Raw genomic sequence first — 288,358 nt, 5'->3', positions numbered from 1 at the left:
ATTTTTAATACAATGGGAGTTACACTTGAGATTATGGGGTGAAGATTTAAACTGCTCGGCTACACTTTTAAAAAAATCCTCATCTGAAGATATATTTATTGATTTTAGAGAGAGGAAGGGAGAGAGAGAGAGGAAGGGAGAGAGAAAGAGAGAGAGAGAGAAAGGAGAGCAAAACAATGATTGGGTTGCCTCTCTTATGCACCCTAACCGGGGATTGAACCCACAACCTAGGTATGTGTCCTAACCAGAAATCTAACCTGTGACCTTTCAGTGTAGGGGATGATGCTCCAATGAACTGGGCCACAATCAAACAGGCCGGGGCTACACTTTTGAATGGATAGGATGAATGACCACCTGGATTAATAAGCGTTCCTTTGGTTAAAGGGATAGAAACCTGAATCAAACTAGCTGGGGCAAAGAAGAGTATTTATTGGAGCATGCTTTGTTGTCGAATGTGACTAAAGGAGCATGACTGATCAACCTCTGGGAGGGCAGAGCTGACGCAGGCTCCAGGAATAGCTGGAACTGGGGCACTGTCAGTCTCTAGGGTGGCCTTTTACCTCTGCTCTTCTGCTTGTTTTCTAAATTTATCTTTATTGTGGAGAGTATTACAGAGATCCCTTTTCATTCCCCATTGACATCTTCTAGTCTGCCCCGCCCCTGCCCCAGGCCTCCACCACCTATTGTCTGTGTCCATGGGTGAAGCATGTATGCAAATAAGTTCTTTGGTTTTTCCTCCCCCTAAACCCCACTGCCCCACCCTCGTCTTCTCTCTGAGATTCGTCAATCTGTTCCACGATTCTATGTCTCTAGATCTATCTCAGTGGTCGGCAAACCGCGGCTCGCGAGCCACATGTGGCTCTTTGGCCCCTTGAGTGTGGCTCTTCCACAAAATACCACGTGCAGGCGCGCACGTACAGTGCGATTGAAACTTCGTGGCCCATGCGCAGATGTCGGTTTTTGGCCTGGGCAAGTCTATTTTGAAGAAGTGGGGGGTGTCGGTCGGCCGGGCTCGGGATACGCAGCGTGGGGGAGGGGCGCGCGATTCATGCAGGGGCTGAGGGAGCCAGTCAGCAGCCTCATGGTGCAGTGGTTAGTGCTAGTCGTGTCCGCAAGTCACGTGCGGGTGACAAAAGTACCTACTCAAAGCCCAAAGTTACCTGTATTTTTCCAACCAGTTGCAAATCCTACAGGGATTTTTGTCATCAATTTAAGAAATGTGATTCTTTTGTGTTGGTGGCTTTATAATTATAAAATGAAACATTTTTTTAGGTGCCCTGTTTGAGATGGCTACAAAGAAGAAGCAAAGAAAAACGGACGACGAAAACCATGAATTTAAAGTTGAATTTAAAGTTGAATGTACCTACCTATGTAGTTTAAGTTTAAAAAAATTTGGCTCTCAAAAGAAATTTCAATCGTTGTACTGTAGATATTTGGCTCTGTTGACTAATGAGTTTGCTGACCACTGATCTATCTTGTTCATCAGTTTAATTTGTTCTTTAGATTCCACATATGAGTGAGATCATGTGATACTTGTCTTTTTCTGACTGGCTTATTTCACTTAGCATAATACTCTCCAGGTCCTTCAGGTTATCTCAAGGAATAACAGGTCCTTCTTTTTTGCTGCTGCATAGTACTCCATGGTGTAAATGTACCACAGCTTTTTTACCCACTCATCTACGGATGGGCATGGGCTGTTTCCAGATTTTACCTGAGGAGGCCAGCTTCCTGTCCTACTTGCCCAGCACCTGCAGCCCACACCTTGCTGCTCCCACTACCAGAGAGGCACGGGCTGTCCTTTTCTAGTTTTAGTTGAAAAAGAAAAAGGAGGAAAGGGTTCTGAATCAGTCTTTCCAGGACAGAGGCTCACCCTTGGTGTGTTCAGCCAAGGCCAAGAGGCCATGGTATGAGATCCTGCATGGTTTCCAAGAGTCTTCTCCTCATCTCACGGATGTGGAAACTGAGGCACAGGGAGGATAACTAACTTGTCCAAGGTCACTCATCTAGTACAATACATTGTGACTGGTGTTTATAGAAGCCATTCAATAAAATTATTTATAATTAAACGTGTATTCATTTAAAAACACCTGGGAAGATCCTGAAACAGAAGGCACCAAAAACAAAGGGGTTAGATAGAATATATTTAATAGGTTTTATAGTACCATCTAGTGGTGATCTAAAGAATTTCATCATTATTCTTATTTCACTCTAATAACCGAGGAAGTTTTATGGACTTTGTTTAATGTAGTCTTTAAAAAGGAATCCTAGGGAAATATATTTATAATAAATTTACATGGTTTGTGGGCCAGGTAAGAGAAAGCCATATATTTAAAGAATCATTCCAGTTAATATTCAAGAAACCAGCTGATATCGACAATAATTTTGAAATTTAAAAAAATGTGTGATATATTCTTTTGCAGAAAATAGCCATTTATTCTCAAATGCAGTATAAAATGAGCCAAAATTCAAGGTTTGCAACAGTCTGGTAAGACAAGAGGCCTTTCTGGGGAACAAAAGAGTTGCTACTAGGAATGAGGTGAAAGTTACATCAGCGCTAGAGGCCTTTCCTGAGGATGTGCACGCTTAACCGAGAGGCCTGCACTGCAGCTACTGGACTGGAGAGGGAGCCACAGGGCGCAGAGCTGGCTCGTCAGCCTGGATCTGAATCCACGTGCCCACTCCGGTCCACCAGCCATTAGGACACAATGCAGCTAGCCACACTGTTCTCTTTAATAAATGTGTGATTTAAAACAATATGATTCAAACACTTATTATTCCTATACTACAGCACAATTTTAAGGTAAGGGAAACCTGGTATCCTTATATAAAAATATTGACCTCTTGACTGAATACTTTTAAGATTGTATTTAGTTCAACATCATTTGATGAATTTTAGTATACATTTACATTTCTATTGCAGAAAAGATATTTCGTAGTGTATGCAATCAATAAATGTGTCCCTGGAGCACTAGAGGTGTAACATGAGATTTACATATCTATAGAGAATTTACTATGCCAAATAACTCCAGTTTTTGATGAGGTCATTTAAATCTTGATATGATCCAAGGGGGAAATTTCACGAGAAAGTAGGTAACTTGAATGTGATATTTCCTTTTCCCTTGAGGTAACAGGATTTCATGATGTGTGGAAATATTATTCTACTCTTCCCCCGAGTTAAAAAAAAAAAAAAAAAGAGCTGCTATTCCAGCTGGTTAATTCATTTAATTTTCAATTCTTGCATTAGTTGCCAGCATGGGAACAGTTTTTAGTAAACGAAGGGCTGATGAATGCAATGGATTGAATGGTGAGATTTAAAATTAGATACATTTTGAATGTAAATCTTATTTGTGTGGAATCAAAGGTGTTGCTGTGTTTTTTTTTTTAACAGAGTTTTAAAATATAAAATGTAAAGCTGTAGTCGTGTGTGTGTGTGTGTGTGTGTGTGTAATGTATTTTACTAAGTGTAGCTGGAACATTATGGAAACCATCTGGCTTCCTAGTAGTCATTTATAAATGTATCATGTTAACTACGATTTTAAAAATGTTTCACACGAGATATAGAAAGCCGTAGCGCCTGCAATATCACCCCCTCTACATCATCCTTCCTTGTAGAGAAACTGCTGATGAACCTGGGATTCATCAGGAATCAAGCATCAGCTACACAACCAGGGCTCAGGTTCTTGGAGAGCCTGAAAGAGTGGCATTTGGTCATATTCTTCTGATTGTGGAAGTGTGCTGGTGAGTCCTTCTGTATCCAAGCATGACAGGATTCCTGGCCATCTTTTAAGCGATGAACACTATTATTCATCAATTCTTCATGGCGTGACATAACTTAGCCTGCTTTTGTCAATAGTTTTGCAAATTATTTAGTGACACTAAGAGACAAGTCGGCTCGGGTGTGGCTAGAAAGGATCTAAGCAGGTGTGTCGAAGGGCTAAGGTACATCTGCTACCTTCACCACAATGACAGAGTCCTCCTCTAAGCTCTAGTGGAGTGGAGCTGTTGGTGCCTGGCTTTGCCTCTCAACTGAGCTGAAGGTTTAAAAGCACAAATACTTCCATGACTCTACCTGAGGCCAATCCTTAAAAGGAGAGATTAAAAAATTATAATAAAAGGAGAGGTTGACTGGGACATCGCTCATGCTGGCAGGACCCCAGCCTTTGCTGAGTTGGTTTATGAGGGAAACCAGATGAAACAAAAAGAGCAGGCCTCTCTCCCCAGGACCCTGCAGGATAATTCAAAGAGGGGGGTTGGTAGTGCCCTTAAAATTGTTATCCTGCTTCAGTTAGTTAATATTGGGTTAAGAAAAGTGGCTTCAGAGTGAAAATAATATGAATAAGTTGTCACTTTCCAAAAGAAGTGAAAACTAAGCACATGTATTGAAAGAGTGTTTTTTTTATTCAAATTATTCCATGAATTCTTTTACTTTACTTTAATGTTGGCCAAGAACCTTATTAAGGAACAAGGTTGAATTTTAGATAAATACTGCATAATAATTAAGAAAACAAAACTCTGTATTATTCTCTCTGGATAACAAGTATTTTTTGAGTAGGGCCACTGTCAGTTTGTGCATAAATCAAAAGATTACTACTTTGATCTATATTTTACAGTACTGGGTCTCTTTGTGTCTTCACAGTGAAATGTCATGTGTTTGGCAGGATGGTATTCTGTTTCATTCATTGGAAATCATGGGAGGCTGAGAAATGAGGAAGATAGATTTTATCTATAAAAGCTTATGATTGATTTTTGTTTTGACATGTAGAAAATTTGCCCCTGTGTATGATAGGGACATAAAAAAAATTCTATAATTTTTGATTTAAAAAAATTAGCTTCTTGCAGCAAAGGGATACCACATAACACCAAGAGGCTCTTTTTTCAGTTGTTTATATGCTTTCAAATTTAATACAAAATTCAATATGAATTTGAATGCTGCCTCTAAGCTATAACCACTGCAGCCACGTTCATTCTTGTATCCAAATATCTTGAGACGCATTATGGTTTCATTTTATTCCTTCAATGGAAAATAGCACTTTGGTCCATAAACTAGCCTGTTCTTTCTCTCAGAACCCCATGCTCAGACTCTCTCCTGTTTTTGTTTTTGTTTATTTTACTCAACTAGTTCCCCGATTTCCATGATTCAGTTTCATGATTTCTAAGGTCAAAGTGGGCTGATCTGTCAAACTAATTGTAAATCTAGCCATAGTCTTCTTTTATTCTCTATGCTATAATCTCACGTGCACTTTTTATTGTGACTCTGTGTTAAAGATGTGATAATATCAAGGGCCTAGGCTATTTTTCAGGGGCCGAATATTTGCTTTGACATAACTCTGCCCTAAACAGCTTGGGCATTTATGTGCCGTCCATGCTCTCAATAGTACTGAAGCTCATCTATAACTAAGGTAATTAAAAAAATAATCTGAAATGTTAGCTCTCTCTTCTATAGCTTCAAATTGAAGTAACTCAACATCTTAAAATTCTAAAAAGTTTCAAAACTTAGTCTTCAATGACACAGGCCATGGTTGGTACGATTTTCCAACTTAATAACTTCTCAGGCTGGTGGAATTTCCCCCCAAAGATGGCAGTTGTGTTCCTCCTGCTGGCAAGTTGTCTCACTGGGTTGGCCACTCTGTTGATGAACAAATATGTAATTTTATTGATGCATTAGCCAAAGATGATCAACAACTAAAAACTCAAGCATATTGGAACCCAGTGACATATTAGGTCATTACTGGAGATCCCTTCATGACCAATGAACAAACAGGATGTGTTTTAACAAATTAAGTAAAGGTTTCTATACTATTTCTACTAGTACACTTTGCAGGGTCCAAGATTCAATCCTTTAATTAGTCTAAACCACAATAAAGTTTCCTTTTCTGTCATAGAAAGGTTTCTTTATTTCAGAGGGCCCTCAGGGGAGTTTCTTCAATGGGCTAGTAAGTTTCTTACATCTGAGCAAGCATAAAACCCCCCTCAGAGTTCATTTCCATAATGGAGGGTCTTTGACATTTGTTTAATAAGCCATTCTGTTGAGCGAACCTGTTGGCTTTCCTTCATCTAGATCAGGTTCTCAACCTTGGCACGATGGACATTTCAGGCCACATGGTTCTTTATTGGGGGGACTGTCATGTGCATTGTAGGATGCTTAGCAGCATCCCTTGGCTCTGCCCGCTAGATGTTAGTAGCACCCTCTCTTCTGAGTATGACCATCAAAGATGATTCCACACATTGCTAGTTGTATCCTGGTTGGCAAAATTGCCCCTACTTGAGAATCACTGGTTTGGATCAACAAAGGGTCTGAAGTGTTCATTACAGGGCCTCTTGAGTCCATGCTTTTAGGGTCTGCTGCTTGGAGTGGCAAGCCACTAAATGACAACAGTAACTTATTGCTCTCACTGATTTCTGTGTTGTTTCCTAGCCAGCAAACTTCTGTGAGTGGCACACAATGACACTATGCTATGAGGCTGGCGATATGTACTTACAGTGTAGTATTATAGCAACCTTAGAAAGAACAAAGTAAGTCTATAAGTACAGGCATTTCTAAAATTTATAAATATCTCTGATAAATATACATTATTAAATTACACTAAACAAATATAAGTTGAAAACTGCTTAATACAATTCCATGTTGGTAAAAGAACCTAAGTATGTATCTGAAAGAATACAAGAATTTCTATCCAAATTTTGCAACTCAATTCTTAAATTGTTGGTTTATCATCATTAGGACCTTTGGCTTAAATGAATAAATGAATGAATAAATAAATAAATAAGAAAAGAAGTTAATGAGGATTAGATTATCAAACATTTAATTACATATTTTCTAATTTTTAAAAATTTATCTTTATTGTTGAAAGTATTACAGAAGTTCCCTTTGTGTTTTTTGTTGTTGTTTCCCCATTGATCCCCTCCTCCCTGCACTCACCCCTCCCAAACCTTCACCACACTATTGTCTATGTCAATCAGCTATGCATATATGCACATAAGTTCCCAGTTAATTTCTCTCCCCCCACCTCCCCACTCCCACATTCCCTCTGAAGTTCATCAGTCTGTTCCATGCTTCTATGTCTCTGGATCTATTTCATTCATCAGTTTATTTTGTTCATTAGATTCTACATATGAGTGAGATCATGTGATCCTTATCTTTATCTGGCTGGCTTACTTTGCTACTTTCTAAATAGTATTCTTATTCTTTACATTTTCCCCCAAATAGCCTAATTAGCAAATTGTTAAAGGAAATAACTTTGCATGTAAAAGTCATTATTTGTTTTAATAGTCCTTAGAGATGAACAAACCCCAAACACTAGCAATTATTTAATGATTAGGTGTTTTAGTTACGAGGATGGGAAACTTCCCCAAAATGTACAATTACGTTGGCCTCTTCGCATTTGTCCTCTCTTCTAGCAGGGACCAGTGCCCATTCTCTTCTGCCACATGGTGGCAGCATTTGAACACTGCCACTCATTTCCTCTGGGGCAAGTACACATGTTTAGGTAAAATCTTGGTCTGTGCAGTCTGATTAGAGCAGCGGTTCTCAACCTGTGGGTCGTGACCCCTTTGGGGGTCGAACGACCCTTTCTCAGGGGTCTCCTAAGACCATTGGAAAACACATATATAATTACATATTGTTTACATATTGTTTTTGTGATTAATCACTATGCTTTAATTATGTTCAATTTGTAACAATGAAATTGGGGGTCACCACAACCTGAGGAACTGTATTAAAGGGTTGCAGCATTAGGAAGGATGAGAAACACTGGATTAGACGGACATGGCTAAATGAGACTGTGTTGTCCCAACTGATGTGCTGTGTAAGTCTTCTTATGAAAATACTCTCTGTGACAGAAGAAAATAATATATAATGTTCTATTGCCATTTTGGGGGATGAAGAAACTCCTCTATCCTCAAGATTCTCAAGGCTAGTCTAATAATTAAAGTTACATGAGAGTGATTAACAAGAGAAAAAAACAAATTTAACATTTATATAGGCATGGGAACCCCACATACATGAGAGGGTCAGAGACCCCCACTTACATGAGATGTTCAGGGACAGAAAGTTATAATGGGATATATATGATATACTGAGCCAAGGAAGAGGTAAGGTGCCTTGTGTTTTCAAAGGGTCACTGTAGGATGGACAATAGAGAAAATCAAATAAAACAATACATTTCACAAATGTCAATAAAATTTATAAATTCTCAGTTTGATTGATGAAGAAAAAAAGAGTAGGACACAAATTACCAAGGTCAGGAATATGAGAGGGGATATGGCTGCATCCCAACATTTAAAAGAATAACATGAGAAACTTTGTGCCAACACATTTGAAAACAGAAAATATGGATAAACTTTTTGAAAGATAAAAACACAAACTAGCACAAAATAAATAGAAAACATTGGAGGTAAAGATGCTTGATTAAAAGTCTTGAAATTCTAAGGAAAATGACTTTGAAATCATGGTTCTGTGGGATGGTCCCAAACAGACTCACTCATAATTCTTACCTCTCCTTTCCAAATAGCTTATAGTTATTTTTTTTTGGTGAAAAACTAGTACATTTTAGGTGTGTCTCAGTCTTTAAAATCTGAGAGTTTTGCAGTTTTCAGAATTCCTGTTTAGAATGTTCTCTTCCTAATTTGCTTGGTAAAAGTGCTGATCCTTGAATATTCTGCAAAGAAGTTCTCTCTGACACTTAGGCTGGATTAGGTCTCTTTCCTGTTTATTGCATTATCTCAAGAACATAATATAGATGAGAAGACTGATTCACCCAGGCAGCTTTGCTATTGTGACCTTGGTTTGATTGATTAATCCTATATAATAAAAGGGTAATATGCAAATTGACCCTAACAGCAGAACAACCAGGAACAACTGGTTGATACGATGTGCACTGACCACCAGGGGGCAGACCTCAATGCAGGAGCTGCCCTCTGGTGGTCAGTGGGCTTCCACAGGGGGAGTGCTACTCAGCCAGAGCTGGCTCATGGCTGGCCAGCACAGCGGTGGTAGCGGGAGCCTCTTCCACATCCGTGGCAGTGCTAAGGATGTCTGACTAATGGCTCCCCAGGGAAAGCTGGCCTAGGCCATTAGTTGGACAGCCCCCAAGAGCTCCCAGACTGTCAGAGAGATGTCTGACTGCCAGCTTAGGCCTGATCCCCTGGGAAGCAGGCCTAAGCTGGCAAGTGGACATCCCCTGATGGGTCCTGGACTTTGAGAGGGCACAGGTTGGGCTGAGGGACCCCCCCCCTGAGTGCATGAATTTTCATGTACTGGGTCTCTAGTATAAATATAAAAAACTAAAGATAGATGAGTGGATAAAGGTGATGTGATTATATGAATAATTGATTTATTGTTGTGATCATTACATAATATATACAAATCTTGAATCATGCTATACAACTGAAACTAATATAACATCACAGACAAATATAGCTCAATAATAATAAAAGGGATTAAAATCATGTTCTTGTTTTGAATTTGACTGATAGAAAAATTTCTGACATGATGTCTATGTTAATATACATACTATGAAGATAGTTTTAATGATGATGCTTGTCCTAAAAAACAGTGGAAAAATTGAGTAGATTGTATTGTGAATATGTATAATAGTTGAATTGCTGACCCTAAAAAATATGATTTTTTAGTGGGAAAATAGTCATGGAAGTTCATTTGAAGAGAGATGGCTTAGTCATAAACATATGCTGATGAATAAATAGAGGGCACCAAAAGAAGTTTCTTAAAAATACTGCCTATCAAGAGCTGCGTCAGACCTGCAAATCCTGTTCCTGACACATTGTCAGATATCTAATACCAATCTAACAGCAGTGATTATGTCAACACTGGTGGACTCTCTTTTTTCAAAGTCCTCAAGCAACTAGATTTAATGAGGATTATATATATAAGTATTTTTATAAGAATTATATATATAAGTATTATATATATGAGTATTTTAAAAAAATTATCTTTATTGTAAAGTGTTACATATGTCCCTCCGTTTTCTACCATTGACCCCTCTTGGCAATTTATCAAAAAGGAATGATTGAGCCCTAGCTGGTTTGGCTCAGTGGCTAGCATTGGCCTGCGGACCGAAGGGTCCTGTACCCAATTCCTGTCAAAGCCATGTACCCAGTTGCAGGCTCCTCCCCGGCCTGGGCCTTGGTAGGGGCACATGCAGGAGGCAGACAATCAATGTGTCTCTCTTTCTCTCACATTGATGTTTCTGTCTTTCTCTCTCTCTTCTATCCTCTCTTAAAAAAAAAAAAAATCAATGGAAAAATATCCTCCGGTGAGGATTAAAAGGAAAAAAAAAAGGAATGATGAATATTTATTTATCTTTGTACAAAGATAAGTTCCATTGAATTCTGAGCTATTGCAATTAAAGTTATCTCAGGGCATGAAAACACTGAAGCTGCTAAAAGACATAAGTTCAAGAAGAAAGGAAGAGGTGGCAGCCATTTAAGGCTGAGTCTGGAAGGAGTGAGATGTGTTCACTACCACTGGATGCGTAGTGGTCTTGAATTGTACCCATGTGTGTCTCAGACCAAGCCAGAACCCTGCGAGTCACCTTTCAGTGTCCTTTTCCCTTTCATCTGACATACACTTTATCAGTAAAATATACATAGTGTTGTTGTTTTTTTGGGGGGAAATATATATATAATTTCTTGCAGAGAAGATGAGAGACCGTCTTGAGAAAGATTCTCCCATGATGCAAGCAGGGAGGGGGAATAGCAGGAGTGGAGGAGGAACACAAAACTCCTCCTGGACCCTTCCCTCTTACTCCCTTATGGAACAAAAGCCCCAATCTGAGTGTGAGGGAATAACAGGACAACACACGGTCACGTTAGGAGACAGGTGACAACCCATGGCAGCTGAGAGAAGGTAACATGCAAATCTTCTAGCCACGGGGAAGGAATGAGAAAAATGCCAGGAAGCCTAGAACTAGAGCACGAGGTGGGCAAACAGCACGTGTGCAGGCCTCATCCCCCAGCCAGTGCCTGCCAAACATGGAGGCTTAGTCCTAACATCAAAGAATAACTCCCGACTCCCAATCCCACAAGGCCAATAGGTGTCAAGCAAAAGTAAGTGTGAAATATGCAGGGAGAGCTAATGAGGCTGACTCCCCTTGAAGAACAGCAGCACAGCAGAGAGGGAAAATCCAGAGCTGAAGGTAGAGCAGATAGTTTTACTAGAAATCCTCTGGCAAACCAACCCCCAATATAGAACACAAACTGCCAATAAAAACATTTGAAGCCTGTGGTTCACGGAGCATAGCTATAACAACAAAACAAATATCACATCCTGCTCAACTAGACTGGCAGCTCCCCCTCCCTCCCCTCCACCATCTACCCAAAGGCCTAACAGAAGGAAAGGTATGCCTGAGTTAACCTACATTTCTAGCTCAGAATCCAATATAATCTGTCTTTGTAAAATGGTGGATAAATATTTATTAATATCTAAATATGTTGCATGTTCCAAAAATGTTGGGCCATATAAAAAGTCAAGGAAATTAATGTACTTCCAAGCTGCAAAGAAATTAGCACCAGACTCAGATATGCTACAGGTGTTGAAACCATCTCAAATAGAATTTAAACATCCAGATCAGCGATTTTCAACCAGTGTGCTGCAAGAATTTTTAAAACATGCAATACCTGACTAGTCAGGGGCACTGACTTCTTTTCCCTTAGATTGTCAAATTAAAAAATGACAACAGCCAACACAACAATAGCCATCCGGTGTGAATGAGTCAAAATTATACCTACATTTTTTTTTTTTATCAGATAGGCCAAAAAAATCTATTTTTAGTGTGCTGCAGAATTTTAGTAATTAGTTTATGTGTGCCACGAGATGAAAACAGTTGAAAATTGCTAATCTAGATTAATATGTTAAAGACTCTAATGGAAAAAGTTGTCAGTGAACAAGTTCATATATGTAATTTCAGCAACAAGATAGAAATTATTGTGGCAGGATAGTAAGACGCTAGGAAAATTCCTAAGCAAGTGGAAACTGAGACAAGGAAATTCAAGGAGACCAAACAGTTCAGACAGTTTACAGCCAGATTGTAAATAACAAGCCCTTATCTTCCCCAAGCAAGGATGCTTGAGAACAAATGGTTAATGTCCCTCCTCCCTAACCAGCGGATACAGGGCTTAAACCACCCCGGAACTGCTGAAATAGGAGTGGGGAGGAAAGAAGAGAGAGTTTATCTTACCCATTAAACAAAGAAGTCAGCTGTTTTAGGGGAGGAAGGGAAGGAAAGTTTGTATCTCACTCCTTGAACAGAGAAGTCAGTAGTCTTGGGGCTTCTCAGGATAACATCACCAGGTGCTTCTCATAAGTTCTAGGACAGCCATAACAAAGTAAAAGGAAGGCCTTGAGAGTTAATCTGTACCAAGATATTCAGCAGACAAATTTTGAAACCTACAGACAAAAAGTATAAAACTCCTCAAACCCCCACCAGGCTCATTCTCGGATTTGCTGAGATGCCCTTCTGTGCTTCCTAAGCCAGATGCATTTTGACAGATTTTCTTGCCTTGATTCTTTAATAAATTTTCTCTTTAATGAATTCACTTCATTCCAATGCCACTGTCTGGTGTCACTCATTTTAACTCTTTATTATGAGACTGACAAGAACCAAGAAGGGGGCAGCCCCCTCCCTCCAACTCAGGGACAATAACATCTTTCCTGTTGATTCAGGTGCCTATCTATATATAGAAAAGGCTAAGTGTCCGTCCGTCTGACCAGTAGCTATGACACGCACTGACCACCGGGGGGGGGGGGGAGGGGAGGCAGACGCTCAATGCAGGAGCTGCCGTGATGCACACTGGCCATTTAAAAATAAACAGCATGACAGACCTGGTGCCAACAAACCAACACTTAGCTTCCCCCAAGTGGGACCAGGCCCTGCCACCACCCCAGAGCAACACCTCACCAAATCGCAACCAATGCCACCAAGACCCCATGGCACAAAAATGCAACCCACAGCCCAGCCCAGCCCTGAAAAGGTCTCTGTGGATAGCAACGCCCAGCTTCCTCTCCCTAGTGACTAGCCTCCTTGGAGTTTCTTGAGCCCAGGAACCCAACTTGCTTTATAGCCAGGTGCAAACATTTTACAGTTTAACCAAATGTTTGTGAAGCGTTTTCCCGTGCCATCACGTGGGAAGCTTTATCAAATAAAAATTAATAACTGTGTTCTATTTGTATTCATATATTTTAAATGTTATAGTTTCAACCTCTAAGCTTGGCAGGACAAGGTTGCTGAATACTTCGTTAGCTTTTCATGAAGTCATCAAGGTCTCATATAAACTCATTTATATGAGAAGCCAATATTTTATGACCAATTGATTCCAGTAAAGTCCAAAGTAAAATTTGCACACATATGCAAATGAGCACTAGCCAAAAAGAATGCTGTTTAAAAGTAAATTTTAAGCTTAATACGAAGAAGAAATTTTAAAATCTCTTCCGCTACTATTTACAAAGTAAACTGAAAGTTATTATTCAAGCATTAAATCTCACCATTAATGAGACACCATAAGTAAAAAGCGAGTTACTTTTACTTGAAATGTATGCATTGCAGTATTGGCCAACATCTGAGAAGCAACCAAGTTTGTTGCTCTGTTTAAAAGAAAGTGAAAGTTTTTAAAAGAAACTCCCTAAATGTGGCTTAGGAATTACTATGGAAGGAAATACAGAGGGAAACGCAATCAAAAAACACCAACGTCAGCGGCTAAAATCCCAACTTGAAAAACAAAAGGGGGAATAGTGGAGAAATCTCCTGTAAATAAACTACCTCAAACCTTAATTACTTTAAATTTTTTCACTTGTAATGCTGATGGCAAGGCACCCATGGAATTACACTGGTGTCAGAATAAGCCAAAGGAAAATGGTCTGGTTAAATAGAAAGATCCCAAGTCTGGTTTATGGAAGGGCCTCGACTCCTTGCTAACATTTGGTTAAGGATATGCTTGTGTATTTCCAGAAAACTTCTCCAAGCCCATGTGGATTCCTGCAAGAAATATTAACTTCAACATGGATCCAAGGGAGGAACTGACTAGATTAATGAAGACCTTGCACCTGGAACCATACCCTGTACCTGCAGCTGCAGACAATCAACTACTCCGGCCACAGATAGCAGTAGCCCTAAGCAACACACTGAAGATAAGGAGTGGGAGGAGAACCAGATGGATGACAAACAGTCCGAGATGACCTGGGGGATGGTGAAGAAGACGGTCCAGAAAGCTGAGTGAATTTGTGAAGAGACCAAAACCCCAATAACGCCTGAGAAAATCTTTGTTGCCATGCCAGCAGCCATCAGTTGTGCAGTAATATTACCAGGGGCAAATGGGAAAGTATATTGGACTTACGTTCCTGACCCTCCTTTGGTAAGACCCCTTACTTGGGCTGATCCCTTGCCTAGTGTAGTCACCAATAATACCAAGCACCTTGGTCATCCAGGAGGACCATGGGTGGGATAAGGAAGTATACGGGCAAAGAATAACTACACGTGTGTCGCCACCCAGCTTCCCTTTTGTATGACACAGAATCCAACTACTGCTCCTTTGTGTATAGAATTAAAGAGAGGTTTCTGGCTAGCATGGACACCAAAGGAGGGGGAAGCAAAAGCCCAAATAATTTACTATCACTACTTGCTCCTGGGAAAGGTACAGAAAATGTAACATTACTAAGACAGCCCCCCACTAAGCCATTATGTAAAAAGTCTTATGAATGGCACCCCACCGAGGAAGAAATTAATTGGCAAGACTGGTATAGTGACTACCCCACCAGCAGCAAACTTAATAACAGTTTTTCTTTTGTGGTTTGGAGCCCCTACGGGTCTGTGTATAGTAACAGTTGCACCCTAAAATGGAAGGGGACCACATCCCATCAATATGTTGAAGCTAATCACTTCATCTCATGGTACGGAGGGTGATTTGTTGGATCTCAATTACAACATGATAATTGGCCCCTACAAAATACGCAAATTAGCTGCTGCACTTGCACCTATAAAATAGTATAGTTTTAACTCTAGCTTAGATAATTCCATTTGTACCTTTTGAGGAACTCCCAATAAGATAGTATTTGCCACCACCTATGTATTTGGTCCTTTTGTATTCCTCTCAGGCCCCATCCAGATGTGCCCTTATTGCAACAAGCTATCTGTATGAGGTGTCATGCACAGGCTGCACACTATCCCATTGTATTAATTCTACATACCAAAAAGATTCCTTCATGATTTTAAAACAACCTGCTTTCGCTTGGGTTCCTACTAACCTAACTGAGCCTTGGGAATCTCATCAAACCTACCAACTGTTACATGACCTGGTAAAAATCTTAAAACGACAAAAAAGATTTCTTGGAATGTTAATAGCAGGACTCTTTGCCCTCACAATGTTACTTACTTCTGTGGGAATTGCTGCCTCATGCATGGTACAAACTGTTCAAACTTCTCAGTTTGTACAACAAGTTAAGGAAAATGTAACTAAGATCTTATCTAAACAAAAAAGAATTGACAGCCAGTTTGAGATAGAATTATTGGCACTAAAGTCTACAGTCCTGTGGATGGGTGATGAAATCCACAGCTTAGCGCAAAGAATATCCTTGCAGTGTCATTATAACTTTTCCCAGATTTGTGTTATCCCTGTTCCCTATAATAGTACCTTACACCCTTGCGAATCAATAAAAAATCACCTTCTTGGTGCTTGGGGTAAAGGTAACACAACCCTTGATATTTTAGAATTACAGCAGCATATTGTACAATTAGCCCAGGCAAACTTACAAACTAATTCCTTAGATACCTGGCAGCAATTTAAAAAGGACATGAAAGAATTTAATCCCTTTCACTGGATCTCCTTACATTTGCCTCTTAGCATAACCACTGTTGCCTATCTCATTCTTGTTCTTATATGTTTATTTCTAGTCTGCAGATGTGGAATGAAGAGTCTTAAAAGGACTAAGCCCTTCAAGTGGCATACACTTTTCAAGAATTATGAAGAAAACAGAAAGGGGGAGATGTGGATGCTATCCATTGTTAATACTATCATGAAAGTGCAACAAGGAACTTGGAAGGTTGATGGACCTTGAACTTTAGCAAGGCTAAAGCTATGCACCGATTGTTCTGTCAAGATAATGGTGGCTCAAGCAATTTCCTGACCTAATAGTCTCAAAGTAAATTTCTACTAATATTTACTGACCTTTAAGATAGTCTGTCTGCTACCGGATTGCCTGCCTAACTGAGGGCAAGATGTGTATTTTAAAATTGAATAAAAGCTAACAGGGCCAGGGCTTTGGGGAGCCTCTCCACTAGAGAAAGGTTTTCGCCTGGCCCCCATGCCTTCTAAATTCATATTTCTTGTCTAGTGCATTCGTTTGTGCATCAGCCCCTTTTCCAGATCCTGAACTTTAGCTGCAAATGGATGCAGCTTCACAGTCACCTTTGTCACTTAACAGTTGATTAGGAACTTTGAGAGCCAAGGACACAAATGCTAGCCAAGGACCAAGCAGTTGGTTTTTTTTAATTATAGCAGCTGCAGGCCTGCTATGTAAATTCTTTTCTGCAAAGTAAATGCCCATATCTTTAAATCTAAATGAATAAGGTAGATATATATGTGACTGGGTGTACTTAAAGTAATAGGCATAAAAATAAAAATATGATAGCCGTTTTCTAAAAGTGTTTAAAATATTTACTCAATCAAGATTAAAATTTTCAAAAGCTTTAAAACAATGTTATGTAAACCACAAACTACATTATTAGCATTATTTAACAAGTGAGGTATCCTATTTTCATTGGAAAGGCACTCTTATTTATACTGTATTGTCCACAATGAAAAGAACAGTGTTTCTATATTAGCATGTAAGCCAATGAATACCATGACTTCTTCCTCCATTTGCCAATAAAAGGCCTGCCACAGTCTCAACCCCCAGCTTTGGCATAATGGCTTTCCCTTCTCTTTGGGCCTGCTTACTAATTGGCTGCTTTGCTGTTTCATTAGCAGAAGCATCCAATCTCTCAGATCTGTATCCTCCCTTATGGAAGGAGAGTCCTGGTCAGTTCAGTGACTACAGGGTGAAAAATGGAAAGTACGTTATTAATCCCTGGGTATATCCTGAGAGATTGGGGATGTATAAAATTCTACTGAGCCAGACAGCCAGTTATTTTGAAAAATTTGCACCAGAAAATGAACAAAATATATTATGGGGACTGCCTCTACAGCATGGCTGGCAATATACTACAGGTAAGAATGAATGACTCTTGTTTTCAATCTAATGATCTACCAATATAACCACATAGTAATTGGGAAATGAGACTCTATTTATGTCATATGATGTTTTTCGAATGGATTATTTTATTTTCCCTCCTTCCCCCACATAGCCACTATTTTTCCCCCTTCTCCTCCTCCTCCATAAGTCCTTCTTCCATGTGTTGCCCATTTTTAGTAGAAACTGCAATAGGCATAGAGTGTAGTTGCCAAACACAAAAAGACTTCATTTCTAATCTATTGAGCATTCTGAAAGTATTTATTGAACTTCTACTAGGTGCCAGACTCCATTCTAAACAGTGAGATGAGCTTTAAAAACAAAGGTGGTATCAAATTAATTTGAATTCCTTAGAGTTCTAATTATGTTACCTTTGGGGATGATGGCAAATAGTGGCACCTTGTGCATAAGAGATGTTTTTCTGCAAATTATTTATTCCACTTGAAAATAAAGTACATTCAGTATTCAGTTAGAAGATATGTTTGTGTGAAAGATTCATAAATTAAAGAATATTTTTGTTTTGGCTGACAGAAGAGCTCATGAAAAACAGTGGTGCCTCTTGCCCACTCCATACTGATAACACTACCAGTAAGGAAATTAGTTCAGTTCTTATGGGAAAAAAATATAGGGAGATAATAGTTTATCTGTGGCATGCGGGTCACATGCAGGAGCTACTGAGGTTGGCAAGCCACCCATCTTAGTCAAGGTATATCTTGAGACTCAAATCTACTTCTATTTATCTGGCTTTCCCTTAGCATCAAAAAGACCATGGTCCAGGAGAAATCATGAACACAGAGTTCACTATGGGAGGCATGCCAGTCTCAGGGGACTGTAAGCCGTGGTAGTAGGAGGCTGCATGGGCTGGTATATTAATGCCTTTCTTGCTCTTGCATCACATTCACACATTAGGACCAAGCCTGACTAAACTCACCTAGTGACAAGCTTATATGTGCCCCGCATTTTCTAAGAGCGAAGTGGAGTGTGTGTGTGGAGATAATATCTGAGACACCTTCCATGCCAGCAAAGACATTACAACACCATTGGAACAGGAAATATAGCGAAAATTAAACAGAGAACAAATACATAATAACTTCTGTATAAAAGCTAAAAGTGCAAAACTGGAAAGAGAGTGGAGTCATTAGTAATAATTAGTAATGTTATTATTCCCATTTTATAACTAAGGCATAAGTGGGAAGTTATTTAGCAAAGATGAACTGAATAAATGACAGCAGGGATTTGGTTTGCCTGTAGGTCTCTTTTAATCTGTGTGCCTATTATCGCCCTCATTTTGAAGGGAAGAAGAGAAGGAACTAGAAGAGAGAATAATTACAAAAGTAAATAATATTCAAGACAGGTAATTCAAAAGTACAAAATTGTAGTAATAAAAAAAATCAGTTCAGAGAAGAGAAATGAAGGATAAAGAGTGATAGGAAGAGGAATACTAGTCATCAGAAGATACATGTTTAAACAGTCAGATGGCTGCCAGTTGGGAGGGTGTTTGGGGGGTTGGTATAGGGAGTGAAGGGATTAAGAAATACAAATTGGCCCTGGCAGGTGGTGCTCAGTGGTTAGAATATTAGCCCAAACATCAAAGGGTCTCAGGTTAGGTTGATGGTCAGAGGCATGTACCTGGGTTGCAGGTTCAATCTCTGGCCCAGGTTGGGGCATGTGCAGGAGGCAACCTATCGATGTGTCTCTCTCACATCGATCTCTCTCTCTCTCCCCACCTTCCTTTTACTCTAAAAAAAATATTGATGGAAAAATATCCTTGGGTGAGGATTACCAACAAAAAAAGAAGTACAAATGGGCAGTTATAAGATAGTCACTGGGAAGTAAAGTACAGCATAGGGAACATGTAGTCAGTAATGTTGTAATAACTATGTACAGTGTCAGCTGGATACTAGACTTACAGGGGGGATCACTTCTTAAGTTATATAAATGTATAACCACTATATTATACACCGGAAGCTAATATACTACTATCAACTGTAATTGAAAAACAAAAATAATTAATTAAAAAGGTAAATGTGTATCTTTACCAAAAAAACAACAACAACAACAAAAAAACGCACCTAATTCAGTGACAGTTTCAAAATGTGCCTAATAAATAATTTGTGTATCTCCTCTCTGCTAGGCAGATTAGCGGATCCCAGCCAGAGGACAGACTGCGGCTATGATTCTGGAGATCGTTTGTGCATCTCTGAGGACAGTTGGTGGGCTGGTAAGTTCATTTAAATAGCAAAATAGATAATAGTCCCCACCCCTCCCCGAAAAACTCCCCACAAAAACAACAACCCCGTATTCAACGTAACATTCTAGGGACAGAGACAAAACAAAAACATTACTATTTTTTTGTTAAAATAAATCTACTTCATCATGTATCCTGTGGCTTGTATGCCACATTCTAGGATGTAACAGCCACAAGTTATGATTCCTTAGGACATATTCTGCTTTTCACAGAAGGACTGAAACAAGGAACTTCAAAGGACGATGGCCTGACAGACCAGAACTGGCAGTTAGGTGGGAGGTCCTGCTAGTGACAGGGAAATGAGAGGACAAGAAAATGATCCCCTTTCTTATTTTGCTCAGAGCAAGTGTGTAGCCTTAAAATCCGTAAATAGAGATTCATTGACTCGGCGGCCGTCCCTGAGCAAATCGACTTCTCTCGTTCGCGCACCTCGCTCGGCTTCCTCTGCAACCATGTCTGACAAACCCGACATGGCTGAGATTGAGAAATTCCATAAGTCGAAACTGAAGCAGACAGAAAAGCAAGAGAAAAATCCACTGCCTTCAAAAGGAACGATTGAACAGGAGAAGCAAGCAGGCGAATCGTCCTGAGGCACGCGCCGCCAGTATACACTGTACATGCCACCAGCATTGCCTTCTTATTTTTCTTCTTTCAGCCGTTCAACTTTGTAAGATGCAAAGAGGTTGGATCAGTTTAAGTGACTGTGCTGCCCCTTTTCACATCAGAACTACTGACAACGAAGGCCGCACCTGCCGCTCCCATCTGCCTGGCTGGCTGACGGGAAAGGGGGACAACTTGCATGTTGGTGAAGGAAGGAGCTGGGTGGGACGAGGGTGAAATCTAGAGTTAAAACCAAGCTGGTCCAAGGGGTCCTCCGGGCTGTAAAATGCAGTTTAATCAAATTTAGATATTATAATATAGTTGGCTGTAAAGCCTATACTGATTCCCACTGGTGATGCAGAACATTTTTCATCATACATATCCATTTGTGAATGCAGTCCCACACCCACTATAGCTGGCTGATACTTCAAACAACTATGTAAATCTGGAAAAAAAACAAAACAAAACAAAAAAATCTTGATCTAGCTCGTTTGCCACATCAACTGAGAGGATGAAGACCATTGTCAGTAATCAGACTGTCGGTATTCCAAAAACTGTCGACATCACTCTGAAAGAAAGCACAGTTATTTTTATAAAGGCCTCAGAGGCACTTCAATCACATCACTGTAGATAGAACTCAGTCTCCTTGGAAAGAAAGAGAAGCAGCTCCGGGTTGACAAAGGTGTGGAAATAGAAAGCGGCGGGCTGCGGCCATGTACAGAACATGATCAAGGGTGTGTCGCTGGGCTTCCGTTACAAGGCGAGGTCTGTGTATGCTCACTTCCCCCATGAACACCGTTAATTCGTAATAGTTCCCTTGTTGAAACCAGAAATTTCTTGGGTGAAAAGGACATTTGCAGGGTTCAGATGAGGCCAGGCGTGTCTTGTTCAGTATCTCAAGCCCAGAAAGATGAGTTAATCCTTCAAGGAAACAACATTGAACTTTAATCAAATTCAGCTGCTTTGATTCAGCAAGCCACAGCAGTTAAAAACAAGGCTATCAGAAACATGTTGGATAGTGTCTGTGTTTCTGAAAAAGGACCAGTCCAGCAGGCTGATGAGCAAGATCGTAGTATTCCAGCTACAGCAATAGCAAGATTCGAATGATTCCTCAGGCTTAGTGTGATATTTTAAAGATGCAATAAAAGCCATGTATTGGTTGGCGTGGATGAGGGGGTAGGAGGGTGAGAGGACAGGGAGGCAAGGTGGGGCAGGGACTTGATTCTAGACCTGTGGCCTTGACTCTATGTGGGTCTTTGAGAAGAACCAATCCATGTCATTTTTGAAAAAATGTGTAAAGGTTTATATGATGTGTGTCACTCCAGAAAAGTGAACTTTAGTGAGATCTTGTTTCTAATTATTGAGAAATATCTTTAAGAAATTGTGTGCAAACTAATTGTGTGTAAACTAATTGCAAAACACAGAATAAAACTGAAGAATTAGAAAATGCCTTCTGATTATTTTTGTATTCAGTAGCTGACTAAAACCTTAGATTCCTGCTTGATAAAATGATTTGTGGTAGATAAATCTGCTAAAGTAGGTAATGTGCAGAGAGAAAAGCAACTTAATTCATTATTAACTTAATTATCCAAAGATCTATTGTCAACACTTAATCCAACATTTTTAAAAAATATATATTTTATTGATTTTTTACAGAGAGAAAGGGAGAGGGATAGAGAGTTAGAAACATCGATCAGCTGCCTCCTGCACACTCCCTACTGGGTATGTGCCCGCAACCAAGGTACATGCCCTTGACCGGAATCAAACCTGGGACCCTTCAGTCCGCAGGCCGACGCTCTATCTACTGAGCCAAACCGTTTAGGTCCAACATTTTTACTTTAAAGACCTAATGTAATGTAAGGACTTTGTAATGTCATGGTTGCTCATTGAACTTGCTTAAACAAAATATCAACACTATAACCACATTAAAATATTTTAGAAAAAAGTCACATTTCATGGCAAAACCTCAGTTAAAAGTGTTGTATTATTCTGTGCACAAGTAGATGCCTATCTTCCTTATATCCTTACTGCTTTGAAAAGAAAATATTACCGAATCCATTAAAAAGATGTTTTGTTTTAAAACATTATAGTCAACTACTTTAACATATTTATGATTGTAGAGATATTAACAGAAGCATATTAAAGTTAGATATATAATTCCTACTGAGAATTTCAATTTTTTTTCACTGTTTTAATATATTGCTGGGTCTGTGAGTTTTTGCTTAATGGTTTACAGATTTACTTAAAAATATCCTTGATCACACTTGTTAGTGCTTGTGGTGATAATAGGTATTTTGCTGTTACAGACATGAATTACTTTCTCTCCGCATTGCCCTTCCTTGCTGCGGTTGGCTCTGACATAATGGGGATATCATCAGACCAAGTCATACTTTTGCCACCACCGAAGGATCAAACAAAGTTTTGTCTTAATGTTTCTACTTGTCAGTCATCCTTCCCTAAGACAATGAGAAAGTGGAATGTCTTCTACCAGGTTCCATTTTATATTTGTAATTTATTCTCCTAAGAGGTGGTAAAATAAGGTATTTTTTTTTTTTTGGAAAATGCTTTGGTTTAAGTTTTTGTGTGCATTACACAATATTTTCCTCAGTATTACAATGTAAATTTTTGTGCAAGTTATATTAATATTATTACACTGCAGCAGGACATTGCATGCCATTAACATCCTCGGACTCAATAAAGCATTACCATGAAATCTATCCACTCATCTCACCCTAAAAAAATTATATGTAAATGTGAGAGCACCCAGCATATAACACTGAATGAAATTATTCTGGTTAATTGAACCTTTAAATCAAACATGGGGTAACTCTTGAGAGAAATATGATTATAGAGTTGTTTTTAGAGCAGTCAACTTATTTAAACTGCATTAATAAATGACCACATGTAGGTAGAACTAACAATTATGGGGCAATTAAAATAAAATATTCAATGAGCAATATAAAATACATTGGTGAAGCATAGACATGGACCAAGATCAGTGCTGAAAACATAGATTTCTTAGCTCTACAGTTTTAGTTCGTTATTTTAGATAAGTTTAAATTAAATATTATAATAATATTTTCCTTTTCTTAAGCTTAAACTTTTGTTATAATTTCAAGTATGGTAGCAGAGAAAAAATGATAAAAATAAAGTATTGATTGCTGGGAAAATATTTGTACTTCATTTCTTATAAATGCATTCAATATTACTACAAATAATAGGTAATTATTGTAGTCTTTCCAGAGTGTTAGTCACTGATGGCTTACACAAACTAGTTCTTAGAAACAAAATTCTCCTTTGATGTAGACTATTGTTAAATTGTAAATTTGAACAAGATGAAATTGTAGGAAAATAAATTGTTATATTTTTCTCAAATATGAATTAATTTCTCCTCTTTACTATAGCATTTGCAGTTACCTTCTAGTAGCTTTGAGGACTTATTGAAGTACTTATGGGCTGCACATGTATCAGCCTTGGAAGATGCTTACAAACTATTTGAAGATAGGTAAGATTGGATCCCAAATAATTTTTATTTAATATGGAAAATAATTTGGGGGTTTATTTATGTTTTTATATTCTTCTAACATAACTGTCAATCTTCCTATTAAATAACATATCTAATAATCGGGGTATTGAATGATGAGGTGTTTATATTTTAGTATGGTCAGGCTCAAAAAGTGTTTTATGAAGAAAGGGCACAAATTTGAGAAGAAATATCTCATACCAAAAAACCAACACATAGAACTTACAACCAATTTCTCTCTATTTAAGAAAAAGACATTTTATTCATTATTTTGATTGCAGGCATATAATATGACTAGAGGCCCGGTGCATGAAATTTGTATATGGGTAGGGTCCCTAGACCTGGCCAGCAATCAGGGCTGATCAGGACCTTCAGGCTGCTGGCCGGGGCCTTCCTTCATTCCACGCTGCCCCTGGTGGTCAGCGCATATCATAGCAAGCGATCGAACTCCCAGTCTCCCCATTGAACTCCTGAGGGGACAATTTGCATATTAGGCTTTTATATATATAGATAGGGGCATACTTGGGTGAAAAACCAGTATCAGGGTTAGCACACTTGAAAGAAAATGTAGCACAGCAGGGAGCAGACAGCATTTCAAGAAGAATGAGTCTGTTAAAAAATTGCAAGTTGTTCAGCATGCTTAGATGGCTGTTGAGAACAGGAACCATGAATTATAGAGTTATAAAATAATTTCTACACCCTTAACCTCACCACTGTGATAATTGTCCCCCAAATATATGCGAGTTTGGTTTCCCAGAAGACTGCATCCTGTAGGAAAAACCCATGTATTTAGAAAATTGGACAAGAAAAGCACACACATATTTCCCTGGGATGCTCAGTATTTTGGGGGTCTCCTAACTTCCAGAAATCAATAGTGACAAAGGATGCATGAATCTAGCAAAAACACTGCCTTTGAATCTTTGATTTTTATCTGCCCATTTCTAAAGAGTATTACTTAGTAATTGTCTAATATTTAGTTATTATATAATATGCAAAGATAAAGTATCTTTTTAAAAGTGATAAAACTTGCTGAAACCGGTTTGGCTCAGTGGATAGAGCGTTGGCCTGCGGACTGAAAGGTCCCAGGTTCGATTCCGGTCAAGGGCATGTACCTGGGTTGCGGGCATATCCCCAGTAGGAGATGTGCAGGAGGCAGCTGATCGATGTTTCTCTCTCATCGATGTTTCCGACTCTCTAGCTCTCTCCCTTCCTCTCTGTAAAAAATCAATAAAATATATTTTTTAAAAAAAGTGATAAAACTCAAAATAAAATATAAAAACCTAATTGGATGCCCCTTTACAAATTTAAAATTTTAACTACCTATATTTGTATTTTCAAAGGTAAGTACTCAGGCCCTAGCTGATTTGACTCAGCAGATAGAGGGTAGTCTCATGGACTGAAAGGTCCTGGGTTTGATTCCAGTCAAGGGCATGTAACCCGGTTTTAAGCTCGATCCGCATGTGGGAGGTAATCAATCAATGTGTCTCTCTCACATCGATGTTTCTCTCTGTTTCTCCCCATCCCTTCCACTCTCTAAAAAGCAATGGAAAAAAATATCCTTGGGTGAGGGTTACAAAAAAAAAGTACAATAAAAACAACAACAAAAAACACCCACAAAGGTAGGAACTCAGGCCATCACATTCTGAAATTAAGATCTACATTCTTCGTTTGTTGACAAAAGATGAATTTTTTTCTAGAAAACACTGAGTCTGAAATTCTTAGTGGACTAATTATAATTATACATGTGACCACTTGTCTTTTAGGTTGCAAGACTATTCTAAACCAGAAGCAGATTTTGGAAAAAGTTGGTATGTGGATGTGGGATATATAGCTACAGCCAAGTTTCCGACAACCTTGATTAGAACAAATGAATTCCAGAAGTGTCTGCCACCACGAATGCTTGTCAGTGGAGACAGAGCCCCCTACATCAGTGACTTTACTAAACTTCAGAACATAGTCCTGCTTGGTTTAAATATTCTTCATGAAGTTGATAACGCTACAGGTAAGGGCCTTATTAAAAATACCTTAAACAAGCCCTAGCTGGTTTAGCTCAGTGGATAGAGTGTAGGCCTGTGGACTGAAGGGTCCTGGGTTCAATTTCGGTCAAGGGCATATGCCCAGGTTGTGGCCTTGATTCCCGGTAGGGGACGTGCAGGAGGCAGTTGATCAATGATTCTCTCTCATTATTGATGTTTCTATCTCGCTCTCCCTCTCCTTTCTTCTCTGAAATCAATAAAAAAAGCCCTAACTGGTTTGGCTCAATGGACAGAGCATCGACCTGCAGACTGAAAGGTCTCAGGTTCGATTCCGGTCAAGGGCATGTACCTTGGTTGCGGGCATATCCCCAGTGGGCGGTGTGCAGGAGGCAGCTGATCAGTGTTTCTGTCTCATTGATGTTTCTAACTCTCTATCTCGCTCCCTTCCTCTCTGTAAAAAATCAATAAAATATATTTTAAAAAATTAATAAAAATAAAAATATATTTTAAAAAATACCTTAAACAAAATCAACATAACATTGAGTTGTAAAGAAACAAATAATGATTATATCACACTAGAGGCCCAGTGCATGAAATTAGTGCACAGGTAGGGTCCCTAGACCTGGCCAGCAATCAGGGCTGATCAGGGCCTCTGGCTGCTGGCTGGGACTTTCCTTCACTCTGCGCCACCCCTGGTGGCCAGCGCATATCATAGCGAGTGATTGAACTCCCTGTCTCCTGGCTGAACTCTTGAGGAGACAATTTGCATATTAGGATTTTATACATATAGACTAGAGGCCCGGTGCACAAAAATTTGTGCACTCGGGGGGAAGAGGGGTCCCTCAGCCCGGCCTGTGCCCTCTCGCAGTCTGGGACCCCTCCAGAGATAACGACCAGGTGGCAGAAGGCAGGCCCAATCCCTACGTGCAGCCCCTGGTTGGGTTCAGAGCAGGGCTGATTGGAGAGTTGGGGCACTGCCCCCTGTCATGCACAGAGCAGGGTTGATTGGGAGGTTGCAATGCCACCCTCAGTCACGCTCAGGGTAGGGCCGATTGGGGGGTTGGGGCACCGCCCTCTGTCATACTCAAGGCAGGGTCGATGGGGAGATTGGGGTGCCAACACCTGTCATGCACAGAGCAGGGCCCATCAGAGGGGCTGGGGCTCCGTACCCTGTCATGCACAGAGCAGGGCCGATCAGGGGTTTGGGGCGATGCACCCTGTCACACACAGAGCCGCAGGGCAATCAGGGAGTTGGGGAGCTCCCCCTACCAGGCACAGAGCAGGGCTGATCAGGGGGTTTGGGCGCTGCCCCCTGTCACGCTGATCCCAGTGCTGGGGCCGGGAGGCCTCTTGGCTCTGCTGGTCCCGTTGCTGGAAATGCCTCGCGTCTCCGCTGATCCCGGTGTTGGGAAGCATATTACCCTTTTACTATATAGGATAGAGGCCTGGTGCATGGGTGGGGGCCGGCTGGTTTGCCCTGAAGGGTGTCCTGGATCAGGGTGGGCATCCCCACTGGGGTGCCTGGCCAGCCTGGGTAAGGGGATTATGGCTGTTTGCAGCTGGCCACACACCCTTTAGGGTGGGGGTCTCCACTGGGGTGCCTGGCCAGTCTGGGTGAGGGGCTGAGGGCTGTATTCAGGCTGGCAGGTGACTGAAGCTCCTAACCGCTTCTTTTGTTTTTCTTTTCTTTTTTTTATTCTGGGCCAGTTTTAGTTCTGGCTCCAGCTCTGAGGCCTCTGCTGCTGCTGAAAGCAGGTATCTGGTTTGTTTGGGTTCTATAATCGAAACATTGTATCAACTCCAGCTCTGAGATCCCGGCTGGCTGAAAGCAGGTTTCTGGGGTTTTGTTTAGCTTCTATATTTATAACAATGTTTCAAACTGCAAGCTGAGAGGCCGGCAAGGCAGGCGGGGAATGTTGGAGTCCTCCGTCACTGAAGCAAGGAAGCCTCATGTTAGCTTCAAGCTGCCTGGCTGCCGGCCGCCATCTTGGCTGGCAGTTAATTTGCATATCGCCCTGATTAGCCAATGGGAAGGGTTGCACACGTACGCTAATTACCATCTTTCTCTTTTATTAGATAGGATACTTTCAAAGAAAGTCATGCTTTCCTATAGGTATCCATGTTACACATTTAAAAATATATATATTTTTATTTCAGAGATTAAGGGAGAGGGAGAAAGAGATAGAAACATGAATGATGAGACAGAATCATCGATCGGTTGCCTCCTGCACACCTCTCACTAGGGATTGAGCCTGAAACCTGGGCATATGCCCTTGACCAGAATCGAACTCAGGACCCTTCAGTCCACAGACTGAAGCTCTATCCACTGAGCCAAACCAACAAGGGCTTCATGTTACACATTTTGATCCTTCCACTCATGATCTGTCCTTATTGACCATGAAGCCACCAGACTATCTCAAGCCCATGTTTTTAAATCTATAACCCATATTCTGTCTTTCTTTCCTTGTACATGGCTCTTCAATTTAGAATGAAATAAAGGACATCAAAATAAATCCTGCTATGATTAATGGACTTATGTAAGCTCCCACCATCCAGTCTTACTAATCATAGATGAAGCACTCTCCTCCATTTCCTCAACTGTAGGATTTCTGAGTAGAGTGAATTGATAATTGTTTGTTTGAATAACCATAGTATTCCAAGTTTCCAGATATGCTCTTAAGCAGTGAACCAAGCTTAAAACAATTAAAAAAAATCGATATTTTTATTTTATTTTATTTTTTAAAATATATTTTATTGATTTTTTACAGAGAGGAAGGGAGCGAGATAGAGAGTTAGAAACATCAATGAGACAGAAACACTGATCAGCTGCCTCCTGCACACCGCCCACTGGGGATATGCCCGCAACCAAGGTACATGCCCTTGACCGGAATCGAACCTGGGACCTTTCAGTCCGCAGGCTGATGCTCTATCCACTGAGCCAAACCGGTTACGGCAAAAAAATTGATATTTTTAAAACAAACAAAACAAAATAAAAAATCTGAACGATATAAAAACATAGTAAACACAAATACGTTAAATATATGATTTGAAATCTTATTTGCATTACTCAGAGTAACAAATATACCCAAATATTTTAGGGGCTTTACGTAATTGGAGTTTTTTGCTCCAGTGATGGTGCCATATTTCTCTGATAAAAAAAACAGGTGCTTCATAAGTTTAAGTAATTCCCCAGATGGTGAATGACACAGTAAGTTTGCGTCCTGGCAGTGTTATTTTAAAGCCTGTGCTTTTTCCCCTTAACAAATCACCCTGTATTCAGAAATCCATGCTCCAGGATAGTTTGGAATGTGGTATTAACACTTTGCTCTTGTTGGATGTATCAAGGCAAGACTTGATAACTCAGTGTTACCAAATCTAAAAATTTCAAACTAGCTTAACTTCTTCACTAGTCTAGATACAAAGAAGAGAAATGGTGCTTTCTCAGGTCTTAGGACATTAATAGATTAGCCAACTGAGAAACATGAAACCAAATGCTCTCACACACCAATCAAGTAATATGCTACAACTACATGGAGAAGAGTAAAGGATGTTTATGAAAATTAAATGGACATTAAGCATTACCCTCCTTTCCCCAGAGTCTAGGAAGATACTTTCAAACTGCCGCCTTTTGAACATTAACTGATCTAACCTGAAATATGTTTTAGTTTCAATCATCATTTTAAAAAATCTATTTTACTATTTTCTTAAAACACATTTTAATTGCTATACCTTTTACTTATTTTTAAAAGTACATCTAAGTATATGTATATTCAATGTTTAAAAGTCTAAGTGTATAAACACATGAAATGAAAATAAAAATCTTCATCTTCTCTCCTCAATCACATCTCTTAGTCTTTCACCTATTTTTTAAAATAGTTTTTGGTGCAAATTTCTAGGATTTTTTAATACATCAAACAGTGCAAATAAATGAATAAATAAAACCTGTGCAGTTTGTACAAATGAAATCACACTCACTGCTCTGCATTATACTTTTTCAACTGAAAATTTTTCTTGGAGCTTTTCCTGTATCAAAAGGTGTTAATCAAACTATTTTCTTTAGAGGATATGTAGTGTTTTATTTAATAAATTATACTTGTAGAGATTATTTTATGTTATAAGCTATTGGCAATATAACAACAAAGGCATTTTATACATACTTTTGGGGCACAATTTATTATCTTACCAATACATTTTTAGAAAGGAAATGAATTAAAATCAATGGGCCATATATTGCCAACTGGTACTCAAAAAAGTTTTCAGGACTTTACATTTTTGTCATAAAACTATGAATTAAGGTTCTTGTTTTTCTCCAACCCACTACCAAATAACAATTTCTATAATTTGTGTTAGTTTATTATGTAGAAAATGTTGCTTAACTATTATATGAATTTATAGTCTTTGAATGTGTTTATGCACTTTATCCAGTTTTCTATGGAGTTGCTTAATTTTTCTTATTGATTTTTACATGAAGAGCTGGTCAGTTAATTTTAAAAACATATGTGTACAATTATCATGTAATGAACATATAATATTTGTGTGTAAAACACATATAATTTTATTTAAAATAAACATTTCAATAATTGGGCTTAAACTTACATGTAAAAATTTTATATCTTTGCCAGGGTCATTCTCTTTGACTGTATGGAAAATTTTAATGAAGACAGAACGTGCAAGAAAACTAGTTCTAGAGCTTTCAGAAATAGTTCTTCAATCTTTAATCTAAAATTCTGAAAATAATGAATCAACAATAAAAGTTTCTAATTTTTTGGGCAATAGAAATTTCAAAATTTAACACGATCATAACCAGGATAGTTTTCTTGATTCTGTTGTTTTTTATTTATGCTGATTTGTTAGAATTTTGTCCATGCATACCTAATTTTATTTTTTTTAGAGTTAGTATATAAAAAGAAGGAGGCTTTGTGAGGCTCCTACGGTTTCTGGTGGGAGTTATTATTATTATTTTTTTTTTATCGTCTAAAGTTTTACATATGTCTTCTTTTACCCCAATTGACCACCCTCCCAAGCCATTCCCACCCCAGGCAAGCCCCCACTGCCCCAGTGTCTGTGTCCATCGGTTATGCTAATATATGCATACCTGATTTTAAATTCAAATTAATGTTATGATTATTTTGTTTAATTAATAATTCTTAATTTTTAATTCATCAATATATGTTTAGCCTTTAAAGAGGATTGTATTAAACTATTATAGATCACTGAGAAATTAATAAACAGACATTCAACTCACATGGCTCTTTTGTTATTAACATACCAGAGGCCCGGTGCACAAAAATTTGTGCACTCGGGGGGGAGGTGGGGCCCTCAGCCCGGCCTGTGCCCTCTCACAGTCTGGGACCCCTCGGGAGATAATGACCTGCTGGCTTAGGCCTCCACCCGGGTGGCAAAGGGCAGGCCCAATCCCTAGGTGCAGCCCCTGGTCGGGATCAGAGCAGGGCCGATTGGGGAGTTGGGGTGCTGCTCCTGTCATGCACAGAGCAGGGCAGATAGGGAGGTTGCAATGCCACCCTCAGTCATGGTCAGGGTAGGGCCGATTGGGGAGTTGGGGCACCGCCCCCTGTCACACTCAAGGCAGGGTCGATGGGGAGGTTGTGGCGCCACCCCCTGTCACGCGCAGAGCAGGGCCCATCAGGGGGTTGAGGAGCTTTCCCCTGTCACTCACAGAGTAGGGCTGATAGGGGAGTTGGGGCACCGCCCCCTGTCACACACAGAGCAGGGCAGATCAGGGGGTTGGGGCACCACCACTCTCACACTCAGGGCAGGGCTGATGGGGAGGTTATGGCTCTACCCCATCACACACAGAGCAGGGCCCGTGGGGGGGGGTTGGGACGCCGCATCCTGTCACACACAGAGCCGCAGGGCGATCAGGGGGTTAGGGAGCTCCCCCTATCAGGCACAGAGCAGGGCTGATCAGGGGGTTGGGGCGCCTTCCCCTGTCACGAACAGAGCAGGGCGGATAGGGAGGTTTTGGCCCCGTCCCCTGTCACACACAGAGCCGCAGGGCCATCACGGGGTTTGGGCACTGCCCAGTGTCACACTGATCCCGGTGCCGGGAGGCCTCTCAGCTCCACTGATCCCAGTGCTGGGAGGCATATTACCCTTTTACTATATAGGATAGAGGCCTGGTGCACGGGTGGGGGCTGGCTGGTTTGCCCTGAAGGCTGTCCTGGATCAGAGTGGGGGTCCCCACTGGGGTGCCTGGCCAGCCTGGGTGAGGGAATCATGGCTGTTTGCAGCTGGTCACACACCCTTCAGGGTGGGGGTCCCCACTGGGGTGCCTGGCCAGTCTGGCTGAGGGGCTGAGGGCTGTTTTCAGGCTGGCGGGTGACTGAAGCTCCCAACTGCTCCTTTTTTTTTTTTTTTTATTCTGGGCCAGCTTTAGCTTTGAGGCTTGGCTCCAGTTCTTAGACCTCCGCTGCTAAAAGCAGGTTTCTGGCCTTTGTTTACCTTCTGTATTTGAAACAATGTTGTGATCCTGCTGGCTGAAGCCCGACGGACTAAAGCAGGTTTCTGGGGTTTTGTTTAGCTTCTATATTTGTAACATAGTTGCTTAGAGTTGCAGCTCAGAGGCCTGCAGCGGCAGGTGGGGAACGTTGGAGTCCTCCGTCACTGAAGCAAGCAAGCCTCATGTTCACTTTAAGCTGCCTGGCTGCCGGCCGCCATCTTGACTGGCAGTTAATTTGCATATTGCCCTGATTAGTCAATGGGAAGGGTAGCGGTCGTACGCTAATTACCATGTATCTCTTTTATTAGATAGGATGTAACCTAATTTTATGAAATTTAGGTTAATATCTTGCTGATTTATAACCAAAATCCAGAACATTTAAAAAATCCTATCTGTTAAAATTTTAAAACACATAAAACTGAACTGGCCAGTAGAATACCTAAGTTGTCATTTCTGCGTGTGCGTTTTTACTGATCATAAGTTAATAGCAATTGTATACTAAGTTTCCTCTCCATGGTCCACATGTAATAATGAATGTTCAAGGAGAGAGTGCACTGGCAGGAAGTGGTGACATCCAAAGCTGACATGAAGCTTTCGTATGAGGATTTCCCAGGGCTTTATCAGACTAATTCTACCCACTAACTGTTAAAAATTAGATAAATTGATTTGAATAATATGATCACTGGAATACGAAAGGCATAGTTTGAATCCCAGCTCTATGGCTTTCCCATGTGAACTTGGGCAATTTTTGTAGTCCCCTCTATGCCTCAGTTATTGTTAAAATGAAGATTATCATTTAAATAAAATAAAAGCATACTTATCAAGTGGCTTAGTAAAATACTTAGTAAAATAAAAACATACTTATCAAGTGGCTGAGACTCTTCCCAATGAATAGGATGCATTTTCAAAATTCAGCAGTTGTTACAATAATTGTGCTGAGAGATAGATAACACATGTTGTATTGCTGGGGCAGTAAAAACATCTTTGATGAGCCAAGACCATGAACACGTTTTTAATTAATCCAAAAACACATGAAAGATTTTCTGTTAGCTGTATATAACAGGGGCAGTGGGGTAAACAGCCTCCCCAAAAGATGTGAAATAATTACACATACATAACATGTCTATACAAAACCAAATTCTTAAACTACTTGAAGACAGATGATGCTAAATTGGCAAAACCGCTCTCAGAAAAAAGAGAAAATTCAACAAATAGCAGTGCCCCCGTAATACAGATTTTGATCCCATTCTGATATCGGGAAGGGGAAAATCCACCCCCCCCCCATCTTAGTTCTTACTGCTGGACTGGTAATCCTATCTAATAAAAGGGAAAAATGCAAATTGACTATAACCCCAACACCCTTCCCATTGGCTAATCAGCAGGATATGCAAATTAACTTCCAACCAAGATGGCGGCTGCCATCCACGCAGCTGAAGCGAACAGGAGGCTTGCTTGCTCCAGTGACGGAGGAAGCCAATGTTACCGGCCTGCCGCTGCCAGCCTCTGAGCTGCACTCTAAGCAACTATGTTGCAATTATAGAATCTAAACAAGCTCCAGAGACCTGCTTTCAGCCAGCTTTGGCCTCAGAGCTTAGAGCTGCTGTGATGGCAACAGAGTTTCAATTATAGAAGCCAAACAGACTCAGAACCTGCTTTCAACCCTCAGAGCTGGAGCCGGCTCTCAGCTCCAGTGACAGCTGTAGAAGGTAAATAAATCCCAGAATAAAGAAAAAAAGTAGAGGCTGGGAGCTTAAGTTGCCCTCCAGCCTGAAAACGGCTCTCAGGCCCTCACCCAGTAGGGACTGGCCAGGCACCCCAGTAGGGACCCCTACCCTGAAGGGGGTGTGACCAGCTGCAAACAGCCATCATCCCGTCATCCAGGCTGGCCAGGCACCCAAGCGGGACCCCCACCCTGATCCGGGACACTTTCAGGGCAAACCAGCCGGCCCCCACCCGTGCACTAGGCCTCTATCCTATACTACAGGCAGGGCGGGACAGCACGAGCTGCCATCCGGGCCCCATGTGCAGCCCTGGGCAGCGGCGCATAAGCCCTGCCCCCAGCTGGGACCCCTGTGTGCCACCTGAGCCCCCAGCCAGGACCTCCGTGCTGCCTAAGCCCCGCACTGCTAAGCCCCACCCCCAGCTGGGACCCTATGACTATTGGAGAGAAGGAAAGTGCCGCTGGGCCCTGGGTCGCTGTGGTGATCCAGCCATCGGTAAGTAGAAAAGTGTGGCCTGTAGGGCAGCCCCCAGCCGTGCCTTCTCCCTACTCACCATGAGGATCCGGGAACAGGAAAGCAAGCCCGGCCAGCGGGCAGCCCCCAGCCGTGCCTTCTCCCTGGTCACCATGAGGATCCAGGAACAGGAAAGCAAGCCCGGCCAGCGGGCAGCCCCCAGCCGTGCCTTCTCCCTGGTCACCATGAGGATCCAGGAACAGGAAAGCAAGCCCGGCCAGCGGGCAGCCCCCAGCCGCGCCTTCTCCCTGGTCACCATGAGGATCCAGGAACAGGAAAGCAAGCCCGGCCAGCGGGCAGCCCCCAGCCGTGCCTTCTCCCTGGTCACCATGAGGATCCAGGAACAGGAAAGCAAGCCCGGCCAGCGGGCAGCCCCCAGCTGGGCCTTCTCCCCAGTTGCCATGGAAACCTGGGAGCGGGAAAGCCCAGCTTGCAAGCAGCACCCCCATCCTGGCCATAGCTCAAGGGAGAGTACAACATGCAGTGGTGGCCAGGAGCCTGAGAGATCAACACAGAGGGGCTCCTGCTCCAAGCCTCCATGGTGTGGCTGGAGGCAGGCTCCCAGCAGACACACACACACACACACACACACACACACACACACACACACAGAGTGCCTGCTCTGAACCTCCAATGTGGCTGGGGGCAGACCCCCAGTGGGGACACACACACACACACACACACACACACACACACACGGGACACCTGCTCCGAGCCTCTGCTGCCATACTGTGGCCGTCAGTAGGACATCCACTGAGGGCTCATGGACTGTGAGAGGGTGAGGCTGGGCTGAGGGAACCCCACCCCACAGTGCACAAATTTCGTGCACCGGGCCTCTAGTTAAATAATAAAATCGACACAAGACTAGATTCGCAGGAGGGGAAAAAGTCAATTTAATCTGTGCACTTAGAAGAATCACAATGTGAAATGATACACAGATCATAAAACAAGGCTAAAAAAAATGGTCAGGCATTCCACAGCACCCCAGCTGCTCTGGGCCTCTGGGCAGCATGGGAAGGCAGCAAGGTGGCTCCAGCAGGAGCAAAGGCAGTGCCAGCAGCCAGAGGAAGGAAGGCCCATTCTTGCATGAATCTTTGTGCATTGGGCCTCTAGTCTATAATAATAAATGCATAAATTCTAATTAGACTGGACGACCTTCTGGACAACCATCGGGATGAAGCTGGGGCTGTGAGGGCCGAGCCCCTTGCATGAATTTCGTGCATTGGGCCTCTAGTCTAGATATAAAGAAATGAAGCCATAGATACGCAAGAGGAAAAATTGGGTGAAAAACCTATTAAACTTTGGTGGAGGCATAGGCTTTTTAACTTTATTGTCTGAATGCAATAAAAAAGAAATGATTTGTCAACCTAACAATTGAAAATGTTTGCATGACAAAACCAGCAAAATGAAGTTAAAATGCAACTTACATAGAAGAAAAGATTCCTAACATATATTATTGACAAAGAGCAAATAGTATATATTTTTTATTTTATTTAAAACTAGAGGCCCGGTGCACAAAAATTTGTGCACTGGGGGGGCGGGTCCCTCAGCCTGGCCTGTGCCCTCTCTCAGTCTGGGACTCCTTAGAGGATGACCACCTGCTGGCTTAGGCCCACTTCTTGAGGAATTGGGCCTAAGCTGGCAGTCAGACATCCCTCTGGCAGCCCAGGAGCTCTCGGGGGATATCCACTTGCCAGTGGGGAGCAGGCCTAAGCTGCAGTCAGACATCTTTAGCACTGCTGAGGAGGCAGGAGGGGCTCCCACTACCACCGCTGTACTGGCAGCTGGCAGCCTGACTTGTGGCTGAGCAGAGCTTCCCCTGTGAGAGTGCACTGACCACCAGGGGGCAGCTCCTGCATTGAGCGTCTGCCCCCTGGTGGTCAGTGTGTGTCATAGTGACCAGTCATTCCCAGTTGTTCTGCTGTTAGGGTCAATTTGCATATTACCCTTTTATTATATAGGATAGAGGCCTGGTGCATGGTTGGGGGCCGGCTGGTTTGCCCTGAAAGATGTCCTGGATCAGGGTGGGGGTCCCACTGGGGTGCCTGGCCAGCCTGGGTGAAGGGCTGAGGGCCATTTTTAGACTGGCCACACCCTCTTCAGGGTGGGGGTCCCTGTTGGGGTGCCTGGCCAGCCTGGGTGAGGGCCTGAGGGCCATTTTCAGGCTGGCCACACCCCCTTCAGGGAGGGGGGTCTTTCTAGGGTGCCTGGCCAGCCTGGGTGAGGGGCTGATGGCTGTTTGCAGGCTGGCCAAGCCCCCCAACAGGGACCCTCACCCCATGAGGGTGTGGCCATCTTGGGTGAGGGGCTGATGGCTGTTTGCAGGCTGGTCAAGCCCCCCAACAGGGACCCTCACCCCATGAGGGTGTGGCCATCTTGGGTGAGGGGCTGATGGCTGTTTTCAGGCTGGCCACGGCCCCCAGCCATCCAAGCTTCCAGGGGAGGCAGGCTGGAAGCAGGTATCTGGGATTTATTTATCTTCCATAATTGAAACTTTGTTGCCTTCAGCGGAGGCCACAGTCGGCCAGGGCAGGCGGGAAGCTTGGCTTCCTCCATCGCTGGGGCAACCAAGCCTCCTGCTTGCTCCAGCTCCGTGGCTGCTGGCCGTCATCTTAGTTGGGTTTATTTGCATATAGTCACTCTGATTGGCTGGTGGACATGGCTTGCAGCATAGCAGAGGTGCAGTCAATTTGCATGTTTCTCTTTTATTAGATTAGATTCACAAAAGTGAATTGGCTGTATTAAGCACAGTAAAAGAAGTGGCATTTCATAGACACTCTGAATACTGTGACCTTTTGAGAAATGGAAAATGTTTAAGTGTGTAAAAAAGCCATAATTTGAACAAAATGAGCAAAAAATGGAAATGTGTAAGAAAGCCATAATCTGAACTCTACACTAAATAGCAGAGAAGTACTTGTGTGCTGCTCCAAATTAATTTAGGGTATGTCCATTCTGTGTCTAAAGTAGTCACAAAACTAGTGAGTTGTCAGGTTTTAGCTGGCCCTATCCCCCTCGCTATATCTGCAATTCAGGGCTCTGCTTCATAAATGTCACATTGGCATAATGGAATCTCAGGACCTTACATTTTTTCCACTGAGACAAGAAGGGGAGTGAGAATGAGATCTAGAGTGAGAGCCACACACACACAAAAATATTCTGAAGGGATTAATTTCTTTAGGTATTTGCCCTAGAAACAGGTATCCTGAATTTGCTTTAGTCTGGTATTTCTGAGGGTATAAATAACTGGAAAAAAACAAATGCTTATTCAATTAGCTTGTAGAGATTGTAATCAAGACCTTTATAAATTAATGAAGTAGAGTCATACCACTCACCTACACTGCAAAACTATTGAAATCCCCCAGTAGCAGAAAGTCTGGGAGCGCTGAGCCCTCTAAACTTGGAGTAGGACTGAAGTGACAGCTTTCAGAGGTAACATCCATTTACAGAGCATGTGGCATTTCTGAGAAGGTGTGTTCCTTCAAGATACTTCTTAGTCCTAACGAACCATCAGCTTTTTACATATTAACTCCATATTTATCTTTTGGGCTCCTTGCATTTTTTTCTCTTTTGGTGTTATACCCACCTACTGTGAGAATTCGACCTGGACAGATTATGGGTATGGACTTAAAGTGCTGGGTTACACTTTGGAGTGGATGGGATGAATGACCAACTGGATTAGTAAGAGTTCCTTCGGTCAAAGTGATGAGAACTCAAATCAAACTATCTGGGGCAAAAAGGAGTATTTACTGGAGGATGCCTTGTTGTCAAGTGTGATTAAAGAAGTGTGACTAGTCAACCTCTGGGAGGGCAGGACTGTCACAGGCTCCAGGAACAGCAGGAACCGGGACCAGGACCACAGTCAGGCCTCTCTGTCTCAGCCCTTTATCTCTGCTCCTCCGCTTTTCAGCTTCATTTCTCCTACCTGAGGAGGCCAGGTTCCCATGCTACTTGCCCAGCAGCTGCAACCCACACCTTGCTGCTCCCACTACCAGGGAGGCACTGGCTGGCCTTTGCGGATTCTAGTTGGGAAATAAAACAACAACCCCAGAGAAGGATTCAGAGTCAGTCTGTTCAGGCCGGAGGCTCACCCTTGGTGTATTCAGCCAAAGCCAAGAGGTTACCATGACATGATTGACCCAGTAGGAAGTCACGATGACATGATTGAATCCTGGACTCATCAACATCACAGGAAGAGTGGGGCTTTGGGGATTAGGTCTGAAATAACATAAGAGCTCCCATTCAAACCATGTGACCAGAGGAGAAAAGGTCAGTTCCAAGAAAGAGGATGTTGACTCAGAGGGGCCAGCAAATGAGCCATGTGAAAACACTCTGTCAGGAAAGATTTCAAGGGGAAAAAGGCCTTACTATTTCTCTAACATTGGTCTTCTATATGCTTGAATTTGGGGCATTCCATATTAGTAATTCATTTTTTTTTTTTAATTTAAGGCAGCACCCATATTAAAACAAAACAAAACAATTCTTGGAGGAATGTGCAGCATTGATAGTTGCCTGCCTAACAGTTATTCAGTTTCACCCCTTTTTCTTGCTGGCAGAATCTGCCTGTCTCCATAGAGGCTGGAAACATGCTCAGAATCTCCCATAATTTCTGGTACATGTAGGCACTCAAGAAATGTTAAAGACTGAGTGGTTAATAGAGATTGAATGTGTAAAGAACCCCAGTACAGCACACTGAGAGGCCATATGGTATCATAGTATGGACTAGTAGAGATCTTAGTTCAAGTCTCAGTTCTGAACTTGGGAAAGTTAAAATTTAGAAGACATACATGCATATATAGATTCTATATATAGGTGTCATGTAGAGTTAGTGTCTGGCAAATAATAATAGTCAACCTATAAAGTGTCAAAGACTTCTCTAAATGCATACACCCATTTACTCACTGAATTGTTACAACTCTTATGAACTAGGTAGGTACTTACTATTTCCATTTCACAGGTAAGGAAGCTGAGGTACAGGGAGAATGAGTGACTTCTCTAAGGTCACTCAGCTAGTATAGTATTATTGGATCAGTGTCTATGGAAGTCATTAAATAAGTATTAATTGTAATATTAATATTAATTAGTTATAATTAGACTTGCAATCATTAAGATGCCATTTGGGAAAAACCTGAAACAGAGCAGCAATGACAGGGTAATGTACTATATTTAATAGGTTTTATATACCATCTAGTGGTGATCTAGAGAATTTCATCATTGTACATATTTCACTGTAAAATCTAAGGACATTTTATTTTTCCATAACGATCTTTAAACAGCATCATAAATTGGCAATACATTTATAACCTCCTATTTACATAGTTCATGGACCCGGTAAGAGAATTGCATACATTTGAAGGTTCATTCCAATGGATGTTCAAGAAACTGACATTAACAAAAGCTGAAATTTTAAAAATGTGGAATAAATTCACCTCCAGAAAATAGTCATTTGCTCTCAGAAAAAGTATGAATTGAGCTAGATTTTGAGGTTTGCATGTGAGACTAGTATGTGAGCCTTTTTTCTGGGGAACAAACAGTTGCTACTACAAATGAGGTGGAAGTTAAGTAAACACTAGAGCCCTTTCCTGAGGGTGTGAGCGCTTATCCCCGAGGCCTGTGCTGCAGCTGCTGGGCTGGAGAGGGAGCCATAGGACGCAGAACTGGCTCTGAATCCACATCTCCACCCCGGTTCCACCAACCATTAGGACACAATGCAGGCATGCCGTTTCCTTTTATAAAGCTGTGATTTACAACAGCAGGATTGTACATAGCACAGCATAAATTTTTAAAAAATTGATTGCAGAGAGGAAGGGAGAGGGAGACAGAAACATCAATGATGAGAAGGAAACATTGATTGGCTGCCTCTTGCATGCCCCCCCCCCCCCCCCCCCTGCTGAAGATGGAGCCCACAACCTGGGCATGTGGCCTGACTGGGAATTGAACCTTGACCTCCTGGTTCATAGGTTGATGCTCAACTACTGAGCCACACTGGGACAGCACAGCATGACTTTTAACGTAAGGAAACCTGAAAGCCTTATATAAAAAATTGGCCAGTTGACTTTGAATCTTTTGTTCAACATCATTTTGTGAATTTTAGTATAAACTTGCATTTCTACTGCAGAAGTAAAATTTCATGATGCATGTGATCAATAAACTTGTCCCTGAAGCACTAGGCATATACCAAGATCTTTTACACATCTTTGGAGAATTCATCATGTTATGCTCCAGAGACCTAGAATCTGACTAATATTCAGAAATCTCCAGTTATTTGATGAGATTTTTCAAATCTTGATATTATTAGCAAGGGAAAAATCATAAATCATAAGACAGTAGGTAACTTGTACATAGATTTCTCTTTCCCTGAGTAACAATACTCCATGATGTGTGAACATATCTAATCCTTCCCAGGTGTCACCTACTTTTTAAAATTACTTTAATTAACAATTTCTGTATTAAATGCCAGTATGAGAACAGGTGTTTTTTTTTTTTTTTTTTTGCATAGTGAAGTGAGATCATGTGGTATTTATCTTTCTCTCACTGGCTTACTTCACTCAGCATAATGCTCTCCAGTTCCATCCATGCTGTTGCAAAAGGCAAGAGTTCCTTCTTTTTTACAGCAGTATTCCATTGTGTAGATGTACCACAGTTTCTTAATCCACTCATCTGTTGATGGGCACCTAGGCTGTTTCCAAATCTTAGCTATGGTGAATTGAGCTGCTATCAACATAGGGGTGCATATATTCTTTCTGATTGGTGTTTCTGGCTTCTTGGGATATATTCCTAGAAGTGGGATCACTGGGTCGAATGGGAGTTCCATTTTTAGTTTTTTGAGGAAACTCCATACTGTTCTCCACAGTGGCTGCACCAGTCTGCATTCTCACCAGCAGTGCAGAAGGGTTCCTTTTTCTCCACATCAGCTCCAACACTTGTTGTTTGTTGATTTGTTGATGATAGCCATTCTGGCGGGTGTGAGATGATACCATGTTGTCATTTTGATTTGCATCTCTCGTATAATTAGTGACTTTGAGCATGTTTTCATATGTCTTTCGGCCTTCTGTAAGTCCTCTTTCAAAAAGTGTCTATCTAGGTCCATTGCCCATTTTTTGATTGGATTGTTTATCTTCCTATTGTTAAGTTGCACGAGATTAAACCCTTATCGGTGATATCATTGGCAAATATGTTCTCCCATGCAGTGGGTCTTCTTGTTATTTTGTTGATAGTTTCCTTTGCTGTGCAAAAGCTTTTTATTTTGATGTAGTCCCATTTGTTTATTTTCTCTTTAGTTTCCATTGCCTTAGGAGCAGTATCAGAGAAGAAATTCCTTCAGCATATGTTTGTGATTTCTCTGCCTGTGGATTCCTCTAGTATTTTTATGGTTTCCGGTCTTACATTTAAGTCTTTTATCCATTTTGAGTTTATTTTTGTGTATGGTGTGAGTTGGTGGTCTAATTTCATCTTTTTGCATCTATCTGTCCAATTTTCCCAACACCATTTATTGAAAGACTGTCTTGACTCCATTGTATGCTCTTGCCTCCTTTGTCAAATATTAATTGGGCATAGTGGTTTGGGTCAATTTCTGGGGTCTCTATTCTATTCCATTGATCTATATGTCCATTCTTGTGTCAGTACCAAGCTGTTTTAAGAACAGTGGCTTTGTAATATAGCTTGATATCTGGTATTGAGATCCCACCTACTTTGTTCTTCTTTCTCAGGATTGCTGCAGCTATTCGAGGTCTTTTTTTATTCCAGATGAATTTTTGGAATGTTTGTTCTAGATCTGTGAAATATGCCATTGGTAATTTAATGGGGATTGCATTGAATCTATAGATTGCAATACTATTGGGTAGTATGGACATTTTGATGATGTTGATTCTACCAATCCATGAACACGGTATGTTCTTCCATCTATTTATGTCTTACTCTATCTCTTTTTTCAGTGTCCTATAGTTTTTCGCATATAAGTCTTTTACCTCCTTAGTTAAGTTTATTCATAGGTATCTTAATTTTTGGGGGGTGATGGTAAATGGGATTGCTTTTTTAGTCTCACTTTCTGTAAGTTCAGTATTGGTGTAAAGAAATGCCATAGATTTCTTGGCATTAATTTTATATCCTGCTATATTGCTGAATTAATTTATTAAGTCTAATAATATTTTGGTGGAGTCTTTAGGGTTCTCTATGTACAGTATCATGTCATCTGCAAATAAGGACAGTTTTACTTCTTCTTTTCCAATTTGGATTCCTTTTATTTCTTCTTCTTGTCTAATCGCAATAGGTAGTACTTCCAGTACTATGTTGAACAGGAGTGGTGAGAGGGGGCATCCCTGTCTTGTTTCTGTTCTTAGGGGAAACGGTTTTAGTTTCTGCCCATTGATTATTTCCATCACCATTTATCCCCTCTATGCCCTCTTCTACCTCCAACAATCACCACACTGCTGTCCTATCCATGAGTTCTCTCTCTCTTTTTTTCTCAATCCATCCCTACTTTACTCCTATGTGGAATTCAATGAACAAACTGAACTATCAAGCAAAATAGAGTCCATTTCATAGATACAGAGCAGTCAGACAGCTCTGGAAAATTGGGTTTGGTATAAATGTGTGGATGACAATATCTCATTAAATATATCTGTAGTATTACAGAATCATCTGGCAGCCTTGCAGCTATTTCAAAATGTAATACCTTAATAAATCCTTTAAAAATGTTCCTTTGGAATACACAAAGCAGCAGCTCCTGAAATATCTTCATCTCTACCTCATTCCCTCCTTCAAAAGAAATTTGGTGATGAGCGAGAAATTGACTGGCATTCATCAGAAATCAACATTCATACACACACTCAGGGCTCAAGATCTTGGGGAACCCGAAAGAGTGGCATTTGGTCATACTCTTCTGATTGGGGAAAGTGTACTGGTGAGCCCTTCTGTACCCAAACAGAATTCAGGATTCTTGGTCATCTTATGAACTTGTTCCGTAGCCTTGAACTTTAAAATGGGGTGAACGCTATTACTCACTAATTCTTCATGTTAAGATATACTTACCCTGCTCTCGGCAGGGGCAAGGAATGGTTTTACAAATTATTCAGGGACCTTCAGAAAAAGTCAGCTTAGGGGTGGCTAGAACATTATGAGAGGATCTTGGCACTTTGAGCCTTGAACCATGGAAGTGAGAAGTATTTATCCATGTGCTCTCATTATCCATTGCTCAATGTGCATTAATTATGTTTTTTAAAATTTACATTGTGTATAATATAGTGGTTTCACATCTCTTGGGGGCTTTACAGACCAAGAGAGAACTTCCCCTCTCAGGCTAGCTAATTGCTGGAGGTAGTTGACAGCTCACCTAAAATCTGCCTTTCATGTACAGATGAACATATCCAAGGCTGTGCCCCCATCCACTTTCTTATCTTTCACACACCAAGCCAACAATTCACCTGATCTAAATCATTCCAGAGCCAGATAGCAGTCAGCTAGAGACCAGCCCTATTGCCCTGTGGGGACCTCGACCAGACTACGCCAAATATTGAAGGCCCATGTGTGCTACTCATGAGCAAAGGTGATGACACAGCAGTTTTACTGTACGCACTGTGCAAGCGTACCTTTCTATAACCCAAATACTGATGTCACTGTCAGCCAAGAAGCCTCTTTTGTCTGAGTTGGTATAAAAATGTGTTGCTGACCAGCCAGTGCATAGCTACTTTGTGTTTGCTACTGTGTTAGCAAGAACTGCTTTGTCTGATGGCTCCTGTGTCTGTAATGACTACTTGGTCTTCAGTAAAGTCTCTCCTATATGCCTGCAGCTACTCATGTCTTCTTCCAATTCCCAGCATCCATTTAGCAGAGGGGCTGTGACTGAACATGCTCAAATGCCGCATTCATTTACGGCTAGGGTTCAAGATCTGAAGAAGGGGCTGTGCACAAATGAAAACACTAGACAAGAAATATGAATTTAGAAGGCATGGGAGCCAGGTGGAAACTTCCCTCTAGTGGAGAAGCTCTCCGAAACCCTGGACCTGTCAGCTTTTATTCATTTGAATACACATTTGCCCTTTAGGAATGCATACAGGCATATCAAAGGTTAAGTTTGGTAAGCAGTAAAAGGATTATCAGGTTAGGGAATTGCCTTCAGCCATTGAGCCCACAGCAGGGCAATATTATGATGATTTTCAGCCCTGCTGAATATCAAAGTCCATTGGTCTTCCAATGGGTCTTTTTGCATAATATGCTAATTACTGTTGGTTTTAGCCTCTGGTACCGAAAGCCAGTCTTAAGCTGTTTACCTTGCCCTGTGTTGCTTTTCCTAGGAAACCTCAATAAAGATCTATGCCTTCTCCTCAGTCCTGTCATCTGCTCCCCTGAGCCATGTGTGGCACGGCGTGAGGCCTTCTCTTAGAAGACATTAAGTAATCAATTAATTCAATGACATTTGCCTGCCCACGTCTTCAGCCAGTCATATCTCCGTAAACTAAATCCTGGGTATAATTTTTTTTTTTTTTTTTTCAGTGAGCTGATTGTGGTCCACATCGAGGCTGGGTATAATTTTTTATTACAAGGGTGATCTAATGGGTAGACGCTCTCCTGCCATTCTGGTTGAACAAGTCTGAGTACAAAACAGGTCTTACAGGCATCTTAAGTAGCAGCAGAAGCATAGAAGTAAGAGGTTCAAGGAGGGACTGAAATTCAGCTGCCAGTTGCACCTGTATAAAGCAGGTCAAAGCCTGTGTGGAACTGGTCCTAGCTGCAGGGGCAGATGACCCAAGAGTGATGCACAGATGTCGATTCAGAAACCCTGCACTATGACCTGCCCTTACGGGCCATAATTGGGAATACACAGACGATATAGGCTTATGCAGGCCAAGCTCTTCCCTCTTTGCTTGTGCTGTGTGTTTATTATAATCACACTGAGTTGCCAGAAAACTCTGAAAATCATCCCTAACCTTTAGAACTGATTTGACACGTAGTAATTGAGCAGTGGCCTCATTTCTGGTGTTGCCTCAGCACTGACCTGCCACGGTGAACATGATAAAACAGATGCCTGTCTCTGAGATGCTGAACAAAGGATTGCTGTAAAAAATTAATCTCTATTGAAAGGAAGTATTTTGAATGTGTAGTCAGAGAATTTACCTTCTTGCACCTCACCCTCCCCACCCACTGCCACCTTCCCTTTAAAGTAAAGGTGAGGTTTCTCTTTTTCTCTCTTGCATGTGTGAGTCTAGCAAATGGGCTGATATGCCAGCTGCTCTAAATGCATTCCGAGTCTCATCATTTCAGGATTCCTTTCCTGTGGTGTAATTCCACTGCATGCCAAGGTGATCGCCTGGCCTTCACTGCATCGCCCTGTGCAAATCAGGTCATAGATGATAGATGAGTAATAAATGGTCTGTTTTCTAATCCAGAGGCAACCTGTTTTCTGTCAACAATTACATATCATGGTTTGGGCTTCCTGGCGTTTATTCTATAGTCATGATTGAGTTTTGATATAATGAGTTCTTATTGATGTATTGTTCATCAAACATGTACTCTGTGCCACAAATACTATTTTGTACACATTATCCTGGATGTCCACTACCTTCTGGTTATTGAACTAGTTAATTTTTATAACCAAAATCTTGTGACTCTCAATTATCTTCATTTTTGTTACAATCTTTTCATTTTTAAGAAGTATACTGCGATATAAGGGAATTTGATAAATTGCTAAGGATTAACCAGCTAACACTGGCTGGAAAAATAAAAGAGCTTAGATGCAAATTCGTCTTTTACACATTGGTGCCCATATTACTTTACCACAATATCTAAATTTTTCATTTTATTTTTCCAAATGATTCATAAGTGGATATATTTTGCCTATAGTTGAGGACCTATGTAAAGCCGTCTAAACAAGCTGTGGAAGGAAGTCACCATGAGGACAGCAGGAGGAAAAGCCACCTTCTTGTCAGTACAAATTGTCTCTTAATAAAAGTGAGAATTTTTGCCCCATACGGTCCTGAAATATTTTTTAAAAAGCATGGACTAGAAAAAAAAGTTTAGAAAATAACTTTTTCCAACTTTGAGAGAACTAAAAGCCTTCCAAAACATTTTTGATTAAGAAATACTTTCTAAATTAATAGTTCATTTTAAGTGTCTTAAAAATCCAAATTCATCTAAATTTTTATTTAAAATTTTCTGCCTCTTGCTATTGACCATGAAAATTTATTCCTTCAAATTTCATGAAATTAATTCAGGTAGAATAACATCCAAAATTCAAATCAGGTTTTATGATATTTATTAATTTATCGGCATTTATTCAACTATTCAACTAAATTTTCTTCCTTTTTTTTAAAAGCGAGCCCAAGATGATTCTTCTTTTTTTTTAAAAAAAAATATTTTTATTGAAGGGAAAGGAGAGAGAGAGAGAGAGAGATAGAAACATCAATTTTGAGAGAGAATTATTGATTGGCTGCCTCCTGCATGCTCCCCACTGGGGATTGAGCCCACAACCCAGGCATGTGCCCTTGACCAGAATCAAACCCAGGATCCTTCAGTCCTCAGGCCGACGCTCTATCCACTGAGCCAAACCAGCCAGGGCTCAACCACATTTTCATTGAACAGTAAACATTTTATTATTAATGCTAATTCAATAATTATTAAAAACAAATTAACAACAACATGAATTAAAATATAGGCATAGACATGACAAAATTATGCAAATATGCAAGACTAATTGTTGAGAACACTTTTTCTCAAGGAATTATTCTCGTAGATTTTTGTTTTATTACAGATTTCCAGAAGTACTTAATTACAATAGTGAAAGATGAATTCCAAAATCTCTAGAAACAGTTCTCTTGCAAGTTCTGACTTCATTAAAGTTTTCCATACAATGAAAGACAGTGTTCCTAAAAAATAGTAAAGATATTTATGAGTTGAGATAAAATTTATTTCTTTAGACATTCTGTTGTAGTGATTTATGACAATGATTCTAAGGTTTTTTCATTACTTATGAAATCAGCACAATAAGAATTTTCAAAAGTTAAAGTGTTTCTTACCTGTATACTTATGCACAATGTGCAAAAGATTTAGAGCAAGCAGGACACTTTTCTGAAAGCCAGTAAAGTCACTGATGAAGAGGGGTTGGTCCCCACTAAGAAGCACTCGTGTGGGCAGAACTTTTTGGAATTCGTAAGTTCTAATCAAAGTTGTAGGAAAGAGGGGTGGAGCTAAATAATCCACAAACAAAGCCCAATTTCTTCCAAAATCTGCTTCTTGTTTAGAATAATACCTTAACCTATAAGACAAGGGGCGGAGGGAAGTTCCCATTTATAATTAGTCAACTCAGAATTTTGCAAACTCAATTTTCAAAACAGATATTTTGTTCAAAACTACATCCTACTACTTTTTAGAATATGGATTGTAGAAACTGGCTGTTGATTTTAGCTCTTAGATTTGAAGATTTGAAAAGATTTCATTAGAATTTTAAATCTGGAAATTACCACGGTTTTAGTAGAATACTTTTCCCGTTTCATAAATCCTGCTCCATTTGCATACATGCTGAAATGTGACCAAGTCTCATTATTTTAAAACTAGAGGCCCGGTACATGAAATTCGTGCCCAGGTACGGCCCCTAGGCCTGGCCTGCGATCAGGGCCATCTTTCCCAGGTGCCCACAGCCAGCCCTGCCCCCTGCTGCCACCCACCCCAAGTTCCCATTAGCCATCGGGTGATCAATACCTGATGGCCAGGGGAAGGGACCGAAAGGGGGCCAGTGTGCCTCATAGTGACTGGTCCAGCAGTTATTCTGGTCATTCTGCTGTTAGGGTCAATTTGCATATTACTCTTTTATTATATAGGATGTAAAGATATATTCAAAGAAGATTAGCAAAATTTCTGCTGAAATTTGATATTTTTTTAAAATATATTTTATTGATTTTTTACAGAGAGGAAGAGAGAGAGATAGAGAGTTAGAAACATCGATGAGAGAGAAACATCGACCAGCCGCCTCCTGCACATCTCCCACCGGGGATATGCCCGCAACCCAGGTACATGCCCTGGACCGGAATTGAACCTGGGACCTTTCAGTCCGCAGGCCGACGCTCTATCCACTGAGCCAAACCAGTTTCGGCAATTTTGATATTTTTAAAGGAACATGTGATTTCCATTTCAGGTAACCACTAAACAATAAAATAGCTTACAGACTATTTTTCTTGCTTTTTAGGTAGCTTGGTATTTTTTTTTTTTCTGATAAGTCCCCCTTATCTGAAGTTTCACTATCCACAGTTTTAGTTACCTTTGGTTCAAAAATATTAAATGGAAAATCCAAGAAATAAACAATGGTTAAGTTTTAAACTGTATGCCGTTCTGAGTAGCATGATGAAACCTCTCCATGTTCCACTACATCTTGGGAATGTGAATCATTCTTTTGTGCAGCATGTCTATGCTGTTTATCTCTGTACAGGTTAGTCACTTAACAGTCATCTGGGTTATGAGATTGACTGCTATAGTATCTCAGTGCTTGCATTCCTGGTATAAATCCCATGTGGTCATGGTTTATAATCCCTTTTTTATGTGGCTGAATCCTGTTTGCCAGTATTGTGTTGAGGATTTCTGTGTATGGATCTTTGAATATCAGTTTGCAGGATACATAGTTTTATAAACAGAAGAACTATAAGGGTAAAAGCATAGTCTTTGGAGTTAGACAACCCTTGACATAAATCTTCCTGACCACTATCAATCTGTGTAAACTTCAGAAGAGTTACTATCTATAAAATTTATTGTTGTAAGAATTGACTGAGAGATGAGAAGAAAATCCATAGTTCAGATTCTGTCATGCAGCTATTAAAAAATATTCATATAGGTATAGGTTGACAGCTATGTAGACAGACATGTAAAAAAGTTAGAAGTTCAGGATATAAAGTAAATATGTTAGTACAAAAATAATTAACTTTTGTACTTATGTTTCTACTAAGATCAACAAGAGGTGTTTGCTGGGGTCCCACCCCAGCAGATCCAGGGGTCCCCAAAGATGTGGACGGAGTTGGTGAAGAAGGAATGACACAGAGGCAGTGTTCAGTTGATCAGCTGCCTAGCCAGGATCTCTAGCCAGGATCTCCAGCCAAGTTCTGGTCAGGATCTCCAGCGTAGTTCTGTTTAGGATCTCCAGCCAGGTTCTGTGTCCATGTTTTCTTGCTAGGTTCTCCAGCCAGGTTCTGTGTCCATGTTTTCTTGCTAGGTTCTCCAGCCAGGTTCTGTGTCCATGTTTTCTTGCTAGGTTCTCCAGCCAGGTTCTGTCCAGGTTCTCCAGCCAGGTTCAGTCACCAGGTTCTAGTCAGGTTCTCTTGCCATGTTCTATCCAGGTTCTGTAGCCAGGTTCTGTCTCTAGGTTCTTCAGCCAGGTTTTCTCGCTAGGTTTTGTCTCTAGGTTCTGTGGCCAGTTTCTGTCCAGGATTTTTTGCCATGTCCTCTCCAGCGAAGTTCTTCTGTCTCTGTTTTCTGAGTCCTATCCATCCCGAGAGTGGGGCTTACCTAGGGGTCCCTGTTCGGGTGCCAGATGTTGGGGTCCAACCTCAACAGGTCCAGGGGTCCCCAAAGGTGTGGACGGAGTCGGTGAAGAAGGAATGACACAGAGGCAGCGTTCAGGTGATCATCATAGCCGGGTTCTCTTGTCAGGGTCTCCAGCCAGGTTCTGTAGCCAGTTCTCCAGCCAAGTTCTGTCTAGGATCTCCAGCCAGGTTCTGTAGCCATGTTCTCTCGCTAGGTTCTCTAGCCAGGTTCGGTTGCCAGGTTCTGTAGCCGGGTTCTTCAGCCAGGTTCTGTCTAGGTTCTCCAACCAAGTTCTGTAGCCAGGTTCTATCCAGGATCTTTTGCCATGTTCTCTCCAGCGAAGTTCTTCTGTCTCTAGGTTCTGTGTAGGTTCTGTGTCTAGGTTCTGTGAGTGTTCTGTTGTCTTGTTACATCTGTATTTATACCAGTTGATTCCAATCCAATCAATCTCTATTCCAAAGGTTAGGGTGTTTCTTATCTCCATTCCAGGGAGTAAAGATTATGTAGCTTAAGCATGATTGTTCATAGTTAAAGTGATTAATTACCCGCCTGGCACTTAGTTAAGGGGTTTTATTCCCTCCCTAACTTCAGGGGAAAATCCCTACCTGGGGGAACAACCTTTCTCCGAGAGGTGACCTTGGTTAAAACACATAGTGCCAAGAAGGTGAGCAAACATATTAAGAACAGTATGCCATATATGCCAGGTCCCCCAAAACAGCAAGGATCGACCGGCTCCCGGCAGGTGTTTGCTTATTTGTTTTCCCCTTAGGTGGTGTGCTAAAAAAACAGGCACATACACATTTAAACTTACTCATCAAACAATTCATATGGATATTATTTTGCCTCAGGTTATTTATAAATTTGATCTATTGAAAATTAATCAAATATTTCCAAATTAGTCACATTCAATAGTTTGGAATAAATGCAATGAGCATAAAAAAACAAAAACAAAATAAGCACATAATAGAAATTAAATCATAAACAAAATCTGCAATATCCTTAAATTTTAACCACTTGAAGTAGTGTCACACTTTCAAGAATAAAAACAAGTTTTCTCATCTCTAGGAGAAGACAAAGTAACAAGTTGTCATCAAAACATTTTTAGACTTCCTCAATCCATCAACAAAAACTTGCCTCAGAGAAATGGTTTGGGAAACAGAGTTTGGCAAGCCTCCAATCAGTGTCATCTTTCGAAAGTCAATCCTTTAGGAACTGGCCATTAGGAACTGGGGCCCATTGTATAAACATGTTTCTAACAAAAATTGATAGCTATCTTCCCTGAGTATTCTCATACTGGTAACTCAACTAACTTAAAATCCACAAATCCCTGAACTCTGCATCTCCTAATAACCCAATTCACTAATAACCCAAAACTAGATGAGAAAAGTGTTCTGCTCAGTGATACTGGGCCTGCCAGACGTAGTTCTCCCTTCCTATAAATGCAGTAAATTCAACTTTGTTGTTTAATTTCAGATATTGAGGGTTGCTCTCATCATCCTCTGAGAGTTGATATTAAAAATGCAATTTTCTAGAAGAATTTCATTTTGCATGTGATTGGGAATGTTTGCAAAAATATTGTTTTATAAACTATTTTCTCTAAACTATAATGACTTGATCTCAATTACGATCTTTAGGTTGCAACCCCCTCTCTGCTTGCTTGACCAATAACCTCAAGTTTCATTGGCAGTCATAGAAATAGCCAAGCAGCTGAGTCACAACAAAAAAGATGTGATGATGTTTACAATTCCAATTTATTTCACAGAATCTCAAGAGGATGAAGTTTTCTGTGGACCAATATGAAAATCATCTTTGAAGCAATACGAAGAGCAAACATATACAGAACAACATGACTCCTAAATCTGTTGTTTATATCTTAATTGAATATGTGGTCAGTGGGAAAGATAAAATTAGGTGCTTAACAAGAAGGCCTCAAGCATGTGTGCCTGTGCTTATATGTGCTTTTTAAACCAGTCACTCATCCTTTCCTTCTTTCTACACCAGATCTCACTCTGGATGCCTGATACTACCCCAAATATAGTGTCATTCACTTCCAGACCAAGTCATGCTGCCTCATTCAACCTCATTTGCTATAAAATGGGGAGACTTCTAACGTCATTTTAGCTCTTCAGTGTGATAACCAAGATGCCTCTTGGATAGCTCCTTCCAAATATGTGTTAACCAAGTTATTTGTGTCTGATCAAAATGATGCAGAGATCATATAATTATTTGTCATTACACTCCCTGGTTTATAAACACCGGTTTGGGTAAAACAACCTTTTGTTTGTTTGTCTTCTTGGACTTCTGGTTTGATTTTGATTAATTGCTTTTTATTTTGTTATACTTTATAATACAAATTGGCTTTTTCCCATATCTTTCCTTCTTACTTGTAAAACACTTTTTACTTTATCCAGTAAAACATTTTCTTGTCAGTTTTTTCTTTATCTGTAATACCCCCATAGTTGACATATTGGTAAATAGGTTAATTGAAAAACACTTCAATGAAAAAGGTAATGTAAGATGGAAGTATTGTTACCATGTAAAAACAAAATAACTTTAGATCCATTCTTACCTGTTGTGAAAATTTTTATGAGCAACCTCCAAGGATGAGACATGTGCAGCCCATAAGTACTTCAGCAGGTCATCAAAACTACTAGAATCGGACTTTAAATGCTGTCCAAGAAGAACAAGGTTATATTATTTAAGCAATGATAACTGTCTCTCTTCCTGAAAAATCAATTCTACTTACAAATATAATTTTTCAACATCTAAATGAGGGGAGTTTTTTTCCCTAAAAGTTAAAATATGAAAGATTTAATGCTTAAAAGTCCCTAAAAGCTTAATATTACTTATATTAATTACTAGTGATTCTGAACCCATTTGAAAGCAATAAACCATGTGTTTTAGGATTTTATACTGTTCAGAACCAGAGTTTTAGTATTTTATTGTATTTTTTTAAATATATTTTATTGATTTTTTACAGAGAGGAAGGGAGAGAGATAGAGAGTTAGAAACATCGATGAGAGAGAATCATCGATCAGGTGCCTCCTGCACATCTCCTACTGGGGATATGCCCGCAACCCAGGTACAAGCCCTTGACCGGAATCGAACCTGGGACCTCTCAGTCCGCAGGCCGATGCTCTATCCACTGAGCCAAACCGGTTTAGGCTTATTGTATTTTGTTTACTTGTTGTTCTCTGGCCATATAATGAACTTTCCACAAAGTCTTAAGAGTCAAAAATGGGCCCTGACCGGTTTGGCTCAGTTCATAGAGCGTCGGCATGCGGATTGAAGGGTCCCAGGTTCAATTCCGGCCAAGGGCATGTACCTTGGTTGCGGGCACATACCCAGTAGTGGGTGTGCAGAAGGCAGCTGATCAATGTTTCTCTCTCATCGGTGTTTCTAACTCTCTATCACTCTCCCTTCCTCTCTGTAAAAAATCAATAAAAATATATTTTAAAAAAAGAGTCAGAGATGGGGTAAATGGGAGGAGTAAGAGTATTTTGTCTAATTATATGAAACTAGAGGCCCAATGCACAAAAATTTGTGCCCTCAACCGGACTGTGCCCTCTTGCAGTCTGGGACCCCTTAGGGGATGACCACCTGCTGGCTTAGGCCTGCTCCCCGGGGGATTGTGCCTAAGCTGGCAATCAGACATCCCTCTGGCAGCCTGGCAGCCCTCGGGGGATGTCCACTTGGCAGCGGGGAGCAGACCTAAGCTGCAGTCGGACATCCTTAGTGCTGTACTGGCTTGTGGCTGAGCAGAGCTCCCCTAGGGGGGAGCGCAATGACCACCAGAGGGCAGCTCCTGCATTGAGTGTCTGCCCCCTGGTGGTCAGTGTGTGTCATAGTGACCAGTCATTCCCAGTCTTTCTGCTGTTAGGGTCAGTTTGCGTATTACCCTTTTACTATATAGGATAGTGGCCTGGTGCATGGGTGGGGGCAGGCTGGTTTGCCCTGAAGGGTGTCCCGGATCAGGGTGGGGGTCCCCCTGGGGTGCCTGGCCAGCCTGGGTGAGGGGCTGATGGCTCTTTGCAGCTGGTCACACCCCCTTCAGGGTGGGGGTCCCCACTGGGGTGCCTGGCCAGTCTGGGTGAGGGGCCGAGGGCTGTTTTCAGGCTGGCTGGTGACTGAAGCTTCCAGCCTCTCCTTTTTTCCTTTTTTTTTAAATGCTGGGATTTTACCTTCTACAATTGAAACTTTGTTGCTGTCACTGGAGCTGAGAGCTGGGCTTCTGCTTGCTCCAGCTCCGTGGCCACGGCTAGCTGAAAGGAGATTTCTGGGGTTTGTTTAGCTTCTATAATTGAAACTTTGTTGCTTTCGGAGCTCAGAGCCAGGCCGCGGCAGGCGGTGAACCTTGGCTTCCTCCATCACTGGAGCAAGCGAGACTCCTGCTTACTTCAGCTGCGTGGCTGCTGGCCGCCATCTTGGTTGGGTTAATTTGCATATTGCGCTGATTAGCCAATGGGAGGTATAGCAAAGGTATGGTCAATTACCCTGTTGTCTATTATTAGATAGGATATCAAGATCTGTAGAGGGAAACTTGTTTGGTTTGGGTTATTTACTCTTTCACCCATGGCACTTTACTTTAGATATCAATATTTGATACTGATTGTTAAATGATTGTTTCAGTGAAGTTATATCCTATATAATAAAAGCCTAATATGCAAATTGACCGAATGGCAGAATGGCCAGTGGAACGACAGGTTGCTATGGCGCACACTAACCACTAGAAGGAATACGCACAATGCAGGAGCTGCCCCCAGCCTGCAGGCCCCAGGCCAGCCAAGGCAGGTGCCAGTGGAGTCCACCTGATTGCCCTGCCATTTGCCCCACATAGGGAGGCTACCTGCAGCGGCTGTGATGGGGGGGTAGGGCTGGTGAGTGGGAGGCGCCAAGCCGGCCAAGGCAGGTGCCAGCAGGGCTACCCCCTCCCCTGATTGCCCCACCAGTCACCCCACAGATCAGCTCTGATCACTGTCGAGGCCTAGGGAACATACCCATGCACAAATTTTGTGCACTGGGCCTCTAGTTTGTTTACAAAGAGAGTTGAAATAATCTGATCAAATTCACCATAACCTATATTATATTTGTATTTCTCTATAGGTTTTTGCATAGTTGGCCCTGAAATTATAATAAAAGAGAACACTTTATGCTCTATTAGATCATAATTCTCATGTGTTTGCATATAATTCATTTGGTGTGAGAAAAGTGGCTAGGGCAGCCTCAATTCTCAATGGGTAATGAGGGTGCTAATGTGCTATGATGTCATTCAGTAATCAACTCATTAATATTTCTGTCATTATAATAAATATTTTAATATTAAGAACTTAATTCTTTAAGAACTTGTTCAATGCCTAAAAAACTCTACATTAAATATATTATGCAAAAGTTGTCTGGTGACCCCCAAAAAGTATTAATTGAATTACTAAAAAACAAAAGAAAACAAAAGCCACACACAAAACCTGGTAAAATTCATTCCACTTTTTCATTGCTTCTGGAAAGGATGAATGACAGCTAGAAACATTAAAACAAAAACTCATCTGATCCTTGTATGGTGGCAGCAATGTGACATTGTCTGATGGTATCCCCATTATGCCAGAATCAACTGCAGCAAGGAAGGGCATTGCAGAGAGATAAAAATTAAGGTCTGTGTAAACAAAAATGATGATTAATATTATTAGCATACAAAAGAGGTTGCTTTTGAAGTAAAGAAATCTATCATGAAGGTAAACCCACAGATTGGGAAATGTGGTAAACCTTAAGCAGTAGTTCTGGGCACTTCAGAAACTATCAGAAATTTCCCTTATTCTCATATGCAACTTGAATGTGCTTCTCTTAAGGATCCTGCTCTCCTAAAGCAGAATGGATTTATGCTGTGGATTTATTACTTTAGAACATAAAAAGATAATAATGGCACTTAATGTGCCCCTACCAGGGCTGGGGATCAAGCCTGCAACCAAGGTACATGCCCTTGATGGGAATCAAACCCAGGATGCTTCAGTCCACAGGCTAATGCTCTATCCACTGAGCCAAACCAGCTAGGGCTGAATTAATTTGTTTTGTAAAAACAGTAATTCTGGTGTTTGTTTTTGTTCCTCTATTTGGAATTCAGGGTTAAATTGATTCTTTGTGGAAAGGTAATCAATTTTTGATTTGACTTTTACATTATACTCACCAGCCCACCAACTGTCTACAGAGATGCACAGATGATCCCCAGACTTATGGCCACAGTCTGTTCTTTGGGTGGGGTCAGCTAATCTGCCTGGAAAAGAGGGAATCCAGATTAGGGTTTACTGGACCATTTCAAAACTGTAGCTTAAAAAAAACCAAGAAACAAACAAACATGCTTGCCTCTGGTCATTATATATTCTGAGGAATTTTTTTCTTATCTTCCCATGGCAAGAATACGTCATTCTCAGTAGCCTTTACCAAAAAGTGTTTTTTGGTTTTTTTGTCATTCACATTTTTTTCAAGAATAAAATTTGCTCTATTTTTGTTATTATGCAAACCCAAATTTCTACTATCAACTTACCCCATTTTCCAATTATATTATTTCTCTAGCAAAAGTTAGGTATCTCCTGAAATCCCAGCATTTTCTTCTCTCCATCTCCTTTTCTCTCCCATCTGCTACACTAATTCCAAGCTCTATACTTTAGTTTATTCTACTTTTTTCTTCATGGATTACTTAAAAAAAATCCAACAACATTTCACCTTGTTTTCAAGATTCAATTCAAATCTTAGTCTATGTCTAGATTATTCTAGCTCCCAACACTCTCACTTTTATCTAGTATGCTTTTATTCGCAGGCATTTTATTGTCCTTGGTTGTATCATTTCTAATTTTCCTTCCTGTGTTATAAGTCCTTTGAGTGGAGGCATGGAATCTAGCATAAATTTCTGTACACTTTTCACAGCCGTCCCTTTCCCCCCATTTTTCCTCTCTGATGGCACTTCTTTATCTTGTCTTAGACTCCCAATATTCTCTTCCCAATTCCAACATTTTTCTAGGCAAAATTTTGGTTAAGCAATAAAAATGAATAAATATTGATGTATGCAATCAAATGAATAAATCTCAAAAGCATCATGACAACTAAAGTAAACCAGACCAAAAAAGAGTTTACAACAGTTTATATGAAAATTCTAGATAATGTTCCCTAATCTTTTTGTCTGTGTGTGGCAGTAAAAATAGTATTTTATTCCACCCCCTCCCCACAACCAACCCCCAGTAAACTTTTCCCCTCTCGTTCCCACAGCAACGTTACAATCAGAAAAAAATAAGTTTCGGGGGGTCGGGATTTCGGAGGTACGGGTAAAAACAGTCAAATCACAATAGGAATTTTTCAAAATAGGTATCCACTTGGTCATCTCCTTCTCCTTCATCTTCAGGTTCTCGTTTTCGCTTCTGACCCTTTTCTTCTTCACCACCAGCCTCTTCTTCGTCTTCCTCGTCGTCCACTTCCCAGTCGTTATAATCTTCTTCATCCTCCTCTTCCTCTCCACTCACATCCTCCTCTTCACCTTCCTCCTCCTCTTCTCCATCCCCTTCATCTTCCACTAGATGAGCATCCTCATCATACTCTTCCTCCTCCTCCTCCTCCTCCTCCTCCTCCTCCTCCTCCTCCTCCTCCTCCTCCTCGACCTCCTCCTCCAGGCCCTCTGCGTAGCCCTCGGCGTCGGAATCAGGGGCCTCCTTGTCGTCCCGGTCATAGCCATCGAGATATGTACGTTGTGGGAGGAGCTTGAACATGTTTTCTCGGGAGTCGTTCAGGTTGGTTACCTCACAATTGAAAAGGTCTAAGCTTTTGAGGTTTTTCTAACTTTTTCAGTGGCTCTATTGTCCTGAGGTCTTTAATTTTGTTGCCACTTAAGTTTAGATGCTTGAGGTTTGGACCCTTTTCTGCCAATACTTCCAGGCCCCCTGAGATTCTGTTATCGCTTAGTTCAAGCTTCGTAAGTTTGTTTAACTTTGGTAAGTTTGCGACTGAGGTGAGGCCTGCGTTGATTGTACTTAGGAACTCCAGTTCTTCAAATTCATCTTTGAGGCCTTCGATTTTGCCTTCACAAGACCGACAGTTGTCCAGGACAAGCTCTTTCACATCAGAGGGCGTCCTGTTCCGCAGCTCTAAATGAATCCGTTTGTCCATCTCCATCTCTCGCGCTCTCTCTGCAGAGGCTCCCGCGCCGGCGGAATTCAATCAATAAACCCCGAACCCACGGCCGCGCGTTTTAGGACTTTGAAGGCTCAACCACCTCCGCTCGGTTCTCGAGCACCCTGTTCCCTAATCTTCTGTCAGAGACAGAAAACCTGTGGTTGCCTGTAAAGTCAGGTTTTGAGGTGGGTGACAAGTTAGTTGGGAGAGTAGGGAGGCATGGAAAAAGTGGACAGAGGGTAAAAATGGTTCTTGAAAGATGAGAATACATTTTCTTTCTGGTCATTGTTGATGGTCCTTAGCTTGAAATACTTATATGGGATACTTTTAAAAAAATTAATCCTATTTTGATTTTCTCTAGTTATGTCATGTAGTTTTACTTCAATTAAATACTACATAAAATCAACCACTAAAAAAGAGAAGAATCCCATTTATTATGTTCTTGAGTGAAAATAAAATTTTGCAAGGTATCCAATCCAACATTTGATCTTGTCATTTGTGGATTACTGAACCCAGGGTAGAAAATGTTATGGAACTTGCTAGAGGCCCGGTGCACGAATTCGTGACAGGTGGGGTCCCTTGGGGTGGCCTGCAAAGATCAGGCCCCAGCTCACGACCCCAGCCTCACAGCCCCACAGCCCTGCCTGGCACCCTGCTGTGTCCTGGCACCACCCCCTCACCTGCTCTACCATCCAGACTGCAGGGGCGATCAATCAGGGCTGGTCCTCCCTGCCTGTCTCCCTCAGCACCTGGGAGCTGGGTGGAAGCTCCGCCCCCTGCCGCAGCCTCTGGTCGCCATCTGCAGTATGATCAGCAGGGTGATTGGGCCCCAGCTCACACCTGCCTTGTCCTGGCACCACCTGCTCACCTGCTCCACTATCCCGCCATGTTGCCACTCTCTTGGGGCCCATCGGGGCTGGCAGTGCCTCCACTGCCGCCTGCTGTCAGTGCAGTGTTGCTGATGCCTGCCATGTTTTATGCCGCCCCCTGGTGGCCAGCACATGTCATAGCGAGAGGTCAAACTCCCTGTTTCCTGGTCGAATGACCACCTGAGGGGACAATTTGCATATTAGCCTTTTATTATATAAGACTAGAGGCCCGGTACACAAAATTCATGCATGGTGGGGGTCCCTCAGCCTGGCCTGCACCCTCTCCAATCTGGGACCCCTCGGAGGATGTCCGACCGCCAGTTTAGGCCCACAGGATCGGGCCTAAACTGGCAGTCGGACATCCCTCTTGCAATCCGGGACCACTGGCTTCTAACCACTTACCTGCCTGCCTGCCTGATGCTCCTAACTGCTCCCCTTCCTGCCTGATAGCCCCTAACCATCTCTGTCTGCCTGCCTGATTGCCCCTAACTGCTTCTGCCTGCCTTTCTAATTGCCCCTAACCACCTCTGCCTGCCAGCCCGATCGCCCCTAACTACTCTCCCCTGTTGGCCTGATCAGCCCTAACTGCTCTCCCCTGCTGGCCTGATTGCCCCCTAACTGCTCCCCTGCCTGCCTGATTGCCCCTAACCACCTCTGCCTCAGCCCCTGCCACCATGGCTTTGTCTGGAAGATGTCGGTCTATCTGGTCTAATTAGCATATTACCCTTTTATTAGTAGAGGTTTGGGATCCTCCTCAACCATGTCCCAGGAGTTCAGATATTTTTCTTCTCCATGCTAAGGACTGCCTAAGAATAGGACTTATAGTGGGTGTCAGGAGATCCCCTTGATGAACTTGCTTGTAATGCCAGGTCAGGATGCTATCACAGATCAGACCTTGCAGAGTCTCATCTCCTGTCTTTTCCACAAAACTACCCATTCTCTCATTGATTCTTTTCTTTCAGTACAATTTTCTGGAAGCTGATGGTGAGGGTCCCTTATTTCTTGAATGCCATTGTTAGCCAGAATAAGAGAGTTTGGGATTTATGATATTTTTGTTCCAATACAAATCTTCACTTTCATTCCTGAATGGAGATATAATTTTCATGAAGAGAACATATGATAGAAAGGTTTTCCTGCAAAGGATTTTTATGCTTTGTCACTCCAGTCTACATGATTACTTAATCACATTTAGAACTGTAGGTAATGGAAATTAATTTTATGTACCCTTGTGTATTTAATGTACAGTATATTGCCTTAACTGTTTTGCTCATGGGTGTACTCCCCAGGACTTAGAACTAGGCTTGGCACCTAGTAGCACCTCAATTAATAGTTGTTGATATGGAATGAACTAGGTCTAATATGCTGTGTCTCAGTGAATGAAGAATCCAGTGGCCATTTGTGACTATTTAAATTTAAATTAATTTAAATAAAATTAAGAATTCAGGTCTTTGGAAGCATTATCCATCTCAAGTGCCCATTAGCCATATATAATAACACATGAGCACAGTAGGTCTCCTTTCCCCTACTGGACAGTGCAAAGATAAGTTTTTCATTATTGCACACAGTTTTATGGGCTTTGTTGAGTAGAAACATCATGCAAACTGGGGCATTCCATAATTTTATGCTTGATAAAATTAGTTTAGGAAAGAATGAGGAGAAAGATAGATGGGGAGGAGTGTAGGAAATAGTTGGAAAAGGAGTGGGAAGAGGAAAAAGACAAATAATTTTCACAAAAGTTGTTTTATATATACAAGGTAATGCTTCCTATTTAATTTTCAGTTAAGTCAAAGGGTCATTGTAATGAAAAAGAGAGTCATTCTTACCTGTATGATATTGCCATCCATGATGTATAGGTAATCCCCACAAAATATTTTGTTCATTTTCTGGTGCAAATTTTTCAAAATACTTGGCTGTTTCATTCAATAGGATTTTATATGCTCCTTGTCTTTCAAGGTAATGCCAGAAATTAATGATGTACTTTCCATTTTCTATCTTGTAATCACTAAGCTTATCAGGACAATCTTTCCACAGAGGGGGATATGCATCTGAGAGACTGGATACTCCTGCAAAAGAAGCAAAATTACAGCCAATAATCTAATAGAGTAGAGATATCAATACTCCCTACATTTATATATAGGTTCCACCTAATTCTTATCAATAGCTCAACAAAGTTTATTTCCCCCAAATATAAAGAATTTTACTCTAAAATTTATATGGAAAGAGAAAGACCCTATATTATCTAAAAACTATTTTGAACTATAGGAATACAGCGGGAGGAGTCATTTTCCCTGGCTGCATACATAGTCACAAAAATCAAGACAATGTGGCACTGTTGGAGGACTAGGCACATAGATTATGAAACAGAATATGGAAATGAAATAAATCTACACAAATATGAGTAATTTTTGACAGAGATGCAAAGACAATTTAATAAAGGAGGGATAGATTTTTGAGTAAGTGATGCTAGAGCAATTGGACTTGCAAACAAGCAATCCACAGGCAAACAAATAAAGCTCAGAGTAATTCACATGCCTTATACAAAAATTAACTCAAAGTAGATCAGGAAGATAAATTTAATACACAAAACATAAAACTTCTAAATAAAAGAGGATAAAAATTTTTTGAAACCTATGATTAGGCAAATAATTTTTAGACTTGAATCCCTGAGCACTTGAAAGTAAAAGTTCATAAAAAATAATTTGATAAATTGGACTCTGCAAAATTTCAAAAATTTGCTGTCTGAAAAGTAGTGTTAACAGGATTAAAAGATAAGCCATAAAAGGAAAACTGATCCATGGGACTCAGGAAAAAGTCTTTAAATTTCCCCTCTGTGAAAGAGTCTATTATGAGGAGGAAAAGATAAGCTACAGACCAAGCAAAAAGTATTCGCAAACCACATATCCAACAAAGGATTTGTGCTCTAGAGTCTAGTCTAGACTATATAAAGAATTCTCAAAACTCAATAGAAAGTAATCAAGTTAGAAAATTGGTGAAGACATAAATAGCCATTTTTCCAAAGATATATAGATGTCAAGTAAATACATGAAAAAATGTTTAGTTAGCATCTTTTAGCCATTGAAGAAATGCAAATTAAAACCACAATGAGATATCACTGCATACCTATAAGAATGGTTAAAATAAAAAGTAGTGATAACACAAATGCAAGTATGTTCATTTGTATGTTGCTGGTGGGACTGTAAAATGGTACAACCACTCTAGAAAATAATTTGGCAGTTTCTTTTAAAAGTGAAGACCCTTTTTTAAGAAGTGAAGAACAGATTAGTCATTTCTAGGGGTCAGGGTAGGGAAGGGACGGGCTAAATGTGGATACAAAAAGGTAGAATGAGGAAGTCTTGTGGTGATAGTATAACTCATTATCTTGATTGTGATAATGATTACATAATGCTACACTTGTGATGAATTTGCATAGAGACACTCACATATATACAGGCACACAAATGAGTACAGGTATAACTGGTACAATCTGAATAAGCTGTATGGCTTGAACCAATATTAATATTTTGTTTGATAATATAAAATGTACACATTGAGGGAGTTTAGGTAAATGGTGCCTGGTACCTCCCTGTATATTTCCTTAAACTTTCCTATGAATAGAAACTTATTGCGAAATAATAAGTTTTATTAGAAAGTGAGAATACATATATGTTATTTTATTTTATATAAATTTGTGCACGGGTGGGGTCCAGCTGGCCCGCCCCAATCAGGGCCAATCGGGCCCAGCCGGACAGGGGGAGGGGACTCTGGAGGTTGGCGATCCGGCCCTGCCCCCCTGGTTGAACTCCCAGTTGAGGGGACAATTTGCATATTAGCCTTTTATTATATAGGATGGCCAGTTTCCTCTGTGGGGTAATATAGGTTTTAAAAGTTGTTGATTTTTGCTAATTTCTGAGTAAAGGAATGGCATGCCAGCATGTATTTAATTTGTATTTCTCTTATCATGAATATGTTAACACAAAAAATATAACTGTCAAAACAGATTCACATGAATCTGAAATTTTTCCGAACCCGAAGCTTATTAATAATTTTTAGGATACAAGCAAGAAGCAGACATACACAAAATTGATTTTGGAGGGAAAGAAGGCTTCAGACACTGCATCCTAATTGTCTTTTTCTCCTGCATGAATGTGCAATTTGCATTTGTTTTAAAAGACATGTTCTGAACAGCATATGCAAATATACTGTCCTCAAAGGCAGTGATTCCACTCTTAGGATTCCCAGTCTTATCTTCTGTTACTAAGACAGGTTTTAAAAAAGCCTATGAGATTAATTTTCATCATCAGCTCAACATCATAAATCCATAAATTCTATGCTTATTTGCAATAAGTGATCTAAACAGATGTGATACATCCTGCCTGATAAAAGCATTTTTATAGAGTAAGTCCCTGTTATTGTTTCACTAGAGGCCCGGTGCACAAAAATGTGTGCACTCGGGTGGGTCCCTCAGCCCGGCCTGTGCCCTCTCGCAGTCTGGGGCCGCTCTGGGGCCCCTTCCCCTGGCTACGGGCACCAGTTTTCCTCTGGTGCCCGGAACCCAGGCCTTCGCTCTTCGCCAGGAGGGGCCAGCATGGCGGGCTTCACTCTTTGCTCTTCGCTCGCCGCGAGGGCCCCGGGGGTGCGGCCGAGGCAGGCAAGGTGGGTGAGGGCCTTAGCTCTTTGCTCACTGCCCTGGCCCCGGGGGTGTGGACGAGGCCGCGCCCCGGTGGTGGGGCCGGGGCAGCGGGCTTCCCTCTTTGCTCTTCGCTCGCCATGCTGGCCTTCACTCGCTGCTCCTGCCTGGGGCCAGCCAGGTTCGCTTTGTCGCTTGGAGCCTACATATGCAAATTAGAGGCCATCTTTGTTGGCAGTTAATTTGCATATCGCCCTGATTAGCCAATGGGAAGCATAGCGCAGGTACAGTCAATTACCCTTTTTGTCTTTTATTAGATAGGATAGCTAGCTTGTGTACCGGGAGATGTTTTAAGGGAGGACAAGTATATGAAGAGGGCTGGTCTAAGTCAATCATAACCAAGGGCGTTCTGCTTAGCAAGGGATGAGACAAAACCTGATATTAATTTACTTCCTAATAAAGAAAGTATAGCCTTTTTTCAAGTTTAAGTGACATTTGGATATCTTTTTTTATGTTTTATTGATTTTTTACAGAGAGGGAGGGAGAGGCGCAGAGAGTTAGAAACATCGATGAGAGAGAAACATCAATTAGCTGCCTCCTGCACACCCGCTACTGGGGTTGTGTCCGCAAGCAAGGTACATGCCCTTGACTGGAATCGAACCTGGGACCCTTCAGTCTGCAGGCCGACGCTTTATGAACTGGGCCAAACTGGTTAGGGCTTGGATATCTTTTTGCCAAACTTTTTTCACATCCTGTGCCTCTTTCCAAAATTTGGTCCTTTTTTGTTTTTCAGTTGATTATTAAGATTCTCTCTCTTTCACACTCACATAAAAGTGATGTTCTTGATTTATGATTGCCATTATTTTTACCATTTTGTGATGTGCCTTTTATTTTGCACATGTCTGTATGCTAACCCATATATACACACATGTCTATGTTTATTTCTGTATATATCAGTCTGTATATGTGTTAAACATGTCTGACTCTAAGCCAGTACCAATGGCTCATGCTACACTTGCCTTGACCCCACTCTTACTAGTATATTTGTATCTTTTTCACTGGTGGTGATAATCCAGGATCTTATTATCTACAGATATTATTTTTTTGTTCAACCTGGGATACATTCAATATAATCGTTTCAGAATTGCTACCCTGTACTTTTATGAGAAACAAGTACACAATAGAGTACTGTATGTATATAGCCATCTTTGACCTCACAGTATCCAGACTGTTTTCTAAAATTACACCTCCACCTCTAGACTTCTATGTACCTGCATTTCATCTTGGGTCTTGCAACTACTGCTAATAAATAAGCCCATGGCTTTGGTGGCCTCTGAAGTCTGAAGGACATGTGTGCCTCATTTGAGCAGACCCATATGTAGTGCCCTGAAAAGTTGTTCATTTTATTTTTTATTTTTTTAAAAATAAGTCTTTATTGCTCAGATTGTTACAGTTGTTCCTCTTTCCCCCACAATAGCTCCTCTCTACCCGGTTCCCACCCACCCTCTGCCCTTACCTCCCCACCATTGTCCTCATCCATAGGTATTCGATTTTTGTCCAGTCTCTTCCCGTACCCCCCCACATTCCCTTCCCCCCGAGAATTGTCAGTCCACTCCCTTTCTATGTCCCTAATTCTATTATATTCACCAGTTTATTCTGCTCATCAGATTTTTTATTCACTTGATTTTTAGATTCACTTGTTGATAGATATGTATTTGTTGTCACTTTGTTGTTCATAATTTTTATCTTTACCTTTTTCTTCTTCTTTCTCTTCCTAAAGAATACCCTTCAGCATTTCAAGTAATGCTGGTTTGGTGGTGATGAACTCCTTTAGCTTTTTCTTATCTGTGAAGCTCTTTATCTGACCTTCAATTCTAAATGATAGCTTTTCTGGGTAGAGTAATCTTGGTTGTAGGTTCTTGCTATTCATCACTTTGAATATTTCTTGCCACTCCCTTCTGGCCTGCAAAGTTTATGTTGAGAAATCAGCTGACAGACATATGGGTACTCCCTTGTAGGTAACTAACTGTTTTTCTCTTGCTGCTTTTTTTAAAAAAATATATTTTTATTGATTTTTTACAGAGAGGAAGGGAGAGAGATAGTCAGAAACATCGATGAGAGAGAAACATCGACCAGCTGCCTCCTGCACACCTCCCACTGGGGATGCACCCGCAACCAAGGTACATGCCCTTGACCAGAATCGAACCTGGGACCCCTCAGTCCGCAGGCTGACACTCTATCCACTGAGCCAAACCGGTCTTGGCTCTTGCTGCTTTTAATATTCTCTCTTTGTCTTTGCCCTTGGCATTTTAATTATGATGTGTCCTGATGTGGTCCTCTTTGGATTCCTTTTGTTTGGAGTTCTCTGTGCTTCCTGGACTTGTAAGTCTATTTCTTTCACCAGGTAGGGAAAGTTTTCTGTCATTATTTCTTTAAATAGGTTTTCAATATCTTGCTCTCTCTCTTCTTCTGACACCCCCATAATTCGGATGTTGGTACACTTGAAATTTTCCCTGAGGCTCCTTACACTATCTTCATATTTTTGGATTCTTTTTTCTTTTTGCTTTTCTGATTAGGCTTTTTTGCTTCTTCGTATTTCAAATCTTTGACTTGATTCTTGCAATCCTCTAGGCTGCTGTTGGATCTCTGTATATTGTTCTTTATTTCAGTCAGTGTATGTTTAATTTCTACTGGCCCTTTTTCATATCCTTGAGGGTCTCAATAAATTTCTCGCAGGTTTCTAGAATATTCTTGTGTAACCTTATCACCGTGGTTTTGAACTCTATATCCAGTAGTTTGCTTCCCTCCATTTCTTCCATTTGTGACCTGTTTCTTTGTCTCCACATTTTGGCTGCTTCCCTGTGTTGATAGAGTGGCTTTCTGTGCTAGGTGTCCTATAGGGTGTAGCTGGATATTTGTAAACAAGGATCTGAAGTCCTGCCAAGAAGAACTGAATGTTCACCACGTGACTTGCAAGCAAGTCACACTGGGTCAAGATTGCACACAATCTTGAGTTCCTGGAAAATTTACATCCTTGGGAAAGGATATGATTAAAAAGTCTTGGGTAGAGCAGAAAGGGAATGCACAGCTGCAAGTTGTCGTCAATGCGCTATTGTAATGTAGAACAAAACAAAATTTTGTTGATTAACTGCTAATGCACTAACCTCTTGCCAAACCTCCATAAAAGAGACGGTTGAGGGCACAGAGTTGCTACATGCCTGAGTGAGCTGTAGCCCTTTGTCCAGCATCAATCGCCTGTGTGCTCGTCTTATCTCTGCGTCTTTGGTTCATTAAACATCCCTCAACAATAGGGCCCAGTGGCTCAGCCTCCCTAATTACCTGAGGTGGACACTCTTGGTGCACCCCTTTGTGGGCTGTGTGCACAGTATTGTTGTAGTTATGCCTTGATTGCTGTTGGTATCACTGGGAGGAATTGACCTCCAGCCCAATTGGCTGTGAGGACCAGCTGTGTCTACAATGGGAGAACTGCTGTGCTGGAAATACCCTTATGGGGCAGGACTTCCTTCACTGGGGCTTTGGTGCTCACTGAGTCTGCCCCCTGAGTGTGTCTCTTATGGATCTGAAGAGTTGTAACCTGGTGTGGTCTCACTCTGACCACTGGGTACACTGGCTCTTGGATCTCCAAGGAGGTGCAAAGTCAGCCACTGCCTGAGGCCACCCAGTAGGTGCCATAGAGAGATCTTCAGATTCCTTCTCTTTATTTTGGGTTTGGAGGTGCCCAGATGAGGCGCAGCTGTGAAGTAATGCAGGCTGCTGATGAGCCTTAGGCCTTCTTTTGGAAGCTCTGGGGCTCTTTGACCCAGCTGCAGTTTGTTAGGTTTTAGATTGCAAAAGGCCAGTCCATTCATATGCAAAAGCCTCTGTGCACAGCTTGGGTGGGATTGTATATTGGGTGGGGCGGAGTCTTAGGGAATCACTGGGAGGTGCAAACAGCAATGGTTGCCCATCAGCCCTGGCCAGATAGGTCCCTGGGTTTCTGTGCCCCGAGGCCCATGCAGGAACAATGATGGCTGCCAGCACCTCTGAGAGAAAACTGCCCTCATTTTCCGGCCTGATGCCAGACAGTCCAGTGTCTCCCTGTATGAGTATGGGTCCCCAGAATCTCACCCGGAACTGGAGTTCAGAGCAGTTGGGAGCTTGTATCTCCTTCCTGATTGAAAAAGACCACAGTGTACCAAGTTGCCAGCCTGTTTTGCACACCTCCGTACCTCCACTCTTCCGCACCTCTGCACCTCCTACTGGTCTCAATGCGCTTTTCTCTTTCCCTCTAGTTGTAGAACTTCCACTCAGCCAGCCTTCCCAAGGTTCTGGGTGATATCCATTTTGTCTTTTAGTTGTAGTTTTGATGTGATTGTGCAAGGCAGTAAGTTCAGGTGTTAACTATGCCGCCATCTTGGTTCTTCCAAAGCTCCTCATTTTAGTGAGACCCAGCACAACAGAACTCTCTGCCACTAGTCTGGCTGCCATGAAATCTGCTCTGTCACTTGAACCATATGACCCAACAGAGCAATGGTGCTTGAAGTATCCATGTAAGACAAGGATGCTATATGGAGCCTTCGGGGGGCCCCTATGTTTGAATTGCAGTCCAGACTATTAGGATTTTAGATTCAAGCTCTAGAATCCTCTTCACATAATGGCTTTCCTTTTGAGGAACAATTTCTCCCTTGTTACTGGTTCTTACATGCCTGGCCATGATCTAACAAGTTACCATGCAACCTGAGTAGCCCATCATGAAAGGGCATAATCTGACCACCAAGCCCATCACTAAATTGAAGTAGAATATAAAATGATGATTTTGAACAGGCCCTGTAAACACAAGTAAGCTGCCCAACAAAATGGCTCAGATTCCCATGACCCATATGCCTTCAGCTTTTTCTATCCCATGCCTTATTTCTGGCTTCATGGGCAATTCCATATGATCAGTTGTCTGAGAAAAAATAATTGAGTTTGATTTAGAGATGCTTCTGCATGATATATTGGCACTTCCTGAAAGAACACAGTTGAGTCTGGCCAGCATGGATAAGTCGTTGAGCATCGACCTATGAACCCAGAGGTCACAGTTCAATTCCCAGTCACAGTTGTGGGCTTGGTTCCTCGTATGGCAGCCGATCAATGATTCCCTCTCATCATTGATCTCTCTCTCTCTCTCTCTCTCTCTCTCTCTCTCTCTCTCTCTCTCTCGTCTTCATCTCTGAAATTACTAAAAATATATTTAGATAAAGAAAAACAAAGTACAGAGCAGATATAGGCTCATGCTGTGGAATTCACTGGTCTGACCATGTCCCATCATTCTGAAGTAGCTGGAATGATCTTTGCAGAATCAGTTACCATACTTGTGTGGCTCGGGCAATGGCCTCCAGATTTGGAACATGCTAGTTATCAAAGACTAATCCATGGTGCTATTTCTTCTTTAGACCTGACTTACGGTTTCCAAAATCAAGGTGTGAATAATAGTGTCAGTCCTCACTATTATTCCTAATGTGTCACTAATAAACTTTTGCTTCTTGTGCCTGAGACTTTGGGCTGTTATCATCTCATGATCTTAATTTCAAAGGAAGAATATTTTTCCAAGGGGAAACAATAATAGTTCCTTTACGTTAGAAGTTGAGACCATAAGATGGCCATTTTTAGCTCCTTGTGTCAATAAATTTACAGGAAGAGAGGGAGGTAAAGATAATATGAACCTATTTTGTTTCTTTCTTACCTTCTTGTTTTAGTCCCCCACTTGCTCTTTTGACCTGCTTACCCTCAAATGGGCAAGAATAAAGATCTGGGTGGTCTTGTTAATGGATGTAAATTTCTCAAATTCAATATTCTTTTTATTTTATTATTTTAAAATATATTTTTATTGACTTCAGAGAGGAAGGGAGAGGGAGAGAGAGCCCCCACACTGGGGATGGAGCTGCAACTGGAGCATGTGCCCCACCTGACCTGTGACCTCCTAGATTACAAATCAGTGCTAACCATTGAGAAACACCAGACAGGCAAGACTCTCTCTCCTTTTAAAATGACTCATTGATTTGGCCCTAAGGATGGCCTTGTGTCGCCAACACCCAGATGCTGTTAGTACCTAACACCTGCAGCCTCAGAGAGCTCCAGTTCTGTTTTTGTCAAATCCCTACATAGCTTCTCCATCTGTGATCTCAAGTCACCATAACTGAACCTGCCTGAGACGTAATTCATCACCTACAACATGAGGCTTGGTGAACTTTCCTTTCTGTTGGAAAAAGAAGGTATTTTTCAGTTTCACCACTCCTTTAGATATCTTTCACTCTTCTTCCCTCCTTTATAGCCAATTCCAGAATTTTGTCTTTTTTTTTTCCCCTTTAAATAATTTTTGCTTTGCCTCTCTTCACCACTCTTTAATCAATGTTTATACCTAGCACCTGGATTAGTTCTAAAGTGTCCAACCTGGTCATACCCATTCCATTTACTTCCTTTAGTTAGTCTAACACTCGTCTTGGTAATCCTAAACAAAATTTTTTTTGTCATATTTCTTCACAAAATAAAGTATTTCTATATTTCTTATTGTTCCAAACACAAATACTTGGCCTTCTTACCCAATAGTACACTGTATTTCTGCTCTGGCTGGGCCTTGCTTTCCTTTCTCTCTGTTCTATGGTGTCACTCACGCACACATCACACATCAAACACACACACATCACAAATCACACAACAGATTTCAGTCGCTAGATGTTGGAACCATGCGTTTCACCTCAGTGAATGCCCTCTGTCTTGCACATTGCTCTCCAGAGAGCAGCCACTAGTCACTTGGGCCATGTAAATTAATTCAAATTAAATAAAATCTAAAACTCAATTCCTTAGTCACACTAGCCCCATTTTATGTGCTCAATAGTTATATGTGGCCAGTGTTATGCTACCAGAAAGTGCCCGCACATAATATTTATCAAGAAAGAAAGTTCTATTGGCCAGTGCTAGATACAAAATCCTGAACACAGGGATTATTTCATAAATGTTTGGTACAGAAAAATGAGGATAAAAATGGGAGCCATAAGAGGAGGAAGAGAAAAGAAAATGGAGTTGGTGAAGAGAGAGAGCCATAACCAATTTTTAGAAATCTAATATGTTTTTAGTTTACATTATGTTGAAAATTCATGAAATGAAAAAGAGAGTCATTTCTTACCTGAATGATTAAGCCAGTCATGCTGAAGAGGCAATCCCCATAAAAACCTTGGTCATTTTTGTGTGCAGATTTTTCAAAATACCTGGCTGTTTGGTTCACTAGGATTTATAGGTCCCCATTCTCTTAAGATATACCCAGCCACTTTTCATTCTTACCCTGTAGTCACTGAACTTACCTGGGATCTCTTTCCTCAGAGGGGGGCGTAAATCTGAGTTATTGGTTGTTCCAACCGAAGGAATAGATATACAACCAACTATTACAGAAACCCAAGAAAGATGGAAAGTCATGGTACAAAATTAGAGATTAAGATTATGGCAAGGCTTTTATTGGGGAATTGAGGCAGGAGTCATAGTATATGTTTATACCTAGCCAATCAAAAGTTTGCATTCCTTTTCCTAATGATAATAGGGTGGAGATAGAAATGTTACCAATGAGATTAGGGTGACTCCCTTGCAACATAAGGTTGCCAGTCTGGGATTTTATTAACATGACTAAGTAAATTTATTATTCAATGATTGTAAGACTACATAAGTAAGCATTTTCAAGAACTTTAAAAATATTTTATCATGTATCAACATTCCTGTATACTCTCCTTAATGTTGCCCATCTAGAAATGTGTGTGTGTGTGTGTGTGTGTGTGTGTGTGTGTGTGAGAGAGAGAGAGAGAGATATTTTCTTATTTCTAAAATCCCTACTTACTTGAAGGAAATCTTTCAGCAGTGAATTTATTTACTTCTCCACAAAGGATTTTGGAAGGATTGGTGGTTTGGACCTCAGTGAAATACAATGAACTTCACTGGAATGGAATGCAGTGCCTTAGAAGGCTGTTTACAATTATTAGCCAGGTTCAAACAAAAGCAATTATCAGTCAAAGCTTATTGCCAAAGCTGTTTAGACATTGACTAAATATTGCACTAAATGTTCATACATATTTGAATTTTTTTCCTGGGCTTTATCTTCTATTCTATGTCTTGGTCTGTTGTTTCATAATTCACATTACTTTACATAATGAAGCTTTGTCATATGTCCCAACACACCTATAGTTTTTTTTTTTAATCTTCAGATGTTTTTCTGACTATTCTTTCTTGTTTATTTTTTTTCTAGACAAAATACAGTATCTGCTAGAAAATTTAGATTTTGGGAAAAAAATTCCTATGATATTTTTATTTGGATTGTATTATATTTCAGATCATCTTAACACTTTGATGAAGCTGAGTCTTTCTACACAAGCATTTGTTATGCTTTTCAATTCATCCTCTTAGAAATCCCTATAAAAATGGAGATAAGAGCAGTTCAAAATTAAATTATTTTTTCAGTACGATGAAGACATCACAAAAGTCAAAACTGAAAGCACAACACTGAGAACATGTGTAGGTAATTATTTAGTTTCATAAAGAAATAACTAGAACTTTCAAAGTAACCATTGAAAAATAATTTAAAATAATTCACAGTTGTCATTCAGACTGTGAGATAGATTTCTGGTTACCTAACCCAATGTCCACTTGGAGGATCCACACCTCAGCAGAAGTGGCCGGTGATGGCAGCCTCCATGGTAGTATCTCTACTCACCGTGGTACTGGTTTTTCCACCTCCACCTGAGCTCACCCTGCATTGCTTGAGGAAATGGTAATGGTCTCTCCTGAGGCAGTTGCCATACAAAACAATGTTGATTCTACTCAGAACCCACCCTCACTACTTTTTTTCCCTTAAGACCTACTATAACTACACTTAAGTCCCAGCAGGCTCCTGATAATGAGGTACAAAGTGACATGTGAGAAAGTATGCTACACTCCAAAAGAACTACTTGAGTTTTCAACTTTATACAAGCAGAATTATACAAAGCAGAATTATAAGATCAGGATTTCTCTGTTTAAACTGGAAAAAGCCATATATAGATGCATACCCAGGGAATCACACATTCATGGAGCCAAGCCATCCCTTAAATCAGCTTCATAATTTTCTCTAAAGACTTAAGGAATAAAAGAACTGATTGTAAGAGTGACATTAGTGAAGCAACAACATGCAATAGCAGAATAGAAAATGTGTTGACATTTTTATGATATTTGACTCTTTGATAGGATGGCTTTTATTTTGTGGAAAAATAATATGACTTATATTTCCTGACTAATTTGTATTGCTAAGAAATTCATTTAAAAAAAATTGTGTTATCACAAAATCACTTAATGTACTTAATCATATAGCTTCGTGTGAAAGCCTTGAAGTGTAGCACAATGGGTTCGGGGATGTGGGTTCCTTTGAAGCTTATCCTTAGCTTATTTTGATTGAATTAGCCCCAAACCAGCAGCAGTCTTTGCTACTTACTACAGGGAGACAGGATAGAAGAAGCAGAAGAATATATGAGAATCTTGGCACAAAAAGATAGGTGTTTTCCCAAGTTTTCTTCTACTGGGATAGGGTAAAAGAGAAAAGTCTTTTGCAAATGTAATATTGATCCTATATAATAATACTATATAATAAAGAGATAATATGCAAATTGACCCTCACACCCTCATGTCACAAGATGGTCACCCCCATGTCATCACAAGATGGCTGCCACAGATGGCCACCCCCACATTGTCACAAGATGGCCACCACAGTTGGGGGTGATTGGGCTGGCAGGGGACCAGTTAATTGTCAGTCAGGCCAGCAGGGGAGCAGTTAGGGGGTGATCAGGCTGGCAGGCAGGTGAGTTGTTAGGAGCCAGCAGTCCCAGATTGTGAGAGGGATGTCCAACTGCCGGTTTAGGCCTGATCCCTGTGGGCCTCGTCCTAAACTGGCAGTCGGACATCCTCTGAGGGGTTCCAGATTGGAGAGAGTGTAGGCTGGGCTGAGGGACACCCCCCACCCCATGCACAAATTTCGTGCACCAGGCCTCTAGTTAAAAATAACATTCATAGTGGTTTTAACACCACTCTCCCCAATATACTAAAGAGACCTAGTGGTCTTGGGAACTGAATATGATATGTGATGACAACAGGATCTAGCTAGTTAACTCAGATAGAAACAGAAGAGATTCTGTAAGAAGGATCCATTTCCTTGGCTTCTACAGGTTCTAGAGTCCACCTTCATTCTTTGGCTTGTGATTCTTTCCTCACATCACTCCAGCCTGTGCCTTGTCATCACATCTACCACCATTCCCACCACTCGCTCTAATCCGCCGGCATCCCTCTTAGGAGGACCTTGTGATTACAGTGGGCCCACCCTGATAAGTCAGGATGATTTCTCCATTTCATGATCTTCCTTAACAATGTACCAAAATTCGAGTGGCTTAAACAATGTAAATGTATTTTCTCACAGTTGTGGAGGCTAGAAGTCCAAGATCAAGGTTCTGGCAGGACTGATTCCTGCTGAAGGCTGTGAGGAAGGATCTGTCCCATGTCTCTTCTCTTTCTTCTCTCTCTCCTGGTGATTTTCTGGCAATCTTTGGTGTTCCTTGGCATGTAGAAACATCACGTGATCTCTGCTTTCTTTTTCTCATGGTGTTCTCCCTGTGTGTATGTCTGTCTCCAAATTTCCCCTTTAAATAATGACACCAATCATATTGGATTAGCCTAACCCTATTTCCCCCACCCTAATGACTTCATTTTAACTCAATTACCTCTATAAAAACCCTATCTCCCAACAGGGTTGCATTCTGAGGTACTGGTGACTTGGACATATGAATTTGGGAAGGAAGGGGGAGTGCACAATTCAACCCATAACAGAAATAGACATACTGTGGAGGCTATTTATCATTCAGCTTACCATAGCATGTTCCCACATGCAGGAGGGGCTGACTGATGTTATGATTGTAACAGTGAAAGGACAGTGACCACATATGCTAGAGACCCAGGGTCAAAGGTTACATTTGGAAGAACATTACAGCCAGCTTAAGCTTTATATAATGTCACTGGGAAACATGGTTATCACTGCTGTTACCTCATTTCCAGAGTATCATGAATTGAAGAGGAACTTACATACCCTGTAGTACCAAAGTCACACTGTTCTGAGCCTGAATTGACTTGTGTTGGCCTGAGGCAGATGGGTGGTGATTCACATGACACATGAGCCCCTATGTTAGCGGAAACTGTTCCTTAGTGGTTAGGTATTGTTAGGTTCCCAAGACAGATGAAACTAGCATTTATCAAACAATACCTCTGGCAACTATAGTATAGTGTATGAAGAAAGTGTATTTTTGTGGAAAAAATAGGAAAATAGCATATTAACTGATGTGTGGTATGATAACATTATATTAATCTCTCTGCCATCTCTATAAGGTGTAAAACAGAATTTAGAACTTTACTAAATGAAACATGTTATATAAAGATTGACAGATATTTTGGGAAAACAGTCTAAAATATCCAAATTTATATAACAACAATAGAGACTGATTGAACAGAGAAAGATATAAACTTACCTTTGGAAAAAAATGTTATATGCAGTTGTGTATTTTAGGTTTCTTTTTTAAAAAACATTCTAAGATGGTTCCATTAACAGTGGGCAATGAGGGAGAAAAAGATAATTCAATTGGTAAACAAATATAAGAATAATTGTGAGGGTTAGAAAACATCAACCTTTTTTTGGATAATATAGGTTCTAATGACTATCTGAGAGGCAGTAACCTTTTGTGCACAAAAGATTGTAGAGGTTGCTTAATAAGAATTATAATAATATGTCTGATGAATATATTGCAAGGAGGTACTGACAATATAATTAACAATCATATTATGATAATAATATATGATCTCACAGGAAGTGTTAAAGAATCGTTAAATAATTCTGCTCATATTTTTGAGGGATCAAGATAAAACTATCCTAGATACATGTAAGATAGAGGACTGGCTGTAAAAAATGCCATTTATAGATTTGTGCTTATTTAAAAAATGGCAGGAATTCTTGCTATAGTTTCAGGCAATGTCACAGAAAATTGTATGGCTTGGGTATTGTTCTGAATAGTTTCAATCACTTGATGCATACTTATTAAATGTCTTCTCATGACAACCACTGTGAGTCATTCTGCTGCTATAGAGAAGTCATTGAAATTATATTCACTTTCTCCTCCCTTATATATATATGAACCTATAAAGAATTTTCCCTGTAAAATTTTGCATACCAACTCTCTGATTTTGTTTTTCCACCTAGCAAAAATGATTAAGCATCTTAATCTAGCTTAACTTGTACACAGAATGAACATCATGTGTGCTTTCCTACCATGACTTCCCCACCCTATCTAATAAAAGAGAAACATGGTAATTGTCATACAACCGCTACCCTTCCCATTGGCTAATCAGGGCAATATGCAAATTAACTGCCAGCCAAGATGGCGGCCGGCAGCCAGGCAGCTTGAAACTAACATGAGGCTTGCTTGCTTCAGTGACTGAGGACTCCAAAGTTCCCCGCCTGCCGTTGCAGACCTCTGAGCTGCAACTCTAAGCAACTGTGTAACAAATATAGGAGCTAAACAAAACCCCAGAAACCTGCTTTAGTCCGCCGGGCTTCAGCCAGCAGGATCGCAACATTGTAAGCAAAGGCCAGAAACCTACTTTCAGCAGTGGAGGTCTAAGAACTGGAGCCAAGCCTCAAAGCTAAAGCTGGCCCAGAATAAAAGAAAAAAAAAAGAAAAAAAGGAGCGGTTGGGAGCTGCAGCCGCCCCCAGCCTGAAAACAGCCCTCAGCTCCTCACCCAGACTGGCCAAGCACCCCAATGGGGACCCCCACCCTGAAGGGTGTGTGACCAGCTGCATACAGCCCTCAGCCCCTCATCCAGGCTGGCCACGCACCCCAGTGGGGACCCCCACCCTGATCCAGGACACCCTTCAGGGCAAACCAGCCAGCCTCCACCCGTGCACCAGGCCTCTACCCTATATAGTAAAAGGGTAATATGCCTCCAGGCACCTGGATCAGTGTGACAGGGGGCAGCACCCAAACCCCCTGATCGCCCTGCGGCTCTGTGTGTGTGACAGGGGGCGGGGCCACAATCTCCCCATCCACCCTGCTCTGTTCATTACAGGGGAAGGCACCCCAATCCCCTGATCAGCCCTGCTCTGTGCCTGATAGGGGGGAGCTCCCTAACCCCCTGATCACCCTGCGGCTCTGTGTGTGACAGGGTGCGGCGCCCCAACCCCACCCCCCCATGGGCCCTGCTCTGTGTGTGACAGGGTAGAGCCATAACCTCCCCATCGGCCCTGCCCTGAGTGTGAGAGTGGCGGTGCCCCAACCCCCTGATGGGCCCTGCTTTGTGCATGACAGAGGGCAGCTCCCCAACCCCCTGATTGGCCCAGCTCTGTGAGTGACAGGGGGCAGTGCCCCAACTCCCTGATTGGCCCTGCTCTGTGCCTGACAGGGGGTGGCTCCGCAACCTCCCCATCAACCCTGCCTTGAGTGTGACAGGGGACGGTGCCCCAACCCCCCCAATCGGCCCTACCCTGAGCGTGACTGAGGGTGGCATCACAACCTCCTGATTGCCCTGCTCTGTGCATGACAGGGGGCAGCGCCCCAACTCCCCAATTGGCCCTGCTCTGAGCCCGACCAGAGGCTGCACCTAGGGATTGGGCCTGCCCTCTGCCACCCGGGAGCAGGCCTAAGCCAGCAGGTCCTTATCTCTGGAGGGGTCCCAGACTGCGAGAGGGCATAAGCCGGGTTGAGTGACCCCCCCTTCCCCGACGAGTGCACAAATTTTTGTGCACCGGGCCTCTAGTTCTTGATATAAAAGTAAAAATGACAAAGGGCCAATGTTAAAAAGTAAGTCCAAAAGCACATGAAATGAGGTATGCCTTTATATGCTTGGGTTTACTTCTGGGCTCTCTATTCTGTTATTGATCTCTATATCTGTCAGTACCATACCGTCTTGATTACTATAGTTTTGTGATGTAGTTTGAAATCAGGAAGTGTGATGCCTCCAAGTTTTGTTCTTATTTTTATGATTGCTTTGGCTATTTTGGGTCTTTTTGTGATTCCATAAATTTTGTTTCTTAAGTTTATTCATTAGTTTTACTTCTTCATGTTGAAAAATGTCACTTGTATGTAGACCTTGATCAACCTATTATCTGATTTTAAACAGTAGATCTTGGCTAATAAAGCTTTCTTCTAAGGAATACTGATCATATTTAAACTTTTGTTTCTTTTCATAAGGGACAATTTTGATTGAGAGGTAGCTAAAAAATACTGGGACTTCAGTGGAAATAATGGAGTGACACATTAAGTGGAAAAGATATAACTAGTGCCTGCACCTTTGGAAGATGCTGAACCTAACATAATTATTTTGGTAAACGGCATCAACAATGTTTTAAATTCCATCAACAATGATTTAAAAATGACAAGTTTTAGATAACTTTTAAAAAATATATTTTTATTGGTTTCAGAGAGGAAGGGAAAGGGAGCGAGAAAGAGAGGGAAACATCAACGATGAGAGACAATCATTGACCGGCTGCCTCCTGCACATCCCACATTGGGCATCGAGCCCACAACCCAGGCATGTGCCCTGCCTGGGAATCTAACTGTGACCTCCTTATTCATAGGTCGACACTCAACCATTGAGCTATGCTGGCCAGGCATGTTTTAGATAACTTTTAACTCATATTTTAAAAGATGTGCTTATTCCATATAGGAGCTTCAATATTAGCTAAAATTATATTTAAAAATAAAATTATAAGTTTTAATGTTTTACACTGTAGTAGCTGAGAAGTTTTCTACTTACATGGGAAAAATTATTTCTCCAAGTGCTCAGGCACCAAGAAATGGCCTCTTTCTCTATCTGGACTGACAATTTGCTGATACTACAAAGTACTTTGAGCTCGGTCACATATACTTAAAATTTATAAAGTCTCTATTCCAGGTGTCTAACATATCTTTTTTAAATGTCTTTATTGATTTTATTATTATTTTGTTTTTAATCCTCAACCGAGGATATTTTTCCACTGATTTTTAGAGAGAGTGGAAGGGAGAGAAATACTGATATGAGAAAAGCACATCAATTGGTTGCCTCCTGCACGAGACCTGACCAGAGCCTGAGCCAGGTAGGAGCCTGCAACTGAGCCCTTGACTGGAATCGAACCCGGAACCCTTCCACCCGCAAGTTCCAGCCCTTCCTCACTCCCAGGTTATATACAAAGGAAGAAACAGAAGCAGTCTATAATTAAAACTTTATTTTTTATTTTATGTTACTTTTTAAAATATGGAAGGCTTCACGAATTTGCGTGTCATCTTTGCGCAGGGGCCACACCAATCTTCTCTGTATCGTTCCAATTTTAGTATATGTGCTGCCGAAGCGAGCACTACAAGTAAAGTTTAAAAGTTACTCATTTAGCCTACTTCTAGAATACATGTGCCCTGTTGAATCAAGTGATGACATAATTGAGTTATATTGTAGTCCTTACAGCAAAATTTCCTAATTAGTATGGGTATGAAAGGAGGCAGACTATACATTAAAACATTATATTAAGAATAACTTTTTAGGTATCATAACTGTATTCCAGATTTGAGTGGTATAAACTATCTCTTACTTTTAGGATATAAAGAAAAGAGACTGAGTGGAGAGTTAGAAGTGTTAAAAAAACTTGGATGTTAATAATTTTAGCTGTTTACAAGCTCCAATTTTGCTGAAAGTTATTATTAGATTAGGTATGGTGTTTGGAAAACATTGGTGAAGAGAAAAGCAAGCTTTGGAGAAATACAACTGCTTAGATTTGTAAACTAGAAACCTAGCACCATCTAGTGGTCATTCCCATGACCAACCCGCTATTTCTTTTTTTTTTTCTTTCTACAAGGGAGGCTGGGAAATATAGTCCTTTTTTCCTAGATGGCCTTGTGCCCAGTTAAAAATTTTATTTCTAGCCCTGTGTGGATAACTCAGTTGATTAGAGCGTTGTCCTGATACACCAAAGTTGTGGGTTTGATCCTCAGTCAGGGAACATGCAAAAATCAACCAGTGAATGCATAAATATATGGACAAAAAATTGAAGCCTCTCTCTCTCTCTCTCTCTCTCTCTCAAAATCAGTCAGTAAAACAAATTCTATTTCTATACCATATACGCTAGGGCAGTGATGGTGAACCTTTTGAGCTGGGCGTGTCAGCATTTTGAAAAACCCTAACTTAACTCTGGTGCCGTGTCACATATAGAAATTTTTTGTTATTTGCAACCATAGTAAAACAAAGACTTATATTTCTGATATTTATTTTATATATTTAAATGCCATTTAACAGAGAAAAATCAACCAAAAAATGAGTTCGTGTGTCACCTCTGACACGCATGTCATAGGTTCACCATCAAGATCTAGGGCTTATGTTCTAAAAATTCATTAGCTTCTATCACTTAGTGACCCGTCATTCCCAGTCTTTCTGCCGTTAGGGACAGTTTGCATATTACCCTTTTACTATATAGGATAGAGGCCTGGAGCATGGGAGGAGGCCGGCTGGTTTGCTCTGAAGGGTGTCCCAGATCAGGGTGGGGGTCCCGCTTGGGTGCCCGGCCAGCCTGGGTGAGGGGCTGATGGCTGTTTGCAGCTGGTCACACCCTCTTCAGTGTGGGAGTCCCCACTGGGGTGCCTGGCCAGCCTGGATGAGGGGCTGATGGCTGTTTTCAGGCTGGCCACACCCCTTTAGGGTGGGGGTCCCCACTGGAGTGCCTGGCCAGTCTGGGTGAGGGGCTCGAGGGCCATTTTTAGGCTGGCTGGCAACTGAAGCTCCCAGCCTCTCCTTTTTTTATTTAATTTTATTTTTTATTCTGGGATTTATTTACCTTCTATAATTGAAACTTTGTTGCCGTCACTGGAGCTGAGAGCCCGGCTCCTGCTCACTCCAGCTCTGTGGCCATGGCTGGCTGAAAGGAGGTGTCTGGGGTTTGTTTAGCTTATATAATTGAAACTTTGTTGCTCTCTGAGCTCAGAGCCGGGCCGCAACAGGCGGGGAAACTTGACTTCCTCCATCACTGGAGCAAGCGAGCCTCCTGCTCGCTTCAGCTGCGTAGCTGCCGGCCGCCATTATGGTTGGGTTCATTTGCATATCATGCTGATTAGCCAATGGGATGCATAGTGAAGGTACAGTCAATTACCATGTTTGTCTATTATTAGATAGGATATAAAGATCTGTAGAGGGAAACTTGTTTGTGTTTGGTCATTTACTCTTTCACCCATGGCACTTTACTTTAGATGTCAATATTTGATTCTGATTGTCAAATCATTGTTTCAGTCAAGTTATATCCTATATAATAAAAGCCTAATATGCAAATTGACCGAATGGCAGAATGACCATGGAACGACAGGTTGTTATGGCTCACACTAACCACTAGGGGGAATATGCTCAATGCAGGAGCTGCCCCAGCCTGCAGGCCCCAGGCCGGCCAAGGCAGGTGCCAGCAGGGCCCCCCTCCTCCCCTGATTGCCCCACCAGTTGCCCCACAGATCAGCTCTGATCACTGGTGAGGCCTAGGGACCCTACCCATGCACAAATTTTGTGCACTGGGATTCTAGTTTGTTTATAAAGAGAGTTGAAATAATCTGATTAAATTCACCATAACCTATATTTGTATTTCTCTATAGGTTTTTGCATAGTTGGCCCTGAAATTATAATAAAAGAGAACACTTTATGCTCTATTAGATCATAATTCTCATGTGTTTGCATATAATTCATTTGGTGTGAGAAAAGTGGCTAGGGCAGCCTCAATTCTCAATGGGTAATGAGGGTGCTAATGTGCTATGATGTCATTCAGTAATCAACTCATTAATATTTCTGTCATTATAATAAATATTTTAATATTAAGAACTTAATTCTTTAAGAACTTGTTCAATGCCTAAAAAACTCTACATTAAATATATTATGCAAAAGTTGTCTGGTGACCCCCAAAAAGTATTAATTGAATTACTAAAAAACAAAAGAAAACAAAAGCCACACACAAAACCTGGTAAAATTCATTCCACTTTTTCATTGCTTCTGGAAAGGATGAATGACAGCTAGAAACATTAAAACAAAAACTCATCTGATCCTTGTATGGTGGCAGCAATGTGACATTGTCTGATGGTATCCCCATTATGCCAGAATCAACTGCAGCAAGGAAGGGCATTGCAGAGAGATAAAAATTAAGGTCTGTGTAAACAAAAATGATGATTAATATTATTAGCATACAAAAGAGGTTGCTTTTGAAGTAAAGAAATCTATCATGAAGGTAAACCCACAGATTGGGAAATGTGGTAAACCTTAAGCAGTAGTTCTGGGCACTTCAGAAACTATCAGAAATTTCCCTTATTCTCATATGCAACTTGAATGTGCTTGTCTTAAGGATCCTGCTCTCCTAAAGCAGAATGGATTTATGCTGTGGATTTATTACTTTAGAACATAAAAAGATAATAATGGCACTTAATGTGCCCCTACCAGGGCTGGGGATCAAGCCTGCAACCAAGGTACATGCCCTTGATGGGAATCAAACCCAGGATGCTTCAGTCCACAGGCTAATGCTCTATCCACTGAGCCAAACCAGCTAGGGCTGAATTAATTTGTTTTGTAAAAGCAGTAATTCTGGTGTTTGTTTTTGTTCCTCTATTTGGGATTCGGGGTTAAATTGATTTTTTTGTGGAAAGGTCATCAACTTGTGATTTGACTTTTACATTATACTCACCAGCCCACCAACTCTCTACAGAGTTTTGCACAGATGATCCCCAGACTTATGGCCACAGTCTGTTCTTTGGGTGGGGTCAGCTAATCTGCCTGAAAAAGAGGGAATCCAGATTTGGGTTTACTGGACCATTTTGAAACTGTAGATTAAAAAAAAATAAGAAACAAACAAACAAACATGCTTGCCTCTGGTCATTATATATTCTGAGGAATTTTTTTCTTATCTTCCCATGGCAAGAATACGTCATTCTCAGTAGCCTTTACCAAAAAGTGTTTTTTGGTTTTTTTGTCATTCACATTTTTTTCAAGAATAAAATTAACTCTATTTTTGTTATTATGCAAACCCAAATTTCTACTATCAACTTACCCCATTTTCCAATTATATTATTTCTGTAGCAAAAGTTAGTTATTTCCTGTAATCCCAGCATTTCCTTCTCTCTATCCTGTGGTTCCACTGGTCGTTCTGCTGTTCAGTCAATTTGCATATTAGACTTTTATTATATAGGATATAACTTGACTGAAACAATCATTTGACAATCAGAATCGAATATTGATATCTAAAGTAAAGTCCCATGGGTGAAAGAGTAAATGACCAAACACAAACAAGTTTCCCTCTACAGATCTTTATATCCTATCTAATAATAGACAAACGTGGTTATTGACCATAACTTCGCTACACCTCCCATTGGCTAATCAGCTTGATATGGAAACTAACCCAACCAAAATGGCGGCCTGCAGCCACTCAGCTGAAGCGAGCAGGAGGCTTGCTTGCTCCAGTGATGGAGGAAGCCAAGGTTCCCTGCCTGCCGCGGCTTGGCTCTGAGCTCCGAGAGCAACAAAGTTTCAATTATAAAAGTTAATTGGAGGAGGAAGTCATATGATTTTATTTTATTTTAATTTATTAAGTCTTTATTGTTCAGATTATTACATTTGTTCCTCTTTTTTTCCCCCCATAGCTCCCCTCCACCCAGTTCCCACCCCACCCTCTGCCCTTAACCCCCACTGTCCTCATCCATAGGTGCACAATTTTTGTCCAGTCTCTTCCCTCATCTCCCACACCCCTTTCCCCCCTAAGAATAGTGAGTCCATTCCCTTTCTATGTCCCTGATTCTATTATAATCACCCGTTCATTCTGTTCATCAGATTATTTATTCACTTGATTCTTCGATTCACTTGTTCATAGATGCATGTTTGTTGTTCATAATTAGTATCTTTACCTTTTTTTTCTTCTTCCTCTTCTTAAAGGATACCTTTCAGCATTTCATATAATCCCGGTTTGGTGGTGATGAACTCCTTTAGCTTTTCCTTATCTGTGAAGCTCTTTATCTGACCTTCAGTTCTGAATGATAGCTTTGCTGGATAAAGTAATCTTGGTTGTAGGTTCTTGGCATTCATCACTTTGAATTTCTTGCCATTCCCTTCTGGCCTGCAAAGTTTCTGTTGAGAAATCAGCTGACAGTCGTATGGGTATTCCCTTGTAGGTAACTGAGTTTCTTTCTCTTGCTGCTTTTAAGATTCTCTCTTTGTCTTTTGCTCTTGGCATTTTAATTATGATGTGTCTTGGTGTGGTCCTCTTTGGATTCCTTTTGTTTGGGGTTCTCTGCGCTTCCTGGGCCTGTAAGTCTATTTCTTTCACCAGGTGGGGGAAGTTTTCTGTCATTATTTCTTCAAATAGGTTTTCAATATCTTGCTCTCTCTCATCTTCTGGCACCCCTATAATTCTGATGTTGGTACGCTTGAAGCTGTCCCAGAGGCTCCTTACACTATCTTCGTATTTTCGGATTCTTTTTTCATTTTGCTTTTCCAGTTGGGTGTTTTTTGCTTCTTCACATTTCAAATCTTTGCCTTGATTCTTGTGCTCCTCTGGTCTGCTGTTGGGAGTCTGTATAATATTCGTTATTTCAGTCCATGTATGCTTAATTTCTAGTTGGTTCTTTATCATAACATCGAGGGTCTCATTAGATTTCTTGTAGATCTCAATAAGTTTATCGGCGGCTTCTAGACAGTTCTTGAGAGACCTTAAAAGTGTGGTTCTGAACTCAATATCCTCCATTGACAGTTTTGTCCTGTTTCTTTGTCTCCGCATTTTTTATGCTTTTTTGGTGCACCCCCAAGTGGTCTTTGTGCACAGTCTTGTTGTAGTTAAGCCTTGATTGTTGTAGTTAATACTAGGGGGATTTGACCTCCAGGCCAACTGGCTGTGAGAATCAGCTGTGTCTGCAGTGGGAAAACTTCTGTCCTCTAGGGAGGTGCTAATGTAGCCTTTGCCTGAGGCTATCTGGCAAATGGCTCTGCACAGGGCTTGGGCTGGGCGGGTCGCACAGGATCAACAAAGTGGGTGGAGGGAGCAGTTATGGTGGCTCTCAGTCCCGTCTCCAGAGGCTCTGCCTCTTAGAGTCCCAGCAACCGCTGCAAACCTTGGAGAGAAAGCTGCCCTCGCATTCCAACCGATGCCAGACAGTCCCATTTTCCCGTTTGAGTCTGGGTCCCTAGAGACTCGCCCAGAACTGGAGCTCAGAATCTGAGACTCCCTCCCGATTGAAAATGACAACTGCGCCCTCAGCTACCAGCCCGCTCCTTGCGTACCTCCGCACCTTTGTATTTTCCGCACTGCGCCTCCTCTGAGTCTCATATGCTGTTCTCTTTCCTGCTAGTTGAAGAATTTCCCTTCAGCCAGTCTTCCTGTGGTTCTGGGCGATGTCCATTCCATCTTTTAGTTGTATGTTTGAAGTGGTTGTTCGAGGCAGCTAACTCCAGTGTTTACCTATGCCGCCATCTTGGTTTCCCCCCCTATATATAGGTTCCACCTAATTCTTATCAATAGCTCAACAAAGTTTATTTCCCCCAAATATAAAGAATTTTACTCTAAAATTTATATGGAAAGAGAAAGACCCTATATTATCTAAAAACTATTTTGAACTATAGGAATACAGTAGGAGGAGTCATTTTCCCTGGCTGCATACATAGTCACAGAAATCAAGACAATGTGGCACTGTTGGAGGACTAGGCACATAGATTATGAAACAGAATATGGAAATGAAATAAATCTACACAAATATGAGTAATTTTTGACAGAGATGCAAAGACAATTTAATAAAGGAGGGATAGATTTTTGAGTAAGTGATGCTAGAGCAATTGGACTTGCAAACAAGCAATCCACAGGCAAACAAATAAAGCTCAGAGTAATTCACATGCCTTATACAAAAATTAACTCAAAGTAGATCAGGAAGATAAAATTAATACACAAAACTATAAAACTCCTAAATAAAAGAGGATAAAAATTTTTTGAAACCTATGATTAGGCAAATAATTCTTATACTTGAATCCCTGAGCACTGAAAAGTAAAAGTTCATAAAAAATAATTTGATAAATTGGACTCTGCAAAATTTCAAAAATTTGCTGTCTGAAAAGTAGTGTTAACAGGATTAAAAGATAAGCCATAAAAGGAAAACTGATCCATGGGACTCAGGAAAAAATCTTTAAATTTCCCCCTCTGAAAGAGTCTATTATGAGGAGGAAAAGATAAACTACAGACTAAGCAAAAGTATTTGCAAACCACATATCCAACAAAGGACTTATGTCTAGAGCAGCCGTGGGCAAACTATGGCCCACGGGCAGGATACGGCCCGTTTGAAATGAATAAAACTAAAAAAAAAAAAAGACCGTACCCTTTTATGTAATGACTAGGGACCCGGTGCACGAAATTTCGTGCACTGGGTGTGTGTGTGGGTGGGAGTGTCCCTCAGCCCAGCCTGCCCCCTCTCACATACTGGGAGCCCTCAGGCGTTGACCCCATCACCCTCCAATCACTGGATCGGCCCCTTGCCCAGGCCTGACGCCTCTGACCTAGGCGTCCGGCCTGGGCAGCGGGGACCTGCAGTGGCAGTGGGGGGTGGGGGGTGGGGGCCGTGATCGCGTGGGCTCCGCCCCTGCCTCTGCAGGATGCCTCTGGCTGAGGCGTCCGGCTCAGACAGCAGGGACCCACAGCTGCAGTGGCCCCGCGATCGTGGGCTTCGCTTTAGGCCCAGGCAAGGGGTCCCTAGCTCCCGGTACTGCCAGCTTCGACCATGCCCAGCTCCCAACGCTGGCTCCACCCCTACTTCCTGCTATCACTGGCCAGGGCGGAAAAGGCACTTGATTCTCCGATCATGGCCGCCTTTGCCCTGCCCCCCAGCTCTTAGCTCCCCCCTGGGTTTCCGATCACTGTCAGTGGCAGGGGGCTTCTTCCTGCTTTCCCTTTCGACTCCCTGCATTGTGCCTACATATGCAAATTAACCGCCATCTTGTTGGCAGTTAACTGCCAATCTTAGTTGGCAGTTAATTTGCATATAGCCCTGATTAGCCAATGAAAAGGGTATCGTCGTATGCCAATTACCATTTTTCTTTTTTATTAGTGTAGATGTTTACTTTGAATTTATATTAGTTCACACAAACACTCCATCCATGCTTTTGTTCCAGCCCTCTGGTCCAGTTTAAGAACCAGTTGTGGTCCTCGAGTCAAAAAGTTTGCCCACCCCTCGTCTAGAGTCACAATGGGTTCTTAAACTGGACTGGAGGGCTGGAACAAAAGCATGGATGGAGTGTTTGTGTGAACTAATACAAATTCAAAGTAAACATTATTACATAAAGGGGTACGATCTTTTTTTTTGTTTGTTTTATTCATTTTAAAAGGGCCTGATCCGGCCCACGGGCCGTAGTTTGCCCACAGCTGGCCTAGACTATATAAAGAATTCTCAAAACTCAACAGAAAGTAATCAAATTAGAAAATTGGTCAAGACATGAATAGCCATTTTTCCAAAGATATATAGATGTCAAGTAAATACATGAAAAAATGTTTAGTTAAAATCTTTTAGCCATTGAAGAAATGCAAATTAAAACCACAATGAGATATCACTGCATACCTATAAGAATGGTTAAAATAAAAAGAAGTGATAACACAAATGCAAGTATGTTCATTTGTATGTTGCTGGTGGGACTGTAAAATGGTACAACCACTCTAGAAAGTAATTTTGCAGTTTCTTTTAAAAGTGAAGACCTTTTTTTAAGAAGTGAAGAACAGATTAGTCATTTCTAGGGGTCAGGGTAGGGAAAGGATGAGCTAAATGTGGATACAAAAAGTAGAATGAGGAAGTCTTGTGGTGATAGTATAACTCATCATCTTGAATGTGATACTGATTACATAATGCTACACATGTGATGAATTTGCATAGAGATACACACATATATATATTCGTGTAAGACTCCCTCCATGTTCTGCGTGGAGTAGGGTTCGGTATCTGAAAGTGGGGCCGCACACAAATGAGAGAGAAATGACACCAGATAATTTTGAAATATTGGGGGACCAGGCGAGCAAGTCCTGAAGGGCTTCCACGGATGCTCAGGCGCTCCAATCTTTTATTGAGCTTGGAGTAGCCTTAGGTAAGGAGATTTCAATGACACACAGATCAGCAGACAGTTTCTAGGAATAGACAGAGTATCTGATTAGCTCATCTGTAGACAATTTCTAGGAATAGGCATGGTATCTGATCAACAATAATTAACAAGGGTCTACACAAATATATAAGGAATTCAGTGAGCTAAGGTGGGGATAATGCTTTAGCTACCATTATCTAAATTAACTGGGTGGTGTCTAAATAAAGTGGGTGGTGCACAGCCCTGACCTTTGCTAGGACTTCAAAGGTTACTATCTTCTGGGGGTCTCTGTCTATACTCAGCTAATGAAGACAGTAAATGGATGCCTGCATCTCCCCCTTATTTTTTCTTTAAAAAAATCAAGTATCTGTAGACTAGAAATATAAGAACAAGTCCCAATTTCAAAGTCCAACAATTCTGAGTCCAAGTTTCAATGTCCGACAGTTCATGTGTATGTGCCAGCAATGAAATGCTGGTTCTGGATGGTGGACAAATGGTGGTAATGCAGGTCCAGTCCTCTCGTTTGGTCCTGGGCACCCTGCAGCGATGCACAGCTGCTGACTGTATGGCAAGGTGTCTTCACCATCTCCATCTCTGAACTGTCTCTCCTGTCTTTGTGGCTGGAACAATTTGTTATAAGAATCCACATGGTCATGTAGCTGTTCTCTGAAAGTATACAAACATATTCTCGATCAAAGGTTAAAGGAAAACCTTACTGTTATGCCCAGATTTCAAGATCCCCCAAAGCCCACCAGGGAGCCAGCCGAGTCCAATGCAAAAGTAGAGTCTTTATTCAAACTAGTTTGGCTCCCCGACCACACTCACCGGCGCAACAGCAAGCCAAGTGGCAGAGAGAGAAAACTCTGTGTGGAGAGAGGTTTTATAGGGGGTTGGAGTAAGGGGAGGAGAAAAGACTGTGGGCCCTGCCAATTGGCCAGGTGCAAGTCGGTGTCTTGTTACAAAGGATGTGGTCATATCTATGGCAACTTCCCTTGATTGTCATGGGTTAGTTTAAAGAAGTCCTGGGTGTGGCTAGCAGAGGCTTGGGCTTCCAGGAAGAAGCCTTGCAGAGCACATGGCCAAGGTAAGATGGAGGGCATAGCCCTTACCCTGGGCCAAGATGGAGGGCATAGTCCTTAACCTGGGGCAAGGTGGAGGGCGTAGCCCTTACCCTGGGGCAAGGTGGAGGGCGTAGTCCTCGCCCTTTCACTTACTTTGGGTCTTTTGTTTAAAATGATCTTCTCCTGGCTTACCCTGGCATCATGTGTGTTTTTCCTGAGTGTCTCGCTATAAGCATTATAAACGAAAAAAATTTAATTTAATTACAGGATCTATTTCCTTACATGGCATTTTTCCACTATCCCCCTTTTTTGATTTAATTAGGAGTATTTTTGGAAAATATATAATGCAGTCTAGATAACTTTTTTGCACAAAAATATGACTGCTTTAGGTTCATAGCATGTTAAGCAATTTTACCAAGAAATGAAAATTTTGGTTAATACTTTTTGAATAATTACTTATTTCAAGTTAGCCAAATTTAATTAATTTGAAAACCTGACAACTATTTTACTGTCAAATTTAATATTTTAACAATAATCTTAATTTACACTGTAAATATTAATTGAAAGGATCACTTTGCATCCTTGAGGAGGCCTGAGCATTCCTGTTGTTAGACTAGATTTAGATATAGGGTATGTTAGCTAAGCCTTCGTTTTTCTGGATACTGTTTTCAGCTGGACCAAGTCTCTTTTGTTATTTGGTTCCTGATCTGGGCTGGGCATGGGAAGCAAGAAGCAGCCATGGAGACAGGAGACCTTCCTCAGAAGGGGCCAGTGTTTAAGCCCCTGCACAATTGGGGGGGGGTGAGGATCTGTGCCCCACCTCTGTTGAACCTCAAGTTCTCTCCTACTGGCCCCCCGACTGTGCCTGTTTAGGTCGTCCGTCCCTGAGGGATCTTACCCGTCATTGACTACCAGCCGTCCTCTGGGCCAAGTAGGGTGATGTGAGGTTCAGTTCTGTCTCCTTGTTAACCTATGTCCCTCTGGCCTCCATGCCCAGCAACTGCCTTTGGATCCCGTCACCTGCTGGTGGGGCTCCGGCATTGATCATAGGGAACCCAGGTTTTTTTCTCCAGAGAGGGCCCAGCTTACGCCATTGGGCAAGAGACAGATCCATGGTACCAGCTTTTCATGATCTCAGCTTGAAGGGAGAGCTCAGATAATAGCTATAGACAATTGGATTGTGAGAAGAATCCTCTTGGCAAAAAAGGTCAAGAGGTCAATACAGAATGCTTCAGTGCCTTCCCCAGGGGGCCTTCCACACAATGGAAGGGAATAAATCCATTCATGTCCTTAAAACATTCAAAGAATTAATTTGTAAGTTTGTTTGGGATAAATGCACAATATACTGTTGTAAAGTATCAAAAATTATTGATAAAACTTGTAGAATAATACCATGTAAGAATATTCTTTGTTCTAGGTCATGACAACTTAATTTTTAAACTCAAGGTTTAGAATGAGGAACCTAGTTTGCAAAAAAAAGGAATTTACAGAAGCAGAGACAGTATGCTATCTAAATTACAGTTCTGGGTAAACACATTATCTAGAGTCCTTGGTAACCTAGGTTAAACTTAGGCATGTTATCTAAATTACAGTTTTGGGTCTAGAACCCTTGGGTACCTGGTTAAACTTAGGCATGTTATCTAAATTAGAGTTTTGGGTCTCCAGAACAGTGAGTTGACAAGTTAACTGGAGCCCTCTGACCTTGGGATAGCTGTGCTGTCCTTCTCAGGTAAAGGAAAAATGTGTCTTTTAAGACCAGTATGAAACTTATAGTTTTTTCTTGAAATAATTGTTACCATACTTCACTTTACCGTGCCCCAGGTGGTCTCTGGGCTGTTTGTTGTCTGGCTTATCCTCCTCCTGCTCCTCATCTTCAGAGAACTGCTTGGAGTCGCTGCTCTCTGTGGCTGAGGTAGTTGATTGTTTACAGCTACAGGTTATGGCTCCAAGCGCAAGGTCCTCAGTCTGGCTAGATCCTCTCTTGGATTCCTGATGCAGTTTAATATTTCTAATAGGAATCCATACCGGTTTGGAAAAATTCTCTGGGAATATACAAGCATACCCTCTGCCAAAGGTTAAATAGTGGGTCAGGTCCCTTTTATAAACCAGATTCAGGATCCTTCCATTTAACTAGACCATTTTCTTTTGATTTATTCTGACACCAATGTAGCTCCATAGGTGTCTTTCCATTAGCATCACAAGTGAAAAAATTTAGGGTAATTAAAGCTAGGTGCAGCCTACCCGAAGGTGATTTCTCCATCATCCACCTTTTTTGTTTTTCTAGTTGAGATTTCAGTCGTTGATGTTGTCATTCAATAATGGCCTGTCCTTGGGAATTATATGGTCCATAGGACTTTCGAAAAGGTATCTACAACAGAGACATGTAATGCCCCAAGACGTCCAAAAGGAGTATAATGTGTTACATCCATTTGCCAGATATGGTCCCTTAACAAACTTCTAGGGTTGACTCCTGTATTAGGCCCTTGAGGTAGCTGTAACATGAAAGTGGGACATTCCTTGATAAGCTGTTTTGCTTTCTGTCATGAGATTGAGAATTGTTTGGACAACATTTTAGCAGGCTGATGTAAAAGCTGATGAGATTTTGAGGCCTCTTTTAATAAAGCAACCAATTGGTCAATATGTGCATTTCCCTTTGTTAATGGGCCAGGTAATACACTGTGAGCCCTGATATGAGTGATATAAAAAAAGTATTTTCTGCTGAAACCGGTTTGGCTCAGTGGATAGAGCGTCGGCCTACGGACTGAAAGGTCCCAGGTTCGATTCCGGTCAAGGGCATGTACCTTGGTTGCGGGCACATTCCCAGTGGGAGATGTGCAGGAGGCAGCTAATCGATGTTTCTCTCTCATCGATGTTTCTAACTCTCTATCTCTCTCTCCCTTCCTCTCTGTAAAAAATCAATAAAATATATTTTTTAAAAAAAGTATTTTCTTTGCTGCACAATCTGCTGAACCTTTTTAAACAGTAAGAATAAATTTTGGTCACTAAGCCATTTCAACTGAGCAGTTTCAAGTCTACTTACTAGGCCCGAAGCATAAGAGGAATCAGAAAATATATTAATAGGCTGTTGGAAATCTTGCAACGCAGCCTTAATAGCTTCCAATTCAATTCTTTGCACAGAAGTATGATTGGTCAGTATGACCTGGTCAGAATTTATAGTATGACTAGAGACCCGGTGCACAAAAATTTGTGCACTCAGGGGGAGGAGGGGTCCCTCAGCCTGGCCTGTGCCCTCTCGCAGTCTGGGACCCCTCGGGAGATAACAACCTGCTGGCTTAGGCCTGCTCCCGGGTGGCAGAGGGCAGGCCCAATCCCTAGGTGCAGCCCCTGGTCAGGCTCAGAGCAGGGCCGATTGGGGAGTTGGGGCGCCGCCCCCGTCACAATCAAGGCAGGGTCGACGGGGAGGTTGCGGCGCCACCCCCTGTCACACACAGAGCAGGGCCAATCAGGGGGGTTGAGGCTCCGTACCCTGTCAGGCACAGAGCAGGGCCAATCAGGGGGTTGGGGAGCTCCCCGCTGTCACGCACAGAGCAGGGCTGATCAGAGGGTTGAGGAGCTCCCCCGTGTCGTGCACAGAGCAGGGAGGATCAAGGGGTTGGGGCACCGCCACTGTCAACTCAGGGTAGGGCAGAGGGGGAGGTTATGACTCTACTCCATCACACACATAGCAGGGCCCATGGAGGGGGTGTTGGGGAGCCACCCTCTATCACCCACAGAGCAGGGCTGATCAGGGGGTTGGGGTGCCACCACTCTCACACTCAGGGCAGGGCCGATGGGGAGGTTATGGCTCTACCCTGTCACACACAGAGCAGGGCCCGTGGGGGGGGGGGGGCGCCGCACCCTGTCACACACAGAGCAGGGCCGATCAGGGGGTTGGGGCGCCGCCACTGTCACACTCAGGGCAGGGCCGATGGGGAGGGTTATGGCTCTACCCCGTCACACACAGAGCAGGGCCCGTGGGGGGTGGGGTGGGTTGGGGCACCACCCCCTGTCACACACAGAGCAGGGCTGATCAGGGGGTTGGGGCACCTTCCCCTGTCATGAACAGAGCAGGGTGGATAGGGAGGTTGTGGCCCCACCCCCTGTCACACACAGAGCCGCAGGGCGATCAGGGGGTTTGGGCGCTGCCCCCTGTCATGCTGATCCCGGTGCCGGGAGGCCTCTCGGCTCCACTGATCCCGGTGCTGGGAGGCATATTACCCTTTTACTATATAGGATAGAGGCCTGGTGCATGGGTGGGGGCTGGCTGGTTTGCCCTGAAGTGTGTCCTGGATCAGTGTGGGGGTCCCCACTGGGGTGCCTGGCCAGTCTGGGTGAGGAGCTGAGGGCTGTTTTCAGGCTGGTGGGTGACTGAAGCTCCCAACCGCTCCTTTTTTTCTTTTCTTTTTTTATTCTGGGCCAGCTTTAGCTCTGGTTCCAGCTCTGAGGCCTCTGCTGCTGAAAGCAGGTATCTGGTTTGTTTAGGTTCTATAATCGAAACACTGTATCAACTCCAGCTCTGAGATCCTGGCCCGGCTGAAAGCTGGTTTCTGGGATTTTGTTTAGCTTCTTTATTTGTTGCAATGTTTCAAACTGCAAGCTCAGAGGTCGGCAAGGCAGGCGGGGAACGTTGGAGTCCTCCGTCACTGAAGCAAGCAAGCCTCATGTTAGCTTCCAGCTTCCTGGCTGCTGGCTGCCATCTTGGCTGGCAGTTAATTTGCATATCGCCCTGATTAGCCAATGGGAAGGGTAGCGGTCGTACACTAATTACCATGTTTCTCTTTTATTAGATAGGATAGGCAGCTTTCCCATTAGATGACCCATTAGTAAAAATAGTTAAAGCTCCAGGAATTGGTTCCTGCCTAGTATTTTTTGGTATAATAATGGAGGTCTTATATAAACATTGTAGTAGTTTATCTTTTAATAGGTGACAACTAAGTTCCCGTGAATATCCACTTAACCCAATTTGCCAATTTAAGTCAGTTTGAAATAACATTTTGTTCCAATTATCTATAGGAATGTATGCACAGCCAACTTGGACCCTGAAAGTCAGGTGACCTGCTAGGACCCTCAGGCATTCGCCAGTCGGGAGTCAGGCCACCCTTGGGATGCCTTACAGGTGAACGGCTTAAGTTTTAAAGTAGGCAAGGAGTTTTCCCGGAGTAACACTGATACAAGTTCTTTCTGGTTTACTTCCAATTTTGGGTGGACAGTTTCAGCTTTAAAGTAGGCAAAAACACTTACTTCAGAGTCTCAGCTGGAGTTCCCACTTTCTCAGTGCCAAATTTTAATCTCGCTGTGCTCGAGAAAATTTAGTTTAGAATTTTTGGTACTTCACCCCCTTAGAAAAATCAATTTTAATTACATGTGCTGACTACACCATATGTTCCAATTATCTATAGGAAAGCATGCACAGGTGACCTAGAGCGCCTCATTTGGATATACCAATACAGACGTCAAAGGGTACTTAATATTAATTAATATGTCCGAGCTTAACCAAAAACTAAGAAGAGAGAAGACACAGGAGATAAACAATGCAAGAAGTCACAGATTTATTTATCAGAGAGCTGATGGGTTTCAGTCCTTGGCAGGCCACCTGGAGACATTTGCTGACAGAGGAGACACATGGAGGTCTTCAAAATACACCGCGGCAAGGAGCTCGGTTTCTTGACTTGAAGATAGGCCTCTAGTAGTCTGGGCTCAGGCAGAGCAGGAATGGCAGTTTGGCAGTTTCCAGGGGGGAGGAGAGCATCCTATCTGTGGAGGGCAGATAAGCGTCTGAACCACAGCAGATTTGCTCTCCTTAAATCCTTGAAGCTGGGCGTGTTCAGTGTCTCCTATCGGGTGCCATACATGGGTGCCGCCCTGTTATCTAGGTATACACTCAGGCGGGAAAGTTGTGTACATGTTCAAAGCTTATCAATCACACACACACATCTTATTTTTGGAGTTGTTTACAAGTTTTGGTCTAAGAATAAAATGGGGTCTACTTATGCTAACTTATGCTAATACAAAATTGAGTGTACTTTATGCTAACTAAACTTATTACTATAACAGGCTTCTTCAGTGTCTCATATCAGTGTGTTCCGGTGGCCTTCTGGGCTTATCAGGATGCACACGCAGGGGGTTACAAGTTACTTATCAGGAGTTAACATGTAGGGAGTTGTTGATCAGGAGTTACAAGTTATTTGTCAGGAGTTAACATGCAGGGCGTTACTTATCAGGGTCTCACACGCACACACACACAAATTAAGTTTCATTTCTAAGTAAAGTTTAAAATTCACTCTAATAAAGAAATGAAATTTGATTATACTATCTTATACTCACTAAACTTATTACTGTAACACATTTATTTTTTTAACTTTACTTGTCCTAAGTTATGGACAGTGAATGACATTAATTAAATTTCTGGTGTTAGTTTTTGGGTAAATTTACATAAACTTTGTTTAAGGAGGCAAAAGACAAATTATTTACTTTAGCTTATGAGAATCAATATATCGATTTTTAATTATAGTTAGACATCTGAAGGAAACCTCTTTTTTATTTCCTTCCAGACACTTTTCTTTCTCACACAAGCAACAAATGTAAGAAACATGGTTGCCTTTTGAGATTTTAACAAATACTGCCGCAAAGCCATATATTTCAAGTGATTTTTTATTTATGGTGACTAATTATTGTCAGATTTAGTATTTTAACAACAATCTGTAAATGTTAGCAATTATATTTTTAAAGAGTATCCCCTTTGGCTTATTTACATATACAGAGGAATCATAGGAAGCCTTCAGTAACCTTTTTAGAAGAATTTACTTTACTAGGATTCAATTGCTTACAAGGATAGTAATTTAAGTAAGTATTTTTTTTAAAAAGGCAAAGCAAAGCAAGTAAATTTAGTATTTAGTAAACTTCTGATTCACGAGGGGCAAATGCTTTCCCACCTCCAGCCTAATTTAAAATGCAGCAGCAAGGAGCTTTTGTTATTTCAAATTACATCTTAAAATTCCACTGCTGTATTTTAAGAAATATTAAACAAAATAACTTGTTTTGCCCTTTCTCAGAGGCAAAAACTTGAAATATATTTGTTAATTTTTTATTTGATAAAGCTTTCCATGTGATTTCAAGTATATTAAATTTGGCTAAATTAAAAAATCCTTTAAAAAGAGAGAATAAACTTTTGAAAACATTTCAGGGCCCGTGAAATTTCTCAAAGTCATTCCTTGGTTATAGTTTTGAAATCCAACTTGAAAGACCATCATATATATATAATTTAAAAATTATATACTTCTTATAATTATCAAGAGATATCAATTAAATTTAAACTGGTTTTAAAATTTCGGCGGGCTCGCCCTGACCCTGGGGGCCCCAGCGGACCAGGGGACCCGCCAGGAGGGGCTTCCAGGCGGAGTCCAGGCGGGATGCTTACCAGGTGTGCAGGGCGGGGGGTGCTGGACCACAGCAGGCAGAAGAGTCCCTGGGCAGACTTGGTTCAGGACCTGCTGTTCTCGGTGCCCTGCTCGTTGCCCCCAAGCCCAAATCAGAATTAGTCCTGGGGTTGGGGTGAGACTGCGGAGGCGAGGCGCGTCCCCAGCGGGCCTGCCCCCTCAGGGGTCCCCGCTCCCAGGTGCAGCCCAGCCTCACCTGGGCTTCCCAAGCAGGTCCAGGAGCAGCTGCTGCAGCTGGGCGGCCTCCCGCAGGCGGCTGAGCTCGCTGGTGAACAACCCCTCCGAGTGCCGGGGGGCCCTGGGGAGGGCGCGGGGCGAGGGAGGATGAGGGCGGCTGGCAGGGCGGACGGGGCGCGGAGGGGCACACAGCGGGGCGCGGGGCGGGGGAGTGCGCGGCTCACCTGGGGGGCGCCGGGAGCGCGGCGGCGCCCCAGAGCAGCGGCAGCAGCGGCAGCAGCAGCAGCAGGGTCCGGGGGGCCATGGTGGGCGCAGCCGGCGAGCTGAGAGCGGCTGCCCGGCCCAGCCCGCGCGGCCCTTATAGCGGGGCCCGGGGCCTCAGCACCGCCCCGGCTCCGCTCAGCCCCGGTCACGCCCCATGGATCCGCGGGGAAGGTCAGGGCTGCCCCCCCATCTGTCGCCCGCCTGCGGCTAGTCCCCAAGTCCCGCCGCCTCGGCGCCCCTGGGCCGGCTTGGGGGGAAGTCAGCCCCGAGGGAGCCCGGGCCCGGGGGCCGGGGTGGGGGCGGGGGTGACGGGGGCCTAGGAGATGGGCTCGGGTGGGTCTGGGCTGGGACGAAAGGCTGGGCGAGCCGGTCGCGGGGCCCCTGGAGAGGCCCCGGCAGGCGGTGCACGAGGCTGGCGGGCGGTGCGGGGCCAGCGGAGCGCGGGCCCGTGGCGTCACTGCCATTCCCCCCCGGGGGGGGGGGGGCACCTGTGACCTCAGGACCACTCACTGCGGGGCAGGGGCGGGCGGAGATCCGAGCCCGGGTGCCTCGCCATTGCTAGTATTTTTCCAGGCAGCAGAGACGTGAGCCTGAGTCAGGGGCGATCAGGGGTGTGGCCGCCGCAGGAGCGGGGGGAGGCAGCTGGGATCCATAGGGGATTAAGTTGGGCTTTTTAACAGCCCGTCCGGACGCATGAAATCCGTAACCATCAATCGCACATCTAGGACACGAGTCATAAACCGATCCTGGCCCTGAACCTCGCGTGCGTTTAAGGGGCAGTGAGCAGCCGGCCCTCCGGAGCAGTTCTGGGCTCAGCCCAGCTCCGAGCCCCTCCGGCTGCCTGGCTACCGCGGAGGAGCCCATGCAGACACATTACTTTCAACGGAGGCCACCGCTGAGTGGGGCCACTCTCAGTGTTGTCCTTCTGTGGTTTGGACAAATGTGAAGTGACCCGTGTGCACCATCCCAGTCTCATTCGGAGCAGTTTCCCGCCCCCTGGCTCTCCTGCTGCACCTGTCCCGCCCCCCCCCCCCCCCGCCCCCCATCCTGGCACCAGGGGTCCCGCTGTCCCCACAGCTCGGCCTTTTCCAGTCACAGAGTTGGAACCACACAGTGTAGCCTCCTCAGTCCGGCTTCTGGCCTTGACCGTCCCTCCGTGCCTGTTCGGCGCGGCCGCTCCTGTCTCCTAATGTTCTGAGCGCTATTCCATGACCCACGGGCCTGCTTTTTTAGCCATCGCCTCCAGAAGGCCATCGCGGTGGCTCCAGGCCTTGGCGGTGATGAGAAAGCTGCTGTAAGCATCCATGTGCAGGCTGTTTGTGGACATGACTTTTCAGCTCCTTCGGGTAAATACCAAGGAGCACAATTGCTGGGTCCAACGTGAGAAGCCACCACCTGCCTGGCCAGGTGTCTGCACCATCTGCGTCCCCAGCACAGAGCCATCCCGCTGCCCCGCGCCCGCCCCGCACGGGGGTCAGGGTGTGCTGCTGTCAGAGGGCTCTGTCGCTGCCTTCCTCTCATCCGAAAGGCTGTCGCCCACTGCCCCTGCTGCTTAGATTTTCCTGAGTCCTCGCCAGAAAAAATATTTTCCATTGATTTTTTTTTTTTTTAGAGAGAGTGGAAGGGAGGTGTGTGTGTGTGTGTGTGTGTGTGTGTGTGTGAGAGAGAGAGAGAGAGAGAGAGAGAGAGAGAGAGAGAGACGTGGATGTGAGAGAGATACATCAATTGGTTGCCTCCCACACTTGCCTCGACCAGGGCTAGGGATTGAACCTGCAGCCGAGGTACGTGCCCTGACTGGGAACTGAACCAGCAACCCTTTGGTGCCTGGAGGACACCCAACCAGCTGAGCCACACCAGCCAGGGCGTGGATCTCTGCTCTTTCCTGCCTGCCTGGCACCTGCAGGCTGTGTTGAATGGGGGGCGGGGGTGGCGTTGGTATCTTTCCTCATCTTAGAGGGGAAGCTGTCCTCTCACTGAGTCGGGTCAGCTGAGCGGTGCTCAGGGGCGGCCTCCATCACTTTGAGGATGCTGCCCTCTACCCTCGCCTACTGAGTCTTTGGATTACCAGAGTGGCTGGGTTTTGTCAGATGCGTTTCTGCACCCACTGTTTTAAGGGAGGACAAGTATATGAGAGGGCTGGCTGGTCTAAGTCAATCATAACCAAGGGCGTTCTGCTTAGCAAGGGATGAGACAAAACCTGATATTAATTTACTTCCTAATAAAGAAAGTATAGCCTTTTTTCAAGTTTAAGTGACATTTGGATATCTTTTTTTATGTTTTATTGATTTTTTACAGTGAGGGAGGGAGAGGGACAGAGAGTTAGAAACATCAATTAGCTGCCTCCTGCACACCCCCTACTGGGGATGTGCCCGCAACCAAGATACATGCCCTTGACCAGAATCGAACCTGGGACCCTTCAGTCCGCAGGCCAACTCTCTATGAACTGGGCCAAACTGGTTAGGGCTTGGATATCTTTTTGCCAAACTTTTTTCACATCCTGTGCCTCTTTCCAAAATTTGGTCCTTTTTTGTTTTTCAGTTGATTATTAAGATTCTCTCTCTTTCACACTCACATAAAAGTGATGTTCTTGATTTATGATTGCCATTATTTTTACCATTTTGTGATGTGCCTTTTATTTTGCACATGTCTGTATGCTAACCCATATATACACACATGTCTATATTTATTTCTGTATATATCAGTCTGTATATGTGTTAAACATGTCTGACTCTAAGCCAGTACCAATGGCTCATGCTACACTTGCCCTGACCCCACTCTTACTAGTATATTTGTATCTTTTTCGCTGGTGGTGATAATACAGGATCTTATTATCTACAGATATTATTTTTTTGTTCAACCTGGGATACGTGCAATATAATAGTTTCAGAATTGCTACCCTGTACTTTTATGAGAAACAAGTACACAATAGAGTACTGTATGTATACAGCCATCTTTGACCTCACAGTATCCAGACTGTTTTCTAAAATTACACCTCCACCTCTAGTCTTCTATGTACCTGCATTTCATCTTGGGTTTTGCAACTACTGCTGATAAATAAGCCCATGGCTTTGGTGGCCTCTGAAGTCCGAAGGCCATGTGTGCCTCATTTGAGCGGACCCATATTTAGTGGCCTGAAAAGCTGCTCATTTTATTTTTTTAAATAAGTCTTTATTGTTCAGATTATTACAGTTGTTCCTCTTTTCCCCCCAGTAGCTCCCCTCCAACCGGTTCCCACCCACCCCATGCCCTTACCTCCCCTCTATTGTCCTCATCCACAGGTGTTCAATTTTTGTCCAGTCTCTTCCTGCACCCCCCACATCCCCTTCCCCCTGAGAATTGTCAGTCCACTCCCTTTCTATGTCCCTGATTCTATTATATTCACCAGTTTATTCTGCTCATCAGATTTTTTATTCACTTGATTTTTAGATTCACTTGTTGATAGATATGTATTTGTTGTCACTTTGTTGTTCATAATTTTTATCTTTACCTTTTTCTTCTTCTTTCTCTTCCTAAAGAATACCCTTCAGCATTTCAAGTAATGCTGGTTTGGTGGTGATGAACTCCTTTAGCTTTTTCTTATCTGTGAAGCTCTTTATCTGACCTTCAATTCTAAATGATAGCTTTTCTGGGTAGAGTAATCTTGGTTGTAGGTTCTTGCTATTCATCACTTTGAATATTTCTTGTCACTCCCTTCGGGCCTGCATAGTTTCTGTTGAGAAATCAGCTGACAGACATAAGGGTACTCCCTCGTAGGTAACTAACTGTTTTTCTCTTGCTGCTTTTAAGATTCTCTCTTTGTCTTTTGCTCTTGGCATTTTAATTATGATGTGTCTTGGTTTGGTCCTCTTTGGATTCCTTTTGTTTGGAGTTCTCTGCGCTTCCTGGACTTGTAAGTCTATTTCTTGCAGCAGGTAGGGAAAGTTTTCTGTCATTATTTCTTCAAATAGGTTTTCAATATCTTGCTCTCTCTCTTCTTCTGACACCCCCTTAATTCGGATGTTGGTACACTTGAAATTTTCCCTGAGGCTCCTTACACTATCTTCATATTTTTGGATTCTTTTTTCTTTTTGCTTTTCTGATTAGGTTTTTTTTGCTTCTTCGTATTTCAAATCTTTGACTTGATTCTTGCAATCCTCTAGTCTGCTGTTGGATCTCTGTATATTATTCTTTATTTCAGTCAGTGTATGTTTAATCTCTAGTTGATCCTTTTTCATATCCTTGAGGGTCTCAATAAATTTCCCGCAGGTTTCTAGAATATTCTTGAGTAACCTTATCACCGTGGTTTTGAACTCTATGTCCAGTAGTTTGCTTTAATCCATTTCTTTCATTTGTGACCTGTTTCTTTGTCTCCACATTTTGGCTGCTTCCCTGTGTTGATAGAGTGGCTTTCTGTGCTAGGTGTCCTATAGGGTGTAGCTGTATATTTGTAAACAAGGATCTGAAGTCCTGCCCAGAAGTGAATGTTCACCACGCGACTTGCAAGCGAGTCACACTGGGTCTAGATTGCACACAATCTTGAGTTCCTGGAACATTTGCATCCCTGAGAAAGGATAAGATTAAAAAGTCGTGAGTAGAGCAGAAAGGGAATGCACAGCTGCAAGTTGTCGTCAATGCGCTATTGTAATGTAGAACAAAACAAAATTTTGTTGATTAACTGCTGATGCACTAACCTCTTGCCAAACCTCCATAAAAGCAACGGTTGAGGGTACAGAGTTGCTACATGCCTGAGCGAGCTGTAGCCCTCTGTCCAGCATCAATCGCCTGTGTGCTCGTCTTATCTCTGCGTCTTCGGTTCATTAAACATCCCTCAACAATAGGGCCCAGTGGCTCAGCCTCCCTAATTACCTGAGGTGGACACTCTTGGTGCACCCCTTTGTGGGCTGTGTGCACAGTATTGTTGTAGTTATGCCTTGATTGCTGTTGGTATCACTGGGAGGAATTGGCTTCCAGCCCAATTGGCTGTGAGGACCAGCTGTGTCTACAATGGGAGAACTGCTGTGCTGGAAACACCCTTATGGGGCAGGACTTCCTTCACTGGGGCTTTGGTGCTCACTGAGTCTGGCCCCTGAGTGTGTCATTAATGGATCTGAAGAGTTGTAACCTGGTGTGGTCTCACTCTGACCACTGGGTACACTGGCTCTTGGATCTCCAAGGAGGTGCAAAGTCAGCCATTGCCTGAGGCCATCCAGTAGGTGCCATAGAGAGATCTTCAGATTCCTTCTCTTTGTTTGGGGTTTGGAGGTGCCCAGATGAGGCGCAGCTGTGAAGCAATGCAGGCTGCTGATGAGCCTTAGGCCTTCTTTTGGAAACTCTGGGGTTCTCTGACACAGCTACAGTTTGTTAGGTTTTAGACTGCAAAAGGCCAGTCCATTCATATGCAAAAGCCTCTGTGCACAGTTTGGGTGGGATTGTAAATTGGGTGGGGAAGGGCGTAGGGAATCACTGGGCGGTGTAAACAGCAATGGTTGCCCATCAGCCCTGGCCAGATAGGTCCCTGGGTCTCTGTGTCCCGAGGCCCATGCAGGAACAATGATGGCTGCCAGCACCTCTGAGAGAAAACTGCCCTCGTTTTCCAGCCTGATGCAAGACAGTCCAGTTTCTCCCCGTATGAGTATGGGTCCCCAGAATCTCACCCGGAACTGGAGTTCAGAGCAGTTGGGAGCTTGTATCTCCTTCCCGATTGAAAAAGACCACAGTGTACCAAGTTGCCAGCCTGTTTTGCACGCCTCCGTACCTCCACTCTTCCGCACCTCTGCACCTCCTACTGGTCTCAATGCGCTTTTCTCTTTCCCTCTAGTTGTAGAACTTCCACTCAGCCAGCCTTCCCAAGGTTCTGGGTGATATCCATTTTGTCTTTTAGTTGTAGTTTTGATGTGATTGTGCAAGGCAGTAAGTTCAGGTGTTAACTATGCCGCCATCTTGGTTCTTCCAAAGCTCCTCATTTTAGTGAGACCCAGCACAACAGAACTCTCTGCCACTAGTCTGGCTGCCATGAAATCTGCTCTGTCACTTGAACCATATGACCCAACAGAGCAATGGTGCTTGAAGTATCCATGTAAGACAAGGATGCTATATGGAGCCTTCGGGGGGCCCCTATGTTTGAATTGCAGTCCAGACTATTAGGATTTTAGATTCAAGCTCTAGAATCCTCTTCACATAATGGCTTTCCTTTTGAGGAACAATTTCTCCCTTGTTACTGGTTCTTACATGCCTGGCCATGATCTAACAAGTTACCATGCAACCTGAGTAGCCCATCATGAAAGGGCATAATCTGACCACCAAGCCCATCACTAAATTGAAGTAGAATATAAAATGATGATTTTGAACAGGCCCTGTAAACACAAGTAAGCTGCCCAACAAAATGGCTCAGATTCCCATGACCCATATGCCTTCAGCTTTTTCTATCCCATGCCTTATTTCTGGCTTCATGGGCAATTCTATATGACCAGTTGTCTAAGAAAAAATAATTGAGTTTGATTTAGAGATGCTTCTGCATGATATATTGGCACTTCCTGAAAGAACACAGTTGAGTCTGGCCAGCATGGATAAGTTGTTGAGCATCGACCTATGAACCCAGAGGTCACAGTTCGATTCCCAGTCACAGTTGTGGGCTTGGTTCCTCGTATGGCAGCCGATCAATGATTCCCTCTCATCATTGATGTCTCTCTCTCTCTCTCTATCTCTGTCTGTCTTCATCTCTGAAATTACTAAAAATACATTTAGAAAAAGAAAAACAAAGTACAGAGCAGATATAGGCTCATGCTGTGGAATTCACTGGTCTGACCATGTCCCATCATTCTGAAGTAGCTGGAATGATTTTTGCCGAATCATTTACCATACTTGTGTGGCTGGGGCAATGACCTCCAGATTTGGTACATGCTAGTTATCAAAGACTAATCCATGGTGCTATTTCTTCTATAGACCTGACTTACAGTTTCCAAAATCAATGAGTGAAAATCACAAAGTGTCAGTCCTCACTATTATTCCTAACTAGTAGCCCGGTGCACAAAAATTTGTGCACTCGGGGGTGAGGGTGAGGAGTGGGGCCAGACCTCTCAGCCGGACCTGCACCCTCTGTCATGTTCCGGAACCCCGGCCACTCCTGACCTAGGCACAGGCCTACAGGCTTGGGGTGGCATGGCTCCCGAGGCTTCGTTTTATCAAGAGAACAAAGTCGGCATTAGTTACAGCCCTCACAGAACCCAGTACACTACATCTGTGCATACAACTGTCTCGTTCACGTGCCTGCTTCGCCCTACTGAATTACTAACATCTTGAGGACATAGCTCTGTCTTATCCTGCTTCAACTTCAGTGCCTGGCCTGGTGCCAGGGACCTGAGAGGGTTTGCTGAGTGAGTGAATAATGAGTGAGTGAATGAGTGAATGAATGAGCCAGTAAGTGAATGAGCAAGCAGCTACTGGCGGGGATAGTTCACACTCTGCTATGGGCTGCCTGACGCAAACCCTGGGAAGTTTCCACCCTGCTCCCAGAGGCCCCATTCCCCTCTCCTGGCTGCATAGTTCGGGCAGGGCAAAGGCTGCCGGGGTGTGCGTTTTGGCAGATCGGTGCATTAACACCTGTCAGTCGGGGATCCCCACTGGAGGGCCGTTTGTGGGCGTGGCCTGTTGCAGATCAGTGCATGAGCACCCACCAGCCTCGGATCCCCTCAGGATGGACGTTTGCGGGTGTGACTGGTGGCGGATCAGTGCATTAGCACCTGTCAGCCGGGGATCCCCGCGGGAGCGCCGTTTGTGGGCATGGCTGGTGGCAGATCTGTGCATTAGCATCTGCCAGCCTCGGATCCCCTCGGGATAGACGTTTGTGGGTGTGGCTGGTGGCGGATCAGTGCGTTAGCACCGGTCAGTCGGTTCCGTCCTAATTTTTTTTATGATTTTTAAATTGATTTTTAGATAGAGAGGAAGGGAGAGAAACATTGATCACCAGACTCCTGCATGCCTCATACTGGGGTCAGGCCTGAAACCCAGGCATGTGCCCTTACACCAACAACTTTTGGTGCATGGGATGACACAACCAACTGAGCCACACCGACCAGGCATGACAGTTCTTTTCAAGAGGAAGGAAGGTTCAGTAGATCTATCTAGTGTTGAGAATCTGAAAGAGTGGGGAAAGCTTTAGTGTAGATGATCTAAAAGTCAATCAACTTCAATAAACTTTTTCATTAGATATCTTAGGAGACTGAATCAGTGGGCACTATCTACTTCCTATGTACTTTTAAGTGTCACTGGAAAGAAATTTTCCTTTAGTTCATCTTCAGTATAGCTCTCCATATACACCAGTAAGCAACTGCTTCCCATCTCTTATCTACCCTTGGCCATCAGAGTCACCCTCCTTTCTTTTCTGAATGCATTATAGCAATTGTATTTATAGCACTTCACAGTTTACAATGTGTAGAGAGTGCCTGGGAAGGCACATGAGCTGATTGTTGGCTGAGTCCAGTGGCATCGGCAGAGCCACATCCGGGAAACATACCTTGCCAGAGGCAAGTATGTTCTCAACCTGACCTTTAGCTCAGGCCACAGGGGGTGGGTTTCATTATCTGATTTCAGCAATTATCCAGGCTCAGCCAGGAGTGACAATCACAAAGAAGCCACAAGAATGAAGAATTGCAGCTTGATCATTAACCATGATTTCACATAATTTCCTTTGTCTTCAACTCTAGTAAAACTTCCTGGTATCACACTGTATATAATAAACGCTCTGCACTAGCTCTGGGTCACTGTCTCTCCATCTGAGCGCAGCGTCCCACCTGGTCCCAACTTTACTTAAAGTCTTTGTGTCTGTCTCTTTTATTCCTTTTCTCAAGCCCCAGCCGCCCCTACTCAGGACTCATCCGCTCTCTAGCCATGCTGGTTGCGGCTCGAGAGAGGAAACTTATAACAATGTACTGTCATTTACATACTAAATATTAATTGTGTACCAACTAATAAACACTTTGATATTTACCAGAGTATTAAGTAAATAATTGTCCATAGTGCCTTAAAATTTAGTGATTTTTGCAAACAAATTAATAACACATAGGCCCTCATTTTCAGAACATTCTTTTTCTTATATGTTTATCTTAATATCTTTGCACATGGTATTTCATCTCTCTAAGTTTTATGCTACTTGTTTGCATTTTCTATTCTTAGTTAACTTTTTGATTTCAGATAAAACATCCAGTTTGAATTAATTTTCCTATTTCACCTTCCCCTGCTCCTGAACCAGAATTCTTAACCTTTGTATATATCTTTATTAGCATGTAAATCATTGTATTTTATTAATTTGCTTGAGGAAATGGTAATGGTCTCTCCTGAGGCAGTTGCCACACAAAACAATGTTTTTCTACTCAGAACCCACCCTCACTACTTTTTTTCCCTTAAGACCTACTATAACTACACTTAAGTCCCAGCAGGCTCCTGATAATGAGGTACAAAGTGACATGTGAGAAAGTATGCTACACTCCAAAAGAACTACTTGAGTTTTCAACTTTATACAAGCAGAATTATACAAAGCAGGACTATAGAATCAGGATTTCTCTGTTTAAACTGGAAAAAGCCATATATAGATGCATACCCAGGGAATCACACATTCATAGAGCCAAGCCATCCCTTAAATCAGCTTCAGAATTTTCTATAGAGACTTAAGGAATAAAAGAACTGATTGTAAGAGTGACATTAGTTTAGTGAGGCAACAACATGCAATAGCAGAATAGAAAATGTGTTGACATTTTTATGATATTTGACTTCTTTGATAGGATGGCTTTTATTTTGTGGAAAAATAATATGACTTATATTTCCTGACTAATTTGTATTGCTAAGAAATTCATTTAAAAAAAAATTGTGTTATCACAAAATCACTTAATGTACTTAATCATATAGCTTCGTGTGAAAGCCTTGAAGTGTAGCACAATGGGTTCGGGGATGTGGGTTCCTTTGAAGCTTATCCTTAGCTTATTTTGATTGAATTAGCCCCAAACCAGCAGCAGTCTTTGCTATTTACTACAGGGAGACAAGGCTAGAAGAAGCAGAAGAATATATGAGAATCTTGGCACAAAAAGACAGGTGTTTTCCCAAGTTTTCTTCTACTGGGATAGGGTAAAAGAGAAAAGTCTTTTGCAAATGTAATATTGATCCTATATAATAATACTATATAATAAAGAGATAATATGCAAATTGACCCTCACACCCCCATGTCACAAGATGGCCACCCCCATGTCATCACAAGATGGCTGCCACAGATGGCCACCCCCACATTGTCACAAGATGGCTGGCAGGGGAGGGCAGTTAGGGGCGATTGGGCTGGCAGGGGACCAGTTAAGTGTCAATCAGGCTGGCAGGGGAGCAGTTAGGGGGTGATCAGGCTGGCAGGCAGGTGAGTGGTTAGGAGCCAGCAGTCCCAGATTGTGAGAGGGATGTCTGACTGCCCGTTTAGGCCCAGCAGTCGGACATCCTCTGAGGGGTCCCAGATTGGAGAGGGTGCAGGCTGGGCTGAGGACTCCCCCCGCCCCCAAATGCACTAATTTCGTGCACCAGGCCTCTAGTTAAAAATAACATTCATAGTGGTTTTAACACCACTCTCCCCAATATACTAAGAGACCTAGTGGTCTTGGGAACTGAATATGATATGTGATGACAACAGGATCTAGCTAGTTAACTCAGATAGAAACAGAAGAGGATTCCTTTCCTGGTAAAGGGCAGCACTTGGTCACTGGGATATAGTAATTGGTAAACAGACTTTGAAGATCACTAAACTGATAAAGCATCATGCTTATAGCCAGCTCTGTGCCAGGGCATGTACATTAGTTCCCAATTGCTGCCATAGTAAATTGCTACAAAATAGCACTTATTTATTATATTAGAGTTCTGAAGATCAAAAGTCCAACTATTGGTCTCACTAGGCTAATTCAATGTGTCAAATTGGACTGATTCCTTCAAAAGATTCTTTAAGGAGGATCCATTTCCTTGTCTTTTACAGGTTCTAGAGTCCACCTTCATTCTTTGGCTTGTGATTCTTTCCTCACATCACTCCAGCCTGTGCCTTGTCATCACATCTACCACCATTCCCACCACTTGCTCTAATCCGCCTGCATCCCTCTTAGGAGGACCTTGTGATTACAGTGGGCCCACCCTGATAATTCAGGATGATTTCCCCATTTCATGATCTTCCTTAACAATGTACCAAAATTCGAGTGGCTTAAACAATGTAAATGTATTTTCTCACAGTTGTGGAGGCTAGAAGTCCAAGATCAAGGTTCTGGCAGGACTGATTCCTGCTGAAGGCTGTGAGGAAGGATCTGTCCCATGTCGCTTCTCTTTCTTCTCTCTCTCCTGGTGATTTGCTGGCAATCTTTGGTGTTCTTTGGCATGTAGAAACATCACATGATCTCTGCTTTTTTTTTTCTCGTGGTGTTCTCCCTGTGTGTATGTCTGTCTCCAAATTTTCCCTTTTAATAAGGACACCAGTCATAGTGGATTAGCCTAAACCTATTTCCCCCACCCTAATGACTTCATTTTAACTCAATTACCTCTATAAAAACCCTATCTCCCAACAGGGTTGCATTCTGAGGTACTGGTGACTTGGACATATGAATTTGGGAAGGAAGGGGGGGTGCACAATTCATCCCATAACAGAAATAGACATACTGTGGAGGCTATTTATCATTCAGCTTACCATAGCATGTTCCCACATGCAGGAGGGGCTGACTGATGTTATGATTGTAACAATGAAAGGACAGTGACCACGTATGCTAGAGACCCAGGGTCAAAGGTTACATTTGGAAGAACATTACGTCCAGCTTAAGCTTTATATAATGTCACTGGGAAACATGGTTATCACTGCTGTTACCTCATTTCCAGAGTATCATGAATTGAAGAGGAACTTACATACCCTGTAGTATCAAAGTCACACTGTTCTGAGCCTGAATTGGCTTGTGTTGCCTGAGGCAGATGGGTGGTGATTCACATGACACATGAGCCCCTATGTTAGCGGAAACTGTTCCTTAGTGGTTAGGTATTGTTAGGTTCCCAAGACAGATGAAACTAGCATTTATCAAACAATACCTCTGGAAACTATAGTATAGTGTATGGAGAAAGTGTATTTTTGTGGAAAAAATAGGAAAATAGCATATTAACTGATGTGTGGTATGATAACATTATATTAATCTCTCTGCCATCTCTATAAGGTGTAAAACAGAATTTAGAACTTTACTAAATCAAACATGTTATATAAAGACTAGAAGGCCCGTGCACAAAAATTTGTGCACTGGGTGGGGGGGTGCGGCTCAGCCCAACCTGTGCCCTCTCACAGTCTGGGACCCCTCAGGAGATAACCACCTGCTGGCTTAGGCCCGCTCCCCTGGTGGCAGATGGCAGTCCCAGATCCTGCGCTGGGGCGGCGGGGCTCGGGATCGCGCTGAGGTCCCTGTGGATGTTCAGGCTTCGAAAGCGTAGGTTTTCTTTCTTGGTTTTGTTTTTACTTCTTTAAATTGAAATGTGTTTAAAAAAAATTTTTTTTCTGCACCTTTTCGGGTCCCAGGGACCCCGCCACGCACCAGCTGTCCTTTCGCAGCTCGGTGCTCCTCCGAGCTTTTCACGGAGGGGCAACCTTTTAGGTTGCGGGGTGCGTTGAGAGAAGCCCGGCTTTCTGAAAGCGAGTGTTTGATTTGGGGATTTGGGGTCTGGCTGAGGAGCCCCCAGGGCCCACTCAGAACAGTGGGGGCAGCCACAGTGAGTGACCAAAGAAACCAGAGAAAAGTTAGGAGACAATAAACGGTTCGATTTCCAATTCCGCACGTTGCTGGAGCCGAGGTGCGCCCGGGATTTTCCAGGGAGAGAGTGAGCGAGTGAGTGCCCACTGCCCCTCACACAGCCGGCCGCTTGGAGTGTGACTTTCGCCAGCAAGGGCGTGGATGCGGCCGCCTGGGCCTTGTTCCCGCCTTTGCAGATGCATGTGTGTGTGTGCAGTGGGGAGAAGCAATTAGGACCAGGAGGTGGGTGCGTGCTCTGGGGGTCATGAGGTCAGCGAGGCCGAGGTGCACCGGACACGCAGGGGCCGCCGCCCAGCTGTTGGGGCCAGCAAGGAGCCGCGGTGGCCACCTGCTCCCGGGGTAGCTGGGAGCCCCCACTGTTCTGTGGCACTCTGCTTTCCCCACCCCAGGAGGTGCTGTTTGTCACACTTGGCCGCCTTGGCAGGAGGTGCCTGCATGTTCTCACCGGGAGAATTGTTCCCTTTGCAGGCTTTGGATCTGGGCTCAGGAGCCTTAGCCCCACAGAATGGTGGGGAGGGGGCGGGGCAGGGCGGGGCGGGTGGTGTGTGTGTGCAAAGAAAAGGGGTCTGGGACCCAACAGTGTCTGCGTTTTACCTGTGAATCCCGCCAGGCCTCCCACCTTCCAGGGCAGGGGAGAGGAGCCGCTGGTGCTCCCCATGCATTTGGGGCGCGGTGCCCAGTTACTTCCTCTCAGTGCGAGCAGGACTCCAGCCTGGCTTGGGTTCAGTCACCACATGTCTCCGGAGGGCCCCTTGGCCACCATCTTCGCGCAGAGAGCGAAGGCGCCTTCCCTGGGCCTGACAAACCCACCCGAACGTGGCCTCCCCACCTTTGTGTGAAACTTCACAGGTTGGGGGGGCCCTTGCTTGCCCGGCCCACGGGCAACATAACCCCCGCAATGCAGGGCAAAGCCCAGGAGCACTTGGGGCCGCGTCACTGACCCGGGGCGGGCAGGGTTTGCCAGTGTGTGGCTGTTCCACCCTCTCCTGCGATTCACTGCACTTTCCAGGTGCCTCCTCCTGGGATTTCCCTCTTCTCAGGCTCTCCTGGCCCCTACGGCCTCCTTCCCTCCAGGGCCCGAGGTCCGTCCGGCTAAGGGTTTGGGGTTCTTCCTCTGGCCTCCCCTGTGCTTGGCGCCGACCCTGACCCCAGGCGGGAGCCAGGCTGGAGGCCGGTAGCCACACGGTATGAGCGTGACCCCCCCCCCACCCCTTCCCCCCACCCCCTCCCCCCACGAGGAAGATGTGGGGGCAGGCCACGGCTGCAGCTCCGCACTGGCCGGGAGAGCGCAAATCTCCGGTCTTAGGTGCATTGGCTCGCATCGAGTGGCCTGGCCGCGCAGCCTGGGCCTGAAGCCACCAGCCCTTGGAGGGCCCCGCGCCTGTCCCCACCCGCGCACCCCCAGCCCGGGTTTCTCCTCATCGGAAATGCACTTTATTACACTTTGGAAGGCTGGTAGGATGCTCACAGACTCCTCAGGCTCTCTCTGCTGCGAGCAGGAAGGGGCGCCCAGGAGTGGGCCCTGTGTCTCCGGTGGGCGGTGAGGGCCCGAGCTAGGTGATCAGCAGCACTTGCCTTGACCCCAGCCCCCACCTTCCCCCAGATCGCACATGAGAGTGAGCCCCGTGTCTCTGGTGGGTGGGGAGGGCTCGGGCAAGGTGATCGGTACCACTTGCCTTCACCCCAGCCCCCGCCTGCCCCCTGATCGCACACGGGAGTGGGCCCTGTGTCTCCGGTGGGTGGCGGGGGCTTGGGTGAGGTGATCGCCACCGCTTGCCTTCACCCCTGCCCCCGGGTTGCACAGGGGAGTGGGCCCTGTGTCTCCGGTGGGCGGAGAGGGCTCCGGGGAGGCGATCAGCAATTGCTTTGCCTGAGCCCCCGCCCCCGGTCGCACATGGGGGCCTGGATGGCGGCTTGTGCTGTTCTACCCTGCCTGCAGTATGTAAATTAGCCGCCATATTTGTTGGCGGCTAACCACCATCTTGGCTGGCGATTAATTTGCATATCTCGCTGATTAGCCAATGGGAAGGGTAGAGAAGTTACGGTTAATTACCATACTTCTCTATTATTAGATAGGATTGACAGATATTTTGGGAAAACAGTCTAAAATATCCAAATTTATATAACAACAATAGAGACTGATTGAACAGAGAAAGATATAAACTTACCTTTGGAAAAAAATGTTATATGTAGTGTGTATTTTGGGTTTCTTTTTTTAAAACATTCTAAGATGGTTCCATTAACAATGGGCAATGAGGGAGAAAAAAATAATTCAATTGGTAAACAAATACAGCGGGGCCTTGACGTACGAGTGTCCCGACTAACGAATTTTTCGAGATACGAGGCTTCTCTTGGCCGATTTCTTTGCTTTGAGTTGCGAGCTAAAATTCGGGTTATTAGCCAGCTTCAGATACCCCTCTGCTAGTTGGCGCAGTGAACATCACAATGAACGCCACAACATCAACCCAGCATCACATGTCTCACTCATTCACTGTTGATTTGACATACGAGTAATTTGAGTTACGAGCTCCGTCACGGAACGAATTAAACTCGTAAGTCAAGGCCCCAGTGTATAAGAATATTTGTGAGGGTTAGAAAACCTCAACCTTTTTTGGATAATATAGGTTCTAATGGCTGTCTGAGAGGCAGTAACCTTTTGTGCACAAAAGATTGAAGAGGTTGCTTAATAAGAATTATAATAATATGTCTGATGAATATATTGCAAGGAGGTACTAACAATATAATTAACAACCATATTATGATAATAATATATGATCTCACAGGAAGTGTTAAAGAATCGTTAAATAATTCTGCTCATATTATTGAGGGATCAAGATAAAACTATCCTAGATACATGTAAGATAGAGGACTGGCTGTAAAAAAATGCCATTTATAGATTTGTGCTTATTTCAAAACTGGCAGGAATTCTTGCTATAATTTCAGGCAATGTCACAGGAAATTGTATGGCTTGGGTATTGTTCAGAATAGTTTCAATCACTTGATACGTACTTATTAAATGTCTTCTCATGACAACCACTGCGAGTCATTCTGCTGCTATAGAGAAGTCATTGAAATTATATTCTCTGTGTCCTCCCTTATATGTACATGAGCCTATAAAGAATTTTCCCTGAAGAAATTTTGCATACCAACTCTGATTTTTTGTTCCACCTAGCAAAAACGATTAAGCATCTTAATCTAGCTTAACTTGTACACAGAATGAACATCATGGGTGCTTTCCTACCATGACTTCCCCATTCTTGATATAAAAGTAAAAATGACAAAGGGCCAATGTTAAAAAGTAAGTCCAAAAGCACATGAAATGAGGTATGCCTTTATATGCTTGGGTTTACTTCTGTGCTCTCTATTCTGTTATTGATCTCTTTATCTGTCAGTACCATACCGTCTTGATTACTATAGTTTTGTGATGTAGTTTGAAACCAGGAAGTGTGATGCCTCCAAGTTTTGTTCTTATTTTTATGATTGCTTTGGCTATTTTGAGTCTTTTGTGATTCCATAAATTTTGTTTCTTAACTTCACTTATTAGTTTTATTTCTTCATGTTGAAAAATGTCACTTGTATGTAGACCTTGATCAACCTATTATCTGATTTTAAACAGTAGATCTTGGTTAATAAAGCTTTCTTCTAAGGAATACTGATCATATTTAAAATTTTGTTTCTTTTCATAAGGGACAATTTTGATTGAGAGGTAGCTAAAAAATACTGGGACTTCAGTGGAAATAATGGAGTGACACATTAAGTGGAAAAGATATAACTAGTGCCTGGACCTTTGGAAGATGCTGAACCTAACATAATTATTTTGATAAACGGCATCAACAATGTTTTAAATTCCATCAACAATGATTTAAAAATGACAAGTTTTAGATAACTTTAAAAAAATATATTTTTATTGGTTTCAGAGAGGAAGGGAAAGGGAGCGAGAAAGAGAGAGAAACATCAACGATGAGAGACAATCATTGACCGGCTGCCTCCTGCACATCCCACACTGGGCATCGAGCCCACAACCCAGGCATGTGCCCTGCCTGGGAATCTAACTGTGACCTCCTTATTCATAGGTCGGCACTCAACCATTGAGCTATGCTGGCCAGGCATGTTTTAGATAACTTTTAACTCATATTTTAAAAGATGTGCTTATTCCATATAGGAGCTTCAATATTAGCCAAATTATATTTAAAAATAAAATTATAAGTTTTAATGTTTTACACTGTAGTAGCTGAGAAGTTTTCTACTTACATGGTAAAAGTTATTTCTCCAAGTGCTCAGGCACCAAGAAATGGCCTCTTTCTCTATCTGGACTGACAATTTGCTGATACTACAAAGTACTTTGAGCTCGGTCACATATACTTAAAATTTATAAAGTCTCTATTCCAGGTGTCTAACATATCTTTTTTAAATGTCTTTATTGATTTTATTATTATTTTGTTTTTAATCCTCAACGGAGGATATTTTTCCACTGATTTTTAGAGAGAGTGGAAGGGAGAGAAATACTGATATGAGAAAAGCACATCAATTGGTTGCCTCCTGCACGAAACCTGACCAGAGCCTGAGCCAGGTAGGAGCCTGCAACTGAGCCCTTGACTGGAATCGAACCCGGAACCCTTCCATCTGCAGGTCGACGCTCTATCCACTGAGCCAAACCGGCTAGGGCTAACATTGTATTGTGTAAGAATAATCTGTTGGAGAGAAATTTACCTCCTTATCTACCAGTTTAGATTGAATATTGGAAAGATGATCAAAACCTGCCATCAACATAGATGTTTGTATATCCATATGTAACTCAGGCATTCCATAAGATGAGTTTGGCTTCCACCAGATATGTACTGAACTTCTGAGAGTGGCATGGGGAGACCATTGATTATTAACTTCAAAAATACAAAGGTGCAACAGAGATAGTAGGAACCAGAGAAATTTTCATAAAATCTAAATTCTAACATTTAATTGCTTTTTATATGTAACTAAATTGGTCAACATAATTGCATAAATTTAGGCTATTAAGAAATTGGTATTAAGAGTAGCCGCTTAACGAGGAATCGTGCCACGGATCGTGCAGGTTTTACATTCATAACCTTGTTCCAGATTGTAAAAAATTCACCTCCTGTGAAAATAGAAAAAAAAAAAAAGTATATTTTCAGTCAATAAGAGCATGAATACAATTTAGAAATTTAAAAACAAAATAAACTAAATTAAAATTCCTAATTATAGGATTTGGAATATATTAGTAGCTCTGCCTGACAATTACATTTGTCAAAGAATATAAGAAAATGCATTGTGTTGATAGTTTAACAGCACAAATGAAGAGCTATTTATCTTATTTAAGATGAGATCTACTCAAGAATTCTCAAACAATGCAATAGACACAATATTTTATGGAACAAGTCAAGGATAACTACTAAGTATTCTTTTACTTCAACTAAAAATTTTAATGCCCATAGTAGCACCCTTCCCATCCCTGCTTATAATGCTTGTTTATTGGAATGAATGTTTTCCTGGGAGGAGAGGACTAATTGTTGTTCAAATTACAGAAAAGCTGAGTGATATTTGGCAACTCAGCCTTCCTGGACCTTGAAGTTTGTTTATGAACAGATGAAGTAGAACGACTGAATCTACACTAATTCTAAAATGTTGAGATTGAAATGGATTATATTCATTGATATTTTCCCATTTCCAAGAAAGGGAATATTGAGTGGTAAAGAAAAACAAAACCCACAAAGACAGCTCTAAGTTTACATCTGCTTATATGACTTTAATTCATTAATTTTTTTTCATGCATGTTATAGCTCAAAATCATACCTGTGAGTTTATTCATTTCCGAAGTGAGTTTTACTAACGTCAAAAGGGCTTTTTCCCGTATGTTGAAGTTACTTGTGAGAACTATACGATCTTGATCTGTGAGTAGCCTATGTGGGAAACCCACTAATATTTCTGCTGAACTTTCAAAGTATGGGCGATATAATGCTGCCTCCAAAAATTCTATGGTAACTAGAAAGTCCATGCTGAAGTCTCTTTCAGTTTCAGAAGCATAGAATGACCTAAAAGAGGGAGATATTATTAGCAACATGAGTTTTAGAATATTTTATTTTTAAATGCAAATTAAAGCTCAAATGTGTGTTTTCTCTCATATTCCTGAGGATTATTATATAATTTATCGAATAGCTCACTTACCAATTTGTACAATTTCAATATAATAGAGTTAATCCCCATAGTATCTTCTACATTGTGCCTGGCTGGAGAATCTCATCAACAGCCAAAGAAATTTTAAATTATAATTTAAAAAAATTTAATGCACTAACCAATACTTCTCTTACTTTCATTCAATTTATTCTTCATGATTTCCCATTGTATTTCTTCACTATCTAATTCCTATGCTACTCACTTTTCTTAACATCAGTTGTTTTCCACAAAGGAAGTGCAGGGACTGAGTAAAATGAGCCAATCTAATCAGTAGGCTATTACCTAATAGCAGCTTCTGAGAATTGTGCAAGAAAATACATGGTTGATTCTGAAATTTTGAGAAGTTGTGAGATTAAGAACAAAGTAAAAAGATATTATGGATTGAAATTTCACATGTTGAAATTCATATTAAAAAAGAGTAATAGAGACCAGAGCAATCTCTCTCTCTAATATTCAGGGAATTTTCTAAAAGGGATAATTTATACAAAAAGATAGAATCAATATTTAAAAAAAATAAATTAGGTTAAAAGCAAGTTTCAACATATTCCAATAGATTGAAATAAAATTAAAAACAAATTCATAACAAAAAGTAACTAGAAAGTTTTATATATTTGGAAATTAACACATTAGAAGTTAGTCATAGAAAAAAGTCAAATAAATTATAAGACAATATTTATTAGATGTAATGAGAACATGATATATTAAATCTTGTGAAATATAGATAAAACTACACTGAGAAATAAGTCTATAGTCCTTAGTGGATATAAGTTATCTTCATTTTCATCTTGATGTAAATAAAAGTAAGAATAAATAAAAATAAGTTAGCAAAAAGAAAAAATAAATATAGAAGCTAAAGTAGTGATGTGGAAATTAACCTAAAATTAAAATTTTGAAAGTCAAAAATTTGTTCTTGCAAAAAATGTTGCTTAATTAGTAAAATCTAACAAACAGATAGGAAAGAAATCACACCAATTTTACACTAAATCTTCCAGAAAGGCACTTTTTAACTCACCCTGCATCCCACTATATACTTGATAGCCAAAACTAGAAAGAAATGGTAAGAATGGAAAATTGCAGGTCAATCTTGCTTGAGATTAAAAAATTGAATATTATGTTAGTTTATCAAATGTAGTAATGCCTATTAAAAATGGTGGCCAATTTTGTCCATTTCAGAGATTGAAGGTTAATATGCCATGTGAAAATCAAGCAATGTATTTTTTTTACATTAACACAAAAATACAGAAAATTATTTTCCTAAATTAATGCAAGAATTGGCTGATATTTAGTATTCTTCATTAAGAAAATGAAAGTTAAGAAGAGAAGGGCAAATCCTACTAACAAAGGTTATCTATGAAAATCCTACACCTGATTTCACCACTCTTATCCAACATTGTACAGCAATGCAGTAAGACGAGAAAATTTCAACTCTTAGCAGTGAATCACTCGGTTTGTTCATCAAATAAATAAATAAATAAATAAATAAATAGGAAATTAATAAATTACATGATTTGGAAGAAGTAAACACAACTCTCAGTATTTACACAGTAAACTACTTATACAAATAATATGAAGGAAAAACATCCTATTACCTATGAGAATTAATAAGTGAAAAGAGCAAAATATCTAGATACAAAGTTGTACTAAAAACCCTTGTGCTTAAATACCAACAAAAATATATTAAAAATTAAGTTGAAAAATCAATAGCATTAAAGATAATATAAAAACATCAAACATGTAGTTTTCAATGAAAGATGTTAAAGAAGTTGACACAGGAAACCGTAAATCACCACTGAAAAATACTGAAGAAAGATCTAAACATTAATTTTAATCACGTGAAACAGCTGTTTCTGTACATCTTTGAATATTAACTACCTTGTACACAACCTAATAAATGGGGTAAAACTCAGTATTGCAAAGGTATAAATTTCTCTCCTAAATTCAATGAAATAATGCAATCCCAATCTATTTTCCAACATTTTTCTTCCTGCTGGTGAAATTAACATTTAATATTCTAGGATTTTAAAATTATTTCCACATTTAGCTACTGCTACTCGAAGGAGTGAAATGTGACTATATCGAGTATTAGAAAGGAATGAGTCTGGCCAACATGATTCAGTGGTTAAGCATCGATCTATGGACCAGGAGGTCAGGGTTCAATTCCCGGTTAGGGCACATGGCCGGGTTGCAGGCTCGATTCCCGGTGTGGGGCTTGCAGGAGGAAGCCAATCAATGATTCTCTCATCATTGACGTTTCTATCCCTCTCTCCCTCATCCTTCCTCTCTGAAATCAATAAAAATATATTAAGAAAATAAAAAGGGAATTAGGTCACAACTAGTGAACTACAAAGCCAGCAAAGAAGCACCAAAGCTTTTTTTTTAAAAAAAATAAAATGTTGAAGTAATGAACATAACACCATTAGCATTAAAAATGCATGGTGCCAACCTTTATTATAACTGGACAGTTTTTAATACGAAACGAATGGAATAGTCATAGAGTGATGAGAAATAGAAAGAGTCTGCAGTGGCAAAGAAAATAGAAAAACAGTATTTTATGAATAGGTGAAGAGATTTTGCCAAGATCATTATCTAAATCAAAATACATCCCATTCACAAAATCAATATTTTCAATTAAAAATAATAATCTCTCCAAGGTTTTCTGAAGTTCCCATATCAATGTATTGTTATGGGAATAAACATCAAAAAGTTTGTTGAAGGCAATTTTGAGACAAAAATCTCATGTTTAATTACCGAACTTAGATAATTTAAATCTCTGCAACTGGCATTTATAAGATGACCAGAGGCCTTGGACAGGATCAGGCAGCCATGAACAGTGCTGTAGGCAGGAGCACAGAAGCTGACAGTTAAGGAAGACCATGGAGACAAAAGGCCTAGAAGAAAAAAAGCACCAGGCCCAGGATCCTGGAATTCTCGTAAAAGCTCTTAATTAAGTAACTAGAGGCCCGGTGCACAAAAATTTGTGCACTGGCGGGGGGGGGAGGGGGTTATCCCTCAGCTCCACTTGTGCCCTCTCGCAGTCTGGGACCCCTCGGGAGATAACGACCTGCTGGCTTAGACCGGCTCCCAGGTGGCAGAGGGCAGGCCCAATCCCTAGGTACCTGCCCCGCAGCCCCTGGTCGGGCTCAGAGCAGGGCTGATTGGGGAGTTGGGGCGCCACCCCCTGTCATGCACAGAGCAGGGCAGATCAGGAAGTTGCGATTCCACCCTCAGTCACGCACAGGGTAGGGCTGATTGGGGGGTTGGGCTGCTGCCCCTGTCACACTCAAGGCAGGGTCAATGGGGAGGTTGCGGCGCCACCCCCTGTCACGCACAGAGCAGGGAAGATCAGGGGGTTGTGGCGCCACCCCTGTCACATACAGAGCCGGCCGATCAGGGGGTTGGGGTCCTGCCCCCTGTCATGCAGAAAGCAGACCCATCAGGGGGGTTGGGGCTCCATACCCTGTCACACACAGAGCAGGGTCGATCAAGGGGTTGGGGAGCTCCCCCCTGTCACCCACAGAACAGGGTCGATCAGGGGGTTGGGGAGCTCCCCCCTGTCACGCACAGAACAGGGCCGATAGGGGAGTTGGGGCGCCGCCACTGTCACACTCAGGCAGGGCCGATGGGGAGGTTATGGCTCTACACTGTCACACACAGAGCAGGGCCAGTGTGTGTGGGGGGGTTGGGGCACCGCACCCTGTCACACACAGAGCAGGGCCGATCAGGGGGTTGGGGCGCCGCACCCTGTCACACACAGAGCCCCAGGGCGATCAGGGGGTTGGGGAGCTCCCCCCATCAGGCACAGAGCAGGGCTGATCAGGGTTTGGGGCGCCTTCCCCTGTCACGAACAGAGCAGGGCTGATAGGGAGGTTGTGGCCCTGCCCCCTGTCACACAGAGAGCCGCAGGGCGATCAGGGGGTTTGGGCGCTGCTCCCTGTCATGCTGATCCTGGTGCTGCGAGGCATATTACCCTTTTACTATATAGGATAGAGGCCTGGTGCATGGGTGGGGGCCGGCTGGTTTGCCCTGAAGGGTGTCCTGGATCAGGGTGGGCATCCCCACTGGGGTGCCTGGCCAGCCTGGGTAAGGGGCTGAAGGCTGTTTGCAGCTGGTCACACACCCTTCAGGGTGGGGGTCCCCACTGGGGTGCCTGGCCAGTCTGGGTTAGGGGCTGAGGGCTGTTTTCAGGCTGGCGGGTGACTGACGCTCCCAACCTCTCCTTTTTTTCTTTTTTTTTTTTATTCTGGGCCAGCTTTAGCTCTGAGGCTTGGCTCCAGCTCTTAGGCCTCGGCTGCTGAAAGCAGGTATCTGGTTTGTTTGGGTTCTATAATCGAAACACTGTTTCAACTCCAGCTCTGAGATCCCGGCTGGCTGAAAGCAGGTTTCTGGAGTTTGTTTAGATTCTATATTTGTAACAATGTTTCAAACTGCAAGCTCAAAGGCCGGCAGCGGCAGGCGGGGAACGTTGGAGTCCTCCATCACTGAAGCAAGCAAGCCTCATGTTCGCTTCAAGCTTCCTGGCTGCCGGCCGCCATCGTGGCTGGCAGTTAATTTGCATATCACCCTGATTAGCCAATGGGAAGGGTAGGGGAGGTATGGCTAATTACCATGTTTCTCTTTTATTAGATAGGATACCTAGATAAGGCTGACTGATAATTAGCAGCAGACCCCATTGTAGTCATTGTCAACTATTAAATGACATTTCCTATATTTGCTGGGATTTATGTTACGTAGGTAAATTTCACATAGTTTACGCCAATACATTTTTATTTGTAAGAAAAGAAAAAAAAAAGATCATCCCTTTAAGAAATCACTTAAAAAGTATTTTATGTATCAGATGATTGGATGAACTGCATAGACTGCCCGGCAATGAACAGATACTACTTACTTCAAATGATTTTTGTTTTTTGGTAGTGAGGTGTGGTGCTGCAAGTTGAAATCTGACTCAGAATCCCTTGCCGCTGTATTTGCATAGCTACCTTATATAAACATATAAAATCCAAGAACAGAAACGAATTGCATTTTGCATCCATTAAAAAACTTGATTAGATAAAAATAATTATTTTACTATAAACGGAACTGTCAAAAAATATATGAGACTTCCTCCTGGTAGAAGTGTAAACAGCCAGCCATCTTTATTTCAATTGACTTTATTTCGATTGACTATCACTATATGATTCTTCCATGAACTGCAAATAAAACTAGAAAAACGATTTCCTGAGACATTTGGAAAAGATGAGAAATGAATATTTGAGACAAAGAAATTTATACATTATGTTACACAATGCCAGAAAGAAAGGGAAACTTCAGTTGTATCACCTAGAGCAAATAACTTACACGTCAGAGAACTTCGATGTTCCAATATCAATGCCTGCTTGATGGGCCTCCCACATGTAAAGGACCACTGTGTCCTCATCTATGTTGTAATGAGGAACATCTCTGATAATGGAAGTGACCTCTCTGGACAGCAAATACTAGAGAATAAATAATATGATCTATATAAATAGATTATCTCAAAAAAATTAAAATAAATTGAATCACCAAGATCATGATTTCCTAAAATAAAATACTGTGAAATATTCATCTAGCTGGTTGTCTAGAAATAGGTTTATTTTCAAAATAAATTTTAACACTTGAAAATATTAAACTTTTCTATGAACAGGTGTATGCTGATCTATTTGCACAGACAAACAAAATTTGGTAATTATCAATTTTACTGAAATAAATTTTTGTAAATGACATTATACTAATTTAATCATTAACTTAGCACATGTCAGCACACTAATAGGAAAAATTCCAGAGTAGAAAGGATAGAACTATACTTACAGTTTTATCTGCTTTTAAATGTAAGGTCTAATCTATTTTTAAACAACAAATCCCATAGAAAACCTCAATGTCTTCATTTGTCCTACTCATACAAATATAGTCACATTCTTTTACCTGATAAAACCTGTTGGCTAGATCCATAGCTTGTGGGTAGGATGCACGGCATTCTGCAATCGAATAACAGAAGTCAGACCTGTATTCTTCTCGAGATACTAACTCCACCTGGTATGGTAAATCCTTCAGAAACTCAGACTCAATTGCAGCAAGAAAAGACAAAACAATCACATAGAAGTTAATGCCTGTAATGAAGCAGAAGAAAAGTGTCTGGAATCATCAACTGTTTATTCAAAACAGAATTAGTCAAATTACTACGGCTTAGTCTACATAATTTAGCTGGTTTATCCCCCAAACTATGATGTTAAACTTGTTGAATCTAGGAAATGCACAGGACTAGGAGAGCTTAGGGTTAATCACAGTCATAAAGTTTCACATACCAGGGGAACACTCCAGGTACAGGTACTTGTGCATGATCTAACTGAGTCAACATGGTTTCAAATTATTTATATTCTATATTTATTTGCTCCTCAAACAGAAAATACATAATAAGGTTTGGATGAAGAAAACATTTATCTCAGATTGGGTATATATGTAGATGATGCTCAAATATATTCCTTCTGGAGGCTCTTTGTATAAAATGAAGAAGAGGTTTTGAATGAACTGTCTTATTTATCCTCTCAGTTTAGGGATTCATGTTTCTGACTCTCTTTCCAATCAATATCCAATACATTTCCTTAATTTTCAATTTGTTATCTTTCTTCTGGTTCTTGATGCCAACTCATTTTTATCAAGCACTCACTATAGTACTTGTGCATATTCTGTTTTGGACTATTTATCGAATTCTCAATTCCTGTATTCATCTTGTCTGCCAGGATTCTGGCAACTTCCAGTCCTAGATTATTCCTAGGCCTACTCCTCAGCCAGGCTTCGGTACTCACAGGCATGGATCCATGCTTTCTGTTCATGAAATGCATTTTTTGTGTTCCTTCTTGGCAACCAGAGAAAGAACCATAAATATTTTGATTGTTCATCTAGCTGTCAAGGAGCAGCCAAGGTAACTAAGAACAGACGGGAGGAGATATGCATAATAGGAATTTCAAGAAATGTCATTATTTGAAACTTGGTAACTAGGTGACCTCTTTCCACAAAGAATTTTGTTCATTACCAAGTATGACCCTTATTGCTTTAACTGTAATTTGAAAATACTTAGAATTTTCAATTACATTTGACATTCAATATTATATTATTTTCAGGTGTACAGAATAGTGGCTAGACTTTTAACGTACAAAATGATTCCCCTGATAGGGCTTGCACCCACCTTACATTATATGTAGTTATTACAATATTATTAACTGTATTTCCTATGATGTACTTTACAATCCCATGATAATTTTGTAACTACCAATGTGTACCTTTTAATACCTTTACCTTTTTCTCTCAGCCCCCCAACTCTCCTCCCATGTGGCAACCGTCAGTTTGTTCTCTGTATCTATGAGTTTCTTTGGTTTTGTTTATTTTGTGTGTTTTTTTTTTTAAGATTTCACATATAATTGAAATCATATGCTATTTGTGTTTCACTGTCTGAGATATTTCCCTTAGCATAATACCTACTAGGACCATCCATGTTGTCACAAATGATAAGCTTTTATTCTTTTTTATGGCTGAGTAATATTCCATTGTATACTAGTATATGTACCACTTCTTTATCCATTCATATTTTGATTGAAACATTTAATCCATTTGCATTTAAAATAATTATAGCTAGGTATGTATGTATTGCCATTTTATTCATTGTTTTCTGATCATTTTTGTAGTTCTCTGTTTCTTATTCTCTTGCTTTTTTCTCTTATATATTGGTGACTTTCTGTAATGTTGTGTTTGGATTCCTTTCTCTTTATTTCTTGTGTATCAATTGTAGATTTTTAGGTTTAGATTACCATGTTCTTCATATATTCCAAGTTATGCTTATAACAATCTATTTTACATTGATGGTTCCTTAAGTTCAAACACATTCTAAAATCACTAGGATCACTCCCCCTCTCCACGTTTATGTTTTTGTTATTATTTTTTATTTATTTTTGTGTGTTTCCATGTACCCCTTAATTTATTGTTGCAATTGCACATGATCTTTCCACTTTTGTCTTTTAACCTTAGATCTAGCTTTAGTGTTGGCTGATTCACTGCTTTTATTCTGTGCTTGCCTTTCTCAGTGTAGATTTTTTTTTCTTGTGATATTTTCTTATTCATAACTTTGATTTTTTTCTCTACTTCTTCTTGAAGAAGTTAGTTGCTTTAGTATTTCTTGTAATACTGGTTTGATGGTGATGAATTCCTTCAGCTTTCTCTGGTCTGGGATCACCTTTATTTTTGAAATGTGCATTTATAAGATTCATTTTTTCAAACTTTGGTGACAACTCAATTTATATTTTTGAATAAACCATTGACAAGCAGCAGATATATTAAATGTAGTCTATAGTAAAATTGATCTTTAAGACCTAAAATAAGCCTTTCAACTGGAAATAAAAAATTATCAAAATTTTTTGCAGATTGGGCTTTAGGAAAACAAACTGGTACAGATATAAAGAAAATTTACTTTCAAGATATAAGGGTGAGTGTTAAGAATCTATTACTAGCCCTGGCTGATGTGGCTCAGTTGGTTGAGCGTAGTCTCATACACGGAAAGGTTACTGGTTTGATTCCTGGTCAGGGAACATGCCCAGGTTGCATTTCAATCCCCAGTAAGGGGCCTGCAGGAGGTGGCCAAATGATGTTTGCCCCCATATCTATCTTTCTCTTTCTCTCTAAAATACATTTAAAAATATATTTAAGATAAAAAGAATCTATTACTAGCTTTAGAAAAAGCAAATTACTCAACATCTCTCAGCTTCTATTTGATTATTTTTATTATTTTTATTTTTTTATTTTTATTTATTTATTTATTTTTTTAATTTATTGCTTAAAGTATTACAAAGGGTATTACATATGTGTCCATTTTATCCCCCCGCCCTAGACAGTCCCCTAGCCTCCCCTATCCCCCAATGTCTTATGTCCACTGGTTATGCTTATATGCATGCATACAAGTCCTTTGGTTGATCTCTTACTCCCCTACCTCCTGCCCCCCAACCCTCCCCGGCCTTCCTGCTGCAGTTTGACAATCTGTTTGAGGCAGCTCTGCCTCTGTATCTATTATTGTTCAAAAGTTTATAATGGTCTCTATTATCCATGAATGAGTGAGATCATGTGGTATTTTTCCTTCATCGACTGGCTTATTCACTTAGCATAATGCTCTCCAGTTCCATCCATGACGTTGCAAATGGTAAGAGTTCCTTCCTTTTTAGAGCAGCATAGTATTCCATCGTGTAGATGTACCACAGTTTTCTAATCCATTCATCTACTGATGGGCACTTAGGCTGTTTCCAGATCTTAGCTATGGTGAATTGTGCTGCTATGAACATAGGGGTGCATATATCCTTTCTGATTGGTGTTTCTGGTTTCTTGGGATATATTCCTAGAAGTGGGATCACAGGGTCAAATGGGAGTTCCATTTTCAGTTTTTTAAGGAAACTCCATACTGTCTTGATTATTTTTATAAGGATATTAATATGGTAAGGATTGAATTAAACTATATTATCTAAAGTAAGGTGCTTAAGATGCTAGAAAGTAGTAAGTGTGGAATAAATAGTAACTAGTTGGAGAAGGGGCTGGTGGTGTGTGTAATAAACAACAGAATGTCTGAAACACTGAGTACCTTTAAGGATGATCTCCTTTAGTATTTTTCTAAAATTAATAATATTTTGTACATAATTTAGAAATTGTGTAAGACTTACCTTTTTTATTTGTTTTCTTAATTGATTAGCCTCATAAAATTGCACAGAAAATTGTATATCTTCACAAGAAAAATCAGGGTTTACCCCAATTTATCTCATCTCATATAAAAGCAGAAAGAGCAAGCCTTACAGCCACACTCAGTAAAGATGCATGGGAGTGAATATAACACTCACCTCCCCAGCCACTGTTGATAGATACACAGCCAGGAGTTCCAGTGTCATAAGCACAGACTGAACTATTGGGAGGTTCTGAAAATCGATCTGCAGAGTAAACGGGATATGTAAATAATAAAAAAAATAACTCTAGGAAGAAAGTTTAAACTTTTAATAAAAGTCATGAGAAAAGCGGGGGGGGGGGGGACATAAATACTCCCCTCCATAAAAATAGAAAGAGCCTTATTCCTCTTTACAATATGGCCCATTCATAGCATTTCACATTTCATTCACTTTGAGAGCTGAAAGCTTCTCAGAGATGTCAGCTTGTAGAGACCACTAGACCAGCAGAGTGTTTTAAGCCTGTTGGTCACTTGTTTTCTCCGAAATACAAGAGCTGCTTGCAATAATTCACATGTGCAGGAAGGCTTTTTCAATACCAAAGCACCGCACTCTGATCCTTGCTTCCTTCCATACTTTAGCCTGAGTTTCTTGGAAGTCTAATCACTACCAAAGAAGACCACTTGGAAAAGAATGTCATGGAAAATGGGAAACTTGTTCAACTAAGGAACCTTGGGAACAAGGAAATGGAGTCTAGGACTAGAAACAGTAAAGCCAAGTAGAGAAACTCACCTACACGAGAGGAAGAAAAGAGAAGAGCTTTCTAGATAGAAACCCAGAGTTCCAAGCTGAAGCATCTCATCTCTACTCCATGCCCCCATCCTATTGTATCAGTACAAGAAGAGAGTAGTCTAGTTACTAGACCAGTTCCTTCCTGTTTTCATTCCTTTCTTCTGCCTGAATTTAACAAAGAGTAGAAAGTAGAATATATGTTGAAAGCCACATATTAGATACTTTTTTCACTAACAACTTATGAGGAAAGATTAGGCTTTTAAGGAAAAGTACCTTAGTTTGTATGGAACTTCACCCTGGGTTTTATAGTTGAAAGAAGCCTTTGTTATATTTCTTATAATAATCTCACCTCATGAAACAAAGGGGTTTATAGTACCACATTTCTTTGACAAGATTGTCAGGCCTTAAGATGATGATGATATCTCAAAAACTGAAGATTTTGAAACTAGAGGGGAAGATTTCTTCTCTAAGTAGTATTCTTATAAATTCATTTTAAAAACTGTAATTTTTACCAAAAAAGTCTATAAAATGTGAAGAATAAATATGCCAAATGATTTTACTAATAAAAAATCATTTGCTCAGGTCATAAGAAGGTCTGAATAGAAAAAGTAGTTATATTGACTACTTCATGAAAATTCAAATAATTACATTTAAACATATTAACTATAATGACACTCGCAGTAGTGAAGAAGGAAAAAAGCAACATTTCTTGGAAAGAATTAAAATGTACATACCTGTTTCATATAGCTGTCCATAATATAAGGTGAGTGCCCACAATACATTGTCTGTTTTGTTTTTTCCAAATCCAGCAAAATATCTGTTTGATTTTTCAATAAGGATTTTATACATTTTTAATCGATCAATATATTTCCAGGGATCAATGATTGTTTTGTTATTCTGTACTGGAAATTCTGCTATGTCCCCATTAATCTGGTACCAAAAGGGGGGGTAGATGTCATTTTCATCTGTGGCTGACCCTGGATTTGGGGCCAATTCCACAGAAAAAAAACTCAGGAATAGAAAAGTGGGGGTAATCAAAGAAGACCACATCTTCTCACTGGCTGTGTGCTTTAGCCTAAATCTCAGCTTGTAGAGACAAACTATAATTATAGAGCTGAGGAGGATCAGATGATATTTTTCTGCCAATTAGAAAATGGGGAATCTCTGAGTGGATGATACTCTGACCAACCAGCACCCGAATAGCTAATGATATGTGATGATAATAAATGGGCATCTGTCAATGTAGACATGGTAATTAGACTAATTAATGGCACTAGATGTTAAGATATCAACGACGGTCCTTTTTTAGTTAATTTTTTAATGATTTTTATTTTTTATTTTATTTTCTCTCTCTTGAAATACAGAATTTTATTTAGAAACTGCTTAAAGTAGAAAAAAACAACACCCTGTCAAGAAAGACCAGGTGGAAAAAGGGTTCAAAATAAAATGGAATTTTAGGGCAACAAAAGTCTAAAGGCCACAAAAGAGAAATAGCACCACTGTTATTTGAACAACTGCTAGTTACTTGCATTTTTGGCATTGTTAATCACTGAATCTGGGTTTCTCTCTGAATTTCACACAGAGTATGCACTACACAACAATTTATTATAAAATACCTGCTTTCTACACACATTTTAGGATAAACTACCACCATCAACAAATCAATACAATTACATCAGGGGCCGAACAAGCTCAGTAGTGGGTGACACATTTTGCAGAATTCTGCCAAGCAAAGGAACCGAATAGGCTGTAGGCAAAGCAAATGAGGGGTGTTAAGGAATGAAATAGTTGAAATATTAAAAATTAATTCAGACATGGTACTGTATTTTCTGCAAAAGAAAATTAACATTTAGTAACATGCTAACGAATTTTATCTCCAAAGAGATTAGTGCACTGGCAAAGTACTCTGATAACAGTGAAGGGCTGCGGACAGCAGGTACCAAAACACCCAGCCTTGCAGATCTCAAGGTAGCGAAGGCCTTCACTGATCACTCCCTTCGTCAGAAGTCCAAAAAGAACTTGCAGCATGATCACTTGCCTGCTGAACTTTCACTCGAAGCAGCAAACTTTAAGGAGCCAAACAGGAGTCCCCGGTGGGCAAGGAATGAAGAAAAACATATTAAATGTAAACTTAAAGACAGCAAAATGGGACACAAACCCCCACTCAAATCCCAGAGATGTGGGCAAGTCCCCAAAAGTAGTTGTTAGATTTTAAAACTGAACACACCTCATTTCCCAAAGACATAATACACAGAAATTTCAGGGGTAACTGGAAAAATCATCAGAGAAATGCTCAATGAATATCAAGTTATTCAACTCAAATATCTCAGGGCTGAAACATACCCTCTATTCATTCAGCTAACAATGCCTCTCGCAGAGATGCAATTGGTCAAGGACACCAAATGGCTTTAGAGAGCAACTTCTTAAATTTTCCTTCTGGGCCAAGGTGAGGCCTATGAAGATTCAAGCAGCTCTGCAAGGCCTGTGAACAGCAAGTTCTGAAGGTTCCAAGTTCTGGTCCTTCCTTCCCAGACACAAGGGCAACACACAAACTCCCTTCAGGTTACATTTTATATTTTGAAATATGCAAACGTAATTCAAATACTCTTTAGGCATTCATTTATTAAAACGTTCTCTGCCAAGATTTCACGTTAGCTTAAAATTAAATTCAGACTTTGCATTTCACTACTGAGGTATCCACCTCAGCGTATCACATAAAAACACCTTCCCCAGCAGTCAGTGTTACCAGCATCCATACGGTGAGCCCATGGTCAGCCTCTTTGCTCCCTAAGTGAACCAACTAGATGTTAATACTGCTCTGCTACAAGGTAAAAGCTCCTAACTCAAACTTATTGAAAAAAGAGTGAAACTTCTGCAAAGTGCACTTTAAGAAGAGGTACTTTTTGCTTATGCAAAGAAAGCAGTGAGTCCTCTAGAAAAAATGAAAGGGAGTACTTTACAGGTAAGCACATGATTTGGAGGGAAGAATTCGGATGTTGCTCTGCTGGTCCAAGCTGTTAATACTCTCCTTGTTCCTCCTGTGGGCCCCCTTCATCAGGCATCACAAAGCCTTCACCTGTGGCATCGAGAATGTCCACAATCCTCAGCAATACAGGGTTGTTTTCCCCCTCGTGCTCCTGGCAAATCAATTCAATGTCCCTTAGCTTCCCAAAGGAGAAATCTCTTTCTTTCTCCAAGTCTTCGAGGGTAAGTTTCAATACGTTGCCCTGCTGCGTCAGGTCAGCTGCTTCGTGGTCCCCATTGCTCACACCAGGATTCTTTCCACCACACCGGGCCGGCCTGAGGGTTGCCGTAGTTCTGTGTGTCGCAATGGGACTCTGTGGAGCTGCACTGCTAGAGCTGAGAGGTTTCTCCGCTTTGTTCATAGCCGGAGCAACAGGGGAGGGAGCCATGGCAGTTTTTGACCTTGTCTGGCGGCTACAAGGTCATAGTCTTTTCCATCACAGTTTGCATCCAAAAACTTCTTGAACCACTGAACGAATTCAAAATTGTCCTGAAACTTTCCTTTTACTAATCTGTCCACAGGAATTATTTTGTCAACACCCATCCTCTTAAAACCTGCTTGTAGTATTTTGAAGTTCTGGATGTATTCATGTTCTAGCTTAGCTTGAAATTTCACTTTCTTCAAGGCAATGGAGCCAGGGGACAGCATGTCCATAGACTGACAATAGGCAGCCCCTGAGCACAACTGTTCGACCTTTGTCAGATTCAACTGCAGAGACTCATTGATCCAGGCCAGCATGTCATGTCGACTTAGGTTATCACTGGTGACTGACGTTGAATATACGTTCACTGCCATCTTCGGCTCGCAGAGGAACCACGTCCACTGCTGTGCCCGGCTTCGGTTCCGTCCTAATTTTTTTATGATTTTTAAATTGATTTTTAGATAGAGAGGAAGGGAGAGAAACATTGATCACCAGACTCCTGCATGCCTCATACTGGGGTCAGGCCTGAAACCCAGGCATGTGCCCTTACACCAACAACTTTTGGTGCATGGGATGACACAACCAACTGAGCCACACCGACCAGGCATGACAGTCCTTTTCAAGAGGAAGGAAGGTTCAGTAGATCTATCTAGTGTTGAGAATCTGAAAGAGTGGGGAAAGCTTTAGTGTAGATGATCTAAAAGTCAATCAACTTCAATAAACTTTTTCATTAGATATCTTAGGAGACTGAATCAGTGGGCACTATCTACTTCCTATGTACTTTTAAGTGTCACTGGAAAGAAATTTTCCTTTAGTTCATCTTCAGTATAGCTCTCCGTATACACCAGTAAGCAACTGCTTCCCATCTCTTATCTACCCTTGGCCATCAGAGTCACCCTCCTTTCTTTTCTGAATGCATTATAGCAATTGTATTTATAGCACTTCACAGTTTACAATGCGTAGAGAGTGCCTGGGAAGGCACATGAGCTGATTGTTGGCTGAGTCCAGTGGCATCGGCAGAGCCACATCCTGGAAACATACCTTGCCAGAGGCAAGTATGTTCTCAACCTGACCTTTAGCTCAGGCCACAGTGGGTGGGATTCATTATCTGATTTCAGCAATTATCCAGGCTCAGCCAGGAGTGACAATCACAAAGAAGCCACAAGAATGAAGAATTGCAGCTTGATCATTAACCATGATTTCACATAATTTCCTTTGTCTTCAACTCTAGTAAAACTTCCTCGTATCACACTGTATATAATAAACGCTCTGCACTAGCTCTGGGTCACCGTCTCTCCATCTGAGCGCAGTGTCCCACCTGGTCCCAACTTTACTTAAAGTCTTTGTGTCTGTCTCTTTTATTCCTTTTCTCAAGCCCCAGCTGCCCCTACTCAGGACTCATCCGCTCTCTAGCCATGCTGGTTGCGGCTCGAGAGAGGAAACTTATAACAATGTACTGTCATTTACATACTAAATATTAATTGTGTATCAACTAATAAACACTTTGATATTTACCAGAGTATTAAGTAAATAATTGTCCATAGTGCCTTAAAATTTAGAGATTCTTGCAAACAAATTAATAAAATATAATGTTTTACATGCTAATAAAGATATATACAAAGGTTAAGAATTCTGGTTCAGGAGCAGGGGAAGGTGAAATAGGAAAATTAATTCAAACTGGATGTTTTATCTGAAATCAAAGAGTTAACTAAGAATAGAAAATGCAAACAAGTAGCATAAAACTTAGAGAGATGAAATATCATGTGCAAAGATATTAAGATAAACATATGAGAAAAAGAATGTTCTGAAAATGAGGGCCTATGTGTAAAATCATCAGAAATTAGGTTGCTAACTTAGGACATGACCAGACCGAAAAGGTTAATTCATGTTAATTTGAACAATGAAGTAACCTTTAGTGACTTTAATCTTGTGATATTCATTGTCTTCTGTTTTTATTTTAGAAAAATTAATCATATACCTGTATTTCTAACTGAATAAATCTAAATACATATTTTCTGCTAACATTTTGTTTTATTTTTATAATGAACTAGAGGCCTGGTGCACAAAAATTTGTGCATTCAGGGGAGGTCCCTCAGCTCGGCCTGTACGCTCTCCCAGTCTGGGACCCCTTGGGGGATGACCACCTGCTGGCTTTGGCCTGTTCCCTAGGGGATTGGGCCTAAGCTGGCAGTAAGACATCCCTCTGGTAGCCCGGCAGCCCTCGGGGAATGTCCACTTACCAGCAGGGAGCAGACCTAAACTGCAGTCGGACATTCTTAGTGCTGCTGAGGAGGCAGGAGAGGCTCCTACCACCACCACTGTACTGGCAGCCATCAGCCTGGCTTGTGGCTGAGCAGAGCTCCCCCTGTGGGAGCGCTCTGACCACCAGGGGTCAGCTCCTGCATTGAGCGTCTGCCCCCTGGTGGTCAGTGTGTGTCATAGTGACCAGTCATTCTCAGTTGTTCTGCTGTTAGGGCCAATTTGCATATTACCCTTTTATTATATAGAATGAGGCCTGGTGCACGGGTAGGGGCCAGCTAGTTTTCCCTGAAGGGTGTTCCAGATCAGGGTGCGGGTCCTGCTGGGGTGCCTGGCCAGCCTGGGTGAGGCGTTGAGGGCCATTTTCAGGCTATCCACACCCACTTCAGGGAGGGGGGGGGGGTTCCTGCTGGGATGCCTGGCCAGCCTGGGTGAGTGGCTGATGTCTGTTTGCAGGCTGGCCAAGCTCCCCAGTGGGGACTCTCACCCCATGAGGGTGTGGCCATCCCAGGTGAGGGACTGATGGCTGTTTGAAGGCTGGCCACGGCCCACAGCCACCCAAGCTCCCAGTGGAGGCCGGCTGGAGCAGGTATCTGGGATTTATTTATCGTCTATAATTGAAACTTTGTTGCCTTGAGCAGAGGCCACAACCGGCCAGGGCAGGCGGGAAGCTTGGCTTCCTCCATCACTGGGGCAACCAAGCCTCTGCTTGCTCCAGCTCCGTGGCTTCTGGCCACCATCTTGGTTGGGTTAATTTTCATATAGTTGCTCTGATTGGCTGGTGTGCGTGGCTTGGGGTGTAGTGGAGGTGCAGTCAATTTGCATGTCTCTTATTAGATTAGATGAATAAGGATAAAAACAAATAATAACCTGGCTTGATGTAGTTAATTTTTAAAAACATATTTTTATTGATGTCAAAGAGGAAGGGAGAGGGAGAGAGAGAAACATTAATGATGAGAGAGAATCATTGATTGACTGCCTCCTGCACACCCCTTATTGGGGCTTGAACCTGGGCATGTACCCTTAACAGAAATCGAACCCGGGACCCTTCCGTCCACAGGCCAACACTTTTTCCACTGAGCCAAATGAGCTAGGGCTATAAAGTTAATTTTACAAAGAAGGGGACTTGGTACTCCCCACAACCTCTCCCTCTGCTCTCAGTGACCTGGTTAAGGCAATGACCTTTAGCGCCCTTGTGTATGGAATGGGATCAAGGACAGCCTATGTTTTTTTCCAACATTAAACATGCATGATTCTAAGCCTCACTGCTTCTAAAATGTACCTGAGCAGTGACAACTAGTAAACTTTCAAAAGCATACTGGCAATGAACAGCAAAAGTATGTCTAATATCAAATTTACTGGGATGGTCACACTACATAAACTGCTGCTTCACAGATGATATCAGCACGCAAAAACCAAATGATACAACAACAGCCTTCTTTCTGTAGCCTATGGAGGCTTCTTCAACCAAATGTTCACAGGATTAGGCTTACCCAAGTTTTCTTGAGGAGATTGTGCTGATAATGTTAGGTCTATTTTTTGAATTTTGAGGAAATGAAAGCACTTAGTAGAGTGCCTCACACACTGATAATGATTGAATAATTTTAATGATGTAGCAAATAACTGTGGTTGCATAGGATCAGTGATACAAACAACCCATGCACATTAGATCTTTATTTGGGGAGGTCATCTTGAAACATGGGAAGTCCCAGCACCTCACAAGTGTACAACATAGACATATCAAGGATAAACCAAAAATAAAAATAAAGTTTGTAATTGTTTAAAGGATTGTGTTAACAGAAGATGAAACTATGCATAAACTATTTCTTTATTTGTAAAAGAAAAGAAATGTGTCTCCTGTTCTGAATAGAGGAGAAAAATGTAACAGTTCTTTCTTTAATCTATCTGTAAGGAACCGATGATGTATCAAAATACCTACGTCCCTAAGCCCAAACACTTGATTCCTTTGGGCCAGATTCTATGTTAAGAAATTTGGCTTCTGGGAGAAACTAAGATGGCGGCATAGGGAAACACCGAAATTGCTGCCTCCTACAACAACTTCAAAACACAATAAAAAGACAAAACGGACATCATCCAGAACTTACAGGAAGGCTGGCGGAGTGGAAATTCTACAACTAGAAGGAAAGAGAAAAGCACATTGAGGGTCAGGAGCTGCGGAAGTAAAGTGCAAAGGTACGGAGGCTCGAGAGTGCGCAGAAAGGGGCTGGTACCTGAGGACGAGGCTGTCTTTTTGAATCGAGAGGGAGTCACAAGCTCCCGACTGCTCTGAACTCCAGTTCTGGGAAGTCTCTGGGGACCCAGGACTCATACGGGAAGAAACTGGACTGTCTGGCAGCGGGCATAACTCGGAACTCAAGGGCAGCTTTCCCTCAGAGGTGCTTGCAGCAATTAAATTATCAGGACACTGAGACGCACGCGTGGCCCCTTAGGGCAGGGCTGAGAATCCGCCATAGTTCCTTGCTTCGCCCTTTGATTCCCTGAGACCCCACCCCACCCAGGCTGTGGCAGAGGCTTTTGCATATGAATGCCCTGGCCCTTTGCAACCTGAAAATTACCTAACAAACTGCAGCTGGGCCACAGACCCAGAACTTCCAAGAGAAGGCCCAAGGCCCCACAGCAGCTTGCATTGCTTCACAGCTGGGCCTCATCAGGGCACCTCCAAACTCCAAAAAAGGAAGGGGAATCTGCAGTTCTCTTCATAGCTCCTGCTGGGTAACCTCCAAGAACCAGTGTACCCAGTGGTCAGAGGGGGACCATCCGGATTACAACTCCTCAGATCCATAAGGGACACACCCAGGGGGTAGATTCAGTGAGCACCAAAGCCCCACTGAAGCAAGTCTTGCCCCAGAAGGGTGTCTTCAGCACAGAAGTTCTCCCACTGCAGACACAGCAGATTCTCACTGCCAATTGGCCTGGAGGTCAATTCCTCCCAGTGATCCTACAACAATCAAGGCATAACTACAACAAGACTGTGCACAAAGCCCACAAGGGGGTGCACCAAGAATGTCCACCTCAGGTAACGGGGGAGGCTGAGTCACTGGGCCCTATAGGACACCTAGCACACAAAACCACTCTACCAACACAGGGAAGCATAAAAAATGTGGAGACAAAGAAACAGGTCACAAATGACAGAAATAGAGGAAAGCAAACGACTGGATATAGAGTTCAAAACCACGTTTATAAGGTTTTTCAAGAATTTTATGGAAACCGCCGGTAAATTTAGTGAGACCCTCAAGAAATCTAGTGAGACCCTCGAGGATATGAAAAAGGACCAACTAGAAATTAAGCATACACTGACTGAAATAAAGAATAATATACAGAGATCCAACAGCAGACAAGAGGATCCCAAGAATCAAGTCAAAGATTTGAAATACAAAGAAACAAAAAAAGACCCAACCGAAAAAGAAAAAAGAAAAAAGATTCCAAAAATATGAAGATAGTGTAAGGAGCCTCTGGGACAATTTCAAGCGTACCAACGTCAGAATTATAGGGATACCAGAAGAAGAGAGAGGGCAAGATATTGAAAACCTATTTGAAGAAATAATGACAGAAAACTTCCCCTACCTGGTGAAAGAAATAGACTTACAAGTCCAGGAAGCGCAGAGAACCCCAAACAAAAGGAACCCAAAGAGGACCACACCAAGACACATCATAATTAAAATGCCAAGAGCAAAAGACAAAGAGAGAATCTTAAAAGCAGCAAGAGAAAGAAACTCAGTTACCTACAAGGGAGTACCCATACGACTGTCAGCTGATTTCTCAACAGAAACCATGCAGGCCAGAAGAGAGTGGCAAGAAATATTCAAAGTGATGAATATCAAGAACCTACAACCAAGATTACTTTATCCAGCAAAGCTATCATTCAGAATGGAAGGTCAGATAAAGAGCTTCACAGATAAGAAAAAGCTAAAGGAGTTCATTACCACCAAACCAGCATTATATGAAATGCTGAAAGGTATTCTTTAAGAAGAGGAAGAAGAAAAAGGAACTCTTACCATTTGCCACAGCATGGATGGAACTGGAGAGCGGATAAATACCACATGATCTCACTCATTTGTGGAAGCATTGATTGGACTGTCGGGCCTTGGAGGGAAGGTAGGGGTGGGTGTGGGTAAGGGGGAAAGATCAACCAAAGGACTTATATGCAAGCATATAGGCCTAACCAATGGACACAGACAATGGGGGGTGGGGGGGGGGGTGAGGGCATGAGCGGAGGTGGGGGGTAGGGGGTAACGTGGGGATAAGGACACATATGTAATATCTTAATCAATAAAAATATATTTAAAAATAAAAAAAAAAACATTTACTAGCTGTATGAAAAAAAAAAGAAAGAAATTTGGCTTCTTCAGTAGATTCCTCTGCAGAGAAAAAATGCCACACACGTCCAGAGGGCATGAGTGTACTGCCATTTGGCCTTTCTATTGTAAATATCCTATTCCTTGTTTCAGTTCCTTTTGGACTTGGTTAAGACTTGCCAAGTTTTGCCTTAGCTGAGCACAACAGCAAAATTAACTTTCTGTGTCTATAACTCCAAACCCTGGGAAGACCACTTATTTGAGGAGCCACTGCATGAGGAATTGACCAACTTCACCTCTATCACAGCACATTCTAAATGCTTCCCATTTATTAACTTTTCCAATAAGCCAGCCGATACTTATTGAATGTTACTATGATCAAGGCCCTAGGTTCTAGGGCTTAGGACCATCAAATTGAAAAGAGATGTTTTTCCCCTACTACCTAAAGCTCAGTCTGTTGTAGAAGTACTGGTGAGTAGATAAGAGGACATGGCTTATCTGATGAATGCTATTAGAAGCACTGGGCACTGTGAGAACACCGAGGAAAAACAGAGCTGGAAAGGGAACTCAAGCAGTAGCTCCCTTTTTGAATCCACATAGTTTTGCAAGGACTTCATTCCTCACTTAGAAGGTACTCTTCTTGCCCAAATACTTGATTCCTTTTGGCCAGATTCTATGTTAAGAAATTTGGCTTCTTCAGTGAATTCCTCTGCTGAGAAAAAGTGCCACACGTGTCCAGAGGGCATGAGTGTACTGCCATGTTGGCTTCTCCATTGTAAATAGCCTCTTCCTTGTTTGAGTTCCTTTTGGACGTGGTGAAGAGTTTTTAAGTTTCGCCTTAGCTGAGCACAACAGCAAAATTAACTTTCTTTTTTTTATTTTTATTTTTTACAATAATAGAGCAGCAGTGTTATTTAGTAAAGGTTATTATATTGTGGAATATTATGTTTTAGTCTCCTTTTCAATAGAAAGGTTTTCTAAGGAAATGACATGGAGCCTTCCATTTATCAGATGCCTTTGCGTTACTCTTTTCCATTTTTGCAATTCTGGATCCAGACTGCGTGGCCTGTTTCAGCATCAGAGCAGAGGCTGTGAGACCACGTTCCACGGCTACAAGACGCAAAACCAGTTTCTCGCCAATTCCTCGGGGTAAAGTCAAGTTTGTCTTTTCCCAAACTGGTAGGGAATTTAGAAAGGAGACAGCATTTTCATCCAGGAGAGGAAATCTTGCTTCTTTTCCATGATCACCCATAACTCTGTCATCACAACCAATATTTCTAGGAGAGATCCGACACAGTTCCACCTCAATTTCCTTATTCAGTCCTTCCAGGCCATGCGTCTGAAAGCGGACCTGATCCTTAGACAGCAGCAGGGCACTATCTACCCAAAGATAGAACTGGATTCCACAGGTAAAGGGCTCAGTCCCACAAGACCAAGCTCCACCTCAGATGCCAGTCACCAGCCCAGGTGCTTCAGCTCTATTGGCTACAAATCAGAGGTTCCTATGATCCCCCTCTCAGCTTGGATTAATTTGCTAGAACAGCCCACAGAACTCAAGAAAACCCATTTACTCACTAGATTACTGATTTATTACAAAGGATATGCATCAATAGATCGATGAAGAGTTAGGATGCAGAGGGTGAGGTCCTTTATGATGGAGCTTTTGTCCTCCTGGAGCAGTGGTTCTCAACCTGTGGGTCGCGAACAATGAAAATACATCCTGCACATCAGATATTTACACTACGATTCATAACAGTAGCAAAATTACAGTTAAGAAGTAGCAACGAAAATAATTGTATGGTTGGGGGTCACCACAACATGAGGAACTGTATGAAGGGGTCGTGGCATGGGGAAGGTTGAGAACCTGGAGGGCCTGGAGGTTGGGAGCCCCTGTGCAGTGGCGTGTGGAAGCATCCTGGTTTCCCAGTGTGGACACTGTCTGAAGAAATGATGAAAAGCTGCGCTTTTGAGAATTTTATGGAGCTTCCTTATGTAGTCATGATTGACTCAGTCATTGGCCACTGGGGATTAAGTCAATTTAAGCCCACTTTCCCTCCCAGGCAGGAAACTGTCAGTGTGTGTGTATGTGGGGGGTGGGGGGCAGGTGGCTGAAAGTTCCAACCCTTTAATCACATGGTTGGCTTCATTGGGCACCTGTTCTCACCATCAGGTGCTTTCCAAAGATCATCTCTTTAACATAAAACACACACACACACACACACACACACACACCCACACACACACACACACACCTTTATCACTCTTAGTACTTAGGAAATTCCAAAGATTATGGGAGCTGTGTGCCAAGAACTATGGTCAAAGAGCAAATATATATATATATGAAATATATTTTGGTCATCTGAATACCCAAATACAAATTTCTTATAAATCACATTATCATACTGATGAATTGTTTATCATGTTAGAAAAATGAAATCATTATAGGGAAAACCATTGATTTTTTAAAAAAATTCTTTTAGCTTTCCAGCAAAAGATACATATGAGTCTACATTTAAAACTGCCATATTTAGATTATTCCACTTATAGGCAAAAGTATCTCAGTGTAATTATGTTTATAGTATGGTTATAGTATATTTGAACATTTAAATATTAAAACACATATTTCGAAAGTATTTAGTTTTTTCAAATTCTCTTCTCTAATCTCAGTTATAGCATATTGTTAATTTATAGTTTGAGTATATTTATAAATATAGTTTATATTTTCCATGATTTTCAACTCCTGAAAATAATAAATTTTTTGATATTAAAGTGGTCTGGGTTTGATATGATTCTGAAAGAAAGAAAGAAAGAAAGAAAGAAAGAAAGAAAGAAAGAAAGAAAAGAAAGAAGAGAAAATTCCAATATGTCTAAGAAATAGAAATAAGTATCTTTAGGCCTATTTAGAATATGGGAACTATGAGCTAAGAGGAGTCAGATCCCCAAGGACTTGGATATCAAGTGAAAGGAGTTTGAAGTTTTTCTCATTACATTTATCACTCAAATCTGGTACCTGCTGAATCTGTCTCAAGAATGATCTGTGTTGTGACTGGTTTCATTCAGCTTTAATTGCTGAAATTATTTTAAATTTTTTAAAAATATATTTTTATTTATTTTAGAGAGGAAGGGATAAGGAGAGAGATAGAAACAATAATGATGAGAGATCGAAACATCAATCATTGATCGGTTGCCTCTTGCATGCCCCACACTGGGGATAGAGCCCACAACCCAGGCATGTGCCCTGACTAGGAATCGAACCATGACCTCCTGGTTCCTAGGTCTATGCTCAACCACTCAGCTATGCAGTTTGGGCCTTATTTTGAATTTTTAACGAAATATGTTTTGCATAAATTCACTTGATCTTTTGTGTAGAAGAGCACTTGGTGGTAAATATTGTAATAAAACTGGTTCTTTGTATAAGGTAATTAATAATTTTAGCTAGTAGATGTACGATCTGACAGATATTTTGTATTTGTTTTGCTTTTGCTTTTGTTCATCTGTATGTTCATTATCTTGATGCACATTTTTAAATTTATTTTGTGGTTTGGCCTAGTTTATGTACTGTCCACTAAAAGTACAAAGCATATAAACAGATGGAGACATAAATATAATAGGCAAATGAAAATTTCTTCTTCTTTTTTTAAATCAAATCTTTATTGTTCAGATTATTACATTTGTTCCTCTTTTTTCCCCCCATAACTCCCCTCCTCCCAGTTCCCGCCCCACCCTCTGCCCTCACTCTCCACCCACTGTCCTCATCCATAGGTGCACGATTTTTGTCCAGTCTCTTCCCGAATCTCCCACATCCCTTTCCCCCCTAAGAATAGTCAGTCCATCCCCTTTCTATGTCCCTGATTCTATTATAATCAACAGTTCATTCTGTTCATCAGATTATTATTCACTTGATTCTTGGATTCACTTGTTGATAGATGGGTATTTGTTGTTCATAATTTGTATCTTTACCTTTTTCTTCCTCTTCCTCTTCTTAAAGGATACCTTTCAGCATTTCATATAATCCTGGTTTGGTGGTGATGAACTCCTTTAGCTTTTCCTTATCTGTGAAGCACTTTATCTGACCTTCAATTCTGAATGATAGCTTTGCTGGATAAAGTAATCTTGGTTGTAGGTTCTTGGTATTCATCACTTTGAATATTTCTTGCCACTCCCTTCTGGCCTGCAAAGTTTCTGTTGAGAAATCAGCTGACAGTTGTATGGGTATTCCTTGTAGGTAACTGAGTTTCTTTCTCTTGCTGTTTTTAAGATTCTCTCTTTATCTTTTGCTCTTGGCATTTTAATGATGATGTGTCTTGGTGTGGTCCTCTTTGGATTCCTTTGGTTTGGGGTTCTCCGTGCTTCTTGGACCTGTAAGTCCATTTCTTTCACCAGGTGGGGGAAGTTTTCTGTCATTATTTCTTCAAATAGGTTTCCAATATCTTGCTCTCTCTCATCTTCTGGCACCCCTATAATTCTGATGTTGGTACGCTTGAAGTTGTCCCAGAGGCTCCTTACACTATCTTCTTATTTTAGGATTCTTTTTTCATTTTGCTTTTCTGGTTGGGTGTTTTTTGCTTCGTCGCATTTCAAATCTTTGCCTTGATTCTTGCGCTCCTCTGGTCTGCTGTTGGGAGTCTGTATAGTATTCGTTATTTCAGTCCGTGTATGCTTAATTTCTAGTTGGTTCTTTATCATAACATCGAGGGTCTCATTAGATTTCTTGAGGATCTCACTACATTTATCAGCAGCTTCTAGACAGTTCTTAAGAGACCTTAAAAGTGTGGTTCTGAACTCATTATCCTCCATTGACAGTTTTGTCCTGTTTCTTTGTCTCCGCATTTTTTATGCTTTCTTGGTGCACCCCCTATTGGTCATTGTGCGCAGTCTTGTTGTAGTTAAGCCTTGATTGTTGTGGGCAATACCGGGGGTGATTTGACCTCCAGGCTAAGTGGCTATGAGAGTCTGCTGTGTCTGCAGTGGGAGAGCTTCTGTGCTGGATCTCTAGGGCTGTGCTAATCTAGCATTTGCCTGAGGCTATCTGGCAAATGGCTCTGCGCAGGGCTTGGGCGGGGCGGGTCCCCGGGGATCTACAGGGCGGGCCGGATCGAGCAGTTATGGCTGCTCTCAGTTCAGTCCCTAGGGGCTCTGCCTCACAGAGTCCCAGCAACCGCTGCAAACCTCGGAGAGAAAGCTGCCTTCGAGTTCCAACCGAAGCCAGACAGTCCCGCTTCTCCCGTTTGAGTCTGGGTTCCTAGAGACTTGCCCGGATCTGGAGCTCAGAGTCTGAAACTCCCTCCCGATTGAAAACAACAACTGCGCCCTCCGCCTCCAGCCCGCTCCACGTGCACTCCGCACCTTAGTATTTCACTTCAGCACTGCCCCTCCTCTGAGTCTGGGTATGATATTCTCTTTCCTCCTAGTTGTAGAATTTCCACTCAGCCAGCCTTCCTGTGGTTCTGGATGATGTCCGTTCCGTCTTTTAGTTGTTTTTTGAAGTGGTTGTTCGAGGCAGCAATCTCTGGCGTTAACCTATGCCGCCATCTTGGTTGAAGAAGCGAAAATTTCTTTTTTTAATTTAGAGTAACAATGGCTATTTGTTGGGGAAACATTACATATGTCAAAATTAATACAAAAGGTCTACAAACCTAAATCAACAGACAGTATTTTGGTCATGTAAGGCCTCAAAGGAAAAAAAAGCCTTCAGAATAATCTCTATCGAAGACTCTCTAGTTACTTCCAAACAAAACCAGAAACTTTCCTCCTTATACCACTCTTTATTTTATCATCACCTCCAATTCTGACTCTTTTTATGCCTTTTGCTGACCTCCCAAAGAATCTATTCTACTCTTGGATTTTTCTGAAAAAACTAAAAAAAAAAATATCTCAATAAAATTTCAAGGCAGTAGGTCAGAACGATAGAAGATGAATTTAAGCCCTAATTTATGGTATATCATAGTCAAAACAGAAAAAAATCCAAATTCATAGCTTGCGATTTTAACAATTTTCTCTCCCTCCTGGGCAGAATAGGTAAACAAACAAACAAAAGCAGATATACATAAGGACTATTTGAACAACTGTATCAGTTTGATTTCATTGAAATTAAGTACCATGTCTAACAATTGTAGAATACGTATTTTAAAAAATTTTAAAGAGTTTATTTGAGCCAAACTGGTGACATATACTGGGAAGGAAGGTCTCAAATGTTTCAAACAATAACAATTTTGCAGCTTTGTATGCATTTGAAATTAAAGAGGGAACATGAGGTAAGAAATATTACATGGAAATGAGAGAAAACGTTTGTGCAATGGATTACAGGGTAGTTAACAAAAGTATGTGCTTTCTTAAGGGTCGATACCCTCTTCAAGGGGTATTACTTCTGGTATTTCAAAGGTGTGTTAACCGCCGAAACCGGTTTGGCTCAGTGGATAGAGCGTCGGCCTGCGGACCGAAGGGTCCCAGGTTCAATTCCTGTCAAGGGCATGTACCTGGGTTGCGGGCACATCCACAGTGGTAGATGTGCAGGAGGCAGCTGATCAATGTTTCTCTCTCATCGATGTTTCTAACTCTCTATCTCTCTCCCTTCCTCTCTGTAAAATATCAATAAAATATATTAAAAAAAAAAAAAGGTGTGTTAACTGAGGCACAGGTACAATGGGCGAGGTTGGTGGCTTAAAACCTTTTACTAAAGTAGTTATAGGCCTGGGCTGTGACTATCCACCATTAGCTGCCAAGTTAGTAATTTATGATCAGATCACCCTGTGAGGTTACTTTCCATAAAATCCCCTTTTTTGGTCCACAGATTTATGACTTTTGGTCATAAATCAATCTAAAGGATGCATTGATGTCCAACTTTTTTTGTGAGACCCTGTGGTCTCACAGTGCTAGGAAGGCTCATTCCTAGAAAATTTCAGTATTGACATTGTCTTGTTGACCATTGGGGATGGGGCAATACGGTAACCATGGATCTGGGTTGAGGCTGAATATTTCTGAAAAAGAAAGGTAAATGGAAGGCAGTCAGGTCTGTGGCCTCCACTGCGAAAAACACTCTGCACTGTGAACTATCACGACTCGAGTTTTGCCTTCTGTCTCATTTTTCTGTATTTGGCATTTACATAAGCCACGAGATGAGTGCTAACATTTATCTTATACATGTTCAGTAATCATAAACGGTTGGACTATATAGACAAAAAATCCTCAACAAGTATAACTATTATTAGCAGACAGGTGTAGACAGTTAAAAATGCATTCTGAGTTCAGTATGAATCCATAGGCACACAGGTCTGGTCCATGTCTTGGGGTAGCTGTCTACCTCTGCTGTCAGCAGCTTCTTGTCCTCAAGGAGCTTTTGATGTCCTCAGACAAGGGAAGCTATCCATTCATGGTTCAGTGCCTAAGTATCTTCTGATGAGGTTGGAGAGAGTCTTTTATTTGATGTCCTTTCTAATAAAAATAAAATCTACCTGTGGCAGTCAGTGATCTTTCAGGTCTTTCTCCTGGGCGCTCTGTGAAAGGAATGGTCACCAACTTGGCATTTATTGAAGCGACTCTATATCAAACTTTGGCAATACTATAATATGTCTCCTTTTAATAATGTCAGCTTTGACAGGACAGCAATTCCTTAATCTAAGTCCATCTTAAATTCACTGTGATGCATAAAGGAATGCAAACACTGAAAAATGAGGAGTCAGGGAACAGGAAAGAACCAAGCAGCTTCCTTAGGTTTCTCATAGCCCTGACTATTTTTTTAATTTTACAACCATTGTTTACCCATAAAACGTACCCTAGAAGTTTTTATTATTTGTCGGGGCCCAGCCCCCGGCGGGCCAGGGGTTCCCAAAGGTGTGGACGAAGTTGGTGAAGAGTAATTTACATGGAGACAGTGTTCATAGCTCTTACAACCCTGAATTCTTACTTATCTCAATTACCCTTTTTTGATGCAGTTGATTCTGACACAATGAGATATTTTTTGACCAACTGACACTTTGGGTCAAGGGGTCAGATAAAATTTAGTGTGCACTAATTGGGCGATGCCCTGGTGTGGCCCGAAGCCGGCCCCTGATCACATGCCCTTTGATTGACCTGGAGGTAATATGAAGCCTGTCTGTTCCCTTCCCAGGCTCAGTACTTTTGCTTCCTCCATTGCACTGGAACAGAAAAAAGTTAAACACAGAAACCTGCCTGACTAACGGAGGCAAAAATTAAAACTGCCTCACCAGAGTTTTGCCTCTCCGGTTCAGTAGGTTTCAGACACAACCAAATATTCTTCCCCCAAATCCTCGTGTTCTGTTCCAGCCCTTCCTCAACTCCCAGGTTATATACAAAGGAAGAAACAGAAGCAGTCTATAATTAAAACTTTATTTTTTATTTTATGTTACTTTTTAAAATATAGAACGCTTCACGAATTTGCGTGTCACCTTTGCGCAGGGGCCACGCCAATCTTCTATGTATCATTCCCATTTTAGTATATGTGCTGCCGAAGCGAGCACTACAATTAAAAGTTTAAAAGTTACTCATTTAGCCTACTTCTAGAATACATGTGCCCTGTTGAATCAAGTGATAACATAATTGAGTTATATTGTAGTCTTTACAGCAAAATTTCCTAATTAGTATGGGTATGAAAGGAGGCAGGCTATACATTAAAACATTATATTAAGAATAACTTTTTAGGTATCATAACTGTATTCCAGATTTGAGTGGTATAAACTATCTCTTACTTTTAGGATATAAAGAAAAGAGACTGAGTGGAGAGTTAGAAGTGTTAAAAAAACTTGGATGTTAATAATTTTAGCTGTTTACAAGCTCCAATTTTGCTGAAAGTTATTATTAGATTAGGTATGGTGTTTGGAAAACATTGGTGAAGAGAAAAGCAAGCTTTGGAGAAATACAACTGCTTAGATTTGTAAACTAGAAACCTAGCACCATCTAGTGGTCATTCCCATGACCAACCCTCTATTTCTTTCTTTTTTTTTCTTTCTACAAGGGAGGCTGGGAAATGTAGTCCTTTTTTCCTAGATGGCCTTGTGCCCAGTTAAAAATTTTATTTCTAGCCCTGTGTGGATAGCTCAGTTGATTAGAGCATTGTCCTGATACACCAAGGTTGTGGGTTTGATCCTTAGTCAGGGCACATACAAAAATCAACCAGTGAATGCATAAATATATGGACAACAAATTGGAGTCTCTCTCTCTCTCTCTCTCTCTCTCTCTCTCTCTCTCTCTCTCTCTCTCAAAGTCAATCAGTAAAACAAATTCTATTTCTATACCATATACTCTAGGGCTTATGTTCTTAAAATTCATTAGCTTCTATCACTTTTATCTTCAGAATTTTGAAACTCCTCTTGAGATTTCCCATATAACAATATGGGGTGGTGTTAAATCAGTATTAAGGAAGGCTGTGTCAATAAACTGTTTAGATTCTTCATTAATTAATTGAAGCCTATTCTCTTGTGACTTACTCACAAATTTATGGCTTATTATCTAAAACGTATAAAAGCTGCCTACTTTGGTCATTAGGGAAGGTCTTGTACCTATGAAACCTCTGTACATACTTACAAAATTAAATTTGATTTTTCTCCTCTTAATCTGTCTCATGTCAATTTAATTCTTAGTGCAGCCGATATGATCTAAGAAGGGTAGGGGGGAAATTTCCTGCCCCCCCCTTAATTTTTTTAAAATTATTTATTTTATTTAAAAAACTTATCATTATTGTTGAAAGTATTACAAATGCCCCCCTTTCCCCTCATTGATCCCCTCCACCCAGCTCCCACCCCTCCTCCTCCATTTCCATTGTTGCTTAGAATTCAGTCACATGCCAGGATATAGAATGTTACCAGCACTCCAGAAAGCTTTACTGTACCCCATCCCATCATTACCAACTCAAATGCAAACAGTATACTTTCTTCTATTAACACAAAGCAGTGTTGCTTGTTCTTAAAATTAATATAAATGGAACCATGCGGCATATATTACTTTTGTGGCTGACTTCTGCCTTTCAAAATTATGGTTTTGAAATATATTCATGTTGCTATCTTGGTCTCTATAATTTATTTGTCTATTCTACAGCTCATAGGCATGGATTGTTTCCAGTTTGGAGCTATTATGAATAAGGCTACTACAGACATCTTTGTATATGCCTTGTTGGTAGGTGAACGCACTCATTTTTGTTGGACTTGCACTTAAGAGTGGAGTTTCTGGGTCATAGGGTAGGTATATGTTTAGCTTTAGTAGGTAATGTGGTTTCCAAAAGTAGATGTATTAATTTAAACTCCCACCAGCAATATGTGTGAGTTCTGATCATGCCACACTTTCCTCAAAACTTGTTCTTGTCACTTAAAAAAATTTTTTTAGCCATCTGGTGGATTTTAAATGGTATATGTCATTGTGGCTTTAATTTGCATTTTCCTGAAGGCTGCTATGATTTTGAGTACATTTACATATGGTCATTATCTATTTGACTATCCTTGTTTATGAAATGCCTGCTTGTCCTTTATCCTTTCTTAAAATTAAGTTTTCTGCATTTTACTTAATGATTTGTTGGAGTTATTTATATATTATGGATACAATGATACAGTTCTTTTTTTAGATATGTATATTTGTCATATATAAGTAATTTGTGTATAAATAGTCTTGCACTGAGAATTCAACTGATTGTACATCCTCTCTGTGTTCATCTTAAAAGTATTTTATTTTTTAATTGTTTAATTTGGTTCATGGCTCTTGAGAGTTTTACCCCCTAGAATCCTGGCTTTCAGCTTCTGGTCTGGCTTTGGCAGTCTATACTATTGGCTATTTGATGCCTCAGTCTTATCTTTGTTTCTATTTCCTCAAATTTCACTATGATATGATGATTTTGAAAATTACTTTTAAAAAATCTTTCAGGAAGTATGCTGTATTTTCTAATTTTGAGAATTAGTATAATTTATCAATTCTAGAAAGTTTATAAATAACATCTTTGAATATTGCCTCACCTTAGCCTTACACCATTCTTAATTTTTTCCTGCTCTAATTCTAATTAAATGAATATTATGTCTTCTTAAACTCACCTCAATGTCACTTAACATCTCTTTTACACTTGTAATTGTCTTTCTTTATTGCATTCTGGGTGATCTACCATCTCATTTACTTTCTCTTCTGTAGTGCCTAACCTTTATTATTATGATTATAATTTTTGTTTCTAATATTTTAATATGTTTTTATTGATTTTAGAGAGAGAGGAAGGGAGAGGGATAGAGAGATAGAAACATTGATCCGCTGCCTCTTGCATGTTCCCACTGGGGATTGAGCCTACAACCTGAGCATGTGCCTTGACTGGGGATCAAATCGTAACCTCCTAGATCAGGGGTGGGCAACCTTTTTGTGAGTGCGTGCCAAAACCAGCAAAATCTCTGACTCAAAATTCTGCGTGCCAACCCTAATTTTTTGAGAACATGTTACGCCTGCTTGATATCTCTTAAGGCGTACGTATGTGCAGAACCTTGAAGAAATAATAAAATTCATTCTAGCGACAAAAACAACAGTATATGATGATGAAAAATACATTTATTTTTAATGTATACATGTACACTGATAGTCCGACAGAAAACTTTATGACGTCGATTGATATTATCAGTGGGACTTTTGCTGCTGCATCACTGATGACAGAGATTTTACATCAGGTTTATATTTCGTGACCTTCAGAGATATGCATGAGCTACTACTTTCATCCATCAGGCTACTCCTATTACGAGACTTAACAAAATTCATCACTGAGACAAAGATTCACAAGCATATGTGGATGAAACCAAAACACTGGTCGGATCTAAGAAGGCAGGGAGAGTTAAGGCGGAGGCATAGAAATTGCCCTTCCCCTCTCTCGTCAATCCATGTCTATGGTCTTTAAAATAACTTGTTATGTAAAATTATTTATTTATCTAAGATGCACCTACACTGAATTTATCTGAAAGATAAAAAAGTCGATATTAAGAAAAAAATTGTAAATGGAAGATTATAAGAGCAGGTTTCGCGTGCCAGTAAAAGTTACTGGTGTGCCATGTTTGGCACGCATGCCAGGGGTTGCCCACCCCTGTCCTAGATCATAGGTTGATGCTTAACCACTCAGCAATATAGGCCGGGCTGTTTCTAATATTTTCATGTGTTTTTGTTGTTGTTGTTGTATTCTGACAAAAATCAAGACCACTAGAGTGAGTTCCAGTTTCAGATTGTCAATCAAAAATAAAGGACACAATAGGCTTACCTGGCACTAAGTTTACTTAGCTAGAATAGGGGTAGAAAGCAGATAGCAAGCATTATGCAGAGCAAGAAACTCCTGGAGCCTTCAGACACCCAGTACAGTGCTCATGTGCCCAATCATTGCACTGTTCTCAAGCAATATTAAGAGTGTGAGTCACACCATCAGAGGGAGGCCACAGGGGTTAGGGCCTCTCAACGTAAGTACCTTGCTTGCCACCTAAAGGGGGTGTTGTTGCTCTCATTCTTTAGCTCAGCTTCAATACATTAATGATAGAATATATAATAAACAATAGTGACAGTGATACACAGAATGCTTAGACGAATCCTTTCATAAAGAGTGCAACTCCTCTGAGAGTAGGTCAAATCGAAATAGAATCATCTGGGCCAAGTCCATCTCCTACTGAGTCTCGTGGTTCCACAGACCCTACCAGTGGCTATTTCTTCATTTCCAAAGTTATAATCAAAATAGACATGCGCAGTGTCTCTTGGAACCATATAAATGATTCCTAGGTCTGTGGAAAAAGAGCTATTACAGTAGAAATGGCTGAGCTGAAACTACCTTTACTTACTTCTGTCCCATGCAGTAAATCTAAAACAGTATCAGGTCCCAGGTGTATTGGCAGAAATTAGTGCCACCCTCAAAGTTTTAAAGAAAATATATAGTATATTGGATAGAATCAATTATTAGGGAGAAAAAATAAAATGGGGGAAGGAGAAAGGAAGAAGCAGATGGGGTTGGGGTTACAGTTCGAGGTCGTGTGGTTAGGGCGGGCATTTTATAAGACCAGAGGGAAGTGAGGGAATGAGCTGGTAGGTACATGAGCAAAAAACATTTCTGGGTTGGGAGAAAGCAAGTGTCCTGGCATGTTTGATGAACAATGCGGAGGCCAACAGGATTGTGCAAAGGAGTGACAGGAGAAGAGGCCAGAGAGATGACAGGAATAAATTATGTGGTTTTATAGATCATTTTAGGAATTTTGGCTCTTACTCTAAGTGAGGTAGGAAGCAACTGTGGTGTTAAATAATGCAATATGGTTTAATGAGGTCATTCTGGCTAATGCAATAAGAAGAGGTTGATCGGTGGCAAAAGCAGGAATGGGGAGAACAATAACCTAAGAATAGATGATTGAAACTGGGCCCACAGTGGGAGAAGTGGATGCAGTAAGATGTGGTAAAATGGTTAAAATATTTTGATGGCAAAAAAACCCCCACAACACTTTAATTTTATTAGATTCAGTTTTTGTATTGCAGCCTATTGAGATATGTCTGTATCCAAATTCTGACTCATCCTTGCCACAAGTTTACTTGGCCTCCTCCTTTTAAAAGTAATTTGTATTTTAATCTTTTGCATAAATATATAGAAATCTCATTAATATTGACTTGGATCTGAAAAGAGATACTTTTTAAAAAAATACTTTTTCTTGAGAGAGAGAGAGAGAGAGAGAGAGAGAGAGAGAGAGAGAGAAACATTGATGTGAGAGCGAAACATCAATCGGCTGCCTCTTGCATGCCCCCAACTGGGGATCTAGCCAGTAACCTCGGCATGTGGCCTGACCAAGAACTGAACTAGCAACTCTTTGGTCCACAGGAAGACGCCCAACTAACTGAGCTACACTGGCCAGGGCATAAAACAAACACTTTTTATATTAAAGCTCTGGTATAAGAACAACACATCTTAAGAAGTATGAGTGTTTTTTTCCCATTTCTCACTCCATTTCCATCTCCTTCCCTTGAATGTTGACTGATAGAGCGTTAATAACTGGCAGTCTTGGCAGCTATTTATGTAGCCTGACCATGCTGTGAAATTTGTGGTTTGGGGTGGGTGGGGGATGGAGAGGATCTCTCTCATCCTGGGTTCTTTACCATCGGCAGCCTCCTCCTTACTAGTGAATAATTGATTTTTTAAAAAATGTATCTTTATTATTGAAAGTACTAGAGGCCCAGTGCATGACATTCTTGCACTGGGGGGAGGAACGGGGGTCCCTCAGCCTGGCCTGCACCCGTTAACAGTCTGGGAGCCCTCGGGGGATGTCCGACTGATAGCTTAGGCCTGCTCCCCGTTGGCCTGTCAGTTGAACATCTTTAGGCTTGTGGCTGAGAAGTGCTCCCCCTGTGGCAGCGCACTGACCACCAGGGGGCAGCTCCTGCATTGAGCATCTTCCCCCTGGTGGTCAGTATGCATTATAGCAACCAGTCATTCTGCCGTTTGGTTGATTTGCTGTGTGACCCATGTCCTGCAGGGTTAAGGGTTCGGGATCTGGAGAAGGGCCGTGCGCAAATGACAGAGATGAGACAAGAAATAATAATTTGGAAATAATGGGGGCCAAGCGGAGAGTCCAACGCAAGGGGAAGGACTTCACTGGTGTCCAGGCCTTGCCAACCTTTTATTCAATTTTGGATACACATATTGCCCTTAGTGAGGCAGGCAATTCTGGTAACAGACAGACTATCTTAAAGGTCAGTAAATATTAGCAAAGATTTACTCTGAGACTATTTGGTCAGGAAATTGCTTGAGCTACCATTGTCTCGACTAAACAATCGGTGCATAGCTCTGGCCCTTGCCAGGGCTCAAGGTTCACCAGTGTTCCAGGCTCCTTGTTTACACTTCTCTGATAGTGAAGACAATGGGTAGTTTCCAACAATTTTCATATTACCCTTTTATTATATAGGATTACAAATGTCTCCCCTTCTTCCCCCCATTTCCCTACTCCCCATCTCCCTCTCCCAGGCCTGTACCATGCTATGTATGTGACCATGGACTATGCATATATGCCTACAAATTCCCCCATTAATCTCACGCCACCCATCTCCGCACCCCCACCTTCCCTCTGAAATTCTCTGTCTGTTCCATGCTTTTATGTCTCTGGATTTATTTTGTTCACTAGTTTATTTTGTTCATAAGATTCCACATGAGTGAGATCCTGTGATACTTATTTTTCTCTGACTGACTTATTTCACTTAGCATAATACACTCCAGGCCCCTCCATGTTGTTTCAAAGCGATTTTACTTTTAGTTAAGGAATATTTTAACTTAGTTGTTAGAAGATGTGATTCCACAGCTAAACATGACAAAGAACACACACATACACACATACACATGGAAATTAGAAAATTTATTTTCAACCTTCTCAAATCTTCCATAGAGGAGCATAAAGTTATTACATTTTTCAACATCAAGCAGAGAAGGATTCATATTAAATTAGGAATGTTATATGTAATTTCCACCAGAAAGCCCTTGATTTAATTTACAATTAAACTGAGGAGTAGGTGCTTTCGCTTGCTTTTTCTAATTAAGGAATTGTACTTACTAAATGTACAAATTCAATTGTTCTCATATACAAAAAAAGACAATCACAACTAAGTACCCATTACTATTTGAAAAATAGCCTGAGTCTGCCAAGGTTGTGGGTTTGAGAAAGGATTCTCTGTGTACTTCAATAATCAAACGTGGGGCCATAAACTGAAGTTATTGTTCACAGAGGCCTAAACAAGCAACAACAACAACAAAACCCCCAAAAAACAACAAAAAACAACAACAGTGAAATCCCAGAAATTTTCAGAAACTGTAGATAACTAATGGTCTTATCTAATTGCTAAACAATCTTTAGGATATTGTACATCAGGATTCATTTTCACTTAAAAAGAAAAAAAAGATATGGGAACATAGGCTGAATCAGAACAGTCATGCATCACTTAATGGGAATATATTCTGAGAAATGTGTCATTAGGAAATTTGACCACTGCACAAACATCATAGAGTGCACTTACATAAACCTGGATGGGACAGCCTGCTACACATCTAGGCTAGATGGTATAGCCTACTGCTCCTACGTTAAAAGCCGACAGCATATCATTGTACTGAATAATGTAGGCAATTATAACACAATGGTAAGTATTTATATGTTTAAACATATTTTAAATAGGAAAAGTACAGTAAAAATACAGTATAAAAGGTTAAAAATGGTATACCCCTACAGGGCATTTACCATGAATAGAGTTTGCAGGACTAAAAGTTGCTCTGGGTGAGTCAGTGAATGAGTGGTGATTGTGAAGGCCTAGGACAGCACTGTACATTATTGTTGAAACACTGTCTAATTAAATTGATAAAAGTATTTTTCTTCCTCCAATAATGAATTAACCTTACCTAACTGTAACTTTTTTACCTTATATACTTTTTATTTCTTAAACTCTTCAATTCTTTTGTAATAAACTTAAAATGTAAGCATACTGTACTGCTGTACAAAAACATTTTATTTCTTTATACTCTTATTCTAAAAGCTTTTTCCTATTTTTAAAATTTTTATTTACTTTTAAAATGTTTTTGTCAGAAACTAAAGCACATACACACACATTAGCCTAGGCCCGTGGTCGGCAAACTGCGGCTCGCGAGCCACATGCGGCTCTTTGGCCCCTTGAGTGTGGCTCTTCCTAAGCCTTAGGAGTACCCTAATTAAGTAAATAACAATGTACCTACCTATATAGTTTAAGTTTAAAAAACTTGGCTCTCAAAAGAAATTTCAGTCGTTGTACTGTTGATATTTGGCTCTGTTGACTGCTCAAAATACCATGCGCGGGCGCGCACATACAGTGCGATTGAAACTTCGTGGCCCATGCGCAGAAGTAGGTATTTTGTGGAAGAGCCACACTCAGGGGGCCAAAGAGCCACATGTGGCTCGCGAGCCGCAGTTTGCCGACCACGGGCCTAGGCCTACACAGGGTAGGGACCATCAGTATCACTCCCTTCCGTTTCCACATCCTGTCCCACTGGCAGGTCTTCAGGGACAGTGTCCCTCCTAGCGCTGCCATCTCCTGACCACAATGCCTTCTGCTGGGAGACCTCCTGAAGGCCCTGCTGGAGGCTCTGCTCGGGCAGGTGTCACTCCTTTCAGAAACATGTCCGCGATGGCTTGCTTGGTTTGTTTCTTTTTTTCCATCGTAGGTTTGCTTGTAAATAGATAATGTACCACGAATACCTGTCCGGATTGGAGGTCCATGTTTCCAAACTTTTTGAGGAGTGTTTTGAGGTCTGAAAAAGCTTCTGCCAAATCCGTCACTGACTTTCCCTAGGGGTTCTTCGTTTTCTTCTGCGTTTTCCCTTCACCTTGCCTAGTCTTCAGCTTCGTGTTCCTGTACTAGTTTCAACAACTTCTCATTAATCAGTTGCTGAGGAACCACCTCTAGGAGTGCCCCAAGGCCATCCTCATCCACTCTTCGGTTAAGGCTGTTTGCCTTCTCGTCCACAGCTTTGTTGATTTTTGCAGCCTCTGTGCTAACGTTACGATGGCTATGATGTCACTAGGCAATAGGCATTTCTCAGCTTCTCTGTACTCTATGGCACCACCATTGTATATGTGGCCCATCATTGTCCAAAACATTGTTAAGGGGTGCATGACTGCATAAACATTGTGTAAAAAGTCTCTAACAGTAATTTTCTCTTTTGTTGAAAAGTTGTCTAGTGATTTGTTGTCATCAGAAACTCTTTGGTACTAAACCAATGAATTGTTTCTATACATAAAAAAAAATTATGAGATAGGAGATTAATAACTTTTGTAAAGAGTATGACCTATGAACAAAGCCAAAGCTTGACATTAAATTCCTGTATAACTTCAATGAGAAACTTATCTGTCTCTTCATTTTGTTATATGCAAAATAAAATTGTCCCTGTATACCTAACACATAATCATACATAAATAAAATAATTTTTCTAGGATCCTAATAAACATCCATCGAAAGGATTATCTAACATACAGTACATAAACTAAGGCATACTAGCAGAACTTTGGTGAAACTGTGGTCATGAATTCTGGTTGTTAGGAAAAAGGGGAGAAAGTTATGATAAAATCCCCAAGCCTCCGATGGCTTGGGCTGGTAAGCCTCAACACACTTATTTATAGAGTACTTCCACAACAAACTAAAAATGTGAAGTAAAATTCATTTATACAGCCCCAAGCAAGTCAGATTAGAAACTTGGGTATTCTAAATCACTCCATAATATCTTAAAGTTATTTTTAACCGAATGATGAGAACACCAAAAAAATGCAAAACCACTTGTAAAAAGAAAAGTAAGTATTTGGTGACTCGTCATCCTATTTTGTACTGGTTTTACTCAGAAACGGAAATATAAAATTGTTTTCCAATTGCTTAATAGCTGTTAGTGAAAATAAGAACCACACAAAATGTGCACATTAAAAAATATGTTCTGGTGACAATGAAACAATACTTAAAGGTTTTGGCACAACAGAGTAGACTATCCGACATCTATACATAGGTTTCTGCTTTGTTTATCTGTTAAAACGTTTAAAGTTGTTTTCTTCTTTGCACTGGGCAATCGAGTTTCTTGTGGGGGCCGTTGGGAAATCGTCGTTTTTCAGCTAGAAGGCCAGGCTTACTTTCCATCACAACATTTATGGTCACTACCCAAGTGGCTTCAGTCACACCTCGTCATTTTTGATGTTTTTCATTTTTGAACGTTTCTATAAGGAAAGGAAAAATAAGAAGGGTCTATCAAAAATATGTATTGGAAATAGCCAGGAAGAAAACTACTTGCTTTCACATACTGCTTATAGGACACTCTCATGAATATATGCTTTTAAAGAAATAACTGAGATACAAATAAGGGTAAAAAAAAAAAAGTAAGAAATGTAAACTCTTTAGATAAAAGGTAAGTATTTTTATGAGCTAGCAGATAACACCTTGAATTTGTAAAGTGTTTTTCAGTTTACAAAGTGCTTTCCTTTGCATTTTTAGTTTGTCCGCATAAAAACTCTATTATATAGGAAATGTTAAGGGGAAAAAGTGAATTCACAGTGACGTTGAGAAACTTGTCCAGCAATCGTACAACTTCACAAAGAGCCTGAGGTTGACTGTGCTCTACAATGAATATCTGATTGCAGACCAGCACTCCTGCAGAAAAGAGCCCGGCCCCGGTGGCGTTCTGAAGACTACAGAGGAGATAAGGTTACGTATAAATGTTCAACGGAAGAGAAGGCAACAGGTCTCAAGCATCAGCTGCCTGAGCTAAAGCTTCTGATTAGCATATACACAGACTGGGCTTCACCACAGCATCATATCCACCCTCAAGTAAAGACAGCTACACTGCAAATAGGAAATGTGTCTGTGTGCAGGCAAGACACTTGATTCTTTTCCAGTACGGCTTGATGGAGCAGTGTGTGTGTGTGTATGTGTGTGTGTGTGTGTGTGTGGGGGGGGGGGCTTAAAAACCCTGATAGCATGCACTAGCACCACACAGTCAAGAGGTAAAGAAAACCCGTCATCCCTTTCGGTCTCCATACCTGTCATTAGTGACCTGTTAGGTGCTGGCCACATGGACATCCAGAGGATGCCTCGGAGGCTCTTGCCCCAGGGCTCATTAGCTTTGCCTTCCTCCCTCCTTCCTCCCTCTCTTTTCCCTCCCTCCTTCCTCTCCTTCCTTTTTCCATTCATATCTCCCTTTCTCTCCTCCTTCCTCTCTCCTTACCTTTGTTTGTTTGTTTCTTTTTTTTTTTATTCGACCCTTAATTTATTTAAATTTTAAGTTAATTTATTGGGGTGAGTTTGGTTAATAGGATCATGTAGGTTTCAAGCATACATTTCTATGACACGTTATCTGTACATTGCACTGTGTGCCCACCACCCAAAGTCAAATCATCTTCTGTCACCATGTATTTGGCCCCTTTGTTTCTTTCTTCTGTTTCTCTTCTTTCCTCTCTTCCCTTCACCCTCCCTTTCTTTCCTTTCTCCCCTCCCCTCCTGCCTCTTTCCCAGCTCCCTCCTCCCCTCCCTCCCTCCTTTCCTTCCTTCTTTTTCTGCTAGATATTAACTCTGTAACCTTAAGGAAGTCATCTAACCTTTATGTGCCTCATTTCCTCATCTTTAATAAATGGGGGGAGTATAATAGTGCTTATTTTATACATGATGCCTATGTGCCTATTATGACAAAGATTGAATGAGTTAATAAATGTAAAGGGTTTTATATTTTACAGTGAGGAATTTGATTCTCACCAACTGCCAGTTATTTTTATATGTGTGAAATAGAAAGACAATGTATATAGTTTTGTGACCTCTGAGTAGCTCACAGGCTAATTGGGAAAGTTTTAGGAAAGGAGATGTCAAAGCAGAAAGAAGTGGAATTTCTCCACACATCGTGTTAATTCCCTCAGCAGCTGATTTATTCTCCTCTGTCAACATCTCCTCTCAGTGTCAACTGGGGCTTGGGGCTGAGGGCCGGGGGCAGAGCAGGGCAGTCAGTGGCCGATGAGAGAGGCAGCCTGGATTCCATGCTTTCCTTGGTTTCTTTCCCTCTCCTCATCACCCACTATTCCCAACTGCTGCCCGTGGATATTTTGGTCTTCCTTACACCACAGCAGCAATAAATCGACACACTGTAGTAGTATATACATTATAGATGAAAGGACACAGGGTTTTTAGGCAGTATGCCCAGATTTTATTCCCACTCCTATCTCCTACTATCTTTGTGACTTTATTTGTAAAAAAGGGATAACAACAGTATTCCTCCCTCAGAGTGCTGCTTTTCCTGGGGGAGATGGAGATTGAGGGCAAATGAAATAGATATAGTGTAGTATAGAAAACAGAAAATAAAGGCCCAGGTATGATTCCTTATTCTGAGACTTACTGGCTATGGGTGTTGAGGAATCTCTAAATTCCATTACTTTATCAGTGAATGAATTTTGATAATCATAACTGAATCACAGAGTTGAAGAAATAGCAAATGAAATAATGGACCTGCAAGTGCTTTGTAAAATGTAAAGTGCTACAGGAACATTGCTTGCTATTACCATCTCATATTCAAATAAAACTATTATAAGCCCAGAGTGTGAAAGTTCGATCTGTCATCTTGACAGTTATTAGTCTCACTCTCCCTTGTCAATAAACTGATTTAAGAGAGTACATAGTTAAGCAGAAAAACAGGAGGAGATGGGATTAGTATAATTAGATCATTTTGACCTAAAATAATAGGATTTAAACAATCTTAGTTTTGGAGGGGACCTTGTAAGTGGCCTCTCTCTGCCTGAACTAGTCCAATCTTCCACCCAGTGTAGGAATGCTCCAACTAACATCCACACTCAAGTTGACAGAACAGATGTAACATTGAATTGAAACTGTGCTCTTTATTGCATTAACTTTCAAGAAGTCTCAAAATGTGCAGGAACTTATTTTTCTGATGATTACATAGGTTATAAAATTCAAATTGATTTAAAACCTCAGTTCTTTTGGTATTCACCAACCATTCCTTTTAAAATGTCACAAACTTAATATGGAGGTGATGTTTCTTACATTTAATTCAATATTCACTGATTACTTTTGAATACTCACAATTACTTAAATGATCAAATTAAGTGAGAGATGTGGAATAATGTATACTCAGCTCCTTGGAGACCAAGCCAAACATTTCATCTACTGAGGAATAGATATAGAATGTAGTTTTGTTTTGTTTTTCTCTCTAAACACTATCCTTCGATAGTCAAAAGTGTCCTGTGATAGTCAAAATCTACATTTATGTAGGAATAACCTGCTGTTCAACCAACAAATCGAAGCTTTATACATATAACATTAATGGCTAATTTGTTGACTGAGAGGATTAAAGTGAAAGAAAATTTTTATTTTCTTCCATTTTGAAGGAATAAAGTTCAAGTATACATAAAAGTGCTTTACCTTCTTTCATAAAACTGGTATTTCCTAAAGACTTCATTTGAACCCAGGTCAGTCAAACCCTGCTTGTTTCTCTGTTGGGAATTTTGAGTGCCAATCTCCTCAAATTGCTCAACTTGATGGTGAACAGTAAAATCTGCAGTACGCACCTTTAGTAGGCAGCTTGATTGTGAAATGTGTTTTCCTGGAATCCCTCCTGAATATTTCCAACAGGATTTTCATCCATATACCATTTTCATATCTATATTCATATACTTTTCTTAGCATGTGTTATAATTCAGTTATTGGTTGAGATTGGACTAGCTGTTTTATTCTTATCTATAGTGGTTATAAGATATTGCACCATTTTTCAGAAATGGGTCTGACACTTACACTACTGGCAACTGTTTTTTCACACAGAAATTGTTTGATAGGTGTCATACACTATATTTCAACCACAGAATGGGAATCTGGGGTTCATTTCTTTACTCAAATATTTATTGGGAGCCTATGATGAGCCATGCCATTTTCTAGAACCTAAGGATAGAGAACACTGATAAAAAGTCTCTGCCATCATAATGCCCTCACCTAGGAAAGGTGACCCATAATCAAAATAAGAAATAACGTTTTAGATGGCATTAGGGAGATAGGCAGTTCCAGCTAGGAACACTACAAATCTAAATGAGGTGGTTACAGGAGGCATCATAAAGAAGGTAATGGCTATGAAACTGTGTGTTTAGGAAAGACCTAAAAGAGGTAAAGCTGAAAGCCATGCCGATTTCTGGAGGGAAGATTGTGACAGTCAGAGAGAAAACAGCCTATGGAAGCACTGAGGATGGAGGACCCCTAGCATTTCTGAGGAACAGTTAGGAGGCCAATTGTGAGAAAGGGGAAGAAGCAGGGTGATCCCTGGAGGATTGTGAGGAAAGGAGTTCCATGATCTGACTAAGGTTTTAACATAATTACTCTGGTTGCTGTGTGGAGAATGGGGACAGTATGAAGCAAGGGCAGAAGCAGATAGATTAGTTAGGTTCTCAATACAAAAGTCCAGATGAGAAATGATGATGACTTGAACTAGGTTGATAACCGTGACCATGCTAAAAATGATTGTATTCTAGACATTGTGTGAAGATAAAACCAATAGGGCTTGTTGATGTAGTGGGTGTGATGAGTGAGAAAAAAAGAGAAGTTACTTACAAGTCTTCTACTGCATTATTTTAAAAGTGTGGTTTGGAGACCCCAATCACCCAAGAAACAAGTTGCAATAGATTCCAAGTTCCTACCTGACAACTTCTGAATTAGATTCTCTAGAGCAGAGGTTAGCAAACTTTTACTCTCAAGGGCCAAACAGTAAATATTTGAGGCTTTGCATCTGGTTTCCGTCAAAACTAATCAAATCTGCTGATAGAGTAGGAGCAGGAAAAGAGCCATAGATAATAGCTAAATGAATGAGTGTGGCTGTGTTCCAATAAAACTTCATAGAGACATTGAAATTTGAATCATATGAAATTTTGTCAGGTCAAAAATATTTCTTTTCCTTTAATTTTTTCCAAATGCTTAAAAATAAAAAATAAAATTCTTACTTTGTGGCTGTACAAAAGCAGGCAATGGGACAGGTTAGAGTCCAACTGCCAGAGTTTGCCAACTCTGCTCTAGAGAGCAGATCCTAAGAATAAGTATTTTTAACATGCTCATATGTGACTTTCTTTATGTTCAAGAACTTAGAGAAACACTGAAATAAATTTTGAAAGTTACATCATCTGTTCCTTCTTGTTTTACTTAGTTCATGGGTCAGAGTAAAGGTGGTCTTCTTGAACAAAATAAAAACCAGATTTAGTCTGGAAAAATAACTAAAATATTTTGCCTGCCCCCAAAAAATGGTGAGAAAAAGGGGAAGGGCAATTTAAAATAATAAGATTAAATATTATTCATGAGTAAAATGGAGGGGGAGGCTCAAAAACTTATTTAGTAGTGACTTTCATGCTTTAAAAATGCAATTAACATTAAGAAATAATCAATTAATGATTTGTACTTGACTCCATGAAAGTCAAAGCTCATCATATATATCCAACCCATTGTTCTACCCAAGTTAAATACTATCACTGATCTTAAGAAAAAATGTTATTTTTTCATATGAAAGAATACTCCTTATCATAAGTTGTACATCACACACACAGCTCATCTCTACTTGTAGCGGCCTGTACTAGGTCTCAGTTGTCATGAGTTTGCACCATAACATCTCTTCATCTCATGCTTTAGTTGTTCTCTTTCTAATGTTACCCCCAAATCATAAAATAACAGGGGGGAATATGTAAAAAGTTAATTCACTTAAATGAAATGATTAATCACAATCATGTTATTGAAACTGATCTTTCTGGCCTTAAAGTAATAGATTTTGTTTCTTCATCTGGTAAGTATTTTTCAGCCTTATCTACACTTTGCTGTCACACTATTGCCTTCTCTGTCTCAAGATTTAATTTACCAAAGTTTTATTTCTGAGACAAAATCAAAGAGAAACTGACAATTTTTTATTTTAGAGAAAATAATTTTAAAGAATAAACTCAAAGACATTTTCAAGGTCTAATAGACCTAAAACTATTAGCAAAGAGTTTGGGGATTTTTTTTAAAGGACTTATTGGTGAAAAAATAATATGTTCATAAGTCCTTAGCAACCACTATAAAGCTGTAAAAGTGGTGATGAGAAGAGTCAGAAAATGAAGATTAAGACCAGGTTTCAGAACAGGGTATCTCAGTAATCTGTCTTAGTCTAACATTTCTGTCTCTTAAGACCTGAAAGATATATTTCTTCAAATCTCTAATAGGTTCCTTCATAAACCACCATGATACATGGTTAATATTATGCCATAGCGACTAATATACAGCAAGTGCTAAACAAAGCTTGTTGAAGGAGCTTTGTAATAATGATAATTTTTCAGTGTCTACTCTATGCCAGTCTCATTACACAATTTCATGTGAGGCAAATATTTCTATCCTCATTTTACAGACCAGGAAACGAAATCACAGAGTAATGTGGCAGCTCAGTCTTGGGTCTGTCTGGTTGCAAAGCCTGCACATTTTCCTCTATTCCTCACCATCTCACAGACTGCTTCCCCAATGGCTAATGTTCTGTCCAGGCACAGATTGCGGAGAGAATAGAGTGAAAAGAAAAGGCAAGGAAAGACAACGAACGCTTGCTTTGCCTGGAGAACTGTTTTTCCCTTTCAATACGGTATGTGGTTTTGCTTTTATAATTAACATTCTGCTGATGAGAACTCCCACTGGTGAAGGCTGAGGAGTCAGATTTTCCATGAAGAGCAAGCACTGCAGGAAATAAATTAATCTCTAGGGAAGACGAAGGGCAAGGCTGTCAGTACGCACACAACTGCCTAATAGGAAATGATATTTCAGAATTGTTCAAAGAATTTGAAATGACTGTGGGTTCTCCTTCCAGCATATTTTCAAACATTTAAACCTTCTGAGAAGAGGGAAAGAAGTTGCTATAAAATGAAGAGCAATCTAATAACATTTTACTTCAGGCTGTCAGTAGTTCCAAAACTTAGATAGTATTCCCTGGAAATATAAGGGCAATTCTACTGGTGTCATTATTTTGTTTATATTATGAAAACGCTGCATTGATGTTAAATGGCAGGATAAAAAATATACCAGATTTTTGGATTACTGGTTTGAAATGATCCAATATTTTAAATAACAGGTTTTCTGGTCTGGAGTAAAAGTAATTATTATGCTTCAAATTACACAATGCTCAGAATAACACTAATTGCTTAAGTGTTTCTTAAAATTGAGAGACAAGACTATATTTTATATCTACAGTACTACCTCTCTGTAGCGTACATTCAATCATTCGGTCAAGGTCTTTAATATAGGACCCTCACTTTGTCTAATTCTCACACTAATCCTGATGGGGAGCTGCCTTGTGTATTGTTTTCCATCATAGAAGTAAAATCGGAAGTTTAACATTAGGATTAATTTAAAACTCAATATAAAGACTGCTTTGGTTTCCTATAGATCCATTCTTTACTTCTGGCTCCCTCCTTGACCTCAGTGAAACATTTTTCCATGGAGCGCCTTTCCTCTCACCTGGTTAATTTACCATAATAAGTGTGTTCGTAGATGTGGGATCATCTCCATGTGAGCCTTACTGAGAGATGAGCAACAGTTGCATCACTCTGTGATATCAGAATAGGCCATAGAAGCAACGCTTTCAGAACTGACAGGGCATGAAAACGACCTGGCACACCTCCTATTTTGGTGAGGAAAATACACCTCAGAAAAGTGAAATATTTTGTGGAAGGTCACCCATCTAAGTTTGTGCAGAGCTGGAACTAGACCTCAGAGTAGCTGTGCTCTATTTTCTCACCTAGCTTCTCACTACTTGGCAAGTCTAATGTAAGGAGGATGAGTCTTGAGTTTAGCTTAAAGATGTAGGAATAATTAGAAGAACATAGTTGAGGCTTCAAAAGAAAGGAAATTCTGCCGGGGTCCAACCCCAGCAGGTCCAGGGGTTCCCAAAGGCGTAGACGGAGTCGGCAAAGAAGGAAGGACACAGAGACAGTGTTCAGTTGATCAGCAGCCTAGCCAGGATCTCCAGCCAGGATCTCCAGCCAGGATCTCCAGCCAAGTTCTGGTCTGTATCTCCAGAGAGGTTCTGCTGTTTATTGTCTTATTACATCCGTATTTATACCAGTTGATTTTAATCCTGTCAATTTCTATTACAAAGGTTAGGGCGTTTCTTATCTCCATTCCAGGGAGTAAAGATTATGTAGTTTAAGCATGATTGTTTGTAGTTAAAGTGATTAACTACCCGCCTGGCACTTAGTTAAGGAGTTTCATCCCCTCCCTGACTTCAGGGAAAAATTCCTACCTGGGGAAACAACCTTTCTAGGAGAGGTATCCCCTCCCTGACTTCAGGGAAAAATTCCTACCTGGGGAAACAACCTTTCTCGGAGAGGTGACCTTGGTTAAAACACACAGCGCTAAGGGGAGCAAACATATTAAGAACAGTATGCTATATACGCCAGGTCCCTTGAAACATATGCTGTGCAGATGTTTCTTTCCTGTAGCGACTGTGTCAAGCAGCAAGGATGGACCGGCTTCCGGCAAAATTCCATTAGAAAATGTTGATTAAGAAAGTATAAAATTTGTTCAGTAGAGAACATTTATGTAGGGCAAAACAAAACAGGCATATTTTAAAAGATTAAGCCTCCCGTTTAGCACCAGATCACCAGAAGCAACCACTGTATTAGGGAGTGGCCTACATAATAATCACAACTGACTGAGAATCCTCTGATACCAAAGGACTGCTCTTGGCTGAAGGAAGCCACCTTGCCCACAGCCATGCCCCCTCCTCAGGGGCATCTGCATCCAATGACTGACGGATTCAGGAGCTATAACGGCCTGGTCCCCTCACCCCAACACAGGGCAACGCTGAAGAGCCAGGCCAGCTCCAGAGCTCCCAGTGGGATCAGCCGAGGTCTTCAGTGTCTTTTAACTTCTTCCTCTCCCCAGGCCTGCTTTAGTTCCTCTGCCTATGTGTTCCTGAGAGCCCTCCTTAATACGCTGCCCCACGCAAGTTTACCCTGGGAAAGGGTAACAAATTGCTAAAATAAACATCTGCACCTAACACACATCACCCACCAAGAATGGCACAGGTGAAGCCTCCGCTCTCCCTGCCGCAGAGGTAAGATGGGAAAGGGGTCCGTTAGGAAGTTTCAGGGCCTCCTTGTCTCTGCACAATTACCATGTTTCTTGGACTCAGAGGAATCAGTGACTCATCTCCAGAAGATTTCTAGTCCTTTCTCATGTCCATAGGATTCCTAGAGGCCATGAACTTCCCAATGGGATACGGTTCTCAAAGGGAAAAAATACAGATAGAAACTGAAAGTCTGCAAGAGCCACAGGAGGAGATGTTCACCTGCACGTTGCAGGGCACACCACCAGGAAGCAACGTTTTCCTTAGCCATCAACTCAGAGAGATGCCGAAGTTCATTATAATAGCGAGGATTCGATTGGAGTTTATGGTGTTCTATACCAACTTTAACCTATTTTACCTAACGCAGCTTTTGAAAGAGCCTACGGTGTAGCACTGTTATTAACCCAATTTTACAAATAAAGAGGCAGCGACACTAACAAATGGCTCGTGGTACACAGCCAGCGAGTGGGACAGACAAGATTTAATCCCAGCAGTCTGAGATCAGACTCCAAAGGTTAACCACTTAATCATCCTACTTTCAGAGAACTCTTCTCTTAGTAATTTATGAACAAAACAACCTGCAGACTTAATAACAGTGCTCCTAAAATAACACATGGCCATCGCCAAGCAACCAGAGTGAATGAAGGACCCACAGAAGAAGGTCATCCAGGAGGTGTGGGGAGTCATTTCCATCAGGGTCCTAGTGACAGGGGGATAGGGCTGACCGAGGTATATATACTTGGCTGTCCTCCTGGCTGCAACAGCGGAACTGTTGACATATGTGCGTTCACAGTGAAACTTCCAGGTATTTACATACGTGCGTTCACAGTGAAACTTCCAGGTATTTACATTCAATCGCTGACATATATGCGTTCACAGTGAAACTTCCAGGTATTTATATTCAATTCCAAAAGAAGGAATTCCCTCTAGAGAAATTATTAGATATACATTCAAAGTGGTTTGACTTCATCTACCTGGAAGAAAAAGATCTAGGTGTACAGAACGAGTAAAACTACAGAAGCTGGAACCCTGTCCTAATAAGGTTTTTTTGTTTTGTTTTGTTTTTTATAATATGCTACAAAGATTCTAAAACTGGCACTCTCACCAGAGAGAGTTTGGAAAATGACCGACTTGTGACTAAGTAGTAAAAAGAGAGGGAAGCTCAGAAAGAATGCCCTTTGCCCATCTGAACTCCACAGTGGTGGCTGTTCAGAGATGAGAATTCATTCCAAGTCTGGTAAATGCTCAGTAGAGAGACAATGAGTCTTTCTATTTTAAACCAAAAAAACATAAACTATATTACATGAGGTAAATGAAATTTGAAGACTAATGTTCCTGCTTTACTTAACTTTTGTATTTTCACATATGGAATTGTCACACCACTCTAGTTCATAATGGAGACCGACTCTGTGATGTATTGTGATTACAAATGGGATAGCAAATGAAAACATTGCTCAGATGAGCATACTAAATAATTTCTGGGGGGAAAAATGCATGTTGAGATTACCTAACCTAAGTAACAGTTCATTTTACTCTCTTGAATAAAATTAGGTAGTCTTGCCTAGAACCTATACTTTAATTCAAAGATATTTTTCCTTAAATTGTCACTTGCAGGCAGTATGTTTGAAACAGGGCCTGCCCTGATCTGTGATATACTCTGAACTATTAATTCAGGCTGCAAAGCTGGGGCTGCAATGTACTCTCCCAGGAAGACGCACACACAGTGATAGGTCAGACAAATTTTCCTATAACTGAAACAAAAGCTTTGATCGCAGGAATGTGTTATCTGGTACTTTTTAGGATCCATCATCTTAGGGAAAAAGATAGTTTCCTATAAATTAATGATGGCTTGAGACTCAATACACTGCAGCAATTTTTCCTGTAGTAGTTGTTTCTTGTCCAGTTGTACTTGGTTAGTGTTTGAAACTTGGAGGAATGGCAATATGCATGGTTTTCAAAGCCCTTTACAGAATTTCATTTTTATCACTCGGAGAGTGTCAATGAAAAGGTAATAAGAAAAGCTCCATGGGATATTTTTATGGGAGTGTCAGAAGCCAGTAAGCTAACTACATGAAAGAACAGATTGTACAGAGTTTCAGCAGCAACACTGCGGAGACTTCTTATCTAGGAGTGTGACTTTTACATGCCCTTGGAGGAAGAAAGAGCGCTCGCTACAAAACCAGATAAGGAGGGAGAAGAAACAAACCATATGCTTAAGAATAATTACAGTTTCATTTTTCTTACAAACTGCAGTGTAAAGTTTCAAAGATAACGTGTAATAGATATTGAGCTGCTTTGCTGTGCCTAAAATAATTCCCTTGCTAACTCATCTCAGGTTTGCACAATATGGAAGTTAGACTGGGTGGCTTAATTGAATGCTATCAACATCTCCACAAGTCCACTTGCTCCTGTTTTGCTTTCAGTAGAGGTGAAAACTATCAGATCACCCTTTCTATAAACTAAGCTGTGATATTTCAAGTCTGCACTAGATTACTTAGCTGATGCTTCTTTAAACAGAAACATCGCAATTATGTTAACCTCACCTCAAGACATTAATCCTTCTTAATTCTAGCAAAAATTTAAAAATGTCAGTGTCATGATAATACAAGCAGTCTTAGAATAAAGTACTTCCTTGGCCATGAAAGCCATAAGTGAGGAAAATCTAATAAAAAACAATGAAGAGACCTAGCATTAGTGTGAGTATTCAATATTATGCTGCATTTAAAACTATATTCCAATGAGATTTTTAGGTCAGACAGTCACTTTGACTGAATTATATATTCCAAACAAAACTGTAGTAAGAATCTGTATATTGTGCATTTGTCGCGGAGGTGGCTGAAGCCCCCATCATGTGGCTAACGACCTGTGGTTCCATCGGTGCCTGCTACTGCCGCTGCTCCACTCTTGCTTCTCTCTTTCTCCAGATCAGCCAAAGCATTTTGACAACCAACTGGTACTTTTGAATCCAGGCCAACTTGATGGGAATGAAGTTTCTTGGATATATCTACACGGAGACTCTGAAATGAGACAGGCCAGAGTGACTGATTTTACAAGTAAATTATCAGTCCAAAATAAATGCTTCCCAGGGATATGACAAGGGTAAACATTTATCAAATGGCAAGTTATTTCTTATATCTGGAACAGAACATTCTTATGTGTCAAAGGGAGTTACAAACTACATTTTCATCCATATATTTTGGTAACCTAGGTGTGGAAGTTTTGTGGCACTCTAAGTGACTAGTATAAGAAGACATCTCAGATGTGGAAAGTCATTTCCAAAGGCCATTTGTATATGTTACTTTCTTCTTGTGAATCTTATAAAGTATTCTTCATTTAGAATATTTTTGCTCAGTTTTTATCCCTATAGTAAATAACCCTGCATTTCATTATATATTGCATAATTACACACTGTATAATGAAGAGATTTCACTTCTGTATTATTGTCATTCTTTTTATAAAACAAATCATAACATCTGCCTAAAAATAAATCACACTTGTATCAGTATTATGCAAACTTGACAAAGTTCTTCCAGTCAATTTAAGCAAAAAAAATTATCATAACAATGAATTATTAAAGCAAAACATCAATAAACCCAAAAACTCATCTCGCATATGAGATGGCATATAGTGTTTGATGTTGTACTAGTATGTTGTATGCTTCAAAGAATCATCAAATAGGAGCCAAAATTAAGACCTAAAAAGAAAGTGAACTTTGAGCATTATGTTTCATACCCAAATTCCGACTAGAAGTTTTTCAGTTTGAATGTGATTACAAAATATTCAAAGATTCACAAAGTCATAATTACCCGTTTGGGGCTATCCACATAGCCATGTTAATTCACAAAAGGATAGCACGATGAACAACTTTTCTTAAGTTCCTCCTACAGATTGTGTATAGCATTAAATTCATTAAAAATTTCATTGAAAGCTTGAATCAAAGGCTTTAAAGATTTAAAAAGACCAATAAGAAAATTAGGGTCCAGCATAATTACGATTCACCCAAATTAACAAAATAAACAGTGCTGAGCTTTTGGGATATGTCTCCTGACCCTTAGTCCAGTGCTCCTGGTGCTGTTCTATGATCCAATCATTCATATATTCATTCAGTGTGGTGGGCTGGTTACCGTTATGGCCCCAATCCTTTACCATTCTCTGTATCCAGGTCCTGTCCTTGTCATTTTTTCAGTGCCCTCATACTCTGACTTTTGACTTGTCCATGTGACTTCCTCTGGACCCGGATGATATTGGCCCATCAACACAAACAGAGACTTGACAGATGCTTGCATAATTGTTTTTTCTCGTTCCTATTCTTCCATTCTGCCATAAGAACATGCCTAGACTGGCCTGCTGGATGCTGACCAGGACAGAGAGCAGACTCAGGTCATCCCAGTCATCCGAGATGAGACAATCACAGCCAGAGGAGCCCCAAGCTTTTGGGCAAACCCAGCCTCGGTCAGCTGAACTCTACAGCCTCAGGAACTAAATAACTGTCTTTGGATGTATGCCATTAAGTCTTTCTGGTGAGTAGGCAGCACCGTGTGGCAATAGATAATGAGCACATCGACAACCATTCATCTGTGTTATCCCAGGTCCTGGCTGCAGTGTGAGAATACAAGCAGGACTCACACAGTCTCAAGCTCTAAATCGTTCAAACAGAATTTCTTAAATTGTTTAAGCAGAGATTTAAAATACAGTGTGGTGCATCATGGGTAAATAATTCTCCAATTCCTTTCCTAATGACAAAAGGAGGGATCCTGGTGACACTTCCAGTGACAAATCAGGTCAGAGTCTGAGTGTTGGTATTTCCTGGAACCAAACCACTATACTTGTTTACATTTGACTCATCCACCGCCCACAAAAACGTAAGTCCATTACTCGCCATGAGTTTATAAATTTATTGCCAGGCTTTCTCTATATCCACCAGCCCTCTAGGCTCTTTTCCCTTCTTTCTCTATGCAGCATTCATCTTACTTCTAAAACCAGATGTCAGACATTACCCTGTTATCTCTCTGCAGCATTTAACATGTCTGGTCACTCCCTTTCCTGTTTCTGGTGTCCCTCTTACCACTCTGACTACTCATTCTTGGATTCCACTGACTGTTAAGTGATCCTCAAGGTTTTGTTATTGATCTAATTATCTTTATTAACCATCTCTAGATAATTTCAACAATTATATGGCTTAATTTATCAACTACATGTTATAACTCAGGGGAGGGGCCAGATTTATGAAACAAGATCAGGCAGAGCTTGTATAACATGGTAAGCACTCTGGACTCCAAGTCTAATGTCCTTTATTTAGTTCTACAATCTTCCTTCCCAATGTAAGGCGTGGCTATTCCATTTACCTAGAACATTATCACAAACTCAAGACTTTCTTCAAGGTTTCCCTTACCATGTAGACTTTAGCCAGAACCTTTGTTTTCTAGTCTCTGAGCACCTTGTCCTTGTACTACAAAGCAGTTTTCACAAACACAATGAAATAACACCTGGATTAATGTTTAATGTCTATCTCTCTGGTTAAAATATAAACCAACTAGAATAAGGACTATATCTGTCCTATTCAATGTTCTCAGTTCTTATCTCAGTGTTTTAAATACAGTAGGTATCAAATAACTACATCCTATATAATAAAAGGCTAATATGCAAATCGACTGAACAGTAGAACGACCGGTCACTATGATGCGCACTGACCACCAGGGGGCAGACATTTAATTAGGAGCTGCCCCCTGGTGGTCAGTGTGCTCCCACAGAGGGAATGCCGCTCAGCCAGAAGTTGAGTTCATGGCTGGTGAGTGCAGTGGCAGTGGCGGGAGCCTCTCCCACCTCCTCAGCAGTCAGACATCCCCGAGGGCTCACGGACTGCAGGAGAGCACTGGCCGGGCTGAGGGACCCTCCTCCAGTGCACAAATTTCATGTACCGGACCTCTAGTATTAAATAAATGGAGAAATGCTTGAATAATATAGACTCAAGTTTTACAACTTTTTCTTTGTCTAGCTTATCAATGGCTACTACATACTCACACGTTCATATGTTAAGCATGATATACAGTCACTAACAGTAGTCATTATATAGTAGAAAGGCACACATATTTGAACTTAGTCATTAAAATACATATTGAAAATCTTATATTTTTAAATAAACTCATCGATGCAATTGTTGCAAATACTATAGTCATATAATATTCCATATACGTCTCTGGTTCAAGTTAGATTAGTCACTATATATTGAAATTATAAATCAAAGAATGGTTATAAAAGGGAAAGTGAGGGCCTGAGAACTGAGTATGTATGTACAGTTGCTTTATATTACTGAGGCACAAGATTGTGGCCTGACAATAATGAAAGAAATAAAATTCTATGTCAGGCACTGCTTTACAGATGTCAAGCCTTCAACTTGAAGATCAGGTACAGAAGAAAATGAGAAAAATAAAATGTGTGCAAAGAATAAAGAAGAACACCAATAAATTTGAACTGGCATGCATCAGGCCTTTGTAACCACTCTAGAGTTGTACTTTAAAAATAAATCCTGTTTATTTTGTATAATTTCCACTTAACTTGTCATTAGAAATGAGTCATTAGAATACTGTCTGTTAATACAAAGCAACTGCTAAATTATTTCTCATGTTTTTCTTGGCTTGTAGTTTGCGTACTGCTTTTAGTGTTCCTGCCGAAAACAATGATTCAATTACAAGGTACTGAAAGAGCAAAGAAAAGAAAAAATAAACATTTCCATAAAATAAGATGTCCATGAAAAAAATTAAAAGATTTCTTCATATCTATCACTCATCTCGCAAATCGTTCATTGAGATTCCCAGTGCATGATTATATCCACGTGTGACCCTTCTCCCCAAGAGTACAGAAAGCTTGCCTTTCCTCAGAAAGCCACATATAGCCTGTCTTGGCCCAAGGACTAAATATCATCCACATTTAAAACAACATGAACTATCCTAGATAATGTACTTCACTTTATACTTTGTAAAAAATCACTCAGCCTCCTAACAGACTGAAAAAACTACCTCCTCCTCTGCTTATATAAACAACTGCTCCTTTCAGGCCTGTACTTTTTATTTTATCAGAAAAGTAAATTCAAGTGATGTTTGGGAAGAAATTTCTCTGTAACTTTCTTCCTCAGAATTAAATTCTACTTGAATGAAGAACAACAGAAACAGAAATTCAGAAACTCCGTCTTAAAATAAATAAATAAGATGAAAACCCAACCATAAGAAATATAGGTTTTCAATGCACATCAAATTATCATTCCAGGAGACCATGTAACCCTCATGCAATCTGTCTTCTTGTGTGTGTGTGTGTGTGTGTGTGTGTGTTTTCTCTTTTTGTTTGTTATATAGCTGTATCACTGTAAATACTTTATGAGATTATCAAGGGTCTTAAAAAAAAATCTCATAATATTCTCATTGTGCATTATAAATAGAGGCAAATGTTGTTGTTGTTTTTCCTGAGGAAAATGTTTAAACAAGCGAGAATGTGTAATGAAAAAGTAATCTAAAGTTGATCACCCATAAAAACAGGCATCTCTTTCAGATGGTTATCTAATTTTTATACAGTTATCCATCTATACTCATAAGCTGTCTGTTCTGCACAGAATGTTCTTTGTACCAACTGAAAAAACATGACGTTGAGATTGTTCCACCCAGTCCTAAGACAAGCTGTCATTGACATTGTTCCTATCCCTTGCAGCCTGAGGCTATTTGCAGAGAGGCTGCCCAGGCCTGTGATTGGCAGGCCTTATATTATGGGCTCCTTAGAAGCACATTTTTATCTCTCTCACTTCTCCTGAAACGTTAGACTGTGGCGCTCCCTGGTGAGACTCCTTGCTGGAATCACTTGCTCCTCTTAGCCAATGCTCTTGACCTCTTGCCAATGCACACCTTCTTCTTCAAAGGGGATCATGCTGGCTGGGTTTTGAGCTGGCAGTTGATTGGGGGCCTCAGCAGCATTTATAGGTGCACGCATGTGGTTTGACATTTAGACACTCTTGGGCCCAATTGTAGTTGAGAGATGGGACAATCTCTCTCTCCTCTTCCAGCTCCAAGTACCACCAGAAGTTCAGATGTTTAAAAGAATTGAGGTTTTTCTATCTGCCCTGTCCATTCCTTTGGGTTGGAGAAGAGGCAATTGACCCACAGGAAAGAAAATGCCTGTGTCTGCTTCCTAAATAGTCCTGAGAAAAGATAAAAACTTTCTGTCCCAATTCTTTAAAGATTTCCTCTATCTGCTGGACTTGTTGGGATTAGACCCATTCCTTGTTGGAACTCTGATTAGAGAGCTTAACAAGCATTATATATCAATGATCTTACCATCTTATTTGGGAAAGAAATCCTTCATATACTATCGAGAGGACTTTATGTCTTTATAGTCAAACACGTTTTAAGGACATATTGTGTAGTAAAGGAAGAGACCTACTTACAGTATTCAAATATTTCAGTTGCATCTTCCTCTGTTTCTCCTTCTGCAACTGGGAACTAGACAATTTAACATCTAGAAGTCCCGCCATCCTAATTGGATGTTGATTTGACTACCCTCTTAGGAAAAATAATATTCTAGCTCCTGGATGCAGGAAAAACTCAATATAACCACACAATTTGTTTGAGCAAAACAAGTTTAAGAATTTTGTCTCAGAGTACTCATGGTAGAGAAGCTCTTCACACCTTTTGCCAAGTTCAGTTCAATCTGCTTTTTGCTACTCTAATCTCTATTAATTTAGCCAAAGATAAAATGGACACTTGAGCCAATGCTTAACCAATATATTTGTATTTTAAAATGCAGTCAGAATGCACAGCTAATCTCTACAATCGTTATTCTTAAGAAGGTAAACAGGCAGTCTGGCTGCCCTCAAAGATGTCCATACTGTCACTCCAGATCATGGACAGGCATGCAGAGGGGTTGCTGTTTTAAAGATGCTGTAACAAGTGCATCCCCTTCAAAATACCAAGGCTGGTTCACTTACAATGTTGGTATTGTGAAGACTAAATAGCTCTGCGTGTATCAATAAACCTTCTTTTACTTTATTTTGCCCTCTTGTAAATCTTAAGATGATCAATTCATGTGGATGGTTATTGTTATAACTTCTATAGTTCCTATTTTAATTGGCAAATTATAACTCTTTGTGTGAGGTTTAATCTGTGGCCAAAGGGCAGGAAAATTAATCTTAGTTTAAATTATAAAAATAGAAATTACAGTAGAATAAACTATAAGACACATTTTCTGTTTAGATTAGCTTTTGGTGAAATTAGTCTTGAATCAGTGGACATGTGCATAGCATTTGGAAAGTGTCCAGCAGAGCAACTCTTGCTGCAGATGGCAGATGGGAACTGCAGTGTACCATATAACAGTTCTGTATCTAGAAAAAAAATATTCTAAATTCGTTCCTTAAAAATTACACTTGAAATTATTTTAACCTGGGTATTAAAACAGAGCCTTTCATATGAGTCTTTGAGAGGTATCCATCCTGGCAACCTGATTTGAAACATTGCTATATTATTATATGAGCTAGAAACCATTTTTAATGGGTAGGATTCGTCTCACTATTTCTTCGAGCATTCATTTTATGTGAAATGTTAAGTGGCATTCTTGCCACCAAAGTGTTGCTTAAATTAAAAAGCTCGTGCTATTGTGAACAAGTGCCCAATGTAGGACGTAGTCCTTGAAGGCTGTTTCCCAACTCCTCACCTCAACATTTTTTTGTAACCCTCTCCCATGAAGGCTGCCTTTCTCACTGCTTCCTGCACACCCAGCCTGTTCCCCACCATTTTATGAAGCATTGTTTGACACCACCATCCAACACCGGCTCTAAAGTTCTACAGAATGACCCTACAGTCGTCTCCAGGATCCTCCCCTGCACAGAGGGCATGTGCTCATAATGCCCTCCTGATCTCATGTCCTCCTCTTTGTCATCCCTCTACCAGCATGACATCAGAGGCCCTTTTGGTTTACATCTAATAGAACATTTTTTTCTACTCTTTTTCAGGCTCCTGTAAGTGCAATCAGAACGTGGACCTCACTGTCCCTCAGAATTTCTCCATCATCGCGATCTTGGTTTCTAACTTTCCTCTGTGCTCACACTTACTAACACTGCTCTTCCCTCTCAGTCTTTAATTCTTTTCTGCCTATCAGCTCTTCCTTGCCTCGCTTTTTTTTTCTACCTACAGAGTCCTTATAGCCAACTTGTTAACAATTTTCTCACTGTGGTTATAAGATCCTCACTTTCCATTCTACTTTATTTGCCAGTCCCGAAAAATCACTTTCTGTTTTCTCACCTTCCAAAAGTAAGGTTAATAATAATAATAATAACAATATTATTTCACTGCTGGTAAAATTAACAACAACAATAATAGTAATAAAATAAATAGTCTTGTAATTTTACTAACTTGACTCTGACATAAATTCATGTTGACTGGAGACATCCAGGTCCTCAATCTTGCTCAGTTATCAGAGGATCCCTGCTTCGGTTTCTTGTGAGGGATTCAGAGAAGATATTTCAAATCTTTTTCTATTTTGTCTATCTCATAATTGCAACCTGGCATTCCTCAATTTTAGGAAGTAATGTAATCACTTAATTAATTCATTGATAGTGTGGCCTTAGGAAATCCATTTCCACAGCTGTCTTTGTCTTTTCTTAGAAGTGCACTTGATCTCTCACCTACCTCACAAAATGGGCCCCTCCCTTTCCCCCTTTGACTGTGATGCGTTCCCTCCCACTTTCCTATTGACTTACTTAATCAATTGTTCTGCCTATGCCCAGTGCAGTGTCTGACTCTGCCTCTCCCTCGCCTTGTTCACTTTCTGCCAAGCCTTTGTAAGAGTGATCTGCTCTCCCCGCTCGTTTTCCTTTCCTCCCACTGCCTGATTATCGGGTATTTACTGCATAGCATCTGGTTTCTGTTCCTACCACTTGACTAAAAATATTTTCGCCAATAACTTTCTAATCATCAGTCATAAACCCCATGGCTTTTTTCTCAGACCTCATAGTTCCTGAGCTTTCTGCTACAAAAAAACTCTGTTAACCACTTCATCATTTAAAAAAATAATAATTTTCTCCTCAGTTTCCAGTAACACTGTATCCTTGTTCTTCTATCTTTCTCTTTTTTAAAATATATTTTTAATGATTTCAGAGATGAAGGGAGGGGGGAAGAAGAGATAGAAACATCAATGATGAGAGAGAATCATTGATCAACTGCCTCCTGCATGCACCACACTGGGGCTTGAGCCCACAACCTGGGCATGTGCCCTGACTGGGAATTGAACCATGACCTCCTAGTTCATAGGTCGATGCTCAACCACTGAGTCAGCCAGTCGGGCCTTTATCTCTCTCTTGAATTGTCATTCACTCATCTTCTTTACCATCTTTTTTTCTTTCCTTCCAACCTCTAAACCAGTGATCTCTAAACTATTCTGATTGTATCCTCTTAACAATAAAAGTTTTAAGCATGAACCACAAATGAGATACGTGTATATGTACATTTACTCTACTAACATATCATGCACATTATAGAACAAATTTGAAGTAGAAACATTAAAATAAATTAAAGTAAAAATATTTTAAATAAAATTTTATTTTGCATATTAATAATACTGATAAAAATGGTTGAATAGCTTTCATTCTTTTTAAATCTTGATTTAATACTTTGTGATATAGCAATCCAATTGTTTGCTTCATAATTCAGTTGACTCATTATTGAGCTTTTAATAATTGCCACCACTAAAACATGCTACTTCACAAGGACACATGGATGCAAATGGAAAAATAAAAGTATGTTGTTAATTGTTATCAGTCATGATACAACAATGTCTACTAATTTAGCAAAGTTGTTGAAATTGGCTAGGAAATTCCTATCTTTCCTGATGTCAAATTGTGTTTAAAAATTAAACAGATTTGACTTAGTAGTTAATTAATTAATATTTTAACTACTGCATTTAAAGCCCATGGAAATTCTGTGGAAGATTTTATGAGTGGTTAGAAATTGTGTTTCCTAGTTTGTAAAGTCTGCAAGATGAGAGGTTTTATAGGTTCTACTATATACATTGAATTGTTTTCAGAAATAAAAAGCACATTACATTATAGTTATTTCATAACAATCCATTTTCAAATGCTCTATATAGAAAGATTCTTTTATTATAATTATTTTTGTCCCTTTTAATTTAAGGGGCCAGCTCAAGTGTTTATGTGTGTGTTTCTCTAGGCAGCAGACTACTGACAGGCACTTATCATGGACTAGGTAGACACATTTGAACACACACCCTTTTAAAGAAAATAAATACCAGTATCAATATTAAACATCTTTAGTTTTTCTGAAAAATGACTTGTCATAAAATAATTGGTAAATCTTTATGTGGTACAAAAGAGAGCCACAGTCACTTCTCATCTCCAACGTGCCATGAGGTTTCTGCACTTTTGTTGTACACCTTTGTTTCTATAAATGAACCATAGTCAAAACATTCTAAAGAACTTTGTAAACTTCTGGCAACTACTTATTTGCTGCAGTAACTTGCCTATAATAATACTGGGAATATATTTCATATGTAGATGCATCTCCCTAAGCTTCCTTGAGGATCACTTTTTAAAATTCTAGACAATGCAGCTGCTATATAGTAGTTGAACATATTCACTTTATCCAGAAAGCAATGCTTCCACTAAAGAAGTCATTAAAGAAGAAGATAATGGCTTCTTCAATGCATTAAACTTTTTTCATGGGTTTCATTATTAAAACACAATCGCACAAATATAACAACATATATTTCAAGAAAACACTGAACCCTATGCAACTTTATAGAAAATCTCCCTCACTGGAGTCACTTGTTCATTCAAATAATAACAATAGCTTATTACTGTTATTAATAACAATAATATTAGTTACTTTGTGCGTACTAAGTATCTATGGCTGTTTCATATATTAGCATGTTGAAATCGTCTGCATTTTTTTTTATAAAAAATTCTGAGAGTATTTTCAGAAAAATGGTATTAATTTGTCAGCACATTACTTCTTTGTATTAACTTGTCCATTTTTAGGAAGAGCCGGTTTACTCAGAAATATGTTGTTTTTTCTTTATCACTGTAAAAAACAAACAAACAAACCTCTAACGCGTTAATGTTAACTTTAGTAAATTGTAAATGTAATGAAGTAGTGGCTTGAGTATAACATATTTATAAGCAGTACTGAAAAACTATAGACAATCGTTTTTATATTTTTGTTGCTTAGCTTTAAAATAGATTATTAATCACCATGGCTTCATTTTCTCAGTTGTTAATATCACATAATACAGTATAAAAATATGGTAAAGTTCTGAGTGTTTGTAAATCTTCATTTCAATCTTGGTAATTTCAAATTTTTGGCTGACATCTTGAAGGGCATGATTCATCATCTTTTTTTCTCTCTCTCTTCCTAATATGGCTGATGGAGTAATACTAGAAGTGTGAAAATTGTCAGTTCTACTTTTTAAAATACCACTCAGTTGTCCTTTGCTTTTATCATAAGTACAATATTTTAATAAATTTACTTACTGAAGTATGAAATGCTTTTAGAAAAATGCACAAATAATAAGAACAGCTCAATGACTCGATACAATTGAATGCACCTATGTAACTACTACTCAGATCTGAAAATAGAATATTAATACCCCCCCCACAGCTTCCTCATGCTAAACCCAGTCACATTTCCAACCCCTCTTCCCCAAAGCCACCTGCTGTTCTAATTTCTAATATCATAATTAGTTCTTTTTCTCATTTGGAAACCTTTGTAAGTTGAATCATAGAGTATATTCTCTTTTGTATCTGGCTTTTTTCTTTTTAACCATAATTTTATAGAATATTCCATTGTATGAATACACAAAAATTTATTTATTTACTCTGCTATTGAAGAACATTTGATCTGTTTCTATTTTTTATCTATTATAAATAATGCTGCTATGAATATCCCTGTACACATCACTTAGTGCATACATTTTTCTTTCAGGTCTATATATGCCTATGTTTTTGTAGGCATGTTAATTTTTGAGTCATAGGGTACGTATAGAATCGTTCTAGTGATTCTATAATATTATCTTGCTGTGGTTTTAATTTATATTTCCCAGGTAACTAATGTGATTAAATAGCTTTTCAATGTTATATTGGTAACTGTGAAGTACCTATTTTGTGAAGTAATTTCAGATGTTTGCCTATCTTCTCTATAGTGCTATCTGTATTTTTGTTATTGATTGGTAGAAGTTCTTTATATATTATGAATACAAGATCGTTTCAGTATCCTTTATCTGTTTTTTTTCAAATAGTCTCCCCTACTCTGTGGCTTTCCTTTTCACTCTCTTAATGGTGTCTTTAGTAATATAACCTTTAATCAACAGGTTGAGTTTTTAAATTTTTTAATTTTGAAAAATACTTTTCAAAATATTTGTGAGATTTGGTTTTGTTTAAATTAGAAAATACAATTTTCAAATACCTTGATCAGGCTCATCGAATCTGTAGTACCGTGCAACTTCCTGAAATCTAGCCCTGGGATTATATAAACACTGTATTCTCAGCAGGGGCCCAGGCGTAGCAGTCTCCAGAAGCAAAATCAAGATTGAGGGGCCAAAACTGCCCTACGATTTAACAGTGATCATCAACAGTTGCTAACTTTATTAAAAACAAACCACCACCAACAAAAAAACAAATGTTATATATGTCAAGATAAAAAATAAACAGCACTGTTTATGGAGTAGTCTTCCAAAAAAATAAAATCTAAACCTAGCAAGCTTCAAGATTTAACTATTGCCCAGCTGGTGTGGCTCTATGGATTGAGCATCGTCCCATGCAACAAAGGGTCGCTGGTTTGATTCCCAGTCAGGGCACATGCTCAGGTTGCAGGCTCAATCCCAATGGGGGGTGTGCAGGAGATAGCCAATTGATATTTCTCTCTCATCAATGTTTCTATCTCTGTCACACTGTCCTTTCTCTCTCTCTAAAAATCAATAAAAACATATTAGAAAAAGATTTAACTATCAATTCAAGAAAACAAGTGGAACACCTAAAGGAAAGCCCACTCACAGGCAAAACAATCCTAGAAAATATGTACAATGTGAGGCTATAGTTTCTTAAATCATCTCATCTGCCTAAAGGTAAGGTTGGTGGTTAGTACTCGGCTAGGATGACATGGGTAGATCCCCTATGGTCTCAGAGGAGGAGAGTTTCAGTCTTGACTCTACCCCAGAAGCTGTAGTTTGGACAGTGTTGCAGGGAGGGGAGTGGAAAGCTCAGGAAGTGAGGTTGCAATCTAACAACAAGGCTGAGCACTTGAACAACAGACCACATGGTGTGTTCAGAGTCAGCGCTGAGGATCATGAGCAGTACCTCGAAGAATCAGTGCTACATCTGAACAGGTGACAACACAGCACTCAAGAGGCCCTGTGCTGTAGACCAGAAACAGTCTGCCCTGCACACTGAGAGCCTCTGGAAGCCCTAAAGGACAGTCACAGGGCAGCTCCGCTGATGTAAGGCATTCGTTGGCGAGAAAGCTGTTTCTCACATGGGCAACTCTGTGTTGTCTGCTCTAGGACATGGAATGTGGAGACATTTAATGATGATCCATGTTTCTCCCAAAGAACTTCAGGGATATCAGCTAGCTAGGATGGGCTCTTCTTGAAGATTTTTGGGCATTAAGCCTCCAAGCATTCATCTAACTACATACATTTATCAAACTACATAAATTCATCAGCAGATCCAGTCATTTAGATCTGGACCGTCCTGGAAGGATTTGTTGGTAGACAGTAACACAGACCAGATCCTCCAATGTGGCCAAGCTCGCCATCCATCATGGCATTTGCTCTTGGTTAATTAAAGGAGAATAAAGAGAGAAGAGAAGGATTTTTGGGTCCAGGGGCCTTTTCCACCTATAAATGACATTTCACTTAATAACCAAAAATTTAGAAATGTCATTTCTCTTTTGATGTTTTTGTCATGCATGTCTAAAGTATCGGATTGAGAGGAAATTAATTTTATGCTATATAATTTGTACTGGAAGTGGAGAGATCTTAAATTCATACTGAGAGAATATTGCACATGAAGTAGAGTTGACACGTACACACAAACACACATACATACATAACATTTGAAATTCTGCAGAAAATGCCTCAACTCACACATTACTTTGAAGAGAGAGAAATTCAGTGAAAAAAAGAGTAAAATTGATGATGAGGGATATTTAAGAGCTGAGTGCTTATTGATATGATCTTTATAATACCAAAATCTAGCCCTGGGATTATATAAACACTTTAACTACATTACCATCTCTACACAAGGACATAGTCTGTCATTCCTGCCAAGTTGAAACTCAGCAGACGGAGAAATGATGAGAGTCAATGCTAATAAACCAAACTCAAGTACAAAAGGATTAAACAACATCTTCAAAGGCAAACCAGACTGGAGTCTAGGTTACAGGCTCACCATTTTCAGACCTATGTTCAGATTACTTTAATTATTTACCGTTTTATTCATCCCTTTATATTCATCTTGATCTCCTAAGGTAGTGTTACACTGTCCTTATGGTAATTAGGGGGTCTATTCCAGTTTCTGAAAACTAGAAAATAATGAGTAGGGAAAACTGAAGAACCAAAATAGAATAAAAACAATACATCTGTCCTTGAGGTTTTATCACACATCAGAGGAAAAGCAAAACAGTAGAACAAAACACAGGAAGGAACTTGCAAAACAATAATAACAATATGGTAACTAATTATTCAGGTGGTGTTTGATTTAAAATATCATGGTGCTCTTGCTTTAAAAAGTAGGTTGTAAACAAATGATTCTCAAGCACGGGGGGAGGTTGAGTGTATTTTAGTAGTGATTTTATATTGCCACCAGATGGCAGTGTTCTCTGGCTCTTCACAGCTACCTTCCAGAGTCCCGCTCCTCCCGGCTGATAAAGCAGTGGCATTATATCTATGTACTGGTTTTGAAAATGGGAAATCTGCCAGGACACTGTGGCTCTGGGATTAAATGTCTCTCATTTGAAAAGAGACTTCCATGGGCAGAGGTTTTTATTTTCTCAAGTCACCCATTTATCATCCGGACTAAGGCTATTTACATAAACTGCAGGCTCAAGTTGAGCGTCTCAGGATCGCAGTTGGCACCTTTGCTTGCTGTTCAGGGCTCCAAGACGGTAGCTGCACTAGCGAATGTTTCGGATCATTGTTTTTCTTAAAGCAGAGCCGAGTGAGAAGTGTTCACATGCCACCTGTATCTCTAGTGTTCCCCTCTAATCTCAACTCCTAGAGTGTTTACTTCGAACATTTTCATCTTCCTGGCAAGGAACTACGTAAATACACTCAATTTTTTACCTTTCTTATACATATGTCCTTGAGATACTTTTGGCTAATGTGTTAGGTTTGAGAATTTTACTCTCTAACTGTGCACAAATATATCATAAACTAAGTCCAGAATAAAAGGCTTATCTCAACGACCAGTGACATTTGCATTCAGGAATAATAAGCAATTGCGAATTCCTCCTCACCCTAGTGCTAGAGAACCTCAACGCATTTTCCAAACTATTTTTAATTTGTACTTCTAACAAATGTATATCCCTGACATGGGTGAGTATTAGTGAATTAATTTTTTGATACGGGAATTCACACAATACTAGATGCTATCTTTACCTTGTACAGGGAATAAGTTACGAACATTCTCACAGGTCACCCCTTCACCCTGTCCTTCCGAAGACCATTTACGCCCTCCTAAGAGGCCTATCCCCCACCCCTCCCCTATTAAGATGGCAGTCAAGTCCAAGTTCTAAAGCTACCTCTTTGGGCTACTCAGTTTTCCTGGGTATCTCCAGCATATACTTGGTTCTACATGTTAATAAAATTTCTTTTCCCCCTGTTAACCTGCCCTTAATTATAGGGGTGTCAGCCTACAACTCATAGGGATAAAAGGAAAATTGTTTATTCCCTACATTACTCATACCTAACAGAGGAAAGCACAAACTATTGAACAGAACTATGAGCAACTTAACCCTGTCCTAGATTCTCAACTTCATCCCTCACCCCCACTCCACACAATGCTATATGCTGCAAATCTAGAGACTTTAAACTATTTTTCATACGCATAAGACAAAACAAGTGTTCGAATTCAGTACACAGCTAAGTTAAAAAAATACTCATTATCCAGAGCTAAATTCACAGTCATTCACAGAGAATGGGACTGTAATACAGTTGCCCAATAATGTAGTGTATGTGAATACAATCATGCGCGAAAAGCAAAATTTTCTACGGATGAGGAATTGGAGACCAAATTATTTAGATAAACGACACATAAGGAGAGCTGGTAGTATTGTCCATGCGAGTTGAAAAGTTCTGTCCTATTTCCATAGCACAGAGTCATCCATTTTTCATATAAAAGTAGAGTGTTCAATTTAACTTCTCCACTTAAAATTCCTCTATCACTCTTATTCTATAGCCCAAAGGATAAATTCCAGACTAAAGTCTGTGACCTTTAAGATATTCGCAACCCAATTTCATGCCTCTCCTTCTATGCTCTGCTCTGTAATTCTCTGAGTATGCCCTGACTGCTTATTGTCAAGTCTACAGAGTGTGCGCATGGCAGTCTTTCTACTTGTCACCTTTCCAATTTTCAGGGATTCCGCAATATATTTCTGATGAATTAATTCATCAATTAAGCAACTCATAGTTATTTTGTTAACTAGGCTGTTTCTAAAATATTCCAAAACGCCTGGGAAATACATCTACCCACTCTTCCTTGGGAGTCCCTGGAATGCTTGTGTATTATATTAGTTTCCTAGGACTGCTGAAGCAAATTCCCACAAACTGGTCAGCTTAACACAGCAGAAATCTATTCTACAAAAGTTCTGGGGGTCAGAAGTTGAAATCAAATTGTCGGCCGGGCCATGTTCCCCTCAGAGCCTCTAGGGGAGAACCTTTTGCCTCTCCCAGCTTCTGGTGGCTGTTGACAGTTCCCTGGTGTTCCTTGCCTCGTGGCTGCATCATTCCAATTCCCGCCTCCGTCTCCATGATGCCTTTTTCTCTGTGCTTTCCCCTGTGTGTCTAAACTCCCTCACTTTCTCTCTCATAAGATATGTATAATGGCATTTAGGGTCCATTAGAGTTCATCCAGAAGTGATAAAGGGGTAACTAGGAGATAGATTTGGTCAATGCACAGCGGTCCTGCAGATTGGCTAGGCCTGTGCTGTGAGCAATTAGGGACAGAGATCTCAAACACATGCTATCCAGAGAGATGCCTGTGGAAGACGGATCCAAAAGGTGGGTATGAAGTTCATGATGAAAAATCAATTTTCACTTTCTAGGAACAAAGACAGTGAGTGTGAACAACTGTGGGACAAAAACAAATCAAAATTAATTCCACTTACCTCCGGGGGTGAATAAAAAAAAAAGAAGAACCAGGCAATGGAGGGAAGAGGTGGCATGTGAAACAGGGGGAGCCTGGGCAGCCTACTTAATGCTGGAAACCTAAAACATTGTTCCAAACATATAAACTAAAATGAGGTTTTATGTGACTCTGCAATCTGCCACTTTACCTATACTCTTACACTCTAAGATTCCATTATACAGATGGTTAAAAACACTGAAGGCCTCTCATTCAGCTGGCGTGCATTTGTACTGAGCAGACCAGCGATGGCTCTCAAGTAAGGCATGCTATCAATGGCAAGGGCTCATGTTGAATTTCTCCAGGATCATTTTTGACTGTATGAATGGGCATGTGAAGGCAGGGTTGGAGAAAGAGCCAGTGGAGAAGGGATCACAGGACATGAGGCAGAGATTGTCTTCTGATTCCTCCAGAGGAAGAAATAGGAAAATAATTAGAGCTTTGGCAACAGCAAAGTAATTAGGGTTTTCTTTTTTCCTGCTTTATGGAGTTGTCTTTTGTTTGTTTTTTTAAGTAGGTGGAAATAGTTTATTACAAAAACCATCTAGAGGGGAAGAGATTAAAATGTACAAATTATCAGTTACACAAAGTCATGGAATGGAAAGTACAGTCTAGGGAATATAGTCAATAATATTGTAATAAGTATATATGGTATCATATCAGTACTAGACTTAGCAGGTGATTATTTTATATCTTATATAAAAAAGTGTAATATGCTAAATGTCCGACTGCTTGACCAGTTGCTATGATGTGCACTGACCTGGGGGCAGACGCTCTGACGGGTAGGTTAGCTTGCTGCTCGGGTCCGCCTAATCAGGACTGGGCAAGAGGGCCAGACACACCCTAGGACCTTTCCACAGTCCCTCCCCAGCTGGCCAGCCCCCATCAACCCGACCAGAACTGGGCAAGATGGCCCTGACTGGCCCCAATCACCAGCCAGGCCGAGGGACCGCACCCATGCACAAATTCATGCACCGGGCCTCTACTAACTATATAATCACTATATTGTATATCTTAAACTAATATAAAATTGTATGTCAACTTTAATTGAAAAATATAAAAGAATGTTTAAAAGACCATCTACAATTATTTAAAAACCTATGAAATTAGATATGTAAATTCAAACACCTTCAGAGCCCATGAAGCAGTGACTATAGAAAAAAAAGAAAGAATCTTATTTGTGATTGACTTCAGACTTGAAGTTACCAGTTTATGGTCCCTGATTAATAAGCCATCTTGTCCGACAAACACTACTGAAGATTGGAATGCTCTAGTGGATTTGAACATTGGATATAATGTCTTTATTGGATATAAAATTCAAACTGTTTGTAACCATAGTTTAGTAATAGAAAAAGAAATAGAACAACAATGATTCATAAAGCGATTTTAATCAAAGTCAATTGCCTAATCAATCTAATTAATTCTCCCAAAAGTTTCTCTTCATTGGCCTAAAATTTCCTAATGTCATTAAAATAATGACCCTTTGTAAGGCCAGCCTCATTTCACTGAGTTGCTGTTGAAAGGTATGAGAGCACAAACATCTTGACCATTTTTCCTTTGCTATCTGCAAAGAGAGCTAGTCTGTGGTTACACATGGTCGTGGAGAAGGAGAGGACTTAATAATTGAAGCAATCTGTGACGGACATAGCAGCAGGAGGGCATTTGTGAGTTATTAGGTCTCCAAGACAAAATTACAAACCATTTACTACAATATTTTTTTAAGAAATAAGAAATAAGAATTTAGGAGGCATTTTATGAGGTATATAGTACAGTAATATAAAAACATATATGTTTTATATTACCAGCAAGTGTTCTAACTAAAAATCAAAGCCTTTAAAAAAATATTTTGCTTTTGTAATCATGTTTGAAAATAGGTCCATCTCTCTCTTCCCCTCATCATATATATAGAAAGACATTTGCACATGTTTGCTGGTCTACCTCTGAAAAGCACTTAAATTTTATAGATACCATCTATTAGAAACCGATAATACTCCACAAATACTGTAGCTCTGTAAGAAATTCAGTTTTAAGTCTGCAAAGATATCATCCAACCTCACTTTCTCAAAAAACATGTGGTTAATAATGATTGTTATTATTAACAGAAGCAGCAAAAGATAACGGTCCACAATACATAAATTATTAAAAATACGGGTAAGCTTACCATTTCTTTTAAACTTTGCTCTTAAGTTTTCTGTTGCATTTTCAGTACTTTTAAGTACTGAAATAATCTACAGCTCATTTAAATATAATTATCATTTTTATTTCTTTCGGTGTTTCTTCTGATCTTGAAAAAGACTCGTAGAATAGCATTGTTTGCTGCTGCTTATCAAATTTTATTTGCAATATTATAGACTTAGAATTGTAGAGGGAGAATCTGCCAGAAATGTTATGCACTCTATTCCATAACAAAATAAAGATGCAAAATGAAGTGAAAGAGGAGGATAGCCAACTAAAGATATACAGTGGTTCTAGAATGAATTCTTAAGACTTGAAGCACACAAAAATTAAGAGACACTGAAGAAAGTGTTTAGCATATTTAATTTGATGCCCAGCTTCTCCAATTCCCTAAGTGACCTGCAAAAGTCATTTATTGCCACCCTGCTTTTCAGTTAATCCTTTACTCTAAAACTCATTCTCATAACTGACCTCCTCATCTAAATAATTTCTTAAGCTGTAGAGTGAGACTAAGTCACTGGCTGGCCAAGAGAATGGGTTGAGCTACCCAGGCTAGATGAAAGACAGGAGAAATCATCAGAACCTTGATAATTTTCTATAAGATGACATTTGATCCCCAAACAAATAATAATCTGGGACCAGTGAAAAATGACAAAAGAATTGGTTGCTGCAGAATAAAGGAAAATAACTTAAGCAAGTTCTTTGCAGAGCAGATAAGAGGATCATAAGAAATATATGGGGAAAAGAGAATTTGGATCATTGTGGAACACAGTATAGTAGTTCTTGAAGAAATTAAACATAGAATTACCATATGATCTAGAGACACAATTTCTAGATATATATCCAAAAGAATTGAAAGCAGGAACTTGAAAGTATAGTTGAACACAAATGTTCATAGCAGCCTTATTCACAATCAAAGGTGGAAGCAACCCAGGTGCCCATGGACAGATAAATGAATAAACAAAATGTGAAATATACATACAGTGAAATATTATGCATTCTTAAAAAGAAATGAAATTCTGACATAGTCAGACACTATGCCAAGTGAAATAACACATATACAGAAAGACAAATACTGTATGCTTTCACTTATATAACGTATCCAGAGTAGCCAAATTAAAAAAACAGAAAGTAGTATGGTAGCTGCCATGGTTTGGCAAAGAGGGGAAATGGGAGGTCACAGTTTAACGGATACAAGTTTTAGTTTGGGAGGATGGAAAGTTCCAGAGATGGATGGTGATGATGGTTGAACAACAATGTAAATGTACTCAATGCCATTAAACTGTACATTTAAAAGTTGATTAAAATGGTAAGTATACATCATATATATTTACCTAAAAAAAGATAGGAGTTTTTCTTTCTGAGCTTTACCAAAATAATTTATTAAAATAATCTGAAATAGTAAAAGCATAATATGCTAATTAGACCAGACAGCCAAACATCCTTCCAGACATCCTTCTGAACAAAGCCGTGGCAGCTGTGAGGGCTGAGGGCAGGCAGCCATAGTGGCCAGCGGCAGCGGTAGCAGTGGCTGAATGATGGGGGCAGCGCCTTTTCCTGATCGGCCTGGTCGCCTCCCACAGAGAGAATGGGCCTAAGCTGTCAGTAGGACATCTCCTGAGGGCTCCCGGACTGTAAGAGGGGGCAGGCCAGGCTGAGGGATGTCCCCTCCCACAGTGCACAAATTTTCATGCACCAGGCCTCTATCATATAAAAGAGAAAATTTTCTTAGAAATATTATACAAAATGTGTAAAGATGAATTATTAGAAAAAGGATAGAGAGAAAGTGTGCTATTCTCTTCGATTCTTCAGCATGCCAAGTGGTCCAGGGAAGATTGAAAGGCAAGAAGCACCACTGGGTTCTGCAGATTAAAATGATGATGTCTCAGCTCCCCTGATAGTTTTGCATTAGAGCCTCTCAATTTCAAGTTGTAACTTGACTGCTAATCATTTGGGCAACAAACATTCCAGATATGAAGTCTAGGGCTGAGAAAATGTTGTCACCCTCAATGTTTCTCCCTCCCAAAGCCAAATTAAATGAAAAAGTCTGCTCGACCTATAGAAACTAATGGATGTGAATGGAATAAAGGAAAAAAGTTCATGTTAGAAATATGCTTGGAGCTTAAGAGGAGTTAAAGAATGAGATGCCTGAAAAAAATAGTAGGACAGAATGGTAATGTCCAGAGGATGCACTATTCCACCCTTAAATGTAATAGGAATGGAGTATAAAACATTTCTTAAGATGTAGTTTCTTAAGAAATATATACAAGGGTTTCTTTGTTGCTATGGTATTAGCGTTGTGGGCAGATACTGAAGTCAAACAAAATTACAGACATATTTTTGTGCCCAGGGAACTAGACATATGTGTGATGATGAAGATGATGATTAAATCAACTTTTTTCCATAAATCTTAATTCACATTTCTCAGGTTCACAGTACATCACAAAGCAAATCTTATATTTAGAATAAGTTCTGTTAAAATAATGTGTAAAAAAAAAGTCTATGTTTTTCCACTATTATTCTAGTTATTTCTGATTTATGCCTGCTGCCGACAGGTGTTTCCTTAGGTAAAAGAACAATAGCCTGTAGGTTTTACTTCCAACAATATAACATGTTACTCTATAAAAATTTATTTTGGCCCAAAAAGAAAAAAAGCAGTATATATAAACAACTGAGATCTGGAAATAAAACCATTATTAAATCATTGAAATTGACCAACTTTCCAATATCTGATATCAGGTACAATGATCAAAGTTGCTACTAGAACAGATGGTTTATTGACTGCTCCAGGCAACTATTCTCCAATAAATTATAGAAGCTGCAAAATGTCTTTATTGGGTTTGCCAGAATTGTCTGGACCCTTAGCTCAGGAGGTTAAAGAGAGGTTGATCCTTTGAAAATTTTCACTGGAAATAAAGTTTCTCTTTAGTAGTCTCTTCTTGCTCATTCTCTCTCCTTCATTTCTCCCAACCCCTTTATAATTCTTATGTTATCCCATATCCTTCATATTATTTCAAATATACAATTGAAAAGTAAGAGAGGTAAAATACTGAAAGAGAAATGAAACACAATGCAATGTATGTTGATAGCTTCTGAGCTTCAGAGATATCTATCTATGTAAGTCTAATATGCAAATTGTCCTTGCAGGAGTTTGACCCGGAGACCAATCACTCGCTATGATGTGCGCTGACCACCAGGGGGTAGTGCGGAATGAAGGAAGGCCCCGGCTGGCAGCCAGAAGGCCCCTATCAGCCCCGATCACAGGCCAGGCCTAGGGACCCTATCCGTACAAGAATTTTCATGCACCGGACCTCTAGTCAAAACAGAACGCTCTAACTTTACAAGGCAATCAACCAAGGTGACCAAAATAGCATTCTCACACAATCTAACTTAGGAGAGCTTAAATTATTTCCCAGCCCTTATGGAAAGTAATTTGGAAATATATCTCAAGGACTTAAATATTACCATAGCCTTGACCAATAATTCTACTGGTGGAAAATCTGTCTAAGTAACACATTTTAAATATAAAATGTTTTACAGAGAATATTAGAAACAACCATTAAAATGACAATCAAAATCCCAAGTAAAGCAGAATAAATAGAGATATTGTGTTTAACCCATAAGGTAGATTTTAAAAGCCATCTAAAATGGCTTTTAAAATAAAAATATAATCCTTAACATATAAATACATTTATGCTATAGAGAAAAGCAAATAACAGTACAGGAAATGCATAATGTATTTACTCTATCAAACTATAAGTGCTGATCTAGTGGTATAAACATAATATATTAGTATTTTACTCTGTGGGTGGGTTTGGATCCAATTCCAATTCAACATATTGAACTATATTACTTGAAGGAAAAATAATAACTTCTTGATTAGACAGATTCTCTTATATTTGTAAACGTGGATAGAATTCTCAAAGATTGTTCATATTACTGGAATAGGGTTTAAAAGCATAATATACCTAATGCTGATATGTATACTTAGAACATTGAAACTATTTGTTTCAACTCAGTTGATATCCAGCTATTTCTCTATTTTCACAAGTTATTATTTTATTCCCTTCTTTTTCAAGCAATAATATTTTATTAAATACTAGAGGCCCGGTGCATGAGATTTGTGCACTCAAGGGGAGGGTCCCTCAGCCCAGCTTGCACCCTCTCGCAGTCTGGGAGCCCTCGGGGGACATCCTTAATGCTGGCACAGAGGCAGAGGCAGGAGAGGGTCCCACCACCACCACTGCACTCACCAGCAGTGAGCCTAGCTCCTGTGGGAGTGCACTGACCACCAGGGGCAGCTCCTGTGTTGAGCATCTGCACCCTGGTAGTCAGTGTGCATCATAGCGACTGATCGTTCCGCTATTCAGTCGATTTGCATATTTGCCTTTTATTATATAGGATCATTAGGTTTTTTCCCCTCTCTCTCTAACATCCACAAAATACTGCTTCCTTATCAGGGTCAAGATGTCAAGATAGCTGCTGAGGCTCCAGCAATCACAGTCAGTGCAATGCCTGACCTTCAAACTCCCTTTGAGATATTTCTTGGAATTTACATATATCATTTCATGCTTATGTTTAATTTGTTATAACTTTGTCATATAGCCAACCTAGCTGCAAGGGAGGTTAGGAAAGATAGTGTTGCAATGGTAGCCATACCCTCAAAATCAGGGATTCTATATTACAAAGGAGAAGGTACACAAGAATAATTAGAAAACAATTGACAGTCTGCCACATAGCTATTACTCTTCATTATATTCCCATAGTACCTAGTGCTTGAACAAAATAGGTATACAAAATAGGTATACAAAAAATATTTGACTAATTGTATTTTTAAAATTTAATTCAACTGATGTAAGGTTATTCAATTTTGGGAATATAATCTAGAAATGTCAATTCTAGTTTTTATTTATGTAATAAATCAAAGATGTGCTAAAAGACTTTAACAACAGGAATACACTACTTATTAAAACATTTTAATAATACAAAATTGAAAATCACAAATGACCAACAATATAATATAGTATATCCACAAATTATAATACTATGTATAAAAAATGTTGGCTTTATATTAAATGAATTAAATTGATTACAAATCAGATTGAGCACAGGGAAAAAGAACTGAAAGAAGATTTATCAGAATTATTAAGGTAATTAGCTAAATATTGAATTACAGGCAAGTTTATGTTTCTGCTTATTTATCTCTTTTTCAAAATATTTTTTCTACAACAGCATTTATGCACAAAAAACAATTCACATTAAAGTTATTTTTAGATTATACCGGGATAAATAATATCAGCATCAAAAGAGCATAGTGCTCATAATTCATACTGAGTATCTTTTATGCTCCGGTCAAATCATAATGAAGAGACACAAGAAAACCCCATCTTATTTTTTCTTTATTATGTGTTTCCCCACTTTCCTCACATTCTCTCTTAGACATTTCTTTTTATACATAATACACATATCCGTACTATTATATACTTGTACAGAAAACAAGCAAGCTATAAATGAAGAAAAAAAAAAAAGAAAATAAACTTCCAGGGGAACCAAATCAACTCTTAAAAAACTGAAAACAATCTCACAAAAAAAAAGCCACATTATGAGGAGAGCACATACAAAAAGAGACGATGTTTCTGCAAGTGTTTCCTACAATTAGCAAAGCTGTGAACTGGGGCTAATGGCTGGCCAGATCTGCTGGTAGACGATAGTCTCTCTTAGGTAGGTTGCATTTACTTGGATTTATTCACTTGGAGAGTCATCTTTACCAACATACATATCAAGATTTGATGGTCAAATGGAGGTATTATAGTCACCAAAATGTGAATGAGGTTATCTTGTTAAAGTCACAATTTCTCAGAAACTCAATTTCCATTTTAAGCTATACTAATATAATAATGTACTCTTCAGATGCTTAACTGAATTAAAATTTAATATTCACACCTCAAATTATTCACACCTCAAATTATTTCATAATGAAAGCAGCCCTGGATTGAAAGCTGAGAGACGGGAAGTGTCTGTTCTCAGTTCCACTCCTCACTAGACAGTGTGTTCGGGGCTGCCAGCATATCTGTTAATGAAGGAGTGGGATAAAATGAACTCTAAGCCTCATTCAGGTCAACTTTCCATGATTCTCTGAGTATGGCCTCTATAACAATTTCACATGCCAACATATAGCCGTTGGCAAAAATCTCCTCATATGTAAAACCTGGTCCAGCCCTGAGGATATTATGCCTCATTGAATCTAGAGCTCACTGCAGGGTGAAAGCCGTTCTCCTTTTAGCTGGAAAAGCACATAATTATTTAGTCTATGCCCCTCACAGTGTAACTTCTTTAGTCTCCATTGTGCAAATCTGACAAGAGCATAAAGATATATGGGGATTATAAACTGCAAGGAAAACAAGTGAGCTCCAGATTTATTCAAACCCCAGGATTGAATCTCTCAATGTCAAGTTAATGGGAAAGAAAAGTCTTCATGAAACTAGATATGAAGCACTGCACGTTAGCAGCTTATTTTGAAGGAAGATTTGAAACAGAAAAGAATGATTCATGCTCATAAAAAGGCTCTATTACATTTCCAATTCTCCCTTAGGATTTTTGCTTCATGTGCCATATGCCTTCATAGGAAGTGGCATCCTTCATATAGCAAGCAGTAAACCTACAGGTAAGTCTGAAATAGGCACTATGATAAAACCATACACATTTTAGAGAATCTGTAAAAAAGGTTAAGACTCCAATTAAATAATCTTATTCTATAAGACTCTGATGAATCATTACCGGGCCATAGGACTAAATGTGCCGGGACCTTATTAGACTGAAGATGACGCGTAAGCTATAAAATAAGCCCTAAACTATGCTGGACATGCAGCTGAACTGGGAGTTTATTAGAGCATAATACATCATGGAGAATTGCAGCCATTTCCACTGACCACGATACCACCATGTCATGAGTTTTACAGAATGTAGGAATAGATTTGGAGTTTTGAGTAGGTCAAAGTATTAATAAAAAGGTACTTTGCTTGATCATTCCTGAGACACTAATACAGAGTCATTCCTAACCTCTGCTCATTTCTTTATGAAATAGGGTTCCTACCCCCCAGAGCACTAGGACATGCTTATGAGGAATGTTCTACATAGAAAAAGTGTATAATGGCTTCATTATAATCATTGATATTAAGGGGGTATTACCACACTTCTGTCCAGGTGTCAATCAGCCAACTGTATTGGGCCTGGGTTGTAATGAAACAACTAGCCTTACAGGGAGAAAAACTTTACTATTGTCCTATCCTAATTCATACTATTCTAATTACCGTTAGCTTACTTTTTTTTTTTTTTTTTTTTTTTTTTTACTTTTAACTGAAGAGAAAAACAAGGAAATACTATGGCTTATATATCAATCTTTTGAGGTAGGCATACATTTTTGTCATAGCCTTGGCCCGCATAAAAACTTGCCTCTTCATATGCACATTTTAAGTATTTATTTTTATATACTTTAAATTGTATTTTGTATGGTCAGTCTAAAACAGAAAACACAAAACAACTCCGTAATTATAGATACCATTTCATTTGTGTCTGATCACAAATTTTAAACCAGGATGTTAATATATCATTAATACAAGAGCTGTTCTCCTAATAAAAGTTTGAGTTTGGAGTTCCATAGCATTGACACAAAACATAGTCAAACTAGATCTTATTTGATTTGACACAGGAAAAATCTGTTTATTCTAAGATTGGCTAATTACTGATATAATTTTAAGTAAGTGGTTGAAATTTATGGGAAAATTAAAATATGATAAAGAAACTGCTCAGTAATCACTTCACATTATTGAAATGTTTTACAAAGCATAGGTTATACAAGCATTCCCCAACCTACAAAGGGGTTGTATTCCTACACGCGGGTAAAGAGAGTTGAAGAATTTTTCTACCATGTGTGCAGGCTTCTGGACACTCTCATGACAGCTGTTTTAATGTAGATGAACTTTAATACACATAATATTTTCAAATTGATATTTAATACATTATTCTCATAGTAAAATGTATATGTATTTGCAACTCAGGATTCTATGGCTACATAATGCTGTCATAGACCCAGATACTTATTATCTCTCCACTGTGCTGTTCTTAGGGTGTCAGTTCTGTCCACTGGCCAACTGCTCTCATGGTCACACGATAGCTAACAGCGGCACTCAGTAAAATGTTCCTTCACATCCCCTGGGAGACAGGAAAATCTCTTCCTCAGCTAAGGACTGTAATTTCCTCCCTTCAACCTCATTGGCCAACCTTGAGTCTGTGCCTATCTCCCAGACTGATAATGGAGATTAAGAAAGTTACATTAAATATCCTAATATATAAAAACTCTGGGTCCATCACATCCACAACGACCAGAGGCTCGACCTAACGCCCAGGCTGGGCACACAGCAGGCTCTGGTGGGTGGGGATTTGTGGCAGCAGAGACTGGGATGGGGGAGATGGGGCCAGCACTCACACTCACTCACAACTGCACACACGCACAGATACACACAACACTCACCAACTCACAGCCTTTTCTCCCTTTCTTTCCCTCCCTCCCAGCTCACTCTCAGAGCCTGTCTTAGAATGAGGAAACAAAACAGACTGGGCCTGAAGAGGTCTGGATAGAAGGGAGGGCGGGCAGATGGTGCAGAATCCCCACTGACCCCGCTCCCTCCCAGCTGGCAAAGAGGAAGAGGGAGACAGGGAGGCAGGGAGGCCTGAAGGACTGCTGAGAAAAACAGACACAGACTGGGAGAGACTGGGATGGACAGAGGGAAACAAAACAGACTGGATCTGAAGAGGCCTGGATGGAAGGAAGGGCAGGTAGAGGGTTGAGCGGCCCCCACTGGCCCCGCCCCCTCCCAGCCAGCAAAGAGGAAGAGGGGGGCAGGGAGGCAGGGAGGCCTGGAGGACTGCTGAGAGAAACAGAGACAGAGACTGAGCAAGATCAGGCCGGCAGGGGAGGGCAGTTAGGGGTGATCAGGCAGGAAGGCAGAGGCAGTTAGGGGCGATCTGGCAGGCAGCAGGTGAGCAGTTAGGAGACAGCGGTCTCAGATTGCGAGAGGGATGGCCGACTGCCGGTTTAGGCCCGATCCCTGTGGATTGGGCCTAAACCAGCAGTCGGACATCCCCCAAGGGGTCCCCAATTGGAGAGGGTGCAGGCTGGGCTGAGGGGACCTTCACTCCCCCCGCCCCCCATGCACGAATTCCGTGCACTGGAACACTAGTATAAAATAACCTTGGAGCTTGGGACAAAGATTTCAAAAAGGGGAGGGTTATATTAGGAAGAAAAAAGGAAGCAATACATTCTGGACACTCACAATACAGCTTTTGGGATTTGGGAAGCATGGCAGGGCAGACAATAAAAGCAGATGAGGAAAGAATGGTGAATGGCAGCAACTATTCAAATTAGTGAAATGTATATAAATTATCTATTGATAGTTTGTGGAATGTTCATAATATTCATAATAAAATATGTATGTAGGGTTATGTTTCTAGAAAATTATTGCAACTAGTTGGAAAATTTTCCCAAGGAGGCAGGTTAAGAATTATCTTAAAACTCTATTTCATCCATTCTTTTAAAAAAAAAACCCATCCTTAAAAAAATTATGACAGTTTGTTAGTTTGGTAACACATTCTTTGAAGAAAAATCGTGCTCCTCTCATATGCAAGGCATCTTTTCTCCAAAATGGCCAGCATCTACAGAACACCTCTTCCGGGAACATATAATGCTCTCAAACTGTATCTGGCATTACCATCGTCATCACCAATCTGACCCAGGCAACACAATTAGAGGTTATAGCTCATGATAAGCTTTGAATCCCTAAAGAAAAGGGATCTAAATACTTTTAAAATTAAATGTGATTATGAGGGAATGGTTAGTTTGGCTTCCCAGTATAAGCACATTTTGGATTTCTACTATGACAGCAATGGAGATGTCAAAGAACACAAAATGTTTAACATTTCACATATGGATGAAAACATACTTTTAAAAAAAATCCTCACCTGAGAATATTTTCCCATTGATATTTAGAGACTGGAAGAGAGAGGGAAAGACAGAGAGAAGTATCAATGTGAGAGAATATATTGATTAGTTGCCTCCTGCATGAGCTCTGACCAGGGCCTGGGCCAGGGAGGGGCTGCAATCAAGGTATGTGCCCTTGACTAGAATCAAACCCGGGACCCTTCAGTCCACAGGCTAACGCTCTATCCACTGAGCCAAACCGGCTAAGGCAAAAACATACATTTTTTCTCCATCACCTTATAGAATGATGGAAGACATCATAGGACATATAAGATACCATTTTTAAAGGTGTGTGTGTGTGTGTGTGTGTGTGTGTGTGTGTGTGTGTGTTTTAACTTTGGTGTCAACTTACTGTAACTTTTAATTGTATGTTGCATAAATATTCTCCACAAAGTAAAAGCCGAAAATCAGCAACATTCTCATCTTACTTTAGCAATCAATATCCAACACGAACTCAATTCAAAGACAGAAAAGAATTCCTAGAATACAACCAGGTATGTCATTAAAAAATCCCCCCCACCTTTTTTTAAAAGTATTACCATCATTGTCTTTAAAAAGTTAAGAATTTCATTTCCTCCCTGTTTAATTTAACTTTCTAAAAGTCTACATCTAAAAATATCAATATGCAAACAGGTTCTCATTTGTACGACTTTGGAAGAATAATTGTATAGAGCTGCTGTCAGGTTAAAAAGCTAATCACAAATATCCCATTAACTTGTATATTGATGACACAAATGCAACTATAAAATCATAGACAAATTTTACCAAATCTAAGGTTGTTACTAATCAATGTCACTTTTTGCAGCAGCACAAAAGATGAAAACTATTCCTGTATATGACATTTTCTAGCTGAATATACCCATGACTGAATTCAAATGGCTATATGTCCATTGCCTCTAATGCTACTTTTGATAAGATGATAATAAAAATACAGAGATGAAAATGATCAGTCAGAGAAAACATTTCAGAAGACAGTCTGGCACTTGTAAATGAAGCTTTTGGTTTTTCTGTCAGTCAGTTGCACCCTCTAGTATTTTTCACTAATTATTAACTATTTACTAGTATGACAGCTCCTTTATTTAGCTAATGAAATAAAGCTCAGAGTGATAGCATATATTCTGGTACTTTAATATGCTAATCAAATTAACTCAAAAGTGAGTTTTATCAGAGTGGCTCATTGTTTAGTTTTTATGCGGGTGCGGTAATGTCACTTAGAACTACAAAACGTGCCTGCTCATCAGTCCATTTTTTTAAATATCTTAATAGAAAATACCACTACAATTAATCTTGGATTTTTTTCCTGCTAAGTGGACAATATATAATGACTTTTCCCTCATTAGAATGTTTCTGCCAATTTGTGTTTTTGTGGCAAAAACAATAAAAAAAAGTATCATAAAAAAATAATGATTCACCACCTTATTCCAGAAAGAAAAATTTGTATATCAAAAATATCTGTACTGCAAGTCAAAAGAACATTTCCTTATTCCATAGTAGAGCTTTCCAATATCACTTTCTGGGATGAGAGAAATGTTCTATATCTGTGCTATCCATTACACTAGCCATTAGCCACATGTGGCTATTGAGCACTTGAACTGTGACTAGTTGAATTAAGAAACTATCTTTATAATTTCAGCTAATTGAAATTTAAATAGCACCACATGGCTAGTGGCCATATTAGCCATAATGTATGGTGTAATATGTTACTGGATTCTACAATTATTGTCAGGGTTTCTTTTTTTTTTTTCTTTTAATTAAATCTTTATTGTTCAGATTATTACATTTGTTCCTCTTTCCCCCCCCCCATAACTCCCCTCCTCCCAGTTCCAGCCCCACCCTCCGCCCTCACTCCCCACCCACTGTCCTCATCCATAGGTGCACGATTTTTGTCCAGTCTCTTCCCGAATCTCCCACACCCCTTTCCCCCCCCCCCCCAAGAATAGTCAGTCCATCCCCTTTCTATGTCCCTGATTCTATTATAATCAACAGTTCATTCTGTTCATCAAATTATTATTCACTTGATTCTTGGATTCACTTGTTGATAGATGCATATTTGTTGTTCATAATTTGTATCTCTTTACCTTTTTCTTCCTCTTCCTCTTCTTAAAGGATACCTTTCAGCATTTCATATAATCCTGGTTTGGTGGTGATGAACTCCTTTAGCTTTTCCTTATCTGTGAAGCACTTTATCTGACCTTCAATTCTGAATGATAGCTTTGCTGGATAAAGTAATCTTGGTTGTAGGTTCTTGGTATTCATCACTTTGAATATTTCCTGCCACTCCCTTCTGGCCTGCAAAGTTTCTGTTGAGAAATCAGCTGACAGTCGTATGGGTATTCCCTTGTAGGTAACTGAGTTTCTTTCTCTTGCTGTTTTTAAGATTCTCTCTTTATCTTTTGCTCTTGGCATTTTAATTATGATGTGTCTTGGTGTGGTCCTCTTTGGATTCCTTTTGTTTGGGGTTCTCTGCGCTTCTTGGACCTGTAAGTCCATTTCTTTCACCAGGTGGGGGAAGTTTTCTGTCATTATTTCTTCAAATAGGTTTTCAATATCTTGCTCTCTCTCATCTTCTGGCACCCCTATAATTCTGATGTTGGTACGCTTGAAGCTGTCCCAGAGGCTCCTTACACTATCCTCGCATTTTTGGATTCTTTTTTCATTTTGCTTTTCCGGTTGGGTGTTTTTTGCTTCCTCGCATTTCAAATCATTGACTTGATTCTTGCACTCCTCTGGTCTGCTGTCGGGAGTCTGTATAATATTCGTTATTTCAGTCCGTGTATGCTTAATTTCTGGGTGGTTCCCCAATATAAGATCGAGGGTCTCATTAGTTTTCTTGTAGATCTCATTAAGTTTATCGGCGGCTTCTAAACAGTTCTTGAGAGACCTTAAAAGTGTGGTTCTGAACTCTAGATCTTCCATTGACAATTTTGTCCTGTTTTTTTGTCTCCGCATTTTGTTATGCTTCCTTGGTGCACCCCCTAGTGGTCTTTGTTCGCAGTCTTATAGTTAAATCTTGATTGTTGTAGCTAATGCCAGGGAGGGTTTGACCTCCAGGCCAAGTGGCTATGAGAATCAGCTGTGTCAGCAGTGAGAGAACTTCTGTCCTCTAGGGAGGTGCTAATCTAGCCTTTGCCTGAGGCTATCTGGCAAATGCCTCTGTGCAGGGCTTGGGCGGGGCAGGTCGCACAGGATCAACAGGGTGGGCCAGAGAGAGCAGTTATGGCGGCTCTCAGTCCTGTCCCCAGGGGCTCTGCCTCTCTGAGTCCCAGCAATGGCTGCAAACCTCGGAGAGAAAGCTGCACTCGCTCTGACCAAAGCCAGACAGTCCCGCTTCTCCCGTTTGAGTCTGGGTCCCTAAAGACTCGCCCATATCTGGAGCTCAGAGTCTGCGACTCCCTCCCAATTGAAAACGCCAACTGCGCCCTCCGCTGCCAGCCCGCTCCGCACTCCGCACCTCAGAATTTGACTTCAGCACTGAGCCTCCTCTGAGTGTCCGTATGCGTTTCTCTTTCCTCCTAGTTGTAGGACCTCCACTCAGCCAGCGTTCCTGTGGTTCTGGGTGATGTCCCTTCCGTTTTCTGGTTTCACTTTTGAAGTAGTTGTTCAAAGCAGCAAACTCCGGCGTTAACCTATGCCGCCATCTTGGTTCTCTGTCAGGGTTTCTAATGATGTATCTAAGCCTTGGATAATATATATAAATTTATTCTTGAATAGACAAAAATATACTAAATGTGATCAATTCTAAAGGCACTACTATATTTAGGTACTTTATAAGTAAAGATATCATTTCAGTCATTAAGCTAGATAAGAGAGAGAGAGAAAGAGAGAGAGAGAGAGAGAGAGAGAGAGAGAGAGAGAGAGAGAGAGACTATACTAGTCAGCTTAAATTAGTTGTGGTATCAACAATCACCAATTTTTAGTGAGATACAACAATATAGGTTATTTCTTATTCCTGTTACATGTTTTCTTCAGGGCTCAGCTATAGCTAGGCTCTGCGGCCAAGTTGGAGAAGTTACTATTTAGTTCTTAAAAATTTCTTTGTGGAGAGAAGAGTGAATCCATGTATTGACTCTCAATGTGTCCCTTTTCTCAATAAGTCCCAAACTGGCTTTGTTCTTTAATTTATGAATTTGAGAATTAAGAGTTTGAGAAAGACAAACATTTTCCTGACTTCCAGGAATAACTTGTAAAGGAAAAAATCCATTATAAAGGAAAGGAAGAACACTGTTATTTTAGTTTAAGTACATGAACCAATTAACTTCCTAGATCATTAAAATATTTCTGAGCCTTAGTATGTATTATATAGGGTTTCATTGTTTACAGAATGCTTTCATACACATTTCCTTATTGGGTCCCCAAAATCAAGATCTCTGTTGTGATTGTGACTGGACTAGCTAATAAACATGATCCAAAACAAAATTTTACTTTGAATACCCAAAAGAATTGATGGTTGTCTGAGGTAGGTGTTTCTGAGCAATACTAGGCTTTTACATAATAGAATGTTATTATTACAAGGGATTTTAAAACAAAAACAAAAGCAAAAAGTATTTGTCCTAGCTTTGTTACACTCCCTACCTGCCAAGACCCATAAAAAATTTACCTCATGTACTTGCCAGTGACTGAAAATACATAATTAGAGATAGCTTCCTTTAGCTTAAATTTATTCTCTCTTTATATAGATCTGCAATATCCAATATGTCACTACTAGGCACATGTGGCTATCGAATGTTTGAAGTGTGGCTAGTTGGAACTAAGATGTATGTAAATGTAATAGACATATTATATTTTTCAAAATAAAAATAATGTAAATGGTCTCATTAATAATTTCATTTTGATTACACGTAAACCACTCAAGTAAATAATATTCTGTAAATAGGCACATAAAACATGTAAATCAAATTAATATCACCCTGGTTTTTTTTTTTGTGTGTGTGTTTCTTAATATGATTACTAGGAAATTTAAAATTGTATATATCACTCACACTTGTAACTCATATCACTATTAGATAATTCTGAGATAAACAATGATAGACAAATATTATATTTTTAAAAGCTGGTTTAATTAAGGAAGGATAAATGAAAGCATTAAGATATCTATCACCAGTTTAGAAAGACATAGGAAAGTGTGTAACACCATCTCTATCCTAAGATTGGCTGATAGAGTCCCTTACAATTGGTTACACTGACTGAGAGCTTACTAGGTACATGGCATTGTGCATGCTTTCTCTCATTTAATACTCACAAAACCCTATGAGGTAGGTGCTAAAGTCATTTGCAATATATGTTTTCACGGTCATTTGCCAAGAATTAGTTTGTTTTTCCCTTTCATGTGGTCGAAGTTTGCAAACTTGAGGCTTTTTATTTTTATTTTATTCCAGCAGCTTCCCTTTAATTTTGGGATAGAATTAATACTAAAGAAATAGTAAAACATTAAAAAGTAAAAGTGGTTATAAAATGTATGTGTGCAGGAGAACTCTGTGATCAGCAAAATATATAAAATAAACCCCTTATTAGGTGTATAAAAAGATAGAATGGTTTTAGAGAGGGCTTGAATGGGACACTAGTCCACTAACACTTTTCCGTATCTGCCCTTGACTACTTACGACCCCCATATCCTAACATAATGCACTTGGTAAGGATCCAGGTCAGGCCCCAGGGAAGGGTGTTGCTTGCTGGCCTTACCCGAAAGGCAGTGGCGGCACTGGTAATCACATTATGACTCAATAACAGCGTGTGCATTGTCTTTTCACAATCTCTCATTCAACTATTGAGTATTTATATTTTTTAATTTCTTACTTAAAATTTCCAAAAGTCATTCCAATTCTGCTTTTCCTGAAGAGATTAATATAAATGCTGTTTGCTTTGTTCCCTCTCTTTTCTTCTTCCACATGTTAATAAAATTAGACCCCCCCAACTAGAGTTGGAGTTAATGCTTCATTTTGTTCTGACATCTCCATTTGTATTGGACACCACCAGGGAAACCTCATTAACTGGGAATTTCAAAGCTTCATGTAAACTACAAGTGTCCTATTAATCTAATCCTGTTACAAGAGACCCTTGCTTTCTCAAGGAATACCCCCTGAGACTTTCTAGAATTTGCAGTCAAGGATACTATTATATCACATAATTTCTACCTTAAAAATTCAATAATGCAGAATGGGGAAAAAATGTAAGTGGTCTCTTCAGATTCAATGGTTCTGCAAACACAAGGCCAAAATCAGGTACAAAACTATTCAAGAGATAAGAATCACTGCTTTCTTAGGTCTCTTTACTTCCTACCAATAGTATCAGTTGGCTATTTTCTGGAAACTATTTCACAAAGCAACAAAGTTTCATCCTGTCATGATTTTAACTGTGTAGAAGATGATGAAGAGAGAACAATAAAAGCCCAAATTGAGATGAATTGTCTAACTAGGAAAAACGGATGGGAAAGCTTACTATATAGCACTCTAGCTTCAAAGCATAAAAGTCAATTTCAGCTATAAATTACAAATTATTATATCTATTGTTTGCAAAATAATGAAGAGAATGTTGTACTGCCAAATGTAAGGAATTACTCAAGCAATTTAATCAACATTGAATTGTATTACATATATTTATGTGCTAGCTGACCATTACAGTAATCCTTGGATAAAACTGTAATTATTCTTATATAAATCCTCAGTGATTGAGCGTCGCCCATGAAGCAGGAGGTCACGGTTTGATTCCCAGTCAGGGCACATGCCTGGGTTGCAGGCTCGGTCCCCAGTGGGAGGTGTGCAGGAGGCAGCCTATTGATAATTCTTATCATTGATGTTTCTATTTCTCTCCCTTTTCCTTCCTCTCTCTGAAGTCATAAAAAACATATCCTTAAAAAAATCCTTATTGATCATCAATCTAGAGCAAGGCTTTATTAAATGGCAAATGTAGAAACAAACAGATCAAAATTTAGCAACCAGAACAAAACACCTGCTCTCATAACATCTGAAATGACGGTTTAATATTTTCTGCTCATGAGAATTTTAACAAACTCTTAATCAATGTCCAATGGGCCCACTGCATTGCAGTCTTCGCCCTGCTACTGATGCTTACTTCTTGTGATGGCCAACAGGGAATCCCCGATGTGAAATTCATGCATCCTTTGGAGCTTTTTCTGTCTGTTGGATGCAGTAAGTAACAGTTTTATTGAATGGAACATGAACTTAGTAGCATTTGGAAACTTTTGTTTCTAAAATGTTTAATGATTATTTTTTTTGTAAAATAATTGGTTATTAGATACAGAGTTAGCCTTTCTCCCATTCTACTTCCAGGGGGAAAAAAATTCCCTTTTTCAAATAAGCAAAAAATGTAAAATGTAAAGTATGTTCAATAGGTCCAATATAAAAATTGGTGAGTATTTATTAATGGCTTAGGATAGATTCCCGCCCCCCCCCCCCCCAAGTGTTCATAAGTACATCTTTCAATTTCCTCTTTCAATCTTTTTCTCTGAACTACAGCATACACCGGCACACAAACACACAATATTATCTATTTAGTTTTAAGCTAAGCTATTTAATATTGTTTTTTTTTATTCCTACAGGTTATAAATTGGTGGAGGAATATGATGCTTCATTCATTTAATTAAAGAAATATATTTTCAGAGCAAAATAAATGTTAACTAACATTATTTGTATTCCAGAGATTCATCTTCCATCCCTTCTAACTTAAATGCCATGCTGTGTTTCCAGATTCTTAAAAAACTTCATGCACATTTCCCTCCACTTGCCTCTGTCAACCCAGCAAGCTGTTGCTTCTGACTTCAAAGAGTGAATATTTCTGCTTCATCATCAGTTTTGTAGTCTAAAGGGAGGGTTGGCTTACCTAAAAAGAAACCACACTTTCCAGAGCAAACAATAGAATGAGGATACTAATTACTGCTTCCTTTTTATGCCTCTTCCTCCAAGAAGAAAAAGACGAGGGAACTTTCTTTTGTGAAAGAAGAAAGGCAATGTGTGAAAGAGATCTTCGAATAGTATTAACTATACTTTTAAAATTTAGATATTAAAATCACACAACACAATTATCAGCTGAACTAGAGGCCCAGTACATGGATTCGTGAATGGGTGGGGCCCCTCAGCCTGGCCTGTGCCCTCTAGCAACCCGAGACCCCTTGGGGGACGTGGACTGCCGGGTTACAGCCCGATCCTTGAGGGAGGTAGCAGTGCTGAAGTGGCAGGCAGCTGGGGAGGAGCCCCAACCTGGGCGGGCACAACTCCACTGCTGCTCGTCCCAGCGCCCGCTGCACCTGCCGCAGCCTGGTAGCGCTGCTACGAGGTAGGAGAGGCTTCCGCCACCATAGCTATGCTAGCCAGCCATGAGCCCAGCTTCTGGCTGAGCAGTGCTCCTGCTGTGGAAGTGCACTGACCACAAGGGGGCAGCTCCTGTGTTGAGTGCCTGCCCCCTGGTGGTCAATGTGCATCATAGCAACCAGTTGACCAGTCATTCGGTCCTAATGGCCGCTTAGGCTTTTATATATATAGATTACTTATGTATTCAGACAATTACTCAGATCAGATGTTTACCAGTTCCAAAAATAGTAAAATGTTTCTAAATAAAATTTCCTAAGTTACTCAGCTTGTTCTACAAAGTTACCTGCATATAGCTCAATGATGAATGTTAAAAGTATCACTTTTATACATCATATTGGCTTTCCTTTCCATTAACAGCTGCTAATCCTTTTGGTAGTCCTAGTCTTAGCTCCTATGGCATATACTGAATCTTTCTTGCTTACCAAATGGCTAATCCAAAGAATTTTTAACCTTAAACAGCCCAATGTTGAGCTCAATCTAAAATGTAAATATTACAGTGTTTCAAACACATCATCAGAAAACAGCATTCATTTCCAATTCATCTTGCAGACTTTATTAAGTCATTCTCTGAATTTTGGTCAGTTTATGGCTCAGTAGGGAGATGGAAACATTAATTACATTTGGGAGAATTATTTTACTTCTTAAAGTTATATTTCAAATGAAAGGTTTAATGAGGAAAGAAACAGACTAAAATACATCTAAAATTTTTAGGGATCCTATTAAATTGGGTAAAACATTTGAGTTAGTGCTCCTTGGCTTTCTTCACTTTGTCCTAATCAGTAATTAAAGAAGTAATTTTAAACATCTAGGTTATTTGTATATATTATGAATAAGTGAAAAATTAGGTACCAATTTTTGAGAATTTATGTGCTTGGCAGTGTATAAAGTGTTTCAACAATATCTTCTTTGATGTCCCCCAGGAACTTACTAGGCCGATATCATCTCCGTCACTAAATCCATACACTCACGCACTGCTTTCTACTGCCAATCATACTTACTTTTCAGGCTTAAGAAGAGTTCATTTCTGCTCCATTAGATAAAGGACCTTAAAATTACCTTTATTTTCCATAGCAATCACTAATGTCACATTGAAAGTTGGAACTGTGTATGTTTATAATTATTTTTGGTGGGCAAACTTTTTGACTCGAGGGCCACAATGGGTTCTTAAACTGGACCAGAGGGCCGGAACAAAAGCATGGATGGAGTGTTTGTGTGAACTAATATAAATTCAAAGTAAACATCATTACATAAAAGGGTACGGTCTTTTTTTTCAATAGTTTTATTCATTTCAAACTGGCCGGATCCGGCCCGGGGGCCGTAGTTTGCCCACAGCTGGTTTAAACCCTAGAGTTGCACCATGGATTTCCCCCCATTCTTTTGACTTTTGTGTAATTACAAAACACACACACACACACACACACACACACACACACACACACACACATATATATATATATATATTATGCCTTACTTCACTATTTGTCCAGGGTCACTGAAATCAGCATGGTTTGTGTATATCACATTACATATATGTATCAGAATATATATATGATTATATAGAAATGTATAATTCTGTTTTTTGTTTAAAATTTACTTTTTTCACTTAATAATATATCTTGGACACTTTTATTTTTCAATACATCTACATCTGTGTCATTCTTTTAAAAATCCCAATAGTATGGGTATTCTTAGTATATATAATGACTCCTTTATTAATAGAAATCTATAGTTCTTTCATGTGTTGATTTGAAACACAGTAACAACAATTTTTCTTATATGAATGCAGATATGGGGGAATTTTTAGACAGGTGGTAATAAGTGAAACTGCTAGGTTAGAAAGCATTCAGACAACATATAAGAGAATCTGCTTCCTCACACTCTGATTATTGAACTTCTTAACCTTTCTCTTTTTTTCTCCTATTTTTGTCACTTACCGGTGACTTTTGCATATTATTGATTTTTAATGAGATTAAGAAGTGTTTCACATATTTATTGGTCATTTGTAGTTCTGTAAATTTTTTATTTATACCATTTGTTCATTTTTTCTTCAGGAAATAAGTGTTAATCTGTTCACTGAGGATATTTAAGGAAGAGTCCTTATATCTGAGCTAATAAAGCACTTTCTTAATAATTTAATTGCTTAAAGATTAAGCATTTGAAATTATACTCTAGAAAAATAAAGCTTGAATGTGATTGTTTCATTTTTGTATAGCAAGATTCACTCAAATATTTCCTGTTTCTGTCATTTCATAGACCACATTCTTCTCTTGAGTAAGTATTCTTGCCAACAGATTCTAATTCCTATGGCCTTTTTTAAAACAACAACAACAACAACATAGCAATATCTTTAAAAATCTAATGTCATTATGATGTTTACATTCCCAGAGAAGTCTAAAACTGCACAAAGTTCTAGTGCATGATTTAGAAGTCTAATCTTATATTTAGGCAGTTCACTAAAAGTGAGGGGGAGACTCAGTCTTCAAGGAATTCTTATTCTGTAAGAAGTAAAACTTGTTTATTAGACTTCTCTTGGCTCTGTCAGTCATCATCTACTTAGCATAAAAATGAAGTTATGCTAAATCAAGTAGATAGCACTGGATAAGTTCCAGAATTCAATGTCTGCATGTGTATAAGTATATGCTGATTCAAACTTAAGTACCTAAAGCCTGTAAGTTACTTTTTGAATGATCTGAGGATAGAAAAGTAATTAAAAAGCTAGAGGTAATCTCAAGATTTTTGCTGACAAGGGAACAGAACATTAGCTTGAAATGCGCTTCCTCAGGGAACATGGCAAAGAATGTAGCTTTTTATAGTGGTCTCATAATTCGGCTAATGTAGAGCCATTGAGATCCACAGAATGTTTTTGGAGTGCCAACTTATAAAAGAGTAGCTGTTTCTCATCATCATACATACTCCTGATATATTTCTGCATGGCTAGTAAGCCAAATTCTAATGCTAGAAACTTCCAGAAGAAGAAGGATTAGATTTTTAGAACATGTTTAGGCTTCTTTACCCCATTTTGTACCATTAAAATGAGCACACTGTTAAAAATACTCAGAGATCTCTTAAAAACACTTTATGTATTTAAAAAATTATCTTCTTTCCTGCTACTGATAAATAGCTACAAATATAAACTTCCACTAAAGGATTTTGAAAGATTTTTAAAATAGCAACAGGAAGATTATAAATATTTTCCTCCCAAACATGACATCTGGTATCTTCTTCCCTGCTAAGATCTATAAGTGGCTTAAACTGTCACTTAACTTTGTCAAAAGCAACCTTAGGTAAGAAGCCAAACAACCTAAAGAATAATAGTTAATACAGCAACAACTGTACAAGACTCTAATATTAGTGGCTTTGCATTTGACTGCCAGAAAAAGTTAAGGCTAGCTCAAGTTCAATGAGAGAAAAATTACAAGTAGCCAATCTATTATCTTTTACTCTATGTAATCTTATGTCCTTATACAGAGTGTCTTCTATGATTGTCTCAGTTATCTATTCTGCATAACAAATCACTCCAAAAGTTACTGGTTTAAAGCAACATTATGTTATCACCTTCACCATCCTATGAATCATGTAGGCTAGAGTTCCCTGTGATGTCTTCTGCATCTGCAGATGGCTTACTACATGCCTGGCACTTGGGTGAAGTTGAGGTTAGTTAGAGAGAACCTCTTCTTGATCTGAAGACCATGAAATAGAGAAATAAGCTATATGCCCTGACTTACCCAACATACAATGGGGAGACAGAATCAGGAGCACCTTAATAGACACTTCTATTAAAAAGCAGGAATAAACTGGCCAGTGTGGCTCAGTGGTTGAGTATCGACCTATGAACCAGGAGGTCACGGTTTGACTCCTGGACAGGGTACATGGCCAGGTTGCAAGGCTCAATCCCCAGTCAGGGGTGTGCAGGAGGCAACCAATCAATGTTTCTCTCTCATCACTGATGATTCTCTCTCTCTCTCCCTCTCTGAAATCAATAAAAATATTTTAAAAAATATATTTTTTAAAAAACAGGAATAATGGAAGCAACATAGAAGTCACTGATCTGAAATTAATCAGATCCAGAGGAACACAAGTTGCCATTTATCTTTGCTCATAAGAAAGGGAGTATGTTGAGTAGGACTCAAATATGTTCCCTGGGAGTTGTTTCTTGGCTACTGGCCTAATGCTCTGGACCCTTGAAACTATCCTCTGAGTCATCTTTTTCTTAAGAAAAGGCCTAAAATTACAGAGTAGTGTTCTCAGCCTACTTCCCGCTAGTAAGAAGTTTATGGGTTCAAAGCCTTTTTGTTTTGAAGGGTCTGATCCTTTCAGTTTAAGTTGGTATAATTCTTTCAAAATCTATAAATTTGTAATGTATAAATTATAATCAAATGATTTTGATTATAAAAGAAGTTTTTCTTTTATAAAAGAAGTTCATCTTCAAGAACTTTGTCAACGGAGAAAAGAAATCAAACTGACAACTTGCTTAAAAATCATGAAGTTTGCCAAGTGTATGCCAAACTATTAACCACTTATTTTTACCTTTTATGGAAAAACTGCCTTTAACCAATGAGTTGTGTGGTGAAAATATTTGTGGCAAAAGGGCTTGCAACAAAGATGTTTATGGCAAAATGCTCATAGTGGAAATACCAGACATGGTATATTTCATCTCTACTACATGCATTCATCTGTTAATGGACATATAGATTGTTTTTTGGCCATTGAGAATAATGCCACAACAGCCCTAGCTGGCTTGGCTCAGTGGATAAAGCGTCAGCCTGTGGACTGAAGGGTCCCAGGTTTGATTCTGGTCCAGAGCACATGCCTGGGTTGTGGGCTCAGTCTCCAGTAAGGGGAGTGCAGGAGGCACCCCATCAATGATCCTCTCTCATCATTGATGTTTCTCTCTCTTTCCCTCTCCCTTCCTCTGAAATCAATAAAAAATATTTTTTAAAAAGAATAATGCTATAACATACATGGGAGTGCAGATATCCCTTCAACATCCAGATTATTTTGGATATATTCCCAGAAGTGGATTGTTGGTAGTTCCATTTTTAACTTTTTGAGAAACTTCCATACTGTTTTTCATAGTGGCTGTACAAGGATTCTAATTTCTGCAAATACTCAACACTTATCTTTTTTTTTTTTTTTTTAAATAGTCACCCTAACAGGTGTGGGTTGATATCTTGTGATTTTTGACTGGCATTTCCATGATGATTAATGATGGTTAGCACCTTCTCCTATATATATTAGTCAGTTGTATGCCTTCTTTCCAGAAATGTCTATTCAAATTGACTACTTTTTAGTCAGGTCATTTGGTTTTTTAGTATTGAGCTATAGTAGTTTCTTACATATTTCTGGAATTAACCCTTTATCCAATATATGGTTGGCAAATATTTCCCCCATTGGTTGTTTTTTTAATTCTGTTGATAGGTTCCTTTGTTGTAAAGATGCTTTTTAATTTGATGTAGTTGCACTTGTCTATTTTTCTTCTGTTGCCGTGCCTTAGTTATAATACCCAAGAAATTGTTGTCAAACTAATGTCAAGAAGCTTTTCCTATATGCTTTCTTTTGAGAACAGTTGTACACTCATTCAATATGTGGTATTTGCTCTACAGAATATCCCAGGTGTAACAAAGGATGTAAGATATGCACACACACACACACAAAAAGCAAAGGAATGTCAAGGAAACTCTGGTCAACATCACTTGATTACTTGTTCCAAAATGGAAAATTCTTCTTAGTGAATTATGAATATTCAGAAACTGAGATCTGTTCTACCTCAGAGGAAGATAAAACAAAAATAAAGAGACATTAATTTTATAGTGTTAAAAAAAGTTGCTAGCAATGCTAATATACGATCCAGGTATATTGACTGAATACAGTCTTTGTTCACCTGGTTAGCAAACAGAAATACATAATCAGTGCAGATCCAATGAGGAAAATGGCATACAATACCAGTCTCTCCAATAAAGTGTCAGCAATATCATTTTTAGACAAAAATGAAAATGTGCTCCCTTTTAAACTTACGGTCCTGATGTACCTAGTCATAATACCTTTCATCTCAAGGAAATAAGTATTTCAAATTGTAAAATTTGTAAATAAAACAAGAAAAATCTATCTGTCTATTAGGTAGGCCATATTAATTCCCTTTGATATACTATGCTTTTTAGACATGTGTTATTTCTTTGGATCTTTTCTTTACAACCACCCCATGAAAGATGCTATTGTTCTGTTTTGCCTATGATAAAAACAATAAACATGGATTCTATGCAAGAAACAATAGAGCAGAAAAGTTGAGAGACATTCATATACTACCTTTCTAGGAGGCATCATAGGACCATACAAAGTGTCTGGGCTTTGTGGGCAGATGAGCAGGGAGAAAGGCCTGCCCTGGCACTGGCTGCAAACCTGGAACCTTGGGCAAGCTGCCTTTGCTATAAAATGGTGATGATAATACCCATATCACAAGGTTGTAGGGTTCAAGTGAGATGAAGTATACACATTATACACACACACACACACATACACACATGCATACATACATATATATATTATGTTTGTACATATGTATATGTTAAATTTATACATATAAATTCAAATTCTAAAATATTAGAATGGAATTAACCTATTGAATCATTGGAATGGAGATAAGGTTAAAAGCCATAAAAGTAAGCACAAATGAAAAGGTTAACAGGTTTTGCTGCATAAAAATTGAATATTCCATATAGAAGTATTAAAAACCAGTAGTCTGGAAAACTTACCTAAAACTATGACATTTGCAGACTTTTTAAAATACATGGACTGCAAAGGAATTTATTTAGAGAAAAATAAGATAAACTATTCATCCTTTCTCCTTTCCTTTCATACTTTCTCCCCCTATCCTTCCACACACTCTCCAGCCTCATCTTCTCCTCTCACAAAACTTTATTTACCATCTACAGTATGTGGTGCCCCTTAAGCACAGTTTCACTTTCCGTGGTTTCAGTCACTAGCAGTCAACGTGGTCAGTAATGGGCTGGTGGCTTTTTAATTACAAAAGACAGGCCAGTCTGGATCATAGACCTTTGGATAGTTTATTGAAGACAGGATGCCCGACAACCATGTGAGCGAATATGGCTGGGGAACAGTCTAATATGATTTAAAACACAGAAATGATTACAGCTCAGGGGAGAAGCTAGGACCAGAGACAATGAGGAGAAAAATAGCTTGGGTAGAGCATTTTTCATCCTTTGATAACAATGGCCTTAGTTGACTTTGTGTCTTATCCTATTTCATTAAGTGGCAATTGTGTACTTTTTGAACATTAGTTAGGAGATGGAAAACATTTAAAAGCAACAAACTTCCATTAAGAACAAACAGTATATAATGTTTTGTGATATAAATAAGCATAATGTCACATATTAAAATTGCATTCTTATCTCTTACTCTAGGAGAAAAGATATTTCTTGTTTTTTGCATATTGTGCAATTCCATAATTTTGCCATCAATCCTTTTCAACTTTGTATCTACATAAATAACAATATATTATATAGTTATTGTGGTCTTTAATGTATACATCTATTTATTTGGCTAATTTTGTGGCCAATGGCCCTCAGTCTAATAGGATTTCCTCCAATTTTTTTTCTTTTCTCATCAGATTTAAAATTATCTATGTAGTTGGTTCATGGTAAATGCTTAAACAAATAACATGCCTTACAAAATAACTAAAAGCTACTTGTCCTAGTAGGAGTGCATCTTGATAATCAAGTAGTGGGTAGAGTCTTTCTAAGACATTTTAATCACATTGAAGTTAGATTATGAATGAGGTATAACAAAGGTTTAGTGCTGTAAACCTTTTGAGAGTTTGCCCTTAAATAATGCATTTGTTTGAATCATTTCTATCTCTATGGCATTTTAGAGTATTTATGGACCCTCTTGTCTCTTAAGTTCAAAGTTCATTTTCTCTTCTATTTTTAAGATAACTTTTTCTTATTTTCTGCTTTTCAAAATTTGAAAAAAATACTGATTTTTGGAAGCCTATCCTTACGCATTCTTTCATAACCATCTTATACTCATTTTCCATTTTAATATTTGCCCAGAAAATTTGGTATGGAAAGTAAATCATAAAAGTTTGTAGATCTGACATCAATGAAAACACCACCAAAATAGTTAAAAGTAATTGTTGCCTTGCAAGAAACTGAATAGCTATAGTAAAACTTATTTGCTCCAATATATAGCTTGTGCCTTACCAATTTATTTCTAGGCAAGGTTTTTATTCTAAAATAAATTCAAAACTGATAACATAGTAATGGAAAACTCAGATAAATCAGTTTTGGGAACTACAAAGCCAACTGGGACTTACCTCCTCTAGATTTCTCCAACTAATCTTCAGATTTCTAAAAATTTGTAAAACAAAATTGAGGATAGTGAACTCAAAGAACAGAACTTAAATATCTAGTGAGCCCACACCAACTCAATGGTTCTAGGGACTCAAATCGTTATGGGGATTATTGGAAGTTGGCAATTCAAGTGCCCTCACTTTATCCATACTGTGCTTGAACATCTGAAACTGCTGATTCTTCTGTTATAACTGGTCATTTCTAAACAGGGATTTCTAGGTTATGGACATTTAAGAAAGTAAAAACTGTTCTAACATTTGTAAAAGCCATAAATCTAACATGAAATGATTTACTCCAAATTTATCCAATCATTTTGCCAATCCATTGGGAAAATACATTTTTTAAATTCATATATATTATTTATTAAATTGTTTTTATTGATTTTTTTAAAGAGAGGGAAGGAGAGAAAAGCACCAATGTGAGAGAGAAACATCAATCAGCTGCCTTCTCTGTTGTCTCCAGTACGTACCAGACTAGGAATCAAATCTGTAACATGGGTATATGCCCTGACCTGAAATTGGGATGATGCTCACCATACCAGCCAGGGATAATTCATATTTTTTTTGAAGCTGAAAAGTAATACTAACACTGAAAATATGATAATCTCATAATTGGTGGTATTTTAGTTCTTGACTCCACAGATGGGAGAGGGAGGTGAGGAACAGTATTAAATAACATTTTCGTCAGCCCTTCCACACTCTGGTGAGAATATTGTCAGTTGGTTGAAAACTGAAAGAAGGCCAAAATTTTGGTTTAACCAATCATTTCCAAGTATGAGTGTACTTCAATTATCCCACCACAGAAACAATGTTCTTTGGACATAAATTCTCTAGAGAGAATGGAATGGGTACTTTATTAGTAGTTTGATAACTTACTAATTTTTTGGTCTAAATACCCTTAAAATCAGGCAATGTTTTCTAATGTCTTACCTTCACCAATGTTTTTTCAGCTAGAAGTATTCATGCACTGCATGTCATGCCTGGAGTGAAATTTTACAAGTTATGATTACTCTCCCACTTCCAAAAACACAAAAAAGAATTTATATATATTCTGTACTTCCCAATGGGCACAGATTTCTATCTGCAAGGTTTCAGTTGGAACTCTCGTTTGGCTAATGTTCAACCCCGCACTTCATTCATTCATCCTTTGTTCCTTCCTCCCATCTTTTCACTTCCTCCTACTCGGCTGTTTACTGGTTCATGTCATTTACTAGACTACAAATCTCAGGCAACTAAAAACATTGATGTATGAATCTGTATGTATCTTGCCCTAAGAACAGCTCAAATATCTGCTGAAAATATGCTGAGATTTGAAATTCTTCACAGTTGAAATTCTTCAACATTAAAAAAAATTCATAAGTTCCCCTTATTTTCTTAGATTAGATTTTGAGCCTAGTTTTTAGCGTATGTCCACTTTCCACCTTTAAGCCTTGTTTTGGTCTTTGAAAATTGCTAAAACATTAATTTTTTTCCTATCACAGGGCAATAGACTTACATTTTCTATGTTAGACCAAAAATATGCACCAAGAGTGGATAGATATCAGTCTGCAGAAGTGTAATGGTTGGTTATAAAGCCAAATACTCTCATGCTTTTATACTATACCAGGTTAACAAAATATAATAAAATCACACCATGTTTGTGTGTGATGTGCCTACATTTTGTAGATAATAAATGAGTGGATATAATATTATCCTCTAAAGCAGTGATTTTTAACAGGTGTGCCACAAGAGGCAACTGGTATGCTGCAAGAATTTTTAAAACATGCAATAGCTGACTATTTAGTCAGGGGCACTGACCTCTTTTCCCTGAAGTAGGCAATTTAAAAAACTGACAATAGCCAACACAACAATAGCCATTCAGTGTGAATGAATCAAAATTATACCTATTTTTTTTTTGTCAGATCAGCAAAATATATATATATATTTTTGGTGTGCTGCAGAATTTTAGTCATTAGTTTATGTGTGCCAGGAAATGAAAAGGTTGAACGTCGCTGCTGTAAAGGTCTAGGTGCAGCCCAGGAGCGTGGGCTTCTGTAACACTTTTCAGCCACTCTAACTGTCACACCAAATCAGAACAGAAGTGAGTCTTAGCACCCCGCAGCTGCTGGCCAAGTGTTCTCTCTGCAGCTCCCAGAAACTATTGCTTTCCTTCTGCCTTTTCCAGCCCTCACTCTGATTCTAGGACAGAGATTTTTTCTGCCCAATTCACGGTACTTTGCCATTACCACCTCCCTTGCTCTTGGTCTTAATGTCTCCTATGGGTGTTCTTGTCCAACAGAAATCTAGAGATTCTGGCAGCAAAATGGACACTTGGGCATTAAATGGCCAAACAAAGTTAGTGAAATGCAAGATTTCTGGTCCCAGTTGCAGTCTCCGAAGGAGAGGAATATCTCATCTTTCAACCAAAGGTTTGTTTTTCTATCTGGTTATAGGTTCTTTCATCAGAATACAGAAGTTACATTTCTCCTGTGCGGCACTCAGAAGGCATAGCCATATATATCTACGACAGGCAAGAACTCCAGTGAGTATGTTGTTTCACACTCTCTGAAATACTTCTGACATAGAAACTCTCAGAGAAGGACAGTTTACCCCATCAGATTCCTATTTAGTCCCAGCCTCATTTATTTAGTCACTTTATAATATTGTGTTCATCTGATTAAGAATCAAAAAGTACAAATCTTAAAGATACTATTTTTACATTGTCATAAGTCTACATTTTTTGACAGGTCCTTGGTATATTCTCATCCCTTTGTTTAGACTCCATACATTATTCTCCAAGTTATCATATTTTACAACAAGAATAAGATCCTTCAGTGTAAAACGTCATAGGCCTTGAGATGCACCATTGTCTCTGTTGATATCCATCTCCCCCTTTCACCTGTCCCTGAATGTATCCATATTACAATTCTGACATTTCTACTACAATCGATTTTCTCTTATTTAGGTATTAGAGGCCCGGTGCACAAAATTCGTGCACAGGGGGAGGGGGGTCCCCCTCAGCCCAGCTTGCACCCTCTCTAATCCGGAACCCCTTGGGGGGATGTCCCAGTGCCAATTTAGCCTAAACCGGCAGTTGGACATCCCTCTCATAATCCTGGACTGCTGGCTCCTAATTGCTCACCTGCCTGCCGGCCTGGTCATCCTAACTGTCCCCCCCCCCCGCTGGCCTGGTCACTTCTTACTGTCCCCACCCCCAGCTGGTTGCCCCAACTGCTCCCCTCTGGCGACCTGGTCATCCCCAACTGCCCCACCTGCCAGCTTGGTTGCCCCAAGCAGCCTGCTTGTTCAGTCGTTTTGTCGTCCCTCACTAACCCCCCTGCCAGCCTGGTCATCCCATGAAGCTTGCTTGTTTAGTCGTTTGGTCGTCCCTCACTAACCCCCCTGCCGGCCTACTCATAGGCAGCCATTTTGTGAGGGCATGAGGGTCAATTTGCATATTACCTCTTTATTATATAGAATTGCTAAAACTAGAGGTTGATAATCTTACCTTGGAAAATAATTATTTGTATCTACCCTAGTTCTTATAACTTGCTCATATATATTTTTAATTTCTAAACTTCTTAGATAAACTTGTAGTATTTATAAGTGACAATGGATACCCGATACAGGTGAATTTGGCTAAGACTGAGTATATTTAGTTTCTTACTCTTTGACAGCCTATATATCGGCCCTGTTATTTAACAGTGCAAGAAATGATCCAGTAAAGTTAATAATCCACTGGGAAAGCAAAAGTAAACTTATATAATGAAGCATCTACATATGTAATAAGGTAATGAGTTAAGTGAGTTTAATGTTTAAACTCTGAATAACCCTTACAAATTGTTCTACGAATTTAAAGCAATATTCCACATACCATCCAACATCTTAGAGGCTTATTTTCAATGGCAGCTTCCTGGCTTTAGAATATTAAAAAGAAGTTCTATCTAACCACTTCAAAAGCATACATAAAAGAACTTTAATGTAGATATCAGAAGAAATATAAAAGAAATATATGGAAGAATGACATTGTGATAATAAGAAATAGTTGGTTGCAAGACTTTTTAAGTAGATTATGCAGAGTTTCTGTTTATATTCCAAAAAATTATCTAGTAAGCAGATTTCTATCTTTATGGTAAGAAAAATTATTAAAAATGAGGTCTGGAGGTCTAAACACAGATAAATTATAGTACGCTTGACATTTTAAAGTGATTTCAGGGACAATATAGTTCTTTATTTACTACACTAAATTCTGTGAAACTAATCATAAACAAAGAATCATAGAGCCTTCTCAATTGACTGATAAACTTTCAACCAATCAGGAATCTCCCAAAACATCACTGAACTTAGGGTTTCTTAGATTCTGCTATAACCTTTTTCGGGATAATAAATCTGTTCCAACACACTGCACCAAAATTATTCTCTCCTGATTCTCAACCAGCTTTGTAATGAAAAATAAGAATGTACTCTTTGCTACAGAGTATCTCTTTGAATGTGTAAATAACTAATGTCACCGAGTACCAATCATTCAAGTTTAGACTAATCCTCAGTTTCCTCAATAGGTCCTCAGATAAAAATGGCTCCTCAACCTTTTAACATCTTAAACTGACTCTTAACATCTCTACAAACTTCAGTTAATCAATATTCTTTAGAAGTGGAACTCAGAACTAGACACACAAATTCATGTAGGGTCGGCCCAGTGAAGAAACAGTTAGGAATTAATACGTTGAGCTGGAATCCTACATGTATAAATTTAGTCCAAGATTGCAATTGTCTTATTTTACTAACTGTGAGATAATAGAAATTCTATGTATTGGTATCTGCTTGGTGCAGAGCTCTGAAATGCTTGTAATTTCCTAAGTGATAAGAGCCTTAGGAGCATCCTCTATTCTAATGTTTTATCTTTGACCCTGGTTCCTGACACAGGGCTTCTAAATCCATTGGAATTTCTGGGTGATAGAAGGGCCTTTTGTTCTAATAAGGAGGCTTTGGGTGGGGTCCTGGATGGCTCCTGGATGAGAGCTAGTCATCAGAAAGACTAACCCATAATTAGAAGCTTGGAATTTTCAGCGCCAACCCCATCCAATTCTCCATAGAGGGAAGAGTGACTAGAAATGGAGTTAATAATTGATTATGTCTATGTGAGGAAGTCTCCCCCAAAGTCCCCAAAAATATGGGGTTTGGAGAGCTTCTGGGGTTAAAACATCCACATCCTGGGAAAGTGGTACATGACAGGGAACAGATACCCCTGAGCTCATCTTCTGAATCGCTTCACCTGACTGTTCATTGGTATCCTTTATTATATCCTTTAAGAAAATAGTGAATGAAAGCAACTATTTCCCTGAGTTCTGGGAGCCACTCTAGCAAATTAATAGGACCCGAGGAGAGGGTCACGGCAGCCTCTGATTTGTAGTCAAGCTGACAGAAGTTGTGTGTAACCTGAGGACTTAATACTTGTGAACAGCATCTGAAGTAGGGCAGGAACAGCCTTGTGGGACTGAGCCCAAATGAACTGGTGGGACCTGACACTATGTGCTGGTAGACGGTGTCAGAATTGAGTTGTAGGATACCCACCTGGTGCTGCTGAATCGCTTGGTGTGGGGAAATCCCACACAGCTGGTGTGAGAAGTGCTGTGAGTGCGGTAGTCATGTGAGGGTAAAGGGGAATCATAGGGGGAAGACTGGAAATTTTTCCAAACAGTAGCCTAGACATAGCACTGCTGTTTTATGAATTCCTCTCTTAATAAAACACATCATTTTCACCTGACATTCTGTCAAAAGGCATTTAAAATTTTTTTAACATTTTTCTATGAATGCCTTCTTAGTACTTTAGGATTTTTTAGTCTTTCCTTTTTATTGTAATAGACATCTATTCTTTGGTATCTCCAGATCTTCATATACTATTCCAGTATTTGTTATTTGAGACAACCAATCCTCATTACCTTCCTACCAATCTTGATGGTTTTGGGGACAGCTAATGAGTTGATTGAACCAGGAGATGGACATGTGAAACAGTCTTTCTCTTTTTAATTTGGAATCAGAGAGATTATATTCTTCCCTGATTATGAAACTATAAGATGAACTGCTAGCAGTAGTGTGCCTCATATGAATAAAACCAGCCTGTGAAAATAAAGCAATTTGTGATGAAAAGTAAGGTCCACTCTGGCTGTGTGCAAATCCTTCCAATTGTCCCTGGTACTTAGCTGTACCCAACTAGTTCTAACAAATATAGATTTTTCCATATAAAGTTTTTAGTTATAGCTTTCTCCCAACTTTGTGTCCTATATTAACTTTCTATTGTTGCTATCACATGAACTTGGTGCCTTAAACAATACAACTTTATTATCTTAGAGTTCTGTAAGTCAGAAATCTGACAGGAGTCTCATTGGCTAAAATCAAGGTGTCAGCATAGCTGAATTCTACTCTGGAAGTTCTAGGTAAGAGGTCTCTTTGTCTTTTCTAGCTTCTAGACATCATCTACATGCCTTGGCTCAATGCTCCTTCCCTCCATCTTCCAAGTCAACAATGTTGCATTTTTCTGATGATTCCTCTGTAGTCACATCTCTCCAATCCAGGTCTCAACTGGGAAAAGTCCTCTTAAGGACTCACATGATTAACTTGGACATACCTAGATCATCCAGGATACTCTCCTCATTTTATGGTCCCTAATTTTAAGCACCTGCGCACAGTCTATTTAGCCATTCAATGTAACACCTTCAAAGGTTCATAGGGTTTAGGGAAGGACACCTTGCTGGTGGGAGGCATTCTTCTGCTCACCACTACAAAACAAACCAGCATTCCATCCCTCACGTCATTCAGTTCAGTAATAAAAACATATTTAACAGGAGAAGCCAGATAGCCTCCACATGAACAGATGCACGTTATTCAACAACATTATCTGGGAACAGTTGTTTAATTCACAATGACTGCTTCAAAATTGTTTTTCGGGAAAGAAAATTTTGGTTGGCTTTATCTTCTTCGGAAGATGAGTTTGAAGATCCTTACTGAATTTCCTCAGTAGACAATAGGATGCAATCTTTGAAATGCAGAATTAAAAATAGTTCCGTACCCACATACTTGAAGCCTGAGGCAGCTAGCATTCCTGAGTATAGGGAGTAAACACAGCATCTCTCTTTGTTTTACTAATAGCTTTGTTTCCCCAAGCTGCCAGCACAACATCTGCCAGGCCAGAATGCGCTCCTTCCATCACCACAGAACCACTGCTGGCCAGATAAGGGACCTACGCTTCACGGTGTAAGGGCGAGTGCTTTCCAGGCACTCAGCAGTTTTCAAAAGACAAAAAGTTCCAAGTAGAAATGAAGCTGCAACCCCTCCTCTCCCCAAATCTTTAGAGTGGTTATGGAGTTGTTGATTCTGTAATGATCTCATACTGTCTGCAGTTTTATTGATTTTGTTTTTCAACAGAACTGTTAAAGATTACAATTCTCAGATAGGCAGAATGTGGGCAGATGCTCATCTGCTCACACATAGTTCTGCCAAGATATTTTTACATCTTTCTGCACTTAAGATAAAATGAAGACATGTGTTATAGATGTATGCTACTGGTAGGTACCCCCCCCTCCCCCCCCCAAGAAGAGAGTTTTTTTGTGCACTCATTTCCTAGATGAAGTATTAAAACACCTCTACCTAGGAAAAAAAGAACAACTCTTTCAAACTAAAAGAGATTTGCTTCTGAGGCAATGTATAAAACAATCCTAATTACTAAAACTCATCGAAATGGCAATTTGGGTCAGCATATCCAAATGTCACCCCTGCTCCTTCTAGTTCATTATAAACGTCTTGTCACATTTACTGGTTAAGCATCAAAATACAAAATGCTGCAACAGCTTATGCTCTGTTGATGTTCATTCATCTATTGTGCATCAGAAAGGCTCATTCCAAATATGGCACGAAAGAAAGAAAAGTAAGCAAAAAATAAACTCAGAAAAGACGTGAAATAAATAGCCCCAAGAAAAACATTCCAGAAGAAAACTGCAGAACCGTCGCCTTACCTTGGGAGACTTGGGCAGACCCACAGTCCTCTCTTCTGCTACGTGCAGCAGAGCTGGCTTTGCTTCTTCCACCGAGGGATGTTTGGGGGGGCGAGGTGGGGGGTGCAAGAAGGAGCTTTCATATCTTCGCATCATGTAATACTGTTCTTCCGTGATCTCTTCGATCAGAGTCCTGACTAGAAATGATCCCGTATCCTGAGACAAATTACTAACTAATTGAACAGTCATATTTGAGCGGCTGACAGGAATTTCCCAACATTCTGTGGGGTTGGCAAAGTCACTTATGAGTAGATAAGAGTCCGTGATAGCTTCCTCCAACCGCAGTCCTGGCGTAGCCGCCAAAATGTCTTCTTCAATGAAAAGATCTCTCACAGATACCTTCACATTGAAGGGCAAGTGGAACTGTGCACAGAGCTCAGCAATCTGGTACTGTTTCTTATCATGAATCACCTCCACAAAACCTCCTTCCATGTATAAAGGGAGCAGTGCTGCCTCATAGGATTTTTTGAGGATTTTTTCACAGGCCAGAACATTCACCACTTTTTTGATGCCCTCAGAGAGGACTTCAGTCGTCTGTGAGTGATGCACTAGAAACTGGTCCCCGACAGCTACGGATGACAGCTCCTCATGCGGGGGATGAAAGGCTTTGGTGGCCACCACGTGGAGAGGTTCCTTTTCACTCTTTGCTATCTCAAGGTCATAAGCTGTTGGGAATTCCCGAGGTCGCCGCTTGAATTTGCCTTTATAGCTCTTGGGGATTAAAAAGTGTCTTTTAGGAAAATGGCTTCTAATTTCTGAAGCTAAGATCCTCGATGCCTGACACTTTTGGTGAATCACAATGGTTTTCCCAGGCTGTAAGATGCTGGCGAGGAGCTGGCTTCCTTGAGGTGCTTCTATGACCTCAGCCACAATGGGGAACTCTTTACTGGTCATTTCAGAAAGATCTTGTGTAGATAACAGCTGAAGAAACCAGTTGGTGTCGTAACTGTCAGTAATGTCTTTGACTTCAACATCTAAACTGGGGAGGATGCGGACTATATCTTTTTGGACTGAAAAAAAAAGAAGTATGACATTTTGTGCATTAAAATATTGCTGTGAGGAGGTATTAGGATCTCTCCAGGCGCCATAGATAAATTTAATTTTTAAAAAACTCAGATGTTCCTGATATAACATTTCTTATATGTGACTTTCCTTTTTTTTCAAATTTTAAAATGAAATCATATATAAAACCAACACCCATAAACCTGTTGCTCAGCTTAAAAAATAGACATTAACCAGTACTTTGGAACCCTATGAACCTCACCAAAATCATATCCTCCTTGTTGCAGCCTAATAGTAACAATTCTCCTGATTCTAGTGTTACTCATTTCTTCATTTTCCTTACAATTTCTCACACATAACATACTTGAATATATGTGCATGTGTGATAATGTCTATGTATTTTTTCTCCAAAAGATTTATCATATTATTTTATCATGTTCTTGAAGTCCAGACAATATATGTAAAATTATCTTAGAAGAAAGTTTGGCACTTCAAATAGAACCCTGCATAAGGCCCAAGACATATTATTTAAACAAAATGTTATCATGTGGAGTACAGTGACACTGCAAAATCATGGGATATAGGTACTTGAGATTAATATATGGAAATGGATATCATTATGTAATCTTTTTAGTTATTTCTTTTTCTGCTGGTGCTACATTAACACCTGGACAGAAAGAGTGGCACAGGATGGGTCATAATCAGAGGAGCCCCTGTGGAGCCCTACCTATGCCAGTGGGATGCTTACCAATGTATTCTTTTTTTCCTTTATTGATTAAAATATTACATGTGTGTCCATATCCACCACCAATGTATTCTTTATCTGATGTATCAGTGGGGACTAGTGAATCTCTCTATTTTTTTTTTTTTCAAGAGCCCATAGTCCCAGAACTCTTTATTTGAGACTATGGGGACACTTAAAATATTGTCCTGAAATTATCTGCTCTCCATGTACTACCCCCAAAGAGTAGCCTTAGAAATGATCTTGCATTGAAAATAAAGTTATATGTTATTATTAGCAGGATTTTATAATGATTTATATATTTTGACAATTTCCTAACACAATGTTTTAGAGTGTTTTCATAATCTACCGTTGCATCCCAATATCTCCACGCACCTTTCTGTCAATATTCTTTCTTCCTTGCATACTTTTGAAAATCAATAATTTGGAAGATTTAAAAGACAGAACTTCCTTTTATAAAATGTTACCTATATTATTATTTTTCCACTATTAACTTTATGTATGTACCTTCTGAAAACGATATAACTCTATACGTTGTATCATATTACTTGTATATTCTGTGTACAAAGTTACTGAAGACACAGAATGAAAAAGTATTATTTCCTTGAATATAAAAATGAAAAAAATCAAAGCTTGTATGTAGGCTGAAGGTCAGTAAATATTGTAAAAATTATTCACTGGAGAAAGAGAGAGAGAGAGAGAGAGAGAGAGAGAGAGAGAGAGAGAGAGAGAGAGAGAGAGAGATTGAGAGAGAGAGAAGGGCTAAAAGAACACTCATTACCTTTATCAGTTCATTTTATAAGGTTTAGGATATCCAAACTTTTGAGATTGTTGCAACAGGTTTCCTTGAACCTCTAGGTAATTCTAGATACTCTAAATCTCAGTTATTTAGATCAAAGTGGGCTAGATTTAATAATTGTAGTAGAGCTAGCAATACACAAGCTCATGCCACTTCTCAGTTGAGGGAACAGCTAAACTGATCCATCACAGCATAGGCACCCTAATGAGAGCTCATCCCAATCTATACCTGGGCACACAGTGGGTACTGAGGGCAAGGAACTGTCTTAATAATTTAAGAGGACTTTATTGCTGCCAGAAAAAGCTTCCAGGTCAGGCTATCTAACCTGTTAAGTTTTTTGTTTGTTTGTTTGTTTTTGGTGTTTTGAATTCCTGATCTGTCTTCAATACGTTTGTACCAAATCCACTAAAGGTATGCTAGCCTATCTCATCCTACTTGATATATCAGCAGCACTTCACAGAGTAGATTTGACTTGCTCCTCTTTGCTATGTTTTCTTCACTTATTTCCATATCTTACTTATGATTCTTCTCAATTTCTTTTCTGGTTTCTTCTCTCTTCACACTACCCACTCTTCCCTACCCCCTCACACACCTTTTCATGTGTCTTGGTTCTCTTCCTTTCCCTGTCTACACTCACGCCCACTGTAATCTTGTACTCTCATGTCTTTAAGTGCCATCTGTATGCTGATGACTCTCCAAACTATCTCTAACCAAGTAGTTCTCCTGTTCTCCAGATATCTACTTGGGATCTCTACCTGGATATCTAATAGATTTCTCAAAACTAACATGCTCAAAGTGAAATTCTGCCCTTCTCAACCCAAAACTGGTCTATTGCTTTTTCTATCTCAGTTATTGAGGATTCATTCGCCTTATTCATCCCAAAGATCTCAGAAATATACTTAGCTTTTCTCTTTTTCTAACACCTAATAACCATTACATAGAATTGCCCTGATCTAAACTACATTATCTCTTGCCTAGTTTATCGCAATGACTTCCTACAGTTTTCTTACAGTCAAATCCTTATGAGCCAGCCAAATATATTTTTTAATGTTAAATTGATCATATCTCTCTTCTGTTTATAGGCACACAACAGTAGTCCTTTTCATTCAGAATAAGAATCAATACCCTTTCCAGCTATTGCAGACAGTAATCACAGCGTAACTCCTAGCAGATAAATATAAAACCTCACACCAAAGGTCTATTTACCTCAGTTTTTTTCTTTTTTTAAATATATTTTTATTGATTTCAGAGAGGAAGAGAGAGGGAGAGAGAGATAGGAACATCAATGATAAGAGAATCATTGATTGGCTGCCTCCTGCATACCACCACTGGGGATTAAGCCTGCAACCAGGGCATGTGCCCTTGACCGGAATCAAACCCGAGACCATTCAGTCACCAGGCTGTCGCACTATCCACTGAGCCAAACCAGCCAGAGCCCTCAGTTGCTTTTTTTACCTGTTAGATCATGTCTAGCTTTCAACAAGAAGTTACAAGGTATGTTAAAAGACAAACAGTGTAGTCCAAAGAGACAAAGCAAACATCAAAACTAGACTCATATGGCAGAGATTTGGAAATTATCAGACTGAGAATTTAAAATATGATTAATATCTTAAGGGCACAAAAAATGCAACACAAGATGAGTAATGTAAGCGGAGAGGTGGAAACTCTTGGGGAAAAGGAATATGTGGGAAATTAAGAACACTGCAACAGCAATGAAAAATTACTTCGATGGCTTCATCAGTAGACTGGACACAGCAAATGAAAAAAATCAGTAAGTCTGAAGGTATGTCAAGAAAAACTTCTCAAACTGAAAAGCAAAATAAAAAAGAGACTGTGGTTAGGAGTCTGTGGTTAGCATGATGACCACTCTGCTGAATGATGAGTGAGAACCAGAGAAAGATGGTAGATATGCTAACTTTAGGGCTGGAGGTTGGGAAAAAGGTCAGCTTTCCTAACCCCCATGATCGCTACCTGCTTTTCCTCCAGTCCTTTCTTAAGACTAGGAAGTTAGACTGTCTGAAAGAATTGTAGAAAGTATGGTATTGCCCTGGGAATCCTGGGTCAGATTTCCTGTAAGTTGATCATCCAAAGGAAAACTTTGCACAATGAAATATTCTTTTTTCAAAGTACGGTAGGAGGATGTGGAAGTGGAGTGAAGGGGAAGGCCTGGGAAAAGCCAGAGATGAGATTGGACAGGTGGAGGTAAGCCCAGTGAGCATGAGGAATTGGTGAGCATGTGATGTATGATGGGAAGGACTGAGACCAAAGTAGTGTGTATGGCATATGATGAGTTTGGTAGTTGAGCTCATATTACAGGTATGAACTAGTTTCTACAGGCTCACATATAAACTGGAAATAAAATAGCTTTCCATCTACATAGGGAAAGTTTCTCTTCTTAGTTGGACTATGTCATTATGCTTCATTTATATAACAAATGGGAATTAAAAGCACTAGGTTGGTGAAGAGTAGAGAAGAGAGAAATTAAGAAATTTATCATAACTGGTTATAAAAATATTGTAATAGTTTTCCCCAAAAGAGAATGTGCTGTGTGAATAGACACACATCTGCAAGTTGTTAAACTAATATACTCTTGGTCCTTATATTTTGTACTCTTAGATGTCACCTTTAGGAAAAACTGCTGCAGATGTAGTAGAACAGGAATGGAGATAAAAGGATACAGAACACATTTTTTTTCCCTTCTCATTTGATTAATAGCAAATATGTCTAGTTTGGAAGCACTCTTAATTTCCCGATACTGAAAGATTTTAAACTCCCTGGACTTGTATATGTCAACTGGGATGTCAAGTGTGACATTTAAAAACGATAATGCTTCAAAGTATAAGTCATTGCTCAAGAATAGTATGTTTGTGAAACCATGCTGATGGAGCAAGAAGCCACTGCTCCTTGGACCTCCTTACTGGCCTATGATTTGTTGCCATCAGTATGATATTGCTGGGCATGCCAGCCTACAGCTTCTTTAATCAGAAGCTTTTCCTCAAGAATCACGCTTGAGAATTCAGGACTCATTAAGGAGAATCTATCCTGTTCCACAGAGTTTTAGAGCATCTTCCCTTGAGTTATACAGAAATCTGGTTTACAACTGTTCGGTTCCTAAAAGTGAGGGCAAGCCTCAGCAATCTAAGGGGCTTGACAAGATGGCTGAAGTGCCTAGAAGTTCCATGAAGTCACTGGAAATTGTTGAACCAATCCATTGTCCTCAGATCAAACTTTCTAAGGTAGCTATTGACCTGACTTTCTTCTTAGCCCAAATTCACATGTTACAGTTATTCTAAAGTTTCCTGGAAGCTCCAAACTGGCACTGGAACATACTTTGCCTAGAACAATTTTGTTGTTCCAGCTTCTATTTGGTACTGAGACCCACTGATGTGCTCTGTTACAAAGGACCCCTTAAAAGCACCTCCCTCTGTATAATTTCTAAAGTCTTTAAAGCATCCAGTACTTAGAAAAAAATTAAGTGAAATTCACATAGCATACAATTAACTACTTTCAAGTGTACAATTCAGGGCCCAGCATTATTCTTTAACTATCTCAATGTTAAAATAGAATAAATGACCCACTCCAACTCTTGAGAATTTTGGCCTGTTCCTTGTTGGGGGTGTGTGGTGGTAGCTGCATCTAGACTTCATATTTTAAGCTGAAAGGCAAATGTTACACCTTAAAATATCCCACATTTCTTCACTGCAGTACTTAAGTTGTGGATCAAGCAACTTTTACATCCCACTTTCTCCCAAAAAAGAAGGTGGGGTGGGGTGGGGGGGTAAAAAGCTGTAGAAGAGATCTTAAGATACTTCCTTTCCTGAGTGGGTAAAATGTTTGAAATAACTATCTGAATAATTTTGAAATGACAATAATGGTCTTTCTTTCTTCATAGAAAGACGGTTGATTAGCATATGTAAAAAAAGATTTGCTTAGCAAAGTTAAAGTGTAAGCCTCGCTTTGTATGAGTATGTGGTTGAATGTGTTTTGGGTTATAGATAGTAATTTTTTTAAAAAAATATATTTTATTGATTTTTTTGCAGAGAGGAAGGGAGAGGGATAGAAAGTCAGAAACATCAATCAGCTGCCTCCTGCACACCTCCTACTGGGGATTTGCCCACAACCAAGGTACATGCCCTTGACCAGATTCGAACCTGGGACCCTTCAGTCCGCAGGCCGACGCTATATCCACCGAGCCAAACCATTCAGGGCTATAGATAGTAATTTTTACTTAAATCTTCATTTAGTGGATGTAGCAGAGGAAAAAGTTTCAGGCCATCTCTGTGGCTTTTCATGTATTTATTCCTGCTGTGCTCTGATTAAGTTATATGTTCAAGATAAATATAATATCTATCATCTGTCTTTGTCTAAGTAACTTTTAAAGAAATAAAGACCCTTGAATAGAATATCCAAGACCTATGGGACAATTACAAAAGGTGTAACATATACACTTGAAGGAAATGGGAATGCCTGAAGGAAAAGAAGAAAGGAACAGAAGCAATATTTGAAGTAATAGTGGTTGAACATTTTCCAAAACAAATGAAGCTTAGAGAACAATAAGCAGGACAAATAGTAGAAAGTCAACATCTAAGCATATCGTTTTCAAACTACAGAAAATCAAAGAAAAGAGAAAACTTAAAAAAGCCTGAAGGGAAAAAACACACACACATATTACCTATCCAGGAAGATGGATAAGAATTACATTGGATTTTTCTTCAGAAATTATGAAAAGAGAAAAACAGTATGTGCTATATTTAAAGTGTTGAAAGAAAAAAAAAAACCTCCAACTGAGAATTTTGTATCCAGTGAGATTATCCTATGAAAGTCAAGGTGGCAAAATATGCCACCCAAAAATATACCACTTTGGCATAAAGATTATTTTGAGCTAAAGGTACAGATGCAAGAAAAGCATGCTGAGCTCCCCTTTTCTTCTAGAAATCTATACTAATAAAAGAGTAATATGCTAATTAGACCAGATATCTTCTGGAAGTCCATCCGGACAAAGCCATAGTGGCTGCCTATGAGGGCCAAGGGGCCTGGAAGTGGCGGCGGGGCTCAGAAGAGCCCAGGGGCACGGGAGAGGCAGTGCGGTGTGGGAGAAGTGTGGGAGAGGCTCAGTGGCGTGGCCCCTTTTGCAGAGGCCACAGGAGAGGTGCTGCTGCAGCCTCCGCCACTGTGGGAGAGGAGGTGGCGCCGCCACTGCCGCCGCCACCACCCCTTTTGCAGAGGTGGGATGGGAGAGGCCTCTGCATGAGCCAGTCCAGCGCCACGGCCCCTTCGCAGAGGCAGTGCGGGAGAGGGGGCTGCGCAGTCCCCGTCCCAGTACTGCCCCTTCTGCAGAGGCAGCCACAGAGGCAGCGGCGTGGGCCCAGTCCCGGTGCCATGCCTCCACAGAGGTTGGACGGGGTGTGACCTGCTGTGCCTCAACCTCCCACAGCCTCTCCCCCAGTTGGCCTGGTCCCAAATCACCCCCCACCCACGGCGACCAGCAGTGGCAGCAGCAGCCGGGTGATGGGGGAGGTGCCTTCCCATGATCAGCCCATTCGCTTCCCACAGAGGGAGGCCAGGCTGCAGCTTAAGCCCACTCCCTGTGGGGAGCGGGCCTAAGCCGTCAGTAGGACATCCCCTTAGGGCTCACAGACTGTGAGAGGGGGTAGGCCTGGCTGAGGGACCTCCCTCCCTCAGTGCATGAATTTTCATGCACCAGGCCTCTAGTAGGAGATAAAAGCCCCCATATGAAAGATGCCCTCTCTTTACCAGGAATAAAGAAACTAGGGGGATTCAAGAGAATTCTGTAGAGACCTTGTTAAAATAATTCTCACCTTCCTTTAACCTCCACATAGTTTAGTTACTTTTCCACAATTTCTCCTCTTTGTTTAGATTTCACCATTCCTTTGAGGTCTTATTTCCTTATAAGGGCTCCTGTGTCACATAAAACTTAGGTAAATTTGTCACTTAAAATATAGAAATTTTTATGCTTTTCTTCTCTTAATCTGTCTAACGTCAATTTAATTCTCAGGCCCAGCATAAAACCCTAATAGGGTAAAGATAAAACTTTACCTCACCTACAAAATGAAGGAGAAATAAAAACTTTCTAATATAAACATAAATTAAGAGAGTAGATCTGCTTTGCAAGAAATGTAAAGGAATTTCTTCAGAGAGAAGAAAAATGATATAAGTCAGAAACTCATATCTACATAAAGAGAGGAAGAGTGTTAGGGAATAAATGAAGGCAAATTATTTTATTTTTCCTATTTTTAATTGATATAACTGATAACAGCAATGATATATTAGGTAATATAGCTCATAACGAATGAAATAAATGACAGTAATGTTAGGGAAAGGAGAGAGAAATTTGGAATGCTCTGCTATAAGGTATCTGCACTACACGGGAAGTGCAGACAGTATTTGAAAGTGGACTTTGATTATAAATGTACATTGCAAACTGCAACCACTAAAATTATTTTTTAAGTACAGTTGATAGGCTGAGAGAAGAGAAAATGGAATCCCATAAAAGGGTCATTAAATCCACAGTAGGAATAAAAAAAGTGAAAGAAATAACACATCTAGTTTGGGGGTGGAGATAAAGATAGATATTATGAAAGATGCAGCTTTAATGTGAGCCTATAAGGATGGGGAGAAATCATAAGCCAAGTTAGGGTATAGCCAGTGATTAGCATGAAATCCAGTCTTGGGGTTTTAAAGTAGAGCACTTGGTCTGGACAGGAGACCTGCTGAAAGTAAGATTATGAAGATGAATCAACCCCTTGAATACCAGGTAGAGGATGAATAGCTATTTCAGAAGTTATATCAAACTATTTGAGATTCAGAATGACCAAATTAAATTAGGGATTTGGCAGATTAATTTGACAGCACAATGGGAAGAGAAGCTGAAATCTGAGCATTTGCTTTTCTTTGTCTATTATCTACAATGAAGCCCATAGATACCCAGTGTACTGACAACTCAAACTGCGCAATTATTTTTCATCAACTTCAAATTTTATATATTTTTCTCTCATGTCTGTTAATACAGTAAAACAAAAATCTTTCCTGTTTTTTATACTATTTTTTACTCTTACATGATTTAAGTTCTCCATAACCAAAAGCAAAAATACAAATTTATATTTGTTTAAAATTACCTAGAATTTGGTAATTATATTCAAAGTTTTTAAACTGGAATAGGGTTAACTAGTTTTTATGACACATTTTATTATATCTAAGTATGTGTCCAAGAGAAAGAGAAAGAAATCAACATGTTTTGTTTTTCTTGTAAAGCAAAAATTGTCATGTTTAAAAAATAAAAGGGGAGAAAAACAAGATAAAAGGTTTGCAATCTTTTATCAATTTATCAGCTTTATGTTAGCACTGCTTACATTTGGGTATATATTATTCTAGTGGTGTGTGTGTGTGCATGTCTGTGTGTGCATTACATATTCTTTAAACAAGCATTTGCTATTTTAGAAAATGTAATCCTCCTCTACACCACCCCCAGCAAAACAAACAACCAAAAAAACAACAACAACACACACACAAAAAAAAAACTGAGCTGTAGAGTGTAAGCTAAATTAGAAAATTTCCCAAAAAAGTTAACTTGACTTCAAAATGATAAAGAGATAAGAAGGCAGCAATTCAAAGCACTAGAGACATTCCTGGAGGTGTTTATTACAAGCTTTTCAGTTTCAAACTAAACTGAAGTAAAAATAATTTATACTCGTGCAACCTTAGTTTAGACTTCCCAAATTTTTTTCTGGGTGAACATGAAATGCTCTTGCTTGGGTATGTTTTCAGGTTATCCAAAGGGAGCTCTTGTGAAAAAAGAAAAAGAAAAAAGGCCTTTCTATTTTCTCTAAAAAGGCTGCACTGGTTTCCTCTTTATGCTGCTGAGTCATTTCACTAAACTTTGTCATTCTGCCTGTTCTTTCAGGGAAAGTCCCTTTGCAGTTGTAGCTAATGTTAATCATAATGTGGTATTTTTCTGCATTTCCCGCTGCAACAAATCTTTTACCTGTGTGTGAATTTAGGGGACCCCTCTAAACACTATTTTTAAAAAGAAAATAAAGACTTACATTTAACTTAGGTAATGTTGGGCCATGCATATTTCCTTGGAGAGTTAATATTTCATTCTGGAATACCCTCAGTATCAACTCAGCATATGAGGACCTATCCTTTGCAATTGGACCTGAATTCATAGTGCAGGGTTGGAAATCTACTGAGGCGATCTTAATCAAGTGTTCAAGGCAACTTGTGAGAGAGTATTACACTAAGCCAAATAAGCTAGTCAGAGGAAGACAAGAATCACATGATCTCACTCATATGTGGAATCAAATAAATTGATGAACAAAATAGATCCAGAGACATAGAAACATGGAACCGACTGTTGAGTTTCAGAGGGAAGGTGGGGGGGATGGGAGGTGGGAAGAGATCAACCCATGGACATAGACAACAGTGTGGTGAAGACCTGGGGTGGGGGATGTGGGCAGGCTAGAAGAGGTCAATGAGGGAAAATGGGGGGTATGCTTCCAACAATAAAGTTAAATTTTAAAAAACAAGCTGGCTAAATGAAATCTAAAATTCATAAGCAAACAGTTTGTGTATAAATAGTGCCTCACTTGTTCATTAAAAAGTGTCTCACATGAAGATATAGACAAATGACAGATTATCTCTAAGATTTGAGAAAGAACATTTAACACAAATGACAGACCAAAAGTTTGTTGTTGTTTTTTTTAAAGCCCATAAAGGGCAGATAAAATGCAAGGAACAGCAGAAATCTCTTTTAAAAAATTGTAAAAACATTCTCAGAGAGATAAACTATTGCTACTTTAAAGTAAGAACACAGTAACATTTTAAAAATTATGTAAGAAATAACCCTGGAAAATTAAAAATATGATAGCTAAAATTGAAAAATCATTAAAACAGTTGGAAATGTAGTTAAAGAATTTTCCCTAAAGGGAAACCAGAGATAAAGAGACAGAAAAAAGAGAGGAAAAAAAAAATCCTAGCTCAACATGGGAGCTTCAACAAGAGATCAGAAGTTTCAAAAAGAGAGAAGAGAAAAAAATGGCTAAAAGGGAATTATTAAAGAAATAATGCCAGAAACGAAGGCCCTAAATTTCTATACGGAAAACTGCCATTGCAATGAAATCACAGACCGACCCACTACAGAGGACATTGCTGTGCAGCTTCAGAATACGGTGGATAATCTCTCCAAGGCCACATCAGAAGGTAGAGCATGAGGCAGCAAAGCTTTCAAAACTCTGAGTAGAAACTATTTCAACATGGAATTTTATAAGTAGCCAAGCTATCAATCTTATGTGAGAATAAAGATTGTTCAAATATTCAGGTGGTCTCATTAACTAACTGATATCTTATCTCAGGAAGTAAGTGGGGGATGGGCTCCTCAAACTGGAAGAAAAGCGAGAAAGCAATTATTTAATTTCAGAAACTGCTAGTAGACACCGAAGCAAGTCAAAGGGGAACCATGAGGACGATTTTTAAAATATAAGTCCCAGGACAGCACTGTTATAGATGAAATGTCTGTGTCTCCCAATATTTATATTTTAAAACCCTAAAAACTCTACCCTCCAATGTGATGGTATTAGGTCGGGCCTTTGGGAGGTGATAAAAATTAGATATGTCATAAGAGTTAAGTCCTCATGAATGGGATTTGTGACCTTATAAGATTTATGAGACAGCTTGCTTTCCCTCTCTGCTCTCCACCACATGAGGACATAATGAGAAGTCAGGAGTCTGCAACATGGAAGAGGTTCCTCACCAGAACTTAACCTTGAGGGCACCCTGATCGCAGACTTCCAGCCTTCAAAACTGTGAGCTGACTAAGTCAAGCACCCATGCAAGAGGTCTAGAAAGCAACCAATTCAAATTAGTGTATGAGAATGAAGGGTTCCAGGAGGAATACTTGCAGGGGGAAAACAATAGAAACGGTAGCTATGACAGTTTGGTCTCAGTGGAATTTTTCCTTCCTTCCTTCCTTCCTTCCTTCCTTCCTTCCTTCCTTCCTTCCTTCCTTCCTTCCTTCCTTCCTTCCTTTCTCTCTCTCTCTCTCTCTCTCTCTCTCTCTCTCTCTCTTTCTTTCATCTTTCTTTTTCTTTTTCTTTTTAGAGATGTCAAAGAATACTTTAAGATTTAGGAATGAAGAAAAACAAGCATGAAACAATAAGATCATCATTACAGAAAACCAAAGAATTATGCAAAATGGAATTATAGTCTTTTCACAGCACTTGATTCAGCAGTGAATTGTTACCATAAAAAAACACACATTAACCATAATTTACCATATACTGAGAGAATGGATAGGAGAAGAAGAAATCCTATCTAATAAAAGAGAAACATGGTAATTAGCTGTACGTCTGCTACCCTTCCCATTGGCTAATCAGGGCGATATGCAAATTAATTGCCAGCCAAGATGGCGTCCGGCAGCCAGGCAGCTTGAAGGTAACATGAGGCTTGCTTGCTGCAGTGACAGAGGACTCCAACATTCCCCTCCTGCCTTGCCGGCCTCTGAGCTTGCAATTTGAAACATTGTAACAAATATAGAAGCTAAACAAAACCCCAGAAACCTGCTTTCAGCCTGCCGGGATCTCAGAGCTGGAGTTGAAACAGTGTTTTGATTATAGAACCCAAACAAACCAGATATCTGCTTTCAGCAGCTGAGGCCTCAGAGCTGGAGCCTCAGAGCTAAAGCTGGCCCAGAATAAAAAAAGAAAAAGAAAAAAAAGGAGCCGTTGGGAGCTTCAGTCACCCACCAGCCTGAAAACAGCCCTCAGCCCCTCACCCAGACTGGCCAGGCACCCCAGTGGGGACCCCCACCCTGAAGGGTATATGACCAGCTGCAAACAGCCATCATCCCCTCACCCAGGCTGGCCAGGAACCCCAGTGGGGACCACCACCCTGATCCAGGACACCTTTCAGGGCAAACCAGCCGGCCCCCCACCCATGCACCAGGCCTCTATCTTATATAGTAAAGGGTAATATGCCTCCCAGCACCGGGATCAGCAGAACCCTGAGGCCTCCCAGCACCGGGATCAGTGGAGCCGCGAGGCCTCTCGGCACCGGGATCAGCGTGACAGGGGGCAGCGCCCAAACCCCCTGATTGCCCTGCGGCTCTGTGTGTGACAGGGGGCGGGGCCACAACCTCCCTATCCGCCCAGCTCTGTTCGTGACAGGGGAAGGCGCCCCAACCCCCGGATCAGCCCTGCTCTGTGCCTGATAGGGGGGAGCTCTCCAACCCCCTGATCGCCCTGCAGCTCTGTGTGTGACATGGTGCGGCGCCCCAACCCGCCTGATAGGCCCTGCTCTGTGTGTGACAGGGTGCAGTGCCCCAACACCCCTCCCCCCACGGTCCCTGCTCTGTGTGTGACGGGGTAGAGCCATAACCTCCCATTGGCCCTGCCCTGAGTGTGAGAGTGGCGGCGCCCCAAACCCCTGATCGGCCCTGCTCTGTGGGTGATAGAGGGCGGCATCCCATCACCCCCACGGGCCCTGCTCTGTGTGTGATGGGGTAGAGGCATAGCCTCCCTATTGGCCCTGCCCTGAGTGTGACAGTGGTGGCGCCCCAACCCCCTGATCGGCCCTGCTCTGTGGGTGATAGATGGCGGTGCCCCAACCCCCTGCTCCCCCCTGCTCTGTGTGTGACAGTGGGCGGTGCCCCAACTCCCCTATCTGCCCTACTCTGTGAGTGACAGGGGGGAGCTCCCCAACCACCTGAAGGGCCCTGCTCTGTGCGTGACAGGGGACAGCGCCCCAACCCCCTGATTGGCCCTGCTCTGTGTGTGACAGGGGGTGGCGCTGCAACCTCCCCATCAACCCTGCCTTGAGTATGACGGGGGTGGGGGTGCCCCAACCCCCCAATCAGCCCTACCCTGAGTGTGACTGAGGGTGGCATCGCAACCTCCCAATCCGCCCTGCTCTGTGCATGACAAGGGGCGGCGCCCCAACTCCCCAATCGGCCCTGCTCTGAGCCCAACCAGGGGCTGCACCTAGGGATTGGGCCTGCCCTCTGCCACCCGGGAGCAGGCCTAAGCCAGCACGTCGTTATCTCCCGAGGGGTCCCAGACTGCCAGAGGGCACAGGCTGGGCTGAGGGACCGCCCCCCCCCCACCCGAGTGCACAAATTTTTGTGCACCGGGCCTCTAGTAGAAATATAAGAGAATTAAAATCTTCGTTACCATACCAAGTAGAGCAAGTTACTGTCTAAAGTCGGTGACTTGAAAAATAGCAAAATCACTGTGTTTTTTGGAAATGTAAATGCAAATACAAGAAAGCAAGAACAGAATATTGAAAAGAATTTAATTTAAATAGCAGAATTAGGGAATGATCAAGGGAACAAAGTTTGCTGATAACTTTGTTATAAGCCTTTTACCACTATTTGACTTTTTTTGACTGATAAAGATTGGATTTATTTTAAAAAATAAAATGAGATAGTCTTTCCTTCAGGATACTAAAAGATGAATGTTTTATTTCTGCTATCCATTTATCACCTATTAAACATTATTCATATACTGCCTTTCTGATATCACCTTTCTGCTTGTATGATTTCTATATTCTGCTCATATGTGAATTAATATGTCATATATCTGAGCAAAAACTATACCCACAAATTCTAGAAGGCATTGAGTTTTTCTCCTAAAAGAAAATGCAGCTTTCCAATTCTTAAAATTTCAGTTAGGGAAGAAATAATTATCAATCTATACTTTAAAATATACTTTAAAAAGTTTTAATGATAATGAACTCTAATTTTTGGAAGTAAATTTAAATAGCTGACTCAATTTTTCATTTGCAAATATTATGCATTCCATTTCTTACACTACTATGAATTTTACCTTCCTGAGAAAAGTACAAATTGATTTCATTATGACTTATAAGAGACCAGTAAGTAGAGGTTTTGGACAATTATCTATATCTATTTTCCAAAAAGATATAATTAAAAAATATTAAATGTATGAGAATTAGAGGGGTTTTAGGCCTGTAATGAGGATTATAACCAAGAATTTCTGGGACAAATATTTCATTTAAATACTTTTTGCTATTTTTTTTATGGAAGCTAAATTTTCACAATAATACAATATTTAAAACTAATACCAAAAGTAGAATATCGTTATTCTCTCTAATCTCTACTTACTTGCTATGTTTCCTTTTCAGCGTATCAATATTTCATCACTTCATACAGTTCTCAATATTTTTCTTCTTGCCTTTTCCCCTAAAGTTTTTTGTGAAGTTGCTAACCCTGGTTCAGACCTATTCTTTCTATTGTGACTTTAGAAAGGAAAGGCTCCAGCTAAGAGGGGTTCGAACTGTGCCTGACACTGAAGGCCTTTGGAAAGCAACTTAGCAACATACCCTTGACTTCAAGGCAAGTTTGAATCTTCAATATAAGAAAGAATGTGAAACAAGAGCACAATTGATCTTCAAAACAGTCTACACTTTATATTTAGAAGAAAAATGCCTACAACAACAAACATTTTAAGAACTGGGCATTCTGTGTTGGATGCCCTTCCTCCATTGCCAGGAAATATTCTGCAGTCAGTACACATGCAAAACAGTCTCATGGAACATCTGTCCGGAAATTGTAATACAATAGGAACTAATGTTTAAAATAATCCCCATGAAATTAAGGATTCAAAATAATTAAAGTCAAGATTCCATTCCATGTCATTAAAGAATGGAAATTGGACCATAACATTTTGGAAGGATTTTGTTTCAACCAAAGGATTTCTTCTGGGGTCTTTGTTAGCAGGAAACCATATCTAAGCCCATCTAAACGATTCTGTTTAAATCCCCTGCTCTTCTGTCAGTGTTTATATTTAACAAACTGCACCACCATCCAGCCAATAGACCAATCCAGAGGCCAGACGTCTTATGGCTCAAGTTGACTTTTACCCCCTTCCAATAGTTCTCCATATTCTACTCGCTGTATTTCTTAAATGCCTGTCAAAACAACTACTTCTCTCTGTCTGTTACTTTTGAGATTTCTATTGTACTAATCCCCAACACTGCCACAAACCTAATGGCTTCACTGCACTCTGCTGATCCTGCTCCTCCAGGCTGAAAACCTTCAACTGTGAAATGCTAACCCATTAGCATATATTTCAAAACCCTCCATGATTCATTCCACTCTGTCTTGCATGATTTACTAGTTGTCTCAACCTGCCTTCTTCCTCTCTTTCTTTACACCTGGTGCACTATAGCTCCATTCACTTGCTTACCTGCTTTGCCAGAAGCTGCTTGCTAACACTTCCTCCAAAGTTATTCCCTCTTTGTTAGCCTATTTGTTCTTCAGGTCTTTTTTAATGCCATTTCCTCAGAGAAATCTTTATTGATCCTTAATATAAATTCATGAAATGTAAACATCTTGTTCAGATGCCTAGGTTCTTGGTTGGCCTTCAGTTGCAGCCATGTGATAGGAGATACCAATGGTTTTAGAAAATGAACAAATTTCAAAATGAAAAAAGTTTATCCATTATTTAAGAATATTGAGAAAAACTCTATTATTAATTTTGACTGTACATTTTGGGTTAACTAACAAAACACCAGAGAACTAAAATTTTTTGCAACATCATATTAAAAAATAATCGTGCTGTGGCCTCAATCTTTTAATCACTATTTGAGTGGAATTCCTTACCTGTACCTTTGTTTCAAATGAATTAATCAATTTTTGGTTAAATATTTATGTATAACAAAATTTAGCATGTACTTTCAAAACCTACCCAAACTTTCACATCAACTTTTTCTTAATTGTATAAGTGGGCAGCAATATTAATAGGAGAAGAGATATATAGAATTGGAGAGAGGGGTACATGTTGACTAAATACTTTTACATACTACTTTATGTTCTCAAGTATATTATACAAAGTACCTGACTAGAACTTAATTTTATTCTCAAAACTACTCCAAGAGGCAGGCAAAGGGATATCATCATCCTTTTTACATAGACTGTTTGTTTGTTTTTCAATGGCTCACCCAAAGCCACCATCTATTAAATCATGGATTCTGACTTAGAATTCAGGACTTTGGACTGCAAGTTCAAGACTTTCCCTATGTATCTAATCCTGAAAATTCAAGATATTAATTTCTTTAGGGTAACAATGCTCTCTCCAGCTATTGCTATTTTCAAATGCAAACAATTCCCTGAAGATTACATATTAAAGCACACCTATGTGTAAATTAATTTATCACATCATTTCCCTTGTCAGAGGGACGTGCAGCTAGTAAGGAAGATTTATTACCAGTGATGGCGGCTGACGTAAAGGTTCTCACAAAAATAGGAGTAAGGTACACATTCAGGAACAGACGGGACAGAGTACCATTCTTCACTCCAAAGCCTTTCCCTTTCCCAAACCCCACAATGCTCCTGCTCATGGAGCATCATTTTCAGTGGATACTTACATTTCATCACACCTTGAATTTCATAAACAGGCTTGAGTATCAGAGCACCATAAAAGCCTTCAGGGAATGGATTCGGTAAGTCCCACTTATTTGAAAAATCTGTAAGTTTCACAGTTCGTGTCCTGTTCTTTGGAATCTTCCATTCAACGATCTCCTTTAGAGTATAAATACGTTCATCTTCACACTCGTAGAATTCTCCTTCTTGTGACAAAGGCAAAGTAAACGAGTGGTTTTGATGGTTTCTTACCACACCACAGTTCACCACTATTTCTTCATTGATTTCTTCAACTGAGTTGAGCATGATTTTCTCACCTTGCTTGATGACAAGATTCTCTAGTTCCATATCCTTCTGATGATAGAAGCAAGGATGCCCTAGTCTACTTGATCCAATATGGATGGTCCTTATAATTTCATCCATAGTAAGGTATGGAGTTTTATCCGCCACAATCTTAAAAAGACCTAAGAACAGAATTGTGTGAATTAAAGAGAGTTCTTACAATGGAAGTTCTCTATGAAAATCACAGCAACAACGTTATAAAACAAGTATAATGTAGCTTTTAAAAGTAATGTATCTTTTTTAAAGATTAGATCTACTTCTTTAAATCCTGAATTCTTTTAGGAAAAATTTTAATGTATTGTGTGTAGATTACTGGATCACCAGACCCAGGCAACATAAATGGAGACAAGAAAAAAATACCATGAGAGCGAAAAGGTCCTGTCCTTGGAAATGGAAAATCTGGATGAGATACTGATTGTATGATACTGAACAAAGCATTTAATCTCTCAAGATCACATTTTTTAAAATGAGAGGATTGGATTAGATCAATTTTCCCATAACTATAATCTCCAGACACACCAGAATTAAGAGATTCTATAAGGAAACTCGTATGGTAAATTAATAATTACAAAAGCAATATACCTAGAACTAGATACTGGTGATGGCTGTACAACATTGTGATTGTACTTAAAGACAGTGAAGTTTACACTTTAAAATGGTCAAATTTTTTCCAGTGTAAAGACTGGCATGGTTTAGAGCCCAGGAATATGTACAGGAGCAGTTTGAAATGCATAACTTGTGGTGGAGAAAAATGTGCATGAAGAGAAGAAAAAGTGTTGGCAGTCAGGTGGTGATAAAAATAAGGGTGAAAACTCAAGAGTACAGTTATTTTTACAGTTGATCTTTGCTCAGAAAAATAAATTTTTGGTTAATTGTAGATATAAACTTCCAGGAAAAGTGTGGGTGATGTAATCTTCGTGGGAATGAGTAAGGTAGCATGTACGATCTGTCCTGAAAACTTTTAGAAATTGAATAGTATTCATTCACTGCTGGTGTACTTGAAGATTGTAAGGCAAAGAAACATTTACTTTGAAGGAACTTCTTATTTTATTATGTCTTGTGTCAGGAAAAATCTAATAAAATAGTATTCTTGAATTCTCCACAGTAAATGAATTTGTGTGTGTGTGTGTGTGTGTGTGTGTACGCACATGAGAACATGTGCATGCCCGCAACATTTAATCTCACTTGTCTGTGTGTGAAGATTTATTTCTAAGAGTCCACAATCATTATCAGGGTGTAGAAATTTCAGCAGTTTTTGTGAAATAAGTTTTGAAAAAATAGCTACCTAGAATCTCATAAATACTAGAGACACACTGTTGTTTTTTCTATCCTAGGTTTATTGATGACATAAGTCATAGAAAATGAATTTAGCATCTTCTTTCTTGGGGAATTGGGTTCACCTAAGGTAATAACAGACCTAAAATGTTATGAAGTAGAAAAAGCCTGAAACCCTAAGGCCTACCATTATTTCAAGTTAATCACACACTTCAGAGCTGTCTTGTTGGATGTCTCTATTGCAAAAAGAAAAAAAATCCATCTATATATCTGTGTGTTTTCCCATAGAAAATGATTGAGTACCCAGTTTAGCATACTAAGTGACAGAGCACACAAAATTTTTGATTAACTTATTTCTTCATATACTATTATAGCCAATCCAAAAGTCCCTCCTTATATATAGTCACTTAATACCATATAAATTAGAGCAAGCTATAAATATATATAAAGGAAATTCTATTTCACGGTAAACTAAAGCACCGTAGGCCTGATCAGGTTTAAATTAGACCAATACTTACTCCATCTTTTTCACAAAGAGTATAGTAGCTTTCACTGGGGAAAAAAATGATTTGTTATTCTTTCAAATGAAAAAAAACAACAACCACATTTTAGGAGATGCATGATCATGAGAGTGATTACAAAATAAGCCAATGTGTAACTTTATAAAATAAGTTAAAAAACAGAAAATAGATTTCTGTTTCCAAATTTGTCTCCTATTAAAATGTATATTATTATTTTTAAATTATAATAAATTGTTCACAAAGAGCATGTCACAAAAGAAACAAGAAACTGCAATAAATTGATCTGTTGAAAATTAGTCAATATTTAATTTAGTTTGTAAGATCTTGACTCTGAATCTTAGGTTTTCAGAAAGTTTATATTTTTAAGTAATTCTTAATGATCTGCAATCATTGTTATTTATAGTCATAGTAACAAATGAAATTTGTTCAGGCATTTACTTTTGGAGGATTTTTTTTTCCTTTACATCATTTATCCTCACCATAATCATTTAAGGACAGTGAAACTATTATTATTACTGAGTGATATGAAAGTAGTCATGATTTTCATAGTCATGGCTCTAGAATCTCAAATAAGAATTTTATTCTCTTGCCACCACACTAGGCCTCCTCATCACACAACTTACTTGTAAAGACATTGTTACTGAAAACATGTTTATTCCAGTTCACAAAATATACATACACATCTCTAGAGCTGGCTCTTCCTTCGCCTGGGTCAGCCTTTGCAGACCCTTCAATATGAGAAGAGCAAGAATAATTTCCTGGCTCACTGTGCAGAATTTGTGCTCTTCAGATGTTTTTTATACTTTTTTCTCTTTCTGTCTCATCAATTCATTTCCAAATAGGGAGTAATTTTAAAAATTAAATTTTCTAACTATATATCACAATGTTATCTAATATATATATCATGAGATCATTATGAATTTAGAACCCTTTTACTCGTCTAATCTTTAGCTTGATTTCCCAGTTCCAACCAAATATATTTCTTCCATCTCTAAAACTGTCATAGAGTGAACTTCACCCAGTAATTCTCATCTTTCTCTCATATCATTAACATTAGAATTATTACAATATTAGTATCTTAAAATATGCTAGAAATTCACATTTAAGACAAAATATAATTTTCAAAATAACAATATGAGGTAGCTACAGATAAAACACAAACATTTCACAGACAAGCATGAATGTTTGAAGAGAGGCCATACATTTTCCATCATCACATGGATCATTAGAGACTGCCATGCTCTTGTGTCTCTACAACTCAAGGGCTTAATCACAGAGTTACACATTTCACCCTCTGACTATTATCTGAAATCATGCTTTGTTTATCTAACCTTTTATTAGTTAACAGGAATGGTCCAAGGTGGGTGTCTACCCGGCTTGTGGGTGCAGAAAGACTGAGAACTTTTAAAACTAACAACATAAGAAAGTGAGCTTCACTGATGTTAAAGATATTGATGGGCATTACCTGTTCGCATGCCAGATGGCCACATGCTGGAAGGGGTAAGTGAGGCCTCTCAGGAGGCCTGGGGGCTATTCAAGGTGAAGGGGTTGACTGCTGCACACACCAGTTCGAGTGGTTTCAGTGTGTTGCAGTTACCTGCCATATTTAAGTGGGTTTCTATAATGTATTATCATAGTTTTAAAATAAAGCAACCCTCACAAAATGAATAAATGCCTTTAAACACTTCCTGGAAGAAAGCCATGTATTGAAATTAAAACTAATATAACCACAAGAACAACAAAAAATGGCAGAGTTGACATTTCAACTCCCACTCAAGCTTTTTTTCAGCCATATTGTGTGATAAAAAAATGGCGCTCTAGTCTAATAAAAAACTAAAGTAGCTGAAACTTCTTTAACACAATTTATCAAACTATGGATTTCTATCCATTCTCACTATAAAGAAACTTGAGATACAGGTAAAGGTATGTCAAGTACACACAAGTGTTAAATTAATACACATATATTTGAGATGCATGCTTGAAAATTTCAAATGTACTGAGCTATGTGAAGAAGATTTGGAGATAAGTCAGACTGCTACAAATTTCTGGTCATGTGTTTGTCTCTCTGCCAATAAAGCAAAGTATGTCTCAGTTATTTTTGTGATTGTGTGCGTCCACCTCTTAAAATGTTTGTTCTGCAATTGAATTTCTAAGCAGCCTGTTGTTTTATACTTGCCTGTATAAATTTCTCATTTCACATGCTTCTTGTGGCTTTTTTTATCATTTGTTTTGTTGCCAAGACAATTCTTAGGTTAGCTTAACCTACAAAATCTTCAAGACTACCCCAAATCCACTATTTTCACTAGAAGTTCTGGCTCAAGCATGTCTATTCAACTTCAGATGGAAATGGGGTACATGAAATAACCTACCAAAGCAAAAACCTCAAAACCTTGAGTGAAGTATATATAATACTATCTAGTAACATTTTATATAATAATGTTATCACACATTATATAATAAATAATAATGTTCAAACTGTGAGAAAATTCTCCAGATTTTACAGAGTCAATTTTAGGATTATTGAACATCATCAACCAATGAGTGATTCCAATGGTCTCCACAAAAGAGTCTCCAACAGCAGAAAGAAGGAATATGAAGTAAGTCAAAGTTCATGATAAGAAAATTTTGCATAGGAATTTAATTGAGAAATTGGGAACGGGAAAAAAGACATAGCAAAGATGTGACCATTGTTTTTTTAAATGTTAGATGAGAAAAAATAAGGCTGTAGAATTTCTATGCTTAAATGTCTTTAAATTTATAATGGAATAGGAATTGTCTATAATAGCTACTAAGAGTTTTTAATACTTCTTTTACCCGAAGGTAAAAAGAATAATCATAAAACCTACCATTTTATTTTTAACTCTGTGTCAATTATTGCATTACAAAAAGACCTCTTTTCTCAAATAACACTTAAACTCCTTGAAAGGAGTGATGCTGCAATATCTAACACATTTGGGATGTTTAACAAATACATTACACTAATAATGTTAGGTCTTGAAACCAAATGATATAACTTGGTATCTCTGCCTAAATCTCTAGGTTACTTATAAAGTTGTCATCTATAATTGTTCACGTTAAAGCTTTCTCCTGCCCAGCAGGGAGAATGAGTAATAAGCCTAGGATGAGGAGAGATAATGTGAGAAATTCCTCTTCCCATAAACCTTGGCAGGAGCACAGCTCCCTGGACTCCTTAGTTCCGCAGAGCGCTGCCCTTGGGTTATGGAAAGACACATAGAGGCATCATGCCTGGAAAGAAACCTGACAGACTTCAGTCACCCCAAATCTCTCAGGAGGCTTTGTTAGGAGGATCTTCAAAATACTATAGATTTTCTACTCTTGGTCCTGGTGACTTTGGGCAATAGAATTTACAGGGCCAGCGATACACAACCATCCCAACATGAAGGTCAAGGGGTAAAAAGTATGAGTGTTGATTCAGACAGCCTGGGTTTAATTCTGGCCTCAGCCCTTTCCTCTGTGTAAACTTGAGAACTTAAACTCTCAGGGCTACAATTTCCTTTTCTATGAAATGAAAAAAAAAATCATCTGCATCAAAACATTAATGTGATGATTAAATGAGTTAATAAATGCAACATGCATAGAAAATACTTAATATATAACATGTACCAAAAAAGCAAAAAAAAAAAAAAAAAGGTTATTTATTCTCTCTTTTTTTTTTTTTTTTTACTCTGGAATTCTGAGTCAGAGTTTAATACCTGTAAGGTGAAAGAGTACAAACTAGAAAATCCAGCCTGGACCAAATTAGATGAGACCAACTTTATAGAATCCACAATTCGTCATCTGACACAGATTGAGCAAAAAAATCCCAGCAATATCTTCCACAGATTTTGCCAAAGTGTTTGAACATGGAAGTGAGTCTCAGGTGACCTCTTTTAGGTGGACTGCCTTTGGGGAAATAGTTCCAGGTTGCTCTGAAGAGTTTGCCTGACCCCATGCTTTGAGAAATTGCTTAGAATTTAACCACCATAATTTTATGCCCATAATGAGCAGATTATAGGGAGATGTAAGAACTTTTAAAATGCAAATACTGTGCTGCTTGTAGTTATTCACAAGGTATGCATTATACACAGCTGCTGAAGTTCCCTTGAACAAAAGTAACAGCAAAATGCCAAGGCATTTTTGAAAATGTGTTTTATTCATGGCTCTGAAAGGTAGTTGAAGCCAATTCAGGGAGGAGCATACCCTCCCTCTATTTTAATGATCATAATTTTGCTAATGGAATGTTAGTGGAAAGAGTTCAGAAGCCATGTGGCGCTGATTGCGTTGTTCGGTATTGATGTTGCCTGCAAATTACATGTACCTAAGTAGCCACCTGTTTATGCTTATGATTATGTAAAGCCCCATATGTTTCCCTCTCTACACAGGGGAGGTAAATATTGAAAAAATTATTCTGGTGTGAAGGGTGAGAACAGCAGCAATTCTTCTATAACTGTCACATATGCTGCAGTGTTTCCTTTAATGTTGTGCTTTGTCTGACAGAGTTGCTGGTTTTTACTATGCATTGTTCAAAAAAACCTGTTACCCATGGTTATACAAAACAATTAAAAGTCAGTTTACATAAAATTAGAATTAGGAAGAGATACAATTTTTCAACGTAGCCGTATTTAAATGAATATCAGAGCCTAGGATTTAAATAGATTTTGATTTGCATGATGACGAAAACTCAACTTTTTCCCCCCTAAATTCACCAGCAAATAAAAAGGGACATTTTCTTCCTAAAGATATACCCTTTTGATTCCATATTCGTAGGCAGGCAACAACAACAACAACAAAAATAACTAACTTGAATAACATGAATTTGAAAATCCCACCTATATAGTGGGCAGCTCTTTAACTGGCTGGGCCTCCCCCCTGCTGGCTGGATTTGGTCTGGAAAGCAGGTTGCTGCTCTCCATAGAGCCATGACCTGGTCAGCAAGTGCTCCTGAGCCGTTTTGAGATGATGAGTCTGCTTAGTGCATTGGGAGATGTGGCACAGCAGCACCTGTGCAACTGCCTCAGCTGACTCAGGGACTGGCCAGACAGTAGGCTGCAGGAGAGACCAGAGAACTTGCTATTGCCGATTATTTTAGGTACTGAGGATAAATGAATGGGAATTTTATATGGTTTGTATCTGATCAAAAGGAGTTTAAATATCAACTGTCTAGTAGCCTCGATATGACACTTCTGGACTTTCCAAGAATTTGCAAAAAGAAACAGAATATGATAGAAAAAGATGAAAACGTACCACACCACCAAAAACTAATAAGCCAATGCTCCCCAAAGCCAGAATTTACTTTTATAATCAGGAAGACGGAGCTGAAATGAGAACATTAGAAGCCTAGCAATCCTGGGTCCCATGAAACAAAGGGGTGCCTCCAAATTTTCCATAGTATAATATGAAGAACAGAAATAAAATGAATTAAAGTTACTGAATACTTTTTATAGGCCAAAGTTTGTACTAGGCACTTAATGATCACCTCATTTCACTTATTTAATTCTTGGAAGAATTTTATAAGATAAAAAGTATTTCAGTTTTCCCAACTTTACAGATAGGGAAATTAATAAACTGATGCACTAAAATAGATCAAGGAGGTCACCCAAGTCTTTCTAAATTTTGGTATACTTTTTTTTTTTCAGGCTTGACATATACATACATTTATATCGATACAAATGTTCTAACAACATTAAAAGTATACCAAATGCATTTATTTCAAATCCTGTTTTACTTAATATTGACCTATCATTAAACCTCATGTTTTAAAATATTTTTCACAAATTTGATTTTTGATGGCTACCTATTATGTTGTAAGGCATATATCATAAATTATCATTTTCCTTATTATTTGGCACTTACAATGACTTCTATTTTGCTAGTATAAGTAATACTAAGATGGTTGTTTCTTTAGAGTTTATTGTAATAAGTGGAACCACTGAGTTAAAGGCCTTTTCTCAGCTGACTGCTGGTTCCAGGAAGACAGAGATCAAAATATAATCCCTGCCATCAATTGTTCTCTCTGCACAGGCACAAAAGAAGTATTTGCCAAATGACTGGCAGATGGCTTTTGAAATACATCAAATTTATTTTTAGAAAGGTTGTAAAATTCTATATTCCCTTTGGTTAGGTTTGAGAGTGACCCCTTAGCAATACCTTTCTCAATTTTTTTATTAGAGTTGTAAAAGCTTAGCTAGTAAATGCCTGGGAACGCTGTCATTATTGTTTTAATTTATATTGAGTCCAAACTAATTTCTGTGTGGTTACAAGCCCTCTGAATTTTTTCTTTTATTCATTTCTCAGTTAGTGTTGCCCTAGACCAGTGGTCGGCAAACTCATTAGTCAACAGAGCCAAATATCAACAGGACGACGATTGAAATTTCTTTTGGGAGCCAAATTTTTTAAACTTAAACTCTACAGGTAGGTACATTGTTATTAACTTAATTAGGGTACTCCTAAGGCTTAGGAAGAGCCACACTCAAGGGGCCAAAGAGCCGCATGTGGCTCGCGAGCCGCAGTTTGCCAACTATGGCCCTAGACCAGCCGTGGGCAAACTACGGCCCGCGGGCCGGATCCCACCCGTTTGAAATGAATAAAACAAACAAACAAAAAGACCGTACCCTTTTATGTAATGATGTTTACTTTGAATTTATATTAGTTCACACAAACACTCCATCCATGCTTTTGTTCCGGCCCTCCGGTCCAGTTTAAGAACCCATGGTGGCCCTCGAGTGAAAAAGTTTGCCCACCCCTGGCCTAGACCATTTGATTGTTTTGTTTTACATTTTAGTGATTTCTAGTATTTTAAAAATTGTGTCATTTTGCTGTTGAACCTTTCTTCCTGTTTTTATTTTTCAGATGTATATAAATTTCCATTTTATATAATTGAATATATTGATTCTATATGGTTTAAAATGTAACTTCTTAATCTGCTTCAAATTTCCTTTGTGATTCCTGGTATAATTTTGATAATCCAATTTCATCTATTGCTTTCCCAAATGATTAACTACAGTACATTAATTTACTAAATAATCTTTCCTTTAACCCCAGATATGTAGTACAGGCTTCATCAAGTAGAAAATAATAATTGACACTAAGAACTGGTTCAGAGCTATAAACAAAGGCTTAAGTTCAGGGACATTACCATCAAATTCAAAGCATTGCTCTAATGCAGGGGTGGGCAAACTTTTTGACTCCAGGGCCACAATGGGTTCTTAAACTGGACCGGAGGGCCGGAACAAAAGCATGGATGGAGTGTTTGTGTGAACTAATATAAATTCAAAGTAAACATCATTACATAAAAGGGTACGGTCTTTTTTTTTTTTTAGTTTTATTCATTTCAAATGGGCTGGATCCTGCCCGTGGGCCATAGTTTGCCCACGGCTGCTCTAATGCTTCTTTAACAACTAGTAACACTATTACTAATTTATTGACTCAGCTTTTGATTTTCGGTAACATTTAGTATAATTTATTCTAACTTTGTAATAGGTTTTAACATTGGCAGGAAAAGTACTTATTGTTCTGTTTTTTAAGTATTTGTTTGAATATTTTCACTTGTTTATTCTCCTGCATGAATTTTAGACTTACTTTCTCAAGAGCCAACACAATAATAATTATGATTATAATATGTGAATTAGGGTTATCATTATGTTGGTCTTATAAATTAATTTATGTGTAATTGATATATACAATATTCAGTTTTTTTGATTCAAGCACTTAATAAACTGATGCACTAAAATACATCAATATGTTTTTATTTATTTTTTAATCCTCACCTGAGGATATGTTTTTATTGACTTTAGAGAGAAAGAGGAAGGAAGGAAGGAAGGAAGGAAGGAAGGAAGGAAGGAAGGAAGGAAGAAAGGAAGGGAGAGAGAGGGAGAGAGAGAGAGAGAGAGAGAGAGAGAGAGAGAGAGAGAGAGAGAGAAACATCAATGTAAGAGAGAGAAACATTGATAGGTTTTCTCCCATATGAGTCTGGACTAGGGATCAAACCCCCAACCTAGGTATGTGCCCTGACCAGGAATCAAACCTGCAACCTTTTTGGTACACAGGAGGATGCTCTAACCAACTGAGCTATCTGGCCAGGGCTGTTTTGGCTTATCTATGTACTAGTAGCTCTGCGCATGACTCCGTGAGCTAGTAGCTTGCTGCCGCTTGCCTCAGCTGGCCATCCCACCCACTGCTGCTGGCAGCTCTCCACTGCTGGTAGCTCGCTGCCCTGCCCTCCTGTAGCTCTCCACCACTTGTAGATCGGTCGTGATGTTATGGCATCCTGGATAATTTGCATATTCCTCTATTATTATCTACACTAATAAAAGAGAAAAATGGTAATTGGCGTACGGCGATACCGTTTTCATTGGCTAATCAGGGCTATATGCAAATTAACTGCCAACTAAGATTGGCAGTTAACTGCCAACAAGATGGCGGCTAATTTGCATATGTAGGCACAATGCAGGGAGGCGAAAGGGAAAGCAGGAAGAAGCCCCTGCCACTGACAGTGATCTGAAACCCAGCGGGGAGCTAAGAGCTGGGGGGCAGGGCAAAGGCGGCCCTGGGGCCGCCTTTGCCCTGCCCCCCAGCCATGATCGGAGAATCAGGCGCCTTTGCCGCCCTGGCCGTGATAGCAGGAAGTAGGGGTGGAGCCAGCGATGGGAGCTGGGCACGGTCAAAGCTGGCAGTCCCAGGAGCTAGGGGTCCCTTGCCTGGGCCTAAAGCGAAGCCCACAATCGCGGCGCCCCCCGCTGCCACTGCAGGTCCCCGCTGCCTGGGCCGGACGCCTAGGCCAGAGGCGTTAGGCCTGGGCAGGGGCGGAGCCTGCAACCGCGGGGAGCTGGGGATCCCCTGCCCAGGCCTGACACCTCTGCCGGAGGCCTCAGGCCTGGTCAAGGGGCCGATCCGGTGATTGGTGATCGGAGGGTGATGAGGGTCAACTCCTCTGGCTGAGGCATCAGGCCTGGGTGGGGGGCGGAGCCGGGGGATGGGGGGATATGATGGTCCCCTTGCCCAGGCCTGAAGCCTGGGTCAGAGGCGTCAGGCTTGGGCGGGGGGTGGAGCAAGCGATCAGAGGGAGATGGGGGTCCCCTGCCCAGGCATGATTCCTGGGCCAGAGGCCTCAGGCCTGGGCGGGGGCCAGAGCCAGTGATCGGGGGGAGATGGGAGTCCCCTGTCCAAGCCTGACACCTCTAGCGGAGGCGTCAGGCCTGGGCAAGGGGCCGATCAGGCGATCGGAGGGTGACGGGGGTCAACGCCTGAGGGCTCCCAGTATGTGAGAGGGGGCAGGCTGGGCTGAGGGACACTCCCCCCCGCCCCAACACCCAGTGCACAAATTTCGTGCACCGGGCCCCTAGTATTAGATATAAAAAGCCAGTGACCGGAATGCCATAACGACCAGAACTACTGGTCACTATGATGCCCACTGTGGCCAGTGAACCAGCCTGATCAGGGGCTAGGGCTGGCCAGCCAACCTCTCGTGGCCCCTCCCCCCAGCCAGCCCACCCGATTGGCCTCTTCCACCCTGTTCGAGGGCAGGGCAGCCGGCCAATCACCTGCGGCCCCTTCCCCTAGCCAGCCCAGCCCTGATTGGGCCTGATGGGGGCAGGCCAGCTGGTCAACCTCCCGCCAACTCCTCTTCTGGACAGGCCCGGGCCCAATCTGCCCTGATTGGGGCCAGGCCGGCCCGACCCCACCCGTGCACAAATTCATGTATTGGGCCTCTAGTTTTTAATAATAAGCTTTTATAATATTTTTAAGTAAATAAGAAAAGGAGTTAAAGTTTTATAATATTTCTTATACTATATATAAAGATATTAAGCATAGTTGTTTTGTGCTTTTCCATTGCTATTTTAAAATGTCTTACTCATATAGTCTAAATGGAAAGCATGACTATATATATTTTTATATATAAATATATGTTTATGTTCATATTTTATGTATATACTCTCTATGTATTTACTTATATGTTTTTCATATATTTTTATCCTGTCCTCTTACAAAACTAACTTATTAATTCTAACAAATTTAAAATTTTGTTTCATTTGCTTCCATTGGTTTTACTGGATGATCTTACTTCAAATAATGATTATCACCTCATTTCTAAAAGTCTTCAAATTTATTTGTTACTGGCCATATTTATTGACTCAAAATTATGGAGTGCTGTTAGAAAAGAGTGAAAATAAAGATCCATACAAGAACAATGCTTTTTTTGTCTGACTCACTGGGCCTTTGCTCTTGCTGCCTATACCCGACCCCAGAGCCCTGCCCATAGTGTGACCTCCTGCCACGCTGTGTCAGACCTGCCATTTTCTACGATTCCCAAGGTTTTTAAATTCATGTTGCCTATGAAACTGAGACAAGATTCCTAAAAATAATTTGAATTTTATACTTTAAACAGCTGAATTTTATGCTATGCAAATTACATCTCAATAAAGCTAAATTTATTTTTTAAATTGGAGAGAGGAGGGATAAACAGTAAGTAATAGCTTCAAAAAAGCAGTTAGGTCAGCCCCCTCATTAGTTATTGATGGGAATGTGAATTGGCAGAGTGCTTATGGAACGTGATTTGGCAATATGCGTTAAAAGCCTTAAAATCATTTTTACTTCTGGAGTTATAATGTTACATACATGGGATTATTATAGTAATGAGATACACTAAACTTCAGTTAAAAGCTGCTCATTATAGTATAAACTGCATAAATGATCATTTCAGAACGGACAATAAATTATGATACATACATATGAGGGACTATTATATAGAAAATAAAAATAGCTTTTGAAGAATTTTTAATAATATAGGCAAATCCTCAGAAATAAGCTTGTTCCCCATTATATTATATCTATTTGTGCATGGGTGTGCCATGTACTAGAAAACAATAGAAGGAAATGTAACAAATATTAATGCTAGCTAGCTTTGGTGATGAGATTATAGGGAGCTTTAATTTACTTCTCTGCATTTGCTTCCATTTTCTAATTTTCTACAAGATTGTGTGTTATTTGTAAAGTTGAGAAAAATCAATACATCTTATAACTTTAAAAAATTGTGTTTCGTATGTCCACACTAAAACCTGCATGTGTATAGCAGCTTTATTCATAATTGCCAAAATTTAGAAGAAACCAAGACGTCCTTCAATATGTGGATAAATAAAATATGGTAATCCAGACAATGGAATATTATTCAGTGCTATAAAGAAATGAGATATCAAGTCATTGAAAAACATGTGGAACCTTCAATTCATATTAGCAAAGAAAAGATGCCAATCAGAAAGGCTACTTACTTTTTGATTCAACTATATTTTGGAAAACACAAAACTATGGAAACCATAAAAAAATCAGTGGTTACCAGGGATTGTGGGGCAAGAAGGATGACCAGGTACAGCACAGAGGATTTTTAGGACACTGAAAATACTCTGTGTGATTCTATCAGCCGTGGGCAAACTACGGCCCGCGGGCCGGATCCAGCCCATTTGAAATGAATAAAACTATTGAAATAAAAGACTGTACCCTTTTATGTAATGATGTTTACTTTGAATTTATATTAGTTCACACAAACACTCCATCCATGCTTTTGTTCCGGCCCTCCGGTCCAGTTTAAGAACCCATTGTGGCCCTTGAGTCAAAAAGTTTGCCCACCCCTGTATATATGGTAGATACATGTCATTATACATTTGTCTAAACCTATAGACCATACAACACCAAGAGTAACCAATGTAAACCATGAATCTAGGTTATGATGCATCAATGCAGGTTCATCAGGTGGAACAAAGTGTACCACTCGGTATGGGATATGATAATGGTCGAGGCTATGCATTTGTAGGGATAAAGGGTATATGGGAGACCTCTGTACTTCTCACTCAATTTTACTGTGAAACTAAAACAGCTCTTAAAAAATAAAGTCTATTAAAAAAGGATTTTGTTCCCACAGCAGAATCTCTAAATCATTAATATATAATTGTGTATAAATATAGTAATGTATTTTACCAATGTCCGTTTAAAAGAATCAAGAAGCTAAAGATCTGAGTAGACAAGTTTGTAAGGAGAGTCTGGTTCCACCATGGTGATACTGTTGAGGTATCACCATAACAAACTTTAGAGGAGTTGTGTACGTAGGAAAGGGGGCTGGTAAGAGCAAAATGTGATTAGATTTTTAGAAGATGTATATAAAATATTAATACTTTGAAAACTTATAGAATAGTTCCAGGTGTGGAAAAGCCAATTTTAAGATGATCTTTTTGACATAATTTTGGTATGAGGTTAAAATGTACGTAGGTGAGTGAAAAAAACACTTTAACCTAGACCTGCAAAGTCTATTCGTCGCCCTGATATTATTCATTGTAGTTATCCAAAGAACAAGGACTTAGAGAAACAAGCTGATCATGTACCAAAGAGCAGAAGAAAAAATAGGCCAAAAAATGGAAATGAAAATTAGCGTAAAAGCCTGAACTTTTTGTGCACTTAGATTGCTTCACAGTTTTTGGAATAGTATATCCAGAATATCCCTTTTCGTCTAGGAAAATATATTGTATAATAGACATAGCTGAATTTATTTTGCTTAAGTGAGCACAGTGGGAAGAAATACCTTACGAGAAGTTGACCCAGAAAATTTGGAAGAATAGCCCATTATTCCTTAAATAGCAAATTAGCCAAAAGGCAGGGAGCCTATTTAGGGTCTCTTTGAATCATGTCTTTATGACATCCAGATGGAAAAAATAGAAGCAAATTCTGCCTTTTATCTTGCTTCTTTTAACAAAAGTCATTCAGAACACAGGAGCTGAAAAGGTTATGCACTATAAAGCTACTAAATATATTTTAAATATAGTTTTGCAAAACAACTTTGCTAACAGGTAATTTCTAAAAGGAATTTATAAGCTGATATTTTAGTCAGCTTCTAAAAAATTAGATGCAATCATAAAATGGCTAATACTAAAAAATTTAGTCATTTCAGTGGTAGATAAAACATACAAAGAATGACCATTGAATGCAATATTATGTTTTCTATCAATTAAGTATATAGCTTCCTAATTAAAACAACAGGGAGATTTATCTTGAAAAATGTTTATGTATTAGGCATTTTGATACCCAGGCACAAAGAAGCAGGTTTCATTAATTCTAGTCAAACAATTTCTTGAAAAAATAATTCTATTAATCTAATTTTGTGTATCTAAACATATCCTAAACATAGAAAAGGCACAGTAAAAATACAGTTTAAAGACAAAAATAAATGGCACACCTGTAAAGGGCATTTACCATGAATGGAGCTCACAGGATTGAAAGTTGCTCGGGGCGGACTCAGTGAGTGATGAGTGAATGTGAAGGCCTAGGATATTACTGTACATACTGTAGACTTTATAAACACTGTACACTTAGGCTATGTTAAATTTATTAAAACATTTTTCTTCGATAATAAACAGCCTTACCTTACTGTAACTTTTTTGTTATTTTATAATCCTTTTAATTTTTTAACTCTTAGACTCTTGTATAGTAACACTTAGCTTAAAACACAACACACTGCATAGCTGACAAAAATATTTTTCTTTATAGCCTTAGTCTATAAGCTTTTCTATTTAATTTTTTATTTACTTTTTAAACTTTTTTGTTAAAAACTAAGGGACAAACACACACGCTAGCCTTGGCCTATACAGGGTCAAGATCATCAATATCCTTGTCTTCCTCACCCACATCGTGTCCCACGGGAAGGTCTTCAGGGGCAATACCATGCCTGCAGCTGTCATCTCCTATCACAGTGCTTTCTCTGGAACACTTCGAACAGTGTCTGGCGCATTATCAAGATTCTCATTTGAGCCCTAACCAGTTTGTCTCAGTGGATAGAGCGTTGGCCTGCGGACTCAAGGGTCCCAGGTTCGATTCCGGTCAAGGGCATGTACCTTGGTTGCAGGCACATCCCCAGTAGAGTGTGCAGGAGGCAGCTGATCAATGTTTCTCTCTCATCGATGTTTCTAACTCTCTATCCCTCTCCCGCTCTGTAAAAAAATCAATAAAATATTTATTTTTTAAAAGATTCTCAATTGAGTGTATCACAAGGGAAAAGTAGAGTGTAGGATAGTAAAGAATGGTTCATCTCTAAAGCTCTATCATATTTCTTTTTTCTAAATTTGTTGTTGTTGTTAATCCTCACTTGAGGATATTTTTCCACTGATTTTTTTAGAGAGGATGAAAGGGAGGGGGAGAGACACACAGAGAGAAACATTGATGTGAGAGAGACACATGGATTGAGTGCCTCCTGCACCCATTCTGACCAGGGCATCTAGACACAGACCTTACACACTTCACGAAAGTTAACTCAAAATGGATTAAAGGGTCACTCCATTAAGAACAAATAACTATTACAAAACACATATCGATCTTATATCAAAGCCTCCAAATACATGAAACCAGAGCTGCAGTTTTGAAAAAAGATATTAATAATTCAATTATAATAGTTTGAAACTTCAAAACTCCACTTTCTATAATGGGTAGATCTTGATAGAGATTTTACCAAAAAAAAAGTCAGAAGCCTTGACAATACTATAAACCAACAGACACCTGTAGAATACTCCACCCAGCAATAGCAGAATCCACATTCTTCTTAAGTGCACATGGGATATTCTTTAGGCTAGTTCATATGTTAGGCCATAAAACAAATCTCAATAAATTTACAAGAACTGAAATTAAATAAAGTGTGTCTTCTGACCACAATAGAATGAAATTAACAATCAGTAAAAAATAAATTTATGGAAAATTCCCAATTAAAAAAGGGTATTTAAAAATACATTGAACTTTTTGAGTTTATAATCTAACTGGAAGTTGAAATTGAAACTTTTGAGTAGAATATAAATAACAACATTTCTCTATTGAAATTTATAAAAAATATTAGTGTCCTTGGTTTTTACCTAGTGCTGATATAGATGAATTATTTCTATATCGGGGATCCTTTTCATCATTACCTAGAAGGATAATTTGTTTTGAGAGAGGTAAAAACAATTTCCTGATCATCACCAATCACTTAATCCTGATCCTTACAATAAAACTATCTTTGTACATACATTTTTAAATCATTGCTCAATTGATGTAAGATGATTATGTTTACTGAAAGCTCAATGGGCTATTCTAAGCAGCAATTCCCCAAGTTAAATTATAAGTCAAAAAGCTATGGGTTTTAACAACTATAATAAGAAATGTTCCTTCTACCAGAAGATTCTAGTAATTTTGACTTACTAAATATTGATTATATACATCTTCTAAACACTGTGGGGATTACAGCAATAATTGAGATTCAGATTCCTTCCCCAGCAACCTTATGATCTATTAAGCAGATGGTGCTTGTAAGTCAAGTACACAAATAACTTCAATTATATACAAAACGTTGTAAATGCAATGATTAAGGCATGAAAGCCTATAGTGATTTAAAAGGAGAGTTGACACATCAATTAGAGTACTTAGGAAAAGCTTCTTCTAAAGCAGTGGTTCTCAACCTTCTGGCCCTTTAAATACAGTTCCTCATGTTGTGACCCAACCATAAAATTATTTTCGTTGCTACTTCAGTACTGTAATGTTGCTACTGTTATGAACTGTAATGTAAATATCTGATATGCAGGATGGTCTTAGGCGACCCCTGTGAAAGGGTCGTTCGACCGCCAAAGGGGTCGCGACCCACAGGTGGAGAACCGCTGTTCTAAAGCAATGGTTCTCAAACTTGGCTGCTCATTATCACCACTCTGGGAGCTTTAGAAAACCTTGATGACCAGGCTTTATCCCAGACCAAATAAATCAGAGCATCTCAGGCAAGTGGCCTGAGCATCAACACTTTTTAAAGTTCCCTTGGCAATTCCAATGTGCAGCCAAGTTTGAGAATCATTGATATGAAGGATGGGCTGAGGAAGGAATAATTAGAATCATTTTGTGAGAAAGATTTCAATTGAAAGGATTGGAATACTGGAGCACTTAGAAGAATCCTCTCCTCATACAGTTAACTCATTTTTATTCAAACCTCAGCTCAAGTATAACATTCTTGAGAAAGCTTTGCCTGACTCCACTGATGATAACAATGTAAATAATTGTAATAAAAGCTAACATTTTTTATAGCCCTTGCTAAGTGATAAGCACCATTCTAAGCACTTTAAATATATTTCAATACTTAACCCTCCTAACAACACTAAAAGATAGGTAGCAGGATTATTATCAGTTTACATAAGGAGGCTACATAACTTGGCAAGGTTACACAAATAACAATGGCAGAGCTGAGATTCAAATATAATGACTCAGAAATCCATGTTTTGAAACATGACCAACTGGTGTTAAATGTTACTTATCAAGACTCTCATAAAACCTATACATACCTCCATTATACCACGAATTACATTAAATTGTAAATTTTTATTAGAGTTTTTTCTTCCACTCATCATTCATTCAATATACAATTATTGAGCACATTCTCTGTGCCAGAAAATGTGCTTGTTATAGAAAGACAAAGTCCCTTATGTAATATTTTATCTGTGAAGGAATTTTACTTTAGAGCTGAGGTCAGCAAACTATGATTCACAGGCCAAATTCTGCTGACCACCTGTTTATATAGACATTATTTTTGTTGAACCATGCTCATTGTTTGGTATTTAGAACTTCTTTTATGTTACAACATCAAAATGTAGTAGTTGTGATGGGGACCATCTGGCAGCAAAGTCTAAAATTTACTATCTGGCCCTTTTAAGAAAAGGTTTGACAATCTTGGTCTAAAGCAGTGGTTCTCAACCTTGGCTGCACATTAGAATCACCTGGGAATCTTTTTAAAATCCTGATTTCTGGGCCTCATCCTCCAGAAATTCTGTTTCTTTGTTACTAATGTTGTGGCCCCACCCCATAACAAAGAAACAGAATTTCCGAAGGATGAGGGCCAGAAGTCAGGATTTTAAAAAGATTCCCAGGTGATTCTAATGTGCAGCCAAGGTTGAGAACCACTGGTTTAGAGAATACAAGAGAGAAAATCATCAATACTTTAAAAATAAGGTGAATGCTCTGGTGCTCAATATACTAAGAGAACACAAAAGAGGGCTTTCTAGCTTAGATTAGATGGTCAGAAAAAATCTTCCAGAAGACATGATATTTGGAGTATTTTGTAAGGCTGAGTAGAATTAACTTGACAAAGAAAAGCAGCTAGACTTGCCAGTAAGATCAGCAGGGGAGTTTAGCAGTGATCCAGAGGGCTAGAATAATGGCAATGGGAATAAAGAGGGTTAATGTGTTTAATGTACAGCAGTGGGCAAAAGTAGGTTTATAGTTATTCATATGGAAATAATATAATAAATAATAATACAAGAATAAACCCTATGTTTCACATACTCACAATTATAGACCTACTCGTGCCCACCCCTGCATATTTATAGTGTTCTACATGACTTATGAAAACATATCTTTGAATCTTTATTTTAACTATGTAATATAGCCAGTTTTGCTTGTAGTTGAAAATCACTAAATATTTATTAACAGAAAATATTTAGTCCTAAGTAAAGGATGTTTATTTAAAAGGGTAAGAAAATAGTTGCCTTATATTAGTCCTTAAAATCACTGAACTATAAGAATTATGATTCTTTCACCCACTGCCCTAGAGTGAATAAAAAACACTACCACTTTTTCATTGTTTGCAATTGTATAGATGTATATATCTATTAGCAATGCAGCTTTACAAATGAGAAATGGTTGCAATATACTGTACCTGGAAAATTCATAGGCAATTCAAATGGTTGTGATTCACCACCTTCACTGTGCTCACAAATTTCAGCTATGATCTTCTTAATTTTGAGGCCAGTAATTTTAATCACCTCTCCTGTTGACAAACAGCATTCATTTCCAAACATTTCATAAACAGAACCTGAAAAAAAAGAGTAAAAGCAGCTCTTAAAAAAGAATTAAGTCTTGAAGAACAGGTAGGAGTCAAAAGCCTTATATTACGTGTTTTTATTCAGTTCCTCTCTTAGCTACCTACTAAAGAGGACTTTAATCAAGCCTGGCAAAATGTACAGCATGCACCAGGAAAAATATTAGATTTTCACTTTATTCACTGGGCAAGGTAGAAAGAATCTTATTTTTGTTATTGTAAATTGAATTTATGGTTTCCTCAGCACCTTTAGCTCATCGTTTCAAGGTCAAACTACAAACATGTCTTTCTCTATTGGGATTTATGATCTGTTTCTGCAGGGTCACAGAATTAAGCTTATCTGAGTCAACAATGATCTAAGTAAGCACTGCAAAAAAGGTTGTAATAAGATCCAAAGACAGAGTATCTGCACACCAGGGCTTTATAGCAAGAGCATCATTTCTATTTCTTAGACCTGGTTCTCTTCATCATCATGAATATAAGACTTATGCCCATTTTGTCTCTTGATTTTTGACAAGCAGACCAGACCAGATAAACTGGAAAGCTTCATTTTAGTTCTGGATTTCAGTCTCCTTCCTAACAAACTTTTTATCATAGTCTAGAGGCCCGGTGCACAAAATTCATGCACCTGGTTGGGGAGGGGGGGGTCTCTCAGCCTGGCCTGCACCCTCTCACAGCCTGGGAGCCCTTGAGGGATGTCCGACTGATGGCTTAGGACAGTGATGGCAAACCTTTTGAGCTCAGCATGTCAGAATTTTGAAAAATGCTAACTTAACTCTGGTGCCATGTCTCATATAGAAATTTTTTGATATTTGCAACCATAGTAAAACAAAGACATATTTTTGATATTTATTTTATATATTTAAATGCCATTTAACAAAGAAAAATCAACCAAAAAAATGAGTTCATAGGTTCGCCATCACTGGCTTAGGATGTCCCATGGAGCAGGCCTAAGCCATCAGTCAGACATCCTTAGAGCTGCCAAGGAAGCTAGAGAGTCTCCAGCCACCTCCGCTGTGCTCGCCAGCCATGAGCCTAGCTTCTGGCTGAGCAGCGCTCCCTCTGGGGTCAGCCCCTACATTGAGCATCTGCACCCTGGTGGTCAGTGCACATCATAGTGACTGGTCATTCCTCCATTCATCAATTGGCATATTACCCTTTTATTATATAGGACTAGTGGCACGGTGCATGAAATTCGTGCACAGGAGGGGTGTCCCTCAGCCTGGCCTGCACCCTCTCCAATCTGGGACTTTTCAGGGGATAGGGATTGGGCCTAAACCAGCAGTCAGACATCCCTCTCACTATCCGGGACTGCTGGCTCCTAACCACTCACCTGCCTGCCTGCCTGATAGCCCCTAACTCCTCTGCCTTCCAGCCCCAACTGCTCCCCTCTTCCAGCCTGATCACCTCTAACTGCCTCCCGCCAGCCTGCTCGCCCCCAACTGCCCTCCCCTGCCAGCCTGATCACTCCTAACCACCTCTGCCTCGGACTCGCCACCATGGCTTTGTCTGGAAGGATGTCCAGAAGGTCTCCTGGTCTAGTTAGCATAGATGCTAAAGCTAAGCTTTCCACTCATTTATTTTACTTTTATATATCCTAATGAAAGAAGAACATGCAGTCAAATGACCAGAAGATGAGCATCAGAAAACAGAAGAGAAAAAAAAATTATGAATAATCTATCCCTACTAAAAAGAGAACAACACAAAAACTACAACTCTGGGATATTATCGATTTACAGTTAAACAGTAAATAAACTAAAGGTTGATGTAAATAAACATTAACAAACTGTAAGGCTTAAAACATATAATTTTTTCCTTACCTCTCATATGATTTATTTCATTTTTATCACACTAAAATGTGAACAGTATAAACACAGCATTTTAGGTTTGTTTTTGTCTTCTTAATTTTTTTCTATTGAAACCCCTTCTCTAAAATCTTGCCTGCTATATAGCAGGCACCTAAAACATTTTTATAACACTAACAGTTACGATAAGAAATAAGACTGACATGCAATCTAGCTTTAAACAACTCTGCGATTGTATCAGAATCGCAATAGAAATCAGAGCAACACTCAAATTAAAATAATTTATGAAGGTTTTAATAAAGGGGCAATTTACACAGAGGCACAGTCAGTTCTAGGCAACACAAGAAAATAAAAATCCTGATCTCACTGTTCTCCCTCCATTTGATCCTCTGCCAGGTCACCTCACTGGCCAAATTCAATCAGAAGGCGGAGGACAAGGGAGGGGCTGATGCCCACACAGAAGTCACCTCCCAAGTAGAAAGTGAAAATGAAAATCCAGCACACCAAACTTACTGTTCATTATGTAGTGAGAACTATTTTTGCAAGCATGCTAGTGTATCTGATCCTCAAGTTTAGTATATATTTCCCTAACTTCTCTATTTTTATACTCCTCCCTTAACTACATGTTCATACTTTTCATTAACTCCAATTCATAGTATCAGCCATCACAAATCCTTTGTAGAACAATATGGGATATTAAAAATAATGATAAATCCACAGTGACATTTCCCTCCAATGAATTCAGAATAGTTAATTTCTATGATCCTCATTTTGCAATTTACCACATACTAACATTTTACATCTTCAGTATTATCTCATCCTGTACTTAACTTTTTATGACTTTAGGTTTTATTACTCCCAATTCAATCTTAAGCTTTATGAAAGAAAATATTGCATTATATTATTACATAACTATAACACACCAACTTTCCTTATTCATTTATTCAACTTATTTCATTAAAACCTACTACGCATCGGGCATTGTGATTGACAATGGGCATCTAAGATAAAATGCATAATCTCTCTCCCCCACAGAAGCACTGTTTTGAAGGGAACAAATAAGCAGATATTGCAACAGATTATTAGACAGATATAATTTAGGAAATTCAGGGCATTGTGGGAGGATATTGGAGATATTTAATTAAGAAATTACATGGGAAAGAGATTAGGGAAGGATTCCTGGAGGAGATAACAGCTGAGCTGTTTTAAAGAAAGCCTCACAAGATATCAGGACAGGCAGAGGAAATAGTATTTGAAAGGGCACTGAGATATGATACATTCTGGAAATTTCAAGTAGCTACTTACGTCTCAAATATAAAAAATGGGAAGTGGTAAGAAAGAAGACTAGAGAAGTAGAGAGAGTCTAGATCATGCAGCATCTTTATGAAATAATCAATAAACAAAAAGGCCAATAAAAACCTGAAGCAATCTCAAATAAAAGAATCTACATTTTCAGTTATCAGGGTCTAGGAACTAATGTCAATTTAATGAGCAGTCATGTGTATCTAGGTGCTTGCTTTCCAAAATCTAGTTTATGGCACCACATGGGAACTTAGAATCTTGGCCAGACCCCAAGCCTGCTCAATCAGAACCTGCATTTTTAACAAGACCCTCAGATGATTCATAAGCACATTAACATTTGGAAAGTATATAAACGAAATAGTCTCTGTTCTGAGATTGTTGGAGAACTAACCAGGGAAGGAAGAACATGTCCTGTAGAGGAAGCATTCAGTGCCACTAAGGTGAAGGACGTTAAAAATGGAAACAAGGAAAATATTTTAAGTAGGAAAGTGATATGGTAAGACTTTTCTTTGTCACATAAAATAGAACATAATGTGCCCTAGCTGGTTTGGCTCTGTGGATAGAATGTCAGCCTGCGGACAGGGTCCCAGGTTTGATTCTAGTCAAGGGCACATGCCCAGGTTGCGGGCTTGATCCCCAGCAGGGGGAATGCAAAAGGCAGCCGATCAATGATTCTCTTTCATCTTTGATGTTTCTATTGCCCTCCATTGCTCTCTGAAATCAATAAAAATATATTTTTAAAAATAAAATAGGACATAATGTAACCTATTTCATTTTACCTGAAGTCTTTTGTTCTTAATTTCAATGCAATGAATGTCTAATTGTGGATCTAATGTATATCAAACTGACTGATTTGGAATGTTATCCTTTTCAAAGACTCCATGGGAATTCAAAATTAAAAGATGAATTCATGTGAGATTACATAACAATTTACAGGAAATAAAAGCCAAAGAATCCTGTGAGGAGAAAATTCTGAGAGTTTTATCAACACACAACATACAAAAAACTTCTGACTTGTTAGGCCTCTTTCCAAGCATGTCTCCCCTTTAGAAAAAAAAAAAAAATCCTTTCAGTCATAAAAAAAATAGAAGCTCATGAAAATACTAATCTTTAATATTTATCTTTGATTCTTTGCAATTTCTAATTTGCCCAACTCTAGAAAGTTATGTTCATAATAGGTGACAAGAACATACCTGAAACTTAAGGGGATCTTATACTATATCACCAATATGATGTCTCTTAAAATATATTTTTTCTCAGTAAAAATATAAAATGGTTAACTTTAAAAACAGCCAACTTTCATAATCTCAGGAAAAGCACACATAACATGTATAAATGCCTGTTAAAAATTTGCTGAGATGTGTGTCTGAACTAAGTGTTTGTATATATATAGACATAGATATTAAAATTGTTTTTATTTCACTTTAAGAGGACATGCATTTTGAATATGCAAATCTATTAAATCTTTACAGATGATTCTTTCCGAGTGAGAGCATATGTATTCTGGATAATGCCAAACATCAGAGAAAGCTGGGACAAAGCAGCCTGTTTTCAGTGATCAAACATCGCCCCTGAAAGCTGCCATGAAAGAGCCGTGTGCTTTTGAAATCACCTACTCTAATGCTACTTCGCTCAACAGAAATGACACATTAATATCCTTTTATGAGCTCATCCCTTATTTGACAATTCATATAAGCAATACTGTAATCACATAAGAAGAGCCAAAACAATTGGTTCAATAGATTTTCTTCTATTTTCTCTACAAAGTTAAAACTGTATGGCAGTCAGGACAGAGGAAACACATTATTTAGAGGTTTGGTTTTTTTTTTTTTTTACTCAAGATGCACCCATTTCCTAAACTCTCCACCTCTTCTTCAGCCATACCAGGCCACTTGTCTCTGTATTTCCTCATCAGATTGTAATTGAATATCAATTGATCCAGAAGGTTCAGCTTATCATCAATCCTAAAGATTCTGCGCATATTCCTCGTCAAAGCCTTCCTTGAGCCCCACACCTGAGTGAGAATTAATTCCCTCTTCCATGCTTTAATAGAACTTTGCATGTATCTCCATTATAGATCCTATGTGATTATGATCACAGCCTGCTGGTAGGGCATTACTTTCTAACCACTGATAGTATGTATATTTTAGATTTTATTATGAGTTCCTAGAGAAGCAAAATCTCTTAGCTATATTTATACTTGACCTCACTCACACTGTTAGTAACCCAGTTTTTGTTACTTAGTAGATTCTTAGTGAATGTTGAATTATATCTTAGCTTTACTATAAAATAACAGTAAATTGTTTTGAATATAGTAGTATAGTAGTCTTTCTACATCAGCAGTTTAAAGCACAGTCAATCCAAAGCTTTGGCATAGGTTATATCTTCATTTGGTATATTTAGTATCAAATGTACAAGCATATGTGCGAGTAGCTGGCCATGAATTATCTAGACAAGGAACATTAGGGTAGGTAATTCTACAATATGAATATCTACTTAAGTTTGCCACTTTGCAACTATGGTGACCATTTTTATACCGCTGGACTTGAGGGTGAAATGAAATAATCTGAAATAGTTTGGAGGACTTAAGAAATTACACCTGTAAAGTTTGCTGGCTATTGTATTATATTGTTTATAGACCACATCATATTGGTGTTGCTAACAGAGTTGTATTTTTACTCCTCATAAATAGGTATGATTATTCTTTAGAAGGCAGGGGAAAATAGCAAACATGAAACAATAAGCTTTCAGCTTTATTAGAGGTAGATTCAACTTAGATATTGGATATAACTTAGAGAGGTATATCTGAACATTAGTAGGAAATAATCTTTCAAGGTCATAGAGACTAGCTTACTCCACATCCAAAAAATCAATATAAAGATGGCAAAACAGTGACATTAGATAGGAAGAAAAATGTCCACACTGAGAAGAACTAAGATAGAAACTCTCTTACCTCTAAGAATACAGAGTTCTTCTTATAAGTTGGGGATTTAAGTGGTATCTGGAAAGTCGAGCTTAAAGACAAAAATGTGCTAGAGACTTCAGTGAATGTTGGTAAGTCTTGAAAAGTCTGAGTATGGGGAAGCTGTGAAAGCCACAACGAGTTGAAAAGTCCGAGTCCGAGAGTGAATAAAGCAGATTGAAATAGTAGGGAGACCAGAAACTAGAAAATTCCTGATTTCACAAACACCCTGAAGCACATGCCATTTAAATGTCTTAATGGTCAACGAAGAAAGATTCAGTTTTACATACCAGCTAAAAACTTGATGTTTGCTTAATGGCAGAACCAATTTAATAGAGTAAACAAAACTGTGTTAAGAGGGTTTGCAAGTTGGTATTATGATAGAAGTCAACATTGTGGCTTTGTGTTAATAATTATCAGAACAAGGGATGTGGGATATGTGAGTATGAAATGAATATCCCTCCTACACAGCTACGAAACATCTCCTTATGATGGTGGAACAAATCAGTGGTTCTGCATCTCCTGACACTATTAATTAACCACATTTCACTAAAACTTTAACCGTTAAAATGCCATCATAAATAATAATTTCTTATATGAACAATGTTGCATTGGAAGTTTGGTTTATTGTTTTAGGAAGGACTTGGTTCTTATATGCTTTATATAATTTTATACACTTTAATATACTTGCCTATGTTTTATATCCTTACTGTTAAATAAAGCTACTATAGGCCACTATTGCCATTTAAAATAGTAAACCTGGTAAGACAGGAAAATACAAAAATCTTAGAAGAATCCACAGGCAGCAAAATATCATACATATGTTGTAGCAATATCTTTACTGATACAGCAGAAGGAACCATCAACAAAACAACAAAAAAGCCCACTGTATGGGAGAACATATTTGCCAATGTTATATCTGATAAGGTTCTAATCTCCAAAATATATAGGGAACTCATACATCTTAACAAAAGAAAGATAAACAATCCAATCAAAAAATGGGCAAAGGACCTAAAGGGACACTTTTCAAAAGTGGACATACAGAAGGCCAAGGGACATATGAAAACATGCTCAAAGTCACTAATCACCTGAGAGATGCAAATCAAAACAACAATGAGGTACCATCTCACACCTGTCAGAATGGCTATCATCAACAAATCAACAAATGACAAGTGCTGGCAAGGATGCGGAGAAAAAGGAACCCTCATGCATTTCAGGTGGGAATGCAGACTGGTGCAGCCACTGTGGAAAATAGTATGGAGTTTCCTCAAAAAATTAAAAATGGAACTCTCATTTGACCCAGTGATGCCACTTCTAGGAATATATCCCAAGAAAACAGAAACACCAATCAGAAAGAATATATGCACCCCTATGTTCATAGCAGCACAATTTACAATAGCTAAGATTTGGAAACAGCCTAAGGCCCATCAGCAGATAAGTGGATTAAATAACAGTGTTACATCTACACAATGGAATACTAGCTGCTATAAAAAAGAAAGAACTCTTACCATTCACAACAGCATGGATGGACATGGAGAACATGATGCTAAGCCAAATAAGCCAGTTGGAGGAAGATAAATATCACATGATTTCACTCATTTGTGGAATATAATGAACAACATAAACTGATGAACAAAAATAGATCCAGAGATAGAGAAGCATTGAACAGATCGCCAAACCTCAGAGGGAAGGTGGGGTGGGGTGAGGCGGGGGAGATAAGAGATCAACCAAAAGACTTGTATGTTTGCATATAAGCATAACCAATGGACACAGACACTAGAGGAGGTTAGAGCATGTGCTGGGGGGTGGGGGTGGGGGTGGGGGGGAGAGTGGCCGGGAGAGGTCAATGGGGGAAAAAGGAGACATATGTAATACTTTAAACAATAAAGAATTAAAAAAAAGTAAACCTGTTCTCTACATCTATTTAATGACTGAATATACTGGTTGAATTGATTATACATGGGCTCCCATGTACTATAATGTGTTTATCCAATGCATAAAAAGTAAAGCATCACCATATTATAAATTTTCTCTAAGTTCATTAGTACTGAACACTTCATTAACTATTCTGCTTATGAAATATAGTTTAAAAATTGAGAGTAAAGATTTAGAAACTCATAGGAATTTTGAAGTTATTTTATGCCCACTGAATTAAATAATAAAAATGTTTGTGTGTTCTATGTCTTTATTTTTAAATTTTTATTTTTATAAAATTTTATTTTAAGTTTTTTAAAAATATATTTTTATTGATTTCAGAGAGGAAGGGAGAGGGAGAGAGCAACAGAAACATCAATGATGAGAGAATATCATTGATTGGCCTCCCGCATGCCCCCTACTCCCCAGTAGGGCATGTGCCCTTGACTGGAATTGAACCCAGGACCCTTCAGTCTGCAGGCTGAGGCTCTATCCACTGAGCAAAACCAGCTAGGGCTATAAAATTTTATTTTCATTTATTTTAATAAAGTACTAGTCGTGATAGATTGGGAAAAGAAAATAAATTGGACCTTCACCAAGATAGCTTGAGAAGGGCCTCCCTATAAAGCATTCATTACAAATGAATGACCTCAGTCAGTGCAGGGAAATGGGACCTAGTCTGAGGGAGTTAGAGATTAGAGTAACATTTGAACACACTGAAAAAAAAAGTTCTAATTTAATATACAAAGTCTTAATCAATATTATTAAATCATCTACCTCAGTGTCACCAGCACCTTGGGTGCCCTGGCTAAAAGACAGGAATTTTAATCAACTTGACAGTAATAGATCTAATTGCAAATTATTACATTAGCATTCTGATTTGTACATTATGTTCTTCTAAGTTGTATGAGGCAGTGCTTGAGCCTAATTGACCACAGATGCTTTGAAATGGTAGACTTACCTACACAAGCTGAAGTTCAAACCACAAACAGGTAGAATCCCTAGGAAATGAATTCAATGTGTTCTATCTAACTGGTGTGTCAGTTATTCTCCATGACAGAGAGTATATTCTACCATTTTCCCCTCCCATCACTAATCATCCACGGACATTTCCAGCTGAATCCAGATGAGACCTAATAATCCTCTTCAACATAAAGTTTCAGGTGACTATCCATTGGTTGAAGCAGGCATGCAGGGTATAAATTATTTCCAGTCCAGTCCTACACTATGACTTATCTTGCATTTTTTAAGTCCCTTTGATTGATATTTATTTTTACACTAGAGGCCCCGTGCACAAAAATTTGTGCACTCAGGGGGGAGAGGGGGGTCCCTCAGCCCGGCCTGTGCCCTCTCACAGTCTGGGACCCCTCGGGAGATAACGACCTGCTGGCTTAGGCCTGCTCCCGGGTAGCAGAGGGCAGGCCCAATCCCTAGGTGAAGCCCCTGGTCAGGCTCAGAGCAGGACTGATTGGGGAGTTGGGGCGCCGCCCCCTGTCATGCACAGAGCAGGGCGGATTGGGATGTTGTGATGCCACCCTCAGTCACGCTCAGGGTAGGGCTGATTGGGGGGTTAGGGCACCGCCCTCTGTCACACTCAAGGCAGGGTTGATGGGGAGGTTGCAGCGCCACTCCCTGTCACGCACAGAGCAGGGCAATCAGGGGGTTGGGCCACTACCCCCTGTCACTCACAGAGCAGGGCCCATCAGGGGGGTTGGGGCTCCATACCCTGTCACGCACAGAGCAGGGTCGATCAGGGGGTTGAGGAGCTCCCCACTGTCACTCACAGAGTAGAGCCAATAGGGGAGCTGGGGCACCGCCCTCTATCACCCACAGAGCAGGGCCAATCAGGGGGTTGGAGAGCTCCCTCCTATCAGGCACAGAGCAGGGCTGATCAGGGGGTTGGGGTGCCTTCCCGTCACGAACAGAGCAGGGCGGATAGGGAGGTTGTGGCCCCGCCCCCTGTCACACACAGAGCCGCAGGGCGATCAGGGGGTTTGGGCGCTGCCCCCTGTCACGCTGATCCCGGTGCCGGGAGGCCTCTCGGCTCCGCTGATCCCGGTGCTGGGAGGCATATTACCCTTTTACTATATAGGATAGAGGCCTGGTGCACGGGGCGGGGGGGGGGGGTGTCGGCTGGTTTGCCCTGAAGGGTGTCCTGGATCAGGGTTGGGGTCCCCACTGGGGTGCCTGGCCAGCCTGGATGAGGGGATGATGGCTGTTTGCAGCTGGTCACACACCCTTCAGTGTAGGGGTCCCCACTGGGGTGTCTGGCCAGTCTGGGTGAGGGGCTGAGGGCTGTTTTCAGGCTGGCGGGTGACTGAAGCTCCCAATCGCTCCTTTTTTTTTTTTTTTTTTTTTTTAATTCTGGGCCAGCTTTAGCTCTGAGGCTTGGCTCCAGCTCTTAGGCCTCCGCTGCTGAAAGCAGGTATCTGGTTTGTTTGGGTTCTATAATCGAAACACTGTTTCAACTCCAGCTCTGAGATCCTGGCGGGCTGAAAGCAGGTTTCTGGGGTTTTGTTTAGCTTTTATATTTATAACAATGTTTCAAACTGCAAGCTCAGAGGCTGGCAGCGGCAGAGGGGAACGTTGGAGTCCTCCATCACTGAAGAAAGCAAGCCTCATGTTCGCTTCAAGCTGCCTGGCTGCTGGCCGCCATCTTGGCTGGCAGTTAATTTGCATAACACCCTGATTAGCCAATGGGAAGGGTAGCAGAGGTATGGCTAATTACCATGTTTCTCTTTTATTAGATAGGATATTTTAATCCTCAGATTGGGCTAATGTACTCCAAAAGTCTTAACTAAAAGAAGTCTGGCAGAATACAGACTCTCTTAATCCATCATTTTAGGGTAGCTATCTAAAAACAAGGAAACTGGTGGCCATCAATACCAGCCACAAAGAATTATAGCTAACCCTACCTACGTTTTTCTGATCATTGATACATCTGAGGGTAATTAAAAAAATGGTTTTCTGTCTTAGACAAAAAAGATTTGACTATTCCTTTCTGAATACTGTTTCTTTCATTTTGTGGGATTGGGGACTTGAAGAGTTCTTTTAGTTATATAAACTATTGTTGTTCTTGGGTAAACGTAGACACAACCATTGGGTTGAATGCAGCAGTGCTTAGCCAAGCAATGTCTCTGTAATATTAATTGGTATGTTTGAGTCACAACTCCTTCTCTATTTTGAGAAACAAAATAATGAATGGTTGTGAACCCATCCCAAGAACCCCAATTCAGCTGCTGAAACAAATACCAAGACAACTGTTGCTTAAACAAAAATACGTTTATTTCTCTCTCAAGTAAACAATTCAGTGGTAGCTTGTCAGAGTTTATATGAAATCTACATAGCAGCCAGCTTTTTTTTATGTTGCTATTCTGGCCTCTTCAACATGAGACCTTGTCTTATGTTCTAGGATGGCTGTTCCAAATCCTACCATCATGTCTGAATTTCAGCTAGTAAGAAAGAAAGATGCAGAAGAGGAGGAAACATTCCTTTTGTTTTAGCAGCATGGAATAGAAATTTCCCACTTCAAATACTTTCACAACCCATTGTCCAAAACTTAATCAAGCATTCACATTAAGCTTTAAGAAAGCTGTGTAATATTATCTTACCGAGGCAGCTGTGTTCACAGCTGGATCACCTGTTATTACAGAAGAAAGAGAGAACAGATATAGCTAGAAGGGCAGCTGAGAGACACTGATTCAAAAGGTAAGGGAAAGGATGTATATTTCATGCTTTAAATTAGGCTACACTGTGCCTATAAGTCTTACATTCTCTTATGGGGGAAATATATATATATATTTTATTTGAAACACCAAAGACAGGAGGTCTGTTGCTAAGGTTGAGATCATAGGATGGGATTTCAGGGCTGATCTTTATTGCCATCAAAGAGACAAAACCGTTACACATACTGCCCGCACAGGCACATGCATAAACACACACTTCTCTCATTCAATCCTAGGCATTTAATGAAGTAGAAATGACAGGTAATATGCCTTCTCTAGAGTCAGGTTCAAATTCAGGATTTACATTTAATAGATGTGACCTCAGGCAATTACTTCATTTGTAACGTAATAATTCCTCATCTTTAAAATGAGGATGGTAATATTACCTCAAATAGTTATTTTGAGGATCAAAGAAAATAATTGTATTTTAAGTATCAGACCAGCACCTGACATCTACTGATGGCTTAATAAATATTAGCCACACGTGGGTTATAAGTTTGTCAACATATTTAACTCTTCATTCCTTGAAGTGATTAGTTCAGGTGGGTCTGGGATGACTTTTTGCTTTGGCTGGTGACCTATGGCTGCAAGCTGCCTTGTCTGTTTACTGCATGTGCCAAACAAATATTTCTATTGTGTATATGTGTCTGACATAATTTAAAGAGGTAGGAAGAGTGGTCCAGGAGCATCCCTAATGGAAAAGATAAGCTGCATTCTTTCATATGGAGGATAGTTGAGAAGTAACCATTATACCAGGCAAGGATACAGCTCTATAATCATCTAGAAAGAAGTCTTGAAAGTCACATTATTTATTTATTGACTTATTCATTTTTATCTATTCAACAAATTAACTGAATATATACTTTGTGCCAAACAAAAGAACTATGAGAAGTCTATTGATATAATTTTACCTTCATGAAAATTTTAATATACTAGAATAAAAGATATTAATAAAAAATCATACCAATATGTGATTACAAAATGATAATTACTATGAAAGAAAATCGCATGATATTAGGAGAAAGGGCCTGGTCTTCTGGCCCCCATGAATAGTACCTTTGTATTATATTTATTTATTAAACCATTCAACACATATTTATTGAGTTCCAGTGTATTAAGCTCAAGATTATAGAGAAGTCTTATTAAAAGGCTCCAGCTGGGGCCTCTGTTTCTGGGAAGATAGAGTAGACATATATTTTCCTAACCTCTTTCATCCAAGACCTGAAGCTGAAGAAGCTGGCAACCTAGAAATGCTAATGGGTTGAGATAAAATAAAATTTTAAGAAAGCTCCAACAAATATTGTTCTCTCTAGCCAAAGGAACAGGAAAGAAACAGTCTAGAAGGACAGAAAACTTTTTATCAGTAATCACACTACTTGAGCCAAAACCACAGAAAAAAAAAATTTGGTTCCACAACCACCCACACCAGGAAAGGCTGAGTGAGAGCCCTTAGAATTCCACCCTTGATGTGTGTAATAAAATACTCACCCACCCCTTGCTTGGGAGGTGTCAGAAAAGGTAGAGTTGAGAGATGAGATGATGAGATGTGCATCTTTGTTTTTTGTGTTTTGTTTTGTTTTTGTTAATCCTCATCTGAGAATATTTCCCATTAAATTTTATAGAGAGTAGAAGGGAGTGGGAGAGAGAGAGAGAGAGAGAGAGAGAGAGAGAGAGAGAGAGAGAGAGAAACATCAGTGTAGGAGAGACATATCAATTGGTTGCCTCCTACACAAACTAGGGATTAAGTTTGCAACCAAGGTATGAGCCTTGACTGGAATGGAACCTGGGACCCTTCAGTCTGAAGGCTGATGCTCTATCCACTGAGCAAAACTGGCTAGGGCAAGGCTTGCATCTCTGTAAGCCAATAATAAACCCCACTCCGATCAGGAAAACCAAGTGGGGAGTCTGGACTCCCACCCCTACTCAGAAACACTGAGGTGCCTTTTCTCCTTCCCACACTGGGGTGAAATCAGAGGATGGCTAGTAAAATATTCGTACTTTTAGCACTAGGGGTTAATGAAGGCCAGTGATGAGGCACTCCTGTCCTCCAAAGAAGGCTGGTGTGAATGGAGGGCTGGTGAGGAACCAGAACTCACACTCTCATCAACTGGGCATCCCCTCCCCTTTAGGTGTCAACAGAGGATGAAGGGGGAACCTGGACTTCTAACCCCACTTGACAATAATGAGGCAATGCACCCCACCCCTCCCAGAGAAATTAAAACAAAAAACAAACAGAAAACAAAAGACTTAATGGCAGATTTAAGCCTTGACATACCAGAAATAATATTCAATGTAAATAGTCTAATGGGTTGCAGGTTCCTGGCCCTAGTTGGGGCTGCATGTGGGAGACAACCAATTGATGTGGCTCTCTCATCTCTCATCTCTCAGTCTCCCTCTCCCACCTCCCACCTCCCACCTCCCACCTTCTTCTCCCTCTCCCTCGTCCTCTCCTTTTCCCTCTCCCTCCCTCTCGTACCTCCCTCTCCCTCTCCCACCTCCCTCTCCCTCTATCCTTCCCTTTCCAACCTCCCTTCCACTCTCTCTAAAATCAATGGAAAATATATCTGGTGAGGATTTTTAAAAAAAGAACCAAACATATGCTATCTACATGAAACTCACTTCAAATATAATAACAAAGGAAGATTGAAAGGAATAGGGTAGAAAAAGATATATCAGATAAATATTTATCAAAGGAAAGCAGAAGTAGCTATATTAACATCAGAAACTGTAAACTTCAGAGTAAAAAAAATTACTAGAAACAGAGATGCACATTAATTAATGATAAAAGGGTAAATTTACCAAGAAGATGTGTTATAATCCTAAAAGTGTATATACTAAACAAGAGGTAGAAAATATGTAAAGCAAAAACCTGATATAACTGAAAGGAGAATTAGATAAATCCACAATCATAGTTGAAGATGTCAACATTCATCTCTCAACTGATAAACATACTAGACTGTAGTATATAGAACTATAACACCATTAAACAGTGAAATCTAATCCACATTTATAGAACACTATACCTAACAACAACAAATACAGTGTTCACTAGAATATATACCAAGATATCTTGTGCCATAAAACAAACCTTACCAGATTTAAAGAATTAAATCATAGTATTCTCTGACCACAATGAATTAAACTAAAAATTGATAACAGAAAGGTGACAGAAAATTCTCCAAACCAAATAATCTGTGGTTGAAAAGATAACTTAAAGAAATATATATGAACTGAATGAAATATATATGAACTGATTGAAAATAAAAAACAATATATCAAAGTTGTAGGACATAGATACAAAAGTACTGAAGAGGAACTGTATAGTACTAAATGTTTACATTTAAAAAGAAGAGCAGAAGTCTCAAATCAATAATTTAAGATCCCTTTCAGGAACTTGGAAAGAAAAACAGAAAAAAATAGAAAACCAATGAAGCAAAGAGAAGATTCTTTGAAAAGATCAATGAAATTAACAAGCCATTAGCAACTTTGAAGAAGACACAAATTACCAATAAGAGGGGAAAAATCCAGAGGATATGGATATGTAATTTCACAATTTTAGTTAAATGAACCAATTTCTTCAAGCAAAAAAACAAAAAAATACATAACAACAACAAAACACACACACACACACACACACACACACACACCACAATATATCACAACTCACCAAATATAAAATGAATAACTGGCTCAGTACTAGAACTACTGAGAAAATTAATCATAATTACAGATGGAGGTAAACTGGGTGAAGGCTACGTGGGATCTCTTTGTATTATTATTTACAATGTTGTGTGAATCTGCAATCATATCAAAACAAACATTTAATTTAAATATATAAGTGTGTATGTGCTACAGTGCAATTTTTCACACTAGTGACATACTGAGAAAGTCTGAGACAAACACAGAAACACTTGCGGACAAGGTAAAACAGAAACATCCTGAGGAATATTCATAACCACCAAACTGCAGCAAGTCCTTAGGAGAGCCAGGACAGCAGAGACAGAGGTGGAGGCAGTGGATTATATACTGATACCCGAGAAGCTGTGAGCCACTTTCCCACTTTGGGACTCCCAGAAGAACTCCAGCAGCAATGTCCAATAGAACGTTATGCAATGATGGACATATTATAATTATAATTAAAATGTGACCTAACGGACACATTTGAAATGTAACTAATCTGAGGAACTCAATTTTAAATTTACTTATTTTAATTAATTTAAATAGCCACATAAGGCTACTGGCTACTGTATTGAACAGCATTTCTTTTTATCTACTAGAAGGAAAAAATGGAAGCTTCGATGAGAGCCTAGAGCTGCAGAGCTTGGGTAATTTCAGCATCCTTGTATCACCTTGATGGTCCTCTCATGCTAATGAAGTCGGTGACAAACAACTTAAAGTATAATGTCTTACATATGTAGGAGCTGATGTGTGATTGTGGCCCAACAGGGTCAATCTAGATGGCTGGTTATTAATATTAATGAAAAGGGCATTCCAGAAAGTACAAACATCACTTTTCAGATGTAAACAAATTAACATGTGTTTAAGGATTATCTGACATCGAGTGTTTTTCCAAGATGACCTGATTACAAAATAAAAAGTCAATGGTTGGAGAGAATTTAAGGAAAGTGGATTCAAACCTAAGGCAGTACAGTGCTATTGTTCTAAGAAAGTCCTAAGAGCAGTTTACAGGGCAACAAAGCCCGCTAGAGGAACTGAAATGTGCTGCCATATGCTACAGTGAGAGACCCAGGGAATGATGGCTTACTCAGATGTGGAAATATTGAGAAGACAACACCATGCTCAGGTCTTGATATATCGTTCCTAATGTCAAATGGCCATTCGGAAGCCGAGATGGTCCTATCCAGTTTCTCTTAAACAACTGTTTGCCAACAGCCTGCACCAAAATTAACTGGGCACAATTTAAAAATAAAGGTTCTTGGGCTATACTCCAAAAATTCTAAATCAGATTCACCAGGGTACAACCCAGGAATTGGTGCTTTTTTTAAAGCTCCCCAGAAGATTCCAAAGTTTACTGAGCTTTGAGAACTACTGTTACAAATCACTAAATAGGTAGAGAAGTCAGGACAATACATATCAACCTGGAAAAATCATACAAAGTCAGGATTAGTTAAAACTATAAGAGTAAAAACAAAACAAAAGCAACTCCATGGATATATCAGCTCCACTAAAAGTGAGAAAAATAGAGCATCTGTGACACATGTGAAGATAAATGTTTAATATTATAATGTGCATGTCATTTACTTAAAATACTTCAGCACAAAAGTGAGATACATAAGTAGGTTGTTCAATTGTTTTAACCTATAGCCCTGGGAAAGAGATGAAGAAAATGCCAACATTTGCAGTACACTAATCAGAAATATAAACCCAATGACTAGTTAACACACAAAAGGTTATTTAGAAGTGTATATGTACTTTTATTAAAATATATTTTTATTGATTTTAAAGAGGAAAGGAGAGGGAGAGAGAGAGAGAAACAACAATGATGAAGAGAATCATTGATCAGCTGCTTCCTGCACACCCCATACTGGGGATAGGAACCCAGGCATGTGCCCTGACTGGGAATTCAATCTGTAACTTCCTGGATTGTAGGTTGACATTTAACCACCGTGGCACACTGGCCACACCATATATATATACTCTTAAAACAACTACCACAATTATCACCTACATTTATTTCCTATTAACACAAAAGTGTTTTTATTACCATAATGGATATTAATATGAAGGCTCCATTGGTGAAGTGAGCGGTGTTCAAAATTTGTTGATTAGTTCCAAATATTACATAGACGCTCATTTCTTTCAAAGGGGTGTAAGAATCTAGTGAGTCCAATATAAACCCCATGTTTTACAGCCCTGGTTCAGCTGCTGATTCAAAGTAAGTTCGTTGTGTAACTAGAAGGGTGACTGGATCCTGCTGCTGGGATATTGCTGCAGAAGTCTCTAATGAGCCTTCCATGTAAGGTCCTGTCAGAGCATCTAAACAAACAGCTGGGATGAAGTCAAGTTGATACCCAGGGCATATAACTATTTTCCTGTCTGCTTGCAAATTAATGTTTTACATCTGCCAACATTTGATCTGAGGTTTTCGTTCATTCCATGAGACCATGTGCTTCCATGGAATGAAGGCTATCAATGTCTACCAAAACACACAAACAAACAAACAAAAACTAATAATGGTGAATGACCTAATTAGTTCTGGTCAGTTTGCAACAAAAGTCATTTTCTCCAGAAAGTTTGGCATGATTTTTTGTAGCTTTTCTTAATAAGTAGGATGAAATTAATGTTCATCAATAGGTTACATTAATAAACAGGAGCTAAAAAAAAAATAGGAGCTGCTGAGCTTTACTGAGCAGAAAGCCTATGGTTTTTTAAAAACATGGTGCTGACTTGAATAATTCAGCTTTGTTTTTCAAAGGAACCTGTTTAGAAAAGCAACCAGCATGAAGTCCCACAATAAAAAAGCAAAACTACAGGTCACTTGTCAGATGAATGGCACCTATCTGTTGTTAATTTCACTGTCAAATTTTTAATGAGAACTTGCTACTGAATGGCTTATTGTTCCAAGTAAGAGACCGCTCTTAATGGCAGAAATTAAAATTTCATTCTTCAGTCTTCTGTGGTAAAGCACTCATTTAAGCTTTAAAGCATGTGTTACACAATAGGAAGTAGTTTATTAAATGTCCAAAAAAAGTCTTCTTCAAAATAGTGTTATTTCTATATTGAAGGGGGAAAAGAGTGTTCTCTTAGGTACATTATCTGAAAATTTATAGTTGACCAAAACTATATCAATCCGGGAGTGAGTACATAACCTGTTGAATGTGTTTATGTAGAGCAGGTTATGACATCTTTGTAAGTGTTACATTTGACTTCATGAGAAAGCCTTGACTTCTTTGAGAAGGCCATGGTGATTTAATGATCTTGGGTGCTGCAAGTTCAGCATGCTGCCAGGTATCAGGCAGCCACTCACTGTTAGCAGAATAAATGAATACACTTGGAAATTGATTTGTTCATTTATTTTTTATCTACTTCTTTATATTAAGTATCATTAAGAAAGGTAATTTTTGATCCTGTTATTAGGACAAGTGTTCTCTTTATTAATAATTGGTGAATGAAATAATTGCATAAAAACATGATTTTAAATAGGTCTCTGCCTCTATAAAATGAGGTTACTTTTATTTATCTAGAATGTTGTCTCATTTTAAAATGAGTAGATTGACTAGAAATGTAGAAAATTACTTTTTAAAAAAATGGAAAAATTATGTGTGTTGGGGGGGGAGAAATTGGAACATTTTTACAATTGTCAAGATTTTATAAAGTCTTTGAGCATGCTATATCATTGATTTAAAATTACTGTAATAAATACATACACTCTAATTACATAGGAACATTTAAATTAATGACTATGTTACTAATGTTCAAAATCAAAGGGGTTTCTGTTAATGAGTTAATTCAAAACACATGATTTGATTTCAGGAGTTCTGGAAAAACTGTTTTAAATGTGCTTTAAGCTTTTTCTGATGACATTAAAAAAGTAAAAAAAAAAATGTTCTTTGGTCTGTGGTTTCAAATTCACACATTTATGGGGCAGGTGTTATTCCCTTAACTGATACAAATGCTGACTCATTAAAACCAACCTTTCTAACCTAGAGTAAAGCTCTTGAAATCTAATTTGTCTTTATAAGAATCAGAATATTTGAGAGTTAATTTCATTACACAAATTAAGAGAAAACTTGCCTCAATTTCTAATAAATTATTTTTCTTTAAAATAACAACATCTTGTTAACATATGACTGTCTATTCCCATTTACAAAGTATTATTTCATTTGAAAATGTATATTTTATTTAAGTAAATTTCAACTCACGGCTTTTGCTAGAATCTTAGTTTTAAAAAAATGCAATGATTATAAATTTTTATTAGGAATAAAACTAAGTAGATGCCCCAATTAAAATGTAATGTTTTTCAATTCAAAAATTTGAATATTGCATCAAAGACACACATTTCTCAAAATAATTTTTCATACCTTTTTACACATTATTCATTTTCAAGACTTATTTAGTAGTGCCTAACAAATGTATTAATATCATAATATACAAACATATAAACTAATATACATAAGGCAAAAGTTTTAATTTTCTTTTCCTTTAATAAGTGCTGTTCCATGTTAAGTAAATGAGCAATAATTTGTATCTATTAAAATAAATTTAGGTAATTAAGTTTCCTAAGCAAAATGTTTATTTCACGGCACTGGAAATCTAGCAGCCAATAAAAAATATAATTGTTATTTAATCTCTTGCTCCATCTTTTCTTTATAGTAGTACTTATTTAATGAGGAAGATATATGAATAATCTGTTTACATTATTATATGCAAAAACATATGCTGCCCTCCACTTTTTAACTTTGTGTTGAACAGTCAAGTTTGGTACTTAACAACAAATGAGTTAGAAATGTTGAAGTGTAAATCCTCTACTATAGAAATACATAATGTACTCCATTGTACAAAAATATCTCCATTATAGAACATCTCCACTGTAGTAAATAACACAAAATTTTTCTGGCAGTTATTGTCTCCTACAGCTTTTGAAAATAATATAGCTGAAATTACTCTTAGTTAAACATTTTTTGATTGTTCTTAATGTACCTACTTTGAGCATTTTCCTAAAATAAGGCCTGCTTGAACTAATTTTACGGAAACAAACTATTTCATTCAAGCACACACACACACAATGCTCTAAACTTTTATAAAATGCTTGTATGTCTTAAAACTTGAAATATTTTGATTCTTATTTCTTAAAGTATGATATTTAATTACATTGAAAAAGTAACTTCTTATTGATCTGTAGTATATGGTCGAAAGACATTCTAGGAGTCAAATTATACATTATCTGAAGTAACAGGTCTTAGATAAATGGTTCAAAAAAATTCAACATCATTTAAAACAAGTTTATGCCTTAAAATGTAGTCACGAATGTAATTTTTACATATTACCAAATCAGTATGATTCCAATATATATTTCTAAAATGAACGTTTAAGTTTTCCAAATTTTATTCTGTCATTTTAGTGCCTAACCATATGCCACTGACACAAACAGAGCAAATTTAGATTTATTTAATAAAACATTATTAATTTTAAGTTAGGAATATAACAAGTTTTACTTAATTTTAGAGCTTATATATAAAGTTTTCAAATTTTAACATCTGTGAACTTAAGTTGTCCTGAATTTCAATCTGTGAAGCTCAACAGAACATGTCATAAACATGTAAAGATTCTGCTATAGAAATTAATGCTTATCTTTAACAAATCTTTATAAACATATACTCACATAGAGAAATATTACTTCTGTTTTAGCTGAAATTTCTTTTTAAAAAATGTGACAGGCCATATTTCTTTTTTTTCTTTTTTTTCTTTTTAAATATATTTTATTGATTTTTTACAGAGAGGAAGGGAGAGATAGAGAGTTAGAAACATCGATGAGAGAGAAACATCGATCAGCTGCCTCCTGCACATCTCCCACTGGGGATATGCCCGCAACCCAGGTACATGCCCTTGACCAGAATCGAACATGGGACCTTTCAGTCCGCAGGCCGACGCTCTATCCACTGAGCCAAACCGGTTTCGGCAAATGTGACAGGCCATATTTCATTAGACTTTCACATAATTTCATTCCTCTTGAGTCTATAATGAACAAGTATCAATATTGTAAATATATGTAAAAAAGTGAAAGAATGTTTTTGTTTCATCTTAATATTTAAAGCCTATAAAATATGAGTAAATACACATTGAATACAATGTTATAATTTTCAAAATTGCCATGATTTTAGTACCATGTTCAAAGCTGATTAAATTAAGCCTGATGAAAATTAAATTCAATTGGCCATAAAATAATTATGTTGACATTAAAACAGGCATTATTTGTTGCCATATGAACTTTTATAGATGCGACAAATCCTTAAAAATTATGTTCATATAATACAGAATTTACTAAGTATTATTATTCAATATACTTATTCAGCCAGCTTCAAAGTTAATACTTCCATATCATACTTGTCAAATTGCAATTGTAATCAGTAATAAGTTATTAAAAGACAAAAAAATGTGTAACTAGTACTCGTTATTTCTTGTTCATGTTTACTTTAGCAACCCAATTTGTATAGTCAAATTAACACCAATAAATTGTGATAATATTTCTTAAAAACATTGATGGTTCCATAATGATAGGGTTCACTATAGAATTTTATAAACCCTTCAGGTGAGCAAAGTAAACCTTACTATACGTTTACTGTAAGTTTTAAACATGGGGCATATGTAGGTGATATGGCAAATAGGTGATCTTAAAAATGGAAATAATAATCATCTCAAGATATTGCCAGGGATTAAATTTTTCTACAAATATAATAAGTTAAGTAATTTTAAACAGATTAAATATATGTGAAATAATGAATTTATATATACCTGAGCATATATAAAGTATTACTTAGTTACATATGTTATATTATATTCACATATATTTACCTATAGACATACACATTATATAAGTACTAGAGGCCCGGTGCACAAAATTCGTGCACAGGAAGGGGGTGGGTCCCTCAGCCCAGCCTGCTCCCTCTCGCAATCCAGGACCTTTCGGGGGATGTCCGACTGCCGATTATGCCCGATCCCACGTACATCCCTCTCACAATCTGGGAATGCTGGCTCCTAACCACTCGCCTGCCTGCCTGATTTTGCCCCTAAAATTCAAGCTTCTTCTTTTTTTATTTTTAATATTTGTATTTCTTTATTTTTTATTTTAAAATTCAAGCTTCTTGAGAACACAAGGCATTTAACATTATTTCTTATCCCTTACAGAGAACTAAGGATGGTAAACACAGCAAATACTTAATACTTATGGGCTTCTACACAAACACTTTCCAACCAGGAATGTTTTAATAGAAGAGTCTCCAAAAACTTGAAATGGAAAACCTAAAAGTAGAGTGCTCAGATTTCAGACATCAGATGCTATTAGCAGGATTTCTATCCCAATTAAACTCTAATTCTGAGCTCTAAATAGTCTGGACAAACTGCCCTTCAATATCTCCAAAGTTTTTTTGTTTTGTTTTGTTTTTGTGATTCCAAAGTAGAGATTGATTTATTAAGAATTATTTAGTGTTTGCATAAAAATCACCAATTATTCCTGATTGGGTTTTTAACACACATGAATTCTTTGGGCGTCCTCTATCCACCCCAACACTTTCAAAATACAGCTCTTGTTAGTGCCAGGAGGGACAGTTAAGGCAGCAAGGTGTCTCGGCATCGGGAGGCCCGTGGTCTCTCCTCTGAGAGAACACACATGATAGGTAGTTTCTTAGGTGGGGTAGGCTGTCCTTGAAGAAAATACTTATACAGAAGAATGCAAATTCAGTCATCTGTGGTCAGTTACTCATACCTGATAGCTTTAAAATAAAGTCCCCTTGGGCAAGGTCATCAAAGGCTTGCTGGTTGTTTTCAACTATAAAAAACTGTCTGGAAAAAGACAGTAGGAAATAGCAGGGTCTATACTGACAGCGCTGTGACGCTGGGCTATGCAACCACAGAAGAGCACACAGCAGTCTGCTTTTAAAAAAAATCCTATGTAATTTCAAATCAGACTCTTCGTGGTCCTTACACGACCTGAAACATCTCTGCACCAGATCCTCATTTTTAAAATGAGGTGTATGCCAGGGCTCCCCCAGGGTCATGCACCAGGTGGGGGGACGGGGACAGAAAACCCTAGGACTTGACTTATTAGCAACATTAACTGATTTTTATCACACTGGAATGAAGGCAGTCAGTCTGTGCTGCCGTGTAATTAAACGTGATTCAGAAGAAGGGTGGTTATTTATTGCTCTGTTAGGATAGACCTCAAAAATGACTTTTCAGAAACCAGGGCTGTCCCCTGCAACCCCAGCCAGACTCTGGGCTGCTCTTGGGGACACAAGCCAAAGCAGCCTGTCAGCTTGCTTCACAGTGATTCTGGCTGGTCTGTTTCTGAGAGTGCCGGCCACTGGGCACACCTACACCTTGTAGTTGAGCTCAGCGTTCATCTTGGTGTACATCTTGTAGATGATGTCAATGGTGGCCATGTAGTTTACCAGGAAGAGGCCGACCTTCTCCAGGCACTCCTCCTCCGTCACATTCTGACTTTTAGGAAGTCGGACTTGTAGGGTGCAGCATACAGTGCTGCCTGGAAGATCTTCTGCACGATCCAGCCGTGGTACTTCTTGAGCACCATCTCGTAGGCCTTGGTGGCATTGACGCAGATGAGGTTAGAGTGGCTCTCCTCCCGCTCCCTGTCACAGATGCTCTGCAGGAAGACCTTGATGAAGCAGAGGCCCCTTTTCAGCCACAACAGCACCAGCATGGCCCCCACTTTGGGCCACTCTGCTCTATACATTTCCTTCTTTGCCTCCAGGATGTTCTGCAGGGTCCAGAACTTGGCTGGGTTGGTGTTGTACACAGCTTTGATTTTTGTGATGTTACTTACCACTTATGTCTGCCTTGATGGATGTAAACACTGGGGACCCGAGGCAATGGAAGAAGGGCAGCAGGTAGGACACCGCCTCCAGGAAGGGCCCAGTCTCGATCTGCTTGTCCGTGGACAGCAGCTTCAGCAGGTGCTCGGCCAGCAGCGCCACTTTGGGGTCGAGGCCAGTGGTGATGCCATTTTCTAATTGGATCTTCCTCTTCCTTCCTCAGCACACTCCAAACCTACTCTGGACGGACTACCCCAACCCCGCAGACCCTTACGAAGTTCCCCCCTATTTCTTTGACTTTCCCCCATCAAACTCACAACCCTTTGTGTTTTCTAGGGGTGAGGGGCTATGGTGGTTCTGGTCTAACAGTTGTTATGGTCGTGATGCCGTTATGGTCACTGGCTGTATGCAATATGCTAATGATATGCTAAGGCTGCTCAACTGTTCACTATGATGTGCACTGACCACCAGGGGGCAGTCAGTCAACCGGTCAACCAGTCACTATGATATGCAGTGACCACCAGGGGGCAGATGCTCTGACCAGTAGGTTAGCTTGCTGCGGGGGTCCGGCTGATAGGGACTGAGCAAGATGGGCCAGACACACCCTGGAGCCTTCTGCGGCCCCTCCCTGGCCTGATCATGCACTGGTGGGGTCCCTCAGCCTGGCCTGTACCCTCTCCCAACCCAGAACCCCTCAGGGGATGTTGGAGAGCCGGTTTCAGCCCAATCCCATAGGCCACTCCCCTTGGGAGGGCGCCAGACACAGTGCTCATGGCTGGTGAGTGCTGCTGTGGCATTGTGAGCCTCTCCCGATTGGGATTGATTGGGCACAAGCCTGCAGCAGGCACAGTGGGGCTGGGATGAGCAGGAACATCAGGTAGGAGCTGCAGGTGGCGTTGGACTGAGGGTTTCGGCCCCATCTCTGCAGGCCACCCAGAGGGACCCCACCCATGCACGAATTTGTGCACTGGGTCTCTAGTTTATATATAAAGGGCTTGGCACAGTTCCTGGTCCATAATATGCCCTCAATATATAGGGCTATAATCATAATTAATAGTCCATCAAAAACTATGTGCTAAAAACAAACATTTACCCTTGACACTTTCACAACCTAGTGTTCTATGTCATTTCTTTTCATCAACAAACTACCCCACTTTCTCCTGCTTCTCCTCCAGCAGAGGCCTTTGTGGAAAGGCTTCTCCTCTATTCAGACCTTCCATGTTGGTCTTTGAGACACTTAAGTTTTTCCTCACATGGACTATAGAGCAAAGGAAACCATTAACAAAATGAAAAGGCAACATACTTAAGATATTCGCCAATGACATGTTGGATAAAGGGTTAAATATCCAAGATATATAAAGAAATCATACCACTCAACACCAGAAAAACGAATACAATGAACAAATGGGCTGAGGGCCTGAATAGACACTTCTCCAAAGGGGGCATACAGATGGCACAGACATACTAGTAAGAAAAGATGTTTAATGTCACTAGTCATCAGAGAAATGCAAAGTAAAACCACAATGAGATAACACCTCACACCTGTCAGAATGGTTATAATAAATCAACAAACGACAAATGTTGGTGAGGATGTGGAGAAAAGGGAACCTTTGTGCACTGCCCATAGAAATGCAGATTGATGCAACCACTATGAATAACAGTATGTATGTTCCTCAAAGAATTAGAAATGGAACTGCCTTATGACTCAGTGATTCCACTTCTTGGAATATATCTGAAGAAACCCCAAAACACTAATTTAAAAGACTATATGCACCCTGATGTTCATTGCAGCATTATTTACAATAGCCAATTTATGGAAGTAACCCAAGTACCCATCAAAAACAAGTGGATAAAAAAAGTGGGGGTACATATATACAATAGATTATTACTTGGCCATAATAAAAGTATGAAATCTTACCTTTTGCAACAGCATGAATGGACCTAGCGGGTATAATGCCAAGTGAAATAAGTCAGACAAAGACAAATACCTATATGTGGAATCTAAAGAGCAAAATAAATGAACAAACAAAATAGAAACAGACATAGATACAGAGACAAGACTGATGATTGCCAAAGGGGAGGAGGGTTGGGGGACTGGATGAAAAAGGTGAAGGCATTGAGAAGCACAAAATGGTAGCCACAAAATAGTCATGGGATATAAATTACAGGACATGGAATGTAGTCAATAATAGTGTAACTAGTATGGTGCCAGGTGTCTACTTGAAATATTGGGGGGGGGTAACTACTATATTATGCATATTATTTTAACCACTGTGCTGTATAACTGAAACTAATACAAAGTAATATTAAATATAAACTGTGATTGGAAAAGAAAAGTAGAAACTTAAAAAGAGAGAGAACATATCTTTATGAACTTATGGTAATGAAAATTTCTTTGACAATACATAAAAAAGAAAGCAATTATAAACTGATTATACTACCACTGAAATTAAGACTTCCATCAAAAGACACCATTTAAAAATGTAAGCTATTGAGTGAGATGGACATTTGCAAAACAGGTAATTAAGGGTCAAGAATCCCAATACTGTGTGTGTGTGTTCAAAGGCCATCTCCCAAAGGCTTTAAACATATGAAAAAGTGCTCAATTTCATTAGTTGCTGGGAGGTGCAAACTACAACTACAATTCTCCAGAATAACTAAAATTATGAAGATTGATAACATCAAGTGTTGCCAGGGACATAGATTAACTGCATCTTTCATATATTACTGGTGGGAATGTAAATTGGTATAACTACTAGGGAAACTTGTTTTCATTATTCACCAAAGCTGAACATATGTATAACATGACATGGCAATGTCACTTATTTATATACTCAACTGAATGCATATACATGTGAACACACATGAACAAAAATACTCATGATGACATTGCTAGTAACAACTCCAAACTGGAAATAATCCAAATGTCCATTATAAGTAGAATGGATAGAAAATTGTGGTATATTCACTAAATGGAATATTATAAACACTGAAATGTATACACTATATACAGCATCATGGATTAATTTTAAAATATGATGTTGAGCATACATGCCAATCAGAAAAGGATACATACTGTACGTTTATAAATTGACAAAAGTCATAATAGTAATTACCTTTGGGGAGGGTGATCAATAATGATTGATTAAAGGCACCAAATGAGTTTTCTAGAATACTTACAATTTTTTATTTCTTGACCAGAGTGGTGGTTACATAAATGTGAATACTTTGTAAAAATTTACCTGAATACTGTATGCAGTTTTTTTCTTAATTGAAATATAGCATAGTAATAAAGTATTAAAGCATGAAGAGGGTCTGAACACATGGAGAGACATACTTCGTTCTTTTGCAAAACGATAATATAAAAATGTCAATTCTTCCCAAATTAATCTATAAAATCAGTTCAATCCATAGAAATTCTAGTTGAATTTCTTAAATAATTGGTTTCTTTAAAAACATATTTGAAAAGTCTATAAATAGTTAAGTCAATTTAGAAAAAAGGAGCAGAAGCAGGGATTGGTCTATACATAAATTACATTTTAATACTTATTTTGAAGGAATAGTTACAAAAATAGGATGATTTTGATATAATTGAGAAAAAAATAGACAATTGGAATAGAAGTGATATTTCAGAGACAGATTAATCCAGAAACTAAAAGCAGCAACACAAATCAATGAGGAGAGGATGGCTAGCTTAGTAAACGGTATTGGGAAGTCAGGTTTATTATATGGAAAAAACTAAAATGGGATCCTTCTGCACCTCAGAACAAAGTGTCTTCCAAATGGATTAAAAACTAATTGTGAAATGTCATATGGAAAAGGCAATATAAAATAACATAGGAACATATCTTTGTAATTTAGACATGAAGATCGACTTTCTACACAAAGCCTCAATAGCACAAACCATGAAACAAACAATAAAAGATTTGGGGCTGCCTTATGAACAAGAATATATTTCATAATATTGTATACATGGGAAAATATGGCTTGATTTCAAATGATCAATTTACAAATGATTTCAACAAAGCCCAGTATTAAGCTGATGGTAGCCCACACCAATGTGTGTGTGTGTGTGTGTGTGTGTGTGTGTGTGTGTGTGTATTGTCAATCTTATTTTATTTCATAATATCTAAAACATTATTTTGTCTATGAACAGGAAAGATTTGTCTACTGACACTTCTTTGAGTTATTTTCCCATTAGTTTCTTTTCGTACTTAATTTCATTACTGCCTTAATTCTACCATTATTATGACAAGAAATATGTATTTGCCTAGAAAGTGCCCTTTTTCTTGCATGTATTCAAACTAATTGCTTAAAAATTCTAGGGTAGATAGAATCTCTAGGCTTTAACATTCTTTTGCTGAATTAACATAGTAAGTTACTTCAAAACACATTAACTTATTCATCGATAACCCCAATTGAACTCTGGCTTTTGAATATAAATTCTTAAAATTTATATTAGGAAACATTAATTTCTATACCTTCAAATAAAAATGTCATTATTTAAAGATTTAGGAATTAGGCCCCTACAGAAAGAGCGCAAGAAGCATTGACAGAAGCAACATTAAGAATGGTTAAGAGTTTGGTAAACTTTTCTTTCTAAGCACTTTTAGTAGTTACTGCTGTTCTAGAAAAGCTAAATTTTATTTTTTTATTTTCTAGAAACATCAATATGGATACCTTTTCATTTTTTCATTACACCCGATTTCAAAGAAAAGGCAAAAAAAATTAGCCATTAATGTTGAACTATTTGGAGGCCTTTGAAAAGCTTAAGAAGCTTCACTCAGTTCCTTGTGTCTCTTCACCCCAGAGTCCTATCTATCTAGTTTCTCTCTTCTCCAACATCTTTGGGTCTTGACCATTGGTGAGCTAATTACTTTCTCCCTTTCATGATCACTTTTCCTTTAACGGAACTCATATATGTTCTATTAAAATTTCTCCCTCCAGTTCCCAAGAATATACACTGTATAAGCATGTCTAGCCAGTCAAGAGATAGGAGGGTGCTTACCTTCAAAGTAGATCCCTGACTGGATTTCTAGGACCCGAGGGAGGGTCCGGAGGTCAAGGGAGTGGACAAATTCTTCCAGCGACAATGCCATGGCTCTGACTTGTGTCTCGTACAGACCTGGAACTTACAGAAGCTTGGGGCTTCTGGGTGTCACTTGCCTGTAATTGCAGGCCCTGCTCATCATTCCTCCCACAGGCTGGCTAGCAGGAATGTCACATAGAGCCCAACTGGGGTGGAGCACCACGATGATGTGGAGAGGGCAGTGAAGAGGGAGGGAGGAGACAAAAGGTGTGAGAGCTCTTTTTGTTCTAGTTGTGGCTTCATTTCCTTCTGACACTGAAGTAGAACAGGATGGGGGTGGGGTGAGCATGTCTAAACAGACATTGCCCAAAAAGTGAGATTTGATAAGTAGCTCATTGTCTGTTGCCACTCCAGGTGTGCATCTACAGATCAGGGGCCCAGTTGCTTGTTGACCAGGAAAGAACAGGAATGCAGGACTAAAGTCTCATCTTAAACAAGGCACCATATTAATTCTTTATCTTTTTAGTTCATTTCTAAAGTTTGGCTTTGTGCCTTATTTGCATACTCTGTGCTTTTATATTAAATTTGGTCCTGAAAGTGCTTTTTGTCAGCAACTTTCAGAAATCTGATACTCTGGAGAGAGAGGATCGAAACCACTTTTTATTCTTCCACATTAAAATTTTTGCTGAATCTTAAAGGAGAGTCAGGCAGGGGAGCAATATGCAAAGTGATACAGTAAATTAATTCAGGAAGTTAATGTGCATTTTCTAATCTCCACACTATAGTGAAAGTATCTAAATCCGTCATTAGCACACCTGGGTTTCCTGGGTTTAGATTTGCTTCTGATGTACAGGTTACTTCAGCCTTGTTTTTGCTTCTTTATTTCTCTCATTTATTAAATGGAGAAAACACAGAAGGAGTCAAATAAATTGTACAATTTCTTTCAAGGTTAAAATTCTACAATTCTGATCCTGTGGTTCAAATTTAGGCTGGAAAAATTCCCCCAAGTCAGAGGGAGCAAGAGAAGCCTTGTAAAAACAAATCTTAGAAACACTCTCTCTCTCTATTCTTTGTATTTGCTGAAACAATGCTTTAAAGCTACAGTATACAACTCAAGGCGATATTTCCTAAGTCTCTTTAAGGGTGCCTAAAGGAAGGCTGCTTGGTATATAACAAGTGAAAAGTGCTAAGAAACTGCATCCAGACAGGCTCCCTTTCTAGAAACTGTCTTAGCTTTAGGCTGCAAAGAGCATAGCCAGATAGAGAGGGCCAAGGCTCATCACAGCTCCACCATATGGTTCACATAAGTGA

General features: G+C 39.8%; 6 protein-coding genes and 3 pseudogenes across 10 annotated transcripts; 3 read left to right on the top strand and 6 right to left on the bottom strand.

Annotated features, from left to right (window-relative positions):
* Nucleotides 1-16,913: 16,913 nt before the first annotated feature.
* Nucleotides 16,914-30,306, top strand: LOC308521429 (protein LEG1 homolog; the record flags this gene model as incomplete). Its single annotated transcript, XM_081094451.1, has 6 exons — nucleotides 16,914-17,214; nucleotides 19,371-19,457; nucleotides 22,391-22,575; nucleotides 23,489-23,589; nucleotides 25,371-25,609; nucleotides 30,206-30,306. 6 exons carry the CDS (start codon nucleotides 16,914-16,916, stop codon nucleotides 30,304-30,306), a joined length of 1,014 nt encoding a protein of 337 aa, XP_080950577.1.
* Nucleotides 19,884-20,074, top strand: LOC308521431 (thymosin beta-4-like; the record flags this gene model as incomplete). Its single annotated transcript, XM_081094453.1, has 1 exon — nucleotides 19,884-20,074. The coding sequence occupies exon 1, from the start codon at nucleotides 19,937-19,939 to the stop codon at nucleotides 20,072-20,074; it is 138 nt and encodes a 45-aa protein (XP_080950579.1). The 5' UTR covers nucleotides 19,884-19,936.
* LOC308521513 (large ribosomal subunit protein uL6-like) lies at nucleotides 20,596-21,191 on the top strand (annotated as a pseudogene). Its single transcript has one exon. The product of its transcript is annotated as a large ribosomal subunit protein uL6-like (transcript).
* A 14,895-nt stretch (nucleotides 30,307-45,201) lies between the features above and the next one.
* LOC308520867 (protein LEG1 homolog) lies at nucleotides 45,202-70,605 on the bottom strand (the record flags this gene model as incomplete). Its single annotated transcript, XM_081093572.1, has 7 exons — nucleotides 45,202-45,326; nucleotides 47,285-47,523; nucleotides 52,345-52,445; nucleotides 55,238-55,422; nucleotides 55,951-56,037; nucleotides 60,616-60,886; nucleotides 70,585-70,605. The coding sequence occupies 7 exons, from the start codon at nucleotides 70,603-70,605 to the stop codon at nucleotides 45,202-45,204; spliced, it is 1,029 nt and encodes a 342-aa protein (XP_080949698.1).
* Nucleotides 57,552-57,923, bottom strand: ANP32D (acidic nuclear phosphoprotein 32 family member D; the record flags this gene model as incomplete). Its single annotated transcript, XM_081094921.1, has 1 exon — nucleotides 57,552-57,923. One exon carries the CDS (start codon nucleotides 57,921-57,923, stop codon nucleotides 57,552-57,554), a length of 372 nt encoding a protein of 123 aa, XP_080951047.1.
* A 43,688-nt stretch (nucleotides 70,606-114,293) lies between the features above and the next one.
* Nucleotides 114,294-127,016, bottom strand: LOC308520866 (protein LEG1 homolog; the record flags this gene model as incomplete). The annotated part of the gene is made up of 6 exons (XM_081093571.1): nucleotides 114,294-114,397; nucleotides 115,093-115,331; nucleotides 120,808-120,944; nucleotides 121,411-121,595; nucleotides 125,355-125,441; nucleotides 126,701-127,016. The coding sequence occupies 6 exons, from the start codon at nucleotides 127,014-127,016 to the stop codon at nucleotides 114,294-114,296; spliced, it is 1,068 nt and encodes a 355-aa protein (XP_080949697.1).
* Nucleotides 127,017-128,983: 1,967 nt separating this feature from the next.
* Nucleotides 128,984-129,786, bottom strand: LOC308521637 (microtubule-associated protein RP/EB family member 1-like; annotated as a pseudogene). The gene has a single exon. The product of its transcript is annotated as a microtubule-associated protein RP/EB family member 1-like (transcript).
* A 23,347-nt stretch (nucleotides 129,787-153,133) lies between these two features.
* On the bottom strand, nucleotides 153,134-287,278 carry THEMIS (thymocyte selection associated; the record flags this gene model as incomplete). 2 transcript variants are annotated; one of them, XM_081094241.1, is made up of 6 exons in its annotated part: nucleotides 153,134-154,676; nucleotides 166,425-166,578; nucleotides 219,834-220,882; nucleotides 237,815-238,273; nucleotides 257,640-257,795; nucleotides 287,027-287,278. In XM_081094241.1, 6 exons carry the CDS (start codon nucleotides 287,115-287,117, stop codon nucleotides 154,645-154,647), a joined length of 1,941 nt encoding a protein of 646 aa, XP_080950367.1. In that variant the 3' UTR covers nucleotides 153,134-154,644. The 2 variants fall into 2 exon arrangements, with proteins under 2 accessions (XP_080950367.1, XP_080950368.1); XM_081094242.1 differs by having other exon boundaries at nucleotides 153,153-154,676; nucleotides 166,443-166,578; nucleotides 287,027-287,117.
* Nucleotides 281,560-283,238, bottom strand: LOC308521512 (glycolipid transfer protein-like; annotated as a pseudogene). Its single transcript has 2 exons — nucleotides 283,168-283,238; nucleotides 281,560-282,232 (listed from the first exon to the last, which is right to left on the bottom strand). The product of its transcript is annotated as a glycolipid transfer protein-like (transcript).
* Nucleotides 287,279-288,358: the final 1,080 nt, after the last annotated feature.

The sequence above is a fragment of the Myotis nattereri genome, assembly GCF_964212035.1.
Source record: "Myotis nattereri genome assembly, chromosome: 6".
Lineage (NCBI taxonomy): Eukaryota > Metazoa > Chordata > Mammalia > Chiroptera > Vespertilionidae > Myotis > Myotis nattereri.
Note: the sequence above shows the minus strand (reverse complement) of the source record. Positions and strands in the feature narration are given on the sequence as shown.